Here is a 288,358-nt window from a genome sequence, read left to right on the forward strand (position 1 = left end):
CTTGGTCCTTAAGGAATGCTATTGGCTGCCAGCTCCAGTCTCTTGCTTGCTGCGTCCTACTAATTCACACCACCAAAGGCAGAAGAGCCAATATATCTGTCTTCTTCCAGCCCACTAAACTGTTGAAGGTGTGCACTCACAAGGAAGAGAAGGGGAGTTGTTGTTTGGATGTGTTTTGTAAATAACGAATAACGAAGGGCTTTAGAATAAATGACACCCTGTAAGTGGCATTTGATTAGTATTTTACTGTTAGGGGTTTATTTGAGTGGATGTCAGCTGTTTTACAGTAGTACTGTAAATAATTTTAGCTGTATGATACGGTGCCAGTGCTTGGACAATGTCTCGACAATTTGTATACATCATCTACTGTATGTCTGTATAAAAGAGTATGTCTGTATAGAAGAGGCTAAAGGCATGGCTGTGTGTGTGTGTGTGTGTGTGTGTGTGTGTGTGTATGTGTGTGTGTGTGTGTGTTGTATGATTAGTATAGCCCACCAAAAGGGTGAATATTTGTGTCTGTAAGCATGTGCATTTGTATAGGTTCTGTTTTCAGTTGTGTAAAGTTTGTATTTTCTTTTAGGAGTTTTTTTCAAATCAAAGTTTATTGGTTGCGTACACATATTTACATATGTTATCGCAGGTGGAGCGAAATGCTTGTGTTTCCAGATCCAACAATGCAGTAATACCAAGAAATACAAAACAATAAACATAAGCAAAAAAAATAAGAAATTAAGAAAAATCAGATCCATTTTGAATTCAGGCTGTATTTGGAATAAGTCAAGGGATATTAATAGATTATGAAGGTACTGTAATAACATACAGTGCCTTGAGAAAGTATTCACCCCCCTTGAACTTTTTCCGATTTTGTTGCCTTAAAACCTGGAAATAAAATAGATTTTGGGGGAGGGTTGTATCATTTGATTTACACAACATGCCTTAGACTTTGAAGATGCAATATATTTTTTATTGTGAAACAAACAAGAAATAAGACAAAAAAATAGAAAACCTGAGCATACATAACTATTCACCTCCCACCCCCCAAAGTCAATACTTTGTAGAGCCACCTTTTGCAGCAATTACAGATGCAAGTCTCTTGGGGTATGTCTCTATAAGCTTGGCACACCTATCCACTGGGATTTTACCCATTCTTTAAGGCAAAACTGCTCCAGCTCCTTCAAGTTGGATGTTCCTGCTGGTATACAGTAATCTTTAAGTCATACCACAGATTCTCAATTTAATTGAGGTTTGGGCATTGACTAGGCCATTCCTAGACATTTAAATGTTTCCCCTTAAACCACTCGAGTGTTGCTTTAGCAGTATGCTTAATGTCATTGTCCTGCTGGAAGGTGAATCTCCATCCCAGTCTCAAATCTCTGGAAGACTGAAGCAGGTTTCCCTCAAGAATTTCCCTGTATTTAGCACCTTCCACCATTCTCTCAATTCTGACCAGTTTCCTAGTCCCTGCCAATAAAAAACATCCCCACAGCATGATGCGTCCACCACCATGCTTCACTGTGAGGATGGTGTTATCAGGGTGATGAGAGGTGTTGTGTTTGTGCCAGACATAGCGTTTCCCTTGATAGCCAAAAAGCTACATTTTAGTCTCATCTGACCAGAGTACCTTCTTCCATATGTTTGGGGAGTCCCCCACATGCCTTTTGGCAAACACCAAACGTGTTTGCTTATTTTTTTCCTTAAGCAATAGATTTTTTCTGGCCACTTCTGTAAATTCCAGCTCTGTGGAGTGTACGGCTTAAAGTGGTCCTATGGACAGATACTCCAATCTCTGCTGCGGAACTTTGCAGCTCCTTCAGGGTTATCTTTGGCCTCTCTGTTGACTCTCTGATTAATGCCCTCCTTGCCTGGTCTGTGAGTTTTGGTTGGCAGCCCTCTCTTGGCAGGTTTGTTGTGGGGAAATATTCTTTCCATTTTTTAATAATAGATCTAATGGTGCTTTATGGAATGTTCAAAGTTTCTGATATTTTTTTATAACCCAACCCTGATCTGTACTTCCCCACAACTTTGTCCCTGACCAGTTTGGAGAGCTCCTTGGTCTTCGTGGGGCCGATTTCTTGGTGGTGCTCCTTGCTTAGTGGTGTTGCAGACTCTGGGGCCTCTCAGAACAGGTGTATATATACTGAGATCATGCGACAGATCATGTGACACTTAGATTGCACAGAGGTGGACTTTATTTAATTAATTATGGGACTTCTGAAGGTAATCGGTTGCACCATATCTTCTTTAGGGGCTTCATAGCAAAGGGGGTGAAAACATATCCCCTCACCAATTTTCTGTTTTTTATTTATTAAAATCTTTGAAACAGGTAGTTTTTTATTTCACTTCACCAATTTTGAATATTTTGTGTATGTTCATTCCATGAAATCCAAATAAAAATCCATTTAAATTACAGGTTGTATTGCAACAAAATAGGAAAAATGGCAAGGCAGTGAACAATTTTGCAAGGCACTGTACAGTTGAAGTCGGAAGTTTACTTACACTTAGGTTGGAGTCATTTAAACTAGATTGAAATGACAGTTCAACATTAGTCATCATAGCCAATGTTATATAAATAAAATACATCAGCTACACATCTGAAACATCCATCCATCTACATGCATCCACCAACATGAAGTCGGAAGTTTACATGCACTTAGGTTGGAGTCATGAAAACTCGTTTTTCAACCACTCCACAAATTTCTTGTATACAAACTATAGTTTCGGCAAGTCGATTAGGACGTCTACTTTGTGCATAACACAAGTAATTTTTCCAACAATTGTTTTACAGACAGATTATTTCACTTCAGATTATTCACTGTATCACAATTCCAGTGGGTCTGTAAAGGTTTTCTTCCGTCGAAGGAGAGGAGGACCAAAATGCAGCGTGGTAATCGCGATACATCTTTAATAAAGATAATAACGAACAATACAAAAATACTAAACGTAACGTGAAAAACCAAAACAGCCCTATCTGGTGCAAACAAACACAGAGACAGGAACAATCACCCTGTCACGGTCTTCCTCCTCTTCATCTGAAGAGGAGAGGCGAGAAGGATCAGAGGACCAAAATGCGGCGTAGTATGTGTTCATAGTGAATTTTAATAAAGAGAACACTGAACACTGCAACACTATACAAAAACAATAAACCAATGACGACCGTGAAGCTACAAATGAGACCTGTGCTGAAACAAGCCACTAACATAGACAATCACCCACAAACAAACAGTGCAACCCAGGCTACCTAAGTATGATTCTCAATCAGAGACAACTAATGACACCTGCCTCTGATTGAGAACCATACCAGGCCGAAACATAGAAATCCCCAAATCATAGAAAATCAAACATAGACTGCCCACCCAACTCACACCCTGACCATACTAAATACAAAACAAAGGAAATAAAGGTCAGAACGTGACACACCCACAAAACCCAACACCAAACAGGCTACCTAAATATGGTTCCCAATCAGAGACAATGACTAACACCTGCCTCTGATTGAGAACCATATCAGGCCAAACACAGAAACAGACAAACTAGACACACAACATAGAATGCCCACTCAGATCACACCCGGACCAAACAAAACATAGAAACATACAAAGCAAACTATGGTCAGGGTGTGACAGGGTCAGAAGTTTACATACACTAAGTTGACCGTGCCTTCAAACAGCTTGGAAAATTCCAGAAAATTATGTCATGGCTTTAGAAGCTTCTGGTAGGCTAATTGACATCATTTGAGTCAATTGGAGGCATACCTGTGGATGTTTTTCAAGGCCTACCTTCAAACTCAGTGCCTCTTTGCTTGACATCATGGGAAAATCAAAAGAAATCAGCCAAGACCTCATAAAAAAATTGTAGACCTCCACAAGTCTGGTTCACCCTTGGGAGCAATTTCCAAATGCCTGAAGGTATCACGTTCATCTGTACAAACAATAGTACGCAAGAATAAACACCATGGGACCACACAGCCGTCATACCGCTCAGGAAGGAGACGCGTTCTGTCTCCTAGAGATGAACGTACTTTGGTGCGAAAAAGTGCAAATCAATCCCAGATCTACTGTAAAGGACCTTATGAAGATGCTGGAGGAAACTGGTACAAAAGTATCTACATTTACAGTAAAATGAGTCCTACATCGACATAACCTGAAAGGCCGCTCAGCAAGGAAGAAGCCACCGCTCCAAAACTGCCATAAAAAAGCAAGACTGCAGTTTGCAACTGCACATGGGGGCAAAGATTGTACTGTTTGGAGAAATTTCTTCTGGTCTGATGAAACAAACATAGAACTGTTTGGCCATAATGACCATTGTTATGTTTGGAGGAAAAAGGGGGAGGCTTGCAAGCCGAAGAACACCATGCCAATCGTGAAGCAAGGGGGTGGCAGCATCATGTTGTGAGGGTGCTTTGCTGTAGAAAGGACTGGTGCACTTCACAAAATAGATGGCACATGAGAAAGGAAAATTATGTGGATATATTGAAGCAACATCTCAGAACATCAGTCAGGAATTGGAAGCTTGGTCGCAAATGGTTCTCCAAATTGACAATGACCACAAGCATACTTCCAAAGTTGTGGCAAAATGACTTAAGGACAACAAAGTCAAGGTTTTGCAGTGGCCATCACAAAGCCCTGACCTCCAATCATGGAAAATTTGTGAACAGAACTGAAAAAGCGTGTGCTAGCAAGGAGGCCTACAAACCTGACTCATTTACACCAGCTGTGACAGGAGGAATGGGCCAGAATTCACCAAAATTAATGTGGGAAGCTTGTGGAAGGCTACCTGAAATGTTTGACCCAAGTTAAACAATTTAAAGGCAATGCAACCAAATACTAATTGAGTTTATGTAAACCTCTGACCCACTTGGAATGTGATGAAAGAAATAAAAGCTGAAATGAATCATTCTCTCTACTATTATTTTGCCATTTCACATTCTTAAAATGAAATGGTGATCCTAACTGACCTAATACATGGAATTTTTACTAGGATTAAATGTCAGGAATTGTGAAAAACTGAGTTTAAATGTATTTGGTTAAGATATATGTAAACTTCCGACTTCAACTGTGTGTACAGTGCCGCGAAAAAGTATTTGCCCCATTTCTGATTTTCTCTCTTTTTGCATATTTTTGATACTGAATGTTATCAGATCTTCAACCAAAACCTAATATTAGATAAAGGAAAGCTGAGTTTACAAGTCGCAAAAATGAATGGTACTTATTTTATTTATTCATTTTACAAAGTTATGCATCACTTAATTAATTCCACTGTGTGAAAAAGTACTTTCCCCTTTACACTCAAGACCTGGTTGTGCCACCTTTAGCAGCAACGACTTCCACCAAATGCTTCCTGTACATGTTGATCAGTCTCTCACATCGCTGCGGAGGAATTTTGGCCGGTTCTTGCGTGTAGAACTGTTTTAACTCATTGACATTGTTGGGTTTACAAGAAATGAACTGCTCGTCTTCGATTATCATCAAAACTCTTGAAAGAATGTTATATGTGCATATGATCTCCGCATGTGTGGTTCCCACCATGAAGCATGGAGGAGGAGGTGTGATATTGTGGGGGTGCTTTGCTGGTGACACTGTCTGTGATTTATTAGAATTCAAAGCACACTTTACCAGCATGGCTACCACAGCATCCTGCAGCGATACGCCATCCCATCTGGTTTGCGCTTAGTAGGACTATCATTTGTTTTTCAACAGGACAATTACCCAACACACTTCCAGGCTGTGTAAGGGCTATTTGACCAAGAAGGAGAGTAATGGAGTGCTGCATCAGATGATCAGGCATCCACAATCACCCGACCTCAACCCAATTGAGATGGTTTGGGATGAGTTGGAACAGCAGACTGGGATAGGGATTTATTGAATATGTCCGTAAACACACCAGCCAGCTGGTCTGCGCATGCTCTGAGGGCGCGGCTGGGGATGCCGTCTGGGCCTGCAGCCTTGCGAGGGTTAACACGTTTAAATGTTTTACTCACCTCGGCTGCAGTGAAGGAGAGTCCGCATGTTTTGGTTGCGGGCCGCGTCAGTGGCACTGTATTGTCCTCAAAGCGGGCAAAAAAGTTTAGTCTGCCTGGGAGCGAGGCATCCTGGTCCGTGACTGGGCTGGTTTTCTTTTTGTAATCCGTGATTGACTGTAGACCCTGCCACATACCTCTTGTGTCTGAGCCGTTGAATTGCAATTCTACTTTGTCTCTATATTGACGCATAGCTTGTTTGATTGCCTTGCGGAGGGAATAGCTACACTGTTTGTATTCGGTCATGTTTCCGGTCACCTTGCCCTGATTAAAAGCAGTGGTTCGCGCTTTCAGTTTCACGAGAATGCTGCCATCAATCCACGGTTTCTGGTTTGGGAATGTTTTAATCGTTGCTATGGGAACGACATCTTCAACGCACGTTCTAATGAACTTGCTCGCCGAATCAGCGTATTCTTCAATGTTGTTGTCTGACGCAATACGAAACATATCCCAGTCCACTTGATGGAAGCAGTCTTGGAGTGTGGAATCAGATTGGTCGGACCAGCGTTGAACAGACCTCAGCACGGGAGCTTCTTGTTTTAGTTTCTGTTTGTAGGCAGGGAGCAACAAAATGGAGTCGTGGTCAGCTTTTCCGAAAGGAGAGTGGGAGAGGGCCATATATGTGGGAGAGGGCCTGCCAATGTTTCACTATGTAGGTTGCATGGCTGTGTGTTCAATTTGTATACACCTGTCAGCAACGGGAGTGCCTGAAATAGCCAAATCCACTAATTTGATTTGTCCACATTATTTGTATATACTGTATGGCTAAAAGTATGTGGACACCGCTTCAAACTAGTGGATTTGGCTATTTCAGCCACACCCGTAAACATTATTAAAGTGGCCAGTGTTCAATGACTCTATGTACATAGGGCAGCAGTTTATAAGGTATGAGTTAGAGTACTGGGTGGTAGCCAGCTAGTAACAGTGATTAAGGTTCAGGGCATGGTACTGGGAGGAGGCCGGCTAGTGGTGACTGTTTAACAGTCTGATGGCCTGGAGATCGAAGCTGTTTATCAGTCTCTCGGTCCCAGCTTTGATGCACCTGTACTGTCTCTGCCTTCTAGATGGTAGCTGGGTGAACAGGCCGTGGCTTGGGTGGCTGAGGTCTTGGAGGATCTTCTTGGCCTTCCTGTGACACCAGGCGGTGTAAATGTCCTGGAGGGAAGGCAGAGTGTGACCCCACACCACCCTCTGGAGAGCCCTGCGTTTGTCCTGTTTGTGGACAGTGCAATTGCCGTACCAGGTATTGATACAGCCTGACAGAATGCTCTCGATGGTGTATCTGTAGAAGTTTTTAAGGGACTTATGGGTCTTTTGTGTTTGTTTTTGTGAGTACAAATTATTGTGTGTGTTTTTTTGTGTTTGTTCATTTGTACATGTGTGCATGTGTGTGTGTGTGTGTGTGTGATGCCTAGGGTTCTAGGTAGGGACACTGAACTAGTAGCTAGCCCTGCTGGCTCCAGCAGTGTTTTGTTTTTGTTTGTCTTCTCAGTGGGAAGAGGTTGGCCTGCCTCTCTTGTTTGGGATAATTGTAACCTTGGTCGTGGTCTGTGGTCCGTTGCTCTGTCTCCCTATGGCCCAGGCTGCAGGATGCACATATGTGAACGACCGGCTCGATTTGGTCTTATGTAGCAAAATTTGAAATTGGGTTGTTTACATTGGATAAAAGTAGGGACTCAGAGCTACAAAATTGTATGTCATACACTACAGTTGAGGAACAAATGGAAAGTAATTCTCCTATGAAAGTTGATAAATTTGTAACCTTACTTTTGAAAAAATGGCCCTTGCATATTTTGGGTCCTACTGGAGAGCTCTTCTTTTGTCTACACCCATTCAGCATCGTTCACACCCTCTTAAGCTTTAGCCCCACCCATCTCTTTAAGGATTCACATGTGAGGCTATGTACTGAACAACCAAAGATTTCAAGACTAAAGGCTGGTTTATACTACGGGTATGTTCAGAAATTTAATCTGGAGTGCCAGAGTGTGCTCTGGGCATTCATAAACTCAGAGTATTGTCAGAATGTCCGTTCGTAAATTCATAGAATTTCGGTCTCTGAGTATTCCGAGCGCACACTGGATGCTCTGGCCGAGGAGGATGGTTGATCCGAGCGTTCTAACCTTACAACAGCAGTCAAGCACCCAAGCTCTCTGGCTAACGTTGGCTAGCTACTTCCAGACACAAACTAGAGAACAGCCAAGTCTGACTATGTTACACACCCTAGCAGAGTTGGTTAGGCTGTTTTTATGTTACCTAGAGCATTTGTGACTGCAACTGTGCTCTGGCAACAATTTAGTTATGCTTTTTTGCCAACGTTTACTGAGACCGGCCATATTAAAGGGATGTTGAGAATTTGTAAATTCATCAGTTATTCTGCTCTCTGGCACACTCAGACGAGAATGCTCTGAAATCGGGGGAGAAATCCAGAGCGAATTTACCAGCTACGTCTATCGACAGTTGTTTCAGTGACATCATAAACATTCTATTGAAATTGCATATTGGAGTATTTTATTTATACATGTAGCTAGCTAGCTAAACAATGAACCATAAACCCAACTCATAACATTACTACCCTGCATGAATCTATAGGTAGCTAACCAACCAGGTTCAATGTTATCAAGCTAACATTAGGCTATACCTAGAAATGCAAATGGCTCTGAGATACAAATTGTATTACTACATAGATCACACGTAACATTAGCTAGCTAGGTAGCCAGCCAGCTAACATTAGCAAGCTAGCTAACAGTACACTTTAACTTGAAATGAAAATGACTTTCTGACTAAATTAGGAATGTGTAATATCCGAATGGATGGACGCTTCTCCCTTCTGTCACGGATGCCATGGTTGCCCTTAGTTTGATGATGTAATCCGGAAACAGCTGTTTTATCCAACAGCCTTCTGCATGTTCTCTTCTCTTTTCTACTCTGTCTGCAAATTTGCAATCAAAATGCCAGAATTTTCTTAATCTCCTTAGCTATCATACTCTAATTCCACTGATTTCAAAACTCAGAATGTGGACAGCAACACCTATGCAGTTCTACTACGTAATAGCTTTCAAAAAAGCTGAATTAGAAAGGATTACCTACACATACTGACCAGCTCATGTTATGGACAGAAGCGTGCTACATGGCAGACCAATCTGAACTCATCTCTCAGAATGTCAAGCCCACTCATTATCTTAGTCAATCATGGCTAATGGAAAGGTTGCTGTCTTTTTCCATGGCTAAACAAACTCTTAATTTAACAATTGTATTCATATTTACAGATGGCATACATGTTTGTTGTTAAGGCACATGAAGGTTTGCATGTTCCAGAGGCATTTCTGAAGTAAAAATGCATTTTTATTTAAAAAAAAACTGTTTCCGTTCAAATGGAGCTCCATATGCCTACGTTCCTGAAACAAGTCATATTTTTAAATAAAGTCCCAGTGTCCCCTCTATCGTCCCATGCTGTCCCTATCCTTTCCCGTCCCGTCACTGGCTCACGCTCCAGGGGGGGGGGACACACAGTCACACAGCAGGTGCTGTAAGGTAACGATAAGATATTTCCATTTTGGTCCTACATGCCCTTTAAACCGAAAACCTTCCCAAAACATTTAGCTCAGATTCCCATTAAGTTCTAGTTAAGGTTTTTATCTAACATTAGGATGATAACACCCCCCCAAAATTATGTTTTTGATAACAATATGTTCTTTTATTTGTTTTGTTTCATCTTTAAAATGAAAAATCCTTGGGAATATTCTCAAAACATTCGCTAAAATGTTCCCAGCAAACCAAAACTTATTCTCTGAAATATCCCAGAACATTCTTTAGGTTTTGGCAAATCTTCTCACAACACAAAAACTGTCCAGTGGAACACATTGTTTCTGTTCTTTAACGGTTCCTAGAATGTTTCATTAGGTTGTGCGAACAGTCTGGTGGGGACATCACAAAAGATTGACTGTCCAGCTGTGCAGATGATAAAAAAAACACTAATGTTCTTTACAAGTTTCTTTAACATTTCTTTAGGTTGTATTAACATTGTGGGTACATTACAAGAGATCGATTCCAAATAACAAAATATGCTCAGTTGTGACCTTCATACAATGTTTACAGTGCTTCAGAAAATAGCTAGATGACTCCAGCTATCTCCAGATGTGAGAAGAAGGGTTTTTGTCTTAATCTGTTGTTGTGTAGTACTGTGTTTTTGGCCTTCTACATTAAGTGCTGTCTGTCTTTCCAGTAGCCTACCTTTAGCATATGCATCAGATACAGTACATATCAACCCGCAAGGCGCAGCAAACAAGCACAAATGCTTGATAAATAGAGCATAAACTATTATAAAGGATTAATTGCATGAAGAAATAGCCACAATAGTTATTTGTTTAGATAGAGTCAAGGATATGTTTAGTATAATTTTACAATTATAGGCCTTTAGCCTGTTTTTGTTTCCGTTAAAATAAAAACATTACAATGTAATCCATTTGATCAACTTTATGAATTACTAATACTCTATTACTAATCGAATCTACAAATAAAGTCCATTTACAAAGTATTTTGACAAAGTAGAAACGAAAAATGTATAATAACCTAACCAGCCAAGTGCACAGTTGAAATTATTTGCTGTATTCTTAAACAAAAGCACCAGTGCATGAACAATTGTAAAGGATAAAATGCATAAATAAATAACATATTTTAATTTTAAGCTTATTATGTTACTACTTTTTGCATAGTAGGCAGAGCAAAGCTATCACATGAGTGTTAATGTGCTTAATGCATGGACAGCATGGATTTCCTTTAAAAAAATGACATTTGGAAATAGAGCTGCCCCTCTTGAATTATGAGTGTTATTTGACAAAGGTAAGAGTAAAAGAAACAGCATGATTTTTCTGATACTATATGGAAATCAAAATGTTTTACCTGCATGTGACTCTGAAGGATGATTTGATGAAGTGATGATCCTTTCCCTGCATCTGCAAATTACAAGATCATCAGATGATTGTCAATTTTATAGGCTAATGCCTTTTTGGGATAGGATTAGCATTTTCACTTTTGGATGAATAGCGTGCCCAGAGTGAACTGCCTCCTACTCTGTCCCAGATGCTAATATATGCATATATATTATTAGTATTGGATAGAAAACATTCTGAAGTTTCTAAAACTGTTTGAATGATGTCTGTGAGTAAAACAGAACTCATATGGCAGGCGAAAACCTGAGAAAAATCCAACCAGGAAGTGGGACATCTGAGGTTTGTAGTTTTTCAAAGCTTGGCCTACCGAATACACATTGAGATATGGATTAAGTTGCACTTCCTATGGATTCCACTAGATGTCAACTGTCTTTAGAAACTTTAATGAGGATTCTACTATAAAGGAGGGGCTCATGAGACCTCTTTGAGTCAGTGGTCTGGCATAGTGCCTTGGTCTCATGACGCACGCTCCAGACAGAGTTACCTCTCGTTCCAGTGCTATTCTGAAGACAAAGGAATTCTCCGGTTGGAACATTATTGATGTTTAAGTTATAAACATCCTAAAGATTGATTCCATACATCGTTTGACATGTTTCTAAAGGACTGTAATGGAACTTTTCGAGCTTTTGTCTGGATGAAGTGCCTGCGCCTCATGAAGATGGATTACTGGGCTGAACACGCTAACAACAAGTGGCTATTTGGACATAAATGATGGAACTTTATGGAACAAATCAGTCATTTATTGTCGAACTGGGATTCCTGGGAGTGCCTTCTAATGAAGATCACCAAAGGTAAGTGAATATTTATGTGTTGTTTCTAACTTTGTGGACTCCAAAACGGCGGATATTCCTCTGGCTTTTTGAGGTTCTGAGCGCCGTTCTCAGAAAATGTTTTTTCCGAAAAAGATTTTTTGAAATCTGACACAGCGGTTGCATTAACCTGTTGGATCTCTAGGGGCGCTATTTCATTTTTGGATAAAAAACGTGCCCGTTTTAAGCGCGATATTTTGTCACGAAAAGATGCTCGACTATGCATATTCTTGACAGTTTTTGAAAGAAAACACTCTGAAGTTTCAGAATCTGCAAAGATATTGTCTGTAAGTGCCCCAGAACTCATTCTACAGGCGAAACCAAGATGATGTGTCAACCAGGAAATTAGCAGAATTTCTGAAGCTCTGTTTTCCATTGTCTCCTTATATGGCTGTGATTGCGCAAGGAATGAGCCTACACTTTCTGTCGTTCCCCCAAGGTCTTAGCAGCATTGTGACGTATTTGTAGGCATATCATTGGAAGATTGACCATAAGAGACTACATTTTCCAAGTGTCCGCCTGGTGTCCTGCGTGGAATTCGGTGCGCAATTGCCAGCTGCTTGTACTTTTCCATTTGATATAGGGGAGAAACCATGCGTCCAAGAACGATATATCAATGAAGAGATATGTGAGAGTTATGTGAGATAAGAGTTATGTTTTTGTTGAAATGTTGCGTGCTGGATGCTAACGCTAATGCTAACGCTAAATGCTACGCTAGCTAGCTACTTTTACACAGATTATTGTTTTCCTATGGTTGAGAAGCATATTTTGAAAATCTGAGATGAGTGTTGTTTACAAAAGGCTAAGCTTGAGAGATGGCATATTTATTTCATTTCATTTTTGATTTTCATTAATAGTTAACGTTGCGTTATGGTAATGAGCTTGAGGCTGTAGTCACGATACCGGATCCGGGTTTGGGAGATCAGAGAGGTTAAGGAGAAGTCTATCTTTAATTCTGTGAAAAATACATATATTTTATCGATGTTTATTATGAGTATTTCTGCAAAATCACTGGATGTTTTGGAATCAAAACATTACTGCACATAAGGCGCCAATGTAAACTGATATTTTTGGATATAAATATGCACATTATCGAATAAAACACACATGTATTCTCATGTCCCATGAGTGTCATCTGATGAAGATCATCAAAGGTTTATAGATTAATTTTTTACTTTATGTGACTCCTATCTTTGTCTGGAAAAATGGCTGTGTTTTTTCGACTTGGCTATGACCTAACATAATCATATGTTGTGCTTTCACTGTAAAGCATTTTTTAAATCGGACACGATGGGTAGATTAACAAGATGTTTATCTTTCATTTGCTGTATTGGACTTGTTAATGTGTGAAAGTTACATATTTCTAAAAAATATCTTTGAATTTTGCACTCTGCCTTTCAGCGGAATGTTGTCGAGCTAGCGGAACCCCTGCGCTAGAAAGGTTAACGCGTATTATATGTTAAATTAGTTTCAGTATAGTTCAAGTGTAGGTTTGATGAGCTGGCTGTGCATTGTCCTGCTCATAAACTTGGAGAGTCAAGGATATGTTTTGCATTATTCTAAAGGGCTACTGCAACACATAGCATGTTTTTGTTTCCCTTAGAATATAATTAATTAGTAATAGTTACAGTAAACAAAACAGTCCTGTAACACGTAAAAGAGAATGGTATCAACGGTCAAATTATTAACATCTTTCCCTCAATCCTGACTAGTCTCCCAGTCCCTGCCACTGAAAAACTTACCCACAGCATGATGCTGCTGCCACCACCATGCTTCACCGTAGGGATGGTGCCAGGTTTCCTCCATACGTGACGCTTGGCATTCAGGCCAAAGAGTTAAATCTTGGTCTCATCAGGGTCTGAGAGTCCTTAAGGTGCCTTTTGGCAAACTCCAAGCGGGCTGTCATGTGCCTTTTACTGAGGAGTGGTTTCTGTCTGGCAACTCAACCATGAAGGACTGATTGGTGGAGTGCTGCAGAGATGGTTGCCCTTCTGAAAGGTTCACCCATCTCCACAGAGGAACTCTGGATTGGCTGTCGGAGTGACCATCAGATTCTTGGTCACCTCCCTGACCAAGGCTCTTCTCCCCCGATTGCTCTATTTGGCCCGGCGGCCAGCTCTAGCAAGAGTCTTGGTGGGAGAAGGGGCTTCCGTCTGGCCTCCGTACCATAAAGGCCTGATTGGTGGAGTTCTGCAGAGATAGTTGTCCTTCTGGAAGGTTCTTCCATCTCCACAGAGGAACTCTGGAGCCCTGTAAGAGCAACCATCACGTTCTTGGTGACCTCCCTGACCAAGGCCCTTTAACCCTGATTGCTCAGTTTGGCCGGGCAGCCAGCTCTAGCAAGAGCACTTCTCCCATTTAAGAATTGAGGAGGCCACTGTGTTCTTGGGGACTTTTAATGCTGCAGAAATGTTTTGCTACCCTTCCCTAGATCTGTGCCTTCACACAATCCTGTCCTGTAATTTTTCATAAATTTGCAAACATTTCTAAAAACCTGTTTTCTCTTTGTCATTAAGGGATATTATGTGTAGATTGATGAGGAAAACAGTTCAATCAATTGATAAACATAAAAGTATCACTGAGTGAATAAAGCCGCATACAAACATGGGCTCTTTTCTGTTTTCTTGAGTAAGGTAGCTCAAAAACGCAGGTGTTTCAGCCTAGCTCAGAGCTTCCTGCGGTGGTGTGGCAGCCAGCGGAAAATACGGAGCGTAGGTGTTGGTAATGTTCTCTAGTTGCGCAAAGATTAGCTCAGTGTTCTGTCACTCGTGGGGACTGAATGTCACCGCCAAGTCTAAGTGTAGAAAATTCAAGCCCCTTGGGTGCTGCCATAGAGTTACATAAGAAGTGCTCATCCAAGAAGGCTCAAGGTCATTGGCCACAGATGAAAGTATGTCAAATCACATTATATCTACAGTAGCTTTGATTGGACTGATCATGTCAACATCATACTTTCAAAATCTTAGCTAGCAGTCGTCATCATGAACCAAGTCAACAATCTACTGGCAAATCCTTTATAATCCTTGTCATATGAAGAGAAATATTGAAGAGAAATTATAGATAAATGTATCGGTGCTCATCGGCCATTGGACATAAACATTACACAACAAGTTGGAAATTCCAAATGTAATAATGACTGGTTTGGAAGGAATCAGTAACAGTAGCTAACTGCAAGCATTTCAAAGCAATCACTAGCCTGCTATTCAATGGAGTGTCCGTGTGGCCCCAAATCTGCTATTAAGTATCTCATTATGATTCACACCTGGACTCCATTACCTTCGTCCTTTCCTCGCTTTTATATGTCACTCTTCCATGTTCACTCACCAGTTGGTATTGTTCTTGTGTATTGGCATTCTGCCTTATGTTGGTGTCGTGTTTTAGGTTTTGTTGTTTTATTAAAATGTTTCACCTGCACCTTCTTCCGACTCACAGCCCCATCATTACAGTAAGAACAGAGTATATGGGATTGATTTTAAGAAATGGCACAGCTGTCAATCTTTTGGTCCTCTTGTTCAAATGCACACATTGATCCAAAACACACTGCCGCCCGGGTTTGCATTGCAAATGAGGGCATAAACTGGGTCAAGATGCCAGCAGAGTAAGTAGGAGAGGAGGAAGGCTCTAGCAGCGTTGGACAGGCCAAGCCTGCCCAACCTTACCTGGTTGAATGCTCCCCGTAGCCAGGCCAGTGCGGCGAGGTGGAATAGCCCGCACTGGGCTGTGCTGGCGAACCGGGGACACCATGCGTAAGGCTGGTGCCATGTACGCCGGCCCGAGGAGACGCACTGGAGACCAGATGCGTAGAGCCGGCTTCATGGCACCTGGCTCGATGCCCACTCAAGCCCGGCCGATACGAGGAGCTGGAATGTGCCGCACCGGGCTATGCACACGCACTGGGGTAACTGTGCCCTCCACCGCATAACACGGTGCCTGCACGGCCCCTCTCTCTCTCCGGTAAGCACAGGAAGTTGGCGCAGGTCTCCTACCTTGCTTCGCCACACTCCCCGTGTTCCCCCCCCAAGAAATTTTGCGGCTGCCTCTTGGGCTTCCAGCCGTGCTGCTGTGCTGCCTCCTCATACCGGCGCCCCTCTACTTTCGCTGCCTCCAGCTCTGCTTTGAAGCGGCGATATTCCCCTGGCTGTTTCTAGGGTCCTTTGCCGTCCAGAATCTCCCCCCAAGTTCAGTTCTCCAGGTATTGCTGCCTCTCCTACTGCTGCTGCCTGTTACCACGCTGCTTGGTCCTTTGTTGGTGGGTGGTTCTGTAACGACTGTCGTCGGTGGAAGAAGGAGAGGACCAAAGCGCAGCGTGGTTAGTGTTTATCTTATTTAATAAAAATCTAAACTGAACACTGACTAACAAAAACAACAAAGAAACAACCGAAACAGTTCTGTCTGGTGCAGACACACAAAGACTGAAAATAACCACCCACAAAACACAATTGAAAACAGCCTACCTAAATATGGTTCTCAATCAAGGACAACGATAGACAGCTGCCTCGGATTGAGAACCATATCAGGCCAAACACAGAAATAGAAAATCATAGAAAAACTAACATAGACAACCCACCCAACTCACGCCCTGACCATACTAAAACAAAAGACAAAACAAAGGAACTAAGGTCAGAACGTGACACTTAAGATTGCCTCTTATCAATTTGTCATCCCCTTATGCCATAGTTTGTACATCTCAATTGTCATCAGAAACCATATTTGTTTAAGCAGGTCAGCCATAGCAGTTATGTTTTTTTAGAAGGCAGTAAATGAGGCTGAATGAACTGTTTCGCTGCCAGACAAGGCTCCGGTGTAGCAGTAGTAAGATGTTGGGACTGCTGTTGGGACAGCTTTAATTAAGTAGGCCCCGACAGTTTGTGGTCACCGTTTGTTACCGTTAATGCTGCAATTAATGTATTTTTAAGGGTTGTGTTGTGTAGTGGCTTTGTTGGCATGTGTCCAACATTATTATTATTTTTTGCCCCACCAAGATTTACATGCTAAAATTACCACTGTATGTATACAGTATATATGATTTATTTATATATTTTTTAAATACATTTTCCCAATGTATTTATATATTATTTTATTTTATTGAAATATATTTCAATGTAATATTTTTCCACATGGGTTGTCTGGGATGTCACAAAAATATTTTTGTGACAGAACATTCCCACAATGTTGCACAATGCACCCTCATACAAACATGAATGTCAGCACAACTGCACAGTTTTAGTGTTTTGGGAACCTATCTCTTGTCATATTCCCACAATGTTCCCACATGTGTTCTGTGAATGTTCTTGTGACGTCAGATAAGGGTTTTTTTGCACCCTAAATTAAACATTGTATCATCATCTGCACAACTGGGTAGTTTTTCTTTTGTAATGTCCCCACAAAGTCCCAACCAGACTGTTCCCACAACCTAATGAAACATTCTGGGAACCTTTACAGAACATATTAATGTGTTCTGGGAAAGTTCTTTCAACATCAGGCAATTGTATTATACAAACATTGTATAAGTATCAGTACGACTGGACAGTGTTTGTGTTATGAGATCTTTTGCCACAACCTATCAAATGTTCTGGGAACTTTCACAGGAGCAATTTTGGTATGCTGGGTGGTCTGTCTGCGGTCTATAGTAGTATCCAAAGCCTTTGTTTTGGTTTAGGACCTGTTTTATGGACCTAGCTTGAGCTGCATGTTTTTTTTTGTTACATCAATTGTATTTTCGGGGTTCTTTACGTAACCAAAGATATTTCTATATAGTGTTTTGATATGGTGCCAGTTTACATTTCTTGTTGTTCTTCTTTTGTCTGTGATATCATGGGGAAAGTGGCATATGTGGAAGAGATGGCCAATGTCCATGTGTGTTTGAAACCGTTTGTGGTGGTAGAGATTCTAGTTCATCCAGATGGGTAGGTTGAACACACATAATTAGGCCCCTCTCATCAGTACTTGCTCTGATTCCACAACATAGACATATTGTAGATCATAGACATACTGTAGATACCATCTGTCCACCTCATTTTACCTTATTTTACCTTCAGACCTTTATTGAAATAGTTGAAAAAACATCACCCTTTACTCTACTTCATATAGAAAAGTAACTAAAGCAGAGTCGCACTCCGCCCAAGATATTTCTCAATTTCAAGGCTACATTTAAACATCCATCTGAAATGTCCCTGTTGAACCCTATGAAACTTAGTTGTCACGAAGCCCACTGATTACAGCAGCCTCTGTACAGCAGCCTCTGTACTTGTGAAACTACCTTCCGACTGTCTCCTCATATCTCTCCCTCTCTGTGACTTTTTTGTCTCCCAGCCAGTCTCCGCCCAGCCATTACTGGCAAACAGCTCTCTGAACAGCACAATTGATGGCAGTTTGTTTTCAATTAATAACCGAAGACTAAGATGAAAGGAAATGGTCTTATGGGACTGCTTTATCCCCCGTTCCAAATGCAAGAAAGGCAGAACAAACTGTTATATTCTTTCTAAAAGGATCCAGATTGTGTTTCTTTTATGTCCCATTGTTCATTCTGCTTGTCTGAGGCAGAAGGCAGAGAGGAGCACACAGGACAGGCAAGTCTTTCATCTGGGTTTGTGTTCCAGAGAAGGAGGGGAGAAGGGGAAGCTACCACGGATGGCTGGACACGTGCTGCTGCTGCTCACTACCAGACAACTACAAGAACAGTGGTTTTCAAACTTTTTCAGCGAGCAGCCCAAATCTAAACCCCAAAATAGAAGCTTGTTATACTCTGTAAACAAGTATATAAACAAGCTAGGAAAAACTCCCTAGAAAGGCAGGAACCTAGTAAGAAACCTAGTGAGGTACCAGGCTCTGAGGGTGCTGGCTGTGCCGGGTGGAGATTATAACAGTACATTGCCAAGATGTTCAAACATTCATAGATGACCAGATTGGTCAAATAATAATAATCACAGTGGTTGTAGAGGGTGCAGCAGGTCAGCAGCTCAGGAGTAAATGCCAGTTGTCTTTTCATAGCCGAGTATTCAGAGTTCGAGACAGCAGGTGCAGTAGAGAGAGAGAGTAAAACCTTGAAATCAGCCCTAGTCTTAACAGGAAGCCAGTGTAGGGAGGCTAGCACTGGAGTAATATGATCACATTTTTGGGTTCTAGTCAAGATTCTAGCAGCTGTGTTTAGGACTAACTGAAGTTTATTTAGTACTATATCCAGGTAGCCGGAAAGTAGAGCATTTCAATAGTTTAATCTAGAAGTGACAAAAGCATGGATGAGTGTTTTTGGACTAAAAGTTTCTGATTTTGCTAATGTTACGAAGATGTTCATCAAAAGAGAGATCAGAGTCTGGGTAACGCCGAGGTCCTTCACGGTTTTATTTGAGACGACTGTTTAACCATTAAGATTAATTGTCAGATCCAACAGCTGGATCTTGCTCTCATAGAAGGACTGTTGAACTGTATTCCTTTGGTGTTTGTAATTTGTGAACCCTGGATCAGGAATCTGGTCATGTTGACCAGGTGATGTATTGAAGGTTTTCCCTGATCCAGGGTTCTGTCCTTCGTTTGATCCTCATCACCTTGGAAGTGTCCACATGCTCTATCAACATCCTTACTTTCCATAACTTCAGACCAGTCTACCTGTCCTAATCAGTTCATTCAATTGTTATTTTGTCATAGATTTTGAGGGATCTGGTCCTGATGGTACTGTGGCAATTTACAGTTTATTTTCTTTCGTAGTGCAGTGAATTAAGAAATGGTCACTAATTCCATATGCAATTACACTACTTTGGGATATTGTGTGATTATCTGATACCATAATGTGTTGGCTCATTTATCAACGGAGTCAAACAGAAAGTTTAGCAGAAGTTAGACAAGGCCTTATGTAGGGGGCAGGTCATGTTCACTACATCACCCAGTAGAATCACTGGAGGTCTATACAGAGCCCCTACCAAGAATGGTTTGTTCTTAGGTAATAATTTCCCATCATACTACTTACATGAGATCATGATGTAAATCAGTCTAAATCAGTTATCATGTTTAAATCAGTGTCCACTCTGACATACAGTAGATGCACACAACCCCGCCTCTCTGATTTTTGATTTCTGAGTCGTTGACGGAAGGATCCAGACAAGTCTCTGTAACATCACTCTTTCTGACGAATAAGTGAATATCATGTACTTTTGTCAGTGGACAGCGTACATTAAAATACAAACAATGTAAACCTCTGGAGGCGAGGAGCCTAAAAGAGTCTAGCTACCTCAGAAAGATCCATTTGGGGCACTTGGTTGAGATCGCCCCAGAGTTTTCCTCTTCCCCAAGGAAGGCTGCGGACTCAATTGATTGGTCCTCTGTCCACTGTCCCACAGAGGGTTCAACTCTGTCCATCTTCACGCAGTGTTGGGCCTTCGCCTCTGATGGTGGAGCGACCACCCTCTCCACCTTTCACCTGCCGGCGTTGGTTTCAGAGAGTCTCTTCAGCCGCTGCCTCACTCCCCCTCTTCTCCCTCTCTCCCTGGTCTGTCCAGTCTGAACATGGCCTTGCTGGTGTGGCTTGACTATGTCCAGTATCTCATCCAGTCCTGGTGGAGAGTAGAATGGATGTCTTAGAAGAATAAGGCTCTCCCATGTGTCTAGTTGCATCTTTAGTGTCCATGGTTACCACAGGTGAGAAGCACATCAAAAGTGGCAAAAATGCAGCTAAAGGTCCTCTGATTGAAAAATACCTCCCTCCAGCAGTTGAAGTAACCATTGCGAAGCAATGTACAGAAAACTGAAAAACACAATGGTCCTTGGCTTCAGGATATGAGATAATCTAGGCTGGTATTTCAAAACAAGTAGTAAAATATCCAACCAATTCAATGTTTTTCATAAAGAACTAGATTTCTGTATTATATACTTGAATAGCTATCAAAAAGAAAAAAGTTGATAAAAACAACGCACATAAAACACACTTAAAACAAATAAATATAGAGAAAGTCACAGGAGTAAACTACCAAGGCTGTCACTAGGAGCCATGACAACCACGGCACCGTGGAGGTGTAAGTATAAGAGAGGGAGAAGGAGTAGCCCGGCCAGATTCTCAGTGGCTAAGTAATGACTCATGGGTTCAAGGCCCCCTTGTCCGTAAACAGGATTTTTCTCATAATTTGGTCGCTGAATCACACGCCAGGCATGCATAGTCTCAAATCGTCTCAAATCGCATCCTATTGCCTATGTAGTGCACTTCTTTTGACCAGAGCCCATAGGGAACCAATGTGTGTATGTGCGTGCGTCTGGATTTTCCATCTGTAGATGCTCTACAGGTTATCATACTATGAACAAACTATCTATTGATAAGCAACTGCTTGCTAAGGTTAGAACTAGGGTTAGGGTTAGTAGATAGTTAGTTGAGAGGTTACTGATAGTCTGTAGTAAGTCTGTATGGCATCTACAGATGGAATATCCAAATACTGTTACCAAAAGTAGTGCACTATTAGGGAATAAGGTGGCATTTGGGACACAGTCTTTGTCTGCTTTGCGTTTCTGCTGTCGTCTCCCCACTCTGAATTCATCACCATTAATCCTGTGGAGAAAGCTAGGAGGGTGACAAAGCAGGAGATGAAAAGAGCGGAGGAGAGGTTTGGGCAAGGATAAGAGCCCATGTCATTCCCTATTAGGGGAACATCCAGAGAGAAAGATACCTCTGTGGATCCTCATGAGATGAAAATGTGGATGAGGTGATACTAATGTAATTCTGTGAGCAGTAATCAGGTCTTGCTTTCATCCACAGTAGGAATGTGACTAAAGGTGAAGGATTTGGGCTGAAGGTCAGGTGATGGTCAAGTGATGGTTGTCAACACTTTTCTCACACCTCTGATGACCATAGAGTATGATTGGGCTAATGTGAGGTACCACTGTGCTATGTAATAGCTCTGGACTGGTGAGTGAGGGCCTGAGGGGTGTAATACACTGATTTGGGAGAAAGAGTCTGAGACTGTAGACAACTTTACTGCTCATATCACATGCCTTCTCACCCACCACTCCTGCCTGTCTGTTTATGTCTGCCAAGCCTACCCACAGCCAGGTACACACTGTGCTTTGCACTCCTAGAAAAAAGGGTTCCAAAAGGGTTCTGCGGCTATCCCCATAGAATAAACCTTTTTGGTTTCAGGTAGAACTATTTTTGGTTCAAGGTAGAAGTCTTATTTTATTTCATGTAAAAAATCTGTTGTTCTGCCCCTGAACAAGGCAGTTAATCCACTGTTCCTAGACCGTCAAGTGAACAGTGCCTTGCAAAAGTATTCACCCCGTTGCCGTTTTCCTATTTTGTTGCATTACAACCTGTAATTTAAATGGATTTTTATGTGGATTTCATGTAATGGACATACAAAAAATAGTCCAAATTGGTGAAGTGAAATGAAGAAAATTACTTGTTTTAAAAAATTCAAAAAAATAAAAAACGGAAAAATGGTGCGTGCATATGTATTCACCCCCTTTGCTATGAAGCCCCTAAATAAGATCTGGTGCAACCAATTACCTTCAGAAGTCCCATATTTAGTTAAATAAAGTCCACCTGTGTGCAATCTAAGTGTCACATGATCTGTCATATGATCTCAGTATATATACACCTGTTCTGAAAGGCCCCAGAGTCTGCAGCACCACTAAGCAAGGGGCACCACCAAGCAAGTGGCACCATTAAGACCAAGGAGCTCTCCAAACAGGTCAGGGACAAAGCTGTGGAGAAGTACAGATCAGGGTTGGGTTATGAAAAAAGATCAGAAACTCTGAACATCCCATTAAATCCCCATTATTCAGAAATGTTATGAATATGGCACCACAACAAACCTGCCAAGAGAAGGCCACCCACAAAAACTCACGGACCAGGCAAGGAGGGCATTAATCAGAGAGGCAACAAAAATACCAAAGATGTCCCTGAAGGAGCTGCAAAGCTCGACAGCAGAGATTGGAGTATCTGTCCATAGGACCACTATAAGCCGTACACTACACAGAGCTGGGCTTTATGCAAGTGGCCAGAAAAAATCCGTTGTTAAAGAAAAAAATAAGCAAACACATTTGGTGTTTGCCAAAATGTATGTGGGGGACTCCCCAAACACATGGAAGAAGGTATTCTGGTCAGGTGAGACAAAAACGTTGCTTTTTGGCCATCAAGGAAAATGCTATGTCTGGAACAAACCCAACACCTCTCATCACCCCAAAAACACCATCCTCACAGTGATGCATGGTGGCCCAGCATCATGCTGTGTAGATGTCTTTCATCAGCAGGGACTGGGAAACTGGTCAGAATTGAAGGAATGATGGATGGTGCTAAATACAGGGAAATTCTTGAGGGAAACCTGTTTCAGTCCTCCAGAGATTTGAGACTGGTACGGAAGTTCACCTTCCAGCAGGCCAATGACACTAAACATACTTTTCAGGTTCTTTGTCTTATTTCTTGCTTGTTTCACAATAAAAATGTTATGCATCTTCAAAGTGGTAGACATGTTGTGTAAATCAAATGATACAAACCCCCCAAATATCTATTTTAATTCCAGGTTGTAAGGCAACAAAATAGGAAACATGTCAAGGGGAATGAATAATTTCGCAAGCCACTGTACATGAGAATTTGTCCTTAACTGACTTGCCTAGTTAGATAAAGGTTAAATAAACTAAATCAAATAAATGAATATACAGTTGTATTTGGAAGTTTACATACACTTAGGTTGGAGTCTTTAAAAGTAGTTTATCAACCACTCCACAAATAATAACAAACTATCGTATTGGCAAGTCGGTCAGGACATCTACTTTGTGCCTAACACAAGAAATTTTTTCCAACAATTGTTTACAGGCAGATTATTTCACTTATAACTCACTGTATCACAATTACAGTAGGTCAGAAATTAACATACACTAAGTTGATTGTGCCTTTAAACAGCTTGGAAAATTCCAGAAAATTATGTCATGGCTTTAGAAGCTTCTGATAGGCTAATTGACATCATTTCAAGGCCTAAACTCAGTGCCTCTTTGCCTGACATCATGGGAAAATCAAAAGAAATCAGTCAAGACCTCAGAAAAACAATTGTATACCTCCACAAGTTAGGTTCATCCTTGGGAGCAATTTCCAAACGCCTGAAGGCACCACATTCAACTGTAAAAACAATAGTATGCAAGTATAACACCATGGGTGTCACGCCCTGACCTTAGAGCTTTTTATATCCCTATTTTGGTTTGGTCAGGGTGTAATTTGGGTGGGCATTCTATGTTCTGGTTTTCTATGTTTTTGTATTTCTTTGTTTTGGCCGGGTATGGTTCTCAATCAGGGACAGCTGTCTATCGTCTATTGGTCCGATGATTCCTCTTCTTCAGACGACGAATACCATTACAATGGGACCACACAGCCATCATACCGCTCAGGAAGGAGACGCGTTCTGTCTCCTAGAGATGAAGGTACTTTGGTGCAAAAAGTGCAAATCAATCCCAGAACAACAGCAAAGAACCCTGGGAAGATGCTAGAGGAAACAGGTACAAAAATATCTATATCCACAGTAAAAACAAGTCCTATATCGCCACTGCTCCAAAACCCCAATAGAAAATCAAATAAAATCAAATAAAATGTATTTATATAGCCCTTCGTACATCAGCTGATATCTCAAAGTGCTGTACAGAAACCCAGCCTAAAACCCCAAACAGCAAGCAATGCAGGTGTAGAAGCACGGTGGCTAGGAAAAACTCCCTAGAAAGGCCAAAACCTAGGAAGAAACCTAACGAGGAACCAGGCTATGTGGGGTGGCCAGTCCTCTTCTGGCTGTGCCGGGTGGAGATTATAACAGAACATGGCCAAGATGTTGAAATGTTCATAAATGACCAGCATGGTCCAATAATAATAAGGCAGAACAGTTGAAACTGGAGCAGCAGCACGGCCAGGTGGACTGGGGACAGCAAGGAGTCATCATGTCAGGTAGTCCTGAGGCATGGTCCTAGGGCTCAGGTCCTCCGAGAGAGAGAAAGAAAGAGAGAAAGAGAGAATTAGAGAGAGCACACTTAAATTCACACAGGACACCGAATAGGACAGGAGAAGTACTCCAGATATAACAAACTGACCCTAGCCCCCCGACACATAAACTACTGCAGCATAAATACTAGAGGCTGAGACAGATAAAAAGAGATAAAAAATCCAGACTACGGTTTGCAACTGCACATGGGGACAAAGATCATACTTTTTGGAGAAATGTCCTCTGGTCTGATGAAACAAAAATAGAACTGTTTGGCCATAATGACCGTTGTTATGTTTGGAGGATAAAGGGGGAGGCTTGCAAGCCGAAGAACAACATCCCAACCGTGAAGCACGGGGAGGGGGGGGGGGCAGCATCATTTGGTGGCGGTGCTTTGCTGCAGGAGGGACTGGTTCACTTCACAAAATAGATGGCATCATTATGTAGGAAAATTCTGTGGATATATTGAAGCAACATCTCAGGACATCAGTCAAGAAGTTGAAGCTTGGTTGCAAATGGGTCTTCCAAATGGGCAATGACCCCAAGCATACTTCCAAAGTTGTGGCAAAATGGCTTAATGACAACAAAGTCAAGTTATTGGAGTGGCCATCACAAAGCTCTGACCTTAATCCTATAGAAAAATTGTGGGGAGAATTGAAAAAGTATGTGCGAGCAAGGAGGCCTACAAACCTGACTCAGTTTCACCAGCTCTGTCAGGAGAAACGGGCCAAAATTCACCCAACTTAATGTGGGAAGCTTGTGGAAGGCTACCCGAAACTTATGACCAAATTAAACAATTTAAAGGCAATGCAACCAAATACTATTTGGAGTGTATGTAAACATCTCACCCGCTGGGAATGTGATGAAAGAAATAAAAGCTGAAATAAATAATTATCTCTATTATTATTCTGACATTAAACATTCTTAAAATAAAGTGGTGATCCTAACTGACCTAAGACAGGGATTTCCTACTAGGATTAAATATCAGGAATTGTGAAAACTGAGTTTAAATGTATTTGGCTAAGGTGTATGTAAACGTCCGACTTACCAACTGCCAGAAACACACTGTGACTTGGGATAGCTCTAGACTGGTGAGTGTTTTAGATGGTTGGATATGTCTCTGGAAGAGGCAGATTGAAAGGGGGTGAGGGAGAGGGCATGGGAGAAAGAAAGAGAGAAAAGTATATGGGGAGGAAGAGAGATAGAGAGGGTCAGAAACAGGAAGAGAGAGAGAGGGAAGACAGAGAGAACTTTCCCCTCCATCTGTTCTACCTCCATTGTATTGTGTCAGCCACACAATGCCCCCCTTTGTCTTTCTTTCATTAATATTCGTGATGAGGTACAGGTTCAGAAGGCCGCAGGTTATTCACCTCAGTCGTTTGTATATTAGTCAAATATCATGGACATATTGACAGTCAACTAATGAATGCAGTAGTTCAGAACATATTTTCATGCAGTCAATTTCATTATCATGGTGCAATCTTGTGATTGTTGTTAAAGAAACTCTTATGCCATCAGAACTACTTTTAGCTACTTGTAACATGAGCGTAGATGACCCAACTCAAACTGCAAGGTTTAATCACCTTAACAAAATGTGTGCTTTGTGACAGTGAGGTATGCACAACAGTTATGAATCTTCTGGATCAGTGAATTATTCCTAGTGAGTAACGATGTTCGTTGCCCACCGTTCCCTGTGACGCTGATACACCATTACACCACCTGAGAACATCCTCATCCCTCTCCCAACCCCACCCTTAAATGACCATTCCTCACCCCTCTCCTAACCGCCACCCTTAAACCACCATTCCTCACCGCTCTCCCGAACCCCTCCCTTGAATGCCATTAAAATCGAGGATGACACAAAAAGGTTTGAAATGTTTTTTTCCATTGTGGTCCTCGTGAAAATATATGGAGAAGAATATATACACAAGATTATAACATTTACGTTTTTTTAATCTAAAATGAATCTCATCAACAGGGAGGAAACCGTAAAAGGAAAACAATACATTACCTTGTAACTTTCATTGAAACAAATATATTTTTTTTACGCCTGTGCAGTTTTAAAGCATTTAGTATATAAACCATTTCTTAAGGTTTATATTTAAACTAGGGATGGATTTTATATGGTTTGGTACACTATTCCATTCCACTGCAGCAGTGTTAGGGAAAGAGCTTTTTCCAGCCATGCTCCTTTAGCCCATGGGTCATATATTGGCAACACTGGCTCTGGTGTGATGGCTAATAAAAGTGTCATAACCAGATAGGTGACTGGGGGCAAGGTCATGTATGAATTTAAAAACAATCAACAATTTGACCTCCGCCACCTGGAGATCAACTGGATGCCGGTTCAGCCCTGAAATTATTATTCTCATTAGTTTGTTTTGGGCTGGTTGAAGTTTGTCCTTCCGATTACTTGTTGTGCCACTGCACCATGAGAAACAAGCATAGTCATAGTGGCACTGTATCAGAGATGTTGCCAGGGACCTCACAGTCTCTGTATCCAGGGACTTGGCTACCCTTGCCAGGAACTTTGTCCTGGAGTTTACCTTCCCAATGTTACATCTGCTCCTGCCAAGCCTTCTACTTCTCAACCTGTGCCTCCCTAACCTCTCTCTGTGTGTGTGTGTGATTGTGTGGGCGGAGACAGGTGTGCTGGAGGCAGAGCAGATCCCCCACCAGTTGTAACCTGTTCCAAAATCAAGACCTCTACAAATAATCAACCCTGCCACTTCCGCGCTGCCAGATCACAACCTCTGCTCAGCTAGTCTGTGATTTTTAGAAATTTGATCCTGCTTAAATCCTGTTTTCATGTTATGCTTGTTTTCCCTTACCTGACACTGTTTTCCTCTCCGCTACTGTTTTGCCCGCTCTGACTTTGGTATCTGTCTCCAGTCCCACGTCTCATCAGTCCTGCTACACTGTCCTGGACCCTCACTCCACTGCGTCCTTGGATTCCTCTCTGGACCTGTTTACCCTGTCCCAACTCCCCTCGCTCCAGCCTCGGCCTCCACACTGGGCTTCCTGCAACCCGCCCGAGCTTCCCCTGGCCTGCAACCTATATTCCCTCTGTGTTTCAATGAATACCTTGGTTACCTCATTCCAGTCTCCTCGTCTGAGTCTGCTCTTGGGTTCACCTGTTCCGCTCTGCGTGACACTCAATGACCTTTAGAGCCATGAGTTCACCTGTAATGTCACTTTCCAAGTATATAACAGAACATCTTTCCTTAAACGCCACACCATTACACTTGACCGAGGAGTTGGAAGCATTTCTCACTTTGTGTTTGGAACCAAACAGGATACTTTCTTTCTTGCCTAAATGCAAAGACAGTTTGTTGTCAGATAACCAGTTACTGGCTTGAATCAGTTCGCTGCTTAGGGTCTTTTCAACAGTCTCCTTTTTCTTATGTAAAACCAAGAGGGCAGAATCATCTTCATACAGGAACAGAGAGCATGAACAGGCAGAGTCCATGTAATTTAGGTAGAGCAAAAAAGCAAAGGCCCCAAAATGCTCCCCTGGGGGACACCAGAGTTTATTGCCTTTAGCATCAGCCAGTCCCACCCATATCCACCCTTTGGAGCTCATCAGTTAGGTATGACTTCACCCATAATAAGAAGTTTGTACAACAAAATATCATGGTTCACAGTAGGACATGCTTTTTGTAGGTCAAGCATTACCATACCACATAAATTGCCCTTATCAATGTCTTGCTTGATAAAATCTGTCAAGTATAGTAAACAAGTGTTGGTAGAATAGCATTTTCTAAAATGGACTGAATATAAAATGTTATGGTCTTCAATGTACTTTAGGATCTGTTCTGCCAATCCTTTTTTGAAACCTTTTTTTCGTAGGTGTCTATTTACCAACACAATCCGATGCTGGCACTGAGACTGCATTCAATAGCAAACAAGAAAATGCGCATCCAGAGATTGCACTCCTAGTGGCCGGTGATTTTATTACAAGAAAACTGAAATCCGTCTTACCTCATTTTTACCAGAATGTACCTGTGCAACAAAAGGCGGAAAAACTCTATATCAGCTTTACTCCACACACAGAGATGCGTAGATCTCCCTCGCCCTACATTTGACAAGTCTGACCATAACTCTATCCTCCCGATTCCTGCTTACAAGCTAAAACTCAGACAGGAAGTACCAGTGACGCGCTCAATATGGAAAGTTCCAATGAAGCAGATGCTAAGCTGCAGGACTGCTTTGCTAGCACAGACTGAAATATGTGATCAAAGTATTCTGTACTAACAACAGCAGTCAAGCACCCCTGTAAAGACCTTTTATTATACACAGATTCAAAATAGATATTGATAACAAATGTGTATATTGTGGTTGTGACCAAGAGCCTCTTGATCATATATTTTGGGACTGTTATATCAGAAGAATTTGAAGTGAGTTAGAAGATTTATATTTTAAAATAAACTACTATTAACGTTATTTCATGGCAGATTCTTTATCCATAAAATGAGGTAGGCGGAGAACAAGCCCCTCTTCACATTGTTCTATTTTAAATTGTTATAATTGAAGATATAATTGAAATATTATTTTGAAATGATCAGTAAGTGTAAAAAACAATCTATGAAAATCTAAAATGTTTTGAAAAATAAAAAATGTATCTCGATATATAATGTCTGTTATGTCTGTTAGGTTTATGTATTCTTGTTTGTATATTTCTGTTTTTGTTCATAATAATAAATAAAAAACAGTCAGGCACCCAAGCTAACTTGCTAGCTACTTCCAGACACAAATTAGAGAACAGCTCACTGAACATATTGTGTGTGTTTGGGGGGTGATATTTAACCATTTTAGAGTGATTATTTTTTAAATATATTTTTCAGTATATTATGTAAATGTTTTGCTGATACAGTGGTTCAGTGGTCCAGCAGAGCTGGTTAGGCTGTTATGTTATCCAGCGCGTTGGTGACTGCAACTGTGCTGTCAGATTGTCAGTTCGTAAATTCAGAATGTTTCGCTCTCAGTGCGTTCAAGCACACACTGGACGTTCTGGACAAGGAATAGGGTTGATCCGAGTGTTCTAACCTCACAACGACAGTCAAGGACCCAAGCTAACTGGCTAACATTGGCTAGCTTGCTAGCTACTTCCAGACACATAATGAGAGAACACCACACCCCACCCATTTTACTCACCCTAGCAGAGCTGAATAGGCTGTTTTCATGTTCTCCAGAGCATTGGTGACTGGAATGCGTCTCTTTGAGCCACTGGGCCAGGGGGAGATAATGGGTTTATGGAATTGAAAGATGACCATACGGCAGGGAGTGTGTGTGTAAGTTGTAAGTATAAGTGAGAGGGAGAGAGGATCCCTGCCAGATTCTCAGTGGCTAAGTAATGACTCATGGGATCAAGGCCCCCTTGTCCATAAACAGGATTTATCTCAAAATGTGGCCGATGAAACGCACGCCAGGCCTACATAGTCTGCGTCTCAAATCTCATCATATTGCGTATGTAGTGCATTACTTTTGACCAGAGCCCATTGGGCAACAGTGTGTGTGTGTACTACTTTTGACCAGAGCCCATTGGGCAATAGTGTGTGTGTGTGTGTGTGTGTGTGTGTGTGTGTGTGTGTGTGTGTGTGTGTGTGTGTGTGTGTGTGTGTGTGTGTGTGTGTGTGTGTGTGTGTGTGTGTGTGTGTGTGTGTGCATGCTACTTTTGACCAGAGCCCAGTAGTTAGGATTTTCCATCTGTAGATGCTCTACAGATCAAACACAGTCTGTTGATAAGCAACTGCTAGCTAAGATTATGTTTAGGTTTAGAAAAAGGTTTAGGGTGAGAGTTAAGTTTAGGGTTAATATAATGCTTAAGGTTAGAGCTAGGGTTAGGTTTAGTAGATAGTTAGTTGTGGTGCTACTTAGTCTGTAGTAAGTCTGTAGAGCATCTACAGATGGACTATCCAAATAGTGTTACCAAAAGTAGTGCACTGTAAAGGGAATAAGGTGCCATTTGGGACACAGTCTTTGTCTGCTTTGCGTTTCTGCTGTCGTCTCCCCACTCTGATTTCATCACCATCAATCCTGTGGAGAAAGCTAGGAGGGTGACAAAGCAGGGGATGAAAAGAGTGGAGGAGGAGAGGTTTGGGCAAGGATAAGAGCCCATGTCATTCCCTATTAGGGGAACATCCAGAGAGAAAGATACATCTGTGGATCCTCATGAGATGATAATATGGATGAGGTGATACTAATGTAATTCTGTGAGCAGTAATCAGGTCTTGCTTTCATCCACAGTAGGAATGTGACTAAAGGTGAAGGGTTTGGACTGAAGATCAAGTGATGGTTGTCAACACTTTTCTCACACTGATGACCATAGAGTATGATTGGGCTAATGTGAGTGAGGTAGTATCTCCTTCTCTCAGTCAAAAGTCACTCTCTCTGATATTCTCTGTTTAAGTCCCCACTTAGTGCTTAAGATTATGTATTGGGATTTGGAATCACTAAAATCAAAGATACTGTTATGAAGGAGAAGACCTATGTGTGAAATAGGCTACTAACCATAAGGTTATACAAAGGTCCTTACACTATACACTTTTTTTTAACTTCACCTCTTCTCTTAACTGAGGTCATGGCCAAGGTTCCCTCTAAGCTGCACGCGGGCGCACAGCTCCCCTGGGACTTCCGTGCAGAAGAAATATCTGCCCCTGCGGAGAAGCACGTGATTGTACTTCACTCAACTTTCTAGTTTTCCTTTACTTTCCTTTACTGTGGGAATTGTGACCGAATCAACACAATATTAGCCACTTTCAAAGCAACATACCGGAAAACTATGCAAGACTTAGTATCCAAAACTAACTGCGCAAGAGATCTTGATGTAGGCAGAACGCTTCGAAGTAGGATTCTATTGCATTGACATGCATCACCTACTCTACACAGTCAGGTGCGCATAACCAATCAGAGCTGCAATAGGACTATATGCAGATAGACCATTGCCATATATGGATCTGTGCCATTCACTTTGAACTGGACTGTGTTTACAATATGAGTGGTCATGAGTAGATGTGCTTGTTTTGAGATCAAAGTGAGAGCTGCATGTGCATATAGCCACGTGAGCACATTTTGTTCATATCCTTTGCTAGTTAGTGAATTGTTCGCCCAGTTATAGATTATTTGTTGTCAGCAATGGGGGAAGGATTGCTTCCTACAAGAGCACAAAATGTCTACATTTCTAGACATCTCTGAAATGCTAGTCTGACAAAGAGATTTTTTTGCCTTAAAGGGGCAGTTTTGTATCTGAAAACAGGCTTGAATAAGGTAAGTATCCAATAGCAGAGGGTAACATAATTTGTCTGATTCTCTGTAACAATGGTATGGGAATAGCAATGCATTTTATTTTGTAAAGTGGTTTCTTGCTTCAAACAACACAACAATATTTTCTGGTCACCTCTTTGTCTGAAGGACAAGTGGACAGGTTAATGTCAAGCCCTGCATGTTTTTTTTCTCTACACTGAACACCACACATTGGCTGCTATTGTAGGCTGAATGATAAAACAGCTTTTTCCATGTTAAATTGTTATGGGATGCATTTTCTCCATTGTTTTTGATGGTAGGCCACTCTGGCAGACCTACATTATGATAAAATAGCCAAATAGCATTATGATCAATATAGCCTCAGTGTTCACAATAAACATGTCCTGGAAGTTGCACAGAATTTTCGCAACGTTCAAGTTTGCGCTCAGCCGACCTGAAATTTGCTCAGTGCTGGAAAGAATTAGAGGGAACATTGGTCATGACCCTTGAGGAGACTCCAGTGGGCTTGAGGCTTAATGGACATAGTCACCAGCCAATCAGCATGCTGCATTCCTCACATTCTGGAAAGAGAGTGTCAAGGCCATGAAACCTTAAAGAGAGTGTGTGTTTGTGTGTGTGTGTGAGTGTGAGTGTGTGCGTGTGCGTGTGCGCGTGTGCGTGTGCGTGTGCGTGTGTGTTTGTGTGTGTGTGTGTGTGTGTGTGTGTGTGTGTGTGTGTGTGTGTGTGTGTGTGTGTGTGTGTGTGTGTGTGTGTGTACACTATGTGTGTGTAGGCAACTGCAGGAGAGACCGTATTATGCAATGGCACATGCAGTGGCCACGGCATCTGCAGAATTCCATGTTCATTTCCCAGAAAATTGTAGGCCTACGTCTTTTAATGACTCGCTGCTGTTCAGACAGTTCTGGGAACTATACCTTTGCACCCATGACATCACAATTCCTGGAGAAGACAAGGGAGAAATGAGACGAAGACATGAAGAGAATAAGATAATTATTTCTTCTTTACCTCCTTTCGGTGAAAATCATCCCCCACTTTAATAAGACCAGGGCAGGTGGGCAGGTGGGCAGGTGTGTGTCCCTCATCGAGCCAGCTGCACACCAGAGCGAGAGAACGAGAGAGAGCGAGGAGAGGAAAGAAAGAAGGGGAGAGAGGTGGATACATGTAGAACGGGATGAGTGGCAGGAGTTTAAGAGAGTAAAAGAGGTTCAGAGGAGACTTTCAAGGATCTGTGGAGAGAGGGAACCAAGAAGGACAAGTACAGATTAAGAAAAAAAGGAACAGAGAGAGGAGTGCAGTGAGGAGAGAAAAAGACAGCTTTTGCAGAGTGAAAGACTCCAAATCTTTTTTCTCCCCAGGGTATTTTCCTGAGCCTCACTCATCAGTCTGGGCAGGAATCGCTCGTCACTCTTTTCCTACCTCCCTCCTCTCCCCCCTTTATTCCCTCCTTTCTTCCCTCTCTCCCAGCCGTGGAGCGTCACGAGAGCCACGCGATGAGAATAGAATCAGAAGGGAGAGAGAGAGAGTGAGAGTGAGCAAGAGAGGGAGAGAGGAACGAACCAGGGAAGCGAGAGACTTACACACACCACAAGCATTGGAAATTGAAGGAGTTGGTGTGCAGCTCGCAAGGTGGGTGAGGAGCATATAAGGCATGCATGTGCGTGTGTGATTTCTCTGAATGTGCCTGAATGAATGCTGGCATTCATGTCTTGATACTATTGAATTGAATTGTGTTTTATTAAGAGTGTGTGACAGGTTTGACTTCCCACTGTTTGGTGTGTGTATCACATTCTGGTGTGTCCATAAATTACCCTGTCACGCACATTTTAGCCATGAAGCATGTGTGTTACTATGCATGTGTGTGACTGTGTGTTAGTATCACTTTAGTAACACCACAGTATCACTTTACAGTGAGTTAAATAGATCCAGACAGTTATTGATTGAAAAAATAAACGGATACAGATAGCGAATTAGAACAGTCATCAATCAAAATAGGTGAAAAAAGGGAAAAAAATGGATTGAGATGAAGAGAGGTAAAGAGAGTTATCTGTGCAGAGTTTGAAAAGTCAATGAGTGACCGTCATGTACAGTAACTCAATCTCCAATAGTCCTTGTCGTGGCGTGTTGAATGTACATGGTGTAATGCATGGATGAATCTTTGTAGTTCATAAGATGCTAACTTGCATTTCCTGTGGTGCAGGAAAATTGTTTGCTGCAAGGACGTGATCAAATTAAGATCCCATCTGTAGACTCTTGAGTTTCTGTCATTCAAGTTTTCCATGAAGAACATAACACATGTTATTTTGAGCCCAGCAAGTGAAGCGGAGAGAGAGTTTTTGAGGTTAGAGCTATAATTATAGTGTAAGAGATAGAGTGAGTAGTATGCTACTGTCAGACAAAGTTGAGGGTGATTCTATGGGTCAGCAGTGTGTGTGACACTTTAAAGCTAACTTTGAGTCTGAGTTGGAGCCTAGAGTTTGCTCTGTGGAAGTTGGAGGAGTTGGAGCAGTGCTGTGTGAGTATGTGAGTGCATGTATGAGGTGCAGTTTGTCAAAGGCAACAATTTAGCATTTAGCATGGTGTGTGTGTGTGTGTGTGTGTGTGTGTGTGTGTGTGTGTGTGTGTGTGTGTGTGTGTGTGTGTGTGTGTGTGTGTGTGTGTGTGTGTGTGTGTGAGTGTGTGTGTGCATGTTAGTGTGTGTGTGTGCTTGCATTAGTGTGTATGTGCATGGGTGTATGTTTGCATGAGTGTGTATGTGCATGGGTGTATGTCTATGTGTGTGGGTCTGCTAACGCATGTGAATACATGTTTGTGTGTGAACTGTATACCCTAGTGTCTCAGATCAAAGGAAAGACAGAGGCTGACTCTTCTTTACATGCTATGTAGCGGTTTTACGTACTGTAACAGTTGCAGCAGAAGTGCACTTTCCATGTCATTGAGTGTACCCTCAATCACATCGCTTTTAGTTAGGGATTTGTCCCTGACAGCTTTGGATAGGTACAATATGGCATTTCGGCATGATCTCCTTTTTTATTTATATATAATATTTTTTACGCTGCTGCTACTCGCTGTTTATTATCTATGTATAGTCACTTTACCCTTACCGACATGTACATATTACCTCAATTACCTCGACTAACCTGTACCCCCATACATTGACTCAGTACCGGTACCCCCTACATATAGCCTCGTTATTGTTATTTTTTGTGTTACTTTTTTTACTTTAGTTAATTTAGTAAATCTTTTTCTTAACTCTTATTTGATTAAATCTGTATTTTTTTTAAGGGCTTGTAAGTAAGCATTTCACAGGGTGTGTACACCTGTTGTTTTCAGCGTATGACAAATAAAATTGGATTTGATTTGATATCCCTTCATAGTTTGTCCACTGAAAATAAGAACAATGTTTTGGAGCTCTGCAGGCTTGATGTTTTAGTCGTGCCCCCAGCCCTCCTTGTTTCTCTATACCAGAGTGATTCCTCCCTCTCCCTCCCTGACTTATGAATGAGCAGTCTCTCTCTCGCTCTGTTCCTCTTAAGTTTCACCCCCAGCGCTGATGTGCACGGCCAAAAGGCATGGCTCAGGTAGCCCTGGCAGGCAGCGAGGTCACTCTTGCAAGGTTAGGCCAGGTAATGGAATGTTAGGTATTTACTGCTCACAGCCCTGGCTGTGTCCCTCGCTCCCTTCCTCCTCTTCCCCCTGCAGCCCTTCTCACCCCTCTTCGGCTCACCCCTCCCACCTCCAGGAGCGTGTATCTGTGCAACATGCTGGGTCATGCCACCCTGCCAAGCCATGCCGGGGCATCAACACGTTTGTATAAGTGTTGGAAAATCACCCGATGGTATTCCCCATGGTAAAAACCAAACAGAGAAAAGACAGAAGATATTATAGATGCCCAGTCTGCTGTTTATGGTTGCTGTATGACAACTTTGTGCCAGCGGCATGGGAACCCTGTGTATCTGCTGTGTGGCACTGGCACCGAAGATTAGTGTTGTGTGAGCTCATATCAATGCAAGCAGATATTTTACCTCCCTCCCCTCCTCCTCCTCACCATGGATACTGTGCTCCCTGGGCCTGTATCAGTGTTATGTGGTTCTCATCAGCCTATTATAGAGCCCTCTTCCCTGACCCAGTTCTCTCTGCTCCCTCTCCCTGACTGTCACCTGCTCTCTGTCTATATCTCTAGCTGTCTCTCATGGTCTCTCTGTCTCTTTTTCTCGGCTTTGGCCTCAGTCTGTGTACCCAGAATCACATATTCTCGGAAATGCAAGGGCTCTCAAAGGTGGGGAAATCTAAGACAAGCTCTCACATGTAAGATTGTACTGTTTGTATCGTATATGCATGTGCACACAAGCACCAAAATGGATATATATAAATTAGAATTACCTCCAGGCGCACATTGAAACACAACCACATACACACCCTTCCGCATTGCCCACAGCCATGCACACGCACACAGGGTTGGATAGATTACTTTTTTAAATGTAATCTGTTACAGTTATTAGTTACCTGTCCAAAATTGTCATCTGTAACGTAACAATGTGGATTACCCAAACTCATTAACGGAATCTGGTTACTTTGTAATTTTTTAGATTACTTTGCCCTTAAAAATGCATTAGAAGGAGACAAAAATAATATTACCAATTGAGCGACATCTTTTGCAGGATAAATCAATGTTAGAGTTTACATACCTGGCCATAACAGCCAGGTCGCCCGTGATACAAGTCAGGATTCAACATCCAGCCAGATGGGTTTTTAGTTCATCGCACAGACAGGAATAAAGAACTCTCCTGGAAGAAGAATGGCGGGGATGTATGTTTCATGATTAACTACTCATAGTGTGATTGTGATGACATACAGAAACTCAAGTCCTTTTGTTCACCCGACCTAGAATACCTCACAATCAAATGCCAACTGTATTACCTCTAAAGAGAATTCTGTTCGTTTATAGTCACAGCCGTGTATATTCCCCCTCAAGCCAATACCACGACGGCCCTCAAAGAACTACACAGACTTTAAGCAAACTGAAAACCACATATCCTGAGACCGCATTTATTGTAGATGGGGATATAAACAAAGCAAATTTGAGGTAAAAGCTACCGAAGTTTTATCAACACATTGACTGTAGTACTCACGACTACATCAGATCACGACTACATTTTGCTCCTCCCTTCCTATAGGCAGAAACTCAAACAGGAAGTACCCATGCTAAGGTCTATTCAACGCTGGTCTGACCAATCAGAATCCACGATTCAAGATTGTTTTGATCACACGGACTGGGATATGTTCCGGGTAGCCTATGAGAATAACATTGAATTCAGTCACGGACACGGTGACTGAATTCATCAGGAAGTGTTTTTTTTGTGTGTTTTTTTACAATTGAACCTCTATTTAGCTAGGCAAGTCAGTTAATAACAAATTCTTATTTACAATGACTGCCTACACCGGCCAAATCCGGACAACACTGGGCCAGTTTTGTGCTGCCTTATGGGACTCCCAATCACAGCCAGTTGTGATACAGCCTGGAATCAAACCAGGGTGTCTGTAGTGACGCCTCAAAAACATAGATGAAGTGCCTTAGACCGCTGCGCCACTCGAGCGTATAGGGGATGTTGTTCTTACGGTGACTATTAAAACCTACCCAAATCAAAACCCGTGGATAGATGGCAGAATTTGCATAAAACTGAAAGCTCAATGTAACTGAACTAAATGACTATCACCCCGTAGCACTCACTTCTGTCATCATGAAGTGCTTTGAGAGAATCGTTAAGGATCATATCACCTCTACCTTACATGACACCCTAGACCGACTTCAATTTGCTTACCGCCCCAATAGATCTACAGACGATGCAATCGCCATCACACTGCACACTGCCCTATCCCATCCAGATAAGAGGAATATCTACGTCAGAATGCTGTACATTGACTATAGCTCAGCCTTCAACACCATAGTACCATGCAAGCTCATCCTTAACCCTACCCCTTGCAACTGAGTCCTGGACTTCCTGACAGGCCGCCCCCAGATGGTGAAGGTAGGAAACAACACCTCCACTTCTCTGATCCTCAACACAGGGTCCCCAAAAGGGTGCGTGCCCAGCCCCATCCTGGAGTCCCTGTTTACCCATGACTGTGTGGCCACGCACACCTCCATCACCATCATCAAGTTTGCAGACAACACAACAGTAGTAGGCCTGATTACCAACAATGACAAGACAGCCTACAGGAAGTAGGTAAGGGCCCTGGAGGAGCGGTGCCAGCAAAAATAACCTCTCCCTTAATAAAGGAGCTGAACGTGGACTTCAGAAACCAGCAAAGGGAGCACACCCCCATCCACATCAACGGGCCCGCAATGGAAAAGGAGGAAAGCTTCAAGTTCCTCTGCGTACACATCACTGACAATCTGAAATGGTCCACCCACACAGACAGTGTGGTGAAGAAAGCACAACAGTGCCTCTTCAACTTCAGGATGCTAAAGAAATTTGGCTTGGCCCCTAAGACCCTCACAAACTTTTACAGATGCACAATTGAGAGCATACTGTCGGGCTTCATCACCACCTGGTACGGCAACTACACCGCCCTCAACCGCAGGGCTCTCCAGAGGGTGGTACGGTCTGCCCACTGCATCACCAGGGGCAAACTGCCTGCCCTCCATGACACATAGAGCTGTAAAAAGACCATCAAGGACATTAACCACCCAAGCCACGGCCTGTTCACCCCGCTACCTTCCAAGAAGGCGACGTCAATACAGGTGCATCAAAGCTGGGACTGAGAGACTGAAAAACAGTTTCAATCAAGTCTATCAAATCGTCCCGAAGCTGAATGTAATTGGGGACTCGCCTAATCTGTTGCTTATGATTTTGTTGTCATGGAGGACTGAATGAGCTGATGCTACTCTCATGGAATGGCACGCACAACCGAAAACTTCTATTTGATTGTGAAAAATGAATGTCAAATGTTGCATTTACTATAGGCCTATTGTTTACGTTTTTGCTGTTGACACTTTGATATCCTGATAATTTTCAGATGTTTAAGCCTATCAAAAGTGTGTGAGTTTGAGCATGGGTACGAAAGCCCTTTATTAATCAGCATGAATTAGTTTGAGCAATAAAAGCCCCATTTGTGGTGTTCTTAAATTAAACTCTTCTTTGACTGTATGTGGAACACAATACTGTGTTTAGAAGGGAGGAACTCTCTCAAACTTTTATTCCATATACTGGGATCTGCATTGTAGAATGCAGCTGTTGCAATAGAACATTTTTCACTGGCTGGCCACTGATCGCAAAACCAATGATTGACAGGCAGCTTCACCTTCTCAAATTCAACCATTATCTTGTTAAATTACACATATGAGTGTGTGAACAGCCATCCACAACAACCACAATCTGTGTTGCGCAAATAGCTAAGTGAAAGGACAGCAGTGTGATTCACTTCATTGCTCTGTATATATCAATAATAAATTATATCTATATCGCCCGTAGGCTACACCACTGCTGTCATCCTTACCTCCAAGCATTTATTCAAACAGAATCTTTGGATGCCGACAGAAATAACACCATTGGAAGTCAAAGCTTGGACTGAAGCGTACAAAAACCCACTCCTGCTGTTTTCCTGTCATCCATCAAACGCATTTGGTGTGTCATCATAGTGTTTTTTTCAGTGTTGATTTGAATGTCATTGAGAAAACAAAAAGGTATCATAAATAACTTTTTTGCAAACATCCTTTCTGAACTTAACAGTAACCATCTAGTTTTTCAAAAGTTTCTGTAATCTGATTACAATATTTTTGCTGGTAACGGATTGCAGTAACAGTTTTTTTGTTATCAGTGACATGTAACTGATAACATGTAATCCATTAGTCCCCAACCCTACGCACACATGCACACACACACACACACTTCGCATTTGTTAGGATATATTGTCACCCTATGGAAGACATTGTAATTGTGGACGTTCCTCTACAAAATGACTGCAGAGATTGGTCTGAGCTGCCAAAACAATGTGAATTAAGGCCATTTTCACAGTCGGTTCTCACTTCCTTCCAACTTCCAAGTACAAATGGATATCGGTCAGCCCCGTGGCAGAAACGAATCAATTGGCAACCTTCATATGACTTGGGCCTTTCTCTTAGATGTTAAGTCCCCTATAGGGGGGGGGACTGTGAGCAGTTCTGGACCGGCGATAACTGACATTTTGATGTACAAAATGTTCGGTGAATGTTAGTCCAGTGATTTATAGTCCCAGAATGCTCTCCGCTGCCACTCTATCAGTAGAGCTGACTTGAAGTGTCAAGTTTCAGACCCCACATTTTCATTGGGAATGACGTATCAATTTTCTGGCCTGTCTGGACAAAGAATCCATTTGCTCTCCATCTGAGCAACGGAGCCCAGCCTGGAGACGAAATATGAAAGAGGACAGTCAAGCATATTATCTCATTGTGATATACAGTGGCTTGCGAAAGTATTCAACCCCCTTGGCATTTTTCCTATTTTATTGCCTTACAACCTGGAATTAAAATTGATTTTTTTTAGGGGTTTGTATCATTTGATTTACACAACATGCCTACCACATTGAAAATGCTAAGTATTTTGTATTGTGAAACAAACAAGAAATAAGACAAAAAAACTTGAGCGTGCATAACTATTCATCCCCCCAAAGTCAACACTTTGTAGAACCACCGTTTGCAGCAATTACAGCTGCAAGTCTCTTGGGGTATGTCTCTATAAGCTTGGCACATCTAGCCACTGGGATTTTTGCCTATTCTTCAAGGCAAAACTGCTTCAGCTCCATCAAGTTGGATGGGTTCCGCTGGTGTACAGCAAACTTTAAGTCATACCACAGATTCTCAACTTGATTGAGGTCTGAGCTTTGACTAGGCCATTCCAAGACATTTAAATGTTTCCCCTTAAACCACTCGAGTATTGCTTTAACAGTGTGCTTAGGGTCATTGTCCTGCTGAAAGGTGAACCTCCGTCCGAGTCTCAAATCTCTGGAAGACTGAAACAGGTTTCCCTCAAGAATTTCTCTATATTTAGCACCATCCATCATTCCTTCAATTCTGACCAGTTTCCCAGTCCCTACCGATGAAAGACATCCCCAAAGCACCATGCTTTACTGTGGGGATGGTGTTCTCAGGGTGATGAGAGGGGTTGGTTTGTTCCAGACATGGCGTTTTCCTAGATGGCCAAAAAGCTAAATTTTAGTCTCATCTGACCAGAGTACCTTCTTCCATATGTTTGGGTAGTCTCCCATATGCCTTTTGGCAAACACCAAATGTGTTTTCTTATTTTTTTCTTTAAGCAAAGGATTTTTTCTGGCCACTCTTCCGTAAAGCTCAGCTCTGTGGAGTGTATGGCTTAAAGTGGTCCTATGGACAGATACTCCAATCTCCGATGTGGAGCTTTGCAGCTCCTTCAGGGTTATCTTTGGTCTCTTTGTTGCCTCTCTGATTAATGCAATCCATGCCTGGTCTTTAAGTTTTGGTGGGCGGCCCTCTCTTGGCAGGTTTGTTGTGGTGCCTACATTTTTTAATAATGGATTTAATGGTGCTCCGTGGGATGTGGGATCATGTGACAGATCATGTGACACTTAGATTGCACACAGGTGGACTTTATTTGACTCATTATGTGACTTCTGAAGGTATTTGATTGCACCAGATCTTATTTAGGGGCTTCATAGCAAAGGGGGTGAAAACATATACACTCACCAATTTTCTGTTTTTTATTTATTATAATCTTTGAAACAGGTAGTTTTTTATTTCACTTCACCAATTTTGAATATTTTGTGTATGTTCATTCCATGAAATCCAAATAAAAATCCATTTAAATTACAGGTTGTAACGCAGCAAAATTGGAAAAACGGCAAGGGGGGTGAATACTTTTGCAAGGCACTGAATATTTCGAGCTCTCAACATGAAAAATAATAAGTCATTTCTCTTGGTCACTTTGTGCTTAAAGCTGTAGTTGAAACAAGTCTACACGTATTTGAATGGTATCTTTGTGCCGCTCAGTGGACGTTTAGGAAAAAAGTCTCAATTGTCATTTATATGATATGGTGCCAATATTGTACTGTCACAAAGTATTATCATATTTTTTTACAGTTATAAGAAAGATGAAATCTTATAGTAAGTCATTTATAATTTAATGTGTTACTATATTTAGAAAGCATTTTAGTAATTTCAAGCCCTATTGCCCCACATTGGTTGAATAAAAAAAAAATCATATATACATTTTCATATTTTCACAAGGTTTTTACTATGTACTTGAGCTTGTGTCCTTAAGACTGAGTACACCTCAGCAATTTTTAACTATTTTTACCAGAATGGTGAGTTCCAGACTTTTCTAAAACTATGGAATATTACCATTTATTGTTTATGGGCATCTCATGAAAAATCATTACATTTGGGTATGTCTATTTTGGCGGAAATTAAACATTTGGCCTATGATTCAGGTGGTTCCAGGGTAACCACATAATTAAGGCAATACACGTTTTGTCTCAAACCCCCCAAAAGTAAAATAATAGGACTAAATCAAATCAGACTTTAAATGCACTTTAAATAAAGTGATTTAGTCCTATTCTTTAATTTAGATTTTTGCTTGGGATGGAAATGTCAATCCAACATATCAATTATTAGTGACGGAACTGTTGAAGCAGAAGATACATCTCCTTCAAATGTTGAGATTTGCTTCCGTTGATAAATCATTTGAAATCAACCAGAGCTTAAAATGCTAAGCCTATTGAATTGTCGATTTTAAGTTGAATTTTGGGTTAAATTGAAACATTAGCTATTGATGAGTTTGCTAGTACTATATAGGCCTAAATAGCTTGCCTGGCTACCCAGACTTCTTGCTTCAGAAAAAGGTTATGCCACACCCATGGAAGTTACTTTCTTACATTTTTACATTTTAGTCATTTAGCAGACACTCTTATCCAGAGCAACTTTCAGTAGCAATTGGGGTTAAGTGCCTTGCTCAAGGGCACATCAACAGATTTTTCACCTAGTCAGCTCAGGAATTTGTCCCGAGGGTCTTAACCACTAGGCTACCTGCCGCAATGTGTCTGTATCTGAATACCTCCCTGACCCATCACTGAATGCGAACACATTTGGTGCCATCTGATTGGTCCAGAAACCGATGGGTTGGGCCAGAGCCAGAATACACGTGGGTTAAGCGTCGGTTTGAAAATACGTCATTGGCTTTGATACTCTGATTTATTAGAGACAATCCAATTGCTTATGACTTTGTCTTGTACAAACGACTTTGACTTTGTCTTGTACAAACGGTCTTGTATGACCCTCCCGTGTTAAGCATGTATCGATGCAAGCTTCAACGGAAATTATGCCCAGAAATGTGACGCAACCATGTAAAAACGATGCAAAATCTCTTGAAATCAATAGCAGCCATTATTTGAGCTGAAGCAAGATAAAATAATCTTCGGAATGAAATATTGCCCATTTACATCTCACATGTTGCACAAATACAATATGTTATCATGTTACATTAATAAATACATACTGTGTTAATTTTAGCGTGTTTACCTGCCTACAATACCCACTGTAGATTGCAAGCCCATAGTAAGTCAATCGGGCTAATGTTAACTGGCTAGCTACTGCTGTTAGCTAGCTAGCTAGCTAGACAGCCACAAAGAATTGGCAGCTAGCTACACATTAATTTGCATCTACTTAAAAAAAAACATCAGATTTAGGTCATTTTTGCCTGTTAAACTATCTGGTTAGCTTGATTATTACGATTAGGATATAGCTAGCTGATAGTTATGAAGTCAATGTTTGCTTTGTGTATGTCTTGTTTCATCTCTATTGTTGCCATTGTCCTGGCTGGAAGAATGTTCAGTGAATGGGAGGTGCAGCATAAAGTAATACTGTAGGTGGAGTGTGAATGCTTCTCATTTTTTATTTGTTCTTCACACTCTGGTCCTCACAAGAATGTACTTGAGAGAGTGTGCTCAGAGAATGCATGCTTGGAGAATGCACGGTAGTATGCATACTGAGAGACATCTCTGATGAAAGACATTGCAATTATTGACATTCCTTTACAAAACAATTGCTGGGATTTATTTGGCTGTGCTGCCAAAACAAGGGGAATTAGGGTTATAGGTCAGCGCCGAAACTGAACAATGGGCTACCTTCACATGATATAGGCCTTTAATCCAGGGTAACCACAGAAGTAAGGAAATCATTTTTTGACAATCTTACATTTATATAGTCAAAATGATACTGACATGTTGGGAAAGCAAGAAAACTGTATGATAACGAACAATGTTTTCATTACAAAAGTAAGCTTAGGTCCTGGATAACTGCATCTATCCCTCTAGTACAATGTCAGTCAGTCATTAGACTAATGTTTACTCTGCTATTATAACACCTATGTCATGGAAAGCATGTCCCTTTAGCAATGACAAAATTACATAAGCCCTCACTAAGAGCTGAGCTGAGTCGTCGTCATCAGGCCACTGTGACTGTCTTTTTAGAGCAGTAGGGTAAACAGCTGTAGGATATTTAGCTGAGTGGTCCCATCGGGCTGTGTACCTCCTAGCGCTAACGCTAGCCGAGAGAAGAGATGCTATAGTGTGATAAGGTAGAGGTTGTTGCGTGGGAAGGCAGTGCAGCCGCTGGTTGTTTGTTCCTGTTTTCCTCAGCTGACAGACATCAGAGTCGGGACTCTCCAGTGGAGCGAATAAAGTGCCAATCTAGTTAAATTGCACGAAATCAGAAACATATGGGAGCCGAGCCCACAAACCTTGGCTGGGGCGCTGCCAAACTCTTACAGAGGAGCACCACAGAGTCTAGAGTCTCTCTCTCACATGCACGGATGCACACACATACACACACACACACACACACACACACATACACACACACACGCACGCACACTAAAACACACACTAACACACACACACACACAGACCCGAGACTCAGCATTTCCTACCCATTAAGCGCTTCCTCCCCGAGTCTTTCATCATCTAAAGTGAATAATCTGGTGGAGGCCTATTTGGTGTGAGCTGAATATTTTGACTGCTTTAACCACATGGGAGGCAGTAAGAGTATTTGGATTGCCGAATTGTTTTGTGTTGCAAGCAATTTCAGATGCCAATCCAATTTGTGTCTATTTAAATACTTTGGTCTGATTTAAATATTTTGGTTGTAATGGTTGCTGTGTATGAATAAGTATGCAGAAACGATATGATTATAGTAGAAGAAAAATATGACCGACATCTTCCCGACATTTTCCCCACGGTCTGTGTTCAGAATTATTTAATGTCGTTGGTATGGTAATGTACGTTGGTATGGAATTCATGTTTGTTAATGTATCTAAAGCTGTGTAATGTTGCTTTTTGTTCCTTCATGATATGCCTGGCATCTGATCGAACTGTTGATGGATTTAAAGGTCTAACTCAGATAGACTATTCAACTTCAAAAAATGATTCACCAGAGAAAAATGTCCCTCTAATATCAGAGTTTGACTAGCTACTCCGTGTGTGTGTGTGTGTGTGTGTGTGTGTGTGTGTGTGTGTGTGTAACAAGTTATCAAAATGTGACCCCTGATCTTAGTCAAGCACTTTCCCTTGAGGTGAGAGTGGGTGGAGTGTGAGTGGGAGAAGGGTCCTGGTGATGAGGCCTCAGTCTTTTAGCTGCCTTTGAGACGGCACACATGAATTATTTGCCTGGAGCAGCAGCCAACCCACCTCTTATATCAATTGTATGTTTATTATGACGGTAGTTAAAATATACGAGCCCTACCTGGGCACTATGTGAAACAGGGGGAAACAGTGGGGGAGAGAATGGAGGGAGCAAATTAACTAGCAATCACTAACGCTCTGGTTCTTCAGACCAGGCTCCAGATTGCATCATCCACTTCACCTGATGTAGACGCCGACACACTGAGATCATACACCTTAGCTGCAGGGAGGGTTAAGGAAAGTACCAGAGTCAGCCCAGGCCACTCACAGACATGCACACACGCATACACACACATGCACACACACACACATAAGTGTGTATGAGGGTGTGTGTAGGCACACTGGTATACACACTGCTGATACGCTATAAGTATCCATTAATGTTTGTGTTTGTGTGTGTTCCCGCATCTGTAAATGTTTTATGGTTATGTTGTATATAATTACATGGCGTCAGATGGTGGCAGGTTTGATTGGCAAACTTAATGTGTCCATACCGTGTGTGTGTGTGTGTGTGTGTGTGTGTGTGTGTGTGTGTGTGTGTGTGTGTGTGTGTGTGTGTGTGTGTGTGTGTGTGTGTGTGTGTGTGTGTGTGTGTGTGTGTGTCTGTGTTTCTGTGTTTGTGTGTGTGTGCTTACTGCATATGTGAGAGGCAGGCCTTCTGAACCTAGCTGTGGTTCCACAACAAGACTGATAGGAAGGGAGAAGTGCTAAATCAGAATCGTCAGGCAGTGTACAGTAGAGTATTGGCCTGGGGCTGGGTGTTCACTTCTTGGCCTCACTACCAGGGAAATGAGAGCACAGACAAGAGAGCAGCCGAGATGCGAGTCAAGAGTTCTACTGCTCTTTCATTAGTTTGTTATTGTCCATTTAACAATTCTTGATATCCCAATTTGTGCCTTGCTTGAACATTGTTATTGTATTTGTCACTTTCATTATTTTTCTTGGTAAATCCTAAAAGCCCCCATGCAGCCTATGAAAAAAAAAGGTTTAATCATCATTAGTATCAGTATCATTCGTATTCATTTAATTAAAACAATGTATTTTCATGAGCCTCCTTTAGCCCTTAAAATTTGTATTCTGATTGTGTGGGCATTAGGAAACAAATTTGAAGATATTTACATTCACAGCCCTGATTGGCTGATAGGATGGTCTAGAGCCCACCCCCTTACCCAGATGAACAGTCATTACTGTGGGTCAAAAGTTCTGTCCCACCTGAACAAGCTGAAGTTCCAGTATTTTTCTTTTCAAACAGCTACACAAAAATGGCATTATCATAATTTTCACAATTTCAAAGTGTTATTTCTACCTCATAGTATGGAAATATCATAAAATCAACAGGAAATCACGTTTTTGACTGGACTAGGTCTTTAATAAAAATATTAATGAAAAAAAGAGTTATGCAACTCTCCGTATGTCAGGTCTTAGTAGTAATTTGTCTGATTAAGCGTATGTCAAACACAGTTAGTGTCAGTGGTGGAGACGGGATAGGCTAGCTAAGTGCTAGGCTGTAAAGGCACGCTAAGCTATATAGGCATACTAAGCAGGTTTGACATGCTATTCTACAGTAGGGAAAACAGGTGGATGTAAATATAGGGACTGGACTGAGGAAGTGTGGAAGTGATGCAAGTATGCCATTGGAGGCTCTTTAGTGTGTTGAGTTTGTGATAGGGTGGCCCCATTCTGGGCAAACAGTGTGTGTGTGTGTGTGTGTGTGTGTGTGTGTGTATGTGTGTGTGTGTGTGTGTGTGTGTGTGTGTGTGTGTGTGTGTGTGTGTGTGTGTGTGTGTGTGTGGTGTTGATAAGCATTTTGGACGAGGAAGAAAAGGCTACATTGAAGGTGTTGAGTGTTTCTTGAGTGTGGAGGGTACATGGTGTTGAGTGGGTTGTGTGAATGGTGTTGAGTTGGATGGTTGGGGTGGTAGGGTGTGGTGAGGATGAGACCAGTGATGAGTACTAAATGAGGAATAGGCAGTGTCTTGCGCTGTTGATACTAGTAGGACTGACATGTTATCTTTAGGTATTAGATTTTAGAAAGTAGTTGACTCTCCTCGGAGGAGGAAGGGGAGGACCATCCTCCTCAGTAAATGTAATAAAAATACAAATAGTGAAACATTTAAGAAGTTATCCTTTAAATAAAACTATGCTAAATATATTCACGTCACCAAATAACTGATTAAAACACACTGTTTTGCAATGAAGGTCTACAGTAGCCTCAGCAGCACTCTGTAGGGTAGCACAATGTTGTAGCTGGAGGAGAGCTAGTTTCCATCCTCTGGGTACTTCAATACATAGCTCATGGTTCTCACCCACTTCCATAGATTACACAGTAATTGTGACAACTCCTGGGGGACTTCCTCCAACCTATCAGAGCTCTTGCAGTATGAACTTACATGTTGTCCACCCAATCAATGGATCTAGTACTGAACACATAAGCTACAGCTAGCTAGCATTGCAGTGCATCAAATGTGGTGAGTAGTTGAGTCAAAGAGAGAGAAAGACAATAGTTTAATAGCTTTGAGTTTAGCTGTGTTTAGTGGTTATTATATGGTTAGGCTTGGATTTTTTTTTAGTCTGGTCACATAGAATTTGTGTGTTGTGCATTGAAGTCCACAAGCGACGGAAAAAGGTGAGTGGAGGAGAGTGCATAGATGCAATAAATAATACAACGTGGCAGCTATGAACTGTGTTTACGTGCGACCAGAGGTCAAATCAAATCAAAGTTTATTTGTCACGTGCGCCGAATACAACACGTGTAGACCTTACAGTGAAATGCTTACTTACAGGCTCTAACCAATAGTGTGAATAAAAGGTGTGTGTGTGTGTGTGTGTGTGTGTGTGTGTGTGTGTGTGTGTGTGTGCGCGCGTGTGCGTGCGTGAGTGAATTTTGCTGCTAGGGAGCAATGCTGACGAGGCAGGAACATGGGGACACTCCAGTTACCTCAAGATCAAAAACCATAAACCCAGTTTAGTGTGTCATCCGCTGTGTCCATCAGTAAAGAAATAAAACAACAGTAAAAAGACATTTGAAAATAACAGTAGCAAGGCTATATACAGACACCGGTTAGTCAGGCTTATTGAGGTGTGTTCATTCCTCTGATTCTGTTGACAAACGTTTCTTAAACGGAAGCAACCGGTATGAAACTGGGATAAACATACCTGAATTTGGCCAATAGAAACTCTCGTTTGCAACTGTAGGACTAGTGATTACACCTTACTGTAGATCAGCTAGATGCAGGCGCTATTCCATGTATCACTGTCTGTCACCTCAAATTTTCCTCTCGACCTGTGTGCACCTACATTGTAAACTTTCATTCATAGGCTAGGTTGTAGCAACCTCATGATGTGTATAGTATCCTAAACCTATCGATTTTACATACAACTGAGTGAATGGAATTTGAATGACAGTCATCCAAACGGCACTGACCGCCATGCTTAGAGAGGGATGAAAACTTGGAAGAATAGAGCGAGAGGAGAGGAGAGGAGCGGAGGTGAGGAGAGAGTAGCATGATGCCACCATCTGTTAGCCACATGCTACACCTCACCGCAGTTCCATAAATCTCAGCGGCCCTCAGCAATGCAAGGCCACATTCCGCCTGGCTAAACGTACAGGCATCAAGCGCAGTGGCTACGTCCTCAGAATTCCCTAAATGTTTACCTCATCCCTCATAGAGAGAGACAGCGAGGCAGGGAGGGGATTCATACAGAGAGAGGGAAGAAAGGGGAGAGGGGGAGACAGTAAACACAATGCATATCATTACATAAACCACCAGGACATAGGACTGCTGTGAAGAAGGATAGTGTGACTGTGGGCTTCAAATCAATCTTTCTGTGGTCTGTCTGGCCTAAATAGAAAGGTTTAGCTTATTTTTAGAGAATATATCTATGGCATATCAACAGTGGCTCTCTATAAGTATTCAGAATGACACACGCACAAATACACACACGTACAGTCACATGTGCACACACATGCCCACTAAAACATGCATACACACACACAAACATACACACATGCGCACACACGCACACACACACAGCTATAGATTATTCGGATCAAAGTCAAGTCCAAGCAGGTCCTGCAGTGTTGTCTATAGATGGCCTGGAGTGTGTGTGTGTGTGTGTGTGTGTGTGTGTGTGTGTGTGTGTGTGTGTGTGTGTGTGTGTGTGTGTGTGTGTGTGTGTGTGTGTGTATGTGTGTGTGTGTGTGTGTGTCTGCATGCCTATATGTGACGGTATGTGAGTGTGTATGTACATGACAGAGTGTGTGTGTGTGTGTGTGTGTGTGTGTGTGTGTGTGTGTGTGTGTGTGTGTGTGTACATGACAGAATGTGTGTGCGTGTGTGTACATGACAGAATGTGTGTGTGTGTACATGACAGAGTGTGTGTGTGTGTTCATGACAGAACGTGTGTGTACATCACAGACTGTCTGTGTGTACATGACAGAATGTGTGTGTGTGTGTGTACATGACAGAATGTGTGTGTGTGTACATGACAGAATGTGTGTGTGTGTACATGACAGAGTGTGTGTGTGTGTACAGAGTGTGTGTGTGTGTGTGTGTGTACATGACAGAATGTGTGTGTGTGTACATGACAGAGTGTGTGTGTGTGTGTACATGACAGAGTTTGTGTGCGTGTGTGTGTGTGTGTATGTGTGTGTACATGACAGAGTGTGTGTGTGTGTACATGACAGAGTGTGTATGTGTGTACATGACAGTGTGTGTGTGTACATGACAGAGTGTGTGTGTACATGACAGAGTGTGTGTGTGCGTACATGACAGAGTGTGTGCGTACATGACAGAGTGTGTGTGTGTACATCACAGAATGTCTGTGTGTACATGACAGAATGTGTGTGTGCGTACATGACAGAGTGTGTGTGTACATGACAGAGTGTGTGTGTACATGACAGAGTTTGTGTGCGTGTGTGTGTACATGACAGAGTGTGTGTGTGTGTACATAACAGAGTGTGTGTGTACATGACAGAGTGTGTGTGGGTACATGACAGAGTGTGTGTGTACATGACAGAGTGTGCGTGCGTACATGACAGAGTGTGTGTGTGTGTGTGTACATGACAGAGTGTGCGTGCGTACATGACAGAGTGTGTGTGTGTGTGTGTACATGACAGAGTGTGTGTGTGTGCGTACATGGCAGAGTGTGTGTGTGTGTGTGTGTGTGTACATGACAGAGTGTGCGTGTGTGCGCACATGACAGTGTGTGTGTGTGTGTGTACATGACAGAGTGTGTGTGTGCGTACACGACAGAGTGTGTGTGTGCGTACACGACAGAGTGTGTGTGTGTGCGTACCTGACAGAGTGTGTGTGTGTGCGTACATGACAGTGTGTGTGTGTACATGATGTTGTGACCATGTTCCTACCAGGCTAGTTGTTTTTGACAGTGCTGTAATAACGCTGGCTTGTGTGTTTGTGTCCTGGAGAAAGAAGGCCACGATGACAGCTCCCATCGTCTCCATCCGCTCTCACACCCTCAGCCCTTTGCTGTTTGTGCATCTTCTCTACGCACAAGCACGATCCCCAGGACACCACGCCTGCCTGCATGTGTGATCCTCAAGATAGTGTATGGAGTGTGGTGTGCAGTATTCTGTGGCAATATTCTTGTGAAGTATCAGGTATGTGCACACACCTTAATCAGGACGGATGCCATACTGGCATACTGCGTTTGTATCCAAATATCTCTTTCTTTCCATGTTTTTCTCTATCTATCTTCCTTTGTATGGACATAGTTTCTGTATCTATTACAAGAACACAGGGCTTGTCACTTAACCTCTCTTTCTCTTTCAGATTCAAGTTCAGATTGCTTTATCGGCATGAAATACAATGTGAAGATATTGCCTAAGCAGTGGTACAGCATTTCCGTAAATACAGTACAATGCAATGATTCTCTATCTCTCTCTCTCTCTTTATGGAGATAGATTCTGTACCTATTATAATAATAGTGTGCTTGTCTCTTCTGCCAGTTTGGGGTGTTTGAGGCCCAATACTTTAGAGCAGGGCTGTTCAATGTCGGTCCAGGCGGGCCGAAACACTTCTGGTTTTCAACCTCTTTTTCTAATAAGGGGCTAATTCAGACCTGGGACACCAGGTGAATGCAATTACAGTAACTACGAGGTAGAAACAAAAAACAGAAGTGTTGTGGACCCCCAGGACCGACACCGAACAGCCCTGCTGTAGAGTATCTATCTGTAAGTGTGCAGTTGGCAAACTTGATCTTGTCCGTTTCATACCACTGTTTAGTAGCTCACCAGCTTACAGTTTTGTAGGCCTGTGCGTGTTACTGTGGTGATGTCTGGAACAATGAGGTGGAGGCTGGAGGTCAGGAGCAAGATGAACACAGTATGACCTTTGACCCCCAGGGTTCAAGAATCAAAGACTCCCCCCATATAAACCAAATCTAAAGATTTTGTAAAGAAATCTGTTTACATATTATTTTGATTTTGGTGAAGGTTCGAAGCACCTGTGTAACTATCTGAACTCGTCCTCTCACTGTCAACTGCGTTTATTTTCCGCAAACTCCCCCCCAAAAAAATGTGTTGCTGAGTTTAGCTAGCTCCCACATACCTGGTAGGAGTTTTGATGAAGTCTGTCTCTGCTACTGGGTTTACAAAGATGTTTAAGTTTGATGGTTAGGTGTTAGGAGTTGTATTCCAGTGGATTATAATGTATTTTTCTCTGACATGTTAAATGTTTGCGTTGAGTGTTCTTGGGTATCTTTAACCTGGTTTACCTAAATAGCACTTCTGAAAGCCGTATCCAAATGATGTGCAAATATATGTTGGTTATGAAAGAAATGTGGATGTAGGAAATCTTCTTTTCCATCCCTTTGAGATGCAGAGGAACCACATGGTTTTTGGCTTTCGGTCTGATTTCATGGAACTTTAGATCGATTGAAATCATTTTGGTGAAGAAATTATATAATAACATGGTGGCCAGAGATGAGTCACCACTAATTTTATGTTCTCCTTAAAACTCTGGCGTCCAACTAGTATTTGTGTCCTGTACTAGAGCTGTGGGTGATCTGAGCACAGCCAATAGGAGAGCCTGACAGTGACATCACAGTCATGCAATGTGTTGAACGGATAGCGATGAACGTTCCAGAACAAACAGAAAACCAGAGAGACGATGGAGAGATGGAGTGTGGCAAGCAGAAAACCCCTGCCTCATTATTCATCCATCAAAAACGAGTGTGTGTGTGTGTGTGTGTGTGTGTGTGTGTCTGTGTGTGTGTGTGTGTGTGTGTGTGTGTGTGTGTGTGTGTGTGTGTGTGTGTGTGTGTGTGTGTGTGTGTGTGCGTGTGCGTGTGTGAATTTTGCTGCTAGGAAGCAGTGCTGACGAGGCAGGAACATGGGGACACTCCAGTAACCTCAAGATCAAAAACCATAAACCCAGTTTAGTGTGTCATCCGCTGTGTCCATCACCACCACTATATACAATGGGGCAAAATAGTATTTAGTCAGCCACCAATTGTGCAAGTTCTCCCACTTTAAAAGATGAGAGAGGCCTGTAATTTTCATCATAGGTACACTTCAACTATGACAGACAAAATGAGGAAAACAAAATCCAGAAAATCACATTGTAGGATTTTTTATGAATTTATTTGCAAATTATGGTGGAAAATAAGTATTTGGTCACTTACAAACAAGCAAGATTTCTGGCTCTCACAGACCTGTAACTTCTTCTTTAAGAGGCTCCTCTGTCCTCCACTCGTTACCTGTATTAATGGCACCTGTTTGAACTTGTTATCAGTATAAAAGACACCTGTCCACAACCTCAAACAGTCACACTCCAAACTCCACTATGGCCAAGACCAAAGAGCTGTCAAAGGACACCAGAAACAAAATTGTAGACCTGCACCAGGCTGGGAAAACTGAATCTTCAATAGGTAAGCAGCTTGATTTCAAGAAATCAACTGTGGGAGCAATTATTAGGAAATGGAAGACATACAAGACCACTGATATCTCCCTCGATCTGGGGTTCCACGCAAGATCTCACCCCGTGGGGTCAAAATGATCACAAGAATGGTGAGCAAAAATCCCAGAACCACACGGGGGGACCTAGTGAATGACCTGCAGAGAGCTGAGACCAAAGTAACAAAGCCTACCATCAGTAACACACTACGCCGCCAGGGACTCAAATCCTGCAGTGCCAGACGTGTCCCCCTGCTTAAGCCAGTACATCTCCAGGCCCGTCTGAAGTTTGCTAGAGAGCATTTGGATGATCCAGAAGAAGATTGGGAGAATGTCATATGGTCAGATGAAACCAAAATATAACTTTTTGGTAAAAACTCAACTCGTCGTGTTTGAAGGACAAAGAATGCTGAGTTGCATCCAAAGAACACCATACCTACTGTGAAGCATGGGGGTGGAAACATGCTTTGGGGCTGTTTTTCTGCAAAGGGACCAGGACGACTGATCCGTGTAAAGGAAAGAATGAATGGGGCCATGTATCGTGAGATTTTGAGTGAAAATCTCCTTCCATCAGCAAGGGCATTGAAGATGAAACGTGGCTGGGTCTTTCAGCATGACAATGATCCCAAACACACCGCCCGGGCAACAAAGGAGTGGCTTCGTAAGAAGCATTTCAAGGTCCTGGAATGGCCTAGCCAGTCTCCAGATCTCAATCCCATAGAAAATCTTTGGAGGAAGTTGAAAGTCCGTGTTGCCCAGCAACAGCCCCAAAACATCACTGCTCTAGAGGAGATCTGCATGGAGGAATGGGCCAAAATACCTGCAACAGTGTGTGAAAACCTTGTGAAGACTTACAGAAAACGTTTGACCTCTGTCATTGCCAACAAAGGGTATATAACAAAGTATTGACATAAACTTCGGTTATTGACCAAATAACCACCATAATTTGCAAATAAATTCATTAAAAATCCTACAATGTGATTTTCTGGATTTTATTTTTCTCATTTTGTCTGTCATAGTTGAAGTGTACCTATGATGAAAATTACAGGCCTCTCTCATCTTCTTAAGTTGGAGAACTTGCACAACTGGTGGCTGACTACATACTTTTTTGCCCCACTGTAGGTATGCATCCTCTGTAGAACCTCTGCCAGAACCACACTCAGAATAACGGAGCCGGTACCAACATGGCTACTTTTCATCCAGATAAAGGAAGTTGAGTAGATAGCCACCCACAGAATTGTCATTGTCATTGTCATTACAGAAATGAGGCTAAAGTGTTTGGTGATTGTGAAACTATAGGACCATTCCAGACAATGACAGACTTAATGGCAGACCCAAGCTGCCAATCAGAGAAAATAATATTAGCTCTGGGACAGTATCCATCCAAAGACAGATCAGAACAGATTTTGAGCTGGGCCGATCGATCATTGGGTGACTTGCTGAGTGCTGTATCTGTACTGTACCAAGTCCAGATTCATGGAACAGTGTTTTCATTGGGATAGGTTGATCCAGCCAGTCTCATAGCAAGCAACGTCAGGACAGGGACAGAGCATGCCTTCCCCCCAGTCCCCTGCTCTATCTGGGGCTGGAGCCAAAGCTCCTCACAGCTGGTGCCCTCTCAGGGCTACCTTATACAGACTGAAGTATCTTACTGAGAGAGAAGTAGCAATAGTATAGAGTTGTCATTGTCACTATCTGGCCAAGGTGCAAAGCCAAAAAAACAAAAAGCTACTTTTTGTGTTCATATGTTTTCACGATATAGACCATTTTGACTTTGCAACTTAGCTGTGTAGAGAGAACCTAGTTATAGGGACCGTTCTTCCTGCTCAGGTAACTAGGTTAGGGCAAATTCTAGAACTCAATCCCCTTAGCTATAAGAGTTTGGAGTTTTTCCTGGTCAGGTCATGGTCAGATCTCCTGGCCTTCCTCCTAATCTTGTTATGAGGGGTGTTAACCAGCATACTTAGCTCACTGAAGGCCAGTTCATGTCCTCAGAACCAGAGATGATGAGCAATCAAGAGTAGATGCAGAACGCACTTGAGAACAAACCCAATGGGGGATGAAATCACAAAATCACATCCATCCGAAAGCTTAGGAATTTAGTCAGCAGGGCTGCATTTCTCCTCGACTTTATCAAATAAAGTGTAAAACGCGATTGGGTTTTAAGAGGTTTAACAGTGCTTAAACTTCATTACTGAAGGATGATAAGATGCACCGAGGCAATGAAAGAATTCTACCTCTTAATGTTGACGCCAAGGGCCTGTGCTTCGCATCAGCACCAAGTTTGTGTATGTGTCTGTCTGCGTGTGTGTACCTCGGAATGCATAAAACTGGGTGTTCATCCCTCTCTCTTTCTCTCTCTCCTTTCCCTTTCTTTCATCCTCTGCCAAAATAAGTTTTGGACATGTAAGATGGTCAGAGAAAAAAAGAAAGGGAAGGGAAAGAGGGAAAGAAGAAAGAGTGGACCGTTCTGGAGGAATATGGCTCATATTAATCTTTAAATATTGCTTTACCTCATCTGAACTAAATTACGCTGCTCTGAACTCGCTGTCCTCGGAGTTCGGGCTCAGCTCCACCGGCAGCCCAGATGGGCAAGGATACGGCAGTGCTGCGCAGCGAGATCCAACAGATCTGTCACCGCGGCGACAGCAGGCAATATAAACCCTGGGTCCGTTTGAGCTCCGTAGATGCCCTTTTATACGTCGGATCAAATGTGTCTTTCTTGTTATTGTTGGGCTCGGCTCGCTGTGCTCAGGGGCAGTGACACCGAGATGGCTCCCAGAAGTATCCGGCCTCTAGGTTATCTCTCTTTCTCCCTCCCTCCCTCCCTCTCTCTCTCTCGCTCTCTCTGTCTCTCTTTCTCTCTCTGCTATATATATCTGTGTTAAGAATAAAAATACATACCAAGATGGGGATAGATTATGTGTGTTTAGGAAGTGTTTACATGAATGTAAAAGATGTTTCAACACGTGTAATTTATGGATACAGTAGGAGAGAGTTGTAAAGAAACTTTCATTGTTTATAGATAGTGTCGTAATATTTGATTTACTTCATACCATAGATATTTCCTCTGCAGGCTGTATGAGCATGCAGAGGCAACAGTGTGCGGTTTGTTACTGTGTATATACGCGATTCTGGGGGCCATGAGAGCTATAGTTAGTAGAGCAGAGATGGCTTACTCTTTACTGTACAGCAAGGCTCAAAGCTCGCCAAGGCTTGTGGTTTCCACTGGTAAGAAACAGAGGCAGGTACAAGTGGCTGCAACTTCTCAGCTTCTCTCATAGGCATTTAAAGGTGCGATAACACACGGTCAAGAGTAAATACAGCCACATCTGTACTTACTCACTGTCTACGCAACTGGCAGATAGGATTTCACAACACTTACTGTAGTAGACGATAATAGAAAACTTTAAAGATAGGCCTCTGATGCTAATGGCCAAAGGCAGTACTGTATCTCATGCAGGCTTACTAACGTGCACCTAACGCCTCATATTTTCACCTGTCAATGGTAGAGAAAGTTAGGGCAGCCTGTCAGGGGAAGAGAGATTAAAAGACTGAGGGGTAGAGATGCTGAAGGAAAGCCAGTCACATTTCATGAGTCGGATTTAAACAGACGTAACAAACAGCACCTATCAAAAAGCTCAACTGCCAAAGGTATAATAATTCGGAGAATTTCCCAACACTGAAATTCCACTGTGTGTGGGCTACTGCACGCAGCTGATTTTAGAATTTTTCAGCGATATTCCAGTGTGAATGGTGTAAAATCAACATGTAGCCGAGAGCTTCAAATCAAATCAAATCAAGTTGCATTTGTCACTTGCACCGAATACAACTTGTGGAAGTTTGCCTTGTGCCTAAACTGAATTGACGAATGCATTGTAACCGCAATTATGTTGGTTTTTTTGTATTAGTTTTTCTATTATTCTGTTGAATAATTATCATTGGGTTTACTTGATAGCTACCCACACAAATAGCTAGCTAGAACAAAGTGTTAAGATATTCATTTAAAAAGATTAAAAGCAATACAAATACCTTACAGTAAAATAACAATATTTGAGGCTATATACAGGGGGTACCGGTACAGAGTCAATGTGCGGGGGCACCGGTTAGTCGAGGTAATTTAAGTAATACAGTGGGGCAAAAAAGTATTTAGTCAGCCACCAATTGTGCAAGTTCTCCCACTTAAAAAGATGAGAGAGGCCTGTAATTTTCATCATAGGTACACTTCAACTATGACAGACAAAACGAGAAAAAAAATCCAGAAAATCACATTGTAGGATTTTTAATGAATTTATTTGCAAATTATGGTGGAAAATAAGTATTTGGTCAATAACAGAAGTTTATCTCAATACTTTGTTATATACCCTTTGTTGGCAATGACAGAGGTCAAACGTTTTCTGTTCAACTCCCTCCAAAGATTTTCTATGGGGTTGAGATCTGGAGACTGGCTAGGCCACTCCAGGACCTTGAAATGCTTCTTACGAAGCCACCCCTTCGTTGCCCGGGCGGTGTGAATACATGGCCCCATTCATTCTTTCCTTTACACGGATCAGTCGTCCTGGTCCCTTTGCAGAAAAACAGCCCCAAAGCATGATGTTTCCACCCCCATGCTTCACAGTAGGTATGGTGTTCTTTGGAGGCAACTCAGCATTCTTTGTCCTCCAAACACGACGAGTTGAGTTTTTACCAAAAAGTTATATTTTGGTTCCATCTGACCATATGACATTCTCCCAATCTTCTTCTGGATCATCTGAATGCTCTCTAGCAAACTTCAGACGGGCCTGGACATGTACTGGCTTAAGCAGGGGGACACGTCTGGCACTGCAGGATTTGAGTCCCTGGCGGCGTAGTGTGTTACTGATGGTAGGCTTTGTTACTTTGGTCTCAGTTCTCTGCAGGTCATTCACTAGGTCCCCCCCCCCCCCCCCGTGTGTGGTTCTGGGATTTTTGCTCACCTGTGGTCATTTTGACCCCACGGGGTGAGATCTTGCGTGGAGCCCCAGATCGAGGGAGATATCAGTGGTCTTGTATGTCTTCCATTTCCTAATAATTGCTCCCACAGTTGATTTCTTCAAACCAAGCTGCTTACCTATTGCAGATTCAGTCTTCCCAGCCTGGTGCAGGTCTACAATTTTGTTTCTGGTGTCCTTTGACAGCTCTTTGGTCTTGGCCATAGTGGAGTTTGGAGTGTGACTGTTTGAGGTTGTGGACAGGTGTCTTTTATACTGATAACAAGTTCAAACAGGTGCCATTAATACAGGTAACGAGTGGAGGACAGAGGAGCCTCTTAAAGAAGAAGTTACAGGTCTGTGAGAGCCAGAAATCTTGCTTGTTTGTAGGTAACAAAATACTTATTTTCCACCATAATTTGCAAATAAATTCATAAAAAATCCTACAATGTGATTTTCTGGATTTTTTTCTCATTTTGTCTGTCATAGTTGAAGTGTACCTATGATGAAAATTACAGGCCTCTCTCATCTTTTTAAGTTGGAGAACTTGCACAATTGGTGGCTGACTAAATACTTTTTTGCCCCACTGTATGTACATGTAGGTAGAGTTATTAAAGTGACTATGCATAGTTACTTCTTGGCCTCTGACAGCACGGCAAGCGCTCCGGGACCACTTGCCGTGCGGTTGCAGAGAGAACAGTCTATGACCAGGGTGACTGGAGTCTTTGACAATTTTTAGGGCCTTCCTCTGACACCGCCTGGTATAGAGGTCCTGGATGGCAGGAAGCTTGTCCCCAGTGATATACTGGGCCATATGCACTACCCTCTGTAGTGCCAAGCAGTTGCCATACCAGGCAGTGATTTAGGATGCTCTCGATTGTGCAGCTGTAGAACTTTTTGAGGATCTGAAGACCCATGCCAAATCTTTTCAGTCTCCTGAGGGGGAATAGGTCTGGTCGTGCCCTCTTCATGACTGTCTTGGTGTGCTTGGACCATGTTAGTTTGCTGGTGATGTGGACGCCAAGGAACTTGAAGCTCTCAATCTGCTCCACTACAGCCCCATCGATGAGAATGTCTCTCCTTTTCTTACAGTCCACAATCATCTCCTTTGTCTTGATCCCGTTGAGGGAGAGGTTGTTGTCCTTGCACCACACAGCTTGGTCTCTGACCTCCTCCCTATAGGCTGTCTCATCATTGTTGGTGATCAGGCCTACCACCATTGTGTCATCGGCAAACTTTAATGATGGTGTTGGAGTCATGCCTGGCCCATCCGACCCTCCCTACCCAGCCCAGAGGACCAGAGTTGGAGATTTTACAAAGAAGCTTTCTGTCTTTCATTGTGCCAGGGAATTTAAAGGGGTTCTCTTTCTTTTTGTTCTCTCATCATCCCCTTCTTTCACCTTAAAACATTTACAAGACAGACAGAGGCTTTGATATCTCAAACTATTATCTCTCCCTGAAAAAAAACACATAAACTAGCTGACAGATGCTGTGCGTTGACAGAACGCAGCAGGAATGCGAAGTATGGGGAGCTTTCGCCAAGTCCAACAGTGAGGTAAACATTGTGGCACCCCTCCTGTCCCTCCCTCACTTGTACAAGGGAGAATGTCCCATGTAGCCTGTCCCCAGGCACCCCGTCCCCATGCAACCCGGCCCGTGTGTGACCTCTAACCTACGCCCCTGTGCCCATGGGAGAGGGAAGCCAACCTGAGAGAGGGCCATTTGAGGGGAGTGGTTTATACCCAGACTGGCATTATGCTGCATCTCTCTCTTGCCCTGTAGTCACAGAGGACAGCCAGAGGCCCTAAATATAACCTTCCATTCTGAGGCCAAGGGGCCTCCTCCTTCTTCCTACCCAGGCTCCTCTGGGCTGGGTAGGGAGGGTAGGATGGGCCCACGCGGACCACTGCTTAGGCCGAAAGCCAATGACACGACTGCCATTGCTGCCGACCTCCTCGGAAAAGTATTTTTAAGGTCAATTACAGGGTGCAGCGGCTTCAGATGGCCGAGTGCTGCTTAAGAGGCCTTATATTAAAGATTTATGTGGAAAGCGAGAGAGGAATCGCTGAGAAAGATATGCTTCTGGTTACTCAGAGTCCCCTAGTCTGTCTCTCTCCATTGTTACTTACCACACACAGCCACAGGAGGCGCAGTGCTATTGTGAGACATGGACACATGCCCCAGACAGTTAGGCCAGGATTTAATCCGAGGCGAGCTATGGAGCAGCACACAAGACAGCCGACAACCCACCTTTTAAAGGTTGAACTGACATTCAGAGTGTGTACCATGAATATCAACTGACCAATGCTGCACTGTCATGTGCCTCCGATTGAATCCCAGCCTTTGTGTCTCTGTGTGTGTGAGAGAGAGGGTACGCACGATTCCGTACTCCAGCTTTCATCTTGAAGATGTTTTGTGTTGTGTACTGAGTTCTTATAACGAGACTCAGTCTTGTGTTTTATTCTTGGATGACTGTTTTGTTTGAAATGTGTGTTTTATTTATGTTCTTCTGGAGTGAGTTGGAGATTACTTGTGGAATGTGCCAGGTTGAATGCTGCATTAGATGTTTGTTTGTACACTACAGTATGCAGATGTCTTGGGTCTGCATGCAGTGTGTTTCCTGCTGGCCAAAGATTGCAACAGCCTTATGGAGACAGGTGATGATGAGGGGAATGAATAGATTACTGGTGATCTGTCTGTGTGTCTGTCAGTATGTCTGTCTGTCTGTCTGTCTGTCTGTCTGCGTGCGTCTGTCTGTGTGCGTGCGTGCGTGTGTGTGTGTGTGATACCTTGGACCCAACATGTGTGTTATCTTAATCAAGATGCTTCATCAGTGCATGTATATTTATGATGTGACTCAGAGTTTGCTGTGTTTTTCCAAACCCAGAGCTAAGCATCTGTTGTTAATATTGTGTTTATTTGTGATATTAGCGGTGGTCCTAATCAATGTTCCCTCTAATACTTTGGGGCACTGAGCAAATAACTTGAACATCCGGCGCGCGTTTACAGTGAACACTGAGGCTGTACAGTTTAAGACAGTAGCTAATAGGCTATTGTGGCTATTGGAGCATAATGTAGGCCTACCAACGAAACCAATGGAGCAAATCACATAATATTTTCACATGGAAATAGCTTTTAATTTCTATGATATAGCCTACAGTAGCCTATATGTGGTGATCAATGCAGGCCTACATTGCATGAGACTTTTAAAGACATTGTAAAAATATTATGAAGGACTTTTATTTTACTTGGCCTGTAGCACCATGGGCCAAGTAGGTGACTGTAAATTGCATTGTATTGTGATGTATGATGAAAGAAACCACTTTACATAATACAACTCATTGTTATTACTATACAGAGTATTAGACAATGTAGACTACCCCTCCTTATTTTGGCTTATTTGCATATTCAAGCCTGCCTCAAAACACAACACTGCCTCTTTAATTAAAACATAAACGTTTTACCTGACTGGCTTTTCAAAGACAGTTTGAAATGCAGCCTACACGTTTATTTCTCTTGTAGGAAGCAGTTACTCCTCATTGCTGACCTATACTCAGGATTGGGGAGTAACGAATTACATGTAATCTGTTACATGTAAAGGTTTACAAAAAACGGTAACTGGTAATCTGTTAAATTACCAGCAAAAATATTGTGATCGGATTACAGATACGTTTAGAAGACTAGATGATTACTTCGGGGATTGCTTTTAAATTCAGAAAGGATTTTTGCGAAACAAAATATTTAACACTGCTCTGTTTTCTCAATGACATTCAAATCAGCCTTGAAAGAAGGCGCAATTATTTTTTTAATTGCACCTGAGCGAGTCTGACCACAAGTCAGAGACCACTATGATGACACACCAAATGTGTTTGATGGTTCGTGGGAAAAGAGCAGGAATGGGCTTTTGTAGGCTACAGTCCATGTCTTCCAATGGTGCGACTGCTGTCGGCATCCAATGATTATCCAACTTGAATAAACGCTTGGAGGTAAGGATGACAGTAGTGGTGTAGTCTACGGCGATACGTATATCACTTATTATTCATATCTACATAGCGCATTGATGTGAATCACACTGCTGCTCTTTCATTTAGCTATTTGCGCCTAACAGATTGTGGTTGTTGTGGATGGCTGTTCACAAATCTAAATGTGTATTTGAGCCCAATAATGGTTGAATTCAAGACGTTTAAGCTGCCTATCAATCATTGTTTTTGAAACCAGTGGACAGCCAGTGAAAAATGCCCTCTTGCAACAGCTGCATAGTGCGGATACCAGCCTATGGAATAAAAGTGATGCTTTTATTGCTTAATCTAATTCATGCTGATAAAAATATATATATCCGTAGGCCTAATGGACGCATGCTCAAACTCGCACATTTTTTGACAGATTTATAGGGGTCATCTGTAGTTGCTACATCCATTTTTTGACTTATAAATTATATATACTGTTTATATATATATATATATATATATATATATATATACAATTGAAGTCGGAGGTTTACATACACCTTAGCCAAATACATTTAAACTTAGTTTTTCACAGTTCCTGACATTTAATCCTTGTAAAAATTGTCTTAGGCCAATAAGAATCACCACTTTATATTTTAAGAATGTGAAATGTTAGAATAATAGTAGAGATAATTACTTATTTCAGCTTTTATTTCTTTCATCACATTCCCAGTGGGTCAGAAGTTTACATACACTCAATTAGTACTTGGTAGCATTGCCTTTAAATAGTTTAACATGGGTGAAACGTTTCGGGTAGCCTTCCACAAGCTTCCCACAATAAATTGGGTGAATTTTGTCCAATTCCTCCTGACAGACCTGGTGTAACTGAGTCAGGTTTGTAGGCATCCTTGTTAGCACACACTTTTTCAGTTCTGCCCACAAAGGATTGAGGTCAGGGCTTTGAGGTGGCTTCTTCCTTGCTGAGTGGCCTTTCAGGTTATGTCGATATAGGATTTATTTTACTGTGGATGTAGATACTTTTGTACCAGTTTCCTCCAGCATCTTCATAAGGTCCTTTACAGTTGTTCTGGGATTGATTTGCACTTTTCGCACCAAAGTATGTTCAACTCTAGGAGACAGAACGCGTCTCCTTCCTGAGCTGTAGGACGTCTGTGTGGTCCCATGGTGTTTATACTTGCGTACTATTGCTTGTACAGATGACTGTGGAGCACAGAGAGGAACAGGGAGGAACAGAGAGGAGCACAGAGAGGAACAGAGAGGAGCACAGAGAGGAACAGTCCTACGTGGTACCTTCAGGCGTTTGGAAATTGCTCCAAAGGATGAACCAGACTTGAGGAGGTCTACAATTTTTTTTCTGAGCTTGGCTGATTTCGTTTGATTTTCCCATGATGTCAAGCAAAGAAGCACTGAGTTTGAAGGTAGGCCTTGAAATACATCCACAGGTACACCTCCAATTAAATCAAATGATGCCAATTAGCCTATCAGAAGCTTCTAAAGCCATGACATCATTTTCTGGAATTTTCCAAGCTGTTTAGAGGCACAGTCAACTTAGTTTGTTAACTTCTGACCCACTGGAATTGTGATACAGTGAGTTATAAGTGAAATAATCTGTCTGTAAACGATTGCTGGAAAAATTACTTGTGTCATGCACAAAGTAGATGCACTAACCAACTTGCCAAAACTATAGTTTGTTAATAGGACATTTGTGGAGTGGTTGAAAAATGAGTTTTAATGACTCCAACCTAAGTGTATGTAAACTTCTAACTTCAACTGTATATATCCATTGATTTTAAGAATAGAATTTATAAAATGCCACATGAGCTTAGTTCAACTGTCACACTCCATGAGAACCCAAAATATAAGCTTGTTTTCCTCCAATGTTTGTAAACATTGTAAATGTAAACAAACATTGTATAGCCTCATAACAACATGGTTGAAACAATAATTTTGATATCATGGACGGTCAGTCCTTGCATCCACAGCTCTGTCTGTTAATTTGAGAGTGGTTACATTTCTCCAGGCCCATTCCTCAGCTTTTTACCAAAAGAGAGGCAAGGGGTCATTTTGTTATTGTTTCATCTGTGGATTTGTCCTTTAAATTGTTGCATATTATCAAGATATCAAAGTGTCACCAACAAAAAGGTAAGCAATAGGTCTATAGCAAATGCAGCATACAGTATTCATTTTTTCACATGTACATAGTGATTTTCAGTAGTGCTCAAAGCATACCATGAGCGCAAAATTGATTTTAAATCAACGAGCCCAATCAGTCCTCCATGACAACAAAATCATAAACAACAGAGTAGGGCTGGCTAATAAGCCCTGAGTTTTGGGGTCATTCTCAGGTAAAACAATTTGGCTGATCTATACTTCCTATTCTTGAAGATCAAGTGGTATAACATTGAACGGAATGACTGGAATTCTGATAGACTTTGGTTTTTAATTTGGTTAGAAGGAGCCTACTGTACATAACCAACCCATAACGTAAAGATTAACATCCATATATGGCCAGCTATGTACACTTTAACATGGGTGTATCCTGCCATAGACGTTGTTCAATTGGTAACATACATTTCTGTCTTCTTATAATGTCTCTTAAGGGGAAAATCATCTATAAGTAACTGAATGTAATCAGATTACGTTACTGAGTTTGGGTAATCCAAAAGTTAAGTTACTGAAGTCCTAATGATAGTCATCCAGATCATCTCCCAGGGGCCTCATGGAATCACCTTATACACAGCAGGTAGACTACACAATGACTCACACATGCCTGCATGCACATGCGCTTTTGCACACACGAACATGCTCACACACCCATATATACACACTAGCACGTACACACACACTAGCACGTACACACACACACACACACACACACACACACACACACACACACACACACACACACACACACACACACACACACACACACACACACACACACACACACACACACTGACAACACAGGCAGAAAATACATACAGTGCACACTACACAAACAGACACTTGCCCAAATTAACACACCAGACTATGGCTGCACAGTGCGTACACATGCGACCACACAAATGACACACACACACGCTATAAAAATGAACATCCCAAGAGATGATATTTGTATTTTTTTCATGCCACTGCTGCCTTGTCCCTGACCATACTGTAAATATTGAGCTGTCGAAATGTGCTATACCACACAGAGAAGGGGGGGGTACAGTAGGCACCATTCACCTGTGTGTGTGTTTGAAGGGGGGGGGGGGGTAGTGGTGGGCTCTGGTCTCCATGAGAGTACACTATTGATGGAACAAAAGTGTGGGTGTGATTCAAAGGCCTATTTGTGCCAGGTTGAATACTGTTGGCTTTGCTGTGGGTCAGAGGCTCCAATACTGTAGCTGGAGCTGAAAATCTGCCTAACTAGTACAATCCATATCCTCTATATTGGCATTTTGTGTTTTTCAGTAGGCCTAAAGACAATTGGAACATGTCTTAGTTCAATCACACTCCTTCACAGTGTTCCTCACATTCTGAGGTGGGAACCTATCAATTAGCTGGACTCAGCCACCAGTCTGGAGAGAAGTTTGACACACGGCTCGTTTTGTTTTTACTATGTGTACGTCTTGACTACTCAGGTTGTTCCTCAGGCCTGTAATTGGCTGTGCCTTTGGGCTATGGTGGAGCACCTTAAATATAGCTTGTGTCAGTAATATGCGTCTTTAGTGGTGATGATGAGGCTATCACCTTATGAGAGCCGTTGTAGGCTCGGCCCTAATTTATGTGCTCTCTGTCGTCAAATAATACCTTTGTTTTGCATTCTCTTCTCTTGGCCATTTCTTGATCTTGGTCAACTAAACTCGTAATACTTGATTGCACAGGTTAAACTTTAATATGGAGTCAGAGAGTCAGATTTATTAAAGGTAGATTGTTAAATATGATTTAACCCTACAGTAAATGGTGACCCAGACGTGATATTACATTAGGAACGGACGCGGGTGAGTTCGTTCTTTCTCATGTAGAGGATTGACCCTTTAGTGTGAATAACCGCCGGTCTGCAGACAGCTTTTATTGAGACTGCCATTTGATTCCATGATATGTAATGAACATGTAGCCTACTCGATGGGATAAAGTGTAAGCTACAGACCTTTTTTAGTTATGGGAATCTCATATGAATGATTTGGCTCAAAAGCTGATGAAGAAAGATAAGAATGGCCTTAACATTAATTAGACAAGCAATGAAATGCTTTATTACTGGCAAACAACTGGCATGCATAAAAAGGAGGTGGAAAAAATAGAAATTCTCGAGGTTAGTGTGCATTTGCTTAGCAAACACCGAAACAGGGAATTGAAAGAAAATATAGGTGATTTGGAACTCTTCTCTGAAGAGATGCATTCCAAAAACTTTTCTTGGGAAAATTAACATTTGAAAAATGTTGAATATGTTGCCTTCTTAGAGCGAGAGACAATGACCAACAATGCAGGTGCAGAGTATGCCGTTTCGCACTGGTTAACATTAAGTGAGGCCACCATTCCCAGTGAAATCTCCATTCACACAACAGTGTGAATGGGTGAGGACCCAGTACAATGCTTATAGTCTTGAAATGCTTTGGCTCTCAAATCCAAGTGAAATTATCCACAGAGCCACGGATGATTATAAGGATGGCACAAATGTCAACCAGATTTTTGAAGAGGTTAAAGAAAACTAGCTCACTCTTCGGGGTCCATCTCGTGTAGACTGTACTAGGGTCATGGCCTGTGAGCAGGGCATGCAAGAATGCAGAGTGACTGTATGCAGAGCAACTGTGGAAACTTTTCTGTGAATACTCTGGCCATGAAACCCCATCAAGTGACAATGACACGTTACTAACAATACTCACACAAAGAGTAGACTCTTACACCCCCAGTCATTGTATTGCCTGTCACAGGACAGGTCATCTAGCATCGGTGTTGGAATTTTATGGCACAATGGAGAAAAGATGCAGACTTGAATAAGGCTCATTTTACCCTGGTGGCAGCTGCATCCATGCCTCTCTCCAGTAACCAGACAGACCAAGCTAGTCGAACGGCTCCTGACTAGTTCGTATTACAATGCGTATTGTATATATGACCAAGTTCATCTCAAATGTGAAGATGTGTGTGACTTACTGTATGAGTTGTGTATGAGTCCCACCCCTCTGATAGCCAGTGTCTGGCTGGGTGGGTGGCTGTTTATTGATAAGCTACACAGGATGGTCTAAGGTAATTGATATGTTTCCTATGTTTACATTTGTTTGCTTATTGGTCTAATGATGATTGACTCTTTTCCCCTTACACTGCAAAGATTCGATTCGATTTCAGATTTGAACTTTTTTGACCTAAACTATTGCTGTTGATTATTTTTCAAGCATTTTAGCTTTTCACTGACAATATGGAAAGCTAAGTCCTTGGATGGATTTATTTGCTTCGGCTTGACGTCCCTTTAATGTGCACAATAAAAGGGAATCACTTCGGCCTGGCTGGTTTTCCATACCAAACTTAGCTCTCAATGTGAGACAGTGTATTTTAATGCGTTTTTTGATGTGAGATGACATTTCTCCCCCTTTTGAACTGACTTTAATAGAAGTCCTTGGCCAAGGCAACTCCTTCACTTTGTCCCATACAGTGCCTTCAGAAAGTATTCACAACCCTTTGCTTTTTCCACATTTCTTGTGTTACAGCCTGAATTGAAAATGTATTAAATTGATCTGCACAAAATACCCCATAATGTCAAAGTGGAATTCTGTTTGTCAAACATTTTAGAAATTAAATGTATTGAAATGTATTGAGTCAATAAGTATTCAACCTCTTTGTTATGGCAAGCCTTAATTAAGTTCAGGAGTAAAAATGTGCTTCACTAATCGCATAATACGTTGCATGTAGCATGTATATATATATATATATATATATATATATATATATATATATATATATATATATATATATAGTTTTTTTAATGTATTAAAAAATGTAAGCTGAAATTAGATGGTTTGGGATGAGTTGGACTGCAGAGTGAAGGAAAAGCAAACAACAGGTGCTCAGCATATGTGGGAACTCCTTCAAGATTGTTAGAAAAGCATTCCAAATGAAACTGGTTGAGAGAATGCCAAGCGTGTGCAAAGTAGTCATCAAGTCAAAGGGTGGCTACTTTGAAGAATCTCAGCTTCTGTCCAGGGGGGATTTGTAGGCCCGGCCCTAATTTATGTGCTCTCTGTCACCTCTGGCCGTATCACCCTACAAAACACAAAATACTTTTAGGGGCTGGTCACCCTTCCCCCTGTTGAGAGGCTAAACTGTGTCTTTCTCTCTATTACGTTATCCAGCAGACTGACACGTGGGAATAATACTACAGCAGCCATGTTTGGTATCTATCTGAACTTTGATGCCATCTATATGGATGAATGATCCCTGTAGTACTTGTAGTTGTTCAGAGTGAAATCTGATGACACTGAGTGCACAGATCTCTTTTTCCTCTCAGAAATGCTGTCTTATCTTCATTGTACCCAACCCACCCCCTCAGGTCATCAAATATAGATGTGACCCCCTTACAAGAGGGTGTTGGTTGGTTTCATTAGTTTCATTATATTTGGTTTGGTTTGTGGATTGCTCAACAATTGATTTTGAATATAAACAAGTCAGATCTGGTATAAATAGAATGGAAATATTTTCTTATTTTCTTCTCTCTCTTGCTCATGTTATCCACTCTACAGGAAGGTTGTATGGACATGTTTTTCTTGTAGGCTACTCGGCCTTAGGCCTGAGTAGACCCTTTATGTTCATGCTTTGCTTTGTGACTCTAAGATCTTCATGCCTAGAATAATGTAATGCTTGTTAGGGCTTTGTAACAAGCTTTATACCTTGTATGTGAATCCGTTCATTTTACAAAGTCATTAAAATATACTTGACACAGTGCTTGATTTATTTTTACTATGTGTGCATCTTGACTACTCAGGATGTGCCTCAGGCCTATATTTGGCTGTGCCTTTGGGCTATGGTGGAGCACCATAAATATAGCTTGTTTCAGTAATGTGCGTCTTTAGTGGTGATGGTGAGGCTAGCACCTTATGAGAGTCGGTGTAGGCTCGGCCCTAATTTATTTGCTCTCTGTCATTAAATAATACTTGTGTTTTGCATTCTCTTCTCATGGCCATGTCTCTCATGGGGTGAACTTCCACTTCAGTCACATTTTCACATAGTCTCCCATTGACATTGACATGCATGACAAAGTGAAAGTTAGGATTCGCCCCTAATGCATATTTCTGGGGGTTGATAGGTTCGAGGTGTAAAGGTGAGCCCTCCCTTCTTCAGCTCTGGTACCCTGATCCAACAAATGCACGCACACATATCCAGCCCCTGCTGTCTCCCTGGGAACATCCTCACTCCCGGTCAGCACGGCGGGGCGAGTACACATCACCCTAGTGCTAAGTCCACAGCGTCCCCTGTTTGCTCTGGGAGAGAGCATCTGTTGGTGGCCGCCCGGCCCAGGCCCGCGGGGTCAGAAATGGCACACTAGGGTGCGATTGGCCTAGTCGTGACGGTAGTGGCAGCCATCTTAGGTGTGAAATTCGCAGAGCAAAGGGAGACTGACTGATAGTAGAGTGACTGGTCCTAGAGCATCTGAGCTTCGGAATGACAAAGTTAGAGAGGAGAGTTGGAGTAGAGGCTGTGAGGGAGGATTTCTAGCTCAGGGTATGCATCCCTCTATATGTTTGTTAAACTGTATGAGGGCTATGGTAATACACAAAGACTGTATGCAACTGTGTTTGTGAGTTTTACCCTTCACCGCTAATTAAAAATATTTCTGTGTATTTCATATCCTTCAGTTTTTACTAGGCATCTCAGGTGTGTCGCAGCCAAAGGAGTAGGCAGAAATTGCTGTGTGGCTGGGTCTGAGTAAAAGTGACTGGGCCAACATTTTCCTGCAAAAATACAGCAAAAGACATCAGTGGTGTAGACGTGGTGCATAGAGAAGTGGGTATACTCTATTTTTGCAAAGAAATTCCCAAACGGCCTGCCTGGCGAATGAAAGGTGCTCTGTGTGAAAAATTCTATGAGAAACTGATGTAGATTACTGTGACCTAAAATCATGGCAATGCGAAACACATCCAGCATGATATCCAGAACCAGAATCCACATCCATATCACTTATGGCTGATATGATAGGCTGGGACCAAATAAGTGTAGTGGTAAGAAAAGGAAATTATTTCTGTGGTGGTGCGTTACATGAGAACGGGATACTCGAGGAGTTCCTACACTTCACAGCAGCTGAAGGCTTGGATGCTAGTCGCTGCTGATTCACCTGTATTTTGCGTTTTGCTAGAGGAGATTTTTGGGTTAAATTCCATATTGCTACCGGATAGAGCCAGGGCCCTAGCCTAAACCTCATGTCCATAAAGCTCTTCAATCGAGAAGCAGAATAAAGAGGCTAGGATAAACTGTAGAACTCATGAGACATGGGAATAAATGCACAATTCTCGTTGTGAATGCAACTATCAGGAGTTAGAGAACAGAGCGGAGAGTGGAGCTGTCCGGTGCTGAAATCTTTGATCCAACTTTGGCAGGCTCAGCCAGTGCCGGACAAGCCGCATTACCTGCCTGTGGTGCTGAATAATAATCTGCTATGGTTTGTATACGCAATGCCACTGAAAAAAAGTGGGTATATGGCATATACCTTCGTATAGCCTCCCCTCACCACTGCCCGACATATGCAAGCGAAAATGTATGCAATCACATTGCATCATTTAACACATAACACAGGATAAAAGTGACCAGAAAACACAACAAATGTCCCTTGACAAACCAGCCTTTTATAAATAAACAGTATTGAGGCTTACCTTTCTTGTGTGTTTTAATTTTTACAGCACAAGGCGTAAGAAGATGTTGAAGATGGAGTTTATTTCATAATTGTCCAAAGAGTCACTGAGTTCCCTTTCAAAGGACAACAGGGAAAAATTGTTGAGATGTGCAGCATGCAAGATCTGGTCGATGTTTTGATACAGTATGAAGTCATAGGAAGGGTGATGATGGCCCTTAGTAGTCTATTGATGTTAGGAAAAATGTCAGGGCTGCAGCTTCCAAAACTTCAATAAGGGATGGGAATTCCTGACCTCCCCCATTTTCCGGTGCAGTTGCTAAATAAACATGATTAATTCAGCATCTTAAAACAGAGATATGACATCACATTGGACCAGCCGTGAGGGAGACTGCTGACTCAAGCAGCTAGTTTTGAATATCTGGACTCATGGGTCTAGTGTTTTTGGGCAGCTGCTGTAGATGATTTGAGCATTTTTGGATCATATTTGGATATGAATTCAAACATTTTCAAAAAGTTGCCCATATTAAGGCCCTCTTCCTGAAACCCCTTTGTCGTGATCATGACTCCTCTGTACAAATGAATAGCACAATGACTCGTGATTAGGTTGATTTGAAACATTACCCCGGCTTTGATTGTGATGGCTTGCACTGTAGCCTTTAAATGTTTACAGTGCAAAAGAGTGGGGTTTTCTAGCCTGGTGCTTGAAGCATGCCTTGTGAAGGTGCTTCCAATCCTTACATCCATATCTAACAAATTAGCCTTTCAGACTGGCCTGGATTGACCTGATCCATCCCCATAGAAATAGGATTCATTTAGTACTTTGCCTGTTCTAGTATTTCTAATTGTAAATCCTTCCCATACAAGCGTGCCCACACTGACAACATAGAGTATTATGACCGTGGTGATTGTGACGGTGTGACCACACCACCACTATCATTGTCTTATCTCTTTTTGGCAATTGACCACACAGTTTTACTCCACTTTAGAAGTGCAGTCACCATGGCAACACAGGATGGTTCAACCAAGAGAGATTGGTAATAGACTGTCACATGCTTCATAAACAACAGGTGTAGACTAACAGTGAAACACTTGCTTACATGCCTTTCCCAACAATGCAATGAGAAAAACCTAGAAAAAATAATAACACAAGGAATAAATATAGAATGAATAGCGATAACATGGCTATAAACACAGGGTACTAGCCCCGAGTCAATGTGTAAAGTTATTAGATTACTGAGGTAGATATGTAAATACAGTGCCTTGTGAAAGTATTCGGCCCCCTTGAACTTTGCGACCTTTTGCCACATTTCAGGCTTCAAACATAAATATATAAACAAGGAACACACCAGGCAGGTCCGAGATACTGTTGTGAAGAAGTTTAAAGCCGGATTTGGATACAAAAAGATTTCCCAAGCTTTAAACATCCCAAGGAGCACTGTGCAAGCGATAATATTGAAATGGAAGGAGTATCAGACCACTGCAAATCTACAAACACCTGGCCGTCCCTCTAAACTTTCAGCTCATACAAGGAGAAGACGGATCAGAGATGTAGCCAAGAGGCCCATGATCACTCTGGATGAACTGCAGAGATCTACAGCTGAGGTGGGAGACTCTGTCCATAGGACAACAATCAGTCGTATATTGCACAAATCTGGCCTTTATGGAAGAGTGGCAAGAAGAAAGCCATTTCTTAACCTATCTACGATACTGGTTCCCAATTGGGAATCAACCCTCCCACGTTCAGCTGAAACGGTGGCGCATGGAACGCAAAAATATTCTTAAAAATATTTAACCTCCACACATTAACAAGTCCAATAGCTCAAATGAAAGATAAACATCTTGTTCATCTAGCCAGCAAGTCAGATTTCTAAAATGTTTTACGGCGAAAACATAGCACATATATATGTAAAACCACCACCAGACACAGCTCATTTCAATAGCCAAAACATGCAATCAACAAACGCAGGATTAAAAAATAAATCGCTCACTAACCTTTTGAAAATCTTCATCAGATGACAGTAATATGACATATTACACAGTACATATTTTTTTTTTTCAATAATATGCCATTTATATCCATAAATGTCCATTTACAGTGAGTTCACCTTCAGAAATTACTCAAAAATGCCCGCAGGAAATCTATGTAGCGCGGCAAGATAACGTAAATAGACATCATAAACTTTGACTAAATATACATGTTCTACATATAGTTAGAAAGATACACTGCTTCTTTATGCAACCGCTGTGTTAGATTTATTTTTAACATTACAGAAATCGCACACTATTCCATATGCTGAGACAGCGCTCAGTTCCAAGCTACATTTCCACGTAATGTTGGAGTCAACAGAAACACAGATTTAAGCATAAATATTCCCTTACCTTCGATGGTCTTCGTTCAGAATGTTCTGGAAGGCTTCATACTTACCCAATACATCGTTTGGTTTCAAGTCTTGCGTCTTTGTATTAGCTACTGCTAATAACATCAGCTGAAATGCACCCAAAACGTCCTCTGGTCCGGATAAGTTGCGCATCAAAACTTCAAAATTACACATTATATGTCGACTAAACAGGTCAAACTAAGTGCAGAAGCAAGCTTTATGATGTTTTAGACGTGCAAAACAAACTTCAATTCAATCGGCCATCGTCTGCCCTTCTCTTGAGTGCTGGAAACAAAGGAATGGCTGGGACCAATTCGCGCCCATACGCACAGCCTATTCTCTCGTTGCACGCACTAATTTCACTCCCATAGGGTCAATTCTCGCGGGATTGATTTGAAGCTCTAATGAAAGAGGACATCTAGCGGAAGAGATAGAAAGTGTCCCCAGAATCATAGCTGGTTGGGAAGGGTGGGGGCCATGACGTCAAAGTTGCTCCAACTTTCATGGCCACAAAAACTAGTTTGGAAGAATGCCTGCCCTGTGAGTTCTGCTATACTTACAGACATAATTCCAACGGTTTTAGAATCTTTAGAGTGTTTTCTATCCAATAATCATTTTTATTTGCATATATTAGCAATTTTTGACAGATTTTTTTTCCAGTTTACTAGGGGTACCCAATCTCTCCAAAGGGGGCGTATGTCTGCCATATCCTTAACAGGTTTTAAAGATATCCATAAAAAGTGTCGTTTAAAGTTTGCCACAAGCCACCTGGGAGACACACCAAACATGTGGAAGAAGGTGCTCTGGTCAGATGAAACCAAAATTGAACTTTTTGGCAACAATGCAAAACGTTATGTTTGGCGTAAAAGCAACACAGCTCATCACCCTGAACACACCATCCCCACTGTCAAACATGGTGGTGGCAGCATCATGGTTTGGGCCTGCTTTTCTTCAGCAGGGACAGGGAAGATGGTTAAAATTGATGGGAAGATGGATGGAGCCAAATACAGGACCATACTGGAAGAAAACCTGATGGAGTCTGCAAAATACCTGAGACTGGGGCGGAGATTTGTCTTCCAACAAGACAATGATCTGCAAAATCTACAATGGAATGGTTCAAAAATAAACATATCCAGGTGTTAGAATGGCCAAGTCAAAGTCCAGACCTGAATCCAATCGAGAATCTGTGGAAAGAACTGAAAACTGCTGTTCACAAATGCTCTCCATCCAACCTCACTGAGCTCGAGCTGTTTTGCAAGGAGGAATGGGAAAAAAATTCAGTCTCTCGATGTGCAAAACTGATAGAGACATACCCCAAGCGACTTATAGCTGTAATCGCAGCAAAAGGTGGCACTACAAAGTATTAACTTAAGGGGGCTGAATAATTTTGCACGCCCAATTTTTCAGTTTTTGATTTGTTAAAAAAGTTTGAAATATCCAATAAATGACGTTCCACTTCATGATTGTGTCCCACTTGTTGTTGATTCTTCACAAAAAAAATACAGTTTTATATATTTATGTTTGATGCCTGAAATGTGGCAAAAGGTAGCAAAGTTCAAGGGGGCCGAATACTTTCGCAAGGCACTGTATATCACCAGTCAAAACTTTGGACACACCTACTAATTCAAGGGTTTTTCTTAATTTGTACTATTGTCTACATTGTAGAATAATAATGAAGACATCAAAACTATGAAATAACACATATGGAATCATGTAGTAACCAAAAATGTGTTAAACAAATGAAAATATATTTTATATTTGATATTCTTCAAAGTAGCCACCCTTTGCCATGATGACAGCTTTGCACACTCTTGGCATTCTCTCAACCAGCTTCACCTTGAATACTTTTTCCAACAGTCTTGAAGGAGTTCCACATATGCTAAGCACTTGTTGGTTGCTTTTCTTTCACTCTGCGGTCCGTTGCATTTGAGTGACAATGACATGAACATACACTACATGAACAAAAGTATGTGGGCACCTGCGCATTGAACATCTCATTCCAAAATCATGGACATCAATATGCAGTTTGTTCCCTGCTTTGCTGCTATAACAACCTCCACTTCGAGGAAGGCTTTCCACCAGATGTTGGAACATTGCTGCGTGGGCTTGCTTCCATTCAGTCTTAGTGAGGTCAGGAGCATTAGTGAGGTCTGGAGCTGATGTTGGGTGATTAGGCCTGGCTCGCATTCGGTGTTCCAATTTACCCCAAAGGTGTTCGATGGGGTTGAGATCAGGGCTATGTGCAGGCCAGTCAAGTTCTTCCACACCGATCTCGACAAAACATCTCTATACGGACCTCACTTTGCGCACGGGGGCATTGTCATGCAGAAACAGGAAATGAAGCTCCCGACGAACAGTTCTTGTGCTGACTCTGCTTCCAAAGGCAATTTGGAACTCGGTAATGAGTGTTGCAACCAAGGACAGACAATTGTTACGCACTTCAGCACTCTGTGGTCCCGTTCTGTGAGCATGTGTGGTCTACCACTTCACGGCGTTGTTGCTCCTAGACGTTTCCACTTCACAATAACATAATTTACAGTTCACCAGGGCAGAAATTTGTCAAACTGACTTGTTGGAAAGGTGGCATCCTATGACAGTGCCACGTTGAATGTCAGTGAGCTCTTCTGTAAATCAAATCAAAATTAAATCAAATTTCTTTATATAGCCCTTCGTACATCAGCTGATATCTCAAAGTGCTGTACAGAAACCCAGCCTAAAACCCCAAACAGCATGTAATGCAGGTGTAGAAGCACGGTGACTAGGAAAAACTCAGTAGAAAGGCCTAGAGAGGAACCAGGCTATGAGAGGTGGCCAGTCCTCTTCTGGCTGTGCCGGGTGATTATTATAACAGAACATGGCCAAGATGTTCAAATGTTCATAAATGACCAGCATGGTCAAATAATAATAATCACAATAGTTGTCGAGGGTGCAGCAAGTCAGCACCTCAGGAGTAAATGTCAGTTGGCTTTTCAAGGGATCTAACATTAAGTAGCCCTATTTTGAGATGTGAGGTATCACGATCTCTTGCAATAATGGCAGGAATGGAGGAGGTCTTTTTCATAGCCGATCATTAAGAGTATCTCTACCATTCCTGCTGTCTCTAGAGAGTTGAAAACAGCATGTTTGGGACAGGTAGCATGTCCAGTGAACAGGTCAGGATTCCATAGCCGCAGACAGAACAGTTGAAACTGGAGCAACAGCACGGCCAGGTGGACCGGGGACAGCAAGGAGTCATCATGCCAGATAGTCCTGAGGCATGGTCCTAGGGCTCAGGTCCTCTGAGAGAGAGAAAGAAAGAGAGAAAGAGAGAATTAGAGAGAGCATACTTAAATTCACACAGGACACCGGATAAAACAGGAGAAGTACTCCAGATATAACAAACTGACCCTAGCCCCCCCGACACATAAACTACTGCAGCATAAATACTGGAGGCTGAGACAGGAGGGGTCAGGAGACACTGTGGCCCCATCCGATGATACCCCCGGACAGGGCCAAACAGGAAGGATATAACCCCTCCCACTTTGCCAAACCACAGCCTCCACACCACAAGAGGGATATCTTCAACCACCAACTTACCATCCTGAGACAAGGCCGAGTATAGCCCACAAAGATCTCCGCCACGGCACAACCCAAGGGGGGGCACCAACCCAGACAGGAAGATCACATCAGTGACTCAACCCACTCAAGTGATGCACCCCTCCTAGGGACGGCATGAAAGAGTACCAGTAAGCCAGTGACTCGGGGTTAGAGGCAGAGAATCCCAGTGGAAAGAGGGGAACCGGCCAGGCAGAGACAGCAAGGGCGATTCGTTGCTCCAGAGCCTTTCCGTTCACCTTCACACTCCTGGACCAGACTACACTCAATCATATGACCCACTGAAGAGATGAGTCTTCAGTAAAGACTTAAAGGTTAAGACCGAGTCTGCGTCTCTCACATGGGTAGGCAGACCTTTCCATAAAAATTGAGCTCTATAGGAGAAAGCCCTGCCTCCAGCTGTTTGCTTAGAAATTCTAGGGACAATTAGGACGCCTGCGTCTTGTGACCATAATGTACGTGTAGGTATGTACGGCAGGACCAAATCAGAGAGATAAGTAGGAGCAAGCCCATGTAATGCTTTGTAGGTTAGCAGTAAAACCTTGAAATCAGCCCTTGCCTTAACAGGAAGCCAGTGTAAGGAGGCTAGCACTGGAGTAATATGATCACATTTTGTAGTTCTAGTCAGGATACTAGCAGCTGTATTTAGCACTAACTGAAGTTTATTTGGTGCTTTATTTGGGCAGCCGGAAAGTAGAGCATTGCAGTAGTCTAAGCTAGAAGTAACTAAAGCATGGATTCATTTTTCTGCATCATTTTTGGACAGAAAGTTTCTGATTTTTGCAATTACCTAGATGGAAAAAAGCTGTCCTTGAAACAGTCTTGTTTGTTCGTCAAAAGAGAGATCAGGGACTAGAGTAACGCCGAGGTCCTTCACAGTTTTATTTGAGACAACTGTACATCCATTAAGATTAATTGTCAGATTCAACAGAATAACTCTTTGTTTCTTGGGACGTAGAACAAGCATCTCTATTTTGCCCAAGTTTACAAGTAGAAAGTTTGCAGCCATCCACTTCCGAAACACAGACTTCTAGCGAGGGCAATTTTGGGGCTTCACCATGTTTCATTGAAATGTACAGCTGTGTCATCCGCATAGCAGTGAAAGTTAACATTATGTTTTCGAATGACATCCCCAAGAGGTAAAATATATAATGAAAACAATAGTGGTCCTAAAACGGAACCTTGAGGAACACCGAAATGTATTGATTTGTCAGAGGACAAACCATTCACAGAGACAAACTGATATCTTTCCGACAGATAAGATCTAAACCAGACCCGAACTTGTCCGTGTAGACCAATTTTGGTTTCCAATCTCTCCAAAAGAATGTGGTGATCGATGGTATCAAAAGCAGCACTAAGGTCTAGGAGCACGAGGACAGATGCAGAGCCTCGGTCTGATGCCATTAAAATGTCATTTACCACCTTCACAAGTGCAGTCTCAGTGCTATGATGGAGTCTAAAACCAGCATTTCGTATACATTGTTTGTCTTCAGGAAGGCAGTGAGATGCTGCGCAATAGCCTTTTCTAAAATGTTTGAGAGGAATGGAAGATTCCATATAGGCCGATAGTTTTTTACATTTTCTGGGTCAAGGTTTGTCATTTTCAATAGAAGCTTTATTACTGCCACTTTTCGTGAGTTTGGTACAGATCCGGTGGATAGAGAGCCGTTTATTATGTTCAACATAGGAGGGCCAAGCACAGGAAACAGCTCTTTCAGTAGTTTAGTTGGAATAGGGTCCAGTATGCAGCTTGAAGGTTTAGAGGTCATGATTATTTTAATCATTGTGTCAAGCGATATAGTACTAAAACACTTGAGTGTCTCTCTTGATCCTAGGTCCTGGCAGAGTTGTGCAGACTCAGGACAATTGAGCTTTGAAGGAATACGCAGATTTAAAGAGGAGTCCGTAATTTGCTTTCTAATAATCATTATCTTTTCCTCAAAGAAGTTCATGAATTTATTACTGCTGAAGTGAAAGCCATCCTCACTTGGGGAATGCTGCTTTTTAGTTAGCTTTGCGACCGTATCTTAAAGAAATTTCGGATTGTTCTTATTTTCCTCAATTAAGTTGGAAAAATAGGATGATCGAGCAGCAGTGAGGGCTCTTCGGTACTGCATGGTACTGTCTTTCCAAGCTAGTCGGAAGACTTCCAGTTTGGTGTGGCGCCATTTCCTTTCCAATTTTCTGGAAGCTTGCTTCAGAGCTCTGGTATTTTCTGTATACCAGCAAGCTAGTTTCTTATGAGAAATGCTTTTAGTTTTTAGAGGTGCAACTGCATCTAGGGTATTGCGCAAGGTTAAATTGAGTTCCTCAGTTAGGTGGTTAACTGATTTTTGTCCTCTGGCGTCCTTGGGTAGGTAGAGGGAGTCTGGAAGGGCATCAGGGAATGCTTGTGTTGTCTGTGAATTTATAGCACGACTTTTGATGCTCCTTGGGGTCTCCTTGGGGTCTGAGCAGATTATTTGTTGCAATTGCAAACGTAATAAAATGGTGGTCCGATAGTCCAAGATTACGAGGAAAATCATTAAGATCCACAACATTTATTCCATGGGACAAAACTAGGTCCAGAGTACGACTGTGACAGTAAGTTGGTCCAGAGACATGTTGGACAAAACCCACTGAGTCGATGATGGCTCCGAAAACCTTTTGGAGTGGGTCTGAGGACTTTTCCATGTGAATATTAAAGTCACGAAAAATTTGAATATTATCTGCTATGACTACAAGTTCCGATAGGAATTCAGGGAACTCAATGAGGAACGCTGTATATGGCCCAGGTGGCCTGTAAACAGTAGCTTTTTTTTTTGTAAATTGAAATTTGCTATCGTAAATGTTTGCAACGACTCCACCTTTGCGGGATGCACGGGGGATATGGTCACTAGGGTAACCAGGAGATGAGGCCTCATTTAACACAGTAAATTAATCAGGCTTAAGCCATGTTTCAGTCAAGCCAATCACATCAAGATTATGATCAGTGATTAGTTCATTGTCTATAACTGCCTTTGAAGCAAGGGATCTAACATTAAGTAGCCCTGTTTTGAGATGTGAGGTATCACGATCTCTTGCAATAATGGCAGGAATGGAGGAGGTCTTTATCCTAGTGAGATTGCTAAGGTCGAACACCGCCATGTTTAGTTTTGCCCAACCTAGGTCAAGGCACAGACACTGTAAGGCCATTCTACTGCCAATGTTTGTCTATGGAGATTGCATGTGCTCGATTTTATGCACCTCTCAGCCACGGGTGTGGCTCGAATTAGCAGAATCCACTAATTTGAAGGGATGTCCATATACTTTTGTAATTACTGTGTAGTATATATTCAGCATGACATTCACGTGAGCATTATAATATGATTATACAACCCAGAAGTAATGTGAAATGAACTCCTAACTTGACAGCAATATATTTAGACTACTTTGCAGTTGTCTGGGCTTGCTAGCTGTAGCCAGTAGCCACTACCCAGCCAGAAGTCCTGGGCGGAACATCAAATCAAATTTGATTGTCACATACACATATCTAGCAGGTTATTGTGGGTGTAGCGAAATGCTTATGTTCCTAGATCCAACAGTGCAGTAGTATCTAACGATTCACATTCACAACAATACACACAAATCTAAAAGTAAAAGAATGGAATTAACACATATATAAATATTAGGATCAGCAATGTCGGAGTGGCAATGACTTAAATACAGTAGAATAGAATACAGTACATACATATGAAATGAGTAAAGCATTATGGAACATTATTAAAGTGACTAGTGTTCCATTATTAACGTGTCCAGTGATTCCCTGATTATGTATATAGGGCAGTCTCGTCTTAGTTGGTAATCAGGCCTACCACTGTTGTGTTGTCTGCAAACTTGATGATTGAGTTGGAGACATGCGTGGCCATGCAGTCATGGGTGAACAGGGAGTACAGGAGGGGGCTGAGCATGCACCCTTGTGGGGCCCCAAGCTTAATGATGAGCTTGGAGGGTACTATGGTATTTAAGGCTGAGCTATAGATAATGAACAGCATTCCTACATATGTATTCCTCTTGTCCAGATGGGATAGGACAGTGTGCAATGTGATGGCGATTGTATCGTCTGTGGATCTATTGGGGTGGTATGCAAATTGAAGTGGGTCTAGGGTGTTAGATAAGGTAGAGTTGATATGATCCTTAACTAGCCTCTCAAAGCACTTCATGATGACAGAAGTGAGTGCTATGGGGCGATAGTCATTTAGTTCAGTTACCTTTGCTTTCTTGGGTACAGGAACAATGGTGGACCTCGGCCAGGGAGAAGGAGAGCCCACAGTCCTCAAAGAAGAAGGCGTTTAGCTTGTACGGGAGCAAGACGTCGGTGTCCGCCATTTAAGAAAAAAACTTTCAAACAAAAGGAAACTTCTTGGCGAGGAAACAATTATTTTGAATAATCTAGGTGTCATAACCAGCCATAAAATAACGCAATATGTGTCACCACAGGTGTAGATATATAGGTCATGACATATGTTCTATTAACTTTTTCGGATCATTAGCGTCCCACCTCGACAACATCCGGTAAAATTGCAGAGCGCGAAAATCAATAAACAAAAGTAGTAATATTAAACATTCATAAAAATACAAGTGTTATACACCATTCTTTAGCTTATAATCATGGTAATTTGTCCGATTTACCATAGGCTTTAAGGCGAAAGCATAGCATTTGATCGTATGAGGACAGCGCCACAGCCACTTTCTGCATTAACATGAATTCATAACCTGCACAGGTGTCACAAAACTCAAAAATAGCGATAAAATAAATCACTTACCTTTGAAGATCTTCATCTATTGCAATCCAAAGGGTCCCAGTTACACAATGAATGGTTGTTTTGTTCGATAATGTCCTTCTTTATATCCCCAAAAAGTCAGTTTAGTTGGCGCTCTTCATTCAATAATCCACCGGTTTCCCCTCGTTCAAAATGCATACAAAATAAATCCCAAACGTTACCAATATACTTGGTCCAAACAAGTCAAACAACATTTGTAATCAATCCTTGGGTACCCTAATATGTAAATAAACGATACAATTTAAGACGGAAAATAGTATGTTAATTCCCGGAGATAAATAACCAAGTGCGCGCCCTCACCGGAGCGGGCCATAAACATTTTTCAACCAAGCAGAGGCATAACGAAAGTTAGAATAACCAAGCAGAGGCATAACGAAGATAAAATAAATCACTTACCTTTGAAGATCTTCATCTTTTTGCAATTCAAAGGGTCCCAGTTACACAATGAATGATTGTTTTGTCCTTCTTTATATCCCAAAAATGTCTGTTTATTTGGCGCGTTTGATTCAGAAATACACCTGTTCCAACTCGCCCAACATGCCTACAAAGGAATCTAAAAAGTTACCTGTAAACTTCGTCCAAACAATTCAAACAACGTTTCTAATCCAACCTCGGGTACCCTAATATGTAAATAATCTATACAATTTAAGACGGAATAAACTGTGTTCAATACCGGAGAAAAAGAACGAGGAGCACGCACTCATTCACGAGCGCCAAAGTCCTTCTGAGGGATACTTCGAAAAATTACGAATAGAATACTTCTTAATTTTTCAAAAAGCAAGCATGAAACATTTTCTAAAGACTATTGACATCTAGTGGAAGCCATAGGAACTGCAATCTGGTTCCTAATTATTAGACTTTCCCATAGAAGAGCATTGAAATGTCCAATGACCTAAAAAAAAAAATCCTGGGAGGATTGTCCTCGGGGTTTCGCCTGCCAAATCAGTTCTGTTATACTCACATACATTATTTTAACAGTTTTAGAAACTTTGTGTTTGCTATCCAATACTACCATATGCATATCCTAGCTCCTGGGCCTGAGTAACAGGCAGTTTACTTTGGGCACCTCAGTCATCCAAACTTCTGAATACTGCCCACTAGCCTTAAAAAGTTCAACTGTAGGGAATTGCTTTAAAAAGGTCAAACCAAGGATCATTTTGCTGCTTTATTTAGAAATGTCTGACCCATTTATAAGAAAATATTTGGTTAAAAAAAGTTTTGTACTTACTGTTATTAGCACATACAAATTAACTGAATAAGACATCCACTACATGGAACAACAGATTAAAAAGGAAGGTTGCTCTGAAGTGTCTGTCCTATATCTGAAAGATCAGGAACGTTTTTTTAAAACTTTTATTTAACCCCTTATTTTTCTAAATTAACAGTCTCCAAATGTACTTCCATAAATGTTTCAACTGGTACCAGGGGATTTTCAGACAAGTCTTGTGAGGCCTGTGGACATCCTAAAGCAAAACAACCGACATGTACATGTTTGTGAGAGTCTCACAATTTGGCAGATCGGCTGTACCGACTTTACGAGTCCCAAGACACTTTGTGAGGGTCGTAGAGCAAAATTGAGAACACCATCGTGAGAGTATCCTCTTTCCATAGAGTGGTCATAATAGTTTGTTGACCAAACCGTTTGGACGTCTCATGGTCTCATGGTATGACAAACACCACTCTAGCTCTGCCACCTTTCCCCGCAGATGCGCAAGTCGACATAGGTGGATGCGGTGGATTGTGACACTCTAGCTTAAACTGATATTTTTAGGGGGCTTTTATTATGCTAATTATTTTCCCACAGGGCACGGCCTTCGACCTTATGGGGTTAAAGTGGCGAAAAGGAGTTTGAAAGCATCTTTATTTCTGAAGTAAACTCTGTTGTTGTTTTATAAGGAGACAGTTCCAAGTAGCAATAAGCTTTTCCCATGGATATATTTAGCACAAAATACATTTAATTAACAGGCAATAACATTACAGTGAGTCAATAATGTCTGTCTCACAAAATGCTTCTTTAATTAGCATTTTAACCCAGAAATTAATGTGACCCCTCGCAAGGGAAATGTTTAAATACCCAGGGGTCATTAATACACATTATAAACTCTATATACAGTGCCTTGCGAAAGTATTCGGCCCCCTTGAACTTTGCAACCTTTTGCCACATTTCAGGCTTCAAACATAAAGATATAAAACTGTATTTTTTTGTGAAGAATCAACAACAAGTGGGACACAATCATGAAGTGGAACGACATTTATTGGATATTTCAAACTTTTTTAACAAATCAAAAACTGAAAAATTGGGCGTGCAAAATTATTCAGCCCCCTTAAGTTAATACTTTGTAGCGCCACCTTTTGCTGCGATTACAGCTGTAAGTCGCTTGGGGTATGTCTCTATCAGTTTTGCACATCGAGAGACTGAAATTTTTTCCCATTCCTCCTTGCAAAACAGCTCGAGCTCAGTGAGGTTGGATGGAGAGCATTTGTGAACAGCAGTTTTCAGTTCTTTCCACAGATTCTCGATTGGATTCAGGTCTGGACTTTGACTTGGCCATTCTAACACCTGGATATGTTTATTTTTGAACCATTCCATTGTAGATTTTGCTTTATGTTTTGGATCATTGTCTTGTTGGAAGACAAATCTCCGTCCCAGTCTCAGGTCTTTTGCAGACTCCATCAGGTTTTCTTCCAGAATGGTCCTGTATTTGGCTCCATCCATCTTCCCATCAATTTTAACCATCTTCCCTGTCCCTGCTAAAGAAAAGCAGGCCCAAACCATGATGCTGCCACCACCATGTTTGACAGTGGGTATGGTGTGTTCAGGGCGTTTTGCATTGTTGCCAAAAAGTTCAATTTTGGTTTCATCTGACCAGAGCACCTTCTTCCACATGTTTGGTGTGTCTCCCAGGTGGCTTGTGGCAAACTTTAAACAACACTTTTTATGGATATCTTTAAGAAATGGCTTTCTTCTTGCCACTCTTCCATAAAGCCTCATGGCTTGGTTTTTGTTCTGACATACACTGTCTACTGTAGGACCTTATATAGACAGGTTTGTGCCTTTCCAAGGCATGTCCAATTAATTGAATTTTCCACAGGTGGACTCCAATCAAGTTGTAGAAACATTGATTGTAGAAAAGTTTATCAATGTAAACAGGATGCACCTGAGCGCAATTTCAAACTTTTTCAATTTTAGAATAAGGATGTAAAGTAAAACGATGTGGAACAAGTCAAGGGGTTTGAATGTTTTCCGAATGCACTGTATGTTTTATTTGCATTTTATAATGTTTTTCAGCAGTAGGAATATACCATTTTAACACCTGAGGCTGCTGTGTGAGTAGGGGAATGTGTGTTATATCGTCAAATCTGAAACGGCTATTCTACTGATCTTTGCTGCGCACCAAATGTGCTTGTTTGGACTAGTATTATACAAGCCATTATTGTCCTTGCATGAACAAGCTCCAGGACCGGACTGGAACAATCTCCATATTCAGTCTGGAAACATTGAGGATGTTAAGTTCTAAGTTATTTATTCACTTTGAAACATCACAAAGGTTTTCTGTGTGCGACACAGCATTCCTTCCCCCTATTCCATCTGTCTCAGGCTCTGCTTCAAATTCAGGCCCTTATGGGTCAAATATCAAGTTCACAACAACATTAGATTAATCCCAGAATCCTTACCAAAACCTGACCACAGCTGCACATGCACCCCCACCCACTCTCTTCTAAAATCAATACAATCTTTACTGTAGTATACTGGAGTATTAAGATTTACTCCACTTAGGTGTGATCTCAACCCACAGTTCACTCTTAAAGTGCTAAAAACGTGCTACTTATAACCATAAAGAGATCTTCAGTTGCCCAACGAAGAACCCTCAAAGAACTCATTTTTGTAGACTTCTTTGAGGGTCCTTCGTTGGGGCCAAAAAGGGTTCTCCTTTAGGGACAAGCCAAATAACCCTTTATGGTTGTATTAGGTTTTTTCATTATGACACAATACCCTTTTGGTCCAATCCCAGCCTGTCAGTGTACCTGTCTGTTTACATCGTGTGTTTGGTTCATGACTACAGTGGCCTTGTCAGAGACCCATGGCATTACGTTTTACACACATAGACTTTTCCCCTGGGCGTTGAAACCTAATCACAGACACTGCGTGTGTGTGCATGCGTGCGTGTGTGTGCATGCGTGCGCATGTGCGTGCATCACAATCACACTTGTATGTGTGCATGTGTCAGTCTGTTTTTATATTGTGCAGTCCTTACTCCTTATGTGATGCTGGTGTTGTCCTTTCTCCGGGGGCCTGCCTCTGGTCTATGTACATTGGCTTCTCTAAAGACACCGTGTGTGTGTGATAGCGACTCCTATAGCTGCAAAATCTGATATTGAATGTTGTCCTTTTAATCAGGCTGCCATTATGGTTGTTTTCATATGCAATCAGGCAGGCTTTTGAAGCATGCTGCTGTGTCCCTGTTTTGAGTGTAAATAGACACTTAATAGCCATGGTTCAAGGCCTGTGGTATGCACTGTTTGTATCTGATTATAGTCACAACATTAGTTCACCAGTAATTCAAAAGCTCAGAAAATCTCACCTTCTTTGTCTTTATTGTGCTCGCTTGCTTTCTCACTCTCCATTCCCTCTGTCTGTCTGTCGCTCTCTCACCTCTGTCTCTGTCTGTCGCTCTCTCACCTCTGTCTCTGTCTGTCGCTCTCTCACCTCTGTCTCTGTCTGTCACTCTCTCACCTCTGTCTCTGTCTGTCGCCCTCTCACCTCTGTCTCTGTCTGTCGCTCTCTCACCTCTGTCTCTGTCTGTCGCTCTCTCACCTCTGTCTCTGTCTGTCGCTCTCTCACCTCTGTCTCTGTCTGTCGCTCTCTCACCTCTGTCTCTGTCTGTCGCTCTCTCACCTCTGTCTCTGTCTGTCGCTCTCTCACCTCTGTCTCTGTCTGTCGCTCTCTCACCTCTGTCTCTGTCTGTCGCCCTCTCACCTCTGTCTCTGTCTGTCGCTCTCTCACCTCTGTCTCTGTCTGTCGCCCTCTCACCTCTGTCTCTGTCTGTCGCTCTCTCACCTCTGTCTCTGTCTGTCGCTCTCTCACCTCTGTCTCTGTCTGTCGCTCTCTCACCTCTGTCTCTGTCTGTCGCTCTCTCACCTCTGTCTCTGTCTGTCGCTCTCTCACCTCTGTCTCTGTCTGTCGCTCTCTCACCTCTGTCTCTGTCTGTCGCCCTCTCACCTCTGTCTCTGTCTGTCGCTCTCTCACCTCTGTCTCTGTCTGTCGCTCTCTCACCTCTGTCTCTTTGTCTGTGTGTGTCCGTATCTGTCTCTGTATCTCTCACTCTTCATCCCCCTCTCCACTTCTCCCATCTCCCTCTCTTTATTAGTCTGTTTAAGTCAATATTGTGTGCTGTGAATTAACCAGATGCTTAGAATAAAGGTGGGACATATTGCTCCTGAGAAAGACCCCTAACTCCGACAATAATCCATCTGAACTGACAGGGACCACTGGCCATTCAAGTAACCTCCGTTACCGAGACAGAAAAAGAGTGGCAGACCAGGTTCTTTATTATTTTGGAACTTTTGTAAGTTTAATGTTCACTGTACATTTTTTTATGTTTATTTCACTTTCGTTTATTATCTATGTCACTTGCTTTGGCAGCGTAAACATATGTTTCCCATTCCAATAAACCCCCTTAAATTGAAATTGAATTCAATTGAAATTGAATTGACTTTAGATTCCGAGAGAGTGAGAGTGAGAGTAAGAGAGAGAGAGAGAGAGAGAGAGAAACTTTGACTCAACTCTGCCTTAGAGTGCCTGCTTTAGAGCAACGCAACAGAGCCCCTACTGGTCGATTGGTACATTCGCCTCACTGTGTCCCAGTGTGCCTGTGAATCTCTCTTTATTGCAATGCCATGGCACAACAACTAAGGGATTTTAAAGACTTAAGTGAGTGTCAGACAAAGAGACTCGTTCCTCCGCCCATTGTCGTATTGTCTTCCCACTGTTGGATGCTGCTGTCATGTCTTCACCATCGCCACTAGAGTAGAGCTGTTTGATTCCTCAGAAGACATTAAACAAACACAGGCTTTCAGAGGCTGGGTTAACACTCTACTTCTGAAGACTCAGATTAAGCCATAAAACAGCCGCGTAATGGTCGTGTGTGTCTCTGAGTGACCCCATTATGCCATTGACAGGGTCTGTGTAGGTGGTAATGTTCCCCAGATAACCACATACACCCTCACTCCTTCCCCTTGTATTCCCTTCCGCACGCACTCACTTATCTATCTCTCTCTTAATAGTTGTTGAAGTATACTAGTCTCATTCCTTTGAATGTTTTTGAACCCTTTAAGCCTTTTCTCAACCGATTGGTAGAGCATGTTTTGACAATGAATTTAGAAGTGGATTTTAAATTTCACTTGATTGGTCAACTCCCCCAGCCCTCCTGCATCGATTTACATCATTTGTATCCTTTTGGGTTACTACAGTTCAGTGTTGTGGCACTCGAACTTTGCCAATTTAGAGGGCTGTAAGAAATCCAAAAAATCTGTCACCAACGATACAGGATAAAAAGCAGGAATTCAGTTAGTGAGGGATTAATATTGCACCATTCCTGTTAGTAGAGAGCTTGAAGAGTAGGGATATGAAAATAAATAGTTAAAATGTAAAAAGGTTAAAACATTTGTAAAAATTTGGTCAACCAGTTGGTTGATATGTCAGTAAAAAGTATGGTGGACTAAGCATAGGGACATTTGTTTTTTATTGAAAAGACTTATTTTGGTGAAAAATATGATTGAATTGTTGAAAACAAAGTATATTAGGAAACATACACTACCGGTCAAAAGTTTTAGAACACCTCATTCAAGGGTTTTTATTTTATTTGTACTATGTTCTACATTTTAGAATAATAGTGAAGACATCAAAACTATGAAATAACACATATGGAATCATGTAGTAACCAAAAAAGTGTTAAACAAATCAAAACATATTTTCAATTTGAGATTCTTCAAGTAACCACCCTTTGCCTTCATGACAGCTTGCACACTCTATATCATGACACAAGGTGAGACCCAAATGCAGACACAGGAGGCAGATGGTTGGAGTTTAAGATGTTTCAATAATCCAAACGGAATAGGCAAGAGAATGGTTGTGGAAAGGCAAAAGGTCATAACCAGATCAGAGTCCAGGAGGTACAGAGTGACAGACAGGCTCGAGGTCAGGGCAAGCAGAATGGTCAGGCAGGCGGGTACAGAGTCCAGAACAGGCAAGGGTCAAAACCGGGAGGACTAGAAAAAGGAGAAAAGGCAAAGCAGGGAAAAAAAACACTGGTAGGCTTGGACATAGAAGACGAAATGGCACAGAGAGACAGGAAACACAGGGATAAATACACTGGGGAAAACAAGCGAAATCTGGAAGGGGTGGAGACAATAACGAAGACAGGTGAAACAGATCAGGGTGTGACACTCTTGGCATTCTCTCAACCAGCTACATGAGGTAATCACCTGGAATGCATTTCAAATAACAGGTGTGCCTTCTTAATGCATTTGAGCCAATCAGTTGTGTTGACAAGGTAGGGGGGTATACAGAATAAAGCCCTATTTGGTAAAATACCAAGTTCATATTATAGCAAGAACAGTCCATCATTACTTTAAGACAAGAAGGTCAGTCAATACAGAACATTTTAAGAACTTTTAAAGTTTCTTCAAGTGCAGTAGCGAAAACCATCAAGCGCTATGATGAAACTGGCTCTCATCAAGACCGCCACAGGAAAGGAAGACCCAGGGTTACCTCTACCTCTGGATAAGTTAAATAGAGTTACCAGCCTCATAAATTGCAGCCCAAAAAAATGCTTCACAGAGTTCAAGTAACAGACACATCTCAACATCAACTGTTCATAGGAGACTGTGTGAACCAGGCCTTCATGGCAGAAACCACTACTAAAGGACACCAATAAGAAGAATAGACTTGCTTGGACCAAGAAACACGAGCAAAGGACATTAGACCAGTGGAAATGTGTCCTTTGGTCTAATTTGAGGTTTTTGGTTCCAACCGCTCTGTCTTTTTGAGATGTAGTGTGGGTGTATGTATGTGTATTTCCCACCGTAAAGCATGGAGGAGGAGGTGTGATGATGTGGGAGTGCTTTGCTGGTGACAGTGTCGGTGATTTATTTAGAATTCAAGGCACACTTAACCAGCATGGCTTCACAGCATTCTGCAGCGATACGCCATCCCATCTGGTTGGGCTTAGTGGGACAATCATTTGTTTTTCAACTAGACAATGACCCAACACACCTCCAGGCTGTGTAAGGGCTATTTTACCAAGAAGGAGAGTGATGGAGTGCTACATCAGATGACTTGCCATCCACAAATTGAGATGGTTTGGGATGAGTCAGACCATTTCCTAGTTTTTAATATCTTCACTATTATTCTACAATGTAGAAAATAGTAAAAGTAAAGAAAAACCCTTGAATGAGTAGGTGTTCTAAAACTTTTGACCAGTAGTGTAAAATTGGTTAAACCACATTTCATGCCCCATGGAGTCAATGAATTAATATTCAGACTTAAGGTTACCTATAATAGTAAGAAAACGGACGCAGGCAAGACGGATGTAGTGACATTGTGTTGTGATGGTGGCTCTTTTTAATTGGATCATGGCCCTGACTAATGCAATACCATGAACTGGAGCATGACCTGAACGCTTTCCGGACGGAATTGAGGGTGTTGGAAAACAAGTTTTGGGAATTTCGCAGTGCTGTCTGAGCGCAGGGAGGTCGAGTTGCCGTTGCAGCTTGAGGAAGTGGGATGCAAATAACGTTTTTGGTACCTTTTCTGTTTTGCAATCATCTCCATGTAATTCTGACTGAGACCCAATCCCCACTCTCTGTGATGTTTCTGTAGTTTCATGAATACAGATCTTGAATTTAGAAGTCTCTTTCTCTGTCTCTATCTCTCTCTCACCCTCTGTCTGCCTTCTTTCACCCTTTCTCTGTCTCTATCTCTCTCACCCTCTGTCTGCCTTCTTTCTCCCTTTCCTGTCCTATCTCTCTCTCTCGATGTCCCTTCCCTCCTTTCTCCTTTCTCTTGCTAAGTCTCTCCATTCTCCTCTCTTTTCACCCCTTCTTTCTTATTTTCTCTCCTTCCCCCTTCTCTCCTTTTATCTTTTACTCTACCCCCCCTCCTCTTTCTCTGCTTCTCTCTGTGCCATTCCCTGGTTTGGCTTGGTCTTCTTGGGTCTGTGTGTGGTGGCATTGGGGGCAGGGCTTTCTAACTGCCTTGCCTGCCTGGCTGACTGGTTGGGTTGAGTGCAGTCAGTGTGCCCGGCCCCTCTCATAATTATAGACAGTAAACAGCCAGTCCTTTAAAGCCCAGTTTCCTGTCTGATGGGGCGAGCGTTCGCAGGAAGAAAAAAGAGGGAGCCAAGGAGAAAGGAAAGGAAAAGGAGAGGAAAGGAAAGGAAAGGAAATGCAAAATGGTGGGCTGAAGGCTGAAGTAGGGAGAGGAGAGGAGTTGGTGACACACATTCCTTCAGTTCCAGAAAGCCAAGCAGCCTGTTTGATCGGATGTTTCCTACAGAAAACCCTAATTAGAACCTCCAACATCCCCTGATTGAACCTTTTTCTCTCGCTTTTATTCCTCTTCCCTTCTCTTTCTCCCCCTTTCTCTTTCTCTGTGACAGCTGTCTTCTTCCTCGCTTTCTCTTTCCTTTCTATTTTTCTCTGTCTCCCTCCCATCTAGCCCCCCTGCTCTCACACACATGTTCTCTTCTATTCCCTTCTCTCTCTCTCTCTCTCCTTCCTTTTTACCTTCCTCCTCTCATTTACTCTTACTTTCTACATCTCTTAATCTCTTTCTCCGTATTTCTAATCTTCCACCGTCTCTCTTATTTTCTCCAGCCTTCTTCCCTCCTCTCTCTCTCATGCCCTTTTTCTCACTCACACTTTCTCTCTCTCACACTTTCTCTCTCCCTCCCTCTCTCCTTCTCCCTTTCTCCCTGTGCACTGCACTGGCAGGCGAGTGGGACTTGAGATTTTCTTTGGCAGTCTGATCCCTCTTACTTGGCTGGGACAAGACCTGGAGCGTGCTACTGGCTGGGAGTGTGGAGGGGAGGGAGGGAGAGAAGAGGGGAAGGGGAGGAGGGAGAGGAAGGGGGACTGAGGGAGGAGGCGTGTTCTGCAGCTGGTAATGAAGACTTCTCTTTTCATCCTCAGAAGGCAGAGTCTGTGTGGACGGGCCCAGGGGCTGCACAGCTCCAGTGCTCTCTCTGCTTCTAACGTGTGCTGAGCCCTGCTCTGCTGTGCGCTCCACTACGCTCTACGCTGCTAGCCTGTGTGACTGGCTGTCTGCACTTAGCTGAGAAAGAGAGAGAGAAAGGGAGAGCAACTACTACTGCTACAGATGCGAGGCTTTCCCCAGTGCTGGCTATACTATACCGCTCCTGAGGTAAGAGTTTAGACTACTACAGCTGCTGTTGATGTGTCAGTGTGTGTTGTCTGCACCAGTGAAGTCTGGATGTCTGTCTGGATGTCTGTCTATCTAGGCATGCGTGAGGGGTGAGGGGGTGTGGGGGCAACTTCCATTCATCCCTCTTCCCACCGCAAACAAATTCAGACACATACACAGACGCATACACACACTCTGTCACAGATCTTTTTCCATGATGTAATCTTCGTATTTTGTCCCTTTTTGACAGTTTGGTGATGCTGACAGTGTTCATTTTCATATGTTTGTTAAATTCACTCATAATGTGACTTTAAAAAGGACTATAAATACTGAGAATTCTCTACCAGGCCTGGACTAGACTGGGCTGGGCTAGACTGTCTGGACTAGACTGGGCTGGGCTGGACTGTCTGGACTAGACTGGGCTGGACTAAACTGCCTGAACTGGGCTAGGTTGGACTAGAATGGGCTGGACTCAACTGGGCTGGACAAGACTGTGCTGGACTTGTGTGGGCTGGACTCAACTGGGCTGGACTAGGCTGGGCTGGACTCAACTGGCTGGGCTGGGTTTGACTTTTTTCCAGTCTGCAAACTAGTCTGCAAACATGGCTGGACTGTACAATGATTCGTATCTCTTCTGACCTACTGTAAACTTCTGAACTGGACTAGTCTAAACTGTTATCTGCTGTACTTAGCTGAACTGTGTGGACTAATCTGTGCTAGGCTGGGTCAGGCCCTCTCCTGTATGTATGTGTGAGTAAGAATAAGAGAGAGAGAGACAGAGAGACAGAGAGAGAGAGAGAGAGAGAGAGAGAGAGAGAGAGAGAGAGAGAGAGAGAGAGAGAGAGAGAGAGAGAGAGAGAGAGAGAGAGAGAGAGAGAGAGAGAGAGAGAGAGAGAGAGAGAGAGAGAGAGAGAGAGAGAGAGAGAGAGGGAGGGAGAGAGAGAGAGACTATGTGTGTCAGTGATAGTGTGTTTATTTGCTCTGCTGCGGGGCAGGCCGATCCTCGGGGCTGTTTGGAGCTCATCTCTGTAAATAAGACAGAGGGAGAGAGAGAGACAGAGTGGAGAGGGAAAGGAGACAGTCTGCATGCGTTCCTCATCTGCAGCCCAGTGACAGCAGCTTTGATGTGAGTCCTACTGCATCTGTCCCCTCTCCCCGCCGGGCACCACCGGCCCCAGCCCCACCACTTCACCCCACTCGCTTTCATCCACATTCCCATGGAAATCCGTCCATATGCACTACTTCAACTCCCCCTCTTCTAATCCCACTATCCACTTCAAGTGCACACTGACACCCTGCGGTGAAGCCTTCACCCCTATCATCACAGACTCCTATATGCTTCCCAAGTAGCACCCTATTCCCTATATAGTGCACTAGTTTTGACCAGAGCCCTACGAGAATAGGGTGCCATTTGGGATGGAGTATATGCCTCTTGCTCTATTTTCTCCTTTTAATCGTCTGGTCTTCTCTGATGGTGCTGCTACTACTGCTCTGTTTCTGGGGCTTCTAGGGGGAATGGGTCTTTCTGAAGCCTCTCCCTCAAGGAGGGAGATCCTAAGTGACTTTCCATTTGTTTTCTGCCTATGCCGGCCAAATGCTCTCCTGAATAGTGTACAGGAGCCTGGGTTAATTGAAAAAACATAGGCTTACAGTCTGGTCTGCCATGAAGGAGGGAGAGGAGACGGTCCTTGTGTCACTGTGTGAATGGACTTTCCAGAGCTGGCTGGAGAGAGGGGGAAGGAAAGAAAGAAAAGAGGAAGGAGAGGAAAGGAGGACACAGAGAAAGACGATTATGAAAGACAGAGAAAATAAGAGAAGAGGGAAAGGTAAAAATAGACAGAAGGATAGAGAGAATAGAGTGAAATCGGGGATACGTCATGTAAAGAGATTTAAAGGGCAAGTTAAAAAAAACTCCACAAAACAAAGAAAGAGAACAATCTTCAGTAGACTTCCTTGGTTACAGAATAGGATATTTTATTTATGTAAGGAGTCTATAGTGTGCAACAGTAGTGTGTTTAAAAGAGGGTTATAGGTCTGTAGAAGACTGGGATGACACACACACACACACTGGGAGAAGAGAGAGCATCATGGTATCGTTGGCTGGTCATTAGAGCCCCACTCGGCAACAGTAAAAGCAACACTAAAAACCACTTTACTGCAGTCCACCCAACAGCGCTGTTTGTGCCATAATCTTCTCCATGGGGAGTCTTTGCAGGAGTTAACACCACTTTACTGCAATGCCCCTCAGCAGTGAGAGTGTCTGTACTGTAATCAGCATACAGTAAAGACCTGATTACTGACATCAGGTCTTTAGGGCAGTTTTTTTCTGCTTTACTGCACTTCCTCTTCCGTCAAAACTGTAAGTAGAGAGAGATTGTATCTCACTCTACAGTGTTCTGCCTGCCTGCCTGCCTATCTGCCTGTCTTCCTAGCTCTCTCTCTCTCTCTCTTCTCCCCTTAACCCTATATCCCTCCCCCATTTCTGCATTGTTTTCCTGTTTGCGGTGCAGTCTTGTTTGGTGCTGATAGCAAAGCTGTCACTGGGTACAGATGGCATATTTGTTGCACACATGTACTGTATGCCAGTGGCTGCTCTAGTTGCTGGTGGCTGTTGGTTGTTGCCAGGGGGGCCCCAGGGTTTACAAAGGAAGGCATCTCTTGTTGACTTCCTCTCTGGGTGGTTGATGCCTCTGTTTGTTAGGCCCCCAAGCCGTCCCGAAGCCCTCCTACTGCCTTTCCCTGTGTTAGTTAATGTAACATTACTTCAACCCTGTAAACCTTATTATACACAGACAGACACACATACACAGGCACGCGTGGACACGAGCACAGACAGACATACATGCACGCGGTATGGAAAGATCAACAGTGTCATCAACGCAGGGCGGCAGGTAGCCTAGCAGTTAGAGCGTTGGGCCTGTAACCGAAAGGTTTCCAGATCGAATCCCTGAGCTAACAAGGTTAAAAAAAATCTGTTGTTCTGCTCCTGAACAAGGCACTGTTCTTAGGCTGTCATTGTAAATGAGAATTTGTTCTTAATCTTAACTGACTTTCCTAGTTAAATAAAATAAATAAATAAAAACACATCTTCAAAGTCTCCTAGAGGGGGGTATTACCATTAAACCAACCCCCCTTAGCTTAACCCTCAACTCAGTGAGGAGACAGCAGGGTGAGGTGGGGTTAACCTCAGGAGCTGGGATCAAATCCAACAGCACAGGAATAAATTACTATAACCCCAACTACAGTTGTAGGATCTTAATTTGATCGCCCTGTTGTAGGAAAACTTTCCGGCAATTCAAGAAATGTAAAACTTGCAGTGTCTGTTAATTATAATCCATGTAATAATTAACATTTCCTGTTGCTGCAGGATTATTTTCCTAATGTTTCAAATTAAGATCCTACATCTGTACTGTGATTAAGGGGTTAAGGGGCAGAGTCCGTTTGATCTCACCCTGACTAAAGTGAAGACTTCAGTGATGTGGTCTAAATAGGGGCCAGGATTTTTTTGGTCATGAACTGACCAGGAAAAACTTTGGGCCCTAGTTATAGCAGGATGCATAGCTATATATGGCCAAGTACCTCGAGATCAGATCAGTCTGATTTACCTTAGCTACTGTGTAAGGCCAGGAGTTTTTCCTAGTCGGATGGGTCACATGCACATGGTTGGAAAAAACTCCTGGCTTTATCATATGCATAAAGGACATGGTCATGGACAATGTTGTTTACCATATCAACAATGCGGATGTTGGAATGGTTATGTAACATGACAAAGATTATTGAAGCCTTAATTCCCCGCCTGAGTGTCCACCGTGTCTCACCAGTATTGAAAGGAGTCTGACCCGCTTTTAGCTGCGGTAGTGAGTGTCTCACACACACAAACACACACACATATGCATGCACACACACACACACACAAACACACACAAACACGCACACACACACCGGCCACAACTTGAAAAGGAAGAGAAGTTTTGTCCTTTATACTTATGGTGCTTTCAAGACAACTGGGAACTCTGAAAAAAAGAGGTAAAATCAGTGATTTTTGGTCGGAAAGTCATAGTTCTAGAAAGAGACCGGAGTTCCGACTTGGAATTCCAAGTTCGATGACCTTTCAACACTATTTTTCCGAGTCGGAGCTCATTGTTTTCCGAGTTCCCAGTTGTCTTGAACTTACTGAAGTCGGAAGTCAGAGATTTCCGAGATCCCAGTTCCCGGCAATAGTTGCCCTTTGTGACCGATGGTGATGTCATGGTTACGTCACAGGAATGGCATATTGTGAAATAGTGAAATGAGGTGTATTTCTAACCTGATCCTAGATCTGGTTGTGCTGTCTTAACAACTCCTATTGTCATTGTTAGGAGTTGGCAAGACCTCTAACAGCTTCGGTTAGATACACGTACATGTGAAAATAGATGGGCTCTTGGTAAGGTTAGGTGATCAATTTTATTTGGGATGGTATGTTCTTAAATAGGATGTGTTCAGTTTGGACAGTGTGGTGTTGAGCTCCAGTAAGTGATCTTCTGTGAAGCATCTGCTTGGTACAACACAACACTGTTCCTCAGCAACACATTCACCATCTATTACATTGCTTACTCACAGACCAACTTATATATACACACACACACACTCACACACACACACACACACACACACACACACACACACACACACACACACACACACACACACACAACGACAGCCAGGCTGGGCACACACTGCAGGTCTGACTGAGCACACACACCGGCGCACGCACACATGCACATGCACACACATGGGCATGCACACATCACACACGCACACAATCACCAAGAGCCAGCTTGGGGCATTATTTCCTAGCTGTGTCCAGCAGCAGGCAGCAGCAGGTATGTACAGTGGAGAGAACAAGTATTTGATACACTGCCGGTTTTGCAGGTTTTCCTACTTATAAAGCTTGTAGAGGTCTGTAATTTTTATCATAGGTACACTTCAACTATGAGAGACGGAATCTAAAACAAAAATCCAGAGAATCCCATTGTATGATTTTTAAGTAATTAATTAGCATTTTATTGCATGACATAAGTATTTGATTCATCAGAAAAGCAGAACTTAATATTTGGTAGAGAAACCTTTGTTTGCAATTACAGAGATCATACGTTTCCTGTAGTTCTTGACCAGGTTTGCACACACTGCAGCAGGGATTTGGCCCACTCCTCCACACAGACCGTCTCCAGATCCTTCAGGTTTTGGTGTTGTCGCTGGGCAATACGGACTTTCAGCTCCCTCCAAAGATGTTCTATTGGGTTCAGGTCTGGAGACTGGCTAGGCCACTCCAGGACCTTGAGATGCTTCTTACGGAGCCACTCCTTAGTTGCCCTGGCTGTGTGTTTCAGGTCGTTGCCATGCTTGAAGACCCAGCCACGACCCATCTTCAATGCGCTTACTGAGGGAAGGAGGTTGTTGGCCAAGATCTCCTGATACATGGCCCAATCCATCCTCCCCTCAATACGGTGCAGTCGTCCTGTCCCCTTTGCAGAAAAGCATCCCCAAAGAATGATGTTTCCACCTCCATGCTTCACGGTTAGGATGGTGTTCTTGGGGTTGTACTCATCCTTCTTCTTCCTCCAAACACTGCGAGTGGAGTTTAGACCAAAAAGCTCTATTTTGTCTCATCAGACCACATGACCTTCTCCCATTCCTCCTCTGGATCATCCAGATGGTCATTGGCAAACTTCAGACGGGCCTGGACATGCTCTGGCTTGAGCAGGGGGACCTTGCGTGCGCTGCAGGATTTTAATCAATGACGGCTTAGTGTGTTACTAATTGTTTTCTTTGAGACTGTGGTCCCAGCTCACTTCAGGTCATCGACCAGGTCCTGCCTTGTAGTTCTGGGCTGATCCTTCACCTTCCTCATGATCATTGATGCCCCACGAGGTGAGATCTTGCATGGAGCACCAGACCGAGGGTGATTGACCATCATCTTGAACGTCTTCCATTTTCTAATAATTGCGCCAACAGTTGTTGCCTTCTCACCAAGCTGCTTGCCTATTGTCCTGTAGCCCATCCCAGCCTGGTGCAGGTCTACAATTTTATCCCTGATGTCCTTACACAGCTTCCTGGTCTTGGCCATTGTGGAGAGGTTGGAGTCTGTTTGATTGAGTGTGTGAACAGGTGTCTTTTATACAGGTAACAAGTTCAAACAGGTGCAGTTAATACAGGTAATGAGTGGAGAACAGGAGGGCTTCTTAAAGAAAAACTAACAGGTCTGTGAATTCTTACTGGTTGGTAGGTGATCAAATACTTATGTCATGCAATAAAATGCAAATTAATACTTAAAAATCATACAATGTGATTTTCTGGATTTTTGTTTTTTTTGTTTTTGTTTCTCCCCACTGTAGATGATGTGTAATGCATAGGATTTGGAGGCTGAGGCTCTTGAAGCTGAGCAGACTCAGAACAGAGCTAATGCAAAACACATGACAAAGAGTGAAAGAGGGGGAGAGTCCTTCCCTTCCTCCTCCTCACACAGAACACATTTACCCCAAAAATCAGTCATACCATATGTCTCTGTTTGTCAGGTCACACCTTCCATGTGAAGAGCCTCTCCTCAGCTCCCCTGCAAATCCCCCAAAAAACAGACCTGACTGGACTGGGGAAGAGACTGCTGGGGCTGGCTGGCTGGCTGGCTGGCTGGCTGGCTGGCTGGCTGGCTGGCTGGCTGGCTGGCTGGCTGTGTGTGTGTGTGTGTGTGTGTGTGTGTGTGTGTGTGTGTGTGTGTGTGTGTGTGTGTGTGTGTGTGTGTGTGTGTGTGTGTGTGTGTGTGTGTGTGTGTGAACAGAGTTCTGTGTGGTTCTTCTCTCGCTCTCTCTCTTTATCTCTCTATCTCGCTCAATTCAATTTCAATTCAATTTTAATTCAATTTTAATTCAATTTAAGAGCTTTATTTGCATTGGAAACATATGTTAACATTGCCAAAGCAAGTGAAATAGATAATAAACAAAAATGGCAAAAGAATAAAGACGTCAAATGTCATTATGTCTACACACAGCGTTGTAATAATGGGCAAATAGTTAAAGTACAAAAGGAAAAATAAATAAACATAAATGTAGGTTTAATTTACAATGGTGTTTGTTCTTCACTGGTTGCCCTTTACTTGTGGCAACAGGTCACAAATATTGCTGCTGTGATGGCACACTGTGGTATTTCACCCAATAGATATGGGAGTTTATCAAAATTGGATTTGTTTTCGAATTCTTTGTGGGTCAGTGTAATCTGAGGGAAATATGTGTCTCTAATATGGTCATACATTTGGCAGGAGGTTAGGAAATGCAGCTCAGTTTCCACCTCATTTTCTGGGCAGCGTGCACATAGCCTGTCTTCTCTTGAGAGCCAGGTCTGCCTTCGGCGGCCTTTCTCAATAGCAAGGCTATGCTCACTGAGTCTGTACAAAGTCAAAGATTTCCTTAATTTTGAGTCAGTCACAGAGGTCAGGTATTCTGCTATTGTGTACTCTCTGTTTCGGGCCAAATAGCATTCTAGTTTGCTCTGTTCTTCTGTAAATTCTTTACAATGTGTCAAGTAATTATCTGTTTTTTTCTCATGATTTGGTTGGGTCTAATTGTGTTGCTGTCCTGGGGCTCTGTGGTGTCTGTTTGTGTTTGTGAACAGAGCCCCAGGACCATCTTGCTTAGGGGGCTCTTCTCCAAGTTAATTTCTCTGTAGGTGATGGCTTTGTTATGGAAGGTTTGGGAATCGCTTCCCTTTAGGTGGTTGGAGAATTTAACGTCTCTTTCCTGGATTTGGATAATTAGTGGGTATCAGTTGTACGCGGAGGATATTTTGGTGTTTGTCCCATTTTGTGAATTCTTGGTTGGTGAGTGGACCCCAGACTTCACACCCATAAAGGGCAATGGGTTCTATAACTCATTCAAGTATTTTTTAGACAGATCCTAATTAGTATGTTGAATTTTATGTTCCTTTTGCCTTGTCTCTCAGATCGTTCACAGCTTTGTGGAAGTTACCTGGGGCGCTGATGTTTAGTCCGAAGTATGTATTGTTTTTTGTGTGCTCTAGGGCAACGGTGTCTAAATGGAATTTGTATTCGTGGTCCAGGACACTGGACCTTTTTTGGAACACCATTGTTTTTGTCTTACTGAGATTTACTGTCAGGGCCCAGGTCTAACAGAATCTGTGCAGATGTGAGAGGTGCTGCTGTAGACCCTCCTTGGTTGGGGACAAATGCACCAGATCATCAGCAAACAATAGACATTTGACTTCAGATTCTAGTAGGGTGAGGCCGGGTGCGGTAGACTGTTCTAGTGCCCTCACCAATTTGTTGATATATATATATATATATATATATTGAAGAGGGTGGAACTTAAGCTGCATCCCTGTCTCACCCCCCGGCCCCGTGGGAAAAAAAATGTGTTTTTTTTGGTCAATTTTAACCGCACACATTTTGTTTCAGTACATGGATTTTATAATGTCTTATGTTTTTCCCCCAAAACCACTTTCCATCAATTTGTATAACAGGCCCTCATGCCAAATTGAGTCATAAGCTTTTTTGAAATTAACAAAGCATGAGAAGACATTGCCTTTGTTTTGGGTTGTTTGTTTGTCAATTAGGTTGTGCAGGGTGAAAACGTGGTCTGCTGTACGGTAATTTGGTAAAAAGACAATTTGACATTTGCTCAGTACATTGTTTTCGCTGAGGAGTCTGCTGTTAATGATAATGCAGAGAATTTTCTCAAGGTTGCTGTTGACGCATATCCCACGGTAGTTATTGGGGTCAAATTTGTCTCCACTTTTGTGGATTGGGGTGATCAGTCCTTGGTTGCAAATATAGAGAATATGCCATAGCAGAGGATGATGTTAAAGAGTTTAAATATAGCCAATTGTAATTTGTGGTCTGTATATTTTATTGTTTAATTTACGATACCATTAACCCCACAGGCCTTTTTGGGTTGGAGGGTTTGTATTTTGTCCTATAGTTCATTCAATTTAATTGGAGAATCCAGTGGGTTCTGGTAGTCTTTAATAGTTGATTCTAAGATTTGTATTTGATCATGTATATGTTTTTGCTGTTTGCTCTTTGTTATAGAGCCCAAAAAGATTGGAGAAGTGGTTTATCCATACATCTCAATTTTGGATAGATTATATGGATTCTTCAATTACATTGAGCTGATTTCTGACGTGCTATTCCTTCTTTTTCCTTTTTCTGTATTATTTTTGTGATTCACCATAATGAACTCCTCATGACTCATGACTCCTGCATGCTTTGTTGACAATAAACCTTCTTGTTTACCCAACCGTGGGACAGACTATGTCTGTTCCCACACTCAGGATTCTGACTCTCTATTGGTTACACAGATTTTTGGCCTCCCATCCTATTCTAACCACCTCTCGCCGGCTTTGTAGTCATGTTGCCTGATGAAATTGCTGTAAAATATGGTGTTGCTGCCATCTAATGCACATTCAAATGTCATACATCAACACTGTAGAGCTCTCCCTGTCCTCTGCCGTGCCTTGATTGTATTACTTTTGATGATATCTCGAAATATGCATGTACACCCTGGCCCATCTACTGTTGCTAGCCCCAAATCTGACTTGTGCTCTGATATTGCTTTCACTGATTTTTGGTCTCGTAAAAGCCTATTTTTTCCGCACGTTATCACTAGAAGCTTATTACCTAAAATGGGTCATTTGAAAGTCTGGGTTCACAGCTCCAATCCAGATGTGTTGAGACGTGGTTAAGAAAGAGTGTTTTGAATACTGATATTAACCTTTCATGTTATAACCTTTTTCGGCAAGACAGATCTTCCAAAGGTGGGGGAGTGGCAATCTTTACCAAGGATTACCTTCAGTGCTCGGTTGTCTCCACCAAGTCTGTCTCCAAACAATTTGATTTGCTGGTTTTAAGCATTAAACTTTCAAATAGCTTTTTGATGACTGTTGCTGGGTGTTATTGTCCTCCATCAGCACAGACCTGTACCCTACCTGCCCTAAGCTCTCTCCTGGCCCCTTACACTAAGTCTGAATTTTTCCAGCTAGGTGACCTAAACTGGGGCATGCTTAAACCACCTGGCCAAGTGCTAAAGCAATGGGACTCCCTAAATCTTTCTCAGATTATTACCAATCCCACAAGGTATGACTCCAAACACCCAGAAAAGGCTGCTCGCCTCGATGTTATCCTCACAAATAATTCTGATAGGTATAAGTGTGGTGTTTTCTGTAATGACCTTAGTGACCACTGTTTTACAGCCTGTGTTCGTAATGGCTGCTCAGTGATACGACCTGTCCTGATTTGTCATAGACGCTTGCTAAAAACTTTAAGAGGCAAGCCTTCCTTCATGAACTGGCCTCTGTAAATTGGTATAGAATCAGCTTGATCCCCCTCTGTCGAAGACGCTTGGACCTTCAGTGATATGTTTAACAAACACGCCATCATAAAGAAAATGAGAATTAAAAACAGGTTCAGCCCCTGGTTCAACCGTGATCTTGCAGAGTTACTCCACCTCAAGAATTGCATTTGGTGAAAGGCTCGGCACACACATACTCAGGCTGACTGGCTCTCGTTCAGGCAAATGAGAAATAAGTGCACTCAAAGTTAGTTACTTTAAGGAGCAGTTCTCTCTCTGTGAGTCTAACCCCAAGAAGTTCTGGAAAAAGGTTAAAGACCTGGAGAATAAACCCTCCTCCTCACAGCTGCCAATGTCCCTTAAAGTTGATGATGTGGTTGTTACTGACAAGAAGCACATGGCTGAACTTTTTAATCACCTCTTCATTAAGTCAAAATTCCTATTTGACTCAGCCATGCCTCCTTGCCTCCATCTAACATTTCCTCATCTCCCACCCGTTCTAATGTGACTAGCCCCAATGCTCATCCCTCTTTTTCCCCAGCCCCGCTTCAAAGTTTCTCCCTGCAGGTGGTCACTGAGTCCGAGGTGCCAAAGGAACTCCTTGAACTTGACCCCAAAAAAGACCCTTTCTTCTTAAAGGTTGCTGTCCCTATAATCGCCAAGCATATTTCTGACCTTTTTAAACTGTCTCTCCTATCTGGGGAGGTTCTTATTGCTTGGAAGGCAGCCACGGTTCATCCTTTATTTAAAGGGGAGATCAAGCTGATCCTAACTCTTATAGGCTGGATGTGATACAGCCTGGATTCAAACCAGGGACTGTAGTGACCCCTCTTGCACTGACATGCAGAGCCTTAGACCACTGCGCCACTCAGGCCTTAAAGGTCCTCAATGATGTCACCATTGCCCTTGATTCTAAGCAATGTTGTGCTGCTATTTTTATTGACTTGGCCAAAGCTTTTGATATGGTAGACCATTCCATGGGCCGGCTAAGGAGTATTGGTGTCTCTGAGGGGTCTTTGGCCTGGTTTGCTAACTACCTCTCTCAGAGAGCGTAGTGTGTATAGTCAGAACATCTGCTGTCTCAGCCACTGCCTGTCACCAAGGATGTACCCGAAGGCTCGATTCCAGGCCCCACGCTCTTCTCAATTTACATCAACAACATAGCTCAGGCAGTACAAAGCTCTTTCATCAATATATATGCAGATGATACAGTCTTATACTCAGCTGTTCACTCCCCGGACTTGCTAACATGCTGTGTTGTCATGTGTTGCTGCAATGCTATGCTGTTGTCTTAGGTCTCACTTTATGTAGTGATGTGTTGTCTCGCTTGTCATGATGTGTGTTTTTTCATATATTTTTATTTAATTTATTTTTATTTTGAATCCCAGCCCCCGTCCCCGCAGGAGGCCTTTTGACGGCTAGGCCGTCATTGTAAATAGGAATTTGTTCTTAACTGGCTTGCCTAGTTAAACAAAGGTAAAATAAATAAAAAGGCATTGGCTCAGGTTTTCTGGGCCTCTACGTTTTCTGTTGGATACATTTGGATAGGTTTTTGCCTTCATCAAACCATTTGTCATTGTTGTCAATTTTCTTAGATTGTCTTCTTGACATTTTTAGATTTGATAGGGAAGCTCAGAGGTCAAATATACTATTTAGGTTTTCTAAAGTTTACACATTCACCATTACAGTGAAACATTTTATCCAGGAAATTGTCTAGAAGGGATTGAATTTGTTGTTGCCGAATAGTTTTTGGTAGATTTACACCCTACTTTCTCTCTCAATCTCTCTCTCTCTCTCTCTCTCTCTCAATTCTCTCTCTCTCAATCTCTCTCTCTCGCTCTCTCTCATCCTCTCTCGCTCTCTCTCTCTCTCTCTCTCTCTCTCTCTCTCTCTCTCTCAATTCAATTCAATTCAAGGGGCTTTATTGGCATGGGAAACATGTGTTAACATTGCCAAAGCAAGTGAGGTAGATAATATACTCTCTCTCTCTCTCTCTCTCTTTCCCTCTCTCTGTATCTACTGACAGATGCCATTCCTTAAAATACCCATAACTTTTTTATTAGATGCTTTGTCCAGCAGGCAGATAATTGGCCTGAATATTTGTGTGGCTCTCATAGTGCAGAGCCCAGCATAGCTCTGATTACTTCTGACAGGGACAACAGGAGTTCAGACTGCCAAATAGAGGCCTTCTGAGAACCTCATCCACTATCTACAACATGCACCCTTGGAGCGAGAGACATAGAAGGAGGGGAGAGAGAAAGATAGACTGAGAGAAACAGAAAGAAAAACACAGGGCGAGAGAGTAAAAGAGCGATGGAGAGACAGACAGAGAGAAAGAGAGAGCAAGGGGGGGGCATTTGGAGGGTTTCAGACCCGAAGCTCTGGGATCCCTCATAAAGCTCCCAGTCTATGTGAGACTGTGGGATCTATACGTATGGCATACCACTATGTGGCTGTGCTGGTGAGCTGAATGGTATGTGTGCATCTGTTGAAGAGGACTGTTGTTGACTACGGTTGCCTGTTTTGTTTATCTGTGGTTTTGAACTGGGGGTTAAAGAAGACATGTAGACTGTACTTAGACTGAGAGTAGACTATAGAGAGTGAGAGTAGACTATAGTACTCCAGCGGAGTGACTGTTGTGTTGTAGTGGTGTGAGGGATGTTGTTCTGTAGCAGAGTGACTGTTGTGTTGTAGTGATGTGAGGGCTGTCATTCTGTAGCAGAGTGACTGTTGTGTTGTAGTGATGTGAGGGATGTCGTTCTGTAGCAGAGTGACTATTGTGTTGTAGTGGTGTGAGGGCTGTAGTACTGTAGCAGAGTGACTTGTGTTGTAGTGGTGTGAGGGCCGTCGTTCTGTAGCAGAGTGACTGTTGTGTTGTAGTGAGGTGAGGGCTGTAGTACTGTAGCAGATTGACTGTTGTGTTGTACTGGCGTGAGGGCTGTAGTACTATAGCAGAGTGACTGTTGTGTTGTAGTTGGCGTGGCGTGAGGGCTGTAGTACTGTAGCAGAGTGACTGTTGTGTTGTAGTTGCGTGAGGGCTGTAGTACTGTAGCAGAGTGACTGTTGTGTTGTAGTGATGTGAGGGCTGTAGTACTGTAGCAGAGTGACTGTTGTGTTGTAGTGGCGTGAGGGCTGTAGTACTGTAGCAGAGTGACTGTTGTGTTGCAGTGATGTGAGGGCTGTAGTACGGTAGCAGAGTGACTGTTGTGTTGTAGTTACGTGAGGGCTGTAGTACTGTAGCAGAGTGACTGTTGTGTTATAGTGGCGTGAGGGCTGTAGTACTGTAGCAGAGTGACTGTTGTGTTGTAGTTGGCGTGGCGTGAGGGCTGTAGTACTGTAGCAGAGTGACTGTTGTGTTGTAGTGATGTGAGGGCTGTAGTACTGTAGCAGAGTGACTGTTGTGTTGTAGTGACATGACGGCTGTTGTTCTGTAGCAGAGTGACTGTTGTGTTGTAGTGGCGTGAGGGCTGTAGTACTGTAGCAGAGTGACTGTTGTGTTGTAGTGGAGTGAGGGCTGTAGTACTGTAGCAGAGTGACTGTTGTGTTGTAGTGGTGTCAGGGCTGTTGTTCTGTAGCAGAGTGACTGCTGTGTTGTAGTGGCGTGAGGGCTGTAGTACTGTAGCAGAGTGACTGTTGTGTTGTAGTGACGTGAGGGCTGTCGTTCTGTAGCAGATTGACTTTTGTGTTGTAGTGACGTGAGGGCTGTCGTTCTGTAGCAGAGTGACTGTTGTGTTATAGTGAGGTGAGGGCTGCAGTACTGTAGCAGAGTGACTGTTGTGTTGTAGTGAGGTGAGGGCTGTAGAACTGTAATAGAGTCACTGTTTTGTTGTAGTTATGTGAGGGCTGTAGAACTTAAGCAGAGTGACTGTTGTGTTGTAGTGATGTGAGGCTGTAGTACTGTAGCAGAGTGACTGTTGTGTTGTAGTGAGGTGAGGGCTGTAGTACTGTAGCAGAGTGACTGTTGTGTTGTAGTGCCGTGAGGGCTGTAGTACTGTAGCAGAGTGACTGTTGTGTTGTAATGACGTGAGGGCTGTCATTCTGTAGCAGAGTGACTGTTGTGTTGTGGTGGCGTGAGGGCTGAAGCACTGCAGCAGTGTGACTGTTGTGTTGTAGTGATGTGAGTGCTGTCGTTCTGTAGCAGAGTAACTTTTGTGTTGTAGTGACGTGAGGGCTTTCGTTCTGTATCAGAGTGACTGTTGTTTTTTAGAGGCGTGAGGGCTGTCGTTCTGTAGCAGAGTGACTGTTGTGTTGTAGTGACGTGAGGGCTGTTGTTCTGTAGCAGAGTGACTGTTGTGTTGTAGTGAGGTGAGGGCCGTCATTCTGTAGCAGAGTGACTGTTGTGTTTTAGTGACGTGAGGGCTGTCGTTCTGTAGCAGAGTGACTGTTGTGTTGTAGTGATGTGAGAGCTGTCGTTCTGTAGCAGAGTGACTGTTGTGTTGTGGTGGCGTGAGGGCTGAAGCACTGCAGCAGTGTGACTGTTGTGTTGTAGTGATGTGAGTGCTGTCGTTCTGTAGCAGAGTAACTGTTGTGTTGTAGTGACGTGAGGGCTGTCGTTCTGTGTCAGAGTGACTGTTGTGTTGTACTGGCGTGAGGGCTGTCGTTCTGTAGCAGAGTGACTGTTGTGTTGTAGTGAGGTGAGGGCTGTAGAACTGCAGCAGAGTGACTGTTGTGTTGTAGTGAGGTGAGGGCTGTAGAACTGTAGCAGAGTTACTGTTGTGTTGTAGTGATGTGAGGGCTGTAGTACTTAAGCAGAGTGACTGTTGTGTTGTAGTGACGTGAGGGCTGTAGTACTGTAGCAGAGTGACTGTTGTGTTGTAGTGCCGTCAGGGCTGTCGTTCTGTAGCAGAGTGACTGTTGTGTTGTAATGGTGTGAGGGCTGTCGTTCTGTAGCAGAGTGACTGTTGTGTTGTAGTGGTTTGAGGGCTGTCATTCTGTAGCAGAGTGATTTTTGTGTTGTAGTGACGTGCGGGCTGTCGTTCTGTAGCAGAGTGACTGTTGTGTTGTAGTGAGGTGAGGGCTGTCGTTCTGTTGCAGAGTGACTGTTGTGTTGTAGTGAGGTGAGGGCTGTAGAACTGTAGCAGAGTTACTGTTGTGTTGTAGTGATGTGAGGGCTGTAGTACTTAAGCAGAGTGACCGTTGTGTTGTAGTGATGTGAGGCTGTAGTACTGTAGCAGAGTGACTTTTGTGTTGTAGTGGCATGATGGCTGTCATTCTGTAGCAGAGTGACTGCTGTGTTGTAGATTTGTGAGGGCTGTCGTTCTGTAGCAGAGTGACTGTTGTGTTGTAGTGGTGTGAGGGATGTCGTTCTGTAGCAGAGTGACTGTTGTGTTGTAGTGACGTGAGGGCTGTCGTTCTGTAGCAGAGTGACTGTTGTGTTGTAGTGGTGTGAGGGCTGTAGCACTGTAGCAGAGTGACTGTTGTGTTGTAGTGGTGTGAGGGCTGTAGGACTGTAGCAGAGTGACTGTTGTGTTGTAGTGACGTGAGGGCTGTCGTTCTGTAGCAGAGTGACTGTTGTGTTGTAGTGAGGTGAGGGCTGTCGTTCTGTAGCAGAGTGACTGTTGTGTTGTAGTGAGGTGAGGGCTGCAGTACTGTAGCAGAGTGACTGTTGTGTTGTAGTGAGGTGAGGGCTGTAGAACTGTAATAGAGTCACTGTTTTGTTGTAGTGATGTGAGGGCTGTAGAACTTAAGCAGAGTGACTGTTGTGTTGTAGTGATGTGAGGCTGTAGTACTGTAGCAGAGTGACTGTTGTGTTGTAGTGAGGTGAGGGCTGTAGTACTGTAGCAGAGTGACTGTTGTGTTGTAGTGCCGTGAGGGCTGTAGTACTGTAGCAGAGTGACTGTTGTGTTGTAGTGACGTGAGGGCTGTCATTCTGTATTAGAGTGACTGTTGTGTTGTGGTGGCGTGAGGGCTGAAGCACTGCAGCAGTGTGACTGTTGTGTTGTAGTGATGTGAGTGCTGTCGTTCTGTAGCAGAGTAACTTTTGTGTTGTAGTGACGTGAGGGCTGTTGTTCTGTAGCAGAGTGACTGTTGTGTTGTAGTGAGGTGAGGGCCGTCATTCTGTAGCAGAGTGACTGTTGTGTTGTAGTGAAGTGAGGGATGTAGTACTGTGGCAGAGTGACTGTTGTGTTGTAGTGAGGTGAGGGCTGTTGTTCTGTAGCAGAGTGACTGTTGTGTTGTAGTGAGGTGAGGGCCGTCATTCTGTAGCAGAGTGACTGTTGTGTTGTAGTGAAGTGAGGGATGTAGTACTGTGGCAGAGTGACTGTTGTGTTGTAGTGAGGTGAGGGCTGTAGTACTGTAGCAGAGTGACTGTTGTGTTGTAGTGGCGTGAGGGCTGTAGTACTGTAGCAGAGTGACTGTTGTGTTGTAGTGACGTGAGGGCTGTCGTTCTGTATCAGAGTGACTGTTGGGTTGTAGTGATGTGAGAGCTGTCGTTCTGTAGCAGAGTGACTGTTGTGTTGTGGTGGCGTGAGGGCTGAAGCACTGCAGCAGTGTGACTGTTGTGTTGTAGTGATGTGAGTGCTGTCGTTCTGTAGCAGAGTGACTGTTGTGTTGTAGTGGCGTGAGGGCTGTAGTACTGTAGCAGAGTGACTGTTGTGTTGTAGTGGCGTAAGGGCTATCGTACTGTAGCAGAGTGACTGTTGTGTTGTAGTGAGGTTAGGGCTATAGTACTGTAGCAGAGTGACTGTTGTGTTGTAGTGGTGTGAGGGCTGCAGTACTGTAGCAGAGTGACTGTTGTGTTGTAGTGGCGTGAGGGCTGTAGTACTGTAGCAGAGTGACTGTTGTGTTGTAGTTGCGTGAGGGCTGTAGTACTGTAGCAGAGTGACTGTTGTGTTGTAGTGGAGTGAGGGCTGTAGTACTGTAGCAGAGTGACTGTTGTGTTGTAGTGGTGTCAGGGCTGTCGTTCTGTAGCAGAGTGACTGTTGTGTTATAGTGAGGTGAGGGCTGCAGTACTGTAGCAGAGTGACTGTTGTGTTGTAGTGAGGTGAGGGCTGTAGAACTGTAATAGAGTCACTGTTTTGTTGTAGTGATGTGAGGGCTGTAGAACTTAAGCAGAGTGACTGTTGTGTTGTAGTGATGTGAGGCTGTAGTACTGTAGCAGAGTGACTGTTGTGTTGTAGTGAGGTGAGGGCTGTAGTACTGTAGCAGAGTGACTGTTGTGTTGTAGTGCCGTGAGGGCTGTAGTACTGTAGCAGAGTGACTGTTGTGTTGTAGTGACGTGAGGGCTGTCATTCTGTAGCAGAGTGACTGTTGTGTTGTGGTGGCGTGAGGGCTGAAGCACTGCAGCAGTGTGACTGTTGTGTTGTAGTGATGTGAGTGCTGTCGTTCTGTAGCAGAGTAACTTTTGTGTTGTAGTGACGTGAGGGCTTTCGTTCTGTATCAGAGTGACTGTTGTTTTTTAGAGGCGTGAGGGCTGTCGTTCTGTAGCAGAGTGACTGTTGTGTTGTAGTGACGTGAGGTCTGTTGTTCTGTAGCAGAGTGACTGTTGTGTTGTAGTGAGGTGAGGGCCGTCATTCTGTAGCAGAGTGACTGTTGTGTTTTAGTGACGTGAGGGCTGTCGTTCTGTAGCAGAGTGACTGTTGTGTTGTAGTGATGTGAGAGCTGTCGTTCTGTAGCAGAGTGACTGTTGTGTTGTGGTGGCGTGAGGGCTGAAGCACTGCAGCAGTGTGACTGTTGTGTTGTAGTGATGTGAGTGCTGTCGTTCTGTAGCAGAGTAACTGTTGTGTTGTAGTGACGTGAGGGCTGTCGTTCTGTATCAGAGTGACTGTTGTGTTGTACTGGCGTGAGGGCTGTCGTTCTGTAGCAGAGTGACTGTTGTGTTGTAGTGAGGTGAGGGCTGTAGAACTGCAGCAGAGTGACTGTTGTGTTGTAGTGAGGTGAGGGCTGTAGAACTGTAGCAGAGTTACTGTTGTGTTGTAGTGATGTGAGGGCTGTAGTACTTAAGCAGAGTGACTGTTGTGTTGTAGTGACGTGAGGGCTGTAGTACTGTAGCAGAGTGACTGTTGTGTTGTAGTGCCGTCAGGGCTGTCGTTCTGTAGCAGAGTGACTGTTGTGTTGTAATGGTGTGAGGGCTGTCGTTCTGTAGCAGAGTGACTGTTGTGTTGTAGTGGTTTGAGGGCTGTCGTTCTGTAGCAGAGTGATTTTTGTGTTGTAGTGACGTGCGGGCTGTCGTTCTGTAGCAGAGTGACTGTTGTGTTGTAGTGAGGTGAGGGCTGTCGTTCTGTTGCAGAGTGACTGTTGTGTTGTAGTGAGGTGAGGGCTGTAGAACTGTAGCAGAGTTACTGTTGTGTTGTAGTGATGTGAGGGCTGTAGTACTTAAGCAGAGTGACCGTTGTGTTGTAGTGATGTGAGGCTGTAGTACTGTAGCAGAGTGACTTTTGTGTTGTAGTGGCATGAGGGCTGTCATTCTGTAGCAGAGTGACTGCTGTGTTGTAGATTTGTGAGGGCTGTCGTTCTGTAGCAGAGTGACTGTTGTGTTGTAGTGGTGTGAGGGATGTCGTTCTGTAGCAGAGTGACTGTTGTGTTGTAGTGACGTGAGGGCTGTCGTTCTGTAGCAGAGTGACTGTTGTGTTGTAGTGGTGTGAGGGCTGTAGCACTGTAGCAGAGTGACTGTTGTGTTGTAGTGGTGTGAGGGCTGTAGGACTGTAGCAGAGTGACTGTTGTGTTGTAGTGACGTGAGGGCTGTCGTTCTGTAGCAGAGTGACTGTTGTGTTGTAGTGAGGTGAGGGCTGTCGTTCTGTAGCAGAGTGACTGTTGTGTTGTAGTGAGGTGAGGGCTGCAGTACTGTAGCAGAGTGACTGTTGTGTTGTAGTGAGGTGAGGGCTGTAGAACTGTAATAGAGTCACTGTTTTGTTGTAGTGATGTGAGGGCTGTAGAACTTAAGCAGAGTGACTGTTGTGTTGTAGTGATGTGAGGCTGTAGTACTGTAGCAGAGTGACTGTTGTGTTGTAGTGAGGTGAGGGCTGTAGTACTGTAGCAGAGTGACTGTTGTGTTGTAGTGCCGTGAGGGCTGTAGTACTGTAGCAGAGTGACTGTTGTGTTGTAGTGACGTGAGGGCTGTCATTCTGTAGCAGAGTGACTGTTGTGTTGTGGTGGCGTGAGGGCTGAAGCACTGCAGCAGTGTGACTGTTGTGTTGTAGTGATGTGAGTGCTGTCGTTCTGTAGCAGAGTAACTTTTGTGTTGTAGTGACGTGAAGGCTGTCGTTCTGTAGCAGAGTGACTGTTGTGTTGTAGTGACGTGAGGGCTGTTGTTCTGTAGCAGAGTGACTGTTGTGTTGTAGTGAGGTGAGGGCCGTCATTCTGTAGCAGAGTGACTGTTGTGTTGTAGTGAAGTGAGGGATGTAGTACTGTGGCAGAGTGACTGTTGTGTTGTAGTGAGGTGAGGGCTGTAGTACTGTAGCAGAGTGACTGTTGTGTTGTAGTGGCGTGAGGGCTGTAGTACTGTAGCAGAGTGACTGTTGTGTTGTAGTGACGTGAGGGCTGTCGTTCTGTATCAGAGTGACTGTTGGGTTGTAGTGATGTGAGAGCTGTCGTTCTGTAGCAGAGTGACTGTTGTGTTGTGGTGGCGTGAGGGCTGAAGCACTGCAGAAGTGTGACTGTTGTGTTGTAGTGATGTGAGTGCTGTCGTTCTGTAGCAGAGTGACTGTTGTGTTGTAGTGGCGTGAGGGCTGTAGTACTGTAGCAGAGTGACTGTTGTGTTGTAGTGGCGTAAGGGCTATCGTACTGTAGCAGAGTGACTGTTGTGTTGTAGTGAGGTTAGGGCTATAGTACTGTAGCAGAGTGACTGTTGTGTTGTAGTGGTGTGAGGGCTGCAGTACTGTAGCAGAGTGACTGTTGTGTTGTAGTGGCGTGAGGGCTGTAGTACTGTAGCAGAGTGACTGTTGTGTTGTAGTTGCGTGAGGGCTGTAGTACTGTAGCAGAGTGACTGTTGTGTTGTAGTGAGGTGAGGGCTGTAGTTACTAGAACATATACAACAGCCCTCGTGGGTTCCATGTAGAATCCACTGTAGAAATTGATCTACATGGAACCCAAAAGGGTTCTATCTGGAACCCAAAAGGGTTCTATCTGGAACCCAAAAGTGTTCTTCAAATTGTTATCCTGTGGGGAAGAACCCTTTTAAATTTAACGTTCGAGCACCTTTTTTTCTATTTGTAGCTCCCTTTAGGGTCTACATGTTTTAGTGACTTGTGGCTTGAATGACGTAAGGGCTATAGTACTTAAGCAAACTGTAGTACTCCAGTGGTATACAGTTTGTATATGTTGTAATGTTTACAGTGACACGAGGGCTGTTGTATATGTTCTAGTGACGTGAGGGCTTGTGGGAGGGCTGCAAGGGGAACCACCAGTAAATTAGAGTTCAGGCACATCCCCAGACGCCTTGGCCAGGGTCCTGAAAAGTTGGCTGCTTCCCCCCATTTTTTAATCTCCACTTTTCCGCCACATTCCTGTTCTTCCCCTCTCTCTCTTCTCTGTCTCCTTCACTCCTGCATCTTGCTCCAGATGTGGCATTGTTTGGACCTATTCGTTTTTGACTGCGGCCTGCAGAAATGCAGTTCTGATGTCACGCTCTATTTAAAGGAAAAGGCCATGTGAACTTGGTGGAAGACTACTGAGAAGTGTGTGCCAAACTTTAAATCTTTATAGGTTATGTCTGTTTGTGTCTGCTGACTGCTGTTATGGCACAGGAGAGACGGGACTATGTGTCATGGACATGCGACAGCATTCAGTTCCCCCCAGTGTTGAGTGATAGGTCGTTTGAAAGGCTTCCGATGAAAGAGGGTACTGTGTCTTTCAGCCCAATTGTAGATCTGATTCTAGATCATGTGTGACAACAACTATAGGAGTTACATAATGCATGTTTTTAGAAATTATGTTGACACTAGCATATACAGTGCATTCGGAAAGTATTCCCATTGACATTGCATGTCAGAGCAAAAACCAAGCCATGAGGTCAAACGAATTGTCCGTAGAGCTCAAAGACAGGATTTTTGTCAAGGCACAGATCTGGGGAAGGGTACCAAAACATATCTGCAGCAATAAAGGTCCACAAGAACACAGTGACCTCCATTATTCTTAAATGGAGGAAGTTTGGAACCACTAAGACTATTTCTAGAGCTGGCCGCCCGCCCAAACTGAGCAATCAGGGAGGTGATCAAGAACCCAATGTTCACTCTGACAGAGCTCCAGAGGTCCTCTGTGGAAGACAACCATTGCAGCACTCAACCAATCAGGCCTTTATGGTAGAGTAGACAGATGAAAGTCCTCAAGAAAAGGCACACGACAGCCCGCTTTGAGTTTGCATAAAGGCACCTAAAGGACTCTCAGACCATGATAAACAAGAATCACTGGTCTGATGAAATCAAGATTTAACTCTTTGGCCTGAATGCCAACCGTCACGTCTGAAGGAAACCTGGCACCATCCCTACGGTGAAGCATGGTGCTGGCAGCATCATTCTGTGGGAATAGTTTTCAGTGGCAGGGACTGGGAGACTAGTCAGGATCGAGAGAAAGATGAACGGAGAAAAGTACAGAGAGATCCTTAAGGAAACCCTGTTCCAGAGAGCTCAGGACCTCAGACTGGGCCGAAGGTTCACCTTCCAACAGGACAAGAACCCTAAGCACACAGCCAAGACAACGCAGGAGTACCTTTGGGACAAGTCTCTGAATGTCCTTGAGTTGCCCAGCCAGAGCCCGGACTTGAACCCAATCAGACATCTCTGGAGAGACCTGAAAATAGCTGTGCAGCAACGTTCCCCATCCAACCTGAGAGAGTTTGAAAAGTAAAAACTCCCCAAATACAGGTGTGCCAAGCTTGTAGCAACATTCCCAAGAAGACTGTAGGCTGTAATCGCTGCCAAATGTGCTTCAACAAAGTACTGAGTAAAGGGTGTGAATACTTACAGTGCCTTGCGAAAGTATTCGCCCCCCTTGAACTTTGCGACCTTTTGCCACATTTCAGGCTTCAAACATAAAGATGTAAAACTGTATTTTTTTGTGAAGAATCAACAACAAGTGGGACACAATCATGAAGTGGAACAACATTTATTGGATATTTCAAACTTTTTTAACAAATCAAAAACTGAAAAATTGGGCGTGCAAAATTATTCAGCCCCCTTAAGTTAATACTTTGTAGCGCCACCTTTTGCTGCGATTACAGCTGTAAGTCGCTTGGGGTATGTCTCTATCAGTTTTGCACATCGAGAGACTGAAATTTTTTCCCATTCCTCCTTGCAAAACAGCTCGAGCTCAGTGAGGTTGGATGGAGAGCATTTGTGAACAGCAGTTTTCAGTTCTTTCCACAGATTCTCGATTGGATTCAGGTCTGGACTTTGACTTGGCCATTCTAACACCTGGATATGTTTATTTTTGAACCATTCCATTGTAGATTTTGCTTTATGTTTTGGATCATTGTCTTGTTGGAAGACAAATCTCCGTCCCAGTCTCAGGTCTTTTGCAGACTCCATCAGGTTTTCTTCCAGAATGGTCCTGTATTTGGCTCCATCCATCTTCCCATCAATTTTAACCATCTTCCCTGTCCCTGCTGAAGAAAAGCAGGCCCAAACCATGATGCTGCCACCACCATGTTTGACAGTGGGTATGGTGTGTTCAGGGCGTTTTGCATTGTTGCCAAAAAGTTCAATTTTGGTTTCATCATACCAGAGCACCTTCTTCCACATGTTTGGTGTGTCTCCCAGGTGGCTTGTGGCAAACTTTAAACAACACTTTTTATGGATATCTTTAAGAAATGGCTTTCTTCTTGCCACTCTTCCATAAAGGCCAGATTTGTGCAATATACGACTGATTGTTGTCCTATGGACAGAGTCTCCCACCTCAGCTGTAGATCTCTGCAGTTCATCCAGAGTGATCATGGGCCTCTTGGCTGCATCTCTGATCAGTCTTCTCCTTGTATGAGCTGAAAGTTTAGAGGGACGGCCAGGTCTTGGTAGATTTGCAGTGGTCTGATACTCCTTCCATTTCAATATTATCGCTTGCACAGTGCTCCTTGGGATGTTTAAAGCTTAGGAAATCTTTTTGTATCCAAATCCGGCTTTAAACTTCTTCACAACAGTATCTCGGACCTGCCTGGTGTGTTCCTTGTTCTTCATGATGCTCTCTGCGCTTTTGACGGACCTCTGAGACTATCACAGTGCAGGTGCATTTATACGGAGACTTAATTACACACAGGTGGATTGTATTTATCATCATTAGTCATTTAGGTCAACATTGGATCATTCAGAGATCCTCACTGAACTTCTGGAGAGAGTATGCTGCACTGAAAGTAAAGGGGCTGAATAATTTTGCACGCCCAATTTTTCAGTTTTTGATTTGTTAAAAAAGTTTGAAATATCCAATAAATGTCGTTCCACTTCATGATTGTGTCCCACTTGTTGTTGATTCTTCACAAAAAAATACAGTTTTACATCTTTATGTTTGAAGCCTGAAATGTGGCAAAAGGTCGCAAAGTTCAAGGGGGCCGAATACTTTCGCAAGGCACTGTATGTAAATTGCATATTTCTAAAAACCTGTTTTTGCTTTGTCATTATGGGGTATTGTGTGTTATTTTAGAATAAGACTGTAACGTAACAAAATGTGGAAAAAGTCAAAGCGTCTGAATACTTTCCCAAATGCACTGTACAAGCCAATGATGTCATTGACGTTGAGAGACCAAGTCAGAGCTCTGAGTGTCTCTTAGTTAAGCGTGCAAAGCTGATGGCATCTCTCGCTGCATCTTTGTTTGTAAAAACCACACTATCATTCTGAATGTTGCTATATTATGAATTACTGTGCCTATTTTCTGTGTATGTACCTGTTATCCAACAAGAGTTAACAATTCAAAAATGTATAGAAAAAGGAGTTGGCAAGGCAGCACAAACAGACCTAAGACCAGGCTAACTGCTCTAAGCACAGAGATACAGAGACAGTTTCATCTAAATGGATTTTATTTTACCTTTATTTAACTAGGCAAGTCAGTTAAGAACAACTTCTTATTTTCAATGACGGCCTAGGAACAGTGGGTTAACTGCCTTGTTCAGGGGCAGAACGACAGATTTTTTCCTTGTCAACTTGGGGATTTGATCTTACAACCTTTCAGTTACTAGTCCAATGATCTAACCACTAGGCTACCTGACGCAGACCACGGGACCACAAACCTTAACACAAATCTTCCATTGATATGAAGGCCTGATTTACAGTACCAGAGATATTTCATTAATGTACAATATGCCTACCGGCTCAAGTTGGGCTTTGGCTCGAGTCCATGCAGAGATGTGATCATAGTGTAATTGATAGTAAGTTGATACTGCAGTAACTACAGTGTAGTTCAATGGTTTGAGAAGTGCCCTGTGCCCATTTTTTGGGGGGAAAGGATGGCATTGGCAGAGCATGGCAGAGGGCACTGTTTCTCATGATCGAGAGTAGTCACATGCTCCCTGCCCTGCTAACCCTGGCTCTCTGCTGTAATTGGTCCTGTCAGTCACTGAGTCTGGCACCTCATGCCACTGTGGAATGGGATAATGAAGCTCCCTCAGTATGTGTGTATGTGTGTGTGTGTGTGTGTGTGTGTGTGTGTGTGTGCGCGCGCGCGCGTGCGTGCGTGCGTGTACATGTCGACTACTCTGTGTGCATGTGCATGCATTCATGTCTAACTGTGTGTGTCTGTCTCTGTGTTTGTCTGTCTGTCTCTGAAGAATGCTTGATGTTATATGTTAATGACTCACACGTTCAATATTTAGGCTATAACAATCTCATTGAATCTGTTTTCCATAGGAATTGATTGTTTCCCCTCCTTAGGGAATTAACATTTCAAATGGCAGCAGAGGGGTACATGTCGTCCCCCCCCCCCCCCCTCTCTCACTTCCTCTATGATGACTGAGCTGATTGTGCCTCTTTATTGAGCCTGTCTACACAGCAGGTCCCAGCTAACAGCAACAGCAGTTGACTATTAGGCCCCTAGATAACTGTCAGATTCCCCATGGGAATGTTCCCTTCAACACTGTTTGTGCTTCAAACACACATGTTCTTTCTGGGTCTGTCCTTGTACACCCTCGTCAAACATCCGTGAGGGCCATAATGGCTTCAGTTCGGTTAGCCCTAGCTGAAAAAACCCTCACCGAAGTCCAAAATGAACAGAAATGTCACAAAATGTCATCATAATATATGCACAAACTCTTCAGAACTGTTTCGGCTGGGAAGCGTGCAGCTGTTTTAAGGTGACAACCCCTGTGTGAATGCATGTTTACCAGAAAGGGAGTCTCTCTCTCTCTTTCCATTGTTCCTTCTCTTTTCCCCAGTTTGGAGTGAATGAAGTTAGTGAAGTGAGGGCTGGGAGTTATGGGCATGTTTCCATTCAGACATTGACATGTCTGAGTATACTCACACATCCATAAAGCAGGGGAAAGCCCTGAAAACACACACACACTTTCAACCCCCACCCCCTGCTTCACCCCACACACCCATAAAGCTGTGTACCTGTGAAACATAGTAATCAGCTGGCTGCTGTTTGTTTGGCCTCTCCCTGACCCTGCACCCTCAAGGTTCTGCCTACTGCTGTTGCAGACACATCCATACAGGGCTCACAGCCTTCCACCACAGCTTGTTTTTCACAAGCATTGTTTCTCTAAGACACTCAGCTTTGAGGGTTTTAAAAGGGCAGCCCATTTTATGATCCCCTGGGTTTAAATGTAAAAGTGTCAGTCTAAGAAAACAGGGCTTTGAATGTTTTAAAAGCATTGGAATCAATCATCGCTGTGGAATAAGGGTTTTGAGGTCTTGAAAGCCCAGTTGAACTGAGTTGAGGCTGTGAGGTGATCTCTCAGGTGTTCAAGGCTGTTTTTGAGCAGACGTTTGTGTTGTGTTGTAGTCATCTAAAGAGCTGCGTTCAAGACATACTAATGTTTCTTGGTTTGGAACAAAAATACTGTGTTCCAGCAGCGCAGCAGCTTAAAGATAATTTGGGTATTGCTGTTTTATGTGTGATGTATTTGTTTGACTGCAGATGTGTGTTTGGACCCAGACAAGCTGCATGTGTCCCTCTCTCAGAAACAGAAACACAAAGTGTCTTGGATGCTGTACAGATGGGGTCAACATCAAAGGCTCTCTCACACACACACACACACACACACACACACACACACACACACACACACACACACACACACACACACACACACACACACACACACACACACACACACACACACACAGATCCCCCACCCACCTTTCCAAACACACTCTTTGACTGGCCTCGTCCAGCACTGCGCCCTTTTCTCCTTTCTCCTCCCCTGGCCAAATCTTCCACATGACCAAAGCATAACAGTGTCGTTTCAAGGGCCAGATGGTCAAACAACACGTCTAGGTGATCAGTGCTTCCGCTCCACATTCTGTTTATGAGGAGATGTATATTACACAGCACACATCCCTGAGGGGGGAAGTGTATAAACCCCACACCCAGCCCAGAGCTGGCACGGCCAAACATTCACAGGCTCAGTGTGAGGGGGAGGAGGGAGGGAATGTGGGGGAGGGTGGAGGGTGGGGTGAGATCACCCATCTGAGAGGGATCCTCACTGCCACATACTCATAGACCCCCCCCCCCCCCCCCCCCTCCTTAACGCACCCATAAAGCCAGGGGAAAGCTGTGTACCTGTGAAATATAGTAATCAGCTGGCTGCTGTTTGTTTGGCCTCTCCCTGACCCTGCTCCCTCAAGGTTCTGCCTACTGCTGTTGCAGCCACATCCATACAGGGCTCACAGCCTTCCACCACAGCTTGTTTTTCACAAGCATTGTTTCTCTAAGACACTCAGCTTTGAGGGTTTTATAAGCGCAGGCCGTTCTATGATCCCCGGGTTTGAACGTAAAAGTGTCAGTCTAAGAAAACAGGGTTTTACAGATCAACGCCCCTGTGGTCAACATCAAAGGCTCATACACACACACACACACACGAACACACACTGATCCCAACCCACCCACCTTCCCACATACACTCATTGACTGGCCCCTTTTCTGCTCTCTACTCCTAACAGTGTCGTTTCAAGGGCCAGATGGTCAAACACATCTAGGTGATCAGTGCTTCGTGCTCCACATTCTGTTTATGAGGAGATGTATATTACACAGCACACATCCCTGAGGGGGGAAGTGTATAAACCCCACACCCAGCCCAGAGCTGGCACGGCCAAACATTCACAGGCTCAGTGTGAGGGGGAGGGTGGGTGCAGCGCATTCACACACACACACACACACACACACACACACACACACACACACACACACACACTTTTGAATGCGTTGTGAGCACAACCGATCACATATACACTATAGACACACAACCATACACAGGTAGGCTGATAGTCACACACATACACAAACACACACACACACACAGAATATACAGAATACAAAGATTACGCATCATTCATTAAACAGAATACTTTACACACAATTTATTCATTCATAAATGCGGGGAGCAAACATTGCCAGGCGTCCTGATTGATCGGTCTTTGACCTGGGTGCCAAATTCACAAACTCTGTGTGCCGCCTACTTCATATGGCAGTGCCAGTCATTTCATTTCACCAGTCATTTGTTTTTTTCACAGGACCTCATATGGGTTCTAATGGGTTTTGTAGTAAAGACATGTAATTTAACTGTAAAAATGTATTACCTTTTAATGTGGCATGAACACAACCAGTCATGATGTTTCCATCTGATTGTCAAATCACTTCAAAAAGTAGGCTACCTTCGCACGTTCGTCCAAAATCACCCCAGCATCCGAACAATGGTCTGTGCACCCGCCAACTTTCCTTCAATAGGTGAGGGAGCGAAACATTTTATTTAAAAAAAAAATCATAAGAGTTGTGTATGATAATTATGAATGTTTTACCAGTGAAACCTCCAAACTGCATCTCCAATCATTTGATCCCAATCAGTTTCATGGGAAGATGCATTTAGATCTTCTCGAATGACTGTTTCCTGAGCCAATTAGAGCAGATGGTGTTAACAAACTATTAGACTTTCTTGTGTGGAAGTGTGCATGCGGCGAATGTGTGCCTGTGTGTACGTGTTATGTGTGAGTCTATGTGTTGGAGTGTCAGTGCATGCATGTGTCAGTGTGTGGGTGCATAGAGTCAAAAATTGTTAATGCAGGGTCAGTGCAGATAGTCCGGGTAGCTATTTGGTTAACTATTTAGCAGTCTTATGGCTTGGGGGTAGAAGCTCTTCAGGAGCCTTTTGGTCCCAGACCTAGCAATTTGTGTCTGCCTGGTATAGAGGTCCTGGATGGCAGGGAGTTCGAGCCCAGTGACGTACCAGGCTAAATACACTACTCTCTGTAGCGCCTTGCACTCGGATGCCAAGCAGTTGCCTCACCAAGTGGTGATGCAGCCAGTCAAGATGCTTTCAATGGTGCAGCTGTAGAACTTAAAGTATATTTCCTGCCTAGTGGCACGTGCTGTTGAGTTTTGGCTGCATGCAGGACTGTGACAGTCACAAAATGTCTTTAGCCGGTGAATGTCAAGCAAATAACTGTCGATCTCACGGTAATTGACTGTTAATTAACATAATCACATTTAGCATCTCCTGGATAATAAATTCATGTGATATAGGCTACACCTTCACAATAAATCCATTGTTAATTTTAGACAGGTCTAAAGTGGCATGATATGAAGAAAATTGAGTCTATTTCAGATGAACAGAATAGCACACTAAGTTGTCTTTATGTTAGGTCCTGATGTGGCTATGCCAAATAGCGGTGGGCTACACTAGTTTCTTTAGCAGACAAAACTTGCTTATAATTCCATGGCATTTCTTTATATTATTTTATAGTATGAAGAATACAATAGAACAACGCTCAATAAAATTGAAATATTCTCTACAAACGATTTGAGGGAGCTCACACTTGCGGCTATTCTGTGTTGAGCGGTTAACAAATAAATAGGTACCCTTATATGCTTAATTTAGAGTTATTAATGTAACTTTAATTGTTCTACAAACCGATATATGTTTTGATTTTAGATACATTGTAAAGCTGCATGATAAGATTCTAATAATGATTTGAAAGAAGTTGCTTGAAAGGCATGAGCTCTGTTTTTTTTTTGTGCAGGCTGTACACACTCCAATAGTCTCTCATTCACAATTTGACAAGCACTTGATAATGCCTCGAATTTCATGGCGGCATCCCCTTTGTGGCCGTAATGCACCCTAAAAAAATCCATGCCTTTTGCGGCCCGGAGTGCTGCCTGTTGTGCCCTTCTCCCTGAGTGTGCTGCGCAATCGGAAGCCCTCTCACTCATATGGCTCTCTGTCACGTTATCAGGTCTTTCTCACAGGCTACAAGTGAAGACATACACATTGGGGACGCAACTGCGCGCGTCCTTATCCAATTCCCGAGCTGCATATTGGAAGAACTGTCGACATGTACTTTTCGTCAGCCAACAAGATGAGTAGGTCTAACGAACAGCAAAAGCACTAGCCTATGTCAATCTAAACAAAAAATAAGTTAACATTTATGTACAAATATTATTTTAATAAAGGCTTTAGATTTATGGCAGCATAATGCAGCATATTATTATAGAATAATATGTGATCATTGCTACAAAAGTCAACCTATTCTATTCTATGCAAGAAATAAATATTCCAAACATAGTCTGGGACATTTGTGGGATGCGATAGATCACAAGTTAATACAACCACTGGCATCAAAATGTTCCATTAATGGAAAACACCAATATCAAAAGTTGCCACAAATGCAATTATTTATCTAATGCTTTTATTATAAAGATGCATTTTTATGGTGAAAATGATCTTCCCCCAACTTGAAACTCACGCACTGTTGATGTATTCCAGGTTCTACATCCCTTGTAGAGCGGATTAATGTGCTTAATTTTCAGAAGTTATTTGGCCACTTTAGTTGTGATACAAACCTTATTAAAACATATAGGCCTATGGGCTAGGCTACATGAGGTGTGCTACTATGATTCGAAAAAGTCGCAAACAAAGGCATTGTTTCTTATGCTGGGCATCATTCACAAGTGATAGGCTAATATTGTCACCCATCAGAATTTTCTTGATTTAATCTTGTCTTTACATATACAGGACCATTATCATGCACCTGTCTCGAAACAGGCACAGCAGAAAAAAATACATGCACTTAATGTCACGTTCGTCGTATGAATCGGACCAAGGCGCAGGGTGGTATGCGTACATTCTTTATATTATAAGAATGAACACTGAACAAACAAAAATAACAAAACGACACGTGAAGCTATACAAATGAGTGCTGACAGGCAACTACACATAGACAAGAACCCACAAACACCAAAGGGAAATGGCTACCTAAATATGATCCCCAATCAGAGACAACGATAAACAGCTGCCTCTGATTGGGAACCATATCAGGCCACCATAAACATACAAATACCTAGACCTACAAAACCCTAGACATACAAAACCCCTAGACAATACAAAACCCCTAGACAATACAAAACCCCTAGACAATACAAAACCCCTAGACAATACAAAACCCCTAGACAATATAAAACCCCTAGACAATACAAAAGCTAGCGTATCCACCCTAGTCACACCCTGACCTAACCAAAATATAAAGAAAACAGAGATATCTCAGGTCAGGGCATGACACTTAAATAGCGAATGGAGGACGCTTTTCCCCATGGCTTATTTTCATGCCAGCCAGGTAGGCTATACACCTGTTGTAAATATAAGCAGTGTGCTTAATATTAGGAAAGTTGAGAAAAAATATAGTAGGCCGAGCCTATAGAAAGCTGATGGGATCCTCGTCTTTTTATTAGTGGCCATCACGTTTTATCCCGCAATTGCACAGCCTATAGAAATGTTGCGCAACTTAAGCTTATGGGCTCCCATGAAGTGTTTGATTAGATTTTATATCACATATGCTTTGATGTCAGAGGGACAATCGAGGACTGAGTACCAGGCAGTTAGCAAGTTTGGTAGGCTACTAATGACAAGGAGCAGCATCAGAGCTTGGCTAAACCGTGACTAATCAGTCATGTGGAATTTGATTGCCTCCATGACTCGTGACCGCCGGTGTGGCGGTAATAAGGTCACCGCAACAGCCCTAGCTGCATGATAATTTTTTTTTTACTATTCAGCTTCAGATAAGAAATGCCTGAGGATGTGTTTTTGGTGTAAGGTATACTATGCTACAGTATATGCTATTATATTTGGTTGTATTATGAGAAATCAATTGAATCATTGTGTGATCTTGCGGGACATTTCTGTCGATGCACGTCTCGGTCAAATAAATGATCAATATTTATATATTTTATTTGGAAGGCCAAGGAGGTACTGTAGGGTGGACCAGGCCCCCTAAGCCCGCCCATAACACCAGACCTGCCTGCCAGTCTATCCTCTCCTCACCACTCTTCGATTAAGCCAAACGTGATAACGTACTGTAGAGTGATGTGGGTGATTTAATCCTGGACGGAGGGAGAGAGGGAGGAAGGGAGAGAAGGATGGAGAGAATGGGGAGAGAGGGAGAGAGGGAGAGAATGAGAGAGCGAGAAAGGGGAGGGAGGGAGATAGATGAGGGGGGAGAAGAGTGAGTGTGTGTGTGAGAGAGAGAGAGAGAGAGAGAGAGAGGAAAGAGAGTTAGAGAGAGAGAGGGAGAGAGAGGGGGGGAGATAGTGAGAGAGTTAGAGAGAGAGAGAGAGAGAGAGAGGGAGGAAGGGATATTGAGAGAGAGAGAGAGAGTTAGAGAGAGAGAGGGAGAGAGAGAGAGAGAGAGAGAGGGAGGGAGGGATATCGAGAGAGAGTTAGAGAGAGAGAGAGGGGGGGAGAGAGAGAGAGAGAGTTAGAGAGAGAGAGAGAGAGAGAGAGAGAGAGAGAGGGAGGGAGAAAGAGAGAGAGAGAGAGAGTGGGAGAGAGAGGGAAGAAGGAACAAATGGAAAGACTCCAGGTGTGTCCTGAGTGTGCTGTCCCACTCCAGGGAAAGAGGTGTGGTTTGCCAACCCTCCTTATATGATTCACACACACTCTTTACGAACCCACTTTTACATACTGTACACACTTTAACAAGACTGAAACATGTTGTCCAAGCTGGAAAGATGGGTGGTAAAGAGAAAAAAGAGGGTCAAATTTAAGAAGTGGGGTAATGAACGACAGTAGACTATCGTCTCTCTTTGTATTTTACCAAGCTAGAGTGTTTTCAAGTGTCTGTAGGCCTAACATGTAGTTCTACCAGCCAGAAAGAGAAGATAGTGCATCTGTTTGGATTATTTATCTGAGAGATTATATAGATATTTCACCTATGGTGGGCATGCTAAGGCTTGCAGGGCCATTTAGTTTTCATCGACAGCAGAAATAGTTTCAAATAGTTTAAAACCAGAGAAGGGAGGTGAGTTGTCATCAATCAAGCAGCCTGGATGATGAGCAACAGACCCTAAGGCAGGGCGCTGGATTAACTGTTTCTAGTAATCATTGTCATTACTATAATGGGATCACATTTACGTAAGGCTCAAAGCACTTAATATTGTATGGTAGTAAGTCATCACAATCAAAACCAATATGTGCCTGATATTTTTTGGCTTGCATGAATATGGTTTGTTTGGTTTGAGCTCTTTACTGTGACCTTTGGGACATATTTCTCACAAACAACCATGGTATGTGTGTCTGCACGTGTGCATGCCTGCATACCTGTGTGTGTGTACATGTGTGTGAGAACCACTATTAATGCCTCTTCTCCTGCCCTCCTGTCCTCTCTCTGTCATCTCTACATAGGACAGTGCATGGCGACTCCTGTACCCCTGCCCTTTAGCATTCAGCCTCCGTGCAGCGGTGTACGTCTCATTTCCGTTGCTGCATGTAGCTCTAAACGGCCAAGGATATGAGAAGAAAGAGATATGTTATGTGAACCATGTGTGACTCCCAACGCAGATGGAATGAAGGGCAAAAAATAGGGGAGCTCAAAGGATGCTGCGCCCCTCCGCCTTTCCATCACTCCATCTCTCCATCACTCCATTCCTCCATCTCTCCATCACTCCATCTCTACATTCCTCCATCTCTCCTTACCTTCAGCTATACATCTCTACATTACTCCATCTCTCCTTACCTTCAGCTATACATCTTTCCATTCCTCCGTCTCTCCATCACTCCATTCCTCCATCTCTCCATCACTCCTTACCTTCAGCTATACATCTCTCCATTCCTCCATCTCTCCATCACTCCATTCCTCCATCTCTCCATTACTCCATATCTCCATTACTCCATCACTCCATCACTCCTTACCTTCAGCTATACATCTCTTTCAGGATGAAGCTGAAATGCCTGTTACCTAGATGCTAACTGGCGATCTATAATTAATAATAATTTGATGGGTGCTTATACGCATGTGTGAAATTGAAAAGTGTTGTTTTTGCATATCCCAACTCCCCCTGAGACAACTTTGGAGAACTGTTCTGATCATTGAGTCCTACTGCTTAAATACAGATAACTGTCAAAATAAATGAAATGAGGGATACAAAGTATATCGAAAGGGTGTGTGTGTGTGTGTGTGAGATTATTATGGGAGATTCTGGAGCGTGCCTGAGACAGTGTTTTCGACCACCATCAACAAACACCAAATGATGGAACTTCTCATGGAAGTTCCAGACACTTGAATCAATGCCAAGGCACATTGAAGATGTTCTGGCAGCTCGTGGTGGCCCAACGCCCTATTTAGACACTTTATGTTGGTGTTGACTTCATTTTGGCAGTTACAGTACCTGTAGATAGACACACATTTGTCCCGTGGTTCAGTAGGTCAAGGTTGGCCCTTGCAATGCCAGGGTTGTGGGTTCAATTCCCACGGGGGACCAGCACAAAGAAGTATGAAAATGTATGTACTCACTAGTGTAAGTTGCTCTGGATAAGAGCGTCTGCTATACTAAAATGTGAATGTGATATAGATAAGGTGTTGATCTCTATTTGGCTTTACTTACTCTCTTTAGGTCACACAGAAACCCAGTTGCTCTCTCTTTTCTTTAGGGCCCAGTGTTATGATATTAGGACGCAGCGTACTTTCGTAGGAGTAGCCTATACAGTATCTCTACTTGCACACTCATCTTCTGCACATTTATCACTCCAGTGTTTAATTGCTATATTGTAATTATTTAGCCACTATGGCCTATTCATTGCCTTACCTCCCTTATCCTACCTCATTTGCACACACTGTATATATTTTTTTTCTATTGCATTATTGACTATGTTTGTGATTCCGTATGTACCTCTGTGTTGTTGTTTGTGTCACACTGCTTTGTTTTATCTTGGCCAGGTCGCAGTTGTAAATGAGAACATGTTCTCAACTGGCCTACCTGGTTAAATAAAGGTGAAATTTAAAAAAAATTTAAACAGCAAAAAACAGTAGCCTATACAGTGATGAGTCTTCACACATGACGATGAAATCCATGCTGGTTAACGCTCTCTGACTTGTTATTCAGTCTTCCGTTGGGATTCATTCCAACACTTTCCCGACGTACATACAAATCCTTTTCACATTAAATGTTGCTAATGTAATTTACAATCAAGTACAATCACCACAATAGCAGTGCACAGGTCATGTATCTGCATTCGAAGAGTTTGGTAAATTAGTTTTTATTGTTTAAAAGAACTTATGAAAGAGATTGTGTTTTTTCACTATCTAATCAATGACAGACATGTATTTGTTTCAAATCTATCACTTGATGGTTTCATTTCAGATGAGACTAATAATCATGTTTTTTTTTGCAAAATGCTATATATCCGCCTCACTATTGGAGAAATGAGTATTACAGCTAGGTTTTACACAGTCAATTGTAACACATAACTACATTTTTTAATAAACTGTACAAATGATACATTTGTGACAACAATATTTCAAAATAATATTACAAAAATGAATCAATACATTAATATGAGATCTGTATGTAAAACATTTACATTTGACATGTTAGTCATTGATCAGATGCTTTTATCCAGAGCGACTTACAGTTAGTGCATTCATCTTTAGATAGCTAGGTGAGACAACCACATATCACAGTCAAATGCAGTATATGAACATTCCATTCAACCTAAACAATGGATATATGTGACTCACAACCTGGATTCGGTCTTATGTAGCAAAATGTGAAATTTTGTTTTTTACATTGGATAAAAGTAGAGTCTCAAAGCTACAAAATGGTATATCATACACTACAGTTGAGGAACAATGGCAAAGTAATTCTGCTTTGAAAGTTGATCAACTTGTAAACTCACTTTTGAGAAAATCGCCATTGAATGTTTTGGTATCTAGTGAAGAGCTCTTCTTTGTCGACATCCATTCAGCATCGTTCACACCCTCTTAAGCTTTATCCCCACCCATCTCGTTTCGCTTTCGAAGTGCACACTCAACGCTCTGGCCGATGATTTTTTTAACCTCTGGATAACATGAAAACAGCCTAACCAGCTCAGCTGGCAACAATTTCATTACGCTTTTTTTGCAGACGTTTACTGACACCGGCCATATTCAATGGGTGTTGTACACACATCACGTAACGTTAGCTAACGGGCCAGCCAGCTAACGCTAGCTAGGTAAACAACAATGAACAAAGTGCCAACAATGAACAAAGTGCCAGCAATGCCTAACAATGCCTAACATTAGGCTCTAACTAGAAAAGCAAACAACTCTGGGAAACAAATAATAACGTCAAAAAAGGATTCAGCCAGCTAACGTTAGCTAGCTAGCTAACAGTACAGTTTAGCTTAGGACATATAGCTAGCTAGGTAAACAATGAACCTAGCTAGGTAAACAACGTTTAAGATCACACACGTCACGTAATGTTAGCACGTCACGTAAAGCTAACGAGCCAGCCATCTAACATGAGCTAGTTTTGCAAATCAAACACATTTTAATACACAGCAAAAATCTATGAATAAAACATCTGAGAACAGTAATATTTTACGCACACATGAAGGTACCCAGAAGCAATCATTTCTGGTGACAAAACACATGAAAAATTGGTGCATTTCGAGTTTTGGAAATAAATTATTTATTTGTTTGAATCTAGGCCTTGCTGCTTTCATACAGGTATGACATAGATATAGGTCTTTTAGAGAGGATTGACTCCAAATTTGACTTTTACATTATTAGCTCACACATACTCTTTTAGTAGCTTCCCTTCTACATTCCCTCATATTGTCTGATATGAGTAGCAGATAGATAGATCGACCAGACCAGATCGCAGCCAGCCGGATATGTTATCACAGATGATAAGGGGAGCGTCTCCCCTACCCTTTCCTCCCAGTGAGTGAGCGTGGGCCCGCAGCGGGAATGCCCTTTTTAGGCCGTCTGCATTGGGCCCTAGTTGTGTTTGTCTAGCCCTGGGATGGCCCTCCCGTTCCATGTTAACACAGTATTAAATCATGGCCATGTCCACAACATTATTATAACCTTGTTGATCCTGGCCATACTATTGTTCCAACTCATCCAAATCCAGCAGAGTTACGAGAGATATGCTATGCATACCATAAAACACACATACATTAGCATAACCCATACTTCTGTGCATCTCATACTTTACACAACAGGGGCATTATTGATTTAGCATCTTAGAGAAGAAGGGCTGATTTAGAATCCGTTTAGCCTTTTAGATCATAATGAATAAGATTACATGGATAGTGGGGACCTGATCTTAGATTGGCAATCCACGCTGTCTTTATCTCGCATGCGTAATGTGAGACAGACAGCCGCCTGCGGTCGCAGCACAATACAGCCACTCAGCAGTTACAGTACTAGAACTGCAACACCGTTGCTTTAGTTTACAACCACCTACTGTAGCACATTGAGCCAATATAGCCTTTACGATTGAGGGTTACTGCGAAGCAGTAAGCACGGTAGCTTGCCTTTGCAACTGAGAGACGCAGGATTGAAGCTAGCGTTAGTATTGTGTCACGTCAGGTTAAGGGCATCGGTTAGGGCTATAAAATACAAGCTGAATAGAGAAAAGAGGGATCGTTTAAATGAAGCCCTAATTACCTTGATTACCTCGACACCGGTGCCCCCGCACATTGACACATTGACTCTGTACTGGTACCCCCTGTATATAGCCCTGCTATTGTTATTTACTGCTGCTCTTTAATTATTTGTTATTCTAATCTCATGCTTTTTTTAGGTATTTTCTGAAAAACTGCATTGTTGGTTAAGGGGTTGAAAGTAAGAATTTCACTGTAAGGTCTACTACATCTGTTGTATTCGGTGCATGTGACAAATAACATTTGATTAGATTTTTAATGGCCAGCAGCTAATGAGAATGCTCAATTTCTGTTCGAATTCTCCAAACATTCTTAGAAAGAACAGCCAGGTCCATTCATAGAAGCCACAGCCTCAGCCTCAAGCCCCTCCAGCCCTCCCGTTCCCATCAATCCCATACAAACTCTTGGCTGAATGAGGTGTATTACACACACACACACACACACACAGTGGTGGTCGGTGTCGTTTAAGCTTAGGGATGATTTTGTTTTTCATGAGCATGGCCTTATTTTTATTACAGCATGTTGGATGATTGTCATTCATATTCCATTCACCCAGCTCAATGTAACATCGATAGGTTTAGGCTACTACAATATACTAGAATTTGCCCTATACCGATCATGATGTTGCTACAACCTAGCCTACAAATTAAAGTTTCTAACATAGTTGCACAGGTCGAGAGACAAATTGGAGTAAAGATGACAGACACTGACACATTCAATACCGCCTTGCACACTCTTGCCTGCATCTAGCTGATGTAGGGTGTAATCATTACTCCAAACAGTTGAAAAACTAAAACGAGAGTTTCTATTGGACAAATCCAGGTAGATCTGTCTCCATTTCGTTTCGTTCGCTTCCATTTAAGAAATGTTTTGCAACAAAATCAGCTAAATGAACACACCCCTGATCATAGCAGCCACATAGGCCTGCAGCATCATCACTTTGCTTGTTGTATAATTCCTTCTGTCATCTACTGTATGTGCTCTCCTCATCTCACCTTTTCCCTTTGCTTGTGGACTTCAGTGCATAACGCAACAGCTGTCTGTGCCGCAACAGCTGTCTGTGACCAGGCAAAAAACACTCTCCAAGCCAAAGCTTCATACCATAACCACTACACAGCCTACATTGTTGTCACCATAGTATTTAACGTCATAGTCAACATAGCTACTAGATCTAACACGTTAGTAAACCCACAATCCAATGCATGTGAACAATCACGCAGTACAGTGAAGGCTCCAGCAAGCAATTTAGCAGTTACACCGGTGGGATTTTTCTTCTATAAAGCGAAAAGCTTACCTTGATTTAGAAGAGTTGCAGTGTTGGAGCTTACCTTGACCTGGAAGAGTTGAAGTGTTGGATAGCCTTAGCCAGCTAGCTAACATAAATAGCATTCCTCACTGTCAGGTTGTTGAGTAGGCTAAATTAGCTGCATTAGTTAGCTAAGTAAGTAAGTGAAAGGCAAACTGGAAGAGGAATACAACTAAATATAGCTAGCTCTCTATCGCACTGATGCTCCTCCTTCATTTTTTAACAAATGTATTGTCTTTCTCTCTCTTTGAGTTAACTACTCACAACATGTTAGGCACTGCAGTGCTAGCTAGCTGTAGCTTATGCTTTCAGTACTAGACTTCTCCGTCCTTTGATTGGATCGTCAATTCATGTTGCAAGAGCTCTGATATGTTGGAGGATGTCCTCTGGAATGGAAAGAGCTGTTGAGGCCACTGTAGACCTTCCGTGCAAAACAGTGAATATATTATTATAGATTTATCTTAAAAGGATAACTTTTTAATGTTTCACTATTTTTAAGAAAATAATTGAGTAGAATGGTCCTCCCCTCCTCCTCTGAGGAACACACACACACACACACACACACACACACACACACACACACACACACACACACACACACACACACACACAAATCCTGAGGTGAGCGAGGCAGAGCTTCAGGTATGCTAACAACATAAACGCTGTGCTGTTTTAGCCCCGGAGCATGAAGAGATTTTTCTGCTGTGGTTGCGGCCCTGAAAATGTAAAACCTGGGGGCTTTCAGGGATCGTCTTCCTTCCAACAATAGGAAGACTAATAGCTAGATCATCTCCCGTGACCACAAATGCCTCTCTGTACATGTTACTTTTATTAGTAGAGCTTAAATGTGATTAAGGAGACTTAGCGTGCAGCTGAGTGACGTATGCAGGTGAGGAAGAGGGGCAGGGGATCCTATACTGTATCTCATGAGATCACCCTGACTTTATCTCTCTTACTCACTATTTTTTCCACTTTCTGTAGGTTTTCTCTAGCTTCTTCGCTCAATATTTTTTTCTCTCTCTTCTCCCCTCTCTCTGTTCCTCCAGACACAAACACAGCCCCTCCGTTTCTCATACCCCAGCAGGGTAAACCATGAAGACCCGAAGAGACCCCATATTCGTCCTGTTAGTCCTCATCTCTCTATGTCTTATCGTGCTACCTATGTGGTCCCGTTTCCACTCCGCAAAGTCGTCTTCTAATGGGACACACTCAGAGGGTGGAAGGGAGAAGGGAGAAGGGAGTGGAGTTGAGCAGAAAGGGTAGGCCCAGACCAGAATGCCTGCTATTTGGTTTCCCAATAGGGTCCGTGCAAGATCCCTGCCATAGTCCTCCTCTGCATGTTCCCAGAGACACTTTACTAGCATCCTGATTATTAAACAACACACTTGGGCTGCCACTAGTCCATTTCAGCCCCATTATTACGGAAGATAGTCGCCATTACTGCTGACATTCTATTTTCCACTAGAGAGAGAGAGAGAGAGAGAAATAGAGAGAGAGAGGCCAGAGTAAGTGATATGGAGCAAGACAGAGATCCTGTGTTTTGGAAAATCAGTTTGCAAAACGTAATTTTTTCTTGTGAAGTTGGGAGCATGCGTTTTGGAACACATTAGTTCAAGTGTACATCTTCCTCCTTAGCAGTGGCATGCTGTGGGCCTGGGGCCTGGGCCTTCAGTGAAGTCCTACACAGTCCCACCCAAATGAATCCACCTCTTATTACCATCATTATGGTGCCATGGCTCTAGACACTATACATTTAGACAGAAACGCAGTATAACCAGGCGTTGCGTCACCTTGAAATTGACATTTTTATTCAGAGAATTGCAGGGGAAGAGTACAATACCTTTTCATTGTGCAGCTTCGTTGCCCTGCGCGCTTGTTCGTTGAGCTGTAGATCCACTCGGGTGTCCCCAAAAGTTTTCAAAAGCACCATTGCTTGTAAGTGCCCAGCCGTACTTTGGTGTCTCGTTGCTACCTTGGTTAGACAACTCAAGTTTGCAAAGCCCGTGTTGCTCTAAACACCAAATCCATCACTTGCACATAATAGGCATTCTCAGCAGTACAGTTTGCAGTGCTTCTCGGAACCTGTGAGCCATTGATAGCGCTCGTAGTTGGAACTTTGAAAGTGGCGAACAAATCCCTTTCCCGCCTGTGACAGGCTTTGTAGCGTCGGCGTCGACCTCTCCTGACAATGTCTAACTTTTCTTGAAAAGTTTGTCTTGAGAATGGCGTTATAATTATATCCTCGACCAAATCGATATCTTCTCCTTCCGCCTTTGTGGGTTGAAAAAACAGCTTAGTAGTACGCGAATTAATTCGTTTATCAAATTCAGTTTCCTAGTTCTGAGATTCTGCATAGACCTGCCCATATACTGGAGCCAGCCAGCAGGCGTACAATAGCCAACTCTAAAGCTGATTGGTTGACACTAAATTTTAATTTCCATTCACTTTAAGCTACAAGCGCCCGCACTGTTGATTCTGAAGGCCTGAGGGCAGATTTTAGACCCCTGGCAACACATGATGGCTGAATATGATTGGATAAAAGATCTAACATAAAGACCAGCACTCCAAATCTCAACCTGGGGCTGGAAGCAGTGCAACCAAGAGGAAAGCTATGAAATGAAGAGTATAACTCTTACTCTGGGGAATAATTTAATACATATTTGTGGGAAAATATATATTTTTAAAAATTATATTCTGATGATGTTTAGGCCAGCAGAGAAGCCCTGACGGCCCACCACTGCTCCTTAGATATTCATTCAACATAATAGACTATTAGTCCTCGCGCACTGCTGATCTGCTGACTTGGAAGTCCCAAAAAAATTCAGCTTGAAGTCGTTAGATGTGAACTTAACTTACTGCTGGCTGCTCTGTGATTACCCTATACCATTCCATCACTTTGCCTTGATCACTTTTTCTCCCCCTTTACATGCCACATCCTCTCTCTTTCTTCCTTTACAAACACTCTCGCTGTCTCCTTTCAATTTTCTCTCCACTTTTTACTTCATGGCGCATGTCTTGAAAGTCAATGGATAAAAGACCCAAAGATCTTTTTGAACAGCCACTCAGAGACCACGGAACTTTCAATCAAAGATGTCAATCAAATCAGACACCAGTCTACAACATCTCCTCTGAATTATTCTATCGACTCCTGCTGGGCCTGTATTCATAAAGCGTCTCAGAGAAGGACTGCTGATCTAGGATCAGTTTTTCCTTTCACATCACAATAAAGAAGACCAATATGAACAACAGGGGGATCTGATCCTAGATCAACCCTACTCTAAGACGCTTTATGAACACAGGCCATGCTGGTTTTCAGCTCAGTCCCCCGCGCTAATGGCATAGAACAGTGATGGATGGAGTGTTCCTACTCCATACGATGATTGCTCAGTAATCTTGAAATATCAGTATCTGTCTCCATACCCTTCAGTCATGCAGGGGCCCAAATTATTTTTTACTAAATATTTCCTGCCTCTCTTCCCTGCCAGCCTTGCTAACAATTCTAGGGTGAGAGAACGTCCCATGAAACGTGTCTAGAACATTAATGTAGGATATTCTGAGAACATGGTAAGTTCTGTTTGACATGAATAAAAAATAACATCCTACATGACTCAAGGGTATAGAGACAGATACTGATAAAAGGAGATCCTTTCCAGATGGATTGACTGTGTGTGATACTGAGCAACTATCGTATGTTGTAGGAATACTCCATCCATCACTGTTTTATGCCCTTAGTCACCGGGGACTTAGCTGAAAACCAGCAAGGTTTTGCAGCTTTCCCATGAAACGTGTCTAAGAACATTAATATCTTATATTTGGAGAACATGGCAACCATGTTCTGTGTAGGTTTGGTGGGATGTTGATGGAATATTCTCCTAACCCTCAGAAAACTAATAGTTCGCCTAATGTCAAAGTATGTGACAAAACAAGCAAGCCTGGTGCAGAAAATCATTGTACCATCTAAACCGCTGTGAAATATATCTTCCATTACCCAAAATATTGTGTTTTCAGCTGTTTAAAGCTGGTCTACAAAACCGAAAGTACAAAACACAAAAAACAAACCTTAAGAACAGGAAGCATAGAAATAGCACACATAGAACAGATCTACCGCTTGTTAGACTTAATGTCAATGAGAATGACAGATCTATTTTATGTACCCTTTATTTAACTAGGCAAGTCAATTAAGAACAAATTCTTATTGACTATGATGTCCTGCCGAGGAACAGTGGGTTAATTGCCTTGTTCAGGGGCAGAAGGACAGATTTTTACCTTGTCAGCTCGGGGATTCGATCCAAATACCTTTCGCTTATTGGCCCAAAGCTCTAAGCATTAGGCTACCGGACACCCGATCTAACACACATTTCAAATCAAATGTTATTTGTCACATGCACCAAATACAACAGGTGTAGTAGACCTTACAGTGAAATGCTTATTACAAGCCCTTTACCAACAATGCAGTTTTAAGAAAATACAAAAAAAAGTAAGAGATAAGAAAAACAAATAATTAAGGAGCAGTAAATAACAATAGCGGGGCTATATACAGGGGGTTGCCAATTTTTAGGGCCTTCCTCTGACACCGCCTGGTATAGAGGTCCTGGATGGCAGGATGTTTGGCCCCGGTGATGTACTGGGCCGTACACACTACCCTGTGTAGTGCCTTGCGGTTCGGAGGCAGAGCAGTTGCCATACCAGGCAGTGATGCAACCCGTCAGGATGCTCTCAATGGTGCAGCTGTAAAAACCTAGGAGGATCTGAGGACCCATGTCAAATCTTTTCAGTCTCCTGAGGGGGGAGTAGGTTTTGTCGTGCCCTCTTCACTGTCTTGATGTGCTTGGACCATGTTAGATGGTTGATGATGTGGACATCAAGGAACCCTGTTGATGAGAATGAGGGCGAGCTTGGTCCTCCTTTTTCTGTAGTCCACAATCATCTCCTTTGTCTTGATCACGTTGAATGAGAGGTTGTTGTCCTAGCACCACAGGGTCAGGTCTCTGACCTCCTCCTTAAAGGCTGTCTCATCATTGTCAGTGATCAGGCCAACCGCTGTTGTGTCATCAGCAAACTTAATGATGGTGTTGGAGTTGTGCCTGGCCGTGCAGTCATGAGTGAACAGGAAGTACAGGAGGGGACTGAGCACGCACCCCTCAGGGGCCCCCGTGTTGAGGATCAGCGTGGCGGATGTGTCGTTACCTACCCTTACCACCTGGGGTAGGCCTGTCAGAAAGTCTAAGATCAAGTTGCAGAGGGAGGGGTTTAGTCCCAGGGTCATTAGCTTAGTGATGAGCTAAGAGGGCACTATGGTGTTGAACGCTGAGCTGTAGTCAATGAATAGCATTCTCACATAGGTGTTCCTTTTGTCCAGGTGGGAAAGCGCAGTGTGGAGTGCAATAGAGATGGCATCATCTGTGGATCTGTTGGTGCAGTATGCAAACTGGAGTGGGTCTAGGATTTCTGGGATAATGGTGTTGATTTGGGCCATGACCAGCCTTTTAAAGCATTTCATGGCTACAGACGTGATTGCTACGGGTCGGTAGTCATTTAGGCAGGTTACCTTAGTGTTCTTGGGCACAGGGACTATGGTGGTCTGCATGAAACGTGTTGATATTACAGTTGACCTGTTTAAAGGTCTTACTCACATCAGCTGTGGAGAGTGTGATCACACAGTCATCCGGACCAGCTGATGCTCTCATGCATGTTTCAGTACTTGTCTCGAAGTGAGCATAGAAGTTATTAAGTTCGTCTGGTAGGCTCATGTCACTGGGCAGCTCTCGGTTGTGCTTGTAGTCTGTAATAGTTTGCCAGCCCTGCCACATCCAACGAGGGTCGGAGCCGGTCTAGTATGACTCGACTTTAGTCCTGTATTGACGTTTTGCCTGTTTGATGGTTCGTCGGAAGGTATAGCGGCATTTCTTATAAGCTTCTGGGTTAGAGTCCCGCTCCTTGAAAGCTGCAGCTCTGCCCTTTAACTCAGTGCAAATGTTGCCTGTAATCCATGGCTTCTGGTTGGGGTATGTACGTACAGTCACTGTGGGGACGACGTCCTTGATGCACTTATTGATAAAGCCAGTGACTGATGTGGTGAACTCCTCAATGCCTTCAGAATAATCCCGGAACAAACTCCAGTCTGTGCTAGCAAAACAGTCCTGTAGTTTAGCATCTGCTTAATCCAACCACTTTTTTATTGACCGAGTCACTGGTGCTTCCTGCTTTAATTGTTGCTTGTGAGCAGGAATCAGGAGGATAGAGTTATGGTCAGATTTGTCAAATGGAGGGCGAGGGAGAGCTTTGTACGCGTCTCTGTGTGTGGGTGAAGGTGGTCTAGATTTCTTTTAGCTCTGGTTGCACATTTAACATGCTGATAGAAATTTGGTAAAACGGATTTAAGTTTCCCTGCATTAAAGTCACCGGCCACCAGGAGCGCTGCCTCTGGGTGAGCGTTTTCCTGTTTGCTTATGGCTTATGGCGGAATACAGCTCATTGAGTGCGGTTTTGTGCCAACTTTGCCAACTTTGCTTTGAAAACTCTCTAGGTAGATAGTGAGCTCATGAGATACTCTACCTCCGGAGAGCAAAACTTTGAAAAAGTCACCGGCCACCAGGAGCGCTGCCTCTGGGTGAGTGTTTTCCTGTTTGCTTATGGCGGAATACAGCTCATTGAGTGCGGTTTCTTAGATATTGTGCACCAGCTGTTGTTTACATGAAAGCATAGGCCCCCGCCTTGTGTCTTACCAGAGGCTGCTGTTCTGTCTTGCCGATAGAGTGTATAACCCACCAGCTGTATGTTATTTTTTTTTACCTTTATTTAACTAGGCAAGTCAGTAAAGAACAAATTCTTAGTTTCAATGAAGGCCTAGGAACAGTGGGTGAACTGCCTGTTCAGGGGCAGCTCGGGGTCAGCTCGGGGATATGAACTTGCAACCTTTCGGTTACTAGTCCAACGCTCTAACCACTAGGCTACCCTGCCGCCCCGATGTTGTTGTTCAGCCACGACTTGGTGACACATAAGATATTACAGTTTTTAATGTCCCGTTGGTAGGATAAACGTGCTTTCAGTTCATCCCATTTATTTTCCAGCAATTGAACGTTAGCTAGCAGAATGCAAGGCAAGGGCAGATTAGCCACTCGCAGCCTGATCCTCGCAAGGCACCCAGATCTTTTGCCTCGAAATCTCTGTTTCCTTCTCCAGCGAATAATGGGGATCGGGCCTGGTCGGGTGTCTGCAGTATATCCCTCGCGGCCGACTCATTGAAGAAGAACTCCTTATATTCTGAGAACATGGTAACCACGTTCTAGGTAAATTCAGTTTGACAGGGAATGGTCCCATGGAAACAGTCCTTGCACAACACTAGAACCTTCCTATGAAAACGTTAGGTAATGACCTAATGAGACTCTTAAGGGAACATTTTCTAAAGTTGTGGGAATGTTTGTTGTTAGCTGGGAGCCAGTCTCCCATGAAGCTACTTCAGGAACTCTTCAGCCATGATGTCCTCGGTTTAAATCAGGGGGGATAGAGAGAGATGGTGGCCATGTTGAAAGCTAAAAACAGCACACACAAAAAACAGCTAGTCTCTCTGCTCCTGGAGAGATTGCCTGATCCCAGATCTGTCAGTGACAATAAGTTGACAAGACAGGACAAGCAGATCTAGGATCAGGCTAGTGGAGAGACTCAGTAACAGCAACCAGGTTGCATCCCACTATATATGGAATAGGGTGCCATTTGGAGTGCATCCCAGGAAACAGGGAGTGTAACCGTAGTAACCTCCTGCACTTAGACTTAGTAGTCACAGACATGGTTCAGGGAGATGCAGCCTAGTAAAACCCACAGGGCCGTGTCTCCCCTCTCTCACTCCATGGCCCCAGGCCAGGGATGATGTGACCCACACTAGGGGAGGAAGGTAGAGTGGCGGGGCGCTTGATGGGGATACTGCAGAAGCAGTGGAAAAAATGAAAAAAGAGTTAGGAGCCCGGGTTGAGAAAGTGCAAGAGGGGGAAAATGCTGAAGTACGCTCCGGCGGTGATAACGGGTCATATCCCAGACTCCCTTACTGCTGGAGAGGCGCGGCGCCCACTTACAAGATGAGCTGGCTGCTAAATTACAGCTGACGCGTTACAGCGCCCTGATTTATTCCTGCTTTTCACACTTCTTCAGATGAGTGTGTGTGAGCATACACACCACATGTCTGCTGTGGTGTAGGGAGGGGTGTGTGTGTAGCACTGGGAGAGGTCGTTTGGGGAAAGCTGCTGTGCTGCTGATGTTGTGGGGATGTACTGTAGTGCATTAGGCTTGTTTTCCTGCAGCCCCAGCCGTGTGTTCTGACAACATGTTTTACTCTCTTCCCACCCCTGGTGTGTGAGTGTAACAGGGGCACAGACCCACTTGACTGGCTGGCCCTGTACAGTATAGTTTAGCTCATCCTAGCATTTCTCTGCTCCGCCTCGGCAGGGGGTAAGAATCTGTCTGTCTGACCAATGATCAGGGTTCTGGAGAGGATGAGTGTGGAAAAGAAGGGAGGGAGAGACCGAGGGAGAGGGAAAGAGTGTGACAAGTCTGAGGGCGGACAGGGGGAGAGAGGGGGAGGGACATGGGGGTGAAGGGGGTAACCTGAGAACCCCTACTGAGAAGCTGATCTCCATCACAGACCGAGGGAGAGAAAGGGGAGGAAGAGAGAGAGAGAGAGAGAGAGAGAGAAGACTACACGGGATGAGGAAATAGTTACACTTTTAATCTGTATGCACATCTAAAAATAGCCTCCCCCTTCTCTGTCTGCCGCTGCCCACTGGGGCACGCTTGTTAAAGTCTGGTCTGCTTGCTGAGAAAGAGAGAGAGAGAGAACACTAGAAGCAGAGTTTTGGAAAGACTAACAAACAGAAGAGAGAAAGAAAGAAAGACAGAACCGAAGACAGAGCGCTGGGAAAAAGAAGCCGGGGAGAAAGGGGAAGCTTTCAGGGGAGAAAGAGAGGAAGCTTTCAGAGAGAGTGGAGTGAGTTTATAAAGCTTTCCTCCCTCCCTTCCCACTCTGTGTGTCTGCTTGGGGGATCAGACGTACAGCCATGCTTCAATTGTTCCCTCTCATTCAGCCATCATCCTTCCATCTATCCAGACTGCCAAGTAGCCAGTTGGGCTACGCACATCACCATTCCTCACCTATTTGGCCCCCGGGACTTTTTTGTGAGCTTTACTGTAGCAATAAAAAGCACCTAGCGCTTAGAAACGTTCAACAACAGACAGGATTTTACAGGGCCCGGTGGCAAGGACCTTCTCTGAGAGGTTCACCACACACACAGGCCGTGAATCACATCATACACAACCACAGAGTCACCCCATTCTTTAAATGCCGGTATGCCTGCCTCCTCCCTGCCTTCCAGTCCCAGAGCTTGAGGCACGACTAGCTACTGTATCAGTGTAACCAGCATCCTGCTTCCGTCCCAAGCTGCATCTGACACGGCACCCTGTTTAGTACTTTTGACCAAAGCCCTTGAACAGGGTCCTGTGGGTCCTGGTCAAACATAGTGCCCTAGATAGGGAATAGGGTGCCATTTGGGACGCACACCTCCCAGTCTCTGTCCCAGCCGCGTGGCATGCCTGTAAAGGTTCAGTTTGATGTGTAATCTCTCTCTCTCTTTCTTGGTCTCTCTTTGTTTCTCTCTCTCTTTCTCTTTCTCACTCTCTCTCGCTCTCTTTTTCTCCACCCCCCCTCTCTCTCTCTCTTTCTCCCCCCCTCCTCTCTCTCTCTCTGTTACTGCTATGTCTGTTGCGTCGCTCTTTTTCCGACTTCCAGGAATATGAGTGGAACAGGACAGTGTGCCGCTGTTTGTTTTGAGTGGGGATTTTTCCCAGCCTGCCAAAACCTTATGAAAGGCTTCTCTAACGCAGAGAGAGAGAGAAAGAGAGAGAGAGAGAGAGAGAGAGAAAGAGAGAGAGAGAGAGAGAGAGAGAGAGAGAAAGAGAGAGAGAGAGAGAGAGAAAGAGAGAGAGAGAGTATACTCTTAAAATAGCAGGATTCTGTCTAGGACTCCCTGAGTTATTGAGATCCTCCATCCCTGGAATCCAAAACAATCTTTCTGTCTGTCCTATTCAACCTCTCATCTAGAGCTACCCTTGGAATAGAATGGAGTAGAGTAGAGCAGAGTACAAACAAATATAATATAATAGAGCACAATAGAATAGAATATATGGAATTGCCCATCAATAATGGTAGAAATGGAAGTTTAGCACCAGTCAGACATTGCTGATGGTATGAGATATGATGGCTCTAGGCTGAGTGCTGGGTATCGCACAGTGTCATACCTCTCTTTCACATGGACCAGACTGAAACACATCTGGTTTAGGGCCAGTAGTAGAGGTGATGAACCCTGGTGCTTCTGATGAGCACCTAAAACACTCTCTCACTCCCTCTCTCACTCCCTCTGTCACTTCACTCTCTCACTTTCTCTATACACGCCCAGGTCACTTCACTCTCTCACTCCCTCTATACACGCCCAGGTCACTTCACTCTCTCACTCCCTCTATACACGCCCAGGTCACTTCACTCTCTCACTCCCTCTATACACGCCCAGGTCACTTCACTCTCTCACTCCCTCTATACACGCCCAGGTCACTTCACTCTCTCACTCCCTCTATACACGCCCAGGTCACTTCACTCTCTCACTCCCTCTATACACGCCCAGGTCACTTCACTCTCTCACTCCCTCTATACACGCCCAGGTCACTTCACTCTCTCACTCCCTCTATACACACCCAGGTCACTTCACTCTCTCACTCCCTCTGTTCACACCCAGGTCACTTCACTCTCTCACTCCCTCTATACACGCCCAGGTTACTTCACTCTCTCACTCCCTCTATACACGCCCAGGTCACTTCACTCTCTCACTCCCTCTATACACGCCCAGGTCACTTCACTCTCTCACTCCCTCTATACACGCCCAGGTCACTTCACTCTCTCACTCCCTCTGTTCACACCCAGGTCACTTCACTCTCTCACTCCCTCTGTTCACGCCCAGGTCACTTCACTCTCTCACTCCCTCTGTTCACACCCAGGTCACTTCACTCTCTCACTCCCTCTATACACGCCCAGGTCACTTCACTCTCTCACTCCCTCTATACACGCCCAGGTCACTTCACTCTCTCACTCCCTCTATACACGCCCAGGTCACTTCACTCTCTCACTCCCTCTATACACGCCCAGGTCACTTCACTCTCTCACTCCCTCTGTTCACACCCAGGTCACTTCACTCTCTCACTCCCTCTATACACGCCCAGGTCACTTCACTCTCTCACTCCCTCTATACACGCCCAGGTCACTTCACTCTCTCACTCCCTCTGTTCACACCCAGGTCACTTCACTCTCTCACTCCCTCTATACACGCCCAGGTTGCCAGCAATTACATTTGTTCAGACATTTGCTCAGACGACTTAAAGAGCAAGCGCATCGCCTGCCAAGGACAAAATTACAGGGGCACAATTACTCCCCGGCATAGCTGATAAATTACTTACGGGCCCTTTAAACTTCAAACTTCACAATGGCAGCGAAATCACAAAACTATGCTGGCTCTGATCTGTCTCTGGTTGGTTGGCCCCGGCATCGCAGCAGTGATGATTCACATACTCTCCGGGTGCCTTTTTACTGCCCTGTTGCCGTGGATGACGTCATTCTTCCCATTCGCAACCATAACTATTTTTATTTTTTTATAATGGAACATCAGCTGGGGAGGGATGGAGGGATTGTACCACTGATGAGAAGGAGAGGTTATGGAAGCCTGCAGTCGAGTAGGAGCAGAAGCAGCGGCAGCAAGAGGCGTAAGGCCAAGTGCAGCCCAGTGCTGACTGAACGAACCCCGACATTCTGACCAACCAGACCAGACACCATTCATAAATTCTCCCTTAGTCAGGAGATTTGCACGTACAGGGTCGACTGAAGTGTGGATTGTGTGGAGTGTAAATAAGGTCTTTATAGCTTGTATAACTATATAGCTATATCACACGCACACTGTCACACATGCATGCAGTCACGCACACACACACACACACACACACACACACACACACACACACACACACACACACACACACACACACACACACACACACACACACACACACACACACACACACACACACACACACACGACTCTGGCCCACTGCCTTCTCCTTTCCTTTCCTTTGGAAACATGGTCTCTTGCCTCACCATACAAAGGAAGTAAGATATGCCTAAATCCTAATTCTGATTGGAATGTACCCGCACTGTGTCCTTTTCAGATGTTTACGTCTCCATCCCTCTAGTTGGGATGTTATCTGGGGCGCTTTAAAGGGCAATTGAGAAGATGTGGATTTTACGTCCTCCAAGGTGGGTCAATCCTTTTAACGTTTCAGATCCTCTTAAAACTTTACGACCTTGTATTTCATTTGAATTATCCCCCCTTCTTCATCTCCTCTGTCTGGATGCCTGATAGAGAGATTAATGAGGAGGGATAGAGAGACTAAGAAAGACTCTTCCTCTGGAGATGAGTTGTTGCAAGGATGGGAATGTTTTCCTGGAACTCTTGCAAAAATATTCCCTCCCCTCCACATACACTATTATTTACGGTAAGACCCTGCGAGACCCTCAGAAATATAGAAATGTTTAACTAAGCTACCTTTAAGCGTACTGTACCAGGCAGCTTCCACAGTGGCTGTATGCCTGAATATTTTAAGCTGTTGAAAGAATCAGCAAAATGTTTCGTTTAAAGTACATTCAAGCTCTTTCTATCACACACAGTTGGTGTCTGTACTGCATTTGTGTGTTTGCGTGTGTGAGATTATGGGCTGGGCTGTACGTTTTTATTCCCCTGCATGTGTTACTAGAAAGTTCAGGCATACAGTATGTCATTTCAAGCAGGGTCACCGAGTGTGTGTGGCAGTTTGTCTCCTCTCTCTCTCTCTCTCTCTCTCTCTCTCTCCCTCTCTCTCCCTCTCTCACCCTTTGCCCCTAAACCCTCACTAGTCCTAGATTAATGGACTTCCTCTCTTCTCGGCCCAGGGATGCTGTGTGTGCCAACACAAATGCCTGGCCACGCGATGCTGGGCGGCATGACGAATGGCAGTCAGTGAGTGCGAGAGCGTGGGCGAAGGCAGGCAGGGAGGCAGGGTATTTCTATATGGTAGCTGAGGGGCGTGGGGCTATCCTGGTCATGGTGGTGCAGTGCGCTCAAGTCAGGGACCACAGAGGCTCCACAGACCCTGGCTTGTCCCTGCATCTGGGCCCTGTAATGGACTGTGACCGGGCTTCCGATCTCAGGAGGCCCATCCGAATGCTTTATAAATGGTTTATTAATATGTTAGAGATGATGTTTATAAGGATTTACTGTGAGGAGTGAGGTGAGGAACACCTGATACCTACTTTAAACCTAACCCGAAGGTGCATCATAATAGCCTAGAGTAGTCTCCTCTCCTTCCATTTGGACTGACCACAAATAGCTGAATGAATCTGATGAAAGAAGATCCTCTGATCCCCTGATCTATCCTGTTTTCATCATATCAGTGCAGGAAAGAAGATGAAGATAGGAAGCCCTTCTAGACTATGGAGATGTACCCCAGCAGTTTTTCTACTTCTTCTTCCACTTTTCAGCTTTCATTTCCTGGTTTGTGGAGCCGCTCCTTTCTCTGTGGTGACCCGTAAACTGTCCCCACCCCATCAATGAGCCCAGTGCCTCCTCAGCTCCAGGGGTGTAATGTTTGTTTAAATGCTCTAAGTGTCTTCTATAATTGTACGGTTTCATACCTTGAGCATAGTGACTGTTCTATCTGTTCTTATTCCCCCCCTGCTTCTCTGTCAACTCCCAGCCAAAGGGGAGCATAGTGACTGTTCTATCTGTTCTTATTCCCCCCCTGCTTCTCTGTCAACTCCCAGCCAAAGGGGAGCATAGGGCATAAGACTGGAAAAGCAGTGCTACAAACTTACTCCTCTAGACCGTGTGTGTGTGTGTGTGTGTGTGTGTGTGTGTGTGTGTGTGTGTGTGTGTGTGTGTGTGTGTGTGTGTGTGTGTGTGTGTGTGTGTGTGTGTGTGTGTGTGTGTGTGTGTGTGTGTGTGTGTGTGTGTGTGTGTGTGTGTGTGTGTGTGCGTGTGTATGTGCGTGTGTATGTGCGTGCGTGCGTGCGTGCGTGCGTGCGTGCGTGTGTGTGTGTATACCTGTGTGTGCGTGTATGTATGTGCGCGTGTATGCGAGCGTATGTGCCCACATTTAGTGCGTGCTCACACATGTGCTCGCGTCCGTATGCAGCATGCATGTGTGTGTGCATAAGTCAGAGGGTAGACTGCGTTGTTTATGTGTGTGGAAGGAGAAAGACTGTGAGAAAGTGAGTGGAGAATGCTCAGGATTCTCTGGCTGTTCTCACTCAGCGAGGAGCAGCAAAGCGTTCGAGCAGATTTGGTTGTGAGCAGCTGTAAAAATAGGAAGGAGGAGAGAAGGAAAGTATGATTCATGTGATGGAGGACAGAATCACTCAGCTGTTTACAGCTTTATGTATCCCTCCAACATGAAGAGGAGTTACCTGGTTTCACCACAGCCACCCCATATCTTTCAGCAGCACCAGGCAAGATGGTCGATGTCGGGATCAAAAGAGAAGGGGTAGAACTGAAATGAATGCGGTTTCTATCAAGGATTAGATACCGTAGCTGATGCTACCTATCATAAGTAGTAGGATAGGTGTAGTAGCACAGTTTATCTCTGAACCCAGAACCACATATTTGGCCTTTTCACACTGCATTGTTCTTAGCCCTGGACTAGTTTAGCCTGTGTTCACACAAGCATGTGTTAAGTCTGGTCTAAGATTAGCCCTGGGCTAAGTATTCACTCTTAGCCCAGGGCTAACGGACAAACAAAACACACAACCAATGTCACATTCTATCTCTCACACATGACCAATATTACATTCTATCTAGAGTCCTGCTGGAGCATTACATTTAAGCCCAAACCCTACCCATACCCGCGACCTCAGGCCCTGCTTTAACCCAAATCAGAAATACAGTAACTTCTTCTGTAAGTTAACTAGCTGTTTGCCTCTGTCTGTCTGTCCCTCGCTCCTCACTGTGTGTGTGAGTAACCATAGCATCGGCTACCCTGTAAAAAAATAAATCAAATAAAACATAGCAACGGCTCCGCTTTGTACTGCTCCTCAAGTGAGAGCAGCTGTTAGTTGACATTAGCTAGCTACATTTGGTCACCAGAAATTATTATTTTCTGTCAGATAATCTCTCCTGTTGACATGGACAATGTTTTGGTCATTGAGGTAGCCTAAACAAGAGTGGCAGGTGTCAGGAGCGTTTGCAAATTAAGTGAAAGTGCAGCTTTTGTAATTGGACACTGAAAATTCTATACGTAATTGTTCTTGACCCTGTTTGACACGGGCTATTTTGGCACTGTGTGTGTATACCTGTGTGTGGTAACCCCCTAAAAAAACTACGCTAACCCTGCTCCGGAGCAGGGTCAGCTAGCCCTGGGCTGAGGTTGGTGCTAGCCTACTTTAGAAGTGTAAACACTCACTTAGCCCCAGGCTCTTAGCTCTGGGCTAAGGTGCAGTGGGTACTCTAGCCAGTTACTTTACACATACAGTGAGGGAACATTTTTGACATGCGTTTTTCTGGATTTTTTTGTTGTTATTCTGTCTCTCACTGTTCAAATAAACCTACCATTAAAATTATAGACTGATAATTTCTTTGTCAGTGGGCAAATGTACAAAATCAGCAAGGGGATCAAATACTTTTTTCCCTCACTGTATAAGACTGTCACCAGACTATATAGTAGTAGAATGTGGTGTTTTGAGAAATCCAGTGGGTTGCATAGGGCTGTCATGTGGCATAATGCATCCATAGACTTCATGTTGGAATTGACAAAAAGCAGTGGCAGAAAGTACATCCACTCCGAGCGCTACCCAGCGGGATTTGATCATGTTCTGCTTAAAGAACTTTCACACTCTTAGGGGTTTGGGTCCCTGGAGTGGTTTCTATATCTACTACGGTCAAATTGTTGACTTATCACAGAAAAGTTTTCTTTATCAAGGTTTACATAAACATTAAGTTCCTCTTGAAAGGCAACATAAGTCCCCGGTTATGCGAAAAACGTCATCAAAGTACACAGCCCTCTCCCCGGGTTGCTCTTTGGCTTGGCCTAGCTGCCCACCTCACACGCAGGCTCCGGGAGCCAGAGGGTTGGGCTCCAGCGGCGGACAGGTGCACAGAGGACCATTTTCTCTGACTTGCTCAGTGTCTTTCCACCTTCAGGCCTTCAGTCCTTCAGGCCTCCAGGACTGTCCACACAGAGCAGGAACAGAGTGGGAATAGAGGCAGCCTCTGCCAGGGGTTATGACTTTGGTCTGGTCCAGTTGCCTCCAGCCAGCCACTGACCCATACTAAGACGCCCAGGCCGTCATGGCACATAGGGAACATTTTGTCTGCCGGCTGAGGGGGTCTCACACTCTCAGAAAACCTACATGATCTTTTAGCTTTCCCAGATTTCAGTCTGTTTCAAGAGGAGATTCACGTCAGTCGATCATTCAGATATAATGTCCATACAATCCACTTCCTCCTCACCAGGAGGTATGTGTGTGTCTCGGTCTGTAAGCAGTTGTTTGATTTGCTAGACCCCTCCCTTTTGCTTCTCTTTATGTTCTACTCTCAATACGGCTCTGTCCTCAAACTCTGATATAGACAGCAAGTAAATATACATACAAATAATCAACAAATTTGAAATATGCCATACAGGAAGAAATAAACACTGTTGTATATAAAAATCATATTCTAAACTCTGACCCACCCATTCATAATAAATCATCTCTAATATGGTAGCTAAATTATTCAGTCACTTTTCTACACAGTAAATGGTATCTTTGTATTGGCACAAGGGAGAAAGATGTTTGCTTTGATAGTTAGTTACTGTATACACCGAGTTTACAAAACATTAACAACACCTTCCTAATATTGAGTTGCACTCACTTTGCCCTCAGAACAGCCTCAATTCGTCAGGGCATGGACTCTACAAGGTGTCGAAAGCGTTCCACAGGGATGCTGGCCCATGTTGACTCCAATGCTTCCCACAGTGTCAAATTGGCTTGATGTCCTTTGGGGGGTTGGACCATTCTTGATACACACGGGAAACGGTTGAGCGTGAAAAACCCTGCAGCTGTGCAGTTCTTGACACACTCAGTCCGATGCGCCTGGCACCTACTACCATACCCTGTTCAAAGGCACTTAAATATTTTGTCTTGCACATTCACCCTCTGAATGGCACACATACACAATCCTTGTCTCAATTGTCTCAAGGCTTAAGAATTGTTCTTTAACTTGTCTCCTCCCCTTCATCTACACTGAATGAAGTGGATTTAACAGGTGACATCAATAAGGGATCATAGCTTTCACATAGATTCACCTGGTCAGTGGATGGTCACCTATGTCGTGGAAAGAGCACAGTGTTCATAATGTTTTGTACTCTCAGTATGTATTGCAGGTAGGATACCTTTAGCTAGCTAATTTAGTTAGCTCTTAGCAAGTAGGATTTCATTAGCTAGCTAGCTCTGATTTGGTTAGTGGTTAGCTAGCGATAAACTTGCTAAACCCATTAGCTCTTCATTGGCAATGCGTCACGTGGGGCAGGTGAGGCGGATAGCACCAACAATATCCAAGAGATTTGCATACAATTCTGTTATTTAATGTCACAACAACATATCATATCAGTTAGCAAACAATTCACATGGTCGCGTTCCCATTGTATGGTTGTTTTAGTACATTTCCATTAAGTAAGTCAGCTCCAAAATGCAGCTGTTTAATCCTCGCACAGTGCTTTCTGTAGTGGGGGGCAGACAGAGAAATTACACTGTGTAGGCGTCGTTGATCGCCTCTGGTTGCACATGATTTGCTCAGGGTGCTGCCGCCCATGGGGACACGACGTCACTGCAGCACTTGCTGGGAGAGCTAGCCAGCAAAAGCCCATTTTAGGTGCTCCATTGGTTTACAGTAGAAGTGCCCGCCCAAGAAGGCTCATTGTCATTGGCCACAGCTAAATCAAGGTATTACTGCTGAAACATGTCAACTAGCTTAGCTATCGCCTAGTAAATCATTTTCAAACCTAGTGTTATGAAGGAAATTATAGAGTTAAAACATATCGGTGCTCATTAGCCACCTAAACGTTAAAATAAGGGCATCCATTAAAATATAGGATGCTGGAAAAGAAGATTCAAGTCAAGTGGTTTGTGGTGGATCATGGAGCAGAGGCTAACATCAGTTTTAAGGTAGTCTAGCTAGAACCACATGTACAAGAAGGGTTAGTTAGATGGAACTGTTACTGCAGTAGATGTAGTGAGGGAATAGCATTATAAATGTTGCATATTGTTGACTGGGCCCCTTTGTTACAGGCAGGCAGACGCACACAGTGTCGCAATATTGCAGAACAATTACTAGCTAATTTACTCTATAAAATGATCCTCGACTGCTGTGGTCTTTTGTGAAATAAGAGCTAAAGAAATGGATAGCCATCAACGGATCATAACCCAAATGTTATTACGTTTGTGTGTGTTTCCACTGATCTTGCCTAGATCTAGGAAGGAACTGAAGGTGTGTGTCTGAATCGGTGCAGGTGTTGTCTTAGCCAAACGGTTTGAACTAAAGATGCTATCTAGAACCTAAAAGGCTTCTTTGACTGTCCCCATAGGCAAACACTTTGAAGAACCCTTTTGGGTTCCATTGTAAAACCCTTTCTACATGGAACCCAAAAAGGTCCCACCTAAACCAAGAAGGGTTCTCCTATGGGGACAGCTAAAGAACCCTTTTGGAACCCTTTTTTCTAAGAGTGTACCCATAACCGTTCCCCCAGTCTACTGCTGAATGACTGGTGGTGTTATGTCCCTGTCTAGTCTGTTCCTAATGGTGATCTGACTGGATGGATCTCTGAATGATGTCTTAGTATTACTACTGACCCTAACTGTCCAGTGGAAGCAAAGGGACTGGATCAATACCTGTGTTGTGTGGCTATTAGGGGTCGCTAGGGGCTCGCAGGTCTGGGATCAGTGATGGTTCTGTTCTAGCCACTGTGGGTCAGTGCTGTACGCTGCTCTACTGTGGCTGGGGCTGGGGCTGAGGCTGAGTCTGAGGCCTCGATGAATGGCTCCTTGCAGTGGCTGTACAGAGCGTCATTCTTCTCCAAGCCTCATCTGGGGCTGAAATCCGAAGGGGGGAAGCCCGGGGAGCAGGCAGGGGCCAATGTTTTTCTATCCCCGGTAAAGGAATGGTGGACATATCGGGTGCTGTTTTAATGCGTTTAACGAAGAAAAACAAGGCCATGTCCAATGACGGAGAGGGAACGGACAGAGGAACGATCGACAAGGACAGTAGTGAAAATATTAGGCTTTAGGGTCTCCACCTCTCTCTCCGTCTCCCTCTCATTCTCACTTTCTCTCTCGCTCTCTCTCTTTCTCTCTCACTCTCTTTCTCTGTCTTTCAACTCCTAAGATGAGCTGGTGGTGGAGTGAAGGAAAAACATCCAGCCCAGAGAGTAACTCCAGCTCCATCATTAATGCCCCAGGGTTTGTTTGTGTTAAGAGTTATTTTCCCACTTTGCCATTTCCCCAGGAATCTTAAATACCCCCCACCCCCCGTCTCCTCTGCTGTGGTCAGGACCAGATGGGACAAAGTGGAGCATTCTAGGAATAGCACCCCACAACGACCATCATCCCCTTTTCCTCCTACTGCTCGCTCACCTGCACCTCCACCTCCCCACACACAAACACACACACACACACCTCACTGTGGTGACTCTGGTGTGTGGGGGGGTTGATAGGGATCCCCACATAGCTACAGCTTTTCCACAGGAAGCTTCAAAACCCATGGAGCATCTCTAGAACTCTTTTTATCTGTGACCCCTCCTTACATAACGAGGTGGAGGCCCAGTAGTGTTCCCTCCTCAAAGACAAACAGACAGACGGACAAACAGTCCTTGGTCTCTTTCAGACGGATAGACAGACAGCTCATATCCCCAACGCTTGAATCAACACTGACACCCTTCACATTCTTCTGCCTGCCTGCTGCAACACTGACACAGGCCAGATGTCAAGCACCCACCATTGGAAAGCAGGAATGAGTGGTTGTTGATCCGCAGTGCCTCTAAAGAGAGGAATATTTGTGACTTTAAAAAAATAATAAAGTGGAGAGGGACCGGAGGGTTGGAGAGGGGGGCAGAGGGAAGGAGTGAAGGGGGATGAATAGGATCCTGTGCTCAGTCCTGGGGCGGACTGAACCCCTCTGTTTGGGCTTTTTTCAGCACGGGCACACAGGGTCGCCTGTGAGGAGTGGGTCGGAAGCAGGAAGTGGCCGTGTAAGGCGATCCACCAGCCGATGCAACAGAGACCCTTTTCAGCCAGGGAGAGGAGCTAACGCATCCCTCGGTCCCATCCCCCGTCGTTCCCCATCTCGCACAGCAGCGACACATCGGGCAGTCCTCCGGAGGCTTGCACAGCCTGTCCCCAAGGCCATAGAGCGAGAGGGGGGGATCAGATATGAAAGGGGGGAAAGCTATTCAACAGAAGACTGACACAGTCTTTGCCAGAATATGACATTCAGACTACTGAGTTCTACTAAGATACCAATGGCACTATTTGACAGTGAGGAATCAGCATTTACTAGTTGCGCTAGTGCATCACAGATGATAGTCAATGGTGAGAAAAGAGAACTAGGAAGATTATTCTGTTAGACGTGTATTTTCATGCAGGGCCTGGCAGAAGAGAATAATAAATCAGTTAACATTTGCGAGGGGACATTGATCTTCACCTCATCACACCGTTATTTCTCACACGAAAGCTTCTGCATGACCCTAGCTTCTCATGACCCTAGCTTGACCTGTATGGCGGGTCAGTGGGTCAGTACTCTGGCCCTCCTCAAGACCTAAGGCCTCTCTCTTTCCTTCCATTTCTCCTTCCTCTTCCTCCTACATCTCTTTTCATCTGCCCTGACCCTCCGCTTCATCTCAGGCATCATAAATGTCCTGTATGTAGCCTATGCGGGATGAGTAGAAAGGTGTTTCTGTTACGCTACATTAGATTATCCTGATAGTGGAGCACCGACTCTCTCTTGATTGGACAGAGAGTCAGAGACCGCCCAAGGTCATGATTGCACCTTCCCCCGCTTGGTATTTATAGCCCGGCTTTTGCAGCTGCAAATTAAAAGGACTTCGCCTCCCAAAGGTGGCCCGACGGTAAGGCACTTAGTTTAAGCGCTGAGAAAGGAATGCAAAGCACTCCAGCCCAGTCCATCGCCTACGTTTTACCCCTTCATTTTAGCTTTAATTGCGTTGGCTATTTCAAAAACATTATCATAAAGTGGTTTTGAACAGGACGCATACCACCTTGTCTCTGCCGCTGTACAAAATAAACAAACACAATAAAAGGATATAGTTCGAATAACGGACGAAATGTCTACAAATGAGAGTTAAGCGATGGTTGGGTTGGGATGAATGAGGCTTTTGTTTGAATATGATTCCATTGTTATTGTTTCCAGGCATTCGTTTAGGTGCAACTGAGCTACTGAGGTGGACCAATGTGTGAAGTCCCACGATAGAATGGTAATGTGATGGTAGTGTGTTTGGACACAGTGAGTGTATGTGTCGAAGAATTGCTTATGTGTCTACATCCCTCAAACTGAACTCTGGACCTCGAAGCCAGTTCCAATGCGTGTTTTCATTGTTCCCCTCTAATCAGCGACTGATTTAGACCTGGGAAACCAGGTAGGGCAATTTAATTATCGTAGGGTAAGAATTGAATATCCTACAGCTTCAGGGTGGTGGTGTCCGTGTGTGCGTGTGTCTGCCTTTGTCTGTGCATGTGTGTGCACACATGTGAGTGCATCCCACTGGGCACACCACGTCATTTCAACATGGAAATGTTGGTAATATTTGGTTGAGACTGTTGATCAATGAGATTCCAACCTTTATTCACCCACTCAAAAAGACAGCCAGAGGTTTGTTGAATTCCCAATGTGTTATTGCTATGCCTTGAACCATCTAAAAGCACAACCAAATTCCAGTGGTGTTAAGTACTTAAGTAAAAATACTTTAAAGTACCACTTAAGTAGTTTTTGGGGGTATCTGGACTTTACTTTACTATTTATATTTCACTACATTCCTAAAGAAAATAATGTACTTTTTTCTCCATATATTTTCCCTGACACCCAAAAGTACTCGTTACATTTTGACAGGAAAATTCCCTACTGCCTCTGATCTGGTGGACTCACTAAACACAAATGCTTTGTTTGTAAATTATGTCTTGAATGTTGGAGTGTGCCCCTGCTATCCATCAAATAAAATTGTGCCATCTTGTTTGCTTAATTACTTTCACTTTTGATACTTAAGTACATTTTAGCAATTCCATTTACTCTCGATACTTAAGTATAATTAAAACCAAATACTTTTAGATTTTTACTCAAGTAGTATTTTACTGGGTGACATTCACTTTTACTTGAGTTGTTTTCTATTAAGGTATCTTTACTTTTACTCAAGTATGAAAATTGAGTACTTTTTCCACCACTGCCAAATTCCATTGAAAAAACAATCATGCCATGAATGTGTTACTCCTTTTGTACTACCTCCCTTGTACTTTATTGATGAATCACCTGGTTTTCTAGGTCTTAATTGATAGGAAAAACCAGCAGACACTAGGCCCTCCATAGAATGAATTTGACACCCCTGATTTAATGGAAAGAGACAACATTTTAGCACCTTCTTAAGGGAGGGTTGAGGAAGCTACATAGGGTTGGACCTTGGTTCCCTCTATAAACCTAAATGGTTGGACGTATACGCTATGTATAACTTTGTTTTTGTAAAGTATTATTTTTGTTGGTCAGCATCTCAATTTGGTGCGGTGGGTGGGGGTATGTTATGTATCTACTAATTTGATTAGCTATCATTTGATTAGCTAAAGTGTCCTAAACACCTGCTATAAAACATGACTTGTTTATGCAGGTTTTACTTCTACAGCTTTTGGCCTGCCAGAGTGGAAGATTAATGTTTTCGGGGGGATAGCCTGTAATAAAATGTGTTCACTCAAATATTTCACTGTAAAGTTTCTGTTATCAAACTACTAATTAAGCATATGGCCATACATTACATCAATGACTTGCTTTCTTGGCAATATTCTGGAGACAAACTTGGAAGAGACACAACGTAGTCAAGTCTTCAGTTCCACATTGCAACAGTAGAGGTCTCTCAAGTGACATAAATGAAAGCAAAAACAGATGCTTTTGGAGAAATTGCACTAACATGGAAATCATAGTAGTATTGTTGCTAGTTGATTTGTCTTTACCACAAATGAACATTGCGTGTATTTGCAGTGCTGCCATTCAGTTTCCACTCAAGGATTGTTCCAGCAGAGGCAACCATGGTACTGTTGGCTTTGGGTAATGTGAGAGACAGTGGGTTATCAGATAGCTAGCTAGCTGATGAGAAATGTAATGAGCTAGCTAGTTGTGGACACAAGCTAGTAGTACTAGCTAGCTAGCTATTGTATCATGTGATACGTGAAATGGCATATAGCTCGCGCAGTACATTTGGTTATCATAATGTCAATGGAGATGTGAAACAGTTGTTAATACTAATGGCTATTTAGCTATACAAAAAAAGTAAATCAAATGCGAGGGAGGGTGTAAGAGAGAGACATCCACACGAACTCAGCCATCCACATAAAGAGACACGTGTAATTATTGAACTAGGTACATTTTCATGCTGGGAGAAATTTGACATGACATCACAATCAGAACGATTAGAAACTATTTCACACGGGGAAGATTTTGGAACAGCGGCTAGAATATGCGGACGCGGAGAGAGCGACCAGACCAAACTGTGTTGGAGGACAGAAAGAGACTGTACTACCAAAACAGAGGCTTGTGGTATTGTGACATACAGGTAACTGCCAAAATAATGGAAACACTTGAGTAAACGAGGGATATAAAGTATATTGAAAGAATATACTAAGCAATTAACATCCCATCACGCTTAGGGTCATGTATAAAAATGTCCAGTTGCCCATTATTTTGGCTACTATGACTTGGAAGAAAAGATCTCGGTGACTTTGGAAGAGGGGTCTCAAAGGAGAATTGGGGGTTTAAAGGGTGTGTGTGTGTGTGTGTCAGTCACCAAATCACAACCCAACTGAACGCTTATGGGAGATTCTGGAGTGGCTGAGGCAGTGTTTTCCACCACCATCAACAAAACACCAAATGACGGAACATCTTGTTGAAGAATGGTGTCACATCCCTCCAATAGAGTTCCAGACACTTGTAGAATCTATGCCAAGGCACATTGAAGCTGTTTTGGCGGCTCGTGGTGGCCCAACGGCGCTGGTCTCCATTTCTACCACAGCTAACATATTCAATTGTTTTAAGATGGTCAAGGATAATTTAGCTATTTGATTTTGAATTTTAGGACCCCTGTAAGTATATATATATAAAAACATAATGAACTATTATTTGATGAAACATTGAATTTGACCTTACTGCTTACTTACTTACTTACTTACCCATAGAAACGCATTGAATAACATATTCATACATGGCACTAAAGTATTTTCATATATACGGTACTTCCATCAATTCCTTTAACTGGTACCGGAGTCTTGTGAGGCGTGTGTGCATCCTAGAGCAAAATAACCAACATGTATGTCTTCGTGAGAGTCTCACCCTTCAATGGTAGGGTCATATGGCGGTTCCGACTTCAGACGAGTCCCGTGATGCTTGTGGGGTTTGTAGAAAAACGGTAAACACCATTGTGTTCGTGAGAGACGTTTTTGTGAGGAGAGCGATTTTCAGGATGTTTTCCGGTCTGACAAACACTGCTGTAGCTCTGCCACCTTCCACTGCAGATGCAGAAGGCCGATATCGGCATCGGCGGATGTGGTGGACGGAGACGCAGCCCATGTAAAAAAACAGATATCTCTAGCTTAAACAGACGGATTGTGATGTTTTTTTTCAATCATGCTAATTAGCTTCTGCGGGGGCGCAGACATTGACTCTAAGGGGTTAAGACACTTGGTGTTTTGTGTTGGTGTTTCCTTTATTTTTGGCAGTTACCTGTAGATGAAAGTGTTATGAGCTGATCTGGTCAAGTCCGGGTCTCTGGCAAAGTCCTCAGCATTCAGCTAGGCTTTGAAGGTCTGCCCAGTCCAGGATACCTCTCAGGACCCAGACTCAACAGACAGAAGCAGACAAAAACACAGACACAAAGACAAACCGCAGACTCCTCGCTCACCATCCCACTCTAAAAAAAGAAAAGAAAAAAAGAAAAACACCTCTGAAGGTTTACCAGAGTTCTATTTCTTACAGGTACATTTTTGGAATGCCACATCATGCGTTGACATACTTAGAAAACGCTGAGTCGTAATGGGGTTGTTTGGACTCTTCCTCTGACTATTTCAAGGCAGGCGGGCAAGCATGGTGAATTAGGAAAATGCTGGTATAAAGTGACTCACACATTCAGTTCCTGTAATTCCCTCTCTTTGGCCGGGAGAACTACTGGTGTTGCCACTGGATGCAAATTGAAATAGAATGTGAAAAATAAATAGAATAATGATTACTGACTGCATTTCAACACTGAGCTTCGACTCCAATATGTGTGTCACCATTTAAAAGTTAGTATGCAGTGTTGCTGTATGTTGTTGGATACCCCAGCCTGCCCTTAACAACACTGGATATGTGGGAGTTATATAACCTCTTTTGGAGAATATTTTTAAGTTTGTATTAAAACAACTTTTTTGTTACTTTTAACCCTCTCCGATATTTATTCATGAACCTTAGTTATACTGCAAGGTAGCACAACCGGTATCGACAGAAAATGGTTGCCTTTACCTTAAACAGCAGACCTGCCCCGCCCAGCGAACCTCCTTAACTACTTCTTAAACCTTAAACATACAACCCAACCTACCTGACGTCTTCCTATCCTTAAAGTTCCTTCAAGTTTTACATGGTTGCCCCCAGTGTTCAGCAGGCCCCATCTGTCAACCAAATCACTTCAACTCCCAAAGTTCATCGTGACTCATTCAAAACCATTTTCCTTCCTCCCGACCCGCACCTGCCCTTCATCTCCTGTGACCTCATGCGGAATACTGTCTCTCTTTATCTTCTTTATCTTCTTGAGCCCGTAGAAATACGATGACTAGAACAGACTAACTCTGTTTCTATTGTTGACCCAGTAAGCTGAGGAGAATTATTAGAGAGAAAAAAAAATTCTGCTAAAATAAGGTGTTCCATTTATACCCGGCGGCCTGGTTTATCCCAGAAAACAGTATGTGGCGAGTGGCAGGAGGGAAGAAAGATGGATTTGTATAATACTGTATGGACAAGAGAGGAAGCAAAGGATAAAGTAAGACAGGGCTTGAGAGAGAGGGAGAGAGAGAGCGTTAGAGGGGGAGAGAGAGATCATTTTTTTGTGCTACTATTCTTTGCTCTGCCTGTTCCACCTCCCCCCATGACCTCCCAAATGTAAGTGCACTTTTAACCAGGGCCCTATTCCCTATATAGTTTGGGACAGAGGCCAGGTCATTTGGGACACAGGCACGGTCTCACAATAGTGGTTTCCCTCTGTATTGATAACAGTGCATGAGGTGCCAGGGCTATAAATGTAGGACTTCCTGTACCATCAATCAACCAATCCACTTTCCACTGCGCTGTCTGTCTGTGAGCCAGCCTGTGCCATGTCCTTTAGCCATGTTTGTCTACCACCTTTTAAAATGAATCTACAGAGGTCCGGAAACACTCTTGTCATGCATGCATGTACAGTACACACACTGAAAGACAGCGACTCCGTTTGGGCTGATCTGTGACCCACTAGCACCTCCCGCGGTAAGGGAATAAGGCAACCTCAGAGTTAAACACAAGGATACTTTATTGACACACACAGAAAGGTACATGGAAAAGTAGTGGTTCTGTAACAGAAGAAAACATATACCGAATGAACACACCAAGGCAAGAATGCACCGATACAGAACCTTACAGAAGAGAGCAGTAATACACGGTAAAGGACTGTATAGAAATATAAGCTGATATGTGGCTGAAAAACTAGCAGTAATATACAAAAATACACAACTCACTTTATACACGCACACCATCCCACATGTGCAGGAGATATGAATAAGTCCAGTTCTTGTTGTGCAGGACAGAGCTTGCTGCCTTCTCTGTGACTGCTTGAAGGAGACTTAAAAGTATGTGACCTGGAGAGTCAGAAGGATGGACAGATGTCCAGCCCTCTAGCAACCGCCCTAGCAACTGCCCTGTCAGCCAATCAGTGACCAAGGCCCTAGGTGTGAAAGGGCAGTTGATGATGTTATGACCCCTAGCCCGCTAGGCGACAGTGGGGGAGGGGTGCCTACAGCAAAGATGAGAAAGTTAGTGAGGTTGTTTCTGAGAAAGGGCTGTTAGATGGTGTGCTAATAGTCACAAAGAAGGACATTTGTAACACACATGTGCACACGTACACTCACTCATTCAACAGCCAGAAACTCTCACACACACACAAACACACACACACTCGTGCTCCCGCTCTCACGCTGCCAAACATGAATCCACATTAAAAACCCATTCAGTAATATGTGTGTACTTTTGCATTCACATGCACAAGACTTTTAAACAATAAAATATGCACCTTTTAGCTTTGATGAAGTAGCCTGTTTTGAGAGAGCATGACATATACGTAAATGAACAAATAGAATTCTCATACATGCTTATTAGAAGTAAAGAAGCATTCAACCTGCAGGCTTAGAGGGACTCGGGTGTTACCCATCTAACCTAATGAAACACACCACATACACACGTAAACAGGAGAACCGTATCCTGACTCCTCAGTGTTTGTTAGGAAATCATAAAATAGCATTTACACTGAAAAAGTATTTACACTGAAAACTTCTAATGGGAGCCGTACGATGATATACAACCTACATCTATGTCAGAATCACAACTCAATCATTGCCTTATGACTGTAGTGAGAAGCAGAAAGTGTTGTTTGAAGCAACACCTAGCCATTTCAAGTAAGTTTGATTGAAAGTGTTTCCCCCACACAAATCCTTAGGAAAACAAATCTGGACAAAGTGCATTTTTCTCTTGGGAAGATCTGACATGTTATTTTAAAATTCTCTCGCTCTCCCTTTCTCTCTCTCTCACACACACAAACATGCGCACACACTTGCATGCACGCTCGCACACACACACGCATACTGCTTTCCTCTACCTACTCTACACACTAGTCCAGCCTTCAGTTGTATGTCAACATCCCTGCTTCTGCTAGCCTAGTTAGTTGACCCATTGTAGAGAGATGGCTACTGGGTGGGTTGGGTGAACAGCCTCCCATTGATCATAGACTAATTTGTGACTGTATTACAAAGGAAGTGACCTTATTGACACAAGGACTCGTGCTCTGCTCCATTAACATTTACATATCCTCTAACCCAGAGGAAGCCCAGTGGGCTGCAGGAGGTCCCCAGTGCGGATCTCCACAGTGGGGCCCATTCCCACAGACACCTTGGGCCAGAGGGAAAGGCAAGTGAGGCCATTAACAGAGCTAGGAGATAGGGCCTGCTGGAACAGGGACCCGACCCGCCGACCTACATATCAGAGTGTCAGCGCTCGGGGTAGACAGAGCCCTCCTGACCCCTACCTTAGTGACAGATTATTAGGATAGGTACTTCTAAAGATGATAAATAGGCCACGTATAGTTTCACGTTCCTGCAGTATATAGTCTCTAATGACTATACATTCAAATGTATTGAGTAAGTGATTTGGGTCTTTGTGCTTTTACGTCCTATAATCAAGTCTTATCCTATTTGGGTGGAATTTGTAATCAAGTCTTGATTTGTGGCACTCGTATGCAGTAGCTCAGAGGCACTGACACTTAGGGAGGATGATAGAATGATGTAGCAGCACCCATGCCTGGGACTTTAGTGAGGCACTCTGATTGGATCCATGCCTCCGGTGTTCCCAGTCTCTGGAAAATATCCACCGGTGTGGAAGGTTGGGATGGGACAGGTTGGAAACGGTTACACCATAGTGAGGTGACCTTGGATTCCAATAGGGAGGGAATGTACAGGGAGTTTTGTAAGAGCTTAAAGGGCCCTGCCTGCAGGCCACACTCATGACCTTTGACCCCTAGGGTCGGCCCTTTGCTCATGACTGACTGGCTGTGAGGGAGGGAGGAATCCGTCCACATATCCATCAAACAGGTAGAACATTGAGTGTCAGCATGTACTTTCGGCGGGTCGGGTCCCTGCTCCAGCAGATCCTAGCTCCTAGCTCTGTTAATGGCCTCACTTGCCTTTCCCTCTGGCCCAAGGTGTCCGTAGGAATGGGCCCCACTGTGGAGATCCGCACTGGGGACCTCCTGCAGCCCACTGGGCTTCCTCTGGGTTAGAGGATATGTAAATGTTAATGGAGCAGAGCACGAGTCCTTGTGTCAGTAAGGTCACTTCCTTTGTAATACAGTCACAAATGATGATCAATGGGAGGCTGTTCACCCAACCCACCCAGTAGCCATCTCTCTACAATGGGTCAACTAACTAGGCTAGCAGAAGCAGGGATGTTGACATACAACTGAAGGCTGGACTAGTGTGTAGAGAAAGTGGAGGAAAGCAGTATGCATGTGTGTGTGCGTGCGTGCGTGCATGCAAGTGTGTGCGCATGTTTGTGTGTGTGAGAGAGAGAGAAAGGGAGGGAGAGAGAATTTTAAAATAACATATGTCAGATCTTCCCAAGAGAAAAATGCACTTTGTCCGGACTTTGTTTTCCTAAGGATTTGTGTGGGGGAAACACTTTCAATCAAACTTACTTGAAATGGATAGGTGTTGCTTCAAACAACACTTTCTGCTTCTCGCTACAGTCATAAGGCAATGATTGAGTTGTGATTCTGACATAGATGTAGGTTGTATAGCACTGTCAAACGCTCCCTGAAACATTTCTGCGAGCAGGCCTTTCTAATCGACCTGGCCGGGGTATCCTGGAATGACATTGACCTCATCCCGTCAGTAGATGATGCCTGGCTATTCTTTAAAAGTGCCTTCCTCACCATCTTAAACAAGCATGTCCCTCTCAAAACATTTAGAACTAGGAATAGATATAGTCCTTGGTTCACTCCAGACCTGTCTGCCCTTGACCAGCACAAAAACATCCTGTGGCGTTCTGCATTAGCATCGAATAGCCCCCGTGATATGTAACTTTTCAGGGAAGTCAGGAAGAAATATACGCAGGCAGTTAGAAAAGCTAAGGCAAGCTTTTTCAAACAGAAATTTGCATCCTGTAGTACTAACTCAAAAAAGTTCTGGGACACTGTAAAGTCCATGGAGAATAAGAGCACCTCCTCCCAGCTGCCCACTGCTCTGAGGCTAGCAAACACTGTCACCACCGATAAATCCACTATAATTGAGAATTTCAATAAGCATTTCTCTACGGCTGGCCATGCTTTCCACATGGCTACCCCTACCCCGGTCAACTGCCCGGCACCCTCCACAGCAACCCGCAGAAGCCCCCACCATTTCTCCTTTACCCAAATCCAGATAGCTGATGTTCTGAAAGAGCTGCAAAATCTGGACCCCTACAAATCTAGACAATCTGGACCCTCTCTTTCTAAAATTATCTGCCGAAATTGTCGCAACCCCTATTACTAGCCTGTTCAACCTCTCTTTCGTATCGTCTGAGATTCCAAAAGATTGGAAAGCTGCCGCGGTCATCCCCCTCTTCAAAGGGGGTGACACTCTAGACCCAAACTGCTACAGACCTATATCAATCCTACCCTGTCTTTCTAAGGTCTTCGAAAGCCAAGTTAACAAACAGATTACTGACCATTTCGAATCCCACCATACCTTCTCCGCTATGCAATCTGGTTTCAGAGCTGGTCATGGGTGGACCTCAGCCACGCTCAAGGTTCTAAAATCATAACCGCCATCGATAAGAGACATTACTGTGCAGCTGTATTCATTGACCTGGCCAAGGCTTTCGACTCTGTCAATCACAACATCCTCATTGGCAGACTCGACAGCCTTGTTTTCTCAAATCATTGCCTCGCCTGGTTTACCAACTACTTCTCTGACAGAGTTCAGTGTGTCAAATCGGAGGGCCTGTTGTCCGGACCTCTGACAGTCTCTATGGGTGTGCCACAGGGTTCAATTCTCGGGCAGACTCTCTGTTCTGTGTACATCAATGATGTTGCTCTTGCAGCTGGTGATTCTCTGATCCACCTCTACGCAGACGACAGCATTCTGTATACTTCTGGCCCCTCCTTGGACATTGTGTTAACTAACCGCCAGACGAGCTTCAATGCCATACAACTCTCCTTCCGGGGCCTCCAACTGCTCTTAAACGCAAGTAAAACTAAATGCATGCTATTCAATCGATCACTGCCCACACCTGCTCGCCCGTCCAGCATCACTACTCTGGACGGCTCTGACTTAGAATACGTGGACAACTACAAATACCTAGGTGTATGGAAAGACTGTAAACTCTCCTTCCAGACACACATTAAGCATCTCCAATCCAAAATTAAGTCTAGAATCGGCTTCCTATATCGTAACAAAGCCTCATTCACTCATGCTGTCAAACATACCCTCGTAAAACTGACCATCCTACCGATCCTCGACTTCGGTGATGTCATCTATAAAATAGCCTTCAACACTCTACTCAACAAACTGGATGCAGTCTATCACAGTGCCATCCGTTTTGTCACCAAAGCCCCATACACTACCCACCATTGCTACCTGTACGCTCTCGTTGGTTGGCCCTCGCTTCATATTCGTCACCAAACCCACTGGCTACAGGTTATCTACAAGTCTCTGCTAGGTAAAGCCCCGCCTTATCTCAGCTCACTGGTCACCATAGCAGCACCCACTCGTAGCACGCGCACCAGCTGGTATATCTCACTGGTCACCCCCAAAGCCAATTCCTCCTTTGGTCGTCAGTTCCTTCCAGTTGCAAAAATCTTTGAAGCTGGAGACTCACATCTCCCTCACTAGCTTTAAGCACCAGCTGTCAGAGCAGCTTACAGATCACTGCACCTGTACATAGCCCATCTGTAAACAGCCCATCTATCTACATACCTCAACCCCATACTGGTATTTATTTATTTATTTTGCTCCTTTGCACCCCAGTATCTCTACCTGCACATTCACCTTCTGCCGATCTACCATTCCAGTGTTTAATTTCTATATTGTAATTACTTCGCCACCATGGCCTATTTATTTCCTTAACTTACCTCATTTGCACTCACTGTATATAGACTTTTTGTTTTCTTTTGTTCTACTGTATTATTGACTGTATGTTTTGTTTATTCCATGTGTAACTCTGTGTTGTTGTATGTGTTGAATTGCTACGCTTTATCTTGGCCAGGTTGCAGTTGCAAATGAGAACTTGTTCTCAACTAGCCTACCTGGTTAAATAAAAAATAAAAATTGCACGGCTCCCATTAGAAGTTTTCAGTGTAAATACTTTTCAGTGTAAATGCTATTTTATGATTTCCTAACAAACACTGAGGAGTCAGGATACGGTTCTCCTGTTTCCGTGTGTATGTGGTGTGTCCATATATAGACCTAGACTTAGACTCAATATTGTTCCAATCAATTGAGGGCAACTAAATGGAGTGAACTTTGAGAAGTCCACTTAACCATTGCTTTATTAAAGAAGGGTCAAGCGATAAATAACGGTCTCTTGTGATGTGTGGTCAGGTGTACGGCCAGGTTAGGAAAATGTTGATGGAGTGTGTTCTTACCTTCCAAATATCTTCCACTTGAAGTAAGTCTGAGCTTCAATATAAACCGTCAGTTTATTCAGTTATATTTAGCCGTAGACGATTGTAGACATTGACTTAAACACACTCGTGGTCAGACATACACAAACACACACATACACACACGCATAGACATAGTTGATGGACTGAGGTATTTATGGCTAGGGTTACAGATGACTATCGTTAATAAATGCACTTCTCTCTCTTGTTCTCTCTCTCCCTCTTTCTGTCTGCTCAGCAAAGCTTATTTTACAGCTAATTAAATTTAAATGCTAATTAAACGTTGTTTTATTTGAGCAGCAACCAAATCCTCTGACCTAGCTAGAAGTATGGACTAGCAAGTATTGATACTCTGAAATTAGGAATGTTGGAGGGTGACCATTCATTTGGAAGGGAACTCTGAAAGAGGACTTTGTTCATTAAGTGTTAGGTTGTCACGGCTATGGACCGGAGTCAGGAACCGTTGTCTACCCTGCCCTTAGTAATATCTTGTGTCTGCAGTCATCCAAGGTTTATATCGCACGCTTTTCCCATCTGTTTCTCTCTCCTACCAACCGCCACACATGACGGATATTCCACTGCCTTGAAGAAATTATGGAAATTGTGTCAAATTCAGGGGGGGAATTTAAACTCACTGAAACAAAGATTCCATAATGTTTGTGGAGTTTTGTGTTTAGCAACATAGAAACAGACAAAGTCAAAAAAAATCCAGCGGTTTGAAAAAAACAACACACTCACAGACATACACGCACACCCTTCTTACCATCTCCCCCACTTTGCAGCTAACCACGTTTGGGGTTTTGGTGGAGGGACTGGTGGGATGGGAGAGAGACTAGAGAAAACAAGCCTGCAAAGTTGCTCCCTGTTTCATTTGAATCAGCCTTGCCTTGGTTTCTATGGCATCCTGAAAACGGACAGAAACGTCACCCATAACGAGGCAGAGCGACAAATTAAACACTGTATTGAAACATTTTCAAACTTTAATGAATAAGCAACAGCCGTGTTGACACGTCTAACATCCAAACCACTCACTAACAAAACAAACATGTCAAAGCTAGCCAGCTACAGTGGTGGGTGTATAATTAATATGTGTCAGTATTAGAGCCTTTTCTCGCCTTGTCTAATCAGTGTTGCCTGATTCCTCACAATCCCAACTATACTGACATTTCTCTTTTCCCCACCCTTCGGTCCACACAATCCTCAAAATCCTTCTTCCCCAGTACTGCCTTCAAAGCAGCACAAGCATGAAGGAGACCTTTAAGGCAAATTGCTTGGATAATGGATGTTTCCAAAAATATAGAAGAGTAGGCAGGCCCCCTGACCGAGGGTTTGGCCCAGCGCCTAGTCAGTTAGTGGCCTTGGGCCAGCTGTTCTCGTTAGCTGTTGAGCATTCCGTTCCCCGAGCCTGAGCCTGGCTGGGCTCGTCACACTGCCACTGGGAGAGGTGTGAGGAGAGCAGTCAGCCTGCCTTCTCTGCTGCTACCTGATCCCTCGCTCCGCATCCCTCAGCTCATAGCGCCCAGATTCACTCTCCTTCTCATTCTTCTCTTCTTGTCTCATATCATCTCCTCTCCCCATTCATCCCCTCCTTTCATCCTCTTCACTCTTTCTTCTCTTTTCTTTGTCTTCCTTGTTGTCCCTTTCCTTCGCTCCTCGTTTCTTCTTCTCTCCTCTCTTTTTCTCTCCACGCTCCTCTGACTCAGGTCTTGGAGGCTACTGTGAGGTGATATTTCACTACAGGCAGCGTCTGGAAAAAGGGACATTTTGGGGAAATGCTACCTAATTCTGCTTATTGATTTACATTGTCATAAAGGGAGCCTTTGTGTGTAGAAGTGGACTGCTCTTCTGGCGGCTGACCTTCCCTTGGCTCCGGCACTACTCACTGTCTCTGGAGGTCACTGGCTGTAGTATTGTATGCGTAAGTCAACTGTTTGCGTGCGCGCGCGCGGGTGTGTGTGTGTGTGTGTGTGTGTGTGTGTGTGTGTGTGTGTGTGTGTGTGTGTGTGTGTGTGTGTGTGTGTGTGTGTGTGTGTGTGTGTGTGTGTGTGTGTGTGTGTGACTTGCATAATGGCCTGGTATACCACTCAGTCTTTGGAGGTAATGCCTCACCAAAGGCATAAAGTCCTATAGACGTCGCTAGCAAAATAGCATTTATCTCCGGTAGTCTCTTCCCATAGTTTGTGGCAGAGGATAGTAATCACAGATGACATTGGACCGAATAAAATTGTCATTATAGAATTAATCTGAAATTGAATAGTGTTTAAATGAATCTATCGCCTCTAGTATGATGCATTTAAAAAGGTGTCAAATTTACTGTGGTGATACAATTTTATGAATAGAGCCTATGTCGTTCCCATAGCAACGATTAAAACATTCCCAAGCCCTCAGGGCAAGGTGACCGGAAACATGACCGAATACAAACAGTGTAGCTATTCCCTCCGCAAGGCAATCAAACAAGCTAAGCGTCAGTATAGAGACAAAGTAAAGACAAAGTAGAATCTCAATTCAACGGCTCAGACACAAGAGGTATGTGGCAGGGTCTACAGTCACAGTCAATCATGGATTACAAAAAGAAAACCAGCCCCGTCACGGACCAGGATGTCTTGCTCCCAGGCAGACTAAATAACTTTTTTGCCCGCTTTGAGGACAATACAGTGCCACTGACACGGCCCACAACCAAAACATGCAGACTCTCCTTCACTGCAGCCGACGTGAGGAAAACATTTAAACGTGTTAACCCTCACAAGGCTGCAGGCCCAGACGGAATCCCCAGCCGTGCCCTCAGAGCATGCGCAGACCAAGCTGGCTGGTGTGTTTACGGACATATTCAATCAATCCCTATCCCAGTCAGTTGTTCCCACATGCTTCAAGGGGGCCACCATTGTTCCTGTTCCCAAGAAAGCTAAGGTAACTGAGCTGAGCTGAACGACTACCGCCCCGTAGCACTCACTTCCGTCATCATGAAGTGCTTTGAGAGACTAGTCAAGGACCATATCACCTCCACCCTACCTGACACCCTAGACCCACTCCAATTTGCTTACCGCCCAAATAGGTCCACAGACGATGCAATCTCAACCACACTGCACACTGCCCTAACCCATCTGGACAAGAGGAATACCTATGTGAGAATGCTGTTCATCGACTACAGCTCGGCATTTAACACCATAGTGCCCTCCAAGCTCGTCATCAAGCTCGAGACCCTGGGTCTCGACCCCGCCCTGTGCAACTGGGTACTGGACTTCCTGACGGGCCGCCCCCAGGTGGTGAGGGTAGGCAACAACATTTCCACCCCGCTGATCCTCAACACTGGGGCCCCACAAGGGTGCGTTCTGAGCCCTCTCCTGTACTCCCTGTTCACCCACGACTGCGTGGCCACGCACGCCTCCAACTCAATCATCAAGTTTGCGGACGACACAACAGTATTAGGCTTGATTACCAACAACGACGAGACGGCCTACAGTGAGGAGGTGAGGGCCCTCGGAGTGTGGTGTCAGGAAAATAACCTCACACTCAACGTCAACAAAACTAAGGAGATGATTGTGGACTTCAGGAAACAGCAGAGGGAACACCCCCCTATCCACATCGATGGAACAGCGTACACATCACAGACAAACTGAATTGGTCCACCCACACAGACAGCATCGTGAAGACGGCGCAGCAGCGCCTCTTCAACCTCAGGAGGCTGAAGAAATTTGGCTTGTCACCAAAAGCACTCACAAACTTCTACAGATGCACAATCGAGAGCATCCTGTCGGGCTGTATCACCACCTGGTACGGCAACTGCTCTGCCCACAACCGTAAGGCTCTCCAGAGGGTAGTGAGGTCCGCACAACGCATCACCGGGGGCAAACTACCTGCCCTCCAGGACACCTACACCACCCGATGTCACAGGAAGGCCATAAAGATCATCAAGGACAACAACCACCCGAGCCACTGCCTGTTCACCCCGCTATCATCCAGAAGGCGAGGTCAGTACAGGTGCATCAAAGCTGGGACCGAGAGACTGAAAAACAGCTTCTATCTCAAGGCCATCAGACTGTTACGCAGCCACCACTAACATTGAGTGGCTGCTGCCAACACACTGACTCAACTCCAGCCACTTTAATAATGGGAATTGATGGGAAATGATGTAAAATATATCACTAGCCACTTTAAACAATGCTACCTAATATAATGTTTACATACCCTACATTATTCATCTCATATGTATACGTATATACTGTACTCTATATCATCTACTGCATCTTTATGTAATACATGTATCACTAGCCACTTTAACTATGCCACTTTGTTTACATACTCATCTCATATGTATATACTGTACTCGATACCATCTACTGTATCTTGCCTATGCCGCTCTGTACCATCACTCATTCATATATCTTTATGTACATATTCTTTATCCCCTTACACTTGTGTCTATAAGGTAGTAGTTTTGGAATTGTTAGCTAGATTACTCGTTGGTTATTACTGCATTGTCGGAACTAGAAGCACAAGCATTTCGCTACACTCGCATTAACATCTGCTAACCATGTGTATGTGACAAATACAATTTGATTTGATTTGATTTATGTCTGTGCAAGAGCCCAATTTTACTGTACATTTCTATACATTACTCAGCATTATGAACTCTTATCTGAATGCTCATAGACAGGTTTTACTGTACATTTCTATACATTACTCAGCATTATGAACTCTTATCTGAATGCTCATAGACAGGTTTTACTGGGAAAGAAGCGCTCGGTGCACCACGTTCGGCGCACAGAGCTCATGGGATTGAGGGCTCTTGGAAAATAGAAAATGCTAAAGCAATTATGGGCTGAAGCCATTGATGTGATGGATGGAGTAAAGTGCTAGCAGCGTATTTTCACTTCAACCTACACCACATACATCCTGCACCAGAACGACAAGGGAAAGACTTTCAGGAAATGTTGTTTGCACTCGGCTGGAGTTATAACTTTTCCCACACTCTGCTGTGAGAGGAAAACAATATAGGCTGTAATAATATATACCATTTAGCAGATGCTTTTATCCAAAGCTTCTAACAGTCATTCCTGCATACATTTTTAAGTATGGGTGGTCCCAGGAATCAAACCCACTGGTTTTGTGAGCTCCATGCTCTAGCTACTGAGCTACAGAGGATCACTGTCTACCTAGTCTTGAGTCATACCCACATTAAATACCCTTGCTCACGTAAATACTGTCACTATCTTACTCTCTCTGTAGATTTCTCTGTCTATCTCTCTCTCTCTCACACACACGCACGCACGCACGCACGCACGCACACACACGCACGCACGCACACACACACACACACACACACACACACACACACACACACACACACACACACACACACACACACACACACACACACACACACACACACACACACACACACACACACACACAAACAGAAGTACACTCTATAGTTGCGCCTGAATGACACACATACACAGATAGTCAGGCATAAAAAAATATGCTAACAATGGGTTTTGAACGCACACACCAAACCTCATCTGAACTCCCACGCTCAGCACTACAGTGTCTGGGTGGTGTTCTGAACTCCCACGCTCAGCACTACAGTGTCTGGGTGGTGTTATGAAACGGTGCTTCCATATGGGGAGCTACTGCAGCTGATGATGCTGATGGTGGTGAGGCTTAATGATTTGACACCAGGCCTGCAGAACACACGCACACACTGCCTTAATTGACTTGTAAAACCCACTGAAATGCATTTTTATGGGACCAGTCACACGGGATTTGATATTTGCCCGGCTAACAATTCTGTCATGGCCACACGGCCTTTATTCCCGACTCAAGACCACTTTATACTTATATCGGATCAAAAAAAAGAAAAGCTTATCAAAGATGCCCATCACATTGGCAGATTGATATGTGTAAACCTGGTGTGTGAAGTCATTCTGAGCCTGAAAGGAGACTGACTGACTGTGGTTTGTGGATGGAGTATGGCTGGTGTGCTGGTCAGGCCCTACCCTGGAAGTCAACCAGGTAGTTGTAAAGATATAAATGAGTCCGTCCTCTTTGTGAACTGACAGCTTGGACGTGGGTGCTACTTCTGTGAGGCCCCTGCGATCCCTGCCACTGCTCTCTTTGTTGTCGGAGTCCCGTGTTGTCCGCACCCTCTTACCCCCACTGTGCAAACCCAAGGGCAAACACCAGACGAGGACATAATGTATGGGCTTGGCTGTTGACCGCCCAGACCCTCAGGGGGCAGATCAAGCACTGTGAGGCCAGTTGGGGGGAGTTTTCAATTGGGCCAATTTGCACCCATCTGGCCGACCGCTGGCGGAGAACACGGCAGACACAGTAGACACTCCGGCTTTCAGAGCCCTGTCGAGGTGAAGAGGGGATGTGACTTTTCACAGCCAGGCCCCAACCCAGCCAGGACCACAGACCCCCAGCCTTCCCTCCCAACCTGCTAAATACCACTCAGAGGTTGGCTGGAGGCTGGACCAGGCTGGACGATAGGGAAACACACATAACAGTGACCTAACAGTAACACTCAGGTCCTGGCTGCTTAGAGGGGCATTTGTATTTGTCATACAGATATTTAGAGCAGGGTTGGGGGTCATATCCATTCCAGTACAGTCAATACAGGAAGGGAAATTATATTTCCATGAAGAACTGAAAATAAATGGAAATCCAATGAATCTCCTCTTTTGAATGGAAATGCAATGCTGGAGCACACCTCTGGTCCTGGTTGTGGGTCTGTACCCTCCAGATTCACATCTCTCTCACCTAGTGTCTTTCCTCCTCTCTGTAGCAGAGACAGGGCCATGACCCCAGGCTGAATAACAGTCACCTATGGGACGTACAGTCCTGCTCCCACTGTAAAGCTGTCAACACACCACACAGTTTTCCCTTAGTGATGCCACCATGCAACTAGACGTAATGCAACTAGACATAATCCCTTATGCTTTTCAAAAGTACTGAGACATAACTGCATTTCATCACAACTATATTTCAACATGATCTTATTTGGTTTTCTTATCGATGTGCCCTTGTGCAAGGCACTTGAACCCTAATTTGCTTCAGGGGGTGACCCTGTAAAAAAAACACATTTCATTGCACCTAACCAGTGTGAAAATAAAACATTTTTGGTGCCTGCAGAGCTCATGGAGGCATCACTGTCAGGCATATCAGCACTAATGGTATGAGAGATGGCCTTTTTGAGATGATCTGATAGGATCTGAAGGGAAGGAATGTTGGTCTCCTGGCAGAAGTAAAGACTCATTTGTACACGTTACATACATATAGGCTTTAGGCTGTTCCCAATTCACACGCAAGCCAATTGTGTCACTCTATTTTTCTATATTCCCATACTGAACATATTTGAGTCTATTTGTAACTGCTGCATACTGTATGTATTGGCACAGGGAAAGGGATATGCATTACCCAACAAATTCAGTGGAATTGCACAGAAGAATTCAGAAGACTTTTCGTGGCACTTTGGAGCAATATTGTATAATCGGGCATCAGGTTAGTCTCCTCATGCCCTGTTGTCCGTTTCAGCTTAGCACATTTCTGTGGGATCCATTTACATTTAGATTGTCATAATTTAGCAGACACGCTTATACAGAGTGCATTCATCTTAAGATAGCTAGCTCAGACAATCACATATCAAAGTTGTAGCAAGTACATTTTTCTCAAATAAATGATCAGCAAAGCCAGTGCTAGTAGGAAAAGACAAGTGCAAGGTAGTTTTTTTGGGGGGAGGGATAAGACTGAGACGACTTAATTAAAAAAAGATTTGAAGAGGTAGGTGGCAGGTTGTGTTGGGCAAGTAACCTAAACATTGCTGGTTCGAAACCCCAAGCTGGCACGGTGGAGAAAACTTGCAATCTTCCCTTGAGCGAGGCAGACATCGATTAAGGCGGCCCCCAGCACCTCTCTGATTCAGAGGGGTTGGGTTAAATGCGGAAGACACATTTCAGTTGAATGCATTCAGTTGTGCAACTGACTACAGTAGGTGTCTCATTCTCAGATGTTTTTGGAAGATGGACAGAGACTCTGCTGTCCTAGCATCATTGGAAGCTGGTTCCACCATTGGGGTGCCAGGACAGAGAAGAGCACTCTGGGAGGGGGACGCCGTGGAGTAGTCGACCGTGATGGAGAGTTCTAGGAGCGGGCAGGCCTTCCCCGGGAGGAAGAGCAGCTCCGTCTTGTCGAGGTTGAGCTTGAGGTGGTGGGCCGACATCAGAAGCTTTTGTATTTGTGCATTAAACAAAAGGAGAGGAGATATATTTTGACTGTTTAAAGTCTGTCCTGTCCCATGCGAACAGGCTATCTAAACAAGACCTTTTGTTTTCATCTTTGGATTTGGATAGCAGATTATTTATATGCTATATACAGGCGTCAAATAGACCAAACACAAACAAAATTGTGAAACCACTCAAAAGTGCATTAAATGAATAAAAAGGAAAGTTGGAAAGAACTTAGGTGCTGTTGTAATGAGATAAAACATAGGCATTTCGCTCACTAGAGGTACAGCCTTCACTGGAGGAGCCATACTGCTAGTGAAAGTGGTCTTTCCCTGTCCCTGCTCCTACTCTCTCCTTCTGTGTACGGCCACCACGCCCATCCCCAGCCATTGTCAGAGCTTTGTAATTACAGGGCAGGGCTGTGCAGTTAAAAATACAGGGACAGAGCCATCCGTGTCACAGGTCCATGTAGGTCAATAGGCTGGCTGGTTAGAGGGCAGGGAAAGCCAGGCATCCCTAATTATGGTTTGCACTGTACTGTGTGTGCGTGTGTTTGTTTTTGTGACTGTGCGTATGTGTATGCGAGACAGAGAGATAGGGTAATTAAATCAAGTCCTATATCAATTCAGTGAAATTACTGAATTGTCTTGCGCGCACACACACACACACACACACACACACACACACACACACACACACACACACACACACACACACACACACACACACACACACACACACACACACACACACACACACACACACACACACACACACACACACACACAAACACCCTCAAGCACATGCACACATGTACACACACGTGTAGACACACACACACAGAGGAGAGGAAAAGAACTAAAGCAGGTGTAGGTGTTAATGTGACCCCGGGCAGCTCCATAACAACATTATGTCTGAAGGCGAGGTCAAGCTTTTGCAAAATGCATCATATGATGATGTGGTTGGTGACACTTTGCTTCTTAACAGTCCAATGTCTTGAAAACTTGACTGCTAACATGCCCGAAAAATTGGGACTGTATCAACAGTGGAATAATACAGTTTACATGATCTTATTAAACTTTCTTTAGCCTCCCTTTAACCAATCATGTGCAACTAGTAATGTTACCTACTGGCTGTTACAGCTGCTCTTACTTACTTATTTAGTGAAAGAAAGAATCTGTTAATGGCCCAAAATGTTTTATTGCCAGGCAAAATAACAGCTGGAATGTTCATCAAGAAGACCAGTGAACTACAGTATTTGAATGGGTAAATACCCACATTCATTGCCTTTTTCGTTGGTGTGTGATTATTTTCTCTCCCTGTCCCCAAATGATCCCTAAGTACAGAAAGTGCACGCGGTCAGTCACCATGGGTAGGTGTGTGACTTTTGCCAGCTGTCTATGGTACTCCGCTGGGGAGCAGGAGAGTCACAGACTTCCCCTAGGACCGGGTGGGGCACCCCTTCACAGTACACAAACGCAGCATTTTACTTACTCTCTCATTGAAATGTTGGTTTAGGTAGGGGGGAAGATGAGGGGGAGGATGAGGAGATGTGGGGGGCTTCTTGGCTAACAGGCCCAGAAATGACATTCTGCCGCTAACTTTGAGCTGCTTCTGGTCTAACCTCAAACGAAGGAGTGGAGGGCCAAAGTAAACCAGGATATAAGCAGTGTCTGGGATGCCTGAGGGAAAGGAAACAAACGTCCCCTGCCCTCCTCACTGTCTAAAGGCCTACTGACTAATCGCCTGATATTGCTCCATGAGCTAAACCTGCGTCCCTCCTAAACCGGCCAAACAGTCTAGCATTGTGTCGCTGTTCTTTTGGGCTTTTACATGATTCACTCATTGGCAATGTGTGTCCAGCATTGAATCCTCTCCTTCCTCAGAACCCACAGTGTTCCTCAGAACAAGAGTACAATGTTTCATTAACATGGCCAGATGCATTTCGGCTCTTGCAATATGTTTTGTGTGTGACATACCTTTTGTGATAGTATTCCAGTCAGATCCACTCAGTAGACACTATCTTACGGTATGCACAGAGGCAAGCCTTGTCGATAAAAGTATATTGATCTATTTCATAGCTATATGAGTTGTATATCTATTGACCATGACAGTGCAACTAGTGATTAGTTGAATTGCTGTTGTGGTTTTCAGATGTATCTGGACAACTTGAAAAGGGTTTATAATGTGCCTGTATACTGTACAATGTGTCTTTGTGCCTTGTGTGGCAGTACTGAGGCAAAACTGTGGCAATACTGCTCTCTCCTGGCAACAGCTGGAAAATAGATTTTTACTGAATCACTCACCTCTCATCCTGCTCTGTAGGTTTAGTAAAGCTAATAGCCCTGCTGACTTATGTACCTGTACTGTTCTTTGTTCTACAAATAGTTATGCAACTGTTCACATGAATGAATGATTGAATGAATGAATGAATTAATTAATTAATGAATGCTGGTCAATGATTGATTATTATAATTTTATTTATTCTGGAGGTAGCATTTTATTATCCAACAACCTACATTTATAGAAATGCATTTAGAAGGGCAATTCTCATGCTTTTTTAATGGAATGCAACTTGAACAAAAGCAAAATGATGTGAAATATGTTTCAGAAATCTGACCCCCTCTTTCTCCTCTCTGTCTCTGCAGGACTCCCAGACGGTAAATTGACAGATTGGTGGTCCACGATGAGAGCGGAGAGATAATCGCGCAGAGAGCCGCCCTCCCATCCCTGCCGTTTGTACCAATGGAAGCAGTGTATTGATCCATACTCCCAGACTCATCATGCCTCTGCCTCACAGATAGCATCTCTGAGGACCAGGCCTGCTCAGCAAGCCTCGCCTGCACCATGGCAGGAGAGACTCAGCACACGTACCCTGTCAAAAAGCTGGATGCTGAGTTCAAACTGCAGGATGAGGGTACTGCACTGGAGCAGTACAGTAGCAGTGAGAAAGCCACAAAAGAGTCTTCAGAGCACTTCTCAAGTTCAGACGTGGAGGAGAGGACAATCAGCAGAGGGGCCAAGTTTGTAGACAAAGACAGAGACTATACTCAGCAGCGCGAGGCTGTGATCCGACCTCAGCAGGCGGGGAAAATAGACTTCAAGTCACTGCAGAACAAGCCTAAGTTCGCCAGCAACAGGACGTGGCCCAGTGGCAAAGGCAGCCCCCAATCCCCCAGCGGAAAGAACCGGAGCCGAGACAAGGGTAAGAGGTCAGGGAAGTCGGAGCGCGGTAACCCACAGCAGCTATACAGACTCAGCATCACCAACCCACGCTCTAACCCTACAATCGGCATCGCCTACCCACAGCAGAAGGTCTCGCCACCCAAGAAGCTGGAGGCCAGTCGAGGCCCTGTGTCGGGCAGCTACAGGTTCCACGTGCCCAGTATACCAGAGCGAGAGGCCGAGCTGCAGCAGGAGGAGCTCAACTACAGCCGGTGCTTTCAGGACACCTCCTCCAATCTCACCTCCCCAAGCTACACCTCACAGGCACTGGGAACCACAGGTGGGACATCCACCCACCAGCAGACACCCCAGCAGCAGCAGCAACCAGGCCCAATGGAGAACAATAATAACTCACAGCCAAGCGGCCAGCTGCTCTTCCCAGACTTTCAGTTGAGTGGCTCCAATGACTGGCAGTCTCCAGAGAGGACTTTTAATGGTTCTAACTATGGGATTTCCTCACAAAAATCCACAGTTCTCTCGGAGGTGAACAAGGCAAATGGCAGCTTTTTGCCATTTCAGTACGGATACCTCTTATTGGAAGACTCAAACCCAGACCCTTTTCCCTGTGATCAGAACCCCCAATCCCAGGACTATATAGACTCCTCTTTGACTCCTGCCCAGGTGACTCTTAACTCTTTTACCTTTCAGACATCTGTGGAGGGTCAGGAGGGGGTTCAGAATAACACTCAATTCAACAGTGACCAGCGACAGGACAGGTCTTCCTACCCCCATCCTCCACAGCCACCACAGTACCTGCAAGCACCACAAGGGGCCGCGTCCTCTATGCACTGCACCAGGGGCCTGAGTGAGGACTCAGCTAGTAGTGAGAGCTCTGGCTCTATCTCCCAGCAGTCAGATCAGGGTAAGAGTTCCCTGCCAGATAGCACGGACACTTTCGTCCAGGCAGACAATCGGGATGTAGCCCTCACTTCAGGGAGCAAGAGGAGTTGCCACCCCAAAGACAGTGCTGCCAGCCAGAGAACACACATTCAAGCCAGTGTACACCATGCCAGAAATATTGCACAAGGTCCAAACTCCCAAATGCACTTTTCAAACAAAGCCTACAACAGCAGCCCTCCACTCAATAGCATCCACATGAGCTCTGTGCCTTTTGACAAAAGCGTCAACACCAAGCCCCATAGTAGGTTACCACACTCATGGGAGGGACCGAATAAGACCTTTTCACCAGCAGACCAAAACACTATGACTTATCCTAATATGAATGACAAGTTTCAGAACCAGCCAGCCGTCGATCAAAGGCCAAACACATCCAAAAGCAGTAGGATGCCATGGCAGCAGATACGCCTAACTTCTGTCATGCCAAACCAAAACAGGATAGAGTTGTCTAGGCAACAAAGCAACCAAAAGCTCACTTTTATGGTAGCACCCTCTGACTGGCAGGATGACACTAAATCACATAAGAATGGCTCACTGAAAAGCCCCAGCTCCTTCCAAAACAATAGACCTAGTGAAGGTCTATCAAACCCAAGGCAAGAGAGTGTCAAACAGGGCTGCAGTACAATACCACATTTTAAAGTTGAGACAAGTCACGCAAAGGTCTGTGAGTCCAAGAATAAGCCCATATATTTTGGAATGAACCAATCAGTACCTGGGGCATCATCAAGTACATATGGATATCCACCATTGCAGGTCCCACCAATGGGACTTATGATGGTGTCACCATATGACTCTCCCTCGCCCTCCCCAATCCATAACCCAGCCTCTAGCAGCACATGTTCCTCACTCTCCCCAGCCTCAACAAGCCCTGTCAACCTCTCTGAGGACAGTCAGATATCAAAGACTGGGCATCCCCCTCCATTTTATCACCAGCACCAACTGAAGGCACAAGGACCCACAGATCACCTCAGCACTAACTCTCACCATTTCCACTCAGACGCCTCCCGTAATCTGCCTTTCGCCCCAGAGAGGGAAAAAGATGACATGATGAACTACCTGCAGAATAACGAACATCAAAAGCCTAGTATGGAAGGCAACAAGGGCTATATGGAGGGCTTTGGGGTGGAGCACCACCCACCTCCACCACCATACTCTGCACATCAACTGTTAGCCACGTCATTAGCCACGGCAAACCTTGACCAACTGGATGTGCTTCTCACGTGCAAGCAGTGTGATCAGAACTTCACTAACCTGGCCTCATTCCTTGGCCATAAGCAATACTGTGGACAGCATGCGTTTTCACAGAAAGTGGATGACACCAGAACAACTCCAGGAAGTTCAACACAGTTTCACAATGACATGACAAAAGATCCATCCTCTGGGACCAGTTTATGTCAACGTGTCTCCATGCCAAGGTGTCCAACTGACCTTCACCTGTCTCTGCTGGGGCTCAATAAGAATGGAGAGCTGATGTCTGACAGCGAAACAAAAGGAGATTCTAAGGATGACCCCATGAAACTTAACCTGTTCACTGGGGCAGGTAACCTTCCTGTCGCTCTTCCTGACTTGGAGATGGAGGATGCAAAATTAGATAGCCTAATCACTGAGGCTCTAAATGGACTGGGCTATCAGTCAGACAATGCAGAGATTGACAGCAGCTTCATTGATGCATTCACAGATGATGATCCCGCCACTGTCAAAGTATCGTCAAACAGGCAGACTCTGAAAACCAAAGACTCAATGGTCTTTGAGGGCAAAATCAAACAATCTACTGAAAATGATAGGTCTCTGACACAAGGAAAATATCTTTATGACTCAGACAAAGCGAGCCTTCAGACAGAAAACAACCACACAGTAAGCAAACTTGAGAAGACCACTCTGAATTTTGAGCAGGATGAGAAAATCAACATCAAAAAAGAACTCTCTCATATAAATTCAAGGATCGCCTCAGGAGAGAAACCGAGGGAGCAAGAAAATAAAGTGAAAGATATAAGAAAGCTGTGCAAGAGTGAAAAGGAAAACACTAACACTCCAAGGTTCCTCTTATCCAGCACATTTTCAGAACGTTGTGGAGTTCGAAGCCTCCGGGATAGCTCTTTGTTGAGTGGCTCAACCTCTTCCCAAGTCTCCTCGGCAAACAGGAGTTCCCCAACCCCAAAGATTACAGCAAGGGAGAATAAAAGGAAAAGGACCGGTGCCGGTACCTGGAGCAAAGAACTCATCCACAAAATAGTTCAACAGAAAAACAAGTTACACAAGCTCCATGTAAAAGGCACCAAAAACCTCCAATTCTCACTGGTGATGGAGAGATTGACGCCCACAGTGCCAAACCCTACATTTGGGGAGTACGACTATGTCTCAGACTCAGATGACGAGTCTGAGCCTGTGAAGATAGCAAGCCAAGGTCGCCTGAGCCAAAGCAGCCGCTGCAAGTACACCTACACAAAGGAGTGCAAATGGAGGGCTAGGAGTGACAGGGACAGTGCAGCATGGAGGCACGAGTCAAAAGAGTGCTTTGAGGTGAAGAAAGCTGAAGATGTCTCTTTGTCTCTAGAGAAACCTGGCTCTCACCAGAGACTTCGGAGGAGAGGCAGCAGGTCATCCACTAGCAGTGAAGTCAGCACGTCTGTGAGTATCTCCAGCGATGGCATCAACAGCCCCAAAAGCACTGACCGCACAGACTCAGACTGTGAGAAAAGGGTGGAGATCAGGAGGAAAGACTCTTCCGAGCAGAGAACCTACGAGCGATCTCCACAGAAGTTATCCAAAGAGTCTAGCACACAACTAGCACTGACATTCACCAAATCTACTCAGAGGTATAGCGCTGATAAGACTTTCGTCTCTACTAATAAAGACACGTCAATGGCCTTAAGTATCACTAACTCGAACATTGAAGATGTTGATCCAGTATCAGGGCTACTAAAGGTGGGGAGTGCAGTGAAAACTCTTGAGAAATGCAGAAGCACAGACGTGTCCTCAAGGGAGAAGGACGACTCATTTAGCAGAGAAACTGAAACGAAAGCAAGTTCAGACAAAAACACACCACTGAGGACAGCCGTCAAGATCTCCAAAGGGGAATCAATACATTTTCAGTCTATTAGTTCTGATCTCAAATCACATCAGCTTCAATCAGCACATCCTGCCACAAACAACATGGAAGCACATTCGTATAATAAATTCAAAAAAGATGAAACCATCTCAAAGGAAAAATCTGTACACAAAAGGCGGGATAGCGTGGGATGTCAATCTATACAGCCGCATTCAAAGCTATCAGACATTTCTATGTTTGACAAACACAATGAGAGTGTCTATCCAATGAAAGATCCAATGACTTTCACTAATGACTTAGTCCCCAAGTCCACAACTCTTTGCAGTGCACTCATGGATGAAGTGTGCCTGTCTCCAATTGAACTTCAGGAGCCTCTGACACAGAAAGATACATCAGATCTGATCCCATACCCCCTAGAGCAGGACCAGAGTCTTATGAAGTCTCCTCTCTCATTTGACACATCGTCAATGTTCGGGGACCTCTCAGTGGCAGGATTTGAAAATGGCCTCTACACTGACATTCCATTGCACAAAGAAGGTTTCAACTCCTTAAATACCACCAATGACAAAAAGGAGGTGTTTAGCGCATCATCCTTTCTTTCTCCTTTCCTTTCAGATTACAATCATGTTCCTTTGTCTCTGCCAGACAAAATAATAGACTACAGTACAAATCTCAACAGCTGTGCGTCAGAAGATGAGCTAGAGATAAAGAGGATTGTGACCGAGTTGGAAAATCAGCTCCAGACAGCCAAGCTGAGTCCACCACTGCTTACTGAGGAGTCCCCAAAGCAGCTGAAGATGAGCAAATTCTCCCCTCTGCGTCTGGACGACGAATCTGAGAATGAAGACACTGGTCTAGATATGGGCTGCCCTGTGCAAAGCATGGCGCTGGCAGTGTCAATTATGCCATCTGACCCACATTCAGAGTCCTTTGCTGAGCATAGTCTACCATGGTCCAGTCCATTTGAGTTTGAGTTGATGGAGGGACAGCATACTCCAACACATGACGAACCCATTGTCCTTGAACAATTTAGCAAGAAGGATGATCGTGAACACAGTATGACAACTACAACCTCAAATACAGAGAAAGTGAAAGAGCAACTGAAACAGGAGGACCACAGAGATGAAGACATGGATGTTGACAAGAGAACTGACATAGAGAAATCTGAGGAGATTCTAGAGAGTAAGACCTATGCAGAAAACCTGATGAAAAGCCTGGAAGTGATATCAGATTCCATTTTCAAAAATGATCCCATAACACCTGAAGAGGAGGAGCCAAACCTCACCTCATGTAAGAGCCCAGCACACTTACACAGTGAAAGCCAAACTCCATCTGCTAATGCAGCTGAAAGCAGAGATCATAATGAAATGGTGATTCTTGATGACGCGAATATTAAATCCACACACTTCAGGTCACAGCCTCCTCTCTCTAAAAAAACAGAGCTCCCATCTGATGTAATAAAAGAGATTGTTTCACTCCAGCCAACTGAGTCTCTACCTAACAACGACAGTGGGTCAGAATTCAAAGACATCCCAATCATGAGCAATGTCACTGAAGACAATAGTGTTATAGAAACTGATTATTGCTCAAACACTGAAATGGATAATCAACCAATGGCTGAGGAGACCTGTGAGAACCAGAAGCTAGAGGACTATGGGGATGAAATCCTTGAAGCCAAAAGTGCCCTCCCTGATCATACAGAGCATCTAGATACTACCATTGATGAGCATACAGAGCTTCTAAGGACTTCCATTGATGAGCATACAGAGCTTCTAGATACTACCGTTGATGAGCATACAGAGCTTCTAAAGACTTCCATTGATGAGCATACAGAGCTTCTAGATACTACCGTTGATGAGCATACAAAGCTTTTAGATACTTCCATTGATGAGCATACAGAGCTTCTAGATACTACCGTTGATGAGCATTCAGAGCTTCTAGATACTACCATTGACAAGCATCCAGGGCTTCTAAATACTTCCATTGACGAGCACACAGAGCTTCTAGATACTTCCATTGATGAACATACAGAGCTTCTAGATACTACCATTGATGTGCACACAGAGCTTCTAGATAGCACCATTGTTGAGCATACAGAACTTCTAGATACTTCCATTGATGAGCATCAGGAGCCAGTGGAGGACATCAGTCTCAATGCTACGTCTGTGAGCCAGCCCTCGAATGGGTCTAACCTAGCAGACCAGGAAATGGATGTCAACTTGGATAATAAGCCTGAAGAGGTAGAAAATGCATCTGAGGAACAATCCATATACGTCCAAAGTAACTGTAAGAGTGTATGTTCCTCACCATCTGCAAATGAACAGACGGAGGACAGTTCAACATGTGTAATGAAGGAAGACAACATTGAATCCAAAAGTACAATACAGAACAAAGTGATAAGTCATACAGTTTCTCTGAGGTGTAGCCCCCCCGTGAGTGATATTACCAATCAATCAACCCATGTCTTCATGGAGACTGTCGCAGTTAAGCCTTGCAGTCCACTGTTGATGGAAACCAATACAGAACATGCTAACCACACATCACCCTTTTCCAACATTGACTCAGATGATGAAAGCACCATGTTGGTCATTGCTGAGTGTGACAGTGACCTTGACAGTGATGCACACATGGAACATACACCTGAGGACAAAGAAACAGAAATGGAACCTGAATGTGAGGCCAACCATAGACAAAGAGAAACGATTCCAGAAGTTGAAAACATCCAGGAACAAGTTCCCTTACATCTCATGGCATCTCCCCAGCACTCACCATGCAAAGAGGATTTGCAGATGGACGAAAGGCTGGATATTATTCCAGAGGATGCTCCTCCATCCAGTCCTGTTCTACCAGCTTCTCCACACACACCTGTGGACAACTCTAACACACAAGAACAAGAACATCCACAGCCAATCACATGCAATAATATAGATACTATGCCAGCCTCAATCCAATCTCCCAAGGAGGAAAAGTGTGACGACATAAATGCCAAAGAAGCACTGCATATTGATGACTCATTGACCAGAAGAGCTGAGATGGAGTACTCTTTAGTAAGTCCTCCTCAACTGGACTTGGGAATCACAGATAGTAAAATATGTAGCACTGACGCTTGCATTCCTTCCCCTCTACCCTTGACCATTGCAACAGAGGAATCTGAGGCAATGGAGGCCCTTACGAAGAGAGTCTCTGTATCACTGTATGATTTCAAATTAAGCCCACTAAACTACAATTACATTCCAGATGAGCCTCCACAACTGAGTCAGTTCGATTACACTCCTATCTCCCCAGCCAATGTGGATGAGGAGGAACCAGCCATCAAGCAGAGCACCAAGGACGACTGTGAACCTTGTGATCGCAGTGATGACACGACATTAACATCAGACAAAAGACTGTGTGACATAGAGACAGAGGTACCTATGAGTCCAGACCATACAGCCAAGCTAAGTCCACCAGATGAATCTTTGAACAAGAGCAACATCCAAAATGACATAAAATGTCCATCCATTTTACTGGGTCTTCCTTCTCAGAACACTGCTCCGTCCACTGGCGATTTGGACATTTGCCCGGCTCCCCTTCAAACGATTGATTATATGGACTTACATGTTGACTTGCTGAAGAGAGTGGATCCAGAGGCCCTGGATATGTATAAGGTCCCTAGTGAGCTGAACACCCTTGCTTTTATAAAGGACATCTCAGATAATCAGCACACGCCCAAACCACTGATCATCTGTGAGAATGAGCCAACCCCATTACCATCAGACCAAACAGAATCACTAACAGTTGAGGAAGGTCAGTGCTCAGTAACCCACCAGCAAGAGGAAGAAACCACCCAGAAAAAGATACATCTGTGTGAGATATGCTCAATGTGTTTCCGGACAGTGCCAGGATTGAAGAGACACAAGGCCATGAAACATTTGATCAGGACTGAAAGAAGCCCAATTTTGGAAAATGCAAATCATCAAGGGAGTCTACACAGTTACCAAACATCCCAGTCTATAGAAACAGGAAATAAAGAGGATCTAGAGCTCCTGGTTCCACACACCTGTTTGCAAACAGAAAGGAATGAGGTTTCTGAGAATCACTGTCCTGTGACAAGTAATAGCTCCTTCGTAACCAAACAAGGAGAAACAAATGTTATCCTGGAGAACATCGCAAGTGAAACAAATATGGCAGTGCCAGCTGATGACATAGTCCAGCAAATGCCTCCTCAGTTTACAAAAGCGAAGAAAATCTACAAAACACGGAAGAACAGAAACAAGGAAGTGAATGTGAAGCCTGACCCATTCTCTGACGAGCTTCTCAATATATTGAAAACAGACATATTACAGGCTATTACTCCTGAATTCCAAACCCAGGTAAAGCAAGGATGCTGCAAGTCACCAGAGAAACAAGACATAATCAATTATCTTGTTAACCACAAAGTTACAGAGCAGGAGGAAGTCCCGTTTACTGTAACAAGTAACAATGACATTGAACAGATGCCAATGTCTCCAATGGAGCTTACAAATCTGGCTATGGTCTTGACTCAAAGCAACAATGATACAGAAGAGGTGAAAAGCACAAATCTGCCAGAGATCATCAATGGAGTAGCGGAAGTTAGTATGGGAGTATCTGTAAGTAAGGACATTAGTAGAGAGTATGATATGTCTAGAGAGAATTTGCAAGACACAAAAGAGGCATGTGAGCAACAAACTAAAGATGAGAGTAATGCCAAAGAGATACTGGGAGAGGTTGCAGTAAAGATTGAATGTGAGAAAAACAGTGGCCCGACAGATGAGGTGGATAATCTCTCCTGTTTTAAATCTTCTCTTGCAAGCCCTCCTAGACTAAGTGCTGATTTGAATGGTTTTCTTGATGATGAAAGCACATTCTCCCAGTTATTCCCCACTAGAAATGAGGAACTGAAAAGGAAAAAATTTGCAAAGGTTTATGGTAAGAAGAACAAGAAGCAGAAACTATCAACCGATTCACCGTTAGTTCAAGACCATCCTCCTCCTGACCTATATCTCGAAAAGAAAGATGACTATACAGAAAATCAGATAGACCAAACATTTGTCAACAATCAAAATGACCCTTGTGAATATGAAACAATATCCATTGACGATGCTATCATGTTGAACATGTGTCATAATAGCACATTAAAGAGTGATTCCAAAAAATATGTATGTAGCATGAAAGGAGACACAACAGACCACAAAGACAATCATGAGAATGGTGTGGACTATGGCAGTGACTTCCTATGCCAACCTGAGAGCACTATCGACAAAGCATCATTGGCATGGAGTGCCTCCAACGACTCTGTTACAGATACTGTGATCTCCTCTGACCAAACTTCCTTTAAAGCAGAAGCCCCAACCCCACCATGTCCACTTCCTATTATAGCCTCTTCTGCACCTTATCCTAGAGAGCCATGTGCTACAGACAACGTGTCTCCTTTCCACAGCATTGACATCCCAAACCTCAATACCACATTCCAGCTACCAGAAATTCAATTATTTGACTCCAACAAGGACATCCCATTAGAAAGACCCGTTGCCACTGATTATGCGGAGACCAGAGACACTGCAAAGGCCAAGAAGCTCACAGAACACAGGGGAAGGAAACGACAAGAGGGCAGCGTGAAGATCAAGGACAAACAGTACAAGTGCAAGGTGTGCTTCACCTGGTTCCTTACCCTGGGGGAGCTCAACTTCCACAAGTTATCCCACAACCCCTCTCCACCTCCCACCTGCTACATGTGCGTCCAGCGCAAGTTCAGCTCCCGGGAGCAGCTGAGGGACCACCTGAGGGAGAAACACGCCAAGAACAAGGCCGGCATCTGGACCTGTGGCATGTGCCTGAAGGAGATATCAGACGTGTGGATGTACAATGAGCACTTACGGGAACATGCCACGCAGTTTGCCCGCAAGGGCCAGTCACACAGCGCTATCCTGGGGAGTCTGCCGGGCTCTGGCATGCAGGAGTCAGCCGTGAAGAACTTCATCACCTCCATCATGCAGCGCCGCCCCAGCAAGGCCAGCAGAGAGACCAGTAAGGTCTCCAACAAGGAGAAACTAGCCATAGTAGAAAACACAGAGCAGGTGAAAACTACAGAGGTAGCTCAGCCCAAAGTTGTCAAGCCTAAAGGGAACAGTGAAAAAGTGGGGAAACCGAGCACGCTGACACCAGTTGAGGTTCTGCACAATACAGAGCCAGTGCCAAAGAATGTGGAGATGCACCCCAACTGTAAAGACCCCTCGAGAGACTGCCACCACTGTGGCAAGCAGTTCCCCAAACCCTTCAAGCTTCAGAGGCATCTGGTTGTGCACAACTTAAATAAGATTTTTCTGTGCCACAAATGCCCAGTAACCTACCAGGAGCCACAGGAACTAAAATATCATCTGAAGAATGAGCATGAGGAGGTGGATGAGCTTGACTCAAAGCATACCACCCTCTACACCTGTGAGCTGTGTGCAGATGTCATGCATGTGATCAAGAAATCTTTCATCTGCAGCACCTGTAACTACACCTTCTCTAAGAAAGAGCAGTTTGACCGACACATGGAAAAGCACTTGTCAGGAGGGAATAAGATCTTCAAGTTTAGAGGCGTTCTCAGGCCTATCAAGACATCTCCCTCCAAAGAGAACGATGAGTGTGAATTGCCAGCGAACAAAAAGAGAAAAATCCTTACTGACATTCTACAAGAGAACAGCTCTGACAGTGGCATCGCCAGCATAGCCTCACTGCACTTACATAAGAGTGCTGAGATGCCAGTTCTGAAACTCTCTGTACACACAACAGAGGACTCTACACAGACCAGTGCAGGTGAATATCATACTGACAATTATGCCAGTGTGAAGACGGAGGACATGGCTGAGGAATACTCTGACATGCTGGTAGAGCTGGAGCATTGTACGTTTCACCTGGGCTCGGAAGGTCTCTCAACTGCTACACCCAAAACAGAGGACATTGATCCCAGTCCTTCACCTAAGCTGCCTGTTAGAGACATTGGTGAGGCCGATGGCAAATCATTCACAGAGCCATGTGATGTGAAAGAAGAGCATGATCCACTTGAGAGCAGTATAGCTGAAAAGGAAAAGGAGTGCTTTGCCAATGCTAAGCAGAGCACTCCTGAGAGCAGCATACAGACTACCACAGCAGAAGTTGAAAAGAAGACACAGAGGACAGATTCCACGGCATCGGATGAGGAGTTGTATGTTAGTTTCCGCGAAAACCTGATCAACAGCTCAATGACACCCGATACACATGATATCCACCATCCTCCTACAAAGCATAAATCATCTACCGTTGTGATGGACCAAATGAGGGAGGGTGAGCTGGGGCAACAGACAACCAGCCGTCACAGCCATGACAACAAGCAGAATGACAAAACCTCCACACCCAAGCCCAGTGAAAACACTAAACACAGCTCCAACAATAGCCCCAGGGCCATGGAGTCAACACCAGTCCACCACACTAAGATCACTTCCCAGGGCCCGGCATCCAATGAGGACAAAGACTCTGTGAGAAGAGAACAGAAGAAGAGGAAAGAGATGAGGACACCTCACAGTTTACAGAGGGTCTCCTCGTCTGCCACACGGGAGAACCTTGCTGCCGACGTCAAGACCAAAAATAAGTTCCGTCCCAGCAAGTGCGAGAGTCCGGCAGTTCACAGGAAATCAGACGGCTCCAGTGAATACCCGGTGCTCTCTTCAGTGAAAGAAGATGTGGTCAGCAACAAAATAGTCTCCAAGCACAAAACATCAGGGAGTCTAGGCCTTCAAGCAAAGAGAAGCTCCCTCGATAACTGCACGCCAAGGAAAGCAGAGATGGTGCATCATATTAATGGGGATTACAAAGCCAAAAAAGGGCCTCTTGGACGGCCTCTTCATTACCCAGTTTCTAAAGTGTCAGCTCTTCCTATGAACAATTCCTTGAATAAGTCTAGGCCAAAGACAGGGGTGAGGTCCATGGAGAGCCACTCCTATAGGACAGCAGAGTCACAGAACAACCTCCTGAGCCAGCTGTTTGGCCAAAAGCTCACCAGTTTTAAGATTCCTTTGAGGAAGGACACTTCAGAACCAATAAACTGATTGTGGGAAGGATCTGTGGGATAGAAAACAAAGAGACTGAATAGTTGTTCACGTTATTGATGATCAAGACAATTCATGACCATGAATGAGATTGCATGGCTCTCTGTGAAATGTTTGTCTAAATACTTATGTTGTCACTTTATGTCTTCTTCTCTTGTGAGGAATAATGGCAGAGATAATTTTATTAATCTAGAATGAAAATGCTAGTAGGGCAAATCATTGACTAATTCCTGCTATTCTTAGGTTGAACATTATCTTTTTCAGAGACTATATTTCATTAAAAAAATACAAAAAGAATACTTGAAAATAAAACAGATTTTTCTTCTCTTTTTTTTTACAGCTAATGCATGTCAGTTTCACAATCAAAAAGTGTTCATAGAGAATATTGCTTTTTTTAATGCAACAGGACCAAATGTCATCCCAACGGACTTGGACTATGTCAGTGCACCTTTTGTAAATGCTTCTCCAAAAATTACTCTTTTTGTATTTTTACCTTACTGTACTTCATTGACATTCGTTATATTAGCTTTTGTATAAACATGAATTGGTGCTATGTTATTCTTTATTGTAATGTGAACGCCAATGTCCTCTAACTGAAGGGAACATGAGATCTGTAGCAGTTGCATTCATCCAACCGTTTGTGCTGGTTCTCTGTAGTTTCTTTAAAAAAATGTTTAAAAAAAAAAAAAGACTGTGTAAAACCTCCTCCAACAAAGTATTCATCTGTACATCCTTAGGAAAGAAAATTAGGAAAGCTTGCATCTGTACAAACTCAGGTGCATCCAAGGACTATTCACAGTCCTGAGACCTGTTTTAGGAGCTCCTCCCATGCACTGATATTACCACACAAAACACACACTCAGTCCTCCGTGTCTGTCCTCCAACTGTTTAATTATGAATATTATTTACTAAGACAAAAAAGGTGCTTTATCTTGTTTATATGTATCTTATATTGTATTATATTGTAGGTAGAAGATTTCCTGGTGCAATGCTCAATGTCAAAGTTTTATTTTAATAATGTGCAACAGAATCAGAGAGAGAGAGAGAGAGAGAGAGAGAGAGAGAGAGAAAATACATGGAAATGCAATGCCTCTTGTATTGTAAAGTGGTTCACTTAGTGCCTCTTTTAAAGTTGGTTATTAAAAATATGCATTGGTTTCTCTGTGCTTGTTTCTTCCTTTTGTTTATGGCATCTTCTGCAAATGTTCCAACATCCATCCCTGCAGACCCCCGCTGTCACCACAGCATCATAAATTGAAAAACGGTGAAGGCCGTTTGTGCCTGGAAGCAAAAAGAGGTGCACCGACAACCATAACAGCCTCTGACTCACTCTTCCCTGAACACTTCAATGAGCTGCTAACTCATTATCTGAAGGAAGAGCACAAATGTAGCCTTACTACAGGGAACATGAAACCAGAAGCAGGAAACATTCATCAAACCATATGTACCAGGCATATGGGACATTGTAAAGCAGGCCAACTAGGACTGGAACACTTCCATTTTTTCTTTCTCCTCGTGCTGCCTTCATGAAGCTCTTTCACCGTGTGTTAAGTGGCTTCTATCCCTACATAAGCCCAATCTGACATCATATAGGAATAAAAAGCCATAGGACACAGCGGCAGATAGAGACACAGGGGGTGGGGCTGGGTGGAGGGGAGGGGGGGGGGTCTCCGTCCTCCTCACGTCATCCACGGAATGACCCAGCAACCTGAGAGTGTCGAGGGAACGAGAAAAGAGACGGATGATAGATGGTGGGAGGGAAGGTAGACAGACAAGAAGAAAAGTGAGAGGTTATTTTCTCATTCAAGGACCTCAGAGCTCAAAGAGACAGCTTCTGGGGAATACAATAGACATGCTTCTGAGTGTTATAAAGAGGCTGTGGTTCTCTCACACACCATTGTTGTGTCCCAGAGGAGAATGTGATGACTTTACCGTGATAGAGTCAGGAAGGTCAGTGTGTTTAGATGGATTGCATTCCATTGTTTGCGTATGTGTCCCTGTTGTATGTGGACTGTTACATTCATCCAATGGGATTCTCAGTAGGTCCAGTGCTCCACTCAGCATGCCTCCTTCACTTTGCAAGTGGTCCATTCAAAACACAACAAGAAGCTCTAGCCTATCCCATCTGCTCATTTGGACACGTTGGTTCATTGGTCAATCGCAAGTCTACATTTTATGTGGTGAATTTATATTGCAATACCATCCAATTATTTTGCCCATTATGTCATCAAAAGCCTGCAAAGTCAGGATGCCAAGTAGTTCGTTCTCTATGTGTAGGTGCATCCAAAGGTTAATAAGAAGTCATCCACACCAAAACATGAATCATATCCCGTGTCAAAATGATGCACACGACTTCAGCAGAACATGTGTGCCATATGAATCACGTAATAGGACCGTTGAAAATGCAAGGAAATGTGTTTGTCAAATTAAGCTGTCAAAATTGTGACATGGGCACACTGACATGCATCATACTCTGCTGTTATTTTTGGTAGTCTGTGTTTAGTTCAGTGACATTCTAATACAAAAGCTCTGTACATGCTATGTACAAAACCATATGAACACCTGCTCATTCCATGACCAGGTGAATACAGGTAAAAATGATGATCCCTTATTGATGTCACTTGTTAAATCCACTTCAATCAGTGTAGATGAAGGGGAGGAGACAAGTTAAATAAGTTTTTTTAAGCCTTGAGACAATTGAGACATGGATTGTGTGTGTGTGCCATTCAGAGGGTGAATGGACAAGACAAAATATTTAAGTGCCTTTGAACAGGGTATGGTAGTAGGTGCCAGGCGTACTGGTATGTGTGTCAAGAACTGCAAAGCTGCTGGGTTTTTCACGCTCAAAAGTTTCCCTTGTGTATCAAGAATGGTCCACCACCCAAAGGCCATCCAGCCAACTTGACACAACTGTGGGAAGCATTGGAGTCTAAATGAGCCAGCATCCCTGTGGAACACTTTCGACACCTTGTAGAGTCCAGGCTGTTCTGAGAGAAAAAGGGGGTGCAACTCAATATTAGGAAGGTGTTCCTAACATTTTGTACAATCAGTGTATGAATCAACTTCAAATGTGTTCCTAATGTTTTGTACACTCAGTGTACTTATTGACTATATTACCTTAATGATGTCCTTAGATTGATTGGACTCATTCGGCATCTACAGGTGTCCTCCGTTGCTTCTGGTCAGCAACTGTGGGTCGATGAACACACAATTAAACAAGGAAACCAAGCAGCCTACTTTTCATCACAATCTAGCCTAGAAACGTGTCAAATAGAATGTGCGAGCGCCGCGCACTGCTGTCAGGCGTCCTCGTATCGTCTGGTCTAGGAGGGAATTCTCCAGAGGCGCAGTGATGCAGGAGCATGACAGGAGCGCTTTGCACTTTGAAGTAGAGTGACATTATCAGTAAGTTCTGGCCTTGAAATAGCATTGCATTTCTCTCTCTCTCTCTCTCTCTCTCTCTCGCTTGCTCGCTCAGTCTATCCTTTTTCATTTGATCTGCCACTCTCCTTCTCTCTCCCTACTGCTCATACCTTTCTCTCTCCCTCTCCTTCTCTCTTTTTCCCTTTCTCATTTGATCTGCCACTCTCCCTATATTTCTCTCTCCCTATATTTCTCTCGCTCTCTCCCTCTGTCAAATTTCTACCCTCTGTTCCTCTACCTCTCCCCCATTCTCTCTAATATATATCTCTCATCACTAATTCTCCCCTTCCTCCTCTCTCTCTCTCGTTCCCTCTCTTCTACTTTACTCTTGCTCACTTCCCATTTTCTCCCTTTACTCTTTCTCTTCCTCTCTCCCCCTGCCCATGGCTACCTGTTGCTCTCACTCCCTTTTATCTCTCTCCATCTTCTCTTCTCTGACTCTATTCCCTTCACTCCCTCTTCCGTTTTGTCTCTCCCACCCTCTTCCACCACCACCACCACCATGCATATGTGAGGATGCTGTTCATCGACTACAGCTCGGCCTTCAATACTATAGTGCCCTATAAGCTCATTACAAAGCTCACAGCCCTGGGTCTGAACTCCTCCCAATGCAACTGGGTACTGGACTTCCTGACGGCCTCCTCGAAACACTGATTCTCAACATGGCGATTCCATAAGGGTGCGTCCTCAGTCCCCTCCTGTACTCCCTGTATACCCACGACTGGGTGGCCTCAGCCAGTTCCAACTCCATCATCAAGTTTGGAGGCCTGATTACTAACAACGACGAGACAGCCTACAGGGAAGGGGTAGGCACTCTGACTGTGTGGTGCCAGGTAACCAACCTCTCTTACAGCGTTAGCGAAACAAAGGAGCTGACTCTGGACTTCAGGAGGAACCAGGCTGGACACACCCCCATCCTCATCAACGGGACACGGTCAATAACTTTAAATTCCTTAGCATAGAGAAGCTGAAATGGTCTAACCACGCGGACACCGTGGTGAAGAAGACGCGACAGCGATTCTTCAACCTCAGGATGCTGAAGAAATCTGTCCTGTCCCCGAGGACCCTCAGTGTTCTACAGTAGCACCATCGAGAGCATACAGTCGGGCTGCATCACAGCCTGGTACCGTAACTCCACCGCCGTGGACCGCAAGGCGCTTCACAGGGTAATACGTGCACCCGAAACACCATTGGTTGAACACTGCCTGGCCTAGAGGACACCTACATCACCAGGTGTCGCAGGAAGGCCAAGAAGATCATCAGGGTCCCCAGCCACCCGAGCCATGCCCTGTTCTCCCCGCTTCAATCACTCAGACGGAGGAAGTACAGGAGCATCATGGCAAAAACTGGAAGACTGGAAAATAGTTTTTACCCTCAGACTATCAGGTTGCTGAATAGCCACCACTAGTCAGTTTCCTGCTCCCCCCGCTACTCACCCTATGGTCCTTCACCCCCGCTACCCCCCCTATGGTCATTCCCCCCCGCTACTCACCATATGGTCCCTCCCCCCCGCTACTCACCCTATGGTCAATCCCCCCCGCTACTCCCCCTATGGTCATTCCCTCCGCTACTCACCCTATGGTCCCTCCCCGCCGCTACTCACCCTATGGTCAATCCCCCCCGCTACTCACCCTATGGTCAATCCCCCCCGCTACTCCCCCTATGGTCATTCCCTCCGCTACTCACCCTATGGTCCCTCCCCCCCGCTACTCACCCTATGGTCCCTCCCCCCCGCTACTCACCCTATGGTCATTCCCCCCCGCTACTCCCCCTATGGTCATTCCCCCCCCCCCACTACTCACCCTATCCTCATTCCCCCCCACTACTCACCCTATGGTCAATCCCCCCCGCTACTCCCCCTATGGTCATTCCCTCCGCTACTCACCCTATGGTCCCTCCCCCCCGCTACTCCCCTTATGGTCATTCCCCCCCGCTACTCCCCCTATGGTCATTCCCTCCGCTACTCACCCTATGGTCCCTCCCCCCCGCTACTCACCCTATGGTCCCTCCCCCCCGCTACTCACCCTATGGTCATTCCCCCCCGCTACTCCCCCTATGGTCATTCCCCCCCCCCCACTACTCACCCTATCCTCATTCCCCCCCACTACTCACCCTATGGTCAATCCCCCCCGCTACTCCCCCTATGGTCATTCCCTCCGCTACTCACCCTATGGTCCCTCCCCCCCGCTACTCCCCTTATGGTCATTCCCCCCCGCTACTCCCCCTATGGTCATTCCCCCCCGCTACTCCCCCTATAGTTATTCCCCCCCCGCTACTCACCCTATGGTCATTCCCCCCCGCTACTCCCCCTATGGTCATTCCCCCCCCCCCCCACTACTCACCCTATCCTCATTCCCCCCCACTACTCACCCTATGGTCCCTCCCCGCCGCTACTCCCCCTATGGTCATTCCCTACCGCTACTCCCCCTATGGTCCTTCCCTACCATTTCTATTATTCTAGTCCTGCATGTTGGAGCTCGGAGCTGAAGATTTTCACTGTACCCTGCAATCCCTGTACATGTGATTAACAAACACTCTGAATCTCTCTCTTACTCATACTCCTCATCCTTTCCTCCCCAATCTCCCCTCCCTCTCTTGCTACTTCCCCTCCCCTCTCTATCTTTCCCTCCTCTCCTACCCTCCCTCCCCTCTTTTCTTCCCTCCTCTCCTCCCCTCCCTCCCCTCTCTATCTTTCCCTCCTCTCCTACCCTCCCTCCCCTCTTTTCTTCCCTCCTCTCCTCCCCTCCTTCCCCTCTCTATCTTTTCCTCCTCTCCTACCCTCCCTCCCCTCTCCATCTTTCCCTCCTCTCCTCCCCTCTTTTCTTCCCTCCTCTCCTCCCCTCCCTCCCCTCTCTATCTTTCCCTCCTCTCCTACCCTCCCTCCCCTCTCTATCTTTCCCTCCTCTCCTACCCCCTCCCCTCTCTTCTTCCCTCCTCTCCTACCCCCTCCCCTCTCTATCTTTCCCTCCTCTCCTACCCTCCCTCCCCTCTCTATCTTTCCCTCCTTTCCTCTCCTACCCCCCCTACCCTCTTTTCTTCCCTCCTCTCCTACCCCCTCCCCTCTCTATCTTTCCCTCCTTTCCTCTCCTACCCCCCCTCCCCTCTCTTCTTCCCTCCTCTCCTACCCCCTCCCCTCTCTATCTTTCCCTCCTCTCCTACCCTCCCTCCCCTCTCTATCTTTCCCTCCTTTCCTCTCCTACCCCCCCTCCCCTCTTTTCTTCCCTCCTCTCCTACCCCCTCCCCTCTCTTCTTCCCTCCTCTCCTACCCCCTCCCCTCTCTATCTTTCCCTCCTCTCCTACCCTCCCTCCCCTCTCTATCTTTCCCTCCTTTCCTCTCCTACCCCCCCTCCCCTCTCTTCTTCCCTCCTCTCCTACCCCCTCCCCTCTCTATCTTTCCCTCCTCTCCTACCCTCCCTCCCCTCTCTATCTTTCCCTCCTCTCCTACACTCCCTCCCCTCTTTTCTTCCCTCCTCTCCTACCCCCTCACCTCTCTATCTTTCCCTCCTTTCCTCTCCTACCCCCCCTCCCCTCTCTTCTTCCCTCCTCTCCTACCCCCTCCCCTCTCTATCTTTCCCTCCTCTCCTACCCTCCCTCACCTCTCTATCTTTCCTCTCCTTTCCTCTCCTACCCCCCCCTCCCCTCTTTTCTTCCCTCCTCTCCTACCCCCTCCCCTCTCTTCTTCCCTCCTCTCCTACCCCCTCCCCTCTCTATCTTTCCCTCCTCTCCTACCCTCCCTCCCCTCTCTATCTTTCCCTCCTTTCCTCTCCTACCCCCCCTCCCCTCTCTTCTTCCCTCCTCTCCTACCCCCTCCCCTCTCTATCTTTCCCTCCTCTCCTACCCTCCCTCCCCTCTCTATATTTCCCTCCTTTCCTACCCCCTCCCCTCTCCATCTTTCCCTCCTTTCCTCTCCTACCCCCCTCCCCTCTTTTCTTCCCTCCTCTCCTACCCCCTCCCCTCTATCTTTCCCTCCTCTCCTACCCTCCCTCCCCTCTCTATCTTTCCATCCTCTCCTACCCTCCCTCCCCTCTTTTCTTCCCTCCTCTCCTACCCTCCCTCCCCTCTCTATCTTTCCCTCCTTTCCTCTCCTACCCCCCCCTCCCCTCTTTTCTTCCCTCCTCTCCTACCCCCTCCCCTCTATCTTTCCCTCCTCTCCTACCCTCCCTCCCCTCTCTATCTTTCCCTCCTCTCCTACCCTCCCTCCCCTCTTTTCTTCCCTCCTCTCCTACCCTCCCTCCCCTCTCTATCTTTCCCTCCTCTCCTACCCCCCCTCCCCTCTTTTCTTCCCTCCTCTCGACCTCTTCACTCCTGTCTTTCTGGCGTTATGGTATGTTTGGCTGCTGGCTGCTGTCTGGCTGCCGCTGAGGGAGGTTGGGAGATTGGGGCTAGATAAAGACGGGCTGCTGGTCAGCGGTAATGACATAAAGGCTGAGGGGCGAAGAGGTCGCCTCTATCGGGATTTTATGGCTCCAGCCTTAACAGATAAAGGAGGGAGGGAGGGAGGGAGGGAGGGAGGGAGGGAGGGAGGGAGGGAGGGAGGGAGGGAGGGAGGGAGGGAGGGCTGTAGCGTGAAGGACAGAATGAACCAAACGATCCATCTGCATCATTCTCTGCATCGGAGAGAACCCTTCCTACATCACAAGCATAGAGGTTTATGATGTTTTTCTACCAGGATGTTGTCTCTGAAATTACCACAGTGTTTTAAAAACACACAGAGAATAACGTATGAATAATGCAATACAAACAAGTTCCCCCGGCATGAACAAAGGAGACAAAGGAGTCTTTGAAAACTAACTCAGCCCGACAACCATCAAAACCACTATCTGCACCTTTAGAATTTTCATACAGGGGGAGTAGATGAGTAACTACACAGGAAAAGCTACCTTGGGACTCACACCTGAAAACAGGAGTTAAAGTAAGTAGGTCATTTACAGCAGTATAACATAAAAATGAACAAGGAGATACAGATATCTGTAGAGCCTATGAATAAACAGATGAAGGTAGTAACAAAAAGAAATAGAGCAACATCAAGTCAGCATAGTTTCTTGGAACACAGAACAATAAAAACATATTAGAGCCCAGCCAGATATCCATTAGATCTTCTATTTAACAGAATCTCAGTGGGGAGCCTGGTGTCCTGCAGCGCCTATGGGGCCTTTATCTACAAGAACATTTGTAATTTCCCAGTTACTTACAGCACAGGAACAGACAGTGCACAATAGCTAATAGTGGTTGTTTGATGTTCCAGATTTAGCAGGAGAAATAAACGGGGTTGCGATGCAGGGGCTATGTACATAAAGCAATCGCCTCGTGCTTCGCCTGGCCTCTGTGTTTGTGTGCGTGTGTGCTTGTATGTGCCTGACTGAAACAGTTGGCGCTGAACAGCTTGTTTCCACAGAAGTGCTGCCCTAATATGTATGGTAATCTGACATTTTCTATAAAGGTTCCAAGATAAATTGTTTGTTAACAGTTTAGTTGTCCAAAATAACAATGTTTGGATGACTCTTTGAATATTTATTTAAAGTTTCGCCTACTGATATTTATTGCTATATAATATAATATAATAAATATATAATATTTATTGCTATTCCAACAGTTTTCAGGCAGTGTGGAACCTCTATGGAAGATTCCAAATTTAAAACATCACCACTACAGACTTGGGTTCAAATACAATTGTACTTGAGTATCTGGTATATAAAATACTGGTCGAATCAACATTGTTTCAACGTTATTTGTCAACGTATTGTGATGTGGAATCTATGTTGAAAATACATTGGATTTTCAAAAGGTCATCATTGACCATCATTGAAACTTCAACCACAGAATTATGTCATCACGGTAACCAATTGTCAATATAGACCAACCTTGTATAAAATATGTTGAATTTGTACCTTTGAAACAATATCAGATCGTCAACGTTATATCCTCTATCAGAAAAAAACAATAGGCTGGGCAGCACCTTCTACTGGAGAGTTGATTTATCTACAGCAGTGGTCACCAACCTGAGTCTGAGTCAAAATCACTTTCGCAATCAAAAAGCAAGCCGAGATCTACTGGCCAGAATTATTTTTTTATATTAACCTCACACAAACAGTTTTGTAGGAAAGAGGTTTGGGCAGTAGGCCTAACATCATCACAGCATATTGGCTATATGATTGGCTTGCCAATATTGTTAATCAGACCATATTATATTTCAAAACTCAAGCTTTGACAACAAAATATATCAGTTGGTTTAGCACTAGTGAGGCACTGTGGAGCATAAATTTGAATAATTATCTTTTTTATTTTACTGGACTGATGGTACCTGCATCTGATGGTCAACGAGGTCAAATCACAACGTCACTGGTCTTCAGGTCGAAAAGTCGGAGCTCTGGAAAGATGCCCGAGTTTCTGACTTGGAATTACGAGTTGGATGACCGTTCAAAACAATTTGTCCCAAACGCCTATCACGGTCCCTGCTCTCTCCTTCCTTTCCTCCGGTGAGACTGACCAGAGAGGGGACACCGTCTTCCACCTGATGGCGAAACTCCAGTCGCACCGCATCTGCCTCATGCACAACTTCATGTTGTTCCTGTGACCAGAGAAAGTTAAATATTCCTTAATATTAAAATCGTCATGACGAGCTGCGAATAATAATTAAACGCAGGGATATCGATACTTGGCCACTCATTCATTGCAGTTGCAGCCCGAGCGGAAGTACGGAGAAGCGCGTTTTGTAGTAGTGTTGAATAAAAACAGTGACAGTGCTGAATATAAACTTAAACATGAACTCACTCGTAAAAACAGCAGCTCTTTGCTGTATTCGTTGACAGTCTCTCTGTGGTCATGGTTTTAAAAGTTATTAAATCTTACGTTGGCTAGTAGCCTATTAAACTTGGCTATGGCCAGGGTCATGGAAGCTCTGTAGCCACGGTGATTTGAGCTATCCGATTGGGCAGCGCAGTAGATGCACTCAATTTAGTCACAGATTTGCCGGTCCGCCGAGTAGGCAGAGTTTGTCTCATGGGAATACTTTGCTTACCCGTTGCGCAGGACTTTTGAATCAAGTGCACCTACCTGCAACAGCGCAACACGATTTTAAAAAATGAGAGCAAGCCTTTATCGTTCCTTGGTTTTTCTACAGAAATATTTGGTGATCGACTAGGAATGCCTTGAAGATCGCGATCGACCGGTTGGCGACCACTGATCTACAGCTATCCATTTTGTCTCCCATCCAGGGTTTTAACCAAGCCCAGCTATGATATTTGTCACAGACTACTACCAATGTGCTATTGTGAGAATAATTATTGAGAGATAATAACTAAATAGAGTCACTGCTCTTATCAAATTCATTCCAAAGGGTAGGTTTAACATGTACTCTATATACTCTATTAGTTATATACTGTATCATCAATTATATTATTTAGGTCTGTATAGCATTTGCAAAGTCATCAACAGCTATTGTTTCAATTCAACCCAGGGTTCAACAATAAATACATGTACTGTATCTGACATTGTATTGCCATTTTAACTTTGTTGTGCTTTTAAATGGTTGAAAGCACAATGATAAGACATTTAGATGACATCTAAACCAAAAAGCGGACATTTTTTCCATTGGACTTGTGAAAGCATGGTGATAACACATTGTGAATTCAACGAACTTCCGACTGTCTTTTTGAGTGGGTGAATAAAGGTTGAAATCTCATTGATCAACGTCTCAACCAAATATTACCAACATTTCCATGTTGAAATGACGTGGTGTGCCCGTTAGGATTAGAGTGTATATGAATCGGTGTACTTGAGTTCTTTAAATTCTTTATTTACTTTATAAACTGACACAGGACTGTCTTATGTCAATAGAATGACAACTTTTATTTGATTTATTTCACCTTTATTTAACCAGGTAGGCAAGTTGAGAACAAGTTCTCATTTACAATTGCGACCTGGCCAAGATAAAGCAAAGCAGTTCGACACATACAACAACACAGAGTTACACATGGAGTAACTGGGATGCACTCTGTCCTTTTCATGGCTAGCGCTAATGGTCAGTTTGCCCACATCTCTCACTGCATCATCCACCCCCTCACCATCCGCCCCATTTCCCTTGACCCCACCCACCCCTCTCCACACCCCTTTCTCCACCTCCCTCCACACCCCTCCACCGGCATAACACACCCACATCCAACTCGCCACCATCCGCCCCACTTCCCTTACCCACACCCCTCCCGCCTCCACGCACCCCTCTACCACCGTCATGCATTCTCTCAGCCTCTGTTCACGTTTTTTTTTTCGTGGCCGTCACAGAGAATCTTAAAGGATCGGAAATGTGATGTGGCATGATAGGATTTTCAGGGTGATTCTCTCTCAGAGCCTCTCAAAAAGAGCGTAATCCATGCTGTGACTAACTGAGTGGTTTACCAACACACTGTGAATGGCTGGCCGGCTGTCTAGCTGACGATGAGTTTTATCTGTGACCTGCTCTATTGTCTGACTGTCTGGGAGATTTCTCAAGCGTGCATTCAATGCGTTCAGTTATGATAGGAATGGGAGCAAACGTTGGCCAACAGAAACTGTACTACCTGAACTTGTTCGGTAATACAGATGTTAGTGCTGAACGATTGGTGCTTTTTGAGGCCAATTTCGGTTAAATTATTTAAAAGAATATCCCGTTTTTTTATTTCAGTTTTGATCTTCTTTTTTTTTACAAATTAAATGCATTATTATATAATGACATAAAAATGTTTTTTTTTAGCTTTTTAATGGAAATTACAAAGTCAAAAACAGTGAACATTCAAGTGTCTCTGTTAGTTCCACATTGGGTATACATCAACAGGAAATAGGAAATTACTATGAAATAATAAAATATTACTTTGTTTTTATTTGATGACATAATTATTTTAATACTTTAAAGTCATCATCAAAAAAATGAAAAATCTTCATTTCATCTCTGCTCAGACAGTAAAAGCCTTCCAGCCAGACAACGTTATCTCTGTGCTCCCCATACTGTACTGTCTTTAGTCATCCTATTGAGCTAAGCTAGCCTGCCTATATGTAAGTATGCTGCAGAGCTGTCTGACGAAGTCATTTAGCTAGATCTTCAAAGTAGATAAGGCATACTTTCACAAACTGTCTCTATCCCTCTCTTTTGTCATTGTGTTGTTTACATTCCTCTCTCGTGCAGTCCATGCGGTCTGTGTGTATCTAACCTAAAGTAGCAGGCGTAAAAGTGCATCTCTCCATCTCTGTCTGAGACGGAAATGTAAAACTTGTAGTGTATTTCAGTTTTTTTTAAATGCTTCTGAAGATTATAATTTCCGTTTCGAAATGTCAGACTTTATTTTCCCTTACAAAAAAAATATATCAACCCATACAAAAATGTCCATTAAATATAATCTACATAATAATTCACATTTCCTGTTGCTGCAGGATTATTTTTCCTGCTGTTGCAAATTGGTTCAAATTAAGAACCTACATCTGTAGCTCTCATTTAAATTAATTTTATCATTAGACAACGGGTGATTTTTGAGTAAATTAAGATAACCCTGCGTCATGTTCAGTAGGCACAGAAGGGAAGGAAAACAGTCCAAAATGGATGAAACAAGGATGTTCCGTCTGAATCATGTCCATGATGTCGTTCTTGTTATCTGTTGCTAAATGTTTTACTACATTTTTTACTACAGTATGCCTTAATGAACATGACCCAAGTCTATAGGGGTCTTTCATTGGTTTAATAGAAGGAAGCAGGGGTGCGAGTGTCGGACGAAGTGCCATGTGCAACAGGATGACTCACCACAGCTGTGACACCTATCTGACCACCAGTATCACTCAACCCCGCACGGCCGCGACCCACTACGACACACACTCTGTGTGACCCGCTACGACACACACTCTGTGAGACAACACCTTTAAAAAACACTCGCCTCCACTGTTGCACTCAAAGTACTAACCATAGCCTTATATTGAGAAATAAGGCGTAGGTACTAACCATCCACATGATAATTCACATTTCCTGTTGCTGCAGGATTATTTTCCTGCTGTAGCAAACTTAACCAAATTAAGTTCCTACATCTGTAGAGCAAATGAGCAATCTGTTAATTGAAAACTTTCTGTTAATGACAGTCCCCTTAAATCTAAGGTGAATACCCCCCCACACAAGTGCAAACACACACAGACACACACAGACACATACGCACACACGCAGTTTCACAAACGCACACAAACACACATACCAGTGCTATGCTGTGACAGAAAAGGATTACATTAACGATCAAGTTAAGACAGATGAAGCAGATTCTAGATTCCAGACTCCCACTCCTGTCGATCTGTACTAGCATCTGAGAACTTAAACCCAACATACAAAAGGCATTCATGTCAATGAATGAACCCAAAATAGAACACCGGTAGGTAAGTGACTCGGTATACTCACCTGCTTGATTCCATTCATTCAGTCTGTCCTGTTCTCTCCCTTTCTCCTTCTCTCTCAGTCTGTGTTTCAGAATGGGGCAGGAGTGTTCAGCTCGGTGTCGGGGACTGTGGGCTCAGCTGCAGACTGACATCATCTTTACTGGTGAGGAGGTTTTCTCCCTCCTGTTATCTGCACCCTCCTCTCTCTCTCTCTCGCACAAACTCACTCACTCACTCTGTACAATACATCTACCCATCCTCCTTCCCTTGTCTTTCGCATTCTATTTCTCTCTCTTTCAAGCTCTTTTCTCAGAGTGTCATCGGCTTTAGCGTAGGCCAAGTCTGTGAGACACAATGGTGCTAAAACTAAGACTCAATCTTCAGAGGCAGGTGGTAGACTAAGCTTTACACTGCCTGCCAGACTTTCAGTATTTTAAATTAGTCCTCAGAATGGCTAAGGTTGGCTGTGCTCATGAGTGGCGCATTGGTCCAAGGCACTGCACCTCAGTGCAAACTGACAGTGCATCACTACAGACACCCTGGTTCAAATCCAGACTGTATCTCAGCCGTGATTGGGAGTCCCATAGGGTGGCACACAATTGGCCCAGTGTCGTCCGGGTTTGGCCAGTGTAGACTGTCATTGTAAATAGAAATTTGTTCTTAACTGACTTGCCTAGTTAAATAAAGATTTAACAATTTAAATAGCTTTCCTGGGATATATTATCTCCTCATCTCCTAAATCCTAACCTCCATCTGCACTGATCTGAACATTATTAGATGAAAACAATATGGTAGGTTGGTAAGTTGACTAGGGAACCTGCTTTCAAATCAGTGTGGATGAAGGACAAGGGAAGAGGAAGCCTTATAGACTATTGAGATTCAACCCTGAGAGGAAGCCTGTGTAGACATTTGAGATTCAGCCATGGTCCCTGCTGTGGGGGAGCGCTCGTGGTGCTGCTGTCCATGGTGCTGATTACAGCTGAAGGCGACATCAGGAAGGACAGCGGTGACCCTGCACAGGCCTGCACCATATAGCCTTGAGAGAATGGGCAAATAAACCTGTTCTCGATGGTGCAGAGCCTTAAGGAACACACACACACACACACACACACACACACACACACACACACACACACACACACACACACACACACACAGATCCTCCCCTATCTCCCATGGGCATTTCTCTATGTCTCAACTAATTTAGGCTTACATTCTTCATGGTAAGGTAACAGTGGCAGGTGGGATTGAAATGGATTATCCCTATTAAAAGAATATGTGGTGCCTATTACACTAAAACCCACACATACACAGCTTCCTACAGAACCACACACACAGGATCTCTTTCAAACTAACACTCCCGAGGGGCGCAGCGGTCTAAGGCACTGCACCTCAGTACTAGAGGTGTCATGACAGACCCAAGTTCGATCCTGGGCTGTATCACAACCGGCTGTGATCGGGAGTCCCATAGGGCGGCGCACAATTGTCTGGGTTAGGGGAGGGTTTGGCGGGGTAGGCTGTCATTGTAAATAAGAATTTGTTCTTAACTGACTTGCCTAGTCAAAATAAAGGTTAAATATAAAATGAATGAATAAAAGACACACACACACCGACCCATAAAAAAGGCAGTGAGGTCTGACAGGTCTGGTTTAAGGTGGTGGCAGAGAGAGAGACTGAGATGACATTCTGAATATTACCGCTGCTCTGCCAGTCACACTGTGGACAGCTTTTTGTTGTCTTAAGAGGTAGCTTTTAAAATCTCTACTAGTTTCCATAGTGACACTTCTCCTTTGTGTGAGCGTGTGTGGCGGCGAGGGGGGGGGGGGGGGGGGTTGTACGTGTGTGTGTGTGTGTGTGTGTGTGTGTGTGTGTGTGTGTGTGTGTGTGTGTGTGTGTGTGTGTGTGTGTGTGTGTGTGTGTGTGTGTGTGTGTGTGTGTGTGTGTGTGTGTATTTGTGTGAGTGAAAGGAAGAGAAAGAGAAAGGGAGAGAAACAATCTGGTGGACCGATATCCGTTTGCTTTAAAAAATCATGCATATATGCGTCAAAACCTAGTTCTTGGAACGATTTCAATGTCACATATTTCCCATTTTTCCCTTGCTATGCCAAGGAGTCACTTTGTTTTGTACAATACGTTGTTTTTCATTTTTTTCATTTTCACCGTAACTCATTATTGGAGATACATAGGAAATGGAAAAAGCCAGATGGTGTTTATTTTGTAGGTCATTTCTATGTAACCATGTGAAGTTCATATAACCATGTCAATTGAAAGCAGAGTGGAATGGTCCTTTTGGTGGTCAAACAGAATGGAAAAGGGGTCTAAGAAGAAAAGAAAATCACAAAAAGTATTGGAAATACATCAAACCATAATACTGTTGAAGTAAAGACCCCTGCTAACTGATGTCAACATTTACAGTACCTTCAGAAAGTATTCATACCACTTGACTTATTCCACATTTTGTTGGGTTACAGCCTGAATTCAAAATGGATTCATTTTTTTTCCCCCTCGCCCATCTGTACACAATAACCCATAATGACAAAGTGAAAACATGTTTTTAGAAATGTTAGCAAATTTATTGAAAATTAAATTCGGAAATATCTAATTTACCTAAGTATACACTATCTAGAACCTAAAAGGGTTTTTCAGCTGTCCCCATAGGAGAAGACCTTGAAGAACCCTTTTTGGTTTCCAGGTATAACCTTTTTGGGTTCCATATAGAACCCTTTCCACAGAGGGTTTTACATGGAATTCAAAAGGTTTCAACCTGGAACCAAAAAATATTCTCCATGGAACCTAAAAGGGTTCCCCTATGATGACAACCAAAGAACCCTTTTGGAACCCTTTTTTTATAAGAGTGCACCACTTAGTCAAAACATGTTAGAATCAACTTTGGCAGCGATTATGCCACTCAGGAGTGGCGATTAGGTCGCTCAGGAACATTCAATGTCGTCTAGGTAAGCAACTCTAGGGTATATCTGGCCTTGAGTTTTAGGTTAGTGTCCTGCTGAAAGGTGAATTTGTCTCCCCGTTTCTGTTGGAAAGCAGATCTTACAGATAGTTGTATTTGTGAAATACAGAGATGAGGTAGTCATTCAAAAATTATGTTGAACACTATTAGTCCATGCAATTTATGTGACTTGTTGAGCACATTTTTACTCCTTGAAGGGTGTGAATACTGTCTGAAAGCACTGTATGTTTAGTTTGGGATAAATTATTTGCCTTGTGTAAGTTTAAGGAACATTACCTTGAGCCTTGAAATGTAATTACCAAAAACGCATATATCTTTAAGATATTTTCACATTTCTCTCCCTCATGAGGAGGGGGGGTAATGAAAGTTCACAGAAGAAACAAGTAAAAGGTAGACTTTACCAATTAGTTATAGTGTTTTTGCTGATATATATTTGGTTTATAAATTATTAAGTGATTAAAACTCGAAATTCTGTTACCACATTGGTAACAGCATTTCACAAAAACCTCTAATGGAATTACTGCAATTGAATTGGCTACAATGGGAGATCCAGCTAGGTCGAAATATGACGTTTGAGAAACATGGCTGAACGTCTAATTCTGACTTGCGACTGTGAGAGCTGGTAGGGGAAAACATAGCAATCACGAACCATAGTTGGGTCAATTGCTACAGTCCTCCATTCCACTGGCATACTGTTATATTCAACTGATAACTGTTTTCTTTCTGTCATCTGGTGTCCAATGCAAGATGTGTAAACAGTCAGGACAATTCCTCCCTCCCTCTCTCTCTCCCTCCCTCTGTCTCACTCTCTCTTTTCTCTCGGTCTCCAGTTAATTTCACTTCTCCCGGCTCTTATTGACACCTACCCATGAGCCCCCTCTCTTTCTGTTTACTGTAACCAGAATCCTTACACTCTGTGCACCGACCGACACCGGACATCCATTGACATTGAAATTTGATCAGTCCTCCCTAGACTTGAATTTTTGTGTTTTGATATAGTCCAGAACAGCTGTAATTTCAACGTCCAAGGATGTTGATTTGGCCCAAACATATGTCCAGTCTGGACCATACCAAATCTGAACCAATCATGTTTCACAAGTGTGGAGAGCACCATACATAAAGTACAATACTTTACATTACAGTACAGTAAAGTGTTTTAAAAAGTTGACCAGAGTAGAGTAGAGTTCAGTACAGTACAGTAAATAAAAACAAAGTTGAGGAGAGTATAGTTCAGTACCAGGGTTTCCATTAGCTGGTAATTAACAGCTTTTGGCCAATTTAGTAAATTGTTCTCCCCACGCTGCAGACACTATTTCTGTCCACTCATACAGGAGTAGTAAAGGACCATTGCACTTCTTTTGTGGAGAATTTTTAAAAATAAAACATTTGTATATATATATATATATATATATATCTATAGAGATATATATATATATCTATAGAGATATATATATATATATATATATATATATATATATATATATATATATATACAGTACCAGTCAAAACGTTGGACACACCTACTCACCTACTCAAGGGTTTTTCATTATTTGTACTATTTTCTACATTGTAGAATAGTAGTGAAGGCATCAAAACTATGAAATAACACATACAGAATCATGTAGTAACCAAAAAAGTGTTAAACAAATCAAAATATATTTTAGATTTCAGATTCTTCAAAGTAGCCACCCTTTGCCTTGATGACAGCTTTGCACACTCTTGGCATTCTCTCAACCAGCTTCACCTGGAATGCTTTTCCAATGGTCTTGAAGGAGTTCCCACATATGCTGAGCACTTCTTGGCTGCTTTTCCTTCACTCTGCGGTCCAACTCCTCTCAAACTGTTGTGGTGAGTGAATGAGGACCCAAAAGCGAACTAACTTAAACAGAGCTTCTTTAATAACCAAACATAGGTAGGCTCAGATAGACCGGCAGATTCCGACAGGACAGGACAAGGTTACAGCAAACATGACGATAGTCTGGCTCAGGCATGAAATACAAACAAGAATCCGACAAGGACAGGAACAGAAACAGAGAGAGATATAGGGACCTAATCAGAGGGAAAAAAGGGAACAGGTGGGGAACGGGGTGAATGGGTAGTTAGAGGAGACAAGGAACAGCTGGGAGAAAGCGGGGGAGAAAAGGTAACCTAACAACGACCAGCAGAGGGAGACAGGGTGAAGGGAAAGGACAGAGACAAGACACAACATGACAGTACCCCCCCACTCACCGAGCGCCTCCTGGCGCACTCGAGGAGGAAACCTGGCGGCAACGGAGGAAATCCTCGATCAGCGCACGGTCCAGCACGTCCCGAGAGGGAACCCAACTCCTCTCCTCAGGACCGTACCCCTCCCAATCGACAAGGTACTGGTGACCACGGCCCCGAGGACGCATGTCCAAAATCCTGCGGACCCTGTAGATGGGTGCGCCCTCGACAAGGATGGGGGGGGGGGGGGGAAGACGAGCGGGGGCGCGAAGAACGGGCTTAATACAGGAGACATGGAAGACCGGGTGGACGCGACGAAGGTATCGCGGAAGAAGAAGTCGAACTGCGACAGGATTAATGACCCGAGAAATACGAAACGGACCAATGAACCGCGGGGTCAACTTGCGAGAAGCCGTCTTAAGGGGAAGGTTCTGAGTGGAGAGCCAAACTCTCTGACCGCGACAATATCTAGGACTCTTAGTTCTACGCTTATTAGCAGCCCTCACAGTCTGCGCCCTATAACGGCAAAGTGCAGACCTGACCCTCTTCCAGGTGCGCTCGCAACGTTGGACAAAAGCCTGAGCGGAGGGGACGCTGGACTCGGCGAACTGAGATGAGAACAGCGGAGGCTGGTACCCGAGGCTACTCTGAAAAGGAGATAGCCCGGTCGCAGACGAAGGAAGCGAGTTGTGGGCGTATTCTGCCCAGGGGAGCTGTTCTGACCAAGACGCAGGGTTGCGAAAAGAAAGACTGCGTAAGATGCGACCAATAGTCTGATTGGCCCGTTCTGCTTGACCGTTAGACTGGGGGTGAAAGCCGGAAGAGAGACTGACGGAAGCCCCAATCAAACGGCAAAACTCCCTCCAAAATTGAGACGTGAATTGCGGACCTCTGTCCGAAACGACGTCTGACGGAAGGCCATGAATTCTGAAAACATTCTCGATGACGATTTGTGCCGTCTCTTTAGCAGAAGGAAGCTTAGCAAGGGGAATGAAATGAGCCGCCTTAGAGAACCTATCGACAACCGTAAGAATAACAGTCTTCCCCGCTGACGAAGGCAGTCCGGTGACAAAATCTAAGGCGATGTGAGACCACGGTCGAGAGGGGAGTGGAAGCGGCCTGAGACGGCCGGCAGGAGGAGAGTTACCGGACTTAGTCTGCGCGCAGACCGAACAAGCAGCCACGAAGCGACGCGTGTCATGCTCCCGGGTGGGCCACCAAAAACGCTGGCGAATGGAAGCAAGCGTACCCCGAACGCCAGGGTGGCCGGCTAACTTGGCAGAGTGAGCCCACTGAAGAACGGCCAGACGAGTAGGAACGGGAACGAAAAGAAGGTTCCTAGGACAAGCGCGCGGCGACGGAGTGTGAGTGAGCGCTTGTTTTACCTGCCTCTCAATTCCCCAGACAGTCAACCCGACAACACGCCCCTCAGGGAGAATCCCCTCGGGGTCAGTGGAGGCTACTGAAGAACTGAAGAGACGAGACAAAGCATCAGGCTTGGTGTTCTTAGAGCCCGGACGATAAGAAATCACGAACTCGAAACGAGCGAAAAACAGCGCCCAACGCGCCTGACGCGCATTAAGTCGTTTGGCAGAACGGATGTACTCAAGGTTCCTATGGTCAGTCCAAACGACAAAAGGAACGGTCGCCCCCTCCAACCACTGTCGCCATTCGCCTAGGGCTAACCGGATGGCGAGCAGTTCGCGGTTACCCACATCATAGTTACGTTCCGACGGCGACAGGCGATGAGAAAAATACGCGCATGGGTGGACCTTGTCGTCAGAGAGGGAGCGCTGAGAAAGAATGGCTCCCACGCCCACCTCTGACGCGTCAACCTCGACAACGAACTGTCTAGAGACGTCAGGTGTAACAAGGATAGGAGCGGATGTAAAACGATTCTTGAGGAGATCAAAAGCTCCCTGGGCGGAAACGGACCACTTAAAACACGTCTTGACAGAAGTAAGGGCTGTGAGAGGAGCGGCCACCTGACCGAAATTACGGATGAAACGACGATAGAAGTTCGCGAAGCCGAGAAAGCGCTGCAGCTCGACGCGTGACTTAGGGACGGGCCAATCAATGACAGCTTGGACCTTAGCGGGATCCATCTTAATGCCTTCAGCGGAAATAACAGAACCGAGAAATGTGACGGAGGAGGCATGAAAAGTGCACTTCTCAGCCTTCACAAAAAGACAATTCTCTAAAAGGCGCTGGAGGACACGTCGAACGTGCTGAACATGAATCTGGAGTGACGGTGAAAAAATCAGGATATCGTCAAGGTAAACGAAAACAAAGATGTTCAGCATGTCTCTCAGGACATCATTGACTAATGCCTGAAAGACAGCTGGAGCGTTAGCGAGGCCGAAAGGAAGGACCCGGTATTCAAAGTGCCCTAACGGAGTGTTAAACGCCGTCTTCCACTCGTCCCCCTCCCTGATGCGCACGAGATGGTAAGCGTTACGAAGGTCCAACTTAGTGAAAAACCTGGCTCCCTGCAGGATCTCAAAGGCTGAAGACATAAGAGGAAGCGGATAACGATTCTTCACTGTTATGTCATTCAGCCCTCGATAATCTATGCAGGGGCGCAGAGACCCGTCCTTCTTCTTGACAAAAAAAAACCCCGCTCCGGCGGGAGAGGAGGAGGGGACTATGGTACCGGCGTCAAGAGCTACAGACAAATAATCTTCGAGAGCCTTACGTTCGGGAGCCGACAGAGAGTATAGTCTACCCCGGGGGGGGTGGTTCCCGGAAGGAGATCAATACTACAATCATACGACCGGTGTGGAGGAAGAGAGGTGGCCCTGGACCGACTGAACACCGTGCGCAGATCGTGATATTCCTCCGGCACCCCTGTCAAATCACCAGGCTCCTCCTGTGAAGAAGAGACAGAGGAAACAGGAGGGATAGCAGACATTAAACATTTCACATGACAAGAGACGTTCCAGGAGAGGATAGAATTACTAGACCAATTAATGGAAGGATTATGACAAACTAGCCAGGGATGGCCCAAAACAACAGGTGTAAAAGGTGAACGAAAAATCAAAAAAGAAATGGTTTCGCTATGATTACCAGAAACAGTGAGGGTTAAAGGTAGCGTCTCACGCTGAATCCTGGGGAGAGGACTACCATCCAGGGCGAACAAGGCCGTGGGCTCCTTTAACTGTCTGAGAGGAATGTCATGTTCCCGAGCCCAGGTCTCGTCCATAAAACAGCCCTCCGCCCCAGAGTCTATTAAGGCACTGCAGGAAGCTGACGAACCGGTCCAGCGTAGATGGACCGACAAGGTAGTGCAGGATCTTGAAGGAGAGACAGGAGTAGTAGCGCTCACCAGTAGCCCTCCGCTTACTGATGAGCTCTGGCTTTTACTGGACATGAAGTGACAAAATGACCAGCAGAACCGCAATAGAGACAGAGGCGGTTGGTGATTCTCCGTTCCCTCTCCTTAGTCGAGATGCGGATACCTCCCAGCTGCATAGGCTCAGCTCCCGAGCCGGCAGAGGAAGATGGTAGTGATGCGGAGAGGGGGGCAACGGAGAACGCGAGCTCCTTTCCACGAGCTCGGTGACGCAGATCAACCCGTCGCTCAATGCGAATAGCGAGTTCAATCAGGGAATCCACGCTGGAAGGGACCTCCCGGGAGAGAATCTCATCCTTTACCTCTGCGCGGAGACCCTCCAGAAAACGAGCGAGCAAAGCCGGCTCGTTCCAGCCACTGGAGGCAGCAAGAGTGCGAAACTCAATAGAGTAGTCTGTTATGGATCGATTACCTTGACATAGGGAAGACAGGGCCCTGGAAGCCTCCTCCCCAAAAACAGATCGATCAAAAACCCGTATCATCTCCTCCTTAAAGTCCTGATACTGGTTAGTACACTCAGCCCTTGCCTCCCAGATTGCCGTGCCCCACTCACGAGCCCGTCCAATAAGGAGAGATATGACGTAGGCGACACGAGCAGTGCTCCTGGAGTAAGTGTTGGGCTGGAGAGAAAACACAATATCACACTGGGTGAGGAACGAGCGGCATTCAGTGGGCTCCCCAGAGTAACACGGCGGGTTATTGATTCTGGGCTCCGGAGATTCGAAAGCCCTGGAAGTGGCCGGTGGATCGAGGCGGAGATGGTGAACCTGTTCTGTGAGGTTGGAGACTTGGGTGGCCAGGGTCTCAACGGCATGTCGAGCAGCAGACACTTCCTGCTCGTGTCTGCCTAGCATCGCTCCCTGGATCCCGACGGCTGAGTGGAGAGGATCCGAAGTCGCTGGGTCCATTCTTGGTCGGATTCTTCTGTTGTGGTGAGTGAATGAGGACCCAAAAGCGAACTAACTTAAACAGAGCTTCTTTAATAACCAAACATAGGTAGGCTCAGATAGACCGGCAGATTCCGACAGGACAGGACAAGGTTACAGCAAACATGACGATAGTCTGGCTCAGGCATGAAATACAAACAAGAATCCGACAAGGACAGGAACAGAAACAGAGAGAGATATAGGGACCTAATCAGAGGGAAAAAAGGGAACAGGTGGGGAACGGGGTGAATGGGTAGTTAGAGGAGACAAGGAACAGCTGGGAGAAAGCGGGGGAGAAAAGGTAACCTAACAACGACCAGCAGAGGGAGACAGGGTGAAGGGAAAGGACAGAGACAAGACACAACATGACACAAACCATCTCAATTGGGTTGAGGTCGGGTGTTTGTGGAGGCCAGGTCATCTGATGCAGTATTGGGCGGTAGGCAAAGTTTTTTGGACATTAAATGTGTGTACTGTTAATACATGGTACTAGCAGTGGGTATTATCTTCAAAGTTAGTGATCTAGCTAATGTGTTTTGAGTTTCCCCTTACTCAGGGAGCGTGTGTGTTGAGTGGTGGGGTGTTGTCTGTGCATGCATGCGTAAATCTCATTATGTGTGTCTGTCATTGTGTCTGTGTGAGTGTGTGTGTGTGTGTGTGTGTGTAAATCTCTACTCATGGCCCAGTAGGAATCAGCACAGAGAAAAAGGCTTAGCCCCCCACCATCTCAGCCAGTCAACCGGGTTCCACATCAGTGAGTCAAAATCAGGAGCAAGGACATCTTTAAGCAGCCATCACACAGTGTGTTGACAAATCATGGCAGGATTGTCTAAACAGAAACGTCCACCATACTGGGATGTCACAACATTGGGCTCTTGCTACACCTGACATGCATAATTGAATGATTTATGATCTAAATTATTCCAGTAAGCAGGGTAAAGCTTTTTCATTTATTGTCTAGCATGCGTGATATTACAGTGACCTTAACCCTTGTCAAGAGGTTCAGTTCTTCTGGCATAGCGGCTAAGATGTTAGCAAATATGTTTTGTAACTAAACCAAGAAAGACCATAGCCTGTTGTTTCCAATGGGAACAAATAAGTCATAGTGGGCAGAACAAGCAAGGAGGTGAGCAGAGCCAAACACGAGCTAGCGAGATCCTGTTGGCACGTTCTAGCATTAATCTGCATATTTCAGTTAGGGAATGCCTCCTCTGAAGTGCAAGTGTGCAATGATTCAATTCGCCTTGGCGCTCCTTCGAAACAACGCGATTTTTAAAGACTTTCACAAAGGTTAAAGTCTACAAAACTTAGTCCACTCTGTTCATAACAGATTATAGTTTTGGGAACAGAAAACTCTATTGAGATCAAATGTTTCATTGATGAGAACATTTGCAGAATGTCGGCCAAAATCTTCCACCGGCCGGTGCGCTTCCTCTCACTACCATATTTGGTAGGGAATGCCTACCATATTTTTTTCCTGTTGAGATCATCTTTGCTATTATTTATGTACTATGTTTTTTTTCGGAACATATCCTAAATTAACAAGACATCTCAAAGCATTACTACCCCAGCACTGCCCCAACACAACCCCAGCACTTCCTAGGAAGTGTAGACTCTTCCCTACAGTTCGAATTGTCATGAAATAGTCTGCGCAGCAAACTGTCTAACATCTGAATGTGACGTTCAGCTGTGCTATTGCATTACATTGGATATTTTCTATTTTCTCTAAGTGGAAGTTCCTGTCAGTTCATCAGAGAGAGAGAGAGAGCGAGAGAGACGAAGAGACAGAGAGACAGAGAAGCAGTGGAACGGGACAACTCGTGTCAGTCTTACTGATTGATGTCGGTCTCAACTGCAGTCCAAACAGCAGGAGACTCAGACTCTCTATCGGAGATGCAGCACGTCTCCACTGGTCCATCTATAGGCATCTCTTTAAAAGAACCATCAACAACCGTGTAAGGTGTCTAAGAAGTGTCTACAAAGTCTAATAAGACAATGTCTGGCTTTAAGTTTCAGCCTTCTGGCAATGCAGACAGGGTGTTAGTTATAGTATGTAATGCCTATAGCTTTGTGAAGTTAACCTACACTTTGTAACAATACTCATATTACTATCTGCAATTCTGATTATGTAGTACTTTCTCTCAGTACTGGTTGAGGAAGTTTTTTGTAGGTGTGTGTGTGCGTGCAAATGTTGGGAAATATTTCGGAGCTTATAGTCCTTTCTTTACTTTTCTATTTTGTCTTGAATCAATCCCTGGAGTATAACAATACCTATTTCTCTGTGTATAATTGGACTGGATGACAGGCACATTTGAACTCAACAGATGAAAGCCTCTCCTGACAATAGAGTGTCTGGCCTGTGTCATGACTTGAATGACTAGGAGATTGCAACGCTGATACACACACACACTCACTGGCTCACACAAACACTGACAGTAATGGGCACACAAACACACACAAGGACACACGCACACACCTGAACAATGATATGTTCAGAGACGTACACAAAAATCCTCAACCATGGCCATACAGTTCCTTCAGAAAGTATTCACACCCGTAGACTTCTCCCACATTTTGTTGTGTTGCACCCTGAATTTAAAAATCATTTAATTTTCATTTTGTGCCACTGATCTACACACAATACCCCACAATGTCAAAGTGTAATTTAGTTTTTAGATTTTTTTTTACAAACGAATAAAAAATGTAAAGCTGAAATGTCTTTAGTCAATAAGTATTCAACCCCTTTGTTATGGCAAGCCTAAATAAGTTCAGGAGTAAAAATGTGCTTAACAAGTCACATGGATTGTTGCAATAATAGTGGTTAACATGATTTGTGAATGATTAAACCATCTCTGTATCCCACACATACAATTATCTGTCCACAAAGACCAGGGAGGTTTTCCAATGCCTTGCAAAGACGGGCACTTATTGGTTGATGGGTAAAATAAATACAAAAATAAGTTGACACTGAGTATCCCTTTGAGCATGGTGAAGTAATTCATTACAGGCTGACTACACCGCTCGCGTCACGTGCGCGAGCGTTGCAAAATACGTTTAGAAATATATGTTATTAAATTATTGCACCCACACTGCTCTCACGTGCCAACGAGCATCTGCGTTGCCAAGGGCTAAAATAGAAGTCAGTTCTATTTCTGACGCAGATCGCGTTGCAAGTCCTGCCTCTCCCATCTCCTCATTGGTTTATAGAAGCAGGTACCCACGTGCCATCTCCTCATTGGTTATACCCACGTGGGTGACTGAAAGACGAACGAGGTCGGTGGAGGTAATGCACCTAATTTATGAAAGTTGCCAATCGCAATATAAAGTCCAGAGAATAAAAAGCCTGGAAGGAAGAGAGATGACTAGAAACGATTCGGTTCACCGTTTTATGTGTGGATTAATTGTCGGAGTAGAGGACCTTGTGCATTTCAGGTAAAATAACAACTCAATGTTTATATCCCAGGACAAATTAGCTAGCAACAGCAAGTTAGCTAAATAGGACAAATTAGCTAGCAAGTGCAAGCTAAAAAAAAATGCCATAAAGGTTTAATGCTTTTCGACCTGTCCCCAAATTAATGTAATTGGTTCAGAGTTTGTTTAGATTTTTTTACCTGCGTGTTGTGATCGCGTTTGGTGTGGGGGGACAAAATCAATTCATGCACGGTGGCGCACGCGCGCAGCCGGTTTAGGTTCGGCTTTGGATGGTGTATCATTAGACCCAATCACTACAAAGATACAGGCGTCCTTCCTAACTCAGTTAATGGAGAGGAAGTAAACCGCTCAGGGATTTCACTATGAGGCCAATGGTGATTTTAAAACTGTTAGAGTTTACTGGCTGTGAAAGGAGAAAACTGAGGATGGATCAACAACATAGTAGTTACTCCACAATACTAACCTAAATGACAGAGTGAAAAGAAGGAAGTCTGTGTAGAATAAATATATTCCAAAACCTGCATCCTGTTTGCCACAGGGCACTAATGTAATACTGTCATACCTTTTTGTCCTGAATACAAAGCGTTATGTTTGGGGCAAATCCAACATGACATGAAATGTTCTTGAGGGGACTAGTTACAGTTTTGCCAAAAATCGTCTTCAAAATCTATGGCAAGACTTGATGGCTGTCTAGCAATGATCAACAACCAACTTGAAAGAGCTTGAAGTTTAAAATAGAATAATGGGCAAATATTGCACAATCCAGGTGCCCATAGCTCTTAGAGACTAACCCTAAAAGACTCACAGCTGTAATCGCTGCCAAAGGTGATTCTAACATGTATTGACCCAGAGGGTTGAATACTTATCTAATCAAGATATATTACTGTTTTATTTTTCAATAAACGTTTTAAAAAAGTTAGAATTTTTCTTCCACTTTGACATGACACAGTACGTTGTGTAGATCCTTAAAAAAGACAATTACATCCATTTTAATCCCAATTTGTAACATAATTAAGTATAAAATGTATCACTTGCAAAACCCAAGACATTTGTCATAAAATAGTAGAATAATGCTTGCTCTGCATATTGTCAGTGCAGACTGTAAGTTTGAACAGTTGCCAGCATAACAAATTATTATTCACTTTTTCAGCAATTCTCGCTTCGATATTTATACATGGACACACACAGGGACACACACACACACACACACACACAGGGACACACACACACACACACAGGGACACACGCACACATGCCCACTCACTCACGCACGCACGCACGCACACACACACACACACACACACACACACACACACACACACACACAGTCTCACACACAGTCTCACACACAGTCTCACACACACACAGACACACACACACACAGGGACACACGCACACATGCACACACTCACGCACACACGCACGCATGCACACACACGCACACACACACACACACACACACACACAGGGACACACGCACACATGCCCACTCACTCACGCACGCACGCACGCACACACACACACACACACACACACACACACACACACACACAGTCTCACACACAGTCTCACACACAGTCTCACACACACACAGACACACACACACACAGGGACACACGCACACATGCACACACTCACGCACACACGCACGCATGCACACACACGCACACACACACACACACACACACACAGGGACACACGCACACATGCACACTCTCACTCACACACGCACGCACGCACACACGCACGCACACACACAGTCTCACACACAGTCTCACACACACACAGGGACACACACACACACAGGGACACATGCACACATGCACACACTCACGCACACATGCACGCACGCACGCGCACACACACACACACACACACACACACACACACACACACACACACACACACACACACACACACACACACAGACTGTGAACCAAAAGACTGGGAATCAATTTTCAAACAGCACTCAAGGGGGCATTAGTAAACAAAGCAACTGCAATCCCAACTTTCCAAACAGAAAAACGTTCCAAAAGCACAAAGTGTTTCTGCGTCATTGTATTTGATGTTTACTTTGTTGCCAGGGAAACCACCATTACCCAAACATCTCCACTTTGACAGACATTTACATTAAAAGCGTTGTCTCCCTCCCTCCCCCCTCACTCTATCTCTGTCTGTCTCTCTCTGTCTCCTATGTTGCTCTCTCTCCCTCTTTCAATCTCCCTCCCTCTCCCATCAGTCCAGTTCCTATCAAGCACCCTACCACTGAGTAAACATTTCAGGGAAATTGTGTAAACTTCCCAGACAAATGTTTTTATCTCCAGAAGAGAAACCCATACATACATAAGAGGATAAATTCACTCTTTGAGTCACATAAGATCAAAGTAAAAGCTCGTTCTTATTCTACATTATTTTTAACGTAAATTAAAATGACAGTGACTACTATGTGGTGCAGTAGATGATTCAGTACTGCTTCTAGTTTGAAAATTGAATCGTTCTCAAAATATAATATTGATTTACCACTCTCCAGTTGGCTCCAGTTAAGTTCTGCAATGATGTCCCATGTGTGTCTGTGTAGGCATATACAGTATACATGGGAAAGACCAGTTTACATGGACAAATAAAATACACATTGTAGACATATAATAGCATCCATAGATCACGTTGACACGATGTCCAACGGTGATTGGTTTTCTGTTTGTCCTTTATACCCCCTTCGCATAGATCTGAAACAGCCTCTAGTAGAAATATGTACATGTATTTCCATACCAAGAGGGAATAATACCTCCAAGCCAGACAGGGATTTAGAAACAAATTCATTCAAGTGGAATCTTTCTGTTGCACATGTAAAATGAAACCACCGTGCACCGCAAACATTCTCATAAATAGTCAAGAAAATCCTCCCGTCTTCCATAATACTGTGCCTTGTCTTTCCAAAAGCAAATCCTTACTTACAGTTGAATTATGAATAAAAATGCAACTCCCTATTGGTAACATTAGCTGGCCATAACAAAGAGGACAGTGGATCTGATGTAATGATCTCCATCACAGCTGAGTGTGTTCATCACAGAACTCTTCCCCGACACATTGGTCAGTAACAGTAGGGGGTAGCTATGAGTGTGTCTGGACTGTAAGTGGCTTTCACAATGCAGGATAGTCTGTCAGATAGAGGCCCTTAGGGGGCCATCACCACACCATGCCTGGCTGCAGAAGGGCCTCTGTGTCAGTGTGTGTGCGTCTGTGCGTATGTGCGTGTGCGTGCGTTTGTGTCTGTCTCTCAGTGTGTGTCTGTATGTGTATAAATCTCTCTCCATCGGCAGCGTGTGGAGATGGCTGTTAGGGGACTGGCTGGAGAAGAGAGCTGGCTCACAGGGCCCCAGATTGATGAAGTGATAGTGATGGATGGAGGCAATAAAGGCCTGGATGTCCTGTCTGTTGCCCGTGATGAGGCTGGTATGAATCACCCGTCTGGGGCTGCTACTCAACAGGAGGCTGCTCAATCCACAGCCTGGATCTTCCAGCCCAATAGTCTGTAAAGCCAAATGCACAGCACTTCTTAAGGGGATGCTTGGCCAAAGAAAACGTATAAAAATTAAGTATGACCAGCACACATGATTGCTCCACAACATACCTTTAATAAATACAATGTTTCGATCCAAGAGTGGTCTTCTTCAGGTGTGTCCTATTTCATTTCTACATGGATACTCCATCCCTCCATCCCTTTAGCTGTTTATCCATCCTTTCATCCTTGCATCTATCCCTCCACCCCTTCAACATTCTATACCTCCTTCCCTCCACCCCTCCGTCCCACCACCACACGCAATCGTGACTTCCCATAACCATCCAGGCAGCATGCCAAAGTATATACATTCAACAGGATGACATTTAGTGTACATTTATTGACTATATTACATACTTTCACTGGATCTAAAGCATACCATTATGCAGACTATAATATGGTTGCCTGCATAATGGTAATTTAATTAGGCACTGTTTACCCTTCTTAGATTTGTGTTCAAACATCCCTTGTTAAGTGATTGCAACTTTGAAGGCAAAAACAACCCAATCAACTCAATCAAGCCAGTCCTCCTTGAGAGGGTCATTTGAAAACACAAGGCCATTTAAAAAAGCAGTGTTTGTTTCAGCATAATCAGATAAAGGGGAACAGCGTCAAATTTCAGAAATGTGTCTTGTGTATTTTGAAAACTACCGGTGACAGTGGTGTGTCGGTGACAGTGTTCCCTCGTGTGTGTGTATGTGTTGTTGCATGCTGTTTCCCTCTAGCTTGGCGGAGATCTCAGAAAAGGTCCAATTGTAAACCGGTGATCCAAATGTATCATATAAATGTATATGTCGTATCTCACAATTGATTGAGCTTTTAGCTGGGACAGAGTGTTTCTTTCTTTCCATAGGTTTGCCTTATTCCACAAAGTTCTATCTAGCGCTGCATAACCATGTGACGTAGCTCTCACTGAGTGAGAGAGGTTCGCACTTTGACAGACAGTCCAACACTAAGTCAGAGAGGTTTAGGCACTTTGTGGTAACTTAACAAGGAATGTCCACTCACGTTTCAATATTAATTTTGTTTACTTCCAAACTAAGAAATAAATGGTGTACAGCCATTGTACAATGTACAAATGGTACAATACAGGAGAGCGATATGCCAGCTCAACATGTGGTAGTATCACGTTGTACTACCCCGAATCTGGGTAATGACATCAAAGGAGGGTAAAGGTCAGGGTCAATACAAATGTCCTCAATAACAATGTTCACGTGAATAGTAATAATACTATACTGCAGTTAAGTACAACACAAAGTCAGCAGGAATTGTTTATAGTGTCCACACTATAACACACAGATACATTTCGGGAAATGTTCTGTTGTTCCCCTTTAATGATCTGAGATGATAATTGGTAGTTTGGTTGTTCCGGATGCCGTGCTGTGGTCTGTGAGGGTTCATTCGCGAGGCCACCCTATGTTAAAATAGACAGCATGAAGGGCTTTCAAAGTGCCACAATGCCTCGAGGCAAAGCAATTTATCACTGTTTGCATGAATATTCATCATTCTACCATCAGGGTTGTATGGAAACGTGGGTGTATAATGTCTTCTTCTGTGGCGTACTGCTGGAAGACACCGGAACCTAGCGACCCCTCATTACTGGCTGGTGTCTTCCCCACATAGTATAGCTGCCTCACGGGAGGAAAATTCACTTTTCCCTTCACTAACATGGCAGAGGTCAGACTGACAAAGACGATTGTGGATTCACTCTAAGTTCTGCCTAGTTGTGGGGTTGTGTGATTTTGCTTGGGCAATGTGTGTTCGTGCTCGATAATGGGCAAAAGGGTACAGACAGGCGACAAAGGAATCAAGGTTATTATATTAAACTGAAACAAAAAAACGAATCATGAAAAAATGATTTAGTAAAGTGCAATTTGTGACTCCAAAACGAATAAAAAATAAAATAAATATCATCATGAATTATGCTCAGATTTAGTTTTTCTACTAAACTTTGGGCCAAAATCAAATGGTGTTTTCAAGCTACTGAATCTGGCGGTAAATGATTGTGCGATGAGGAGATGGCAATGTTTCAAATAGGCATGTGCATCACTATGACTAGCTAACAGCTAAATAATTGACAGGCAGCTAACTTGATTCTTACTAAAAGTTAAAAAGCATTGAATTGGTGTAAACATGGGCAAAAGAGAGTTTCCTTCTCCCATATATTTTGCCTCTGCACTATTCCTTTTAAATCCAAGTCCCATTGAGATTGAATTTATCATTTAAACCTAACCTAACCTATGACCTGACTTGAAGATTGATGTTCACCACCGCTCCCCATCTAACTTCACAGAGCTTAAGAAAATCTATGGGGAAGAATGGGAGAAAATCCCCAAATTCAGATGTGCAAAGCTGATACAGACATACCCAAGACGACTCAAAGCTGTAATCGCCGCCAAAGGTGTGTCTATAAAATATTGCCTCTGGGGTTTGAATACTTATGTAAATGAGATAATGCTGCATTTCGTTTTCATTATATTTAGCTAGCATGCAACATTTGCTTATGAATTCTTGAATTCTTGAGTAAACAACACATTTTGCAATGATCACAAGTTCATAACTTTTTCGATGATATATCTTCATATGTTTATGTCTTCTTCAACATGTTATTTGTGGGGGATGCTTGCTGATACAGACTTGAAATTCATTGACAGGATCAGATAAGTGTCTTTTACTGCGTCAGCTTCATGATTTGTGTTGCCTTGAGGCGTCGCCTCAGTGGGTTCCTGGAGTAGCTGGGCCCTCTACTGGACACTTGGTGAACCTAGCCAGATGAGTCAATTTACACTTCGTTACATCTGATCAAATAATCATAGTAACATAGCTAATTGCCTTCAATAGCCTATACATAACAATGATTGAAGAAATGTATAATTAGTGTGTATGTTTTGAAAGAAATATTAAAAGAAATATTGAAGAAATATTGAATCAGTAGGCTACGGATTAGCAATAAAAAAAATCACCACTCAGTCTTTGTAAATTAACCTACACTAGTTTTGATCTAAACTAGTGTGGAACACAAATCTACCAAATACAATTCCACCACAGCACAGGAGGTTGGTGGCACCTTAATTGGGGAGGACGGTCTCATGGTAATGGGTGGAGCGGAATAGGTGGAATGGTATAAAATACATTAAACACATGGTTTCCATGTGCTTGAAACCATTCCATTTGCTCCGTTACAGCCATTATTATGAACTGTCCTCCCCTCATCAGCCCCCTGTGCACCAGAGTTTATAGCACAAGCACAGCTACTTGATACCATATATTAAAAATAAAATTCCACCACTTTATAATGCTCTGTTAGCAATTAGCACGCACAGCCGAAGTCTAAACATACATGCTATTACGCATTTATTTGGGGTTACGATCATATTGGCTGGCCCTCGCTTCATACTCGTCGCCAAACCCACTGGCTCCAGGTCAAAAGACCCTGCTAGGTAAAGTCCCCCCTTACCTCAGCTCGCTGGTCACCATAGCAGCACCCACCTGTAGCACGCGCTCCAGCAGGTATATCTCTCTGGTCACCCCCAAAACCAATTCTTCCTTTGGCCACCTCTCCTTCCAGTTCTCTGCTGCCAATGACTTGAACGAACTACAAAAATCTCTGAAACTGGAAACACTTATCTCCCTCACTAGCTTTAAGCACCAGCTGTCAGAGCAGCTCACAGATTACTGCACCTATACATAGCCCATCTATAATTTAGCCCAAACAACTACCTCTTTTCCTACTGTATTTATTTATTTATGTTGCTCCTTTGCACCCCATTATTTATATCTCTACCTTGCACATTCTTCCACTGCAAATCTACCATTTCAGTGTTTTACTTGCTATATTGTATTTACTTCGCCACCATGGCCTTTTTTTTGCATTTACCTCCCTTATCTCAACTCAATTGCTCACATTGTATATAGACTTATTTTTCTACTGTATTATTGACTGTATGTTTGTTTTACTCCATGTGTAACTCTTGTGTTGTTGTATGTGTCGAACTGCTTTGCTTTATCTTGGACAGGTCGCAATTGTAAATGAGAACTTGTTCTCAACTTGCTTACCTGGTTAAATAAAGGTGAAATAAAATAAATAAATAAATATTATAATGCTCGCATGAATATAATGATGAATATATGTTCATACCATTGTCACCAAACAGCTGCATTACACATTACATTACAGCTGCAACCAATCTGGTTGACGACACTAGCTAGCTAATCAAAACCATTATGATTGTTAGCTAGCATGCAAGTTACCCCGACTGCTACATCCAAAATAATTGTGTTTGCAACAATAACAGTCGAGTTTAATCTTAATGAATGTCTTAAACAACAGTCCAAAGCCTGTTAGAAATAAAATAATTTATTATGAAATGTACAGGCAAAATGCAAATCACTACGGAATCTGCTCAGATCTGGTTACACTTTTACATCCAGTTGAGCAGTGGCTCTCCCTGATGGAAATGTCCTTGCATCAGGCTCAACATCCACTTGAAGGCTCCAAGTCGGACTGTATGGCGCACCTGGATGGCCCCACCAGGGGGAGCCATAAAGGGAATGTTGAACTGGATGCGTCCAGTAGCGCTATACAGTCCATCCCCATTCACCTCAGAGTTAAAGCTGCCTCACTAATTTCATCTGTCAAACAGGTAGGCCTACACTACTACAAAAAATAGTCTCCCACAAAAAGCCTTTGTGTTGTAAGTAAAGTTGAATTAAAATGAAGACAGTTTAAATAAATTATGCCCACTCAAATTTGCTTACTTTCAGCACCATGAGCTGTCCATTTCTGATTGTGCCCCGGCTGTCGCTTCAAGTTCAAGTTCAAGTTACTTGAATCTGGCTTATTGTGATGTCAATGTCCCACCCTGATCTGTTTCACCTGTCTTGGTGATTGTCTCCACCCACCTCCAGGTGTCTCCTGTTTTCCCCATTAGTTCCCAGTGTATTTATCCCTATGTTTCTTGTCTCTCTGTGAAAGTTCGTCTTGTTTTGCCAAGTCAACCAGCGTTTCTCCTAGTTCCTATTTTTCCCAGTCTCTGTTTTATCCTAGCCCTCCTGGTTTTGACCCTTGCCTGTCCTGATGCCGAATCTGCCTGTCCTGACCTCGAGCCTGCCTATCCCCTGGTACTGTTTGGACTCGGACCTGTTTACTGAACCCCTGCCTGTTCTGACCTCGAGCCTGCCTATCCCCTGGTACTGTTTGGACTCGGACCTGTTTACTGAACCCCTGCGTGTCCTGACCTCGAGCCTGCCTATCCCCTGGTACTGTTTGGACTCGGACCTGTTCACTGAACCCCTGCTTGTCCTGACCTCGAGCCTGCCTATCCCCTGGTACTGTTTGGACTCGGACCTGTTTACTGAACCCCTGCTTGTCCTGACCTCGAGCCTGCCTATCCCTTTGTACTGTTTGGACTCGGACCTGTTCACTGAACCCCTGCTTGTCCTGACCTCGAGCCTGCCTCTCCCCTGGTACTGTTTGGACTCGGACCTGTTCACTGAACCCCTGCCTGTCCTGACCTCGAGCCTGCCTATCCCCTGGTACTGTTTGGACTCGGACCTGTTCACTGAACCCCTGCTTGTCCTGACCTCGAGCCTGCCTATCCCTTTGTACTGTTTGGACTCGGACCTGTTCACTGAACCCCTGCTTCTCCTGACCTCGAGCCTGCCTATCCCCTGGTACTGTTTGGACTCGGACCTGTTCACTGAACCCCTGCTTGTCCTGACCTCGAGCCTGCCTATCCCTTTGTACTGTTTGGACTCGGACCTGTTCACTGAACCCCTGCTTGTCCTGACCTCGAGCCTGCCTATCCCCTGGTACTGTTTGGACTCGGACCTGTTCACTGAACCCCTGCCTGTCCTGACCTCGAGCCTGCCTATCCCTTTGTACTGTTTGGACTCGGACCTGTTCACTGAACCCCTGCCTGTTCTGACCTCGAGCCTGCCTATCCCCTGGTACTGTTTGGACTCGGACCTGTTCACTGAACCCCTGCCTGTCCTGTCCTCGAGCCTGCCTATCCCCTGGTACTGTTTGGACTCTGACCTGGTTTATGAACTCTCGCCTGTCCCCGACCTGGCTTTTGCCTACCCCTTTTGGTGGAATAAATATCGGAGCTCAACCATTCGCCTCCTGTATCTGCATTTGGGTCTCGCCTTGTGCCCTTATAGTCAATAACTCTGATAAATACATAATGGGAACAAAAAAACATATATATATTTAATTGAAATAACTTATAGCAGTAGCAAGCTATCATCTTCACACTCTCCTTCTCGAACTGAACATATGGGCTCCCCTGGCGCCGATAACATGGATGTCAGCCCGCTGCACTTCTCTGATTCAGAGGGGTTGGGTTAAATGCGTAAGACACATTTTGGTTAAATGCATTCCGTTTGTGCGGATAATGTGGAATTTTTTGGACTATGCCTAATCAAAAATAATTTTCGGGAAGAAGCCTTTGACTCTCCTCCTGAGCTGCCACCGTAGGCCTACACAGCAAAGGCTTTGATCAGTAAGAGCAGAGCAGGCCCGGGGCTCAGGGTTGGAATATCCATTGCAGTGTGTAATGCATGGTTTTGTTTACACCATACCAGCAGCGCAAAAGACTCTGAAAGGAAGAACATTTTTACTTAGAAGTATACCTATAATCCTCTATTTTTCTCCGAGCATATAGGCTATGGATCCATTGATTGAGACCACACTAAATAGCCTATAGACGCACTTGATATTGCGCACCCAGCAGAGAATCAGAGCTGAGGTGCAGCATCAGGCACACATCGATATATAGCCTAATAAGCAACTAATTTTAATTCTAGCAAATTAACAATTCAATTTTAATGTTGATCAAATTCTACACTCTTCCATTGACCTCCATTCAAAAAATATCCACCTCCACTGGTTAACGCTGTATTTTTGCACTGACAGAATTTGGGGCAGAGTCAGCACTGTCACCATACAACACAAATGTCTCCTAGCCTGCTTTCTGTCCCTAACACTAAAACTGAAACTAAATAATATAATATAAACTAAATACAAATATTTTTATACAACTCATACTGATAAAAAACTAACAAATCAGGTCTGAATACAAACAAAGTAAACTGAATTTGAAAAACGAAATTAAAAAAATGATAGAAATGAAAACTAATATAACACAAAACTATAATAACCTTGGAGGGGATGGAGGATTTGCCTGTCTGAGTTGAGAGGGTTTGGGTGGAACCAGACGAGGACTTGGGCTGTTATCAATTTGGGAACATTTGCCATTTCTCATCCCTCCCACCTCTCCCTCTACCCCAGCATGGGCCCAGAGAACCAGGGATTGGTGTCTGTTTGTCTTCTTTCAGTGCTTTATCAGACCTGCAGGCTTCTCAGTGCCGTCCCCAGATTACAGAGGGGGGGGGGGGGGGGGTGACTGACAGGCCTCGGACTAAGCTGTCCCTAGGGGGGTGAAGGGGTGGGGGGATTTGTGAAGGCTGCTCAGACTCATACTTCTCTTACAATTTTCTCTCCGGCAGGTCTCCGACTTGTCTGGGAGAGAGAAAGCCCTTTCTGCATAATTTAACGGATCTCTTCCCTCTCAGTCTCAATCTGTCTTTCTCTGCTGCTTCATGGTGGGTGCTGTAGCCCAGGTTCAACAGCTTGAATGTTTTGTCACAAGATATTAAAACATTTTATATTCCATGGTGACAATCTGAATACAGCTAAATTCCCATTTGAACATAATACTCTAATATTTCGTATCAAACAAGCCAGAGACAATTACAGGTACGTAAAAACAGGAGCAAGATGCACTTCAGCAAGACGACAGTATTCAGGACTGAGTCTGAGCATAATAAAATAGTGCTTACATCGTGGTCAATTATACAACAACAATGTTGGCTCCATCAAAAAATACATTTCAACCAGTTAGCCACACATTGTATGATGCTATTCTAGACAAGACATCAACAGAGCAATATCCTTAATGTTTGTCTGTTGTCTCCGGCCTTGATCCCTCTGGAATTGAATCCATGACAAACGGTTTGGGAAAATGTTACATGGCAGGGCCTTTCACAAAGTAGGACAAAACAAGCATGCTCGTCTTTTGTGAACAAAGCCTGAGAAGAGTGTCTGACACTCCACTGTAGCAGTGATATGGCTATTGCTGTAGACTAGATGGTGCTGGTGAGTACTGCAGCTGGAAGTCAGCCATAAGGAGCCTCCATCTGTCTGCTGGAGAAACCACCCAGCATGACAACAGAAAGTGTCAAAACACCCACGTTAACGGCTGCTTATAGGATTAAAGTCATGTCTTCATCAGGTGTCAAAGACTCGTCCACGGTCCCCAAAGTAGTCGTCTGACAAAGATCCAGCTAAAGTGTAAAAAATATCCAGTGAAATTGTATAGATATGAACTAAAGGCAACTGGAACAAAACAGTACAGTATGAAGATAGGCAGAAACTGCTTCTCCAATAGAAGTCCCCAATCACGCTTGTAGGCGATGTCATGGCGACGATGGCTAGCTAAGCTCATGCGTAGAAACACGCCATTGGGTCAAACGTCTCGTGTCAAACTGAGCATGAAAAGGCTGTCAAATCAAAGGCAGTCCTTCAATATAAAATTGCTTTTGACGAAAACGTTAACGTGTGAGTTTGTCACTATGTACAACAAAACGGGGTTGGAGTGTTCAACTACTTAAGACATTGGCTGGAGTCTAGGTTATGCCTTTAGATTTTGAGAAAATTAACAAATAAGGAAGAATTCTTCACTTTACTCATTGACTTCTCAAAGCCCAAACCCCAGTCTGGTCTGTTTTGCAAGAGTTCCTGGAAGTCTCTCGGTATTGCGCCTCTGGGTTTAGAAACTCTGTGACTGTAATTTCAGTTTACACCTGAATTTAGTGAATTGATATTGAATTGACCCAAACCTGGTATGTGTTCTCCATTCTATAGTTTTGACAGGCATACATATATATATATAGTTGGTGTCCTTATAGAATGTGCAATATGCAAATGACAGTCAGTCTGAGGGCTCTATTCACTGGTGACACTTTATGCTCTGACTGTGAGCCTGTCAGATACAGCAGTTAGGAAAACAGTGGCCCCTGCTGGCAAAACCCCTGACATGACAGCAGCCTGGCAGCGCTACAAGACTCCCAACCCTAAACAACTATTCATCTATTGTACAGTTAATCCACAGTCCCACACACATGCATCGTCATGTTATACATGTTTGCTAATATGTCAATCAAACTAATATACTGTATCCCAGCCAGCATGATAAACTAGCTGTCTGAGGGTTTTGTGTATACAGTGCTTCTATCCAAACCAGACTCATGATCAAGCATCCCTAACTAACAGCTCCCTTGTGTTCATAAATGACGATAGAATAGCACACAACTCCACCAAGGAATGTGTGAGTGTATAGGACTTTAGATAGATAGTCCAATAGGTCTAAAGCATTGCATTACAAACTGGCAGAGAGCACCAAAACAACAATTACTTGGACACAGATACAGTGCCTTCATAAAGTATTCACACCACTTGCCTTTTTCCACATTTTGTGTTACAGCCTGAATTAGATTTGTTTTGTCACTGGCCTACACACAATACCCCATGATGTCAATGTGGAATTATGTTTAGTTTATTTTTTCACAAATTAACTGAAAATGAAAGCTGAAATGTCTTGAGTAAATAAGTAGTCAACTCTTTTGTTATGGCAAGCCAAAATAAGTTTGCTCAAATAATAGTGTCAATTTGGTTAGTATTGTGGAGTAACAATGTTGTTGATCCATCCTCAGGTTTCTCCGATCACAGCCATTAAACTCTGTAACTATTTTAAAGTCACCTTTGGCCTCAGGGTGAAATCCCTGAGTCGTTCCTCTCCGGCAACTGAGTTAGGAAGGAAGCCTGTATCTTTGTAGTGACTTGGTGTATTGATACACCATCCAAAGTGTAATAACTTCACCATGCTCAAAGGGATATTTTATTTTTTCATCTACCAATAGGTAACCTTATTTGCTGGGCATTGGAGAACCTCCCTGTTCTTTGTGGTTATATCTGTGTTTGGAATTCACTGCTTGACTGATGGACCTTACAGATAATTGTAAACAGAGTGAAAAGAAGGAAGCCTGTACAGAATACAAATATTCCAAAACATACATCCTGTTTGCAAAAAGGCACTAAAGTAATACTGCAAAACATGTGGCAAAGAAATTCACTTTTTGTCCTGAATAAAAAGTGTTAGGTCTGTGGCAAATTCAATAAAGCAGAGTACCACTCTCCATATTTTCAAGCATAGTGGTGGCTGCATCATGTTATGGGTAGGTTTGTAAGGACTGGGGAGTTTCAGGATAAACAAAACAGAATGGAGCTAAAACACAGGCAAAAATCATAGAGGAAAACCTGGTTTCCACCAGACACCGGGAGATTAATTTACCTTCCAGCAGGACAATAACCTAAAATACAAGGCCAAATCTACACTGAAGTTGCTTACCAAGAAGACATTGAATGTTCCTGAGTGCACTAGTTACAATTTACTTAAATCTGCTTGAAAAATTAAGACCTGGAAATGGTTGTCTAGCAATGATTAATAACCAATTTGACCGAGCTTAGAGAATTTTGAAAACAATGAGCAAAAGAGATTTACCCAGAAAGACACACAAATTTAAATCGCAACCAAAGGTGATCGTAAAATGTATTGACTCAGGATGTTGAATAGTTATCTAATCAAGAGGGTTTTATTTTTCATTAATCTTTTACAACCGTTTGAATTTTTCTTCAACTTTGACAGGGCATTTTGTATAAATCGGTGACAAAAACTGACAATTAAATCCATTAATCCCACTTTGTAAGAACAATCTGTGGAAAACGTCAAGGGGTGTGAATACTTTTAGAAGTCACTATGAGCAATGAAAACAGGGCCAATTCCTCTTAATTGTTTTGTCTTTATTACACATTAAATAGGAGTGGTGAGATTCATGGCAACAAAAAAAAGACAGATTTGGGATCAGATCACCACTCTACACAGTGACCAAAGAGAGCTCTCTATGGATGTGTTCAACCGTGGTCATTCATTCACTCCCCTAGACCTGGACCCAGTCACTCTCCCAAGTCCCATCATACACAAAAGAGATAGTACTGAAAACTCCATTAAAGCAACATTCATTTAGACACACCAAAGAAATGAAGCACAATTTACAAAATGTGCACCTTTCAGTATAACAACTATACAAAAAGGTTGTTAAAATACAATCCAGGTATAAATGCTACTTCTTTTTCAGAAATCAGCAGTTGGCACGCAAAATAAAAGGGAGGGGGAACATTTTGGTAGAATGACTTTTTGTGATACAGTATTGTTAACAAAATGGCGTCCCATAATCAAAAATGTGCTAACAGTTCATATCTAACATTAGGAACAAGGAGGTAATAAAATTGGGCCAAAAAAGCATAAATCCTAAATAAATGTATTGTATATTATGTTTCACTTTAGAATCTCATTCCTCTCAAACAGCAGAGTTTGTAGCAGTTGAACAGACGTGGCAAAGAAGCCTAATGCAGTCTGGGCTCACATGTATCCCGCGGCTATCTGACTGAAGCACTCGATGCAAGCACAAAAGGCAATGTGTAAGAAGCCTCAAGGTAAAACCCTGGTTTTAAGGTTGTGAAATAACGCTGAAAAAACAACTTTTCCGTGTTTTTATAAATTAACACTTTTTTCCCCTCTAAAAATGAATTTAATGGTAATTGCCTCATTTACAGACATCAGCTCCAGTTACATCACAAGGAAGCAACAACCTTTGTAAGGAATACATTTGACAAAGACTATTGGACTGGACCAGTCATTTCACTTGAAACACAGCCCAGCAAAACCCACTCAACACCTTCCCACCCAAGCTCTAACCCAAAAAATCTAACTTCACGAGGAAGAATGAGAAATTTATATGAACAATACATTTTTGAACACTCTTTGCATGACAACGATTCTACGGGGGTGCATCTTTTGTAGAAGTAAAACAAAACAAAAAATAGAGAAAGGAAGATCTGTAGTAGGACAAAAAACAAAAAAAGGCCTTTAAGATTTTCTTTGCCTAATCTAGCCAATCCAAAAATAGGAAAGTACGTTTATGGCAGCAATAAGTACAGAGGCTTGGGGAAATGTGCAAGGCATATTCTGTTAGAATCTGACGGGGTATCTTATGTCTCGCATCTGAATACAGTAACTCACTATTCTTTAAGACAGTTCACCTGAATAACACATATACATCATTAGATTACTTGGTTTAAAGTTTAGGCTTAATTTAGGCCTGCTACTTGTTTGCACTCAAAACAAATTTGGATGTTACGCTGTAACAAGGAAGCCCCAATCTTGATTTACTGATTGATTAACTAAGAGGTAAAAATGTGTTACTTCAGTAAAATCACTTGAATGGGAAAGGTTTGTCTTTCAAAAACACAGAACACGACACAAAATACACCAATCCTGAGGAGATGAGGGGAATTTCATCACGCAAACAAGATCTCTTGATGAACAATTAACTCAACTTTTAAAACGTTCATGATAAAACTACAGGAGACACTGGATTGTGTAGAGGCGTTTGTATAAGCAATATGCGGTGCCACTGAGCAACACAACATGAGCTGCATGTCCTCTTCAACACTACTGAGAATCTTGCTGTTCTGATACCTATGTAAAAAAAAAAACATTATTTTGCTTCATACCTGCCACCTGGAGCGTTTCAGTTGTTGAAAAGGTTTCCCACCATTTAACAACTGGTTTCTACCCAAAAGATCTGATCAGGTATGGTGAATATAGATTGACTTGAGGCCCGAAACACTATAAAAGCCTATGTGGCCCAACTGGACAGGAGCTCCTCGTTCCTGGCCCTAGTGGCTGTATCAGTATCGTACAGTATTAGTATCACTGTGCCATTCCCCATTGACTAGTAAGAACACATTGCATGCAAAAATGAAAGTCCTGTAGGCAGGAAATCACTACCCCCAAATGACAAAAAAGCATTAACAGATTACAACTTAATTAAAATGGCTAACCAGGACATTTTTTTTAACTAGATACAGTAGTAAAGTTCACATGCATGCTTCAAGTACAGCATGACATTATTTAATCATATCTAGGAGTTTAAAGTCGGAGGATGGGCATTATTACACACAGTGGCCGGGACATTTGGAATTTCCCCCAATCAAGTGTTGGTCCTGCCTCCCAGTTGTTACTCCTTGTCCAATGGAATGGGATTCAACTATTTGGCACCCCTTACTGTTAAGAGCATCTCATGCTCTCCAGCAGAGGGAAAATAAGCTTTTTAGGCTTGCTTTTTCTGTTGTCCAAAATTTCCTACAGTTATGAACTTGGCTGTTGAATAAAGTCCTTTCGTTTTACTGTCTACCATCTCCTAATTGATAATCAACCTATTGGACCAACACTTCTGGGCAACTGGCACTAAACAGAAAGTAAAGCTTATTGGTTTCAAAATAAGAGAAAAGGGCAGAAAAATAGGGTTCATTTCCATATTCAGTATTTTGGGTGCTAAGATAAAGAGGCTAATAATTTAGCGTAATGTACAAAAATGTATTACTTGAACTGTTTTAACACATTTTTTTTTGTCTATCTTGAAAAGGGGGCTGGTCATTATTCACATGAGTATACACTTTGTCTTGGACTTCTTTTTCTTCTTCTTGCCCTCCTTGCTCATCTTCTCCTTGTGTTTTCGGATTTCCCGCACTAATGTGTAAAATGCATCATCGACACCCTGGGGAAAAGAAAAGAAAAGTTAAAGGTTTGTTTTGAAAGCTCTTCTCAAAAACCCTTATGTTCTCATCTGTGACTAACATGAAAGCTTGGCCAGATGCAAATGTCTGAAATGGCACCCCTATTCCCCAATATATTGCACTACTTTTGACTATATAGAGAATAGGGTGACAATTTCAGTGTACACGCCTAGTACGTAGACTAACATGCGTTACAAATGTGCTCATTGCATATTGATTCGTTGGTAGGTGGATTTGTGGCATGAGCTGGCCCAGCAGACAACAGCAAGGACAATAGCTACATTAATGATGCCAAAGAGAAGCAGGGACCAGAAATAACCAGGTCTTTGTCATTCACTGAGCACAACATTGTCACCTATTGTATCAGAGGAAACCAAAGTCATTTCAGATTGTGAGATAGAAAGAACAAGACAGCGAAAGAGAGAAAGACAGAAACAAAGGACGTTATGTGTGACATCAATGCACACAGTTGCCCCAGGACTTCAGTGGAACATCTCCGTGCTGTCCTCTTAGTAATCACACTTCCTTAGTCACCATTCCAAGACTTAATTTCGGCCAAGATTACCACAATCGCCATCGGTTACACAGATCCAATCTTACCTGCTCCCTCGTCTCTCACCACTGATTTGTCTCAGTCGAGCAGATTACAAAATTATCATCACCCACGATAGTATAAACATACCCCACACAGAGATACAGATACCACAGGAGGAGAAACTAAGATGGACGCCTGGTTTCAAGGAGACCCCACAGCAGATCCCAGGAGGTTAGCTTAAATAGGGATGAATCCCACCCACCAAGCAGCAAACATTACCACTTTCCCTGCTCGGTATCACACGGACGACACCCTCCCACACACCACAAATACACACCTGACGGACGTGAGGGAGGGAGCGCGGATGATACACACTTACCCCTTTCACATCACAACACACTTTTTAAGCTTGACGCAGCGCGGGGTCTTTTCTTCCTTGCTGAGCTTTTTCAGCCGGTACAGCCTGATCTCCCGTACCAGACTGTAAAAGGCATCCTCCACTCTCTGCAGTGCGAAACACAGCTCTCCTCAGTTAGGGGATAAAGGGACACTGTTGACCCCTCAGTGTTCGGGGATAAAGGGACACTACGTGGACTGTGTTTCCTCACAGTGTTTGAAAACATTAGGAACACCTGCTCTTTCCATGACAGACTAACCAGGTGAACACAGGTGAAATCGATGATCCCTTATTGATGTCGCTTGTTAAATGCACTTCAAAAATCAGTGTAGATGAAGGGTAGGAGATAGCTTAAAAATACTTATTTAACCTTTGAGACAATTGAGACATGGATTGTCTATGTGTGCCATTCAGATGGTGAATGAGCAAGACAAATGTTTTAAGTGCCTTTGAACAGGGTATGGTAGTATGTGCCAGGCGCACCGGTTTGAGTGTGTCAAGAACTGCAATGCAATGCTGCTGGGGTTCACACTCAACAGTATTCTGTGTGTATCAAGAATGGTCCACCACCCAAACTGTGGAAAAAAAGCATTGGAGTCAACATGAGCCAGCATCCCTGTGGAACGCTTGACAACTTGTAGAGTCCATGCCCTGTGATCCTAATGTTTTGTACACTCAGTGTATTGACATTCTATGTCAACTAAGCCTACATTTAGCTGTGTATAGGGCTGATGTATAAATCGGAGGATGCATTTTTTTTTATACAGTTTAAAACAATGACTAATTTAACCTCACAGGGGAATGACAGGTACAAACGTGTGTGTATTATTTGTGATTTCAGTACAAGAGCAACACCAGGAAGCCGGGCGATTCAACCATCGGAGGAGTGAGCTGGAAGAGACCAATCAGCGGCCCCAGAAGGAGTTGTGATTGGACCGATGCAAAAAGAGCAGACGATTCACCGACTGACAAATCGCCACATACATCACAGCACCAGCCAGACACGCACCACTGAAGCCAAGCCAGCAGCCACATAGTCAAACAGACAATAGTGCACCAGACAGCACACAATAATTTCCCACTGTCCATTAAGCATGATTATCACACCACCACAAAACAATTACCGACAATTTCCCCTCTGTCGTGACGATTCAGTGACAAAGATTGACTGATTTGTTGATTAAAACAATGCCAGATCGATTATGGAGTCTCTAACGGTGAAAGAAAGACACATTTCCATGACAGAGGAGCATGCACGGACACAGCAATTCATAAATCAAGAATTCAATTAAGCAAAGGGACTTTAATTATGTACAGTACATTACCCGATACGTTTCCAAGCACCATTTAGAAACAGAGCACATATAACCATTGATACCAACGCAAATCAAAAAGCCGGCTCGGGAGTCAAAAGAGGACCACAGCATTTTGTGAGATTGAAGTGGCCATGATTGTAAAATGCCATCGCAAGGACACCTGACACAGCTGGTAAGAAGTAATCTTGCTACAATAAAGAAAATTGATCTGTGGAGAAAATGGTTGAATGGCTGCTGTGTTCACGCCAGCAAATACCCTCGAAGCATCAAGCTACAAGGGCTCGATTTACTAAGGTGCAAAGTTACACCCGGTGCAAAGTTAGGACCGTTTTTTTTCTCTCCCCCAAGATGAAATGGAACAAACATTTTAAATAAAAGGTTGTGAGACATTAAGGTGAAGCGCACATTTCAGCTTATTAAAAGTTATCCCACATAAAAAATTAAACGAGTAAACTTTTCACCTGTTTTAGTAATCTGTCTTTAACTAGATATGGAGTAAAGCTAATGTAGCCGTGAAATGCAGACTGAATTCAGTCTGGATTTCCAGGCTAGCCAATAGCCGTCATGTTAAAAACCAAGGTCATAGTTGCTGTTTGAGCCATGGCTGTGTCCACACAGCCCACAAGAGCTTGTTGTCTCCGTCCCTCACCTGTCTGGTTTTGGCCGAGGTCTCGATGAAGGGGATGCCATAGCTGCGCGCCAAGTCCTGAGCCTGTTTGGTGTCCACCGTCCGGGACGGCAGGTCACACTTGTTTCCCACCAGCACCATGGGCACGTCTTCCGAGTCTTTCACCCGCTTGATCTGCTCTCTGGTGAACAAAGATGACAGGGAAGGCAAGGGTTAAATACCAGTGAAATGCTTTGGTTATCCAAAGTATGGAATGGACTCCTTTTTGAGGTTATTGATTTCACACACAACCTGGTTAAAGGGTTGGTGAAAGAGTGGATGTTGGCTTTGACACCGTTGACAGGATATGGTTGGCACAACTGTGTCTGCTTGGAAACAGATACAACTACAGTCCACTGGTTTAACTATAGTCCGGCTTACCGCCGTCAGTGCAATCGGCAGTAGAACTTCAGATGTTGTGGCAGAACCTAGCTCACCTATAGTGGTGGATGTCCTCGAAGGACTTTGTGTTGTTGATGGCAAAGACACAGAGGAAGCCCTCCCCTGTCCTCATGTACTGGTCCCTCATGGCGCTGTACTCCTCCTGACCTGCAGTGTCCAGGATGTCCAGCAGACACGTCTCCCCGTCAATCACCACCTGCTTCCTGTATGAGTCCTGAAGGAGGGAGCAAGAAAGAGAGAGATGGATGGTTCAGGACTGGACACCTATGAGCACATATTCATAGGTGTCCAGTCTACCCGACTAGGGCTCTGGAATCCTCTATGTAACTATATGGTCATAGAATGCTCATCTGACAAAGTTCCAAAGGAAATACAACAGTATTGGAATTAAAGAGAATGGATGGGATGACCAGGTAAGTGAGACTATATGTGCACTAGGGAAGAAATGCATTCAGTATTCAAGCAGTCATAAATTGATTAGCTTTCAGAGTAATAATTTCAGACATGTCAAACTTCATCACGTAGCCACCTACAAATGTTAAACTAACTGAATGACACCATGTTGCGGATATTATATTCATACATTCAAATAACAGAATCAGGAGCACATTTTTACTTGCATTTGCACACAATTTCTTTGCATATTCTGATTGCAGTTACTTTTCACGCAGCTCTGAGCAGTCCTCTGTGCAGGCGGAGCAGCAGCCACAAACATTGTACACAACTTTTTTTTCAAAGGAACTTTTCTTCCTGACTCCCAGGCATGCCTTGTAGTAAAAGACACGTGGTTGTACTGAAACAACTTTTTACCTCGATGGTGGGGTCATATTCATCCACAAAGTGATTCTGGATGAGCTGGATGGTGAGCGCGCTCTTGCCCACACCTCCTGCCCCCACCACCACCAGCTTGTATTCGGTCATCGTTCACCTGTGGGACAGAAGACACAGGAATACAGTCAGTGAATATAAAAATAAACATTTCATGAGCTCCACACCAACTATCGACTCAACAAGAAAGTCACATATATAGGGTTGCAGAATTCCAGTATCCTTCCAAAAATGCCCATGTTTTCCAGTTGGAGGATTCCTAGAATCAGGAAACTGGGAGGTAAATCCACCAACAGGGAATTCTCCACCTGGGATTTATTTTTGCCACACACACACACACACGGAATAAAGCTGATATTAACTATTTCTTCACAGCCATCTGGTCAAGTTGTATTCATTCCTTATCAGTTAAGCTACTCTAAAGTGCTTGTGTGCACAGAGCCCGCCAAATGCAAAATTAGATTTTGTCCCGATTGTCTCCACATTGCCATTCATTTGCAACAATGACCATCCTGTGTGTCTAGAGCTGCAGGGAATGCATACAATCACAGATCTCTGTGGATACAGGAATGTTTACATTCTATTCAATTTCATCCTGCGATGTCAGAGAAAATGGAACGAGAAGACCTAATGTCCTCTACTATTTTATCATAACATAGTTTAAAATGGGCTTATCAACAAGAAGGAGAAGATATGGAAGACCATGAAAGTGATTTTTGGAATTCTGCAAAGGTAGGGTAATTTACGCAGACTATTACATTGATATTGTAGGACACAAGCAAGGTTCTCGCACATAAAATGATGACTTATCATTAATTAACATCGTTTGAACAGAATTTACTGTTACAATTCCCTCAAACATCATCCCCATAAATGTTGCTCGTAAATCTTCCTGTATCACGAACTGTAACACAAATTCAATGGTCAGTTGTGAGTAACAGCTATACAATGGGATCTGGCAGTAGACACACATGACGTTACTTTACGACCCCAGAAGTATCAAGCAACAGGGAGGCACACACTGCTATCCAGACAGTTATGTTTCAAAATGTTTTTTTAAAACACTTGTTCTCAGTTGAGGCTGACATTTAACTCAATGAGTAGCATCTCAAAATACAAAAGGAAATAGAATCACCAAATCACCTAGTAATTTCTGATTTAAAAAAAAACATACCAACAAAATAGACTGTCCAATCGATGATACGAATCATGGATGCTATATTAGACAATCAGTGCTGAACACAACACGACCGTACAGTATGTCAACAACACTGTACATTATGTCCGATACCCAGCACCTATGATCCAGATGAGAGCTAGGAGCTGAGCACTGGTACCTTTGGTTATGGAATTGCATTATTATCTAATGAAAAATCGTTGTCCACATTAAAAATGTTCCTCGGCCAATACCACAAACAAGTAACAGAATTGATACTCGGACATCTTACTTTAAAATCTATCAACAAAAACCATTGATTTCAAAAGTTGAAGAAACCATACAGCTTCTATGCACAAGGACTACTTTACAATTTACACAGAGCATTTCACAAAAACATTTACTGGAAGAACTGTGTAGATGCAAAGTTTGGTACCAGAATTACGATATAATAATTTCCCTGTTTATTTTTATGTGATGATGTTTTCCAAAAAGATAAATATCTTCCACGTAATTAAGATTCAAATATGTCCGTAGAAAGAGTGGGGTGTCAGCTATGACATGATACAATATGTTACAGTTAGGGTAACGGAATAACATCATGGGTCCCTGATCTGTACTATACAGAAATGCATAATGTATATGATTGTCATTCTCTTCATGGTGATGTATCCTGAATATGTACACAAAAAGGTAGAAATATGCAAAATCATCCTTTCATATCCTGGCTCTTATTGTAATGAGCTCCGCCCCCAAAACAAGACCAAATTTGGTTGAAATCAGACCGGACCAAATCTGAACAAATCATCGACATCCGAAATTGTGAAACGTAGACATCACAGTACAGCACAGAAGAAGAGCACAGTACAGGACATCACAGTAGAGTTCAGTACAGTACATTAATTCTACAGTATGTACTCTACTTTTCTTCACTATACTGTGCAATCTTGTGAAACAGAAGTTTATGATTGGTTCAGATTTGGTCCGTTCACAAATCATGGACGTCTATGTTTGTACCAAATCAAGGCCAGTCAGAAACCAAAAAACAAACTGTGGACATTCAAATCAAGGCCAGGGCGGACTGACCAAATTTAAACTACGTTTCAAAGTCCATGGATGTCCGGTGTCAGTCTGCGTGGATACTAGTTACAATAAATGGAAAGAGGGGGCTCATGGGTATCGATCAGTAAGAGCCGGGAGAAGTAACCTACTGATTCAAGGGGTTCTTAATTTGTACTTTTTTCTACATTGTAGAATAATAGTGAAGACATCAAAACTATGAAATAACAGATATGGAATCATGAATTAACAACAAAAAAAAAGTGTTAATTAAAAATATATTTATAATTTGAGACTCTTCAAAGTTGCCACCCTTTGCCTTGACGACAGCTTTGCACACTCTTTGCATTCTCTCAACCGGCTACATGAGGGTCAGTCAATGTAGAAAATGTCAAGAAAACTGAAAGTTTCTTCAAGAGCAGTCACAAAAACCATCAAGGCTATGATGAAAGTGGCTCTCATGAGAACTGCCACAGGAAAGGAAGACCCAGAGTTACCTCTGCTGCAGAGAGTAAGTTCATTAGATTTACCAGCCTCAGAAAATCGGCAATTAACTGAACCTCAGTTTGCCGCCCAAATAAATGCTTCACAGAGTTCAAGTAACAGACATCAACTGTTCGGAGGAGACTGCATGAAATCAGGCCTTCATGGTCAAATTACTGCAAAGAAAACACCACTAAAGGACACCAATAAGAAAAAGACACTTGCTTGGGCCAAGAAACATGAGCAATGGACATTAGACCGGTGGAAATCTGTCCTTTGGTCTGAGGAGTCCAAATTTGAGATTTCTGTTTTCCAACCGAAGTGTCTTTGTGAGACATAGAGTAGGTGAACTGATATTCTCAACATGTGCGGTTCCCACCGTGAAGCATGGAGGAGGTGGTGTGATGGTGCTTTGCTGGTGACACTGTCAGTGATTTATTTAGAAATCAAGGCACAATTAATCAGCTTGGCTACTACAGCATTCTGCAGTGACACGCCATCCCATCTGGTTTGCGCTTAGTGGGACTATCATTTGTTTTCAACAGGACAATGAAAAATTAAGAAAAACCCTTGAATGAGTAGGTGTGTCCAAACTTTAGACTGATACTATATAAGGCAGAGGATGACTATTTGAAGAATCTCAAATATAAAATAATATATTTTGATTAACAATTTTTTTGGTTACTACATGATTCCATAGGTGTTATTTCATAGTTTTGATGTCTTCACTATTATTTTACAATGTAGAAAATATTTCAAATAAAGAAAAACCCTGGAATGAGTAGGTGTTCTAAACTTTTGTCCGGTAGTGTATGAGGGCGAGCGAGCGAGGGCTTGTTCAGACTGTTTTCACCCTCTCGCTTTGACCAGAAAGAGAAAAAAAAACAGTATGCCAGAACATAACAGTATGCCGGTGGAAGGGAGGACAGTAGCACAACTGTGGTTTGTGACTACTATGATTTCACATTGTAGCCAATTCAATTGCAGTGAACTCTGTTACAGATTTCTGTAAATTTGTACAGATTTGCCATCAGAATTACAAGTTTTAATCACTTAATTCATAAACATTGATTTCAGTAAAAACCCTAACTCATTGGTTGGTCTACCTTTACTTGTTACTTCTGTGAACTTTCATTATCTTCCCTCCTATTGAAGGAGAGAAATTAGAAAATATAGATGGGTTTTTTGGTAATGGAATTACGAGGCACTGTTTCTTAAACTTAATGGCAAATAATTTCTCCATTACTAAATATACAGTTGAATTCGGAAGTTTACATACACTTAGGTTGGAGTCATTAAAACTCGTTTTTCAACCACTCCACAGATTTCTTGTTAACAAACTATAGTTTTGGCAAGTCCGTTAGGACATCTACTTGGTGCATGACACAAGTAATTTTTCCAACAATTGTTTACAGAGATTATTTCACTTATAATTTTATACTTATAAACATATAATATAATTCACAGTTCCAGTGGGTCAGAAGTTTACATACACTAAGTTGACTGTGCCTTTAAACAGCTTGGAGAATTCCAGAAAATTGTGTCATGGCTTTAGAAGCTTCTGATAGGCTAACTGACAAAAATTTGATGGATCACCTGTGGATGTATTTAAAGGCCTACCTTCAAACGCAGTGCCTCTTTGCTTGACATCATGAGAAAAATCAAAAGAAATCAGCCAAAACCTTAGAAAAACAAATGTAGACCTCCACAAGTCTGGTTCATCCTTGGGAGCAATTTCCAAACACCTGAAGGTACCACGTTCATCTGTACAAACAATAACACTCAAGTATAAACACCTTGAGACCACACAGCCATCATACCGCTCAGGAAGGAGAAGCGTTCTGTCTCCTAGAGATGAACGTACTTTGGTGCGAAAAGTGCAAATCAATCCCAGAACAGCACAGGACCTTGTGAAGATGCTGGAGGAAACGGGTACAAAAGTATCTATATTCACAGTAAAAACGAGTCCTATATTGACATAACCTGAAAGGCCGCTCAACAAGGAAGAAGCCACTGTTCCAAAACCGCCATAAAAAAGACTACGGTTTGTAAACGCACATGGGGACAAAGATCATACTTTTTGGAGAAATGTCCTCTGGTCTGATGAAACAAAAATAGAACTGTTTGGCCATTATGACCAACATTGTTTGGAGGAAAAAGGGGGAGATTTAAAGCCCCAGAACACCATCCCAACCGTGAAGCACGAGGGTGGCAGCATCATGTTGTGGGGGTGCTTTGCTGCAGGAGGGACTGGTGCACTTCACAAAATAGATGGCATCATGAGAAAGGAAAATGATGTGGATATATTGAAGCAACACCAAGACATCAGTCAGGAAGTTGAAGCTTGGTCGCAAATGGGTCTTCCAAATGGACAATGACTGCAAGCATACTTCCAAAGTTGTGGCAAAATGGCTTAAGGACAACAAAGTCAAGGTATTGGAGTGGCCATCACAAAGCCCTGACCTCAACCCTATAGAAAATGTGTGGGCAGAATTCAAAAAGCCTGTGCGAGCAAGGAGGCCTGACTCAGTTACACCAGTTCTGTCAGGAGGAATGTGCCAAAATTCACCCAACTTATTGCGGGAAGCTTGTGGAAGGCTACCCAAAACGTTTGACCCAAGTTAAGCAATTTAAAAGGCAATACTACCAAATACTAATTGACTGCATGTAAACTTCTGACCCGCTGGGAATGTAATGAAAGAAGTAAAAGCTGAAATAAATAATTCTCTCTCTACTATTATTCTGACATTTCAGATTCTTAAAATAAAGTGGTGATCCTAACTGACCTAAGAGAGGGAATTTTTACTCTGATTAAATGTCAGGAATTGGGAAAAGCTGAGTTTAACTGTATTTGGCTAAGGTGTATGTAAACTTCCGACTTCAACTGTAGTGTGGATATTAGTTGGCAGGGGTCTTTACTTCAACAGTATTATGTTTTGATGTATTTCTAATACCTTTTAAGACTTTTTCTGGTAGACGTTTTCTAAAGACCTCTTTTCCATGCGTTTGACCAGAAAATCAAAGCCATTACTTTTGCCTAGTTTTTAAGATGGAAAATGTTTTTTTTTTATTATATATTTTTTTTTTAAATGGGAAAATGTATCCATGCCTTCATTTCCCAAAAATACAGACTCTTCGCTTTCATTTGACACACAATTTGATATGCTCCTCTGAACTTGTTGGAGCTCATGGGTCCTGTTACATGGAAATGACTGCCAGTAAAATCATCAGACAACTCTATACCAGAATATTTGACCTATTCAATTGGTCAGCTTGTCGCATTGTATGTGAGAAAAACATATTCCTCGACTCTCAAAATGCATGCCCAGTCATTGTACAACATTCCTAAAGCAGTCCCGAGAAAACACACCTTAGAAATGGCTGTTTTGGCGGCCACTGTTTAAAGCGGATCGAAGCTTTCTACTTTCTCAACACCACAAAATGTGTGAATTGCACCATTTTAAACCAGAGCTTTTAGCAGCAGCATGGTTTATGCACAATAGTGCTCACTAATGGTGTTGAATGCCTAGAAGAAACTGGGGCTAAATGTAACACGTCAGGTGTAACAGGTGTAACAGCCTACATTATATTCACAGTACATGATCCTTGGCTGAGTTGCAGTGGAATGTTTTTTGGGGACCTTCAAGCCATCAATATGTTGCTAACTAGCAACAAGATCATGTTTTAGAGTGTGTGATCTAGCTAATGATTATCCCACTGGGGTAAATGCAGATGTGCAACCCTATGCTGCATCAGTTGGGCTACAGCAGGTGACAATCCTTATTGCCTAAGGGCACACATGCCTGATAATATGAACAAACATGTTAATGGGTTCATTTCTGGAGGGTGGAAATTATATATGTTTGATGACAGCATCATTTAATTTTCATTCATTTCGGAGTAATGTCCTTTTAAAAATTCACCAGAATTGACCTTCTCACAGTCATTCTACAACAAAAATCATTGTAGGTCCCTCTGTGATCTGTAGTATGCACTGATATGTGCTTTTGACAGTATATATATTGTTTAGGCTAGTATATTATATCAAAGTTAGTGTTTCATCACCTTTTTCAAACTTACCTAAGGTCTACACTCATTTCTGTACTCCCTCGTAAAGGCCTACTATTTCTAGTGTAAATGCCATTATAGGCCTAATCATCATCACCATCATCATCATCAGAAACTATGGCCTACAGTGTGAATAGGATTAATAATGATGAATTGTGATTTAGCATTTCTCCCACTGACCTAAAATTATTGTACAGTAGGCCTAATAACTAGGCAACCATGCTTGCAATGTTGATGCAATATTGTCAACCCATTTCATATCCTTATACTGCAGGAAATAGAAAGCTTGTTCATGATTGGCTAGTCATAACACCTGTACGGTAATTACCAGTCATCAACAAAGTTGACATGCCCAATCAAGCACCTCTCCATTAGTTTTCTGTTTACAAGTTACTGTAAAATACATGCCAATATTGTAGGAAAGTATTGTGAAAGAGTAGACAAATAGCCTATAAAAAACCCACTGTGTCCATTTTGTGCAGCTTGCCTATTGGCATAATCTGATGTTAGACAAACAGCCATTTTCATTGGCCGTCAACCAAGGCCTAATACTAGCTACTATTGGCATGTATTTAGTGTAACTTGGTGAGAAAAAAAAAATGGGGAAAAAAAACTTTACATTTCACCATTCTGTCATAAAGAGCACATGTAAAAAAATATATATATATTCCCATTTTAAGAAGAGATATAAAAGAAAATGACTACAGTGAGTGTCTATTAAGTGCCAAATAAAGTAGCATGGTTGACCGTAACCAATTCACAGACACCAATTAACTACCTTTAGCGCCTAATGACGGTAGTACATGCATCTTCTGGTCGGGGGAGTTTGGTTAGAAGCCCAGACGCTCGTTCTGAACGTTAAAACGCATTGCTCGCGGTACGGTTTTGGAAACATAAGGACCATATTTTTCCTACCAGCGAGAAATAATAACAAAAGGTTACAATTACTACACACCTTTATAGGGTTGATGTTACAGCTCTTGCTTACCGAAAACATAGGTGGCCATCTATGCTAATTAGCTCTCTAGAGTGCCCCGAACACCTGTGAGCGTAACTGTTGGCACGCACAGCATATAGTCTGTGTAAAACTGCTACAGTAACTGCATCTGTTTTATTTGAAAGATTATTTCTCACTGATATAAAAGATAAGGCGCATATCAGCATGATTCTAAAACCGTTTCGCAAGCGATGATTATTGACGTTTCTAAACGTTAAAACAGTAAATTGTAGTTCACATGCAGCCAACCGTGGGCGAAGCGAACTGCTGAAAACCCTACGGATAAGAAGAGTTTGAGAGCTAGGTTGACAACTTCATCTTAAATCAGCCATGAATACTTGTGACAGGGGGGATGGAAGCTTGTTGTACGCAAGCTCCACAAAATGTTTTAAATTGTTCAAACATTTCTAGACTGTCTATCAAGGTAAAAGGGTTGACGTGTTATGCTCGACCTGCTCAGTTTTCCACCACAAAACACCAGAAAAATGCCAGAGTAAAACCAGCTCAGCCGCTATTACACTGATTACATCTTCAATTCTCTTTTGAAAAAAAAATATTTTAAAAAGGAATAGTTTCTCCATATTAACAGTTAACGTAACAGTGTTGACCTTAAAATGTGTGTACCTTATATGAATCACTAATAACAATGTCAAAGCAACAAAATAACTAAACATAATGATGGTGAAATCTTGGTGAAGTGTTTGGGTTAATTGTGTTAATCTTCCTACAAGTCATGATGCATCTAAGGACATGTCAAAATGCTGAAATGTCTTTATTCACATTAAAAATCCAATTTATATAATTGTCCATGTGGTCTATATTAAAAAGGGCACCATTTAATAACAGGCTTTTGAAATTAAATATTTATGCCCAATTTAAAAAAAAAAAAAAAAGTCCAATATCAAAAGGGACGCAAGAGGCACTCATTTCGTGGAAGGACCCAATTATTTAAATAATACCTGTACATGTGAGCTGATGAGTACAACCTTAGATTGGCCTACACCCTAATATTACAACTGTATAAAGTCGAGTTGCCTGTAGCCTACAATTAACTGGAGTAGGTCCACAATTATAGAGAAGCCTAGCATATGCAGATCCCATAATTGTTAGTGAACTAGGATTGTCTTGTGCAAATTTCTTTAGCACAATGGATTGAATGCTATGCGTAAACCCGGTAGAACCTGCAGCATTCATGGGAGAGCGGATGAGTTTGAAGCCGCCATAAATACCGCATAGGTCTGCGCATTAAAGGGCCAGACATTAGGTTAACAATTGGGCGTAGTTTGTATTAACGATACTTTTAGCTGCAATTGCACAGGAAATTATGAAATCATTACAGGCACAACCCTCAAATTAAGATATAGGCGAGAGGACACAATGTCGCCCCGTATCCATTGTGTAAATTGATACAAGTGTAGTGATCTTTCCAATTGTTTTACCTATAGCGTGTGGAGTTCCGCGTCCGAAGTAGCGACCAAATAAGAAGTCAAGCAGATAATCCTCCTTTTTCACACGATCTCTGCATTTCCTACTTTACACTGAAACGGCCGCATTTGTGTAAATGTATATTCTTTTAAAAAAGCAGACAAAAGTAAGGACATTAATCGATTTAACTTTCCATTTGATACAGCGTTTGGCCTGCTACTCTCGATTCAGCTGAGGTTGGCCTGACGCGAATATGGGCGGATACCGGGTGCAGCGTCGTACAGTTTACCCAGAAAGCAAAGCAGGGGATTTCAACTGGTTTCGGTGATATCACTATACTAGTTTGGCAATAAACGTTATAAAGACGCTCACTTGTTCTCCACCCAATTCACTTTTAGTTTACCTTAATATATTGTTCTGGTGGATGCTTGTGTTGGTAGACTGTGTTTTGAAACGTTTTGGGTCGATGTGTTTTTCACAGATAGGACTGTGATATCTGCGCACAAATACATCGATCATTATGACAGTGTGAATTGAATTATTCTATCTAGCATCAATATTTCAAGACCTGTCTCTGGGAATAGATAGCCCTCTTCTTCCCAGTGAAGCGGGTACAACAACGGATGAGGGGGGGACCACTATATATAGGCTCTAAATATAACTGGAATGTACTGTAGGGACGTCATTCCCAAGCAAGGAAATGATTTGGCGATCCCTTTGTCAGTTTTCCTCGGCTTTCACTGGTATACCTTCAGCGCTGAATATGTGCATATAAATAGAAAGTGTGTGTGTGTGTGGGGGGGGTACAGTACAGTAAGCCCTGTGGTAGAATCAAACAGTTAACGTTCGGCTCAGGGAGGCCAAACAAAGAGACGGTAACCAATTCACACAAGTATACATTTGCATTAGAACAAAATTACGCATGTGCGTTACAACTATGCAGTTTTATGTTTATTTTTTTGTGTGGGTGTCAAACCGGGGCAGCATTGCGGAAAACAGCTATGAACAGATCCATACCCCTCGCTTCTTGTTAGAATTCAAACAATGTATATTCTCAATTATTTTTAGTGACCAGTGCTTTGTCATACAACTAAATGAATCTGAAAAAACTATTTTAGGCACCTAGCCAAGATTAATCATCTTGATACTAATTACATAGTTATCAAATATTACACCATTCTGGAGCCAGTATCCTGCTCACACTTAGTCATTAAAAAATAAATATAATTAAAATGTGAATTTCATATTTAAGTTAGAGGATACAAAGTTTGAGTTTCAGCACTCTCAACCCCTCTGAGAAAAATAATATAACATATCAAATGGATGGACTGAAGCATTTAGACTGGGTTTAGATGGAGCCACGAGGGGTCAGTAGGTATCCATTTATGAGCTCGCAAACAATGCCATTGCCAATGCGCCATCAGCTGTTTTCATTCAGTCTTGTGTGGCATAAAGTATGCTCTGTGTATATTTATTGCTTTATGCTGTAGATTGATATTGAAAACGGTTTGTGGTAGGGATACTTTAAGTTGCTCTTAAATCTATGTATTTACATTGTAGTTGCATAAGCAGATATAGTGTAAGTAGCCTCACGTGGTGTAGGAGACATCTTGATTTATGTTTTCTTATCCTCTTAATTTTACATGCTTGAAATGCCACTGTCTGTAAATTTGCCATTTTCTCTCAAATGAATGGTCCACTCAATGACAGAGAAAAGACAATATTTTGTTTTTTGGAATCCTGAGTATGAGGCATGCATTAATCCAATATAAACATGATCAAAACTGTGATGTTTTGCTAAATGACCTTCACTGATCCCATAGTAGACCAAGGGTCTCTACCAATGATTTATATATACACTAGATCAAATCAAATATAATTTGTCACATGCTTCGCAAACAACAGGTGTAGACTAACAGTGAAATGCACAAATGGAATAAATACACAGTGATTAACAAATAACAATAAAAAGTACATATCATGTCTGTAAAGATAAGAGTCATGTTCACCACCAGTCACCTAGCTATTTTCCAGTTAAAAGTCTATATGCAGACTACCACAGAAGTTCACTGGAACATTCAACTGTTTGTTAATTAGAACATGTAACTTGCCATCTTGACTGACTGACTGACTCAACCCAATGCCGCAGTAAATCAGTGCCTCCATTGCAGACTTTCAAGTGTCTTCTGTCTTGGTCAATAAAATGACGCTCAAAGCTACGCAGACAACTGATTAACTCTCAAGATACTTGTTTACTCATAGAGATTATGATGAGGCTCAAAATCAACTGCAGACTTGAATTGTAATGTCCCCAGACTGCATGAATCATAGACTATTAAATATCATATGAATACATGAATATAATTACATTTGACAATTTAGTCACTTAGCAGACACTCTTATAAAGAGTGACTTACATTTAGTGCATTCATCTTAAAATGGCTAGGTGAGACAACCACATATCACAGTTGGGTCGTTTTATGTCATTTCAGCAAGCCATGACACCAACCATTTCAGATTGTTCTGAAATCTTTTCTGTAGTTAGAAACAGATACGATAAGAATTCCGGAAACATTATTTTGTTGATATATAATAGGATCCTTGAAAAATATCATTAATTGCAATTAAATTGGTCAATTTAATTAATAGGATTCATATAATGTTCAATAAATATAGTACCTAACATCCACTTTTGACCAAACTTTTTTTCTAACAATGACTAAGACATGAGTAAGACATGAGTAAGACATGAGGAATCTAAAGAAGTGTTCAAAAGCCAGGCATAGTCCACCCAAATGACATATTGGTTTTCTTACCCTGTATGCAGACTATGGACCAGGTGTGACTTTCTTACCCTTCATGCAGACTATGGACCAGGTATGACAGCAGCACCCCATGCTTTGGTTTTGTTTACCTGACCACTGTTTCAAATGCTAAATGTTTTGCATATGTGTCACAAATCCAATGTAATTTAAATGTACCTATTATAGCATTCAGCACGTCATATCCAAATCATATACAAGTAACATCATTGAGTTACACAATACATTTTTTAGACACTTTAGGATGATTTGGACATGAAGCTTGAAAATGCTAATATCAATACCATTGACTTGCTTTGGGTTTGTGACACAAATGATGAAAAGTTAACATTTGAAACAGTGGACAGACAAACAAAACCAAAGCATGGGTTGCTGTCCTACCATGTCCAGAGACTGCTTACAGGGTGAGCGTCATCCACATAGCAATGACAGGAGAGATTATGTGAGGATATGACGGAGCTGAGTGACTTGGTGTATAGAGAAAAGAGGAGAGGGCCTAGAACGGAGACCTTGGGGACACCAGTAGTGAGAGCATGTGGTGCAGACACAGATTCTCTCCACGTCACCTGGTAGGAGCGACCTGCCAGGTAGGATGCAATCCAGCCCTGAGAGGGTGGAGAGGAGGATCTGATGGTTATGCCATCGAAGGCAGTGGATAGATCTAGAAGGATGAGACAGAGGTGAACAGTCTCAGTTGAGTTAGCTTCAAGACTCTTCTCTCTACACACCAACTCACTCAGCGCTGTCATATCCTAACATGGTCTCTCCTATCATTGCTATGTGGATGACACTCAACTACTTTTCTCCTTCCCCCTTCTGACACCCAGGTGGCAACACACATCTCTGTGTGCCTGGCAGGCATCTCAGCTTGGATGTTGGCCCACCACCTCAAGCTAAATTCCGACAAGACGGCGCTGCTCTTCGTCCCAGGGAAGGCCTGCCTGTTCTATCCCAGTTGACAACTCAACTCCCAGAGTGCAAAGAACCTTAGCATGACCCTTGACAACATCCTCGTTCTCTGCAAACATCAAAGCGGTCACTTGCCTGCAGGTTCATGCTCTACAACATCCGTAGAGTACGACCTTTCTTCACACACAAAGCGGCGCAAGTCCTAATCCAGGAACTTGTCATCTCCCGTCTGGACTTCTGCAACTCTCTGTTGGTTGGGTTTTCCGCTTCTGCCATCAAACCCCTGCAACTTATCCAGAACGCTGCAGCCCGCCTGGTGTTGAATCTTCCCAAGGTCTCCCATGGTAACGAGAGAGTTGGTCATATACAGCACACACAATTGTTTTGGAAAGAAAAGAAAGAAGGGATGCTGGTCCATAGTTTTTTTTATGTCAAAGGGGTTGAGTGTTGGTTTCTTGACTGTGACTAGCAGCCAGTGGTCAGGGATGAGGTGATGTGGGAAGTGAGGAATTGGAGAAGGTCTCCAGATAGTCTGGAGGAGGGGATGGGGTCAATTGGGCAGGTTTTTAACCCAAACATCTAAATGTTTTTAATATATACTACAAATAATGTTATTAATCTATGTGTGTATATTCTGTATTAAAGAACAATGTAGCCTACCCTACCTGAATGTCACCATATGGTACCTACTCAAGTAGGCTACCCAACCACTTTCAGGAACTCCACTCCTTTAGGTGAGTAGGCCCTGTTCTACAGTGTATTGCAGCTTTAAAATGGTCCACAATGCCTTGCGGTGTCCCAGTTCCGATGCAATGTATTTACAAGCAAGAGTAATGAAATAGGCAGAGGGCGATTTTCCGCAGCGTGTTGGTCCGACCCCAAGGGCTAGCGCAGAGACGGCGCAGCGAAAAACTTTCAGCCATGGATATTTCAATGCACCTAATTTTCTTTTGATGCCGTTCTCTTTGCTGTGGACCGTATCACTTTGTCGCAGTTCATATAAGTGATTTATAGGCTTGCCCCGAGAAAATGTCACATTTGCAGATTCCATTACTCAACAGCATCTATTTTTCCTAAACTTCAGTCCGGCTACAGAAGAGTGGGGGAACTTCTGTTGTTTTTTCGGCACGAAGCCTACAACACGAAGGTAAGGTTACGTTTGTAGTTTCCCTGCTAATGTTAAGATGTTTACGTTACACTGTATCTTAACTAACCGTTTACAACAGTATCCCAGGTGTAGTAATCGGTAATAGCAGGCGGCCGGGATAATGGAACAATTATTATCAGGCTGCATAGTGGAACAGTTGTGCCCGTTACAATATCGCGGGTTCTTTCTCGCGGTGAATACTATCACACTTTTAAAACAAGAGCGGAACATTTCAGAGCCATTTGCCACACTTGTTTACTATGTGGCCCATATCTTTTACATCAACACATGCATTGGATCTCTACCTGAGAATAGCCCATAGCCTATGGTTTTATGACATGTTTATAAACATTTAATAATGGTTGATAATGGCTACATTGTGTCTCATGATGTCTGTATAAAACATTGCACCGTTTCCACTTTTCAACACAGTATTTCCTCTGTGTATAGCCTATTTCCCACTCATAATTAAGCTAAACACTATTTAATATACCTATAGGGCTATTGTTTATGCGGACTCAGTTTATATTTCCAGTTACCCACTCTACCATTAGAGACTGAAACTACCTGTAGAGTAGGTCACTCCAATATGTTTGGCATAATGATGTATTAGAGCAGTAGTAAAATGAAAATGGCTTCTTTCTTGCTTTCAGCATCTGTGTATTGACACTTTTTTTCATACAATCAGCTCTTACACACATGTTGACGCAAACAGTGTTGGCCAGAAGATACTGTTCTATATCAGTATCTGATTCTTGTTTGTTTTGGGCTGCCTACTGCACAGCACTGTCGTCTTGATAATATTAAAGAAACATAGGCCTTCTCCGTAAAACTTTTCTAAGAACCTGTTTCATTTTCATTCAAAGCTGTATTATCTCAATCCCACAGCTGTGGTAAACATGTGTTCAATTACTGCACTAATGACTGATGGGACCGCCAGAACATGGACTAAACTAAACCCATGTCCTCATCATGTCCAAACCAACCCTCCAAACCCTTGGCCAGAGTAGAAGCCAGGAGATCGGGTCTGTTGCCCCAATCAGTGTTGCTCCTAAGGCCCTACTCCCGGCATCAGGCTGGCACTTCAAAGCTGGCCTGCTTATAGAGCCATCATGGCAGGGGAACAAAGGCTGTATTATTGCTGTTGGCTAAACGTGCCGTCCAGATGTTCGAGATCCTGCCAGTGTTGACCTCCCGACTAGGGGAGGCGGGGGCCACTCTGGAGTCTAATATAACATCCAGCCAGCCTGATGTTAGGGAGGGGGAGGAGTGTGGGGGCCCAGAAGCTCCTAATGGAAAGCTTTACAGGAGCTGGGGCTATAACTGCGGCTGTGGCATGACTGGGGCTGGTTTGAATCCCTGGTGAGGGACAGACGTCTCAAACACCGTCTCCCTAGAGATTTTTGGATTGAGGGGGTGGAGGGGGTTAGCCTAAATTCTGAGCAAGTGTTCGGTTGTACGTACGGGTGTGATCGAGGCGAGCCTATGTTTTTCAGGTGGCCTAATATAAGTACAGGATATTTTCTGGCCAAACTTTACCAGTGGAATAATTTATGTAATTTCCTTGTAGTTACGTTAACTAAACTTTTTGTATTTTCTTAACTGTCTAGACATATTTATTTTATGCTAATTTCAAAGTTGCATAATTTGCATATGTCTACAAACATGTTTTAAATGTCTATAAATGTTTTCCACTTACAAGGCAATGTGAAGTGTTTCACACACAGACACCCCATCCACACAAGCAGAACTCAGTTTGGTTTTAAATAGTGGCTTTAATCTGTCACTCATTTGTAACAAACTTTATTGAAGACTGTAGGTTTTGTCATTGTAGTCAGACAAATGTAATTTAGGACCTGGTCTGACCTGAGGAGATGCTGCTGCTAGCTCCTGTGGAGGAGGGAGGAGGCTTTTAGTGATTAGATTTCAGAGAACCACCACAAGACTCCTCTCTGACATTCCTTCCTCTTTCTTGTTTTGGTATTTAGTTGGGAGTGGGGCTTCTGTTTGTAAAAAAAAAGTGTAGCCTAATGCTTGTTTTATGTAATTCAATGGTACTTACCCTAGATTTAGCCTATTTAGCTTAGTTTGTTAATGATAGAATGTAACACAGTCCTTACGGTGTATTCCTTGTAATTCCTTCCTTCCAATATAAAAATAGTCAGCCCACAGAATCACCAACAAAAAGCCTGCCACTATATAGACTGTATAACTGATGTAGTCCTTTAACTGTGAGTAGAATCTAAGGTGTATTCATGTTAAACGCAGCCCTGAGATCAGAGGGCTGTGCACAGAACCATGGAGTTCCTTATCTCCACGTCACGGCCCATTGCATTCTCATCGGCCAGGAATCCATTCTCTCTATGTTATTAGTTTCCTGGATGCCTGGCACTGACGTGGAGAGGTAGTGGAATTCCTTCCTATAGAGAAGATATCTGCACACACTTTAATACCTCTGCATTCCTGGATGCCTGGCACTGACGTGGAGAGGTAGTGGAATTCCTTCCTATAGAGAAGATATCTGCACACACTTTAATACCTCTGCATATTTATTGTGCTGATGTTTTTGATCAGAGACCTTTTTCAAGAACTCCTCCCTATAGCCACCCAATGCTCCTTCCTCTATGCACAACGTCCTCAACCACTGGGGTCCCACAACCCAGTCTACATACCAGGCTGTTTGACATTATGGTATATAAGGCCTGAGGCCCTAGTATGACCAACTACCCAGGTCTGCTACGTGTGTGAGACTTGAGAGTGTGAGGCCAGGGCAGCACTTGATGGCGAACTGGGGGGATTTAAATACATTGTTTCTTAGCCTACTCCAAGACACACACACACACAAACAAGAGTCCCAACCACCACCACAATAAAACAGTGTCTGGCTGTGGCTGGGCAACAGGGATCAATTTCACAAGAGACGTAGTCTGGTACCAATTATACTAGAGTGTATAAATGGTTAGTAATTACAACGTAGCCCCGCAACAGGAAGTGCATTTTGAATTAAAGTTCAATGTTGGAAATAGTTTGTAAGCACCAGAACCCCCTATCGCACAACCCTGTAAAAAAAAACTCATTATGTATTGTGGGGGTTGGGCTGTTTTACTTTTTGTAGTCAGGATAGAGTTGAAGTAAATGTGTCTTTTGTTTTTGTTTTTTTATATATCACTACCTCTGGTGTTAGGTCACTGCTCTGCTCCCAGACCTTCAATGGCCTTCAACCTCTCTCCTTTGCCAAGAAGTGATTAAATTGTTTCCCCCATAGTGAACAATGGCCTGTAAAGTACAAGGGGAACACAGGTCTAATCACAGAGAAAGCAGACGTGGACTGTTTTCCTGCGAGAAGATATTTTGTCCTCAAAACAGTTCAGTGGTTCCCCAAGGGGTTTCTCCCAACTCCCAGAGTCAAGTTGTGCCTGATTCTTTGTTTTAGCCCCATGATGAATACCCATTTTGTTTCTCCTCAAACGGCCATATGTTCTTCATGGAAATGTATGATATTCATACAAGTCCACTGCAGTACAGTTCAGCAGGAATACATCATAGTTGTAGACCTAAATAAATATGATAATCTAATCCGTGACATGTAAGGGCATTGTCTTACGTCAAGTGGCGTCACTGCTACTTGCTGCTTGTCCCTCAACTGACAGGAATCAGTGTAAACGGAATTAGAGACAATGATGTAAGGGGATGTCCTTATCCTTCCTACCTATGGTGACGAAACCTAACCACACGAAACCTCACCCCAGCACAGCCATATATCCCATGGCTCAGAGCTGTACATGATCACTCTATATTGGATATTGTTGTAGAGGTTGGGAACCAGGGCCAGCACCTGGCCTGTAAAGAGATGGCAGTGCCTGGCCCGTGTCCGTGTGTGTGAGAGGACCCAGAGGGACATATGGTGGCTTGTTTACACTAGCATCAGTCAGTGGAAGTCCTAGCCCTCGTGCCAACTCTCTGGGCTCCTGTAGCCCCGGATCTCTGGGCTGGCAACAGCGGGAACAGCCATGGCAGCAGCCTGGGTCTCAGCGGACACACTGCTCACAGTACCTTGTACTCGCACACCTCACTGGGCAGACAGGAAGCCACCCCAGGGACCACCAGGCTGAACTCTAAAGCCATGCCACATTGAGACAAATGACAAATGCATCTTGGGTCTAGTGCTGTGGCGGTCACAACATTTTGTCAGCTGGTAATTGTCAAGCAAATAACTGTCAGTCTCATGGTAATTGACCGGTAATTAACACAAACACATTTAGCATCTCCTGGCTTCCAACAGCCTACAAGCCACTGAAGCAGACCTTTGGAACCTCTACATTTGAAAAAGTCTAATAAATCCATGTAATATAGCCTACACCTTTACAAAAAATCCATTATTTATTTTAGACAGGTCTAAAGAAGCATGATGTAAGAAAATGTAGTCTATTTCAGAATAACAGATTTGCATGCTCTGATGTTTGGTCCTGATCTGTGTAAGGATATGCGCTGAGAGACGGGAAGCAAGTTCAGGGAGTGAGGGTTTTAATAAAATAATCAGAACATAATACAACACAAGACACTCTGACAGCACACAGACATGAAAAAGAAAGAGAAACAATGACGCCTGGGGAAGGAACCAGAGGGAGTGACATACAGTGCCTTGCGAAAGTATTCGGCCCCCTTGAACTTTGCGACCTTTTGCCACATTTCAGGCTTCAAACATAAAGATATAAAACTGTATTTTTTTGTGAAGAATCAACAACAAGTGGGACACAATCATGAAGTGGAACGACATTTATTGGATATTTCAAACTTTTTTAACAAATCAAAAACTGAAAAATTGGGCGTGCAAAATTATTCAGCCCCTTTACTTTCAGTGCAGCAAACTCTCTCCAGAAGTTCAGTGAGGATCTCTGAATGATCCATTGTTGACCTAAATGACTAATGATGATAAATACAATCCACCTGTGTGTAATCAAGTCTCCGTATAAATGCACCTGCACTGTGATAGTCTCAGAGGTCCGTTAAAAGCGCAGAGAGCATCATGAAGAACAAGGAACACACCAGGCAGGTCCGAGATACTGTTGTGAAGAAGTTTAAAGCCGGATTTGGATACAAAAAGATTTCCCAAGCTTTAAACATCCCAAGGAGCACTGTGCAAGCGATAATATTGAAATGGAAGGAGTATCAGACCACTGCAAATCTACCAAGACCTGGCCGTCCCTCTAAACTTTCAGCTCATACAAGGAGAAGACTGATCAGAGATGCAGCCAAGAGGCCCATGATCACTCTGGTTGAACTGCAGAGATCTACAGCTGAGGTGGGAGACTCTGTCCATAGGACAACAATCAGTCGTATATTGCACAAATCTGGCCTTTATGGAAGAGTGGCAAGAAGAAAGCAATTTCTTAAAGATATCCATAAAAAGTGTTGTTTAAAGTTTGCCACAAGCCACCTGGGAGACACACCAAACATGTGGAAGAAGGTGCTCTGGTCAGATGAAACCAAAATTGAACTTTTTGGCAACAATGCAAAACGTTATGTTTGGCATAAAAGCAACACAGCTCATCACCCTGAACACACCATCCCCACTGTCAAACATGGTGGTGGCAGCATCATGGTTTGGGCCTGCTTTTCTTCAGCAGGGACAGGGAAGATGGTTAAAATTGATGGGAAGATGGATGGAGCCAAATACAGGACCATTCTGGAAGAAAACCTGATGGAGTCTGCAAAAGACCTGAGACTGGGATGGAGATTTGTCTTCCAACAAGACAATGATCCAAAACATAAAGCAAAATCTACAATGGAATGGTTCAAAAATAAACATATCCAGGTGTTAGAATGGCCAAGTCAAAGTCCAGACCTGAATCCAATCGAGAATCTGTGGAAAGAACTGAAAACTGCTGTTCACAAATGCTCTCCATCCAACCTCACTGAGCTCGAGCTGTTTTGCAAGGAGGAATGGGAAAAAATGTCAGTCTCTCGATGTGCAAAACTGCTAGAGACATACCCCAAGCGACTTACAGCTGTAATCGCAGCAAAAGGTGGCGCTACAAAGTATTAACTTAAGGGGGCTGAATAATTTTGCACGCCCAATGTTTCAGTTTTTGATTTGTTAAAAAAGTTTGAAATATTCAATAAATGTCGTTCCACTTCATGATTGTGTCCCACTTGTTGTTGATTCTTCACAAAAAAATACAGTTTTATATCTTTATGTTTGAAGCCTGAAATGTGGCAGAAGGTCGCAAAGTTCAAGGGGGACGAATACTTTCGCAAGGCACTGTATATAGGGAAGGGGATCAGGGAAGTGATGGAGTCCAGGTGAGACTGACGCGTCACGGTGGTGACAGGTGTGAGCCATAACAAGCAGCCTGGTGATCTAGAGGCCGGAGAGGGAGCACACGTGACAGTACCCCCTCCCCGACAGGCGGCTTCAGCCGCAGGACGCCGACAAAAATGCAGATCCCGGGGATCAGGAGCAGACCGGTCACTTCTGCTGAGGCGCGGGAAACCTGTCAGTCCAGCTGAGATGCGGGTGCGTGGCGACCTAGAGTGCCGGAGAGAGCATACGTGACGGTACCCACTCCCCGGCGCATTCGGTTCCAGCCGCAAGATGCCAACCAAAGGGACGATCCCGGGGAACAGGAGCGGACTGGTCACCCCTGCTGATGCCCGGAACCTGTCTCCGGCTGGGGTGCCTGGCGATCCGGCTGAGGCATGAGAGCCTGTAGCTGCTCCCGGACCCGACGTCATTCCCACTGGAAAAAAAACACTCCCTGATGCTTCCCTTAGGTGAGGCGTCCTTCTGTAACAATATGCGCTGAGGTTCAGGAAGCAAGTTCAAGAAGTGAGTGTTTTAATAAAATAAATGGAACATAATACAAAACAAGAAACACTAACAGCACACAGACATGAAACAAAACAAGCAGCCTGGTGACCTAGAGGACGGAGAGGGAGCACACGTGACAATCTGGCTATGCCAAATGGCTGTGGGCTACACTAGTTAATTTAGCAGACAACTTGCTTAGAATTCTGTGGCATTATTTTATATTATTTTATAGTATGAAGAATACAATTGAACAAAGCGGAATAAAATAGAAAGGATATTTTCTCCAAACGATTTGAGGGAGTGCGCACATGCGGCTTTTTTTGTGTTAAGCGGTTAACAAAGAAAAATGTATTCCTACATGCTTAATTTAGAGTTATTAATGTAACTTTAGTTGTTCTACAAACGTTGGGCAATAAGTTTTGATTGTTAATGCATTGTAAGGCTGCATGGTGCGACTAATGATGATTTGAAAAAAGTGGCTTGAAAGGCATGAGCTCTGCTTTATTTTTTTGCGCAGGCTGTACACACTTCATCAGTCTCTCATTCACAATTTGACAAGCACTTGATAATGCCTCAAATTTCACAGGGGCCTCCCCTTTGTGTGGCCATAATGCACCCTAAAAAAATCCATGCCTTTTGGGCCTGTGCCCTTCTTCCGGAGTGCTGCATTGTGCCCTTCTCCCTGAGTGCTGCGCACTCCATAGGACATCTCACTCACATGGTTCTCCATCACGTGATCGGGTCTTTCTCACAGGCTACAAGTGAAGACAGACACATCGGGAACGCAACTGCGCTCATCCTTATCCCATTCCGAGGTGCATAATTGAAGATATTGGAAGAACTGTCCACATTTACTTTTCATCAGCCAACAAGATGAGTAGCCTAACAAACAGAAAAAGCACTAGCCTATGTCAATCTACTATCCCCATAGTGCAAAAGTTTACCTATTATATTCTGAGAAATAAATATTCCAAACATAGTCTGGTACAGTTGTGGGATGCAATAGATCCCAGATTAATACAACCACTAGCATCCCAAAAACCTTTTTACGCAATGTTGCTGACGCAGCGTTTAGCTTTAAATGTTGATGAACTATTAGACTATTTCTTCACATTATAAACGCAGCAATGCGCACATTGCCGTAGGCAATAAGCACGGATGTTCCATTAGCGGGAAAACACCATTATCAAAAGTGACCACAAATGCAATTATGCATGTAATGCTTTTATTATACAGGTGCATTTTTATGGTGAAGATTATCTTTCCCAAACTTGAAACTCATGAGCTGCTTATATATGCCAGTTAGGCTCTACACACCCTGTAAAGCGGATTAATGTGCTTAATTTTAAGAAGTTATTTGGCCACTTTAGTTGTGATACAAACCTTATCAAAACATATAGGCCTATGGGCTAGGCTATATGAGGTGTGCAACTATGATTAAAAAAAGTCACACAAAAAAAGGCATTGTTTCTTGCCTTATGCTGGGCATCATTCACAAGTCATAATATATAATTCACAAGTGATAGGCTAATATTGTCACCCATCAGACTATTCTTCATTTAATCTTGTCTTTACATATACTAAATAATATGTGTCAAATTTGTTTTGATTTAGAATGGACCATTATCATGCACCTGTCACGAAACAGGTGGGATAAAAATACATGTCCTCTATGCACTTAAATAGCAATTGGAGGACGCTTTTCCTGTGGTTAATTTCCATGCCAGCCAGGTAGGCTATACTCCTGTTGTAAAGATAAGCAATGTGCTTAATATTAAGAAAGATAAGAAATATGTTAGGCCTAGCCTATAGAAAGCTGAATGTCACCTCCTCTTTTTAATAGAGGCCATCACCCTGTTTTCTTGCGCAATTGCATAGCCTATAGAAATGTTGCGCAACATGAGCTCATGGGCTCTCATGAAGTGTTTGATTAGATTTTCGATTACATTTGCATTGATGTCAGAGTGATAAGAGGGACAATAGAGTGCTGAGTACCAGGCAGTTAGCAAGTTTGGTAGGCTACTAATGACCATCAGCAGCATCAGAGCTTGGAGAAGCCTAATTACCGTGACTAAACTGTCCTGTGGAATTTGACGCCCTTCATGACTCGTGACCGCCGGTGTGGCGGTTATATGGTCAACGCAACAGCCTTACTTGGGTCATCTGCCTTTTGGTCTGTTTTGGTTTTACGTTACAGCAGTAAAGCATCTCTTTAGCTGTTCTTCGATCTAAAATGGAATCTGTTGGAATGTACTGTAAGCCATGCTCTCACGGAATGCTCCTTGGCTCAGGGTTGTGAGCAGCTCTACAGATCAGGCCATGGCCGTCTCTGCAGGGCAAAGGGGCAGATCTTGAGATAGACCTGTGCCCTGTGCCACTATGCTGGCTTGGCACCAACCACTATATTATCCTGTATCATTGTCATACAGTACTGTACTGAATTTGCTGTTGTATTTTCACTGTTGTGTTATATGATTAATAAATGCTAAGCTTATATGGATAATCTTATATGGATCACCAGTTTTGCGGCCTTATGTCATATAGTAGTACACGCCAATGTGTGTTACAACATGGTATTAAGACGCATTAGTCCCCTCACTGTGTAGACATAACCACTGGCTGTTTTCCTGGGGGGGGGGGGGGGGGGGGTTGGAACAAAACTGTCAACCAGCTTTATATATTATAGCCTGAACTTCTGGAGAGGTGAAATGTTAGTTATATAACACACACGCACGCATGCACGCACATACACACACACACACACACACACACACACACACACACACACACACACACACACACACACACACACACCGACCCCTCAGTGTAACCCAACCTCCCCTGAGGACCTATCTGTCATGTAATGAACGGAAAACTCATAATATTCATAATACTACAAGCCTCTCATTCACATCTCGTTCACCATGGGGGGCTTATTGGAGGTGTCATTTGTGACTGAGACTTGTAAACAGATGCCTTAAACAATGTACATTTGTTGATTGCTAAAGGCATACAAATACGATTATTTCTTGATACATTTGAAACAAGGTCTAGAAGCAGTCTAGCTTGTGAACGACTCTTGGCGGAATGTATTGCTTGACTGCCTTGAGGGTGATAAGCACAATATCGTTCACAAACTGCAGCTCCCCAAGCAATTCGTTCTCAAGTTTGAGTTTGTTTTGTTTTGGTTCTACAGAGCGGTGTCCATCATAACATTCAATAATCAATTAATTGTGTTCCTTCTTGCACCATGTTATCAGTTCTTAACATGTCTTTTTCTTCTCTATTTTCCTACGCGCATATGACAGAGGGTGGTTGGAGCACGTCTTTGGAGCCGCTAATCCAGAAGAGCGTGTATTAATCCTGCTGTAGGACTCATTGCAGCCAACTCGTCAAATGAACAAATAAAATGAATTAGTCACTCAGAAAAACGAATCATGACTCTCGAGTCGGTAAAAATAGTCATTCAAAATAATGAATCATTTGTGAACTGTACATCATGAGCACACAGTTCCTTCACGCTGTTTATTCTCTCAACATACTGTCAATTCATGCACTCGGCGGCTGGGTAAGCATTGCGAGGCCAGAGATAGCCAGACTTCTAAATTGGGCTAAGTAACAGAAGTTGGGTTTTGGAGAAACATCATCAGTGCATGCTCTGCAAGCAATACAGCGGATGAAGGCGCGACAACAGCGCGGTGATCGGATAGATGTGGTTATGGACAGTAAGGAAGAAGGAGAAGAGCCAAGTGTAGTGGAAAGGTATGTGTTGGGTAAGACGTGCGCCAAGTACAAACAATATTCTGCTGCCTCTGATGGTCAAAAATTTTACCTGACGAGTGTGAGGATGTATTACCTATGGTGGCTGGTGTTGTGAAGATCTCAGAGTCCAAACCTCGCCCGATGGTCATGCAAGGATAATTTGGGCCCGGTAGGAATGACATTTTTGGAGAAAATGGATCCCTGATTTTTGGCTGATCCATATGTAGTCTTAGGCTGGGTAGAAAATAAGTTGGGTACTATTACGTTTTTGAAGGTAGCTCGAAGTGGATTTTATGGATTTATTCCATTCAAGGGGGAGCAGGTGCTTTGCGTTACATGACTAGGGACAAGACCTGTGAGTTGCTTTGCTCTCCAGAGTAGAGCGCCTTTGAAAGGAGTGATTGGGATATGTCAGTTATCCAGTGAGAGCATCTGTACCGAACCCATTAAGGTGTTTCAGATGCCAAGCTTATGTTCATGTTGCTGCAGTGTTTAGGACAACGATTCCGAGATGTGAGAAGTGTACAGGAGGGCATGGGACAAAGGAATGTGTAGTATCAGTGGAAAAAACTGTGTGTCAATTGTGGGTGTGCCCATATAGTTGGCGATCAGAAGTGTCCAGTTCGAGAGAGACAGGATGAGGCTGCCCAGGTCAGAGTAGGACAGAAGGTGTCGTATGCTGAGGCAGTGAAGAGAGTAGAGGATGATGGGTTAAAGGTGAGTAGTAGGCCTAAGCCAATACAGAGTGACACAAACCTGTGTTTCATAAGGTTGGCCTTCTAGCATTCATTGCCATGGTTATCAACTGTACCGCAGAAATGGAACGTAAATCACAGAAAATAGATGTTATGGTGGCAGCTGCAGAGAAGTACTTGGGTGTACGAGGTTTTACTGCAGAAGAGTTACAAGGTGTGTTGAATGAGAGTCCCGTCGTCCCAGGCCGTCGGCCTGGTGTAGGATCAGTTAGGGTCAAAGTAGTGGAATGGGGTGGTGATTATATATTTTTTTATTAAATAGTGGTATATACTGTAGGTGTAGGATTAGTTGGTGTTGCAATTTTTTTCCTTTTCCCTGTTTCTTTTTTATTTTGTATCACAAAATGTAACATGATTGAACACACACTACCGCATAGTAGGTGATGACATGCACAAACAAAATGTGTGAACTCCATGGTACCAGAGAAGAAGAAGAGTAATTCATTCACTCACACATATTCTTCCAAAACAAGAATGAAGCTGCTTTCCACGTTGCCTCTAAATATGAATCCACATGTTTTCTCTATTATACTATTAATTTGTGTATCTTGCTCTCTGAAAAACGCGAGTTAGTCTAAGGAAGCTGGCATGTGCCTAAAATAATGCTAATCGATAATGCTAATGGTTAACTAGCTAGGTGGCTAGCTAAATGCCATTTAGCTAAATGCTCTAGCTAGGGCAAAACAAACATTAGCTCTAATACAGGTTGCTACCATGTTGTTTGTGCAACGGTGTGTTCTGAATTAGATAGAATATATATATATTCTAAAATGCAACATTTATTCAAATGTGATTAGGTTCCCCTGATAAACACTGACCAACACTTTGGTTCCTACCCTGTCCTAACTCCTATCTGGTTTTTGCATTTGTTGTCGTGCCAACCAACACGAACCATAGAAAATAGATATCTTCTTCAGGAGATGTGCTTCAAAAGTAAGTAAGATTCATACAGTGCCTTGCGAAAGTATTCGGCCCCCTTGAACTTTGCGACCTTTTGCCACATTTCAGGCTTCAAACATAAAGATATAAAACTGTATTTTTTTGTGAAGAATCAACAACAAGTGGGACACAATCATGAAGTGGAACGACGTTTATTGGATATTTCAAACTTTTTTAACAAATCAAAAACTGAAAAATTGGGCGTGCAAAATTATTCAGCCCCCTTAAGTTAATACTTTGAAGCGCCACCTTTTGCTGCGATTACAGCTGTAAGTCGCTTGGGGTATGTCTCTAGCAGTTTTGCACATCGAGAGACTGACATTTTTTCCCATTCCTCCTTGCAAAACAGCTCAAGCTCAGTGAGGTTGGATGGAGAGCATTTGTGAACAGCAGTTTTCAGTTCTTTCCACAGATTCTCGATTGGATTCAGGTCTGGACTTTGACTTGGCCATTCTAACACCTGGATATGTTTATTTTTGAACCATTCCATTGTAGATTTTGCTTTATGTTTTGGATCATTGTCTTGTTGGAAGACAAATCTCCGTCCCAGTCTCAGGACTTTTGCAGACTCCATCAGGTTTTCTTCCAGAATGGTCTTGTATTTGGCTCCATCCATCTTCCCATCAATTTTAACCATCTTCCCTGTCCCTGCTGAAGAAAAGCAGGCCCAAACCATGATTCTGCCACCACCATGTTTGACAGTGGGGATGGTGTGTTCAGCTGTGTTGCTTTTACGCCAAACATAACGTTTTGCATTGTTGCAAAGTTCAATTTTGGTTTCATCTGACCAGAGCACCTTCTTCCACATGTTTGGTGTGTCTCCCAGGTGGCTTGTGGCAAACTTTAAACGACACTTTTTATGGATATCTTTAAGAAATGGCTTTCTTCTTGCCACTCTTCCATAAAGGCCAGATTTGTGCAATATACGACTGATTGTTGTCCTATGGACAGAGTCTCCCACCTCAGCTGTAGATCTCTGCAGTTCAACCAGAGTGATCATGGGCCTCTTGGCTGCATCTCTGATCAGTCTTCTCCTTGTATGAGCTGAAAGTTTAGAGGGACGGCCAGGTCTTGGTAGATTTGCAGTGGTCTGATACTCCTTCCATTTCAATATTATCGCTTGCACAGTGCTCCTTGGGATGTTTAAAGCTTGGGAAATCTTTTTGTATCCAAATCCGGCTTTAAACTTCTTCACAACAGTATCTCGGACCTGCCTGGTGTGTTCCTTGTTCTTCATGATGCTCTCTGCGCTTTTAACGGACCTCTGAGACTATCACAGTGCAGGTGCATTTATACAGAGACTTGATTACACACAGGTGGATTGTATTTATCATCATTAGTCATTTAGGTCAACAATGGATCATTCAGAGATCCTCACTGAACTTCTGGAGAGAGTTTGCTGCACTGAAAGTAAAGGGGCTGAATAATTTTGCACGCCCAATTTTTCAGTTTTTGATTTGTTAAAAAAGTTTGAAATATCCAATAAATGTCGTTCCACTTCATGATTGTGTCCCACTTGTTGTTGATTCTTCACAAAAAAGAATCCAACCCGGAAGCCAGGCGCACCAATGTGTCGGAGGAAACACCGTGTACCTGGCCACCTTGGTTAGCTCGCACTGCGCCCGGCCCGCCACAGGAGTTGCTGGTGCTCACAGGAGTCGCTTGTGATCACTCTTTTATTGCTTTTAATATTCCTCAAACCTGTAGTGTATTTGAGTTTGAAAATGCTAAATAAAAATGTAATTTGCACTTTAACATTTCAGACCTGATTTGCCCTAACATGATGTATCAATCCCAACAAAAATGTAAATTATTATAATCCACAAAAAAATGCACATTTCCTGTTGCTGCAGGATTAGTGTCCTGCTGTAGCAAACTGGCTCAAATTAAGATCCTACATCTGTAGGCTATATCTTAAAATACATTTTTATTGTGCTCCTGAATTTTATGTGGTACTCTTAACTAGTCTAAGTTAGCAGCACAAGTGTTACCAATTACATTTTTTCATTTAGAGCCCTGGCCATGTATGTTCTGTATTCCAATGTCAATTCACTTTTCACACTCCCCTGGGGAAAAAAAGTTCAACAAAATAGTGACAGAGTTATGTGTCAGTACAGAAAAATCTCCCAGAGTCCTCTTTGTGTGTGACTCGCAGCCCATTTCCCTGCATGCCTCTATCTGCACTCTGCTGCCATTTAAGGGCAATCTGGATGAAGGACAAAAGCACTTCCTAGCCAGCTGTAAATATGCCAGGAATAGAGAGATCATCAGCCAGGCAAGAGACAAAGGTGACACACACACAGAGACACACACACATACATAGAGTGTTTGTTTGACATCCCCTTTTTCTGGCCCTAAAAAGAGAGATTGTTCTCTCAAAGCCCCTACCTAGTTCTATTAAGCTGAACTGGTTTTATCTTGCAGTGATATTTAGTGTTCTCAACCCACTGTTTTTAGCAAAGCACCATGTGAGAGGTAGAGTGTGTGTGTGCATGTATGTATGTGTCTGTGTGTGTGTGTGTGTGTGTGTGTGTGTGTGTGTGTGTGTGTGTGTGTGTGTGTGTGTATAAAGCACAGCAGCATGCCGAGGCTGGTCTAAATTACATTACACGAAGAGAACCCGCTGGGGTGGGGGAGGTGTGAAGGGGGGTTAAGTGACCAGCAGGAGGATAGAGCAGTGCAGTGCAGTGTGAAGGTCAGCCCTCTAGGGGGCATCACAGCTCTGGACAGTAGCCATACATCCACTCTCCATAGACTCTCCTTGAAGAGGACTGCAATGCAGATAGTTTTTCCTTTGAAATGTTCCTAATTTGATCTGATTTCGCAATTCCATATAGACTTTTTATCCTTGGAATATAGATGGAATATAGAATGTGCCAGACTGCATGGACTAAGGCCACTAGTCATGCTTTTTCCCACTCGCTTATCATTTGACACCAGGCTGAGTGTCTACTACAGTCACAAAAGCAGTCTTGTTAATTTTGTCTGGAATGAACTTGACTGGGAGATGAATGCGGTTCAAAATGAATGTCTTTGCCACATACTTCATTGGATTACTACCGTGAAGCTACAGGTAATTGGCAAAATAAAGTAAACACATTTGAGTAAATTAAGGAATACAATGTATATTGAAATCAGGTGCTTCCACACAGGTGTGGTTCCAGAGTTAATTAAGCAATTAACATCCCATCATGCTTTGGGTTATGTATAAACATGGCCAGTTGCCCAATATTTTGCCTACCATGGCTAGAAGAAGAGATCTGTGACTTTGAAACAGAGGTCTTAAAGGAGCATATGTGGTTTAAAGTGTGTGTGTGTGTGTGTGTGTGTGTGTGTGTGTGTGTGTTTGTGTCTCAGTGACCAGATCTCAACTTATGAGAGATTCTGGAGCGGCACCCGAGACAGCGTTTTCCACCAGCCTTAACAAAACACCAAATGATAGAATTTATTGTGAAAGAATGGTGTCGCATCCCTCCAATAGAGTTCCAGACACTTCTAGAATCTGTGTCAAGGCACATTAAAGCTGTTCAATAAGCTTGTGGTGGCCCAACACTCTATTAAGATTACTTTATGTTTGTTTCCTTTATTTTGGCAGTTACCTGTATTGTGAAACTCATATAGTAAACAACACACAGAGCATTATACAGAAAACAAACCAAAAATAGTTTCTCATCAAATGTTCCTCCTCATATCAAGCCAGACAAACATACAAAGTTGCCACATCTGCAGCAAAATACGAGACCCTCGTCGCCGAGACATCAAAAGAAAGTCCTTGTTCCCCTCCTTCTCCCTCTCTCCCTCCCTCTGTTGCAGTCTCTCATCCTGCCCTCCCCTCTCCATTTCATATTTCACTCACTTTTCCTGCTCTCCCTCTCTCCTTTTCACTGACGCCATCTTCCGGCTTTCTCCTCACCGTTGTTTCCTCCTTCATCTCTGTACAATAGCAGGAACTTGGCTCAGACCATCAGTACTGGCAGGCTCTTTCTGTCCAACCCCCCCCCCCCCCCCCCCCCCCTAAAGACATGCATCTATTCACAGAGCTCGGATGAAAACAACAATTTCATGTCCAGCTGGTCCTACTATGCCTGGCTGGACGGTTCTACCATTCCCCAACTATTTGAGCCGTCCTCCTTTTCCACAACAGCCGCTAAAAATAGTGGCACATATTTTCAGGCAGATATTGTTTTCAGGCCATGATGAATCTCCCATTGCTACTACCTGTCTCGTCACAGACTACACTGACAACAACTTCTACCTCTAGTGAAGAAATAGGTTTACACAATTTAAAAGATCCATCCCAGCGGGGTGAAAACTACTTGAAATTGCATAATTTGGTCCAGTTTTGACCAGTTTTGTGCAGTTCTGGGAAAAGTGTTTAACTACGTTATCCTCTTAAATGTGCTGCTTCCTGATCAGGTCCTTCCTGGTTTGTTCTGTGCTCTTCCTCCTCAGTGAGTTGGTGGCCAGAGGTGCTGCAGCTGGAGCCACCCTGCACTGCTGGAGCTTCCAGGAATGACGGGGCCAACACATCGCAGCCGGCCCCCTCGCAGCACCTGACCTGACTCACCTGACCCATCATGGAGCTCAAGGTCTGGGTCGATGGGGTCCAGAGGGTTGTTTGTGGGGTCACAGAGGCAACCACCTGCCAGGAAGTGGTCATCGCTCTTGCTCAAGCCATAGGTGAGTGACATCTGAACTATGATTCTTAAAGACATATTCCAGAGGATTGAAAACGACCTCGTAATTTTTTTAAACCTCCCATTTTGGGACTTGACGTGTCATTGTACGGCTCATACATGCATAATAAATGATCTACAGTCCTCTGCCAGTGGAAAGGGGCACAGAATCCTTACATTCTAACCTGCCACCATTTAGTGCATCAGATCTACATGCTCGTTCCTGTCATGTAGGGAATGTGTGCTCTGAAGCAAGTGGGATTAGTGGCTGCATGCAATTACTATTAGTTATTTTAGTTATATATATATATATTTTTATTTCACCTTTATTTAACCAAGTAGGCATGTTTGGGGGTGACCAGAGACATATACCTGCTGGAGCGCGTGCTACAGGTGGGTGCTGCTATGGTGACCAGCGAGCTGAGATAAGGGGGGACTTTACCTAGCAGGGTCTTGTAGATGACATGGAGCCAGTGGGTTTGGCGACGAGTATGAAGCGAGGGCCAGCCAACGAGAGCATACAGGCAGTGGTGGGTAGTATATGGGGCTTTGCTCACAAAACGGATGGCTCTTTGATAGACTGAATCCAATTTATTGAGTAGGGTATTGGAGGCTATTTTGTAAATAACATCGCCAAAGTCGAGGATCGGTAGGATGGTCAGTTTTACAAGGTTCATTTTGGCAGCATGAGCGAAGGATGCTTTGTAGCGAAATAGGAAGCCAATTCTAGATTTAACTTTGGATTGGAGATGTTTGAGGTGAGTCTGGAAGGAGAGTTTACAGTCTAACCAGACACCTAGGTATTTGTAGTTGTCCACATATTCTAAGTCAGAGCCGTCCAGAGTAGTGATTTCGGACGGGCGGGTAGGTGCCGGCAGCGATCGGTTGAAGAGCATGCATTTAGTTTTACTTGTTTTAAGAGCAGTTGGAAGCCCCAGAAGGCGAGTTGTATGGCATTGAAGCTTGCCTGGAGGGTTGTTAACACAGTGTCCAAAGAGGGGCCAGAAGTATACAGAATGGTGTCGTCTGCGTAGAGGTGGATCAAAGACTCACCAGCAGTAAGAGCGAACTCATTGATGTATACAGAGAAGAGAGTCGGCCCAAGAATTGAACCCTGTGGCACCCCCATAGAGACTGCCAGAGGCCAGGACAACAGGCCCTCCGATTTGACACACTGAACTCTATCAGAGAAGTAGTTGGTGAACCAGGCAAGGCAATCATTTGAGAAACCAAGGCTATCGAGTCTGCCGATGAAAATGTGGTGATTGACAAAGTCGAAAGCCTTGGCCAGGTCAATGAATACGGCTGCACAGTATTGTTTCTTATCGATGGCGGTTAAGATATCGTTTAGGACCTTGAGTGTGGCTGAGGTGCACCCATGACCAGCTCTGAAACCAGATTGCATAACGGAGAAGGTGCGGTGGGATTTGAAATGGTTGGTAATCTGTTTGTTGACTTGGCTTTCGAAGACCTTAGAAAGGCAGGGTAGGATAGATATAGGTTTGTAGCAGTTTGGGTCAAGAGTGTCCCCCCCTTTGAAGAGGGGGATGACTGCAGCTGCTTTCCAATCTTTGGGAATCTCAGACGACACGAAAGAGAGGTTGAACAGGCTAATAATAGGGTTTGCAACAATTTTGGCAGATAATTTTAGAAAGAAAGGGTCCAGATTGTCTAGCCCGGCTGATTTGTAGGGGTCCAGATTTTGCAGCTCTTTCAGAACATCAGCTGACTGGATTTGGGAGAAGGAAAAATGGGGAAGGCTTGCGCGAGTTGCTGTGGAGGGTGCAGTGCTCTTGACCGGGGTAGGGGTAGCCAGGTGGAAAGCATGACCAGCCGTAGAAAAATGCTTATTGAAATTCTCAATTATAGTGGATGTATCGTTGGTGACAGAGTTTCCTATCCTCAGTGCAGTGGGCAGCTGGGAGGAGGTGTTCTTATTCTCCATGGACTTTATAGTGTCCCAGAACTTTTTTGAGTTTGTGTTGCAGGAAGCAAATTTCTGCTTGAAAAAGCTAGCCTTGGCTCTGTGTATATTGGTTTCTAGCTTCCCAGAAAAGTTGCATATCACAGGGGCTGTTCGATGCTAATGCAGAAGGTGTATTTAGAGTAGATGTCGACCGATTATGATTTTTCAATACCGATACCGATTATTGGAGGACCCAAAAAGCCGATACCGATTAATCGGCCAATTTTTTTTGCATATTTTTTATTTGTAGTAATAACAATTACAACAATACTGATTGAACACTTACTTTAACTTAATATAATACATCAATAAATCAATTTAGCCTCCAGTAAATAAAGAAACATGTTCAATTTGGTTTAAATAATGCAAAAACAAAGTGTTGGAGAAGAAAGTAAAAGTGCAATATGTGCTATGTAAGAAAGCTAACGTTTCAGTTCCTTGCTCAGAACATGAGAACATATGAAAGCTGGTGGTTCCTTTTAACATGAGTCTTCAATATTCCCAGGTAAGAAGTTTTAGGTTGTAGTTATTATAGGAATTATAGGACTATTTCCCTCTATACCATTTGTATTTCATTAACCTTTGACTATTGGCTGTTCTTATAGGCACTTTAGTATTGCCAGTGTAACAGTATAGTTTCCGTCCCTCTCCTCGCTCCTCCCTGGGCTCGAACCAGCAACACAACAACAACAGCCACCATCGAAGCAGTGTTACCCATGCAGAGCAAGGGGAACAACTACTAGAAGGCTCAGAGCGTGTGACATTTGAAACGTTATTAGCGCGCGCTAACTAGCTAGCCATTTCACTTCGGTTACACCAGCCTCTTCTCGGGAGTTGATAGGCTTGAAGTCATAAACAGCGCAATGCTTGACGCACAACGAAGAGCTGCTGGCAAAACGAAAGTGCTGTTTGAATGAATGTTTACGCGCCTGCTTCTGCCTACCACCGCTCAGTCAGATACTTAGATACTTGAATGCTCAGTCAGATTATATGCAACGCAGGACACGCTAGATAATATCTAGTAATATCATCAACCATGTGTAGTTAACTAGTGATTATGATTGATTATTTTTTATAAGATAAGTTTAATGGTAGCTAGCAACTTACCTTGGCTCACTGCATTCGCGTAAAAGGCAGTCTCCTTGTGGAGTGCAATGAGAGAGAGGCAGGTCGTTATTGCGTTGGACAAGTTAACTGTAAGGTTGCAAGATTGGATCCCCCGAGCTGACAATGTGAAAATCTGTCTTTCTGCCCCTGAACGAGGCAGTTAAGCCACCGTTCCTAGGCCGTCATTGAAAATAAGAATGTGTTCTGTTATGGATGATGCGAATTTTCGCAGCTTTTTGTTAAAAATCGCGCAACATTTCAAAGTCCTGCTACTCATGCCAGGAATATAGTATATGCATATGATAAGTATGTGTGGATAGACAACACTCTGAAGTTTCTAAAACTGGTTAAACCGGGTCTGTGGCTATAACAGAACGTGTTTAGGAGTAAAAATCCCTGGTAAAACTGTTCACCAAAAACAAAAACAAAAATATTCATCCGCCATTCAATCAATTGTTTAAGACGAGGGAAAATATATGCAAACCCCCTGTAAACGCCTACAGCTTCCACACGATGTCACCATTGCTATAAATATCAGAGTAATTTATCCCTGGTTGCAACACAAATAGACCCCTCCCTTCCTCTGACCCACCACAGGATGTTGTGAAACGGAAAAAAATGGACGATGTTTTCCAGACTTGCTGCTATCGAATACAGATCGCCCCGTGATCAATTTGATACATCATTAACGTTTATTAATACCTAAAGTTGGTTTAGAAACGTCGTTTGAAGTGATTTGGAAAAGTTTATAGGCGACTTTTGTAATTTTAAAAAGTGACGTTGCGTCTTGTAAATGGACTTTTTGCAGCATCAGACTGGCCTTCAGCAAATGACATTTTGGGTATACAATGACGGATTTAAATCGGGAAAAAGACCCAATTGTGATGTTTATGGGACATATAGGAGTGCCAACAAAGAAGCTCGTCCAAGGTAATGAATGTTTTATATTTTATTTCTGCGTTTTGGGTAGCGCCGGCTACCGCAAAATCTGTTGTTTACGTGTCGTGCTGGTATTTTGGGGGGTGCATGCTATCAGATAATAGCTTCTCATGCTTTCGCCGAAAAGCATTTTACAAATCTGACTTGGTGGCTAGATTCACAACGAGTGTAGCTTTAATTCAGTACCTGGCATGTCTGTTTTAATGAAAGTTTGAGATTTAACGAGTGCTAAGTAAAGTACTATAGGTGGCGCTCTGAAAATTCCGCTGAGCGGTCCCTCTGTAGGGATCACCTCCATAAGAAGTTCTTAACTGACTTGCCTAGTTAAATAAAGGTATAAAAAAATATATATAAAAAACAAAATTCGGCAAATCGGCGCCCAAAAATACCGATTTCCGATTGTTATGAAAACTTGAAATCGGCCATTCCGATTAATCGGTCAACCTTTAATTTAGAGGGCAAGTTGGTTATGATGATATCTATGAGGGTGCCCGTGTTACGTCTTTGGGGTGGTACCTGGTAGGTTCATTGATAATTTGTGTGAGATTGAGGCCATCAAGTTTAGATTGTAGGATGGCTGGGGTGTTAAGCATGTTCCAGTTTAGGTCACCTAGCAGCACGAGCTCTGAAGATAATTGTCAAGCTGATCAGCAGGTACGTGCACAGATAGAGAGAATGAGTTCCCTTTCAGATTGGTGGTGTTTTTTTATTATGGCATTTTTATTTCACTTTTAATCTATGTTCTCTTGTTTAAATTAAAACCTCATCAAACTAGTTTTGAATCCCACTCCTCTTCCCCCACTCGAAGGCACACTGATTGCACTTGTCCTGCAGACAGTGGCTACCGACCAGGGCAATAAATTAAGGGCGTCCCAGGACGATAAAGCATATGTCTGGGATGGTTTAAAACAGACTCTGGAGCAGTTCTGGGATGATAGATCCTAAATCACTGTACATCATTTCATTTTTTTTAAAGCAATGAGGCTGATGCACCAGATCAGAAGGCTTACCTTAAAATGTTGATAAACTATTATTTCTTCACATTATAAGAGCAGCAATGTGCACACGGCAGTAGGCTAACACGGAACCCAAACCGGCTGCGCGCCTGGGCCATCATGCATAAATGTATTTTGTCCCCCCACATCAAACGTGATCACAACACGCAGGTTAAAATATCAAAACAAACTCTGAACCAATTACATTAATTTGGGGACAGGTCGAAAAGCATTAAACATTTATGGCAATTTAGCTAGCTAGCTTGCACTTGCTAGCTAATTTGTCCTTTTTAGATTGTCCTGGGATATAAACATTGAGTTGTTATTTTACCTGAAATGCACAAAGTCCTCTACTCAGACAATTAATCCGCACATAAAACGGTGAACCGAATCGTTTCTAGTCATATCTCATCCTTCCAGGCTTTTTCTTCTCTGGACTTTATATTGCGATTGGCAACTTTCAGAAATTAGGTGCATTACCGCCACCGACCTCGTTCATCTTTCAGTCACCCACATGGGTATAACCAATGAGGAAATGGCACCTCTGTACCTGCTTCTATAAACCAATGAGGAGATGGAAGAGGCAGGACTTGCAGCGCGATCTGCGTCAGAAATAGAACTGACTTCTATTTTAGCCATTGGCAACGCAGACGCTAAAACGCAGACACAGTGTGGGTGCAATTGAATAATAATATAGATTTCTAAATGTATTTTTGCAACACTCGCGCATGCGATGCGAGCGGTGTAGTCAGCCTGTAAGCGCGAACATTCCAAAATGCAATTAGCGGGAACACGTGATAGAGATGAAATATAGACATTTTTAATGATATTTTCTTGCGATAGCCATTACGCATATCACCTCAGTTTAAATATATTTATTTACATTCATGTACAAAATAGATGTATTTATTTGGGACGGTTTCATCTTCAATTTGGTATGTTTGAAATTGCACTTCGGGACGATTCTGGGATGAAAAAAGTTAGTCTCAGGTTCTTCTACCGGTGCCAAAAGGTAAACCTTTTAAATGGCATGTGTCATCTCATGAGGAATGCTTCAATTCGACTGTTTGTTGGTTTGTTTGTAGGCCTATGAGGCAGTTGTAAGCAGCAGAAGAAACTCCAATCACAGGTAAAGACTAGTTAGATTGTTTCAACATAGCTAACTATCTAGCAAACTAACTAGCTGATTTACATAATCTACATCCGCTATGATCAGCTGATAGCCCACCCCTCTTTGCCTTCTCTTTGAGCTGTAGGCTGTAAACTTGCAGGGATGAGTGTGATTTGACAGAAAATAAATGCTAAAAAATATATGTTGAAATTTGGCTACAGGCGCATTAGATAATTAGATATGAATGTAAGAATTTTAAGTCAACAGATATTTTTCTGTGTGTGTTTTTTGGGAGCAGGAGCCTTTTTTTAGGTCTGTGCACGGCCCTGCCGATCAGAAACACTGTGCTGACAACCTTTAGCTTCTAAATGGTGTCACAGGTGAATTTTGAAATACAGTGCACAAAAGGCTATAAGGTTTTTACCAGGCGTCCGTCCATTCATTTGTCCCGTTCGCCAATCACAGCAGAACACACATATTGATGCACTCAAGAAATACATACTGAAAAAAACTTTCACCCACTTTTTAGACAATAAAATATTTGCCCTAACTTTCTGTTGCGTAAACCAACCATCCATCCAAATGAAATAATTCCACCTTTTGTCCTTATAAACATTTACATAGGTATTCCATGATATGGGGTAATAATACAACACTGCAGTTGAACTGCCAGTGATCATCATTCATCACGTATGCAAATATAATATAATCCATACACGACTTTCAAGGAGTAGGACATTTGATGCAACTTTTCCATTGTATGAAATTACGTTTTCACATTTGCTTGCTCATTTTCCATACTAGTCTGATGAAACAATCCACGCAACTACTGGAATTTGGGAACTGGCCTGCAACAACCAAACGTGATGGACAAGGTTGATTGGCAGGTGGAATGATGTCCAATGAGGTTGCATGGTTAAAGTGGAAGGCGTGATCAGGTCGGTCCAGTATAATCCAATGAGGTTGTGGGATGTACACCACAGAGGCTCGAGAAAAATTATGTGACGTTGTACACAATTGTGCACAATTTTCAGGGACCTGCTTTGGTTTGTGAGCTCTAATTTCAAAACTACTGGCTGAAATTATTCAAAACTTCTGGAAAATCCCTTTAACAAAGGCTTTAGGATGTTTGTTTTATTTGTGTTGGCTACTAATATTTCAAATATTATCATTTATAAATGTAGGCCTATACGTTGTTTTCTGCAAGTGCATTCCCCTTCGTTATGTATGATGTTGAATAATAGAAGGATAGTATAATGTACCTCTAACCTAACCTACAGTGTTTACCTGTGAGACGTTGGTAAGGTAGGCTACTGTCTGTCACCAAGCCATAGTTGATTGACTGCGTACCAATATGGCCCAGTGTTACATAGTAGTACTCAAGTATAGTGACAGTGAAGAGGATATACTGATTCTCTGTTGTAATGTATTGTGCCGCTTGTATAAGAAATAGTGGTTAATTAAACTCCAATTTGAATCAGGAGCTGTCTTACAATTCGGCTTACTGCTGAAAACTAATATTTGTTCCTCTCCTCCAGCCTACACCTCAATCTGGTGCTGTAGTGAGAGATAGAGAGGGTCTTAGTCAGAAACCCCCTCTATCCATCCCTCCATCCCCCTCTCTCTCAGTGAGAGGAGAGGAATGGAGCAGACTGTATTGACATCACTTCCCATTAAGCGTGGGGCAGGCGAGAGGAGGGAAAGTCTGAGTCATCTCTCCATCTCTCGCAGGCAGGGGGAAGCAAAAGCACTGACGAAGCCCCCTCTCCTCCCTCCTGCTACTTTCCATATAGAAATTCCTATATACAGTACAAATGTCTAATGACAAGATTAATGTTAGGTTTTTGGGGTTTATCTCTAGTTGGGACCAGCACTGGAAAGGGGTTTGCCTCAGTCTCTTTGACCTTGTTTCTTGTGTGAAAATTGGAAATTGAAAAAATGTCCCACTAAAATAAAATTTCCACTAAAGCAAATATCATATTACCTAAAAAAAAAAAAAACTAACAGGGTTATTAATCTCTGTTAATAGATAGATTATTAATTATTCAAGGCTCTTATACATTCGCTTTTCGCTTTTTAATAGCTGACGATGCACTGATACTTATCCTATTGATTCTCGTAAAATATGATTACAAAGAGAGCTATTATTCATATCAACTGATTTGTTAGTTAGTTTGTCAAAGTATATAGGCTGAGAAGACATACACATACAGAAAACTATGCACAAAGCATACACTAAAACATACACAAAAGCTGACATAACTGAACTTGTCCTATCTGTTTTTCCCAGGCCGAACTGGGCGCTATACACTGGTGGAGAAATGGCGGGACACAGAGCGCCACCTGGCCCCACACGAGAGCCCAGTGGCATCCCTCAACACCTGGGGCCAGTATGCCGGTGACGTCCAGCTGATCCTGCACCGCACGGGCCCCTCCCTGACCGAACGGCCACCCTCCGAGGGTCCCTTGCTCCGGGGTCCGGAACGCGGCCCACACCGGCAGAGCCTCCCCCCTCTCGCCAAGCTCCGCCATCCCAGTGAGCACGCCCTCCATCGCCGCGAGCCGCGCCGCAAGTCCCTCACCTTCACCGGCGGGCCCCGGGGCCTCCGGGACATCCTGAGTGGAGGCCGGGTGGGGGAGGGGAGGGAGTTCGAGGCCAAACGACGTCTCCTATTCCAGGGGAACGGTGGTAACCAGAACCACCACCACCATGCCGCAGCGGCAGCCACAGCGGTAGCCCCAGGAGGAGCAGTGTCCCCCGGCATGTGGGCCTGCCGCATGGAGGACCTGGTCAGACTGGTGGGGCTCCAGAGAGAGACTCTGGCCGTGCTAGAGAAGAGGCTGGAGGCCTACGAGGCTGAACTGCAGACCTGGGGGGGACGAAGGGGAGAGGAGGCTAGAGGAGCAGGGGGGCTGATGGAGGAGATAGTGAGGCTGGAGAGACGACTGAGGAAGAACGAGGTGGAGATGGAGGAGGAGGAGTTCTGGGCCAGCGAGCTGCAGATTGAGCTGGAGAGTGAGAGACAGCTGGAGGACAGGCTTGAGGAGCTAAGAGGGCGTCTTCAGTGTGCTCAGGTCGAGCTGGGGGACAGGATGGCTCTGGTACAGGTGGGTGGGACACACTTCGGATTTATGACCCATGGGCATTAATTAGATACGGTATGATCAAATGGCATGGACACTATTATAGGGCCCCTAAATGTTACGATTTCTGTTGTATATTGTGTAAGGGGCTATGTGCTCTCAAGGAAAATAATGCATGATGCGAAAGGTGTGTGCCACGACCAGGGCCAGTCCTTGGAGACCAAAAAATGCCACCCCGCAAAACTAGAATAGTCCCAGTGAGCATATTGACGTTTAAAAGACGTATTTTCCAGACGTTGAAATTGTTCGATTTAATTTCTGAATGAAAGGTGGAAATGTATTTTCCGTATGTTTAAAATACATATTTTCCAGGATGTTGAAAAGGCATCTTTTCCGGACTGAAATTTAATTTTAGGTATGCCCATCTATCTACAGTGGGGCAAAAAAGTATTTAGTCAGCCACTAATTGTGCAAGTTCTCCCACTTAAAAAGATGAGAGAGGCCTGTAATTTTCATCATAGGTACACTTCAACTATGGCAGACAAAAGGAGAAAATCACATTGTAGGATTTTTTATGAATTTATTTTCAAATTATGGTGGAAAATAAGTATTTGGTCACTTACAAACAAGCAAGATTTCTGGCTCTCACAAACCTGTAACTTCTTCTTTAAGAGGCTCCTCTGTCCTCCACTCGTTACCTGTATTAATGGCACCTGTTTGAACTTGTTATCAGTATAAAAGACACCTGTCCACAACCTCAAACAGTCACACTCCAAACTCCACTATGGCCAAGACCAAAGAGCTGTCAAAGGACACCAGAAACAAAATTGTAGACCTGCACCAGACTGAATCTGCAATAGGTAAGCAGCTTGGTTTGAAGAAATCAACTGTGGGAGCAATTATTAGGAAATTTAAGACATACAAGACCACTGATATCTCCCTCGATCTGGGGCTCCACGCAAGATCTCATCCCGGGGGATCAAAATGATCACAAGAACGGTGAGCAAAAATCCCAGAACCACATGGTGAATGACCTGCAGAGAGCTGGGACCAAAGTAACAAAGCCTACCATCAGTAACACACTACGCCGCCAGGGACTCAAATCCTGCAGTGCCAGACGTGTCCCCCTGCTTAAGCCAGTACATGTCCAGGCCCATCTGAAGTTTGCTAGAGAGCATTTGGATGATCCAGAAGAAGATTGGGAGAATGTCATATGGTCAGATGAAACCAAAATAGAACTTTTTGGTAAAAACCCAACTCGTTGTGTTTGGTGGACAAAGAATGCTGAGTTGCATCCAAAGAACACCATACCTACTGTGAAGCATGGGGGTGGAAACATCATGCTTTGGGCTGTTCTTCTGCAAAGGGACCAGGACGACTGATCCGTCCGTGTAAAGGAAAGAATGAATGGGGCCATGTATTGTGAGATTTTGAGTGAAAACCTCCTTCCATCAGCAAGGGCATTGAAGATGAAACGTGGCTGGGTCTTTCAGCATGACAATGATCCCAAACACACCGCCCGGGCAACGAAGGAGTGGCTTCGTAAGAAGCATTTCAAGGTCCTGGAGTGGCCTAGCCAATCTCCAGATCTCAACCCCATAGAAAATCTTTGGAGGGGGTTGAAAGTCCGTGTTGCCCAGCAACAGCCCCAAAACATCACTGCTCTAGAGGAGATCTGCATGGAGGAATGGGCCAAAATACCAGCAACAGTGTGTGAAAACCTTGTGAAGACTTACAGAAAACGTTTGACCTCTGTCATTGCCAACAAAGTGTATATAACAAATTATTGAGATAAACTTTTGTTATTGACCAAATACTTATTTTCCACCATAATTTGCAAATAATAAATAAATCCTACAATGTGATTTTCTGGATTTTTTTTCTCATTTTGTCTGTCATAGTTGAAGTGTACCTATGATGAAAATTACAGGCCTCTCTCATCTTTTTAAGTGAGAGAACTTGCACAATTGGTGGCTGACTAAATACTTTTTTGCCCCACTGTATGTGGGAAGCCTACCGGTTGTAAAACACCAAACGTTCGGACAGGACCATAACAAGACGTCCAAAAGACGTCGGTTCGTGATTACTGGGGCGTAGCCTAATATGTCGGACCGCAATAGAATGTTATGAATGTCCATCAATGTGGTAGGCCCACCGTTTGTAAAACAGGCATTGGCTTTATTAGTCCTGATTCCTGTGACTAATCAATTTGGCTATTTAAGCTCTGAATATCAGATACCCAGTTATCGCTAGCCTATTTGCAATGTATTTACACAGCAGGAAATGCAGTATTTTCTGCACATTTTCTGGAAAAAAGTATTTTCTTTTTCACTATGATAAGATTAGCAAAAATTGACGGACACAAACTTGAAACCACTGATCATGAAAATGTGGTGGAACTCCTGGACTAAAGTTGTGATTGTCCATTAGATATTATGCATTTTACGTTGACCTGTGCGATTTTTAGGATATATAGTTTTGTTAACATGACAGCATTTTTTTATTTTTTATTGAGCGCCATCTCATTACATCCATTTTATGTCCAGCCTGTAGGCTACAGAAAAGGCCACATTGTCTTTCTACCATATCCTATATCTGCTACTTCAATGTTGGTGGAGCGCTGCAGAGATGCATCTCTCCAACAGCACCATGGAGAGGCGCGCTGGGAATGGAAGAGTAAAATCATTTCCCCCCCTGCCTTTGACAAAGTGGTCACTGCTTATCAAAGGGTGGCATCAGTGCTCACCTAAAAAACCCATATGCCAGAAAGAAGTTGTCATTGTTTTTGGGCAGAATTGTGTGAGGTTTTATGTGTTGTTGGAGTTCCGTCTTTGTCAGTTTTGCTCAGAACATGCCGCCCTTGTCAATTTGCCGCCACCTAATCATGCCTACTGAGCGGGCCGGCCGTGACCACGAAGCATAGCGGAGTGGCACTAACCTTTTGCAGAGTACCATTATATTCCAGAGAACACATACAGCACCAAGTTGATTATCCCACTTACACCACGGCTATAATTTAACACATTACTGAGTTAATTTACCTGTAGAAATGTGTTCAACATCCACAAGTTGCTAGAAAGTTTACTGGATAGCCAAACAGATTTGCTAGCTAAGCAAACCATCAGTCCTCCTAAATATTAGCTAGCTATAAAAATCGAATTCAACAATGCCAATAATGTTCTCAATTCGACTATTGATAGCAGTTGGTTATTGTTGTGTTTTATAGCGAAATAATGCACACTCTAGAATGCTCTTCAAGGAAATCAGACATTAGTATTTAACAATTCCGGCATAGTATAATTAAGCAATAAGGCACAAGAGTCAGTGATGTATCATGAATACAGTCACAGGTAAATGTTGTTTTTCGGCCTGACATATTTAAAATAACAAGGAATTACATATTTTCATTAAAATGTTATGTTGATAAGTCAATTCATACAATTTTATTCTTCCACCATCTGGTTGTTTGTTGCTACAGACCAAAATAAGTTACTAGCTATGCAAAATAACTGGTTGTCTGTTCTAAACAAAATGGTTGCTATGCCTGCTCGATAGCTAACATTCTGGTCACATGCTAGCTAGCTAGCTAGCCAACTTTCAGCTATTTTCTATTGATGCGTGATTTCAACTGGCTCAGAAAAAGTTGTCTCGTTTCGTCTGTGCACCATTCACTCTATTTATTATACTACAGAGAAGGAAATTAAGAAGTTAAACACTGTTTCCGAGGTCAAACAGACAGCGAAGCTTATATTAACGCCCGCTGTACCAAACTAAATGCTAGGCTGGAAGCAAGGGGAAATAATGTGCAAGTTGGGATAAATAAATAAAGAGATGACTCAGACATGATATTCTTATGGAGACGCAGTGATTCAGATGGAACTTAGGTGTGTCTCTGTGACAGCCAATACAGCACGGCTTGGAACGCTGTTCATCCAATCAGTTTTATAAATTGTTATAATCACATAACATTAAAAGTGTGCAGGCACCTTGCAGCATCATTTGAAAGACAGATAATGCATATCCTCTCTCTGAATTTCTTGCTGTGCTTTTCTATGCACTTCCATCTAAATCAAGGTATCCCTTACTCGGTCCTGGGGCCCCCCCCAGGTTTTGTTTTTTGCCCTAGCACTATACAGTTGATGCAAATAATCAAAGGTTGATGATGAGTTGGTTATTTGAGTCAGCTGTGTAGTGCTAGGGCAACAAAAAAACAAAATGTACACCCAAGGGGAGCCCCAAGACCATGTTTGGGAAACCCTGGTCTATATAACAGACTACCAGCAAAACTGATGATGTAGCTAGGGTGCTGGGAAGCATATGTTCCCCTAACCATCTCCTACTCCTATTGGTCTAAAACTCAAACCTGTCTGTGTGTCAGGGTGTAGAGGCTGGTCTGGAGGAGGAGCGTCTGCAGAGGGAGAGACAAGAGACACAAAGGGTGAGCGAGGTGGAGGCCAAGGCGCAGGTACTCAGAGCCCGCACGGAGCTCAAGGCCCAGGACAGACAGTCTGTCCAGCTGGAGAGCAGCTGCAGAGCCGTGGACAGGTCCCTCGGCCTGAGTGGCAAGAGACTGCAGGTCAGACACATGTATTAAAATACACACACACACGATGATGCATGAGCATACACATGACAAAATGCATGTAGAAACACATATAGTGCTTCTACATATACAGTATACAGTACCTACCAGAAGCATACCAGAAGCAAAGCCATTGCAGGGCAATCAAAGCCTGGGATTTGTTTTAAATCAAATTAACTGCAAAGTTTATTTAAATCAAATTATGATTTAAAAAAAAATTGAATCGTCAAGAGCAGCTGCCAAAAAAATAACTTGATTCAGCAAGCATAACCCTGGCCTACCAAGGCAGGGATAAAAACATGAAATCATAGCAGGTACGAATACAGTAGCTCACTTAGAATCAAACACATATAAGCCTGGCTTACCAAGACAGGCATGAAAACATTAGGCTAAGTCATAAATAAACAGTATTCAGGCTTACCTTTCTTGTGTTTCACGTTTTACAGCAGAAGATATAGACGTTCCCTTTCAAAGGCATGCAGTAAGCATGCAAGATCTGATTCATGTTTTGATATGTCATGTAGTGGAGAAGAGTCTCTCAACACTACATGAAGTTATAGGAAAGGTGATAATGGCCCTTACAGGAACTTAGTAGTACTACTTATTTATCTGAGAGTGAGGTAAATACATAGCGTTTAGCAAAAAAAAAAAGATTATTTGTCTCTCTGAAATGAAACCATCAAGTGATACATTTTTTTTTTAAATACATATGTCATTGAACATCCCAATGCCATGATTAGATAGTGAAAAAACATCAATTATTTTTCATACATTTTAAACAATAAGCTAATTTACCAACATTTCTGAAAATGGATATATAGAGTTTTGTAAATAAACTCTTGAAATAGGCTACCATTTATCCATCACTCATTCAATAGCCAAGCATGCTCAAAAGTAAATAGACCGGTAGCCTATTTAAATTATTTTACAGTATGGTTAGGTACAGTATTGCTGTGCGATAGGAGCTCAACATCATAACCTAATCTCAGAGCCTATCCCAGGGCAGGAGATAAAATATTTGGGTTGTAGCATTTACTTTAAATTGTTCAAATAGACAATGTTAAGGGTGTGTACTGGAGGCGAAGTCAGGTGCAGACGGTCCAAACGAAAGCACATAAGACATAAAACGTTCCCAAAACATGGAACATAAACAAAAGTTTGGTGCGTAACAATACCCACCAGGTGTGTAAGGAACAAGACAAAACAAATGGAAATAGGAAAAATGGGAGCGGCGATGGCTAGAAAGCCGCTGACGTCGATCGCCGCCTGAACAAGGAGAAGAGCCGACTTCGGCGGAAGTCGTGACATACAATCAATCTTGTAGAATGTATGACCAATGTTTGGCACTCGCTATAGGCAGCATGCATTTTTTTTTATAGCTAGGTTTATATTCTACATTTTTTTTTTTTTTTTATCCTCATAAAAACATTGTCCCACCAGAGATGTATTTCCTTTAAATGTACTTGTTGCGGATAAAAGTCTGTACGTGATGAGCTAGTGCATATAAAAAAAACTTTTGCAGTTAAATTTCCATGAACCGGATAAAAAAATACAAGTTAAATGGATTTCAACTCTACTGATGGTTTTGTCACAAAAAATGTGTGTTATATATCAAATGTGTCCACACTGGTATTGGATAATGTGCCTTAGCCAACAGCTCGCGTATACAGTGCTGGTATAGCCTACATGACTAGATTATTATGGACAAAATACTATTTTTATTTGTCAAATGACAACCAAACATCGATTATCATGTCACCAGATTAAGACCATAGATATTTATTGGAAAGGAGCATCAAGTTCATCAGCTTTCACTTTCACCACCCTGTGAAGTTCATCATAATTTATTTAATCTGTAGTCTAACAAACTGCATGCTTTCCCGAGTCATAGGGGGAGGACCACACAGACTTGTCATTGCGTGACTCCAAGTTTACTCCGATATGATAGTTATTATATCAATATTTGCGCATAAAGCATTTCCATCGCCATTTCTCACAAAATACATTTTACAGACACAAACAGATCCCAGCGTATTTTGTTTTGTCTACATTTGGAAAGTTTACCGACAAATTTGCTGTTTCCTCAGGCCTGTCATGACATTTTTTAATCTCACATTAAAACGTTGGATGGAAACCTAGTTAGTGAGATTGAAACATTCTGCCCACACCTACTGTAAATAAAAATGGAAGCAAATTTGCCATTTCTTTTAGAAACGGTCATGGCCCAGTTACATCAAATTTGTACATTTAAGTAATTTAGCAGACACTCTTATCCAGAGCGACTTATAGGTGCAATTAAGGTTAAGCACCTTTCTCAAGGGCACATCAACAAATTTTTCACCTAGTCAAGTGCTTTGCTCAAGGGCACGAACAGATTTTTTCAACTAGTCGGCTCAGGGATTCAACCTTACAGTTACTGGCCCAATGCCCTAAAAAGTTGGTTGCATTACATTTCAGTCATTTAGCAGACACTCTTATCCAGTAGTGAAAACTTAGACACTGGTCCCCCATGGGAATCAAACCCACAACCCTGGCATTGCAAGCACTATGCTCTACCAACTGAGCCACACAGGATCTCTAAACCATACAGCAAAATAGGGTGTTTTTGTTACTATGAAAGGTGAATGGAGGACGATTTCTAGGCAGGGTTGTAACGCTCCTTCACGAGCGCATAAATATAATACGTCTCTGATTTATCAATGAAAACATGCGTATATGTTGCATGCAAATCCTAGAGTCTCCACGTACGGCAGAATTTAGTGAGAGTTTTTGCATGTTTGGTAAATGAGGCCCCAGGAACAGAGGTCCAGTCAGTTTAGCTGCAGGCAGATTATACAGTAGAGTAAATACAGATGGCAAAAATATAGATTTATATCGTTGATCAATCTGTATCTCCCCTCCAGGACATGCAGCATGAGCTGGAGCAGCTGACCAAGGAGCTGAGACAGGTCAACCTGCAGCAGTTTATCCAGCAGACTGGCACCAAGGTCACCGTGCTGCCAGCCGAGCCCAGTGAGGAAGAGGAGGAGACTACCCACACCGGACAGGGCACAGGTAATTTACGTCAAATGAGCTAGATTCATAGATCCTCTGTGGGTTCATCCTCTTATCCCCAATATCGTAATTACGGTCATGTCTCATCGCTGCAACGGGCTTGGGAAAGGCGAAGGTTGAGTCATGCGTCCTCCAAAACATGACCCGCCAAGCTTCTTAACACCCACTCGCTTAACCTGGAAGCCAGCTGCACTAATGTGTCAGAGGAAACACTGTTCAACTGAGTCAGCCTACAGGCACGCGGCCTGCCACAAGGAGTCGCTAGAGCGCAATGAGCCAAGTAAAGCCCTACTGGCCAAACCCTCCCCTAACACTGACGGCACTGGGCCAATTGTCCCTATGAGACTCCCGGTCACAGCTGGATATGACACAGCCTGGGACCAAACCCAAGGCTGTAGTGGCGCCGCAGCACTACGATGCAGTGCCTTAGACCGCTGCGTCACCCGGGAGGCTTCTGCGATAACTTTTGTTCTGACTACTGCTCATGGTCACATCATATTGCTGAGTATTGCTTATTCATTGAAAGGGCAAAATCATATATTATGTGATTAATTAAACATAATGCCTAACAAACTTGTCCACACTGAATAACGAGGCATGATTGACAACTTCATGACACTGGCTGCATCTCTAAGCACTGTGCAGGAGGTGAATTCACGTGTCGTGTGACTTGTCGGGCGACATTTTCGTGCAGCACAAGAGCACAGATTTGTGCAAAAAATACTTTAAACCTTCAGATGTTATCACGTTGCCGTCACGCCATCTTCTTTTCATGAAAAAACACCATTCTGCTCTTCCACTGCTCTGTTTGTCAGGTCACTCAATCAGTCCCACTTAGGCAGTTCTCTTTCACTGTGTGCCTGCTGAGATAGGATGACTCAGCTACGGAGAGGGGGGGGGGGGGACCATGCAGTGTGTGCATTTGTTCCACCCCCTCAATTGGCACTTATGGTTTCCATGCCAACGGCTGCCTAGATACGGCTGCTGGCATGCCTAGCATCACACACTCCGCCAGCTCAGCTCTCCCTCTCTCCCTCCATCATCATATCCCTCCATCATCATATCCCTCCATCACTATCTCCCTTCATCCTCCCTCCATCCCATGCTCAGCAGTTTCTGTGGTGATGGACTCAGTGGACTGTAGTATTGCCTACCAAGAGGCTGGCCTGGCAGAGAGAACAGAGTTAGACAGAGAGCTAAGAACACTGTGAACACTGAGGCTTGTCAAAAGGATATGGGAGCATACACAAACAAGCAATTCTAATCACCAGGTGCTCTTGGAGAACCTTTGAATACCTTAGAAGTTCAGTCTCTTTATATCAATCTTGAATTTTAAGTGGGTTTTGGAAGTGTAGGATAGTGCCCAAGTGTTCAATGTTAAAGACTGTAAAAATATTTTTTTATGCACCAAACCAGACCCTGTTAAAATATCCTCTATATCAACTTACGTAACAGTACACCTTTAAATCCCACCTCACCCACCAAGTTTTTCCAGATCACTTTTCCAAATGTTTTTTTATAACTGCATGACCATGTGCTTACCATTACCTCATATAAAGGGGTTGCTCTTGTTAGACTTCATGCTAATGGTTTTCCATTATGTCAAGTAATGAGTTTAATGTTCATGTCCTTCTAATAACCTAGCAGGACATGTGTGTTCAATCAGCAAGAGCCCTCTGTTTGGCCATTAAGTTAACTGTTATGGCTGGCTTCCTGCACGGCTCAACGCTGACACCGTGTGGTCAGATCTAGTAACGCATAGAGGAACATGCATTCAAATCTGAAAAGTGGATTTGAGGGTGTTCTTTTTTTAAGCAATTGTAGTAACTTATCCTCTCTCTCTTTCCCTCTCTCTTTCTGTCTCCTTCTCTCTGTCTCTCTCTCTATCTGTATCTCTGTCTCTCCCTCTATCTCTCTCTCAAGAGCAACCCCTGTAGATGAGGTAATGGTAAGCACATGGTCATGCACAGTTATCAAAAAAACATTTGGAAAAGTGATCTGGAAAAACTTGGTGGGTGAGGTGGGATTTAAAGGTGTACTGTTACGTAAGTTGATATAGAGGATATTTTTAGAAGGTCTGGTTTAGTGCATAAAACAAATATTTTTACAGTCTCTAACATGGAACACTTGGGCACTATCCTACATCTCCGAACTCTGTTTAAAATTCAAGTTTTATATAAAGAGACTGAACTTCTAACTTCTAAGGAAGCACCTGGTGACTAGAACAGTTTGTGTATGTTCCCATAGCCTTTTGACAAGCCTCAGTGTTCACAGTGTTCTTAGCTCTCTATCTAACTCTGTTCTCTCTGCCAGACCAGCCTCTTGGTAGGCAAGACTACAGTCCACTGAGTCCATCACCACAGAAACTGCTGAGCATGGGATGGAGAGAGTGATGGAGGGATATGATCCCACGGGGGACAAGTACGAACAAATATGATAAATGTATGCACTCACTACTGTAAGTCGCTCTGGATAAGAGCGTCTGCTAAAACACTTACATTTGAAATGTAAAACAAAATATGATGATGGAGGGAGAGAGGGAGGGAGAGCTGAACTGGCGGAGTGTGTGATGCTGGGCATGCAGGCATCCGTATCTAGGTAGCCATTGGCATGGAAACCATAAGTGCCACTTGAGGGGGCTGAACAAATGCACATACTGCATGGTCTCCCTCCCTCTCAACCTCCCCCTTCTCTCTTTCCCTTCTCTATCTCTTTCTGTCTTCCTCCCTCTCTCTCTCAATTCAATTCAAAGGGGCTTTATTGGCATGGAAAACATATGTTTACATTGCCAAAGTAAGTGAAATAAACAATAACAAATTAATAGTTAACATTAAACACGCACAAGTTTCAAAAGAGAAAGACATTTGACATGTTATATTAATATTAACCACAACAGTGTTGTTACAATGTGCAAATAATTGAAGTACAAATGGCAGGGGACAATAAATAACAAGATAAATACAGGTTTAATTTACTTGTTTTTCTGCTCCACCGGTTATCCTTTTCTTATTGCAACAGGTCACAATTTTTGCTGCGAGGATTACAAACTGTTGTATTTATGTATATTTATGGTGCGGCAGTTAGCCTAGAGGTTATGAGCGTTGTGCCAATAACTGAAAGGTTGCTTGTTCAAAGCCACAAACCAACTAGGTGAAACATCTGTCTATGTGCCCTGTAGGAAGGCACTTAACCCTATTTGCTCCTGTAGGTCGCTCTGGATAAGAGCATCTGCTAAATTTATACAATTGTTCATGTATCTCACCTAACAGAATCAGAAGCTTATCAATATTTGTTTTCAAATCCTTTTGGGGTCCCTGTAATCTGAGGGAAATACAGTGGGGCAAAAAAGTATTTAGTCAGCCACCAATTGTGCAAGTTCTCCTACTTAAAAAGATGAGAGAGGCCTGTAATTTTCATCATAGGTACACTTCAACTATGACAGACAAAATGAGAAAAAAAATCCAGAAAATCACATTGTAGGATTTTTAATTCATTTATTTGCAAATTATGGTGGAAAATAAGTATTTGGTCAATAACAAAAGTTTATCTCAATACTTTGTTATATACCCTTTGTTGGCAATGACAGAGGTCAAACGTTTTCTGTAAGTCTTCACAAGGTTTTCACACACTGTTGCTGGTATTTTGGCCCATTCCTCCATGCAGATATCCTCTAGAGCAGTGATGTTTTGGGGCTGTTGCTGGGCAACACGGACTTTCAACTCCCTCCAAAGATTTTCTATGGGGTTGAGATCTGGAGATTGGCTAGGCCACTCCAGGACCTTGAAATGCTTCTTACGAAGCCACTCCTTCGTTGCCCGGGCGGTGTGTTTGGGGTCATTGTCATGCTGAAAGACCCAGCCACGTTTCATCTTCAATGCCCTTGCTGATGGAAGGAGGTTTTCACTCAAAATCTCACAATACATGGCCCCATTCATTCTTTCCTTTACACGGATCAGTCGTCCTGGTCCCTTTGCAGAAGAACAGCCCCAAAGCATGATGTTTCCACCCCCATGCTTCACAGTAGGTATGGTGTTCTTTGGATGCAACTCAGCATTCTTTGTCCACCAAACACAACGAGTTGGGTTATACCAAAAAGTTCTATTTTGGTTTCATCTGACCATATGACATTCTCCCAATCTTCTTCTGGATCATCCAAATGCTCTCTAGCAAACTTCAGATGGGCCTGGACATGTACTGGCTTAAGCAGGGGGACACGTCTGGGACTGCAGGATTTGAGTCCCTGGCGGCGTAGTGTGTTACTGATGGTAGGCTTTGTTACTTTGGTCCCAGCTCTCTGCAGGTCATTCACTAGATCCCCCCGTGTGGTTCTGGGATTTTTGCTCACCGTTCTTGTGATCATTTTGACCCCACAGGGTGAGATCTTGCGTGGAGCCCCAGATCGAGGGAGATTATCAGTTGTCTTGAATGTCTTCCATTTCCTAATAATTGCTCCCACAGTTGATTTCTTCAAACCAAGCTGCTTACCTATTGCAGATTCAGTCTTCCCAGCTTGGTGCAGGTCTACAATTTTGTTTCTGGTGTCCTTTGACAGCTCTTTGGTCTTGGTCATAGTGGAGTTTGGAGTGTGACTGTTTGAGGTTGTGGACAGGTGTCTTTTATACTGATAACAAGTTCAAACAGGTGCCATTAATACAGGTAACGAGTGGAGGACAGAGGAGCCTCTTAAAGAAGAACAGGTCTGTGAGAGCCAGAAATCTTGCTTGTTTGTAGGTGACCAAATACTTATTTTCCACCATAATTTGCAAATAAATTCATAAAAAATCCTACAGTGTGATTTTCTGGATTTTTTAAATTTTCTTCTCATTTTGTCTGTCATCGTTGAAGTGTACCTATGATGAAAATTACAGGCCTCTCTCATCTTTTTAAGTGGGAGAACTTGCACAATTGGTGGCTGACTAAATACTTTTTTGCCCCACTGTGTGTGTATCTTATATCGTCGTACATTTGGCAGGAGGTTAGGAAGTGCAGCTCCGTTTCCGCCTCATTT

At 43.4% G+C, this 288,358-nt stretch overlaps 3 protein-coding genes and 1 long non-coding RNA gene across 8 annotated transcripts in view; 2 read left to right on the forward strand and 2 right to left on the reverse strand.

Moving 5' to 3' along the window:
- Positions 1–9,553: 9,553 nt before the first annotated feature.
- On the reverse strand, positions 9,554–25,039 carry LOC149985506 (uncharacterized). Its single transcript, XR_016494998.1, has 3 exons — positions 19,999–25,039; positions 13,517–16,042; positions 9,554–10,968 (listed from the first exon to the last, which is right to left on the reverse strand). It is a non-coding gene; the product is annotated as an uncharacterized LOC149985506 (long non-coding RNA).
- Positions 25,040–32,790: 7,751 nt separating this feature from the next.
- On the forward strand, positions 32,791–188,512 carry LOC110522618 (uncharacterized). Of its 2 annotated transcripts, XM_090230759.1 has the most exons (4): positions 33,467–33,598; positions 51,091–51,278; positions 92,274–92,505; positions 174,763–188,512. In XM_090230759.1, the coding sequence occupies exon 4, from the start codon at positions 174,962–174,964 to the stop codon at positions 187,352–187,354; it is 12,393 nt and encodes a 4,130-aa protein (XP_090086885.1). In that variant the 5' UTR covers positions 33,467–33,598; positions 51,091–51,278; positions 92,274–92,505; positions 174,763–174,961; the 3' UTR covers positions 187,355–188,512. The 2 variants fall into 2 exon arrangements, with proteins under 2 accessions (XP_021456759.3, XP_090086885.1); XM_021601084.3 differs by lacking the exon at positions 51,091–51,278 and having other exon boundaries at positions 32,791–33,598.
- A 39,993-nt stretch (positions 188,513–228,505) lies between these two features.
- LOC100170208 (KRas proto-oncogene, GTPase) lies at positions 228,506–245,004 on the reverse strand. 2 transcript variants are annotated; one of them, XM_021601094.3, is made up of 6 exons: positions 244,706–244,963; positions 235,486–235,603; positions 234,711–234,889; positions 234,256–234,415; positions 232,273–232,397; positions 228,506–231,339 (listed from the first exon to the last, which is right to left on the reverse strand). In XM_021601094.3, exons 2-5 carry the CDS (start codon positions 235,594–235,596, stop codon positions 232,278–232,280), a joined length of 570 nt encoding a protein of 189 aa, XP_021456769.1. In that variant the 5' UTR covers positions 235,597–235,603; positions 244,706–244,963; the 3' UTR covers positions 228,506–231,339; positions 232,273–232,277. The 2 variants fall into 2 exon arrangements, with proteins under 2 accessions (XP_021456769.1, XP_021456777.1); XM_021601102.3 differs by lacking the exon at positions 232,273–232,397 and having other exon boundaries at positions 244,706–245,004.
- Positions 245,005–249,220: 4,216 nt separating this feature from the next.
- The window catches only part of rassf8a (Ras association domain family member 8a), a 43,435-nt gene continuing 4,297 nt past the window's right edge, over positions 249,221–288,358 (forward strand). The window contains exons 1-5 of one of the 3 annotated variants that reach the window (XM_021601115.3): positions 249,221–249,569; positions 266,289–266,516; positions 274,921–275,738; positions 280,093–280,290; positions 283,200–283,350. In XM_021601115.3, coding sequence (XP_021456790.1) covers positions 266,414–266,516; positions 274,921–275,738; positions 280,093–280,290; positions 283,200–283,350 — 1,270 coding nt within the window. In that variant the 5' untranslated portion in view covers positions 249,221–249,569; positions 266,289–266,413. The remainder of the gene's footprint in view (positions 249,570–266,288; positions 266,517–274,920; positions 275,739–280,092; positions 280,291–283,199; positions 283,351–288,358) is intronic. The other 2 variants (XM_021601122.3, XM_021601130.3) reach the window with 2 other exon arrangements.

Source organism: Oncorhynchus mykiss, chromosome 1, assembly GCF_057628025.1.
Source record: "Oncorhynchus mykiss isolate SJ-2025 chromosome 1, ASM5762802v1, whole genome shotgun sequence".
Classification (NCBI taxonomy): Eukaryota; Metazoa; Chordata; class Actinopteri; order Salmoniformes; family Salmonidae; genus Oncorhynchus; species Oncorhynchus mykiss.

Bases quoted from the DNA above. Each gene is read 5' to 3' on its own strand.
- LOC110522618 (XM_021601084.3), top strand. From the start codon at position 174,962: ATGGCAGGAGAGACTCAGCACACGTACCCTGTCAAAAAGCTGGATGCT.
- LOC100170208 (XM_021601094.3), bottom strand. From the start codon at position 235,596: ATGACCGAATACAAGCTGGTGGTGGTGGGGGCAGGAGGTGTGGGCAAG. The intron at 234,416-234,710 runs GTGAGCTAGGTT...TTTGTTCACCAG, and splicing joins GAGGACATCCACCACTATAG to AGAGCAGATCAAGCGGGTGA. The intron at 232,398-234,255 runs GTGAGGGACGGA...TTCGCACTGCAG, and splicing joins CCTCGGCCAAAACCAGACAG to AGAGTGGAGGATGCCTTTTA.